This window comes from Cotesia glomerata, linkage group LG3, assembly GCF_020080835.1.
Source record: "Cotesia glomerata isolate CgM1 linkage group LG3, MPM_Cglom_v2.3, whole genome shotgun sequence".
NCBI lineage: Eukaryota > Metazoa > Arthropoda > Insecta > Hymenoptera > Braconidae > Cotesia > Cotesia glomerata.
This window is the reverse complement of record NC_058160.1, coordinates 22656793-22945150: the sequence shown is the minus strand read 5'-3', so window position 1 is coordinate 22945150 and position 288358 is coordinate 22656793. Positions and strand designations below refer to the sequence as shown.

Here is a 288358-nt window from a genome sequence, read left to right as displayed (position 1 = left end):
TGCTCCGGCGGTTTTTGCAGAACCTCATTATAAGATGTAGATTTTTAGATTGAGAAAAAAGAACAATTGAAGACTAAAATAATCCTTATGCTGCTCCTACTCCGCCACGGCGAATGTTCAATGAGCAAATGAACACGGAGAATAGAAGAGAAGAGACCGCGAGTGGTAAAATTCAAACCATAGTGCATAAGAAAGCTCATAAAAAGAGATTGGACTGGTAAATTTGACAGTCCTCCTGTAGAGATCATTAAAAACTCAATTACTGTTAAATTAAATTCATTTAAAAGTTGTTCTGCGTATATGATGCCGTTTAGAGTCTGTATACATTTGAGGAGTTTTGGGTGCTTTGATAGTAATATTTGGAATTTTATCGAGCAGAACTGCGATGTACCAATCGTAATGGATCGAAATTTCATTTAACTGGAAGTTTATTTGCTGGAATAGACGCTTCAGCAGGTCTTAATATTTATTTGAATATAATACACTGTAAATGTTTATGGAAAATTATAAAGAAGCGTGAATAGATGTCATAAGTGTCTTCTCTGCATACACAGAGACTATTTGTCAGGAGTGAGGGTCGAACGTCAGCTGTGACCTCTGCTGCAACACCAGTCACTCTTTTTGCACGAGCTCTCGCCTACGTACAATGATAATACAATACTATGCGGAGTTTGTTGCCCAAAGCCATTCTTTAACGTTGTAATGAATATCCTATTCTCTTATATGATGACACAGATACAAGAACCAGGCAGGGGCCGAGGATGAGCGATGCGAAGGGGTGAATCGTAAATAGAAATTTACCATAAAAGCTGATGAGATTCATCGGGGAGTTTTTATTTTATCTACTGTTATAATACAACTAAACCTTGCTTGTTTCCTTAACCAAATAATCTCCTGTTCCCCTTTTTGTCCCCAGATAAATTCAGCAAATCGAATTATTAAATTTAACTCAGTTTGTTCAAAACAAAATAAAATAAAAAATTGAACTGCGCATCCGGAAACATTAGCAGGAAAAAATAACTTTGTAGAAGAATTTTTCTTTATACCGTAATAGCAACCGATAGGAGCAAAACTTCGATGATGAATAGTCTTTTAAAATAGACTGGCTCCTTCCCTTGAGGTCTAATATTTTTTTAGATCGATCTAAATTTCTCACAGTCTCAACTTCATCCTCCTACTCGTTTAGCACCACCGAAAGTGATACCATGGCATCTTGGATTTTTTGCTCTAATACTCGACATGTTTGTCAGCCAAAACTCATCGCCATCACGCTCCCACGTGGCGGCAAGTTTTAATACGCCTGGGAGTTCAAATATTATTTTAAAGTTATGAAATATCCATACGTCAACTCATTAGAGTTTAATTATTTATTGGCACACATATACATAGACACATTTGTTAGAGAATGTGTGAGATGCATAATTATGTGCACATTCCCGTGTATCCAATAAATTCATTAAATTCGCATATCACCGCTCGCTCTACGGGTGTGATCATTGAATAGTTTCGGATTTTAGTTCGGTAAATTCCATACACTTTGCTTTCGAGCTTGTATGCATTTCTATCTTTTGCAATCACACCTCCCCACACAGACTTATACACTTGAAGGACTCAAATTCCTGGGCTAAAATTCCGTGTATTTTCGATAAGACCTTTTACGACATGACACACATCCACTAAATCCGTTTATGATGTATGCTAACCATATAGAGAATATCATCATACAACAAATTCTATCTTTGAGCAAGGATGAAGCATTCTGTGTGCAGAATGTAGGCAATGACAATGAAATTCATGTTGGGCGCCAAATTTCTCCAATGAATTGCAACTCAGGGTGTTTTGTGATAAATTTATTAAAGTAATTTACGTGTAAGGAAGTATTATGTTCACGTGAACCATCCTAATACATTTCATTACCGATTAATTTCGTATTACTGGAATCTAATGGAACAAGACTGAGCGAAAAGAAGGTGGTGCTACAAAAAAAGAGTAACAAATAGAAGGTATTAAATAAAGCCATTTCTAAGTTGAACTTGAGTTCTGGTGAACTTTGAGGAATAAAAATTACACGTCGTTGGAAAGTTACAGAAATACTGCTTCTGGTTTTGTTGGTAGTTCTTCTGGTTTAGCCGGCAGAGAGCTGAAAAAAACTCATTGAACTCGGGAAACGAAATCTCTAATCCAGCCGCGGAGAAAGAAGGGGGGAGGGATGAATGTAACACCACATAGACGACATCGTTGAATGTTTTTTTGCTTGTCGTTCTATTCGCCATCTGTACCCGTGGTATTCTCATCGTATAGTTATAAAAGTAAAGTAAAAAATAAAATAAGGCAAAATAAAATGGGTAAAAAAGTGTAAAAGGAAGAGAGTAAAAAGAGTGTCGAGTGCGGTGTAAAGTTCGTTCACTTTCTTACCCAGCTCTTCTTACTCCCCGTACTTTATACCACACACTGTGCTCTATACTGTATACTAATACTGAACAACTACTATCACTGCGGGCAATGAGATTCGACGAAGACGAGGATGTACAAACAACAAGTTGGTAATCCAAGGTCTATAGATGAGACTATCCTCTTGGTTACTTTTTTCCCCAATGTACACAAGGAAATAACTAAATCCAAAATGTCTTCAGCACTCTTCCAGAATAAATGGAAAATACTTCAGAGGAAAATTGAGTAGTCGAAGTCTACTGGAGAGTCAACTTCATTTTATGCTCATCAGATTTTTTTTTTTTTTTTTTTTTTTACAAGAAAAAAAACCATTGAGCCAAGTAAAGCTTATTTTGTGAATCATTTTACAGCGGTCGTTAAGATCCTCATCCTCACACTGTACTCGGTACTCGATACTCTCGATGCTAGGTACTGTGTACTTTGTACTTTACGATACCTATATGTCGACACATTACTATCAGACTGTTATCATTATTATACCTCAAGTGAAGTTGTGGCGGGTTGGACACGCCACAAACTCGTATCCAAGATCGACTGGGTTACAAGCAAGAAACTGCTCTATAATGTTGGAACGTTGGATACTACCCTGTTATAATAATCGAGTATAACCTAAGGACTTTGCTATAATCGTGTTCTATCCAAGTTACGGTCATAAAAGTGATCCTCAAAGGTTTATTGGGGAACAAAGATGGATAGTACAATATGTTGAGAAAAATTTCGGTGTAAGTATATTTATTTTATTCTTTCTCTCTAAATTTTTATACGAAATCAATTAACTTTTTCTTCTTCTTCTTCTTCTTCTTCTCTTCGTCTTTTTGTAAATATTATCGGGGAAGTTATCAACTAAATAGAATTAGAGTCGATGAAAACCAACGATTTAATCATCAATAAAAATAAAAAGCTAATAAAAGTGTATAATTAGCTCCGGAAACTATAATGTCTTAATCGAATAAGTTTTCAGAGTAATAAAATAACTTTTCTAAAATTGATTATTTATTAGGCGTTTAATGAGTTAAACTGTTGATCGTCGGCTAATTTATTCGTCAGAGAAGCATGTTATGGAAAAACGTGATACAAGGCATTCTCATTAGGCGCCACGTGGCGGGATTCGAATTATATACATACATGATCGTTAAGTATCGACACACGTACATTACACGATACATGGAAGAAGAGTTTGTGTTAGTTTAAGAGTAGGACGAACTGGCCGTTTCTCACCGACAACTAATTAAACTTGAGGCGTCGAACTCAGACACGTCAGACTTGGCCCCCCTCAGTGTTTATAACGCCATTTCTGACGGTAACCCACTAAGACAGCTCACGCGTGCTAGTTAGATCTGGCCAATTTTAAAGCCCCTGTCTTCAATTAGCAGATTAATTTTTTCTAATATTATCAAGCCAAGAAATTTAGAGAATTTAAGAAGAAGAATTGAGAGGTTTTGTAGATTGTATTAATTAATTTAATTGAAAATTTAATAATTAGGCTCACTATAATCAAGTTTTATCACTTAATTAGATTGGTTATTTTGGACAAGTTCGCGGTAGTTAGTAAAAGTTAAGTTATTCAAAGTAGACGGCTATTAACTAAACAGAGCTCGACACAGAGACGGTATGCTAAATATTGGTAACTATGTTAACCTGAGACCGGAGACTGTAACTATGGAGACTCCAGACCAAAGTCAGAGTTGTTTGTTTTAGTTTTCGAAAGTGAAAGTACAAAGAAATCTAAATGTGATGGCGATGTATATGAATGAGCAGTAAGCTGCAAGTGTATAAAAAGTAACTTGTAGGTAAATTATAATCCGTTGAAGAGTAAAAGTTGGTGTTTTTAGTTAAAGTTTTAGCTTTTTTAAAAATTATTCTCCGGGGGTGCTTTAACAGAGAAAGTTTGAACAAGTGAACCCCAAGAGTCTCCTGGAAAGCTCTCCTGTTTGTCGACTGGTGGGAATTAAGAGAGAGAATTTCAGGGGTAAAGGAAAAAGAGCAAAAATCATTACATGCGCAGACACCAAGGGAGAATACCAAGAAATAAAAGTACTGAGGTGATATTGGGGAGGCTAAATTTCGAGGGAAGCTCCTCGGAGGAACTGGAGAAGGTATACTACTGTAACTTTCGACACATTGAAGCTGAAGGGTCTGAAAACATTAGTTCACTCAATACTTGACTGGCATGCTTTTCTCGCTCTGCTAAAAAGATTATAATCTTGAGAATCATTAGACTTGAGATGGGACAAAATGAGGGTGGATACATCACGGTTGAATTGCTGGGGCAGGATCTATTGAAACTAAAAATTAATAACCATAACAAAAGTTTAGACAAAATACGTAACAAAGTTGTGGAGAATTTGCGCAAGATCATTTTAAAGTAATGACCAAGTTTCTGCAGAGTCACACGCTAATCTGTTCTATGGAATTAGAGGCAAAAAACGGGGAATTATTGCGGAATTATTAAGCAGCGTGACTCATTTAGACAAAATTGGAATACCTAAAGTTGGGAAGAACGAATAGAAGATGTGAGACGTGAAACGTTTGCTGGAGATGTTTAATTTAATTTAGTTTTGGATAGGTTTACATATTAAATATAAAGGGGAATAGCGATATAATATAATACCAGTCGAGAGAAATGAAAGAATATAAAATGAGTTGAGCGTGGAATAATAATGATACTTAAATATAGTTGGTGTTGCCCTTTAGTGAAAGTTGCGGCGTAGCACGAAAGAAGCATATTGCCGCTTATAGCTCTAACTAGTGGCATTTATTGTTTTATTATACGCTGACGTAATATTACTTCACATTTCAATGTCAGTATTTCAATATTATTTCTTTTTTTATTTTTTTTTTTTTTCACCATATTTTCAATAATGCGTTGGCTGTAAAAAATTTTTTATTTCTAGTTTATCGACCGCGGCCCAACACCAAGTCATTAAATTTATTATGAATTCTTATTCCCATATTTTTATGAATATTATATTAAATTTTATTATTGTGATATATGAATTTAGAGGTAAAGCTTTTTATTTTAGAAGTATTATATATTGGAGAATAAAATGTATGAATTATTAATAAAAAGTTGATGATAATTTAATCTGACCTAGATAGCCGCCGTAGGAAGCATTTTTCACGTTCAATACAATACCATTAATCAAAAGTTGCATGACAGATAAAAATAGTGTATTAAATAGTCGAAACCAAGCACTGTACACTCTCTTTTATATATTTTGTATTTTTATATTTATATATATATTATATAAGACAACAGACTGTACGTTTAAAATAAATAGAGTACGTGATACAATGGCCGTTTACGTCAAAAAAATTCCTATAAAAATAAAACGTGCTGTTCTTGATCTCGAGAGAGAAAGAAAGAAAGAGCAGGACAGATAAATTTACTGTGAATTTACGAGGGCATCTACCGGTTCAGACGGCGGATTGAATCGGTTTAATCGGGATCATAATATTTATGAAACGTTTTATGAAGGATCCCGCGAGCGGTCGCGAGTTCTCGTGATCTGGATAGGACCGAGTTGCAATATTTATCGTGTCGTCGCTCTTTAATGTGCATTGCATTGATCAGAATCTGGACCTGGACAAAACAATGCAGTATCGTTTGATTACGATTTGGTCTATCGTTATCATATCACATTTCTGCATAAAGTTATAAAATTATTCCGTAAGGAATATTATTTACGGTATGACTGAAATCAACGATAAAATAAGAGCAGTAATGATGTCGGCATGGTATGGTATTTAATCCGCTTAAACCGATAAAACGTTTATATATTAGTGTTTATAAACCGGATGACGGAAAATAGACAAGTGTAATGCGATATATATATATATATATTCAACGTCTTGACGGGCAATTAGTGATACGTCCGGCGTGTGCAAAAGGTATACATCCGGTGGAGAGCGGCGAAGCTTTAATGTATATTATACATGATATGAGAAGTTGAGACCAAATCATAAAGTGTAAATGAATAAATAAATTAGAGAGAAGAGATGAGATGGGATGAGATGAGTTAAGAGCGAATGAAGAGGAGGTGGGATATGGGCGTTCAAACTGATAAAATAACGGATCATTATCTCAACTCCGAGGTGCTCGACTTAATATGTGAGCGGGCGTATTGGTACAGCCTAAGATGTTACGGATCAGGCCTTGACAGCGTTGATCGCTTTAATCGCTTTTTAAAATTATTTTTTATCAAACATGTGTCTCTTGGCTTTTTTAAAAACGACTGTCATATTTCAAAATAGAGTAATTAACATATTAAAAATTCTTCAAAATTACTTTATAAGATCAATATTTGCACTCTAATTTGTTAAAAAAAAAATTGATTAAAACATTGACAATAAATTTGTAGAATTGAACCGCTTCGCGTTATGAGGTGTGCAAGAATGTTTGAAAAAACTAAATCGTTCACTTAAAGTTACAAAAAATGTAAGAATATCGAAGAAAAAAAAAATTACAACCATTTTGCTGTTACTGTGTTTGAAAATTATACATCCAAAAAACTAACTTGAAGAGTTCTCAATATCAAGTAAATGATTCCCTTATGAAAACTCGAAAACATGTTCAACTCTAAAGTATATTAAATAAGTGAGTAACATACGGTACTCAAGGCGCGTAACTAATTTAGTTGCCGGTGTCGGGGCTGGTAAGTACATAGCAAAGCCAAGCAAAGTATGGCTACGTAAATTTTCTCGAGCAAACCGAATCGCCGTTTTTCCCCGTAAAGACGATGACTAATCGATAATTTACGCGGAGGAAAAGCCGGCATTAAATTAAATACCGGTGGGAATGTATAAAACCTTCGCACGTTTTATTTTAAATACATTTTATTACATTGTATCCTATTAAATAGTATGGTATAGTGTGTCTGATACAATATAGCGGGTATATGACAAAAAAAATGGATGAACTTTTGTCAGGACCGAACCGAGTCACGACTTTCTCTGTCAATTGAGACCCGGGTAGAGGTTAAGAGCCAGTCCGATAGCAAGAGAGGAGAGACCAGACAAGGATGAGAATGAAAAGGCGAAGAGGAAATAATCCCTTGAGACACTCGAGCGCGTCGTTCCGTAAAATGGACGGCAGGTTTTCCAGGTGTTGGTGCTCGATACCTAGATATAAACTGCTGCCAAGAGCGTCTTGGACTTGGGGGTGGCGGGAGGAGGGAGAAGGGATGAGGGTAAATCTTGAGCTTGTAACCCCGGGGGTGACTCTGACGCGCCAGAAAAGTTGCCTCATTTATGCTAAACTATCTTTTCGTCTTTCAGGCAGTTTCCCTCGTCGCAGTGGGAGGCTTCCTGGTCGCTGACGGAGTCAAGTACCCGTGTAAGTATGATGGAAACTGTCGCGACATTGAGTCGTGATATTTCAACAGATCGTCCATTGCCAGATTCGAAAAAATTTCGTTAAATATTTAGAATATTTTCCTCTGGATTAACTGTCGAGTTGGTGCTTGCGTTGGAAATACATAAATTTAAACAACTCCGACTCCGACTCTGGGTAGCAGAACTAATGTTCTTTAGGTTCCTTCGAGACTATTTCTCCAGTATTATTCCAAGGGGCGTTCGTGGAGGACCGGGTAGAACAAAGCCGAGCTAAGGGAATCGTTGAAACGTAAAAAGAGGAAAATTTAATCTCCGCACTGTGGAGTGTGGCCCGCGTATATCCATAAGCTAACTCTCTTATTTTCATCTTTCACTTCACTAGGCAGTTTTATTTTCGCTTTTGCTTTCATCTCGTGCTTTGTCTTTCCGAAATAAACTTCCGATCGAGAAAAGGATCAGGCTAAGACCTTTCTTTATTATTAATCACTCGCACCACCGCTTCATCTCCGTCTCTAGATCCAGAGCTACCAATAATAAGTCTCTTTATTCATAACATAGTACAACCTATATAATACCAATTGAAGAAAAGAGGAAAGAAAAGAAGAGAAGGGAAGAAAATGAATTTCTTAAACGGTACCATCAATGAATCCAATTATTCGAGGGACGGAAAATTTGGCAAAGCTGATTGGGACTTTGTTGAAAAGCCCCGGCTATGAACAACCAATTATCCGAATCCTTCAATAATACACAAGTGGCTCGACTTTGGTGCTTGGATTTCCTCAGTACAGCTTCTGGACACCGAAAAGGAATAGACCCCTCAATCTTTTGTCATACATTTTTGGTTAGTCCTCAACGGTATGCGTATGAGTATGGGTATGAGTATAAGGATCTCATGTGGTACTGCCACACATACAGCCAAAGTGTCTCAGCACATTATGTGCTCAGCCCATTCGTTTTTTATCTTTTCCGACGTTCTGCCACCGACGCATTCTACGGAATCTTGAATTTCAACCCTGAAACTGATACCACCGTCCCTCGGCACTCGTATAGTATCAGGGGTCACCGTTCACTGTTACTCGCCCCTTAGTGTGTGGATCGAAAAAAGACCGCCAGAAAAGTTGAGACATCAGATCCTTTTTTACTTCTTCTTTAGCGTAAGCGATACCCTGATACTGAGTATTGGGTCTTCACGTAAGCCCACTCCCCCAATTTATTTTTTCTGTTTTTTATTTGAATTCGTATCTTGTGTTATACGACCATAAGCATTACAACGGAATACTTGTTTAGACTATTACCGTTTTTGTGTACTTTGCAATACCCTTGAGCGAAATACTTCGCCCTTTTATTTTTATAGCTTTTATATATTCGCTGGGCATTTATATTGGCCAGAAGATTAAAATCACGAGCAAACATTATGAAAATTAATCTTTTCAAAGTTAGTCACTTGAAAAAAATAGATCTTACGTCTTTGTTGTTGAATCTTTGATTGTTGTAGTTTCTTTGAAATTTTTATCAAACGATTACAATGAAGCAAATTACTGTTTGATATTGCAGATATAAAATATAGTATTATTGTTATCGTTGTAAAAAATTCATAGAACGCCCGTTTACTCATCAAAGTAATTTTTATTCACAATAATAAAGAATTGACATGAAGATAAAATTGGTAAAGAGATTTCTTCGACAAATTTACTCTCCAAATTAATATTCAAATTCCTGAGTAAATTTAAATATCAAAATATTTCCAATCTCCAATTTATATTTATACTCGCATAAAGTAAACAATAAAAAATCCCGAGGCATAAATTAACGTCTTATGAAATTAAATAAACCATTCCAGCTAAAAGTTATTCAAATATTTATCTTGCACTTAAAACTTATAACTTTTATTATAAAACTGCAACTAAATATAAAATAAAATTACAATCCAGGTTTATTTCTGGTCATTTGCAGATCAGAATTACAAATCAGAATCACGCCCAGAGATCGTAACTCACGGATTTACGATCTTAGCATGTCAATTCACGTCCACTTGACTGTCAATGATTCCGCGATATCCAGGATTAAAAAAACAAATGCTTCAAATTTATACATTCGTATCACACATATGCATAATCAGAATCAGAATCACCAATTTCTATGTCGCGAATGTGATCTACAAATACAAATAAATACATATTGATATGTATTGTAAATCAACTCGTTACAACTCAACAATCAAATGAGGGAGGTTATGCAGAGCAGTGTCGCATCCGGCGTCGAGTGCTCACCAATCAACAGTTACTTCGGGTGTTAGAGGGTACATATTGGGCTGCGAATGCCGCGACTGCTCAATGCTCCTGCTTCACTGATTATTCAATAACAATGTAATGGATCCTCCATTAACCGTGTGCATAACAGCCTTTCGAGGTTCTATTACATTTTATCGTATATTGTCATTACCATTACCTTCAGCAATACTCCGCATTCCAGTTGTTGCGTCGATAAATTCCATGCTACAGATAGGTCCCAGTAACTTCAAATGCAAACCAATGCTACTCCGTAGCATATAATGAAATGTTATCACAGTTTACCACCAATAATATCACATATGATCATGAGCATGATGATGGAAAAATTTTGATTCATCCGAAGTGCCGAGTAGTGATACGTGAAGTAAATACTAACTTTTCAAATTAAACCCGCTGGTTTCTGTTGATGTGTAGTACAGAAATATAGAAAAAAAAAAGTAAATAAATTTGTAAATCGATTGACGTTATGCCGGTGGAATTTAAAGAAGAGAATTTAAAGTATGGTATCATCTCCGTTTTTGACAATATACATATACACATATGGATAAATGTACATAATACAAACTCATTGTCAATGACAGAGGCATTTAAATTCACAGATACGGCCTACGCATTTCCCCGAATTTATCCGAGTCGTTACCATATCCTGCATAGATTTGCCTTCTCGAGGAGGAGATATATACTTAAACTCTAACTCTTACCGGAGTTACTCCTCCTTCTTCCTATTATTCTTAAACTCATCGTCGGAGAGTAAGAGCAAGAGAGGCAAACACGAAAATGCTAATTCCAACGGGGAAGAACAAGTCAACCGTCTAGAAGAGATTCAAGTGCTCATTCAACAGCTAACCCACCAAGAGCTCAGGCACTCTCTACAATATGCCGTCGCTCTTCCGGTTGACGTTCCTCCACTACTACTTGACTCCTATCCACTCCAACCATTTATTCTATTTCATTTCATTTCTATTCGTTTTATTTTATACATAATATTTGACTTCTGTATATGGGAACAGAAGAAACCTTCGCTCTACTTGTCAGCGAATAATAAACGACCTCCAGTTTCAGCATAATTGGAATTAACCATCATCCATTGTACATACTATTACTCAGTTCAAGCTTTTATCTGATGTATTGAGCAATATTTGCCGCATAAAGTTGAGAAAACTCAATACTTGACCGATCTATCGCGGCCTTTTTTGGCGACGCATTCACGTGGAAGAAAAATGTTTTTTTATGACGGTGATCAAAGACTAGATGTCACTCCTCGGTCTCGATCTAGATGGATTATATATCGTTTCATTATATATTACATAGACCTATCTTATATTTTATATCAAAGAGATCTTTGATAGACCCTCGTTCGCGGCTGGCAAAACTCGTTCTTTTCAGTGTAAGTAGGCTTGGCTGATGAGCCGAGCCGTCCTCTCATTCCATTTGCTCGTCGCGATTAATTTAGATGATGAACATTTCAGCTGCTAAGAGACAAATTAAAATGACACGTGCCGATCTGAATCTAGAGCGCATCAGAGGTGGACCGAGGGTTTATGAGCTGGCCGCGTGCCACTGCCGAACCGAGCTCAGAACAATACTTTATTTCGGCGGCTTCTGTGATTGACGATCCGTTTCATTTAAAATCTATCACTGATTCATCCTTCTGTATCTTTGCTTTCCCCTTTGAGGATTGAAGAAAGTAAAAATCGAAATTACTCTTTACTTTTTGATGGTCTTGGGAAAGTAAATGGATTAGTATGCCGTAGCTTTTAATTAATATTTTGTGCAAATGATGGGCGTAAAATTTTGAAGAATGAATTTTGTTCAAAAAATTACTTGTAGATTTTTTATATCTTTAATTTTTAATTTAGACTTAAAGAAATTATTTTTTTAGACTATTACATGATAATTTTTTCCAAGTACTGTGACTTTGAGATAACAATCGTGTCGAACAATTCGTAAAAATTTCCCCAGCGGAAAGCAAAAAAAAAAAAAAAAAAACAAAAATCGCCTGTCACGATCAAGGCTATAAAAAAATTACACATAAAATTGTTGTTCATGAAATCACACTCCCTTTACTTTTGTGATTGAGCGAGCACGCAGAGAATACGTAAAGCCGTTCCCGACACGATAGCCCACAATACGACTAAACATAAACACATAGACTTATTCACAGTTATATATATTCCCGTATCATAAATTCGTGGCATACTACGCACATATATACGCACAATCGATATTCCGTGTGGCGCTATTGGCCTTGAACCGTAGAAGCTGAGACTTTGACACCGCGCTCCGAATAGAAATATTCAGAGTTTAATTTGAATGAAAAAAAATAAAAAGTATAAAATATACAGTGTACAATATATCATGCAAACAAAAGCGCAATCTGTAACTAAAAGATAAACACTTATAAGATAATTATCAATTTCCTGACTTTGCTCTGCTCTGTTCATTTTCTTGTACCTGTATTTAAAAGTTTCCCTTCTATTTACTTAACTGCGCTTTATTACTGTAATTCTATTGTAATTTTACAACTCTGATATAACTGCACGTGTAATTACATACATACTCTATATTTAGTGCGCGAACTTTATACTTAAAACTCGCTGATCGATTAATCCTCAACTTCTATTCTATTCTTGTACGAAAGAACAAATGCATCGTATCGCGGGTTGCTACTCTCTTCTGAGTTAATAACTAAACCCGCATATAGCACCATCGATCGGACTTTATATTATCTGTTTACATGTTATACCAATACAACCATTAAACTACTACACATTTATGGCCTTGACTACTTATAACTTGCTGTCTAGTGAGTGAAAATAGTTGTTATTCGTTTAAAAATTACAAAACGCGTTTTAAAAGATTTTAAAAATTTATATACATTTTTTCTTTAGTTTGATGTGAGAAATAAATTTGAATATTTATAAAAAAAAATCGCATCAATATGTTGTTTAATTTCGACAAGTTTTATTTTTTTTTAATTCTATCTATAATTTAACTAAATAAAGGGATGTTAAATTTTATTATTTTTTGCTTTTTACGTCATTATTTATCAACAAGACTTAAAAACAAAATAATCTTTATGAAGTTTGTTCAATGTTTTGAAAAAATCAAATTTTTTGGAAAAATATAAGTAATATTTGCAAAAACTGCAAATACTTGCATTCCATCAATACGAACAATGTTCGATAGATAGCAGAGAAAAGATACGAGGAAGATGTATATCATCATATAAGTACGGATGATGCATAAAAGTAAAAGTGTGTAGGCATATTATGCGCGAAAAGTAAAGTAGTTTTAGTGTTATGTTATGTTGGAAATAGTAAACCCGCATCTAGATATCGCGATCGCCTCGTGCGTCGTGGGGGTCCCCCAAAGCTAAATCTTGCGTTTTTTTCAAGGGTGTGCGGTCTAGGTGCGCGTGTCGTGCGTGCGTCGTTATAGCTGAGCCCACTGTCGTATATTTTGCATTTTTATTGCCACACCGACAGTCACTGTCTGAGCCGTGTGTGAGACCCAAGAATGAAGGTGCCAGGGAAAAGTATTGCAGAAATAATAAAATAAAATAGAATGAAATAAAAAAGCTCTCAACCACCTACGAGATTTAAAGTCAACGAGTTTCGTCTTCGAGTTCTCTTTTATACTTGTAGCGCCATCGCGAAATCACTCAGCTATTAACATTTTTCAAAGGTTGTTCTTCTGTATAAGATATTTGAAAATATTTTTTTAAGATAGTAGAATACTTGAAATTATTTTAAACAATTTTATAATTTTTAAATGCAGTCAATTAAATAGAATGTCGAAAATTGTTATGATTGAATAACAATCGATATTTCAAACTTTCAGTGTAACAGAGATACTAATGGTTGAGAGGGAAAATAGGTACGTAGATTCTCAAATTTTTTAAATTTCAATATTTTGTCGGTTGTAATTATTTTAACTAATTTCAATATTTTTATTTGACAGTGTGATGATAAGAATGGCCACTGCTCCTTGTAATGAGCCTGGAACTAAACGGCTAAGAAACACAGTAAAACTTTGTTTTTCTCTTCGTTACTTTTAATGGTTAAGAAATTCATAAATAATTTTTTTTAGATACCTTTACTGATAAGTTAAATTTTTTCATCATTACTTTCAGAGTGAAAAAAAAAATTAATTTGATCTAAAAATAAAAATTCTTGAACCGAGAAAATCAGTTTGCACAGTAAAAAATTTTGCGTCATTGCGTCAAAAAATTTTGTGATAAAAATTTGACACTTTTTTGTGTAAATTTAACATTTATTGTGTTAAATTAACACAGAAAAATGTTGAATTAACACAAAAAAGTGTTAAATATTTAACATAAAAATTTTTAACACAAAATTTTTTGACGCAATGACGCAAAATTTTTTACTGTTTGAGTTTCATTTTCTCGATTGAAGACATAAAATTTACTAATGACTTACATTTTAATAAATTGTTTACTTTTCATAAAAATATAATGAATATTATGATTTCTTTACTACTTAAAAGTAACTACGAGATAGCACAGAATAAATTTACATTCGAACTCGGGAGTGTATAATAAAAATGATAAAGTAAAAGCAGAATTTTATATTAATAAGAATTATTAATGAACAGTAAATTCGAGGGAGCAACATAAAGTAAAAAAAATTTTAAAAAAGGAAGTAAAGAGTAAGTAGTGAATAAGAACGTTAAAGTAGCAGGATAATCCTCGGTAATTAATGGGCAAGTCGACGGGCAAGGCGCTAGAATGATGAATTGCGGTGATCATGGAAAAATAACCCGAGACTGCTCACGATCCCTCTGGCTCTTTATGGAGAAATACGTAGGTATCCATACACCAAACCACGGTGTATTTTAAAAACCGGATGACTTTACGATATCACGCAATATGTCCGTCTGCTTTATTTTTTTTTCTGCAATACCTACAGTAGAATACGCTTTATCTAATCATTCACAACTCAGAGAAAAGTAAAGGAGCCAGTATAAATCACCAGTCTGCAAATAAAGAAATAACATCTTATACGGAAACTTAAACCAATAAATCTTGATAGAAAACTCTGCCAATAAAAATCACTAACATTTTCCTAGCTATCAATTTAATAATTTTCCTTCTCTCTTTCTTTTTTTTCTCTAAGTGTGTGGCAACAAATCGAATAACGACAAATAAGGAGGAGCGTATCATTACACACCAGTAGATTGCTGGTATGAAAACACAAAGCAGAAATCTCAAATACGTGTTGTACAAATCACAAAATTATAATGGTTGTGCATTACGCATTTGATTTTATCAACACAATAATTTTATCCAAGTACATACTTGCATTATATGTATGTGTGGTTTGAATAGAGTAAAATGTATGTGGGGTGTCCTTATAGGGAGCGAAGGTAGTCGGCTTCTTGGATGTTATGTGTTGTCATTAAAGCGGCTTTATATTGTTATATTTATATTTTAATTGCCACGATCATTCTGCTGATTTACGTTCCTCAGCTTCAGCCGCAGCCTATTGCTTTTATGTTTCCTCTTAACCAGCGAATTAACCATTTTAATCCCCGTGTTTGTGTTTATGTGTGCATTACATCCAGGTACAATAGATTACGTGGATACTCAACGTAGAAATTGAAAAAGCACTCGTTAAGGAGTATAAATAATTATAAGTGAGTCAGAATCAGCATAATCGATTTACTCACACTTATATTTATATAATTTTTAATTAATTAAATCCTTTCTGAGTAAAATTCATTTCTAAAAAGATATTCATATTGAATAAAAATAAAAAATTAGTTTTCGTTCAAAAACTAAGAAATGCGTAATTAGAAATTTAAAAAATCAATATTAATTTTTTACCTTAGTTTGATATAAGAAATGAACTTTAATATTTGAAAAAAAAAATTGCATCAATATATTTTTAAATTTCTATAAATTGCATTTTTTGATAAATTTTTTTCTAAAATAAATTTATTTGTTAAGAAATCTTAAAAATTTCCATTTGTCAGCTAACTTTGTAGTAATTTTAAAATAATTAATTTTATTTAATTAAAAATTGTGATGCTAACAATTTATTATTTCTTTCTTTTTACATTAGGATCTCTTAACAAGATTGGAAAATAAAATAATCTTCATGAAAAATTTGTTTAAATGTCCTAGAAAAGTAGAATTTTATGAAAAATATAATTAATAATTACTGATTACGTTAAAAAACAACACGGGTAAATTATAATTAATGGATAAATTGATAAAAGAATATTTAACCAATCAATGATTGTGTTTTAAATAAATATGCCTATTTTTTATTTATTGTACTTTGATGTAAGAGAGTAGTTGTTTACCTGGGATTGGGTCATTGTCGTAAGAGTAAACAAAATGTTGTCTGAATAAATACCCCGGGGCTCTCTGGTCGCCTATGGTTTGCTTTGGTACTATTATATTCTGTTCTACTGTGCTCTTTTTGTGAAATGTACCAGAATAAAGCCGGAACTATTTGTTTATTTACGGAAAATGAGATGAAGAAATGGAAATATTGTAATTTAAAGAAATTTAATTATTTTAAGAAATATAAATATTTAATGGACAGAGAAAGCCGTTGTGTCTGCACTCCAGGATTTGTGTTTGTATTTATTTTGTTGGTTGCAAGCTCAGGACATGCACCAGTGCATCCTTTTTACAGACTTACGGCGCCGAGAGTGGAGTTTAGTATAAAGTAAAGATGCCGTATTACTCTATACACTGTACACAGTACACTGTAGTGAGAGTGAAAGTATAGCATGAAAAGTAAAATAAAGAAAAGTTAAGTCGAGGGTTGCGACGCGTCTTTTATTCATCGACGTCTGGACGTACACTCTCTTCAATTGTTGCTTAGGGAAATGTTTTAAAGAAACTCGTTAAATTAGAGTGTACATGAATAGTCTCTAGTAATTATAAATTTTTTCAAAATAGACTAAAAAAGTTAATAGACTAATTTTTTCTTTCATTCAACGGATAGAAAAATAAAAATGAATTTATGAAAAAAAAAAAAAAAAAAAAAAACTTTTTAATTGTTTGATGATTAAGTTCTTTGGTAAGAATTTTCTGTTTAATCACAAAAAAAAAACTTTATTTTTTCTATAAACGAAATTAACAGAAAAAATTTATTTAAAATTTACAAAAAACTAATTTAAATTAAATTTTTCTAATAATTTTTTTAATTTCTTTCTTTAGCCTAATTCTCCAAGATTTTCTTTCTTAAACTAATTATTCTCAACTATTTCACCCGAGAATACTTTTCTTTTATTTTCCCGAGAATTTTCTCCTCAATTCAAACTTTCCAGCGTACTTTCTTCCACCATTATTTTCAACTATTTTTTTCAATTACCGTAATAATCCCATGGCTTACTGAAAACTGCCAATAGTCTAAAAGTAAGCATGCATATGCATATGCATCGAGATTAAAGCAATGACCCGAGGTAATCTACGTAATAGTCCATCAAATATTCTCTTTATTCAACTGTCTTCCCAGGCGACCTACTTCGCTATCGCTGACTACTATACCTCTAAGAATTTTAAACACTTATTTAATATTCCGGTATTTTATCTTCAAATATTTACACCGGATTCTCCATGCATAATTTTTCTTCCTCTTCCCTGAGTTCTAAATAAAAGCTACAAAGAAAAATAATTTTTTTTTAAAATGACAATATTCGCTCTGCCTACTCGACAATGAATTAAATAGAAAATTTTGAAAATGCATAACATACATAATGTAACATCTAACATGAACCGCGGATGACACACGAGCCACTTATAATACACGCCAGAAAATATTTCCTATTACATTCACTTCTCTTCATAACACGCTTTAAAAGACATATTTTATTTGGTTCCTATTCAGACGCAGTAGAACAACACGCGTCTTTGTCCTGTCCGACATCTAGCGTCACGTGCAAGTTGGTTATTCTTCATATAATATTTCTTTTATCCACTATTTACTATTCTATAAGTATAAAGTGTTTCTTTTCTTGGTCTTTATTTCGTAGTGAACAAGAAAACTAAACAAGTTAAGTATTAAATATAAAACGACAGCAAGAATTCATGTGCTGGCTGTCAGTGAATAATTGATCGATGGGTGTTAATAATTCAATAATCACACACCCGCTTAATAATACAACAAAAAAAATATTAACTGTCCTATACAACAATCGGTCACTTGAAAATATATTATGAATCAAATGGTAATATGTTGTAAGCTACTTCTAACTTCTAAACTTGTAATTCGTGGAATAGAGCTTTATTAATAAAACACTCCAGTAATATTTCAGGAGCCAGATAGTCGCTAAGCACTTTTCGGTTTATTAGTCCTGGCGAGACTCGTTAACTATTTTCAGCGCGATAATTATTCGAGTGTTTATTGTTGCGGTCGCTTTAACCAACAGATAAAAATTTGCCAGTCATTAGGATAATTGCATTGCCGATAGAATTATTTACTTTGCTAAATTTTGTTTAAAAAAAAAACAATAAAGAATTTTTAATTTTACTGAGTATAAATTTGTAGCTGTCAACCCTCTTCAAAATGAAAAAAAAAAAGAAAAAAAAAGGACTTTATTATTTTTTTATTTTCATTTTTGTGAATAGAAGTGGAAGTTTAGAAATCAAACGGGCGGGATAAATTTTTTCGTCGGTTGTCTGAATATCGAGTAGAAGTAACTAAATTGAGGGAAATATTATTTGGTATAAATATTTATACCCTGTTTTCGTTATTTAGCATAGTCTGAGTTCGGATCAAGAGGGTAATAGTAACCTTTCGTTTAAGTCTACAAGTCCCGAGAAAATAATATTTATTCAAGGGTAAGGCGGTGGAAGTAATACAAAGACGGTAAAATATTTTTATGAAAATTGAGAGCCGCTGGACTGAGGGACGGAAAATCAGCCCGCGAACGTTGTTAGAGAATTACGGCTGAGGGCTGAGGTTATACCGACCTTGATCCTCAGATTCTCGAGTAAGCAGATAGAGAGGAAAATTTATTTCCGCAGCTCTCGATATTACGATTTATTTTCATAAGACCGATCTCAAATTAATACATTCTATTACAAATATTTACAAATTCAGAGTTATTCAAGTCCAAAAGTTAATTGACCAAAAAATATAAGTTTCGTTTTAGCGAAATTTTTTCTTTTTTATGCATATAATTTTAAAATGAATAATAATGAGTATATTTTTTATCTCTATTCTCTTTTTTATTCAATAAAAAAAAAAGTATAAAGTTTACTCTGCAGCGTTCTTTATTAATTAATCATATAAATAAAATCCTTCTTGGAATTTCACTCCGGAAGAATTTAATTGATTAAAAATCATCCACTCCGCAAATTTTTTACAGTCTAAGATTCGGTAAATAAATAATTGTGATATTAATCAAAATCGACGAAACCATAACACTCTCCAGGAATCCTACTTAGCTAAGCAATCTCGGTATTTCTGTGCACACAAATATACTTTCAAGAATATGTATATATGTACGTATAAAAGATGGATGTTTGTATGTGTACACAGAAATTGAAACCGCCTGAAGCGAATAGAAGCAATCACGAAGCATTGATTTCGACGTCGACTAATCGAGCCACCATGCAAATGTGTGCATTTTAAAGAGTTGTAAGCAAGACCAAGCTGATATTTGTGCACACATATGCGTACACACATCACAGGCGTCTTATATTCGCGGAGAAGTTGATTATTCATCATCTTTATGATCATGAGGCATTCCTTAATAACTGATAACTGAACATATAATATACGAATCGAAGGATATGTAATGTAATGTTCAAAACTCATATGCGATATGAGATATGAGAAAGAACAAAGTAAAATTTGGTTATCTTCAGGTGTAATTATTCAGCAAAGAGGAACGGCATTTATCAATCATCTTCGCGAATAACTCGTCATGTGTGTTTGTAATATATAATGCCAGGATGATTGATACATCTCGTCGAAAGAGCAGACCCGGTACCCGGTGCAAAAAATAATACGTTACGCAGAAGTTATAAAACAAATCGCATTACAAATTTGTGTACATGTGAAAAAGATGGATGGACGGACGAGCAGACAGAAGATGTTGTGTTATATGTTTATGTGTGTTTATGTTCAAGTTTGCGTGCTCGGTTCTGCGTAGAGCACAGACTGAATAGAATAGAATAGGATGGGATATTGTGTTATAACTTGTATGCTGTATGTACGAGTATGAGTTTATGGTCTAGGCTTGTGTGGTGTAATGTTGTGTAAGACAGTACGATGGAAGTATATAGTGTAGTTGAAAAGATTTATAGGCATTTTGCCGCACGCGAAGATGCACGTACCGGCGATTTACTCCGTAACCCAAGTGTCTTCCGGATCTTTGAACCGTGACCAGACCACCATTCACTGTAATCTCATTGCGTGCGAGTTGAGCGGGATAAGGAGCGTTTGTTGTGCTCGGCAATCTCATCCCACTAATCTCTGTGTTATTTAGATTTAGATATGGACGTCACCACCTTCATGCTAATTTTTGTATAATTTCCTTGATTTCTACAATTTGGGTCGAGAGTATCAATTAAATTTTTTTGTAATTTTGAAATTTTTAATATTTTAATTTGTATAGAAAAAATTAGAAATTTTGACAATTATTTGTTATGATTATAATAAAATTTAAGAAAGAAAAATTTATCACTAAAAAATTTTCTAAACTATTAATTTGACAGAAATTTAATAATATGAATAAATAATCCATACTTTTCCATTAAAAATGTAAATATTAAATACGGCTTAAGAAATTGCCAATAAATATTAACTTGCAAAAAAAACGGTAAATATTAGTTACGACTCACGTAAAATCTTCTTGTGGAGTATGACAATAATTACCGTCAACGTCAACTGTATGTAATATTTATTATTTATTATAATAATGTATATTATCTGTTGGTAGTGAGTTATTAGTATTGACTTTTACCTAGACTAATACCTTAGTATAATAAATAACTATACATTAGAAATATGAATATTTAACATCAATTATACTACCAATCAATTGTTAAACTTTGAAAATAACTACCCAATATCATGATAATCATAATCGTAAAAGTTTGCGCTGAAATTGCTGACCAGGGAAAAAAATGATATTTTATTGGTAGGTTATTGTGAAAATATAATTTATGACGTCCATTCTGGCTGACAATGAGCTCAATGACGAAAGTATTCATCCCGGTATGAATGTATTAGCGTATGAATGTATTTTTATATATTATATATTTGAATGTATCGATTTGGAGAGTAACGCTCGGGCAACCGGAAGAATCCGTTTAAAAGATGTGACAAAACCCACGAAGGCTCAATGTATCAGTTCTTTGGTGGATCCTTGTCCCCGTGGGCTTACCAAGTGTCAAATGAACGCTGTATTGGGGTCCACGTGACATAACGGGGACTGCGTAAGCATGTGTCTGTATATATATGTAGGGAGTAACCATGGAAAATATCACAGCTGCTGGTACTAGTATGGATAGTACTATGTATCCGTATCTGGCGGCACCTGGAAAGCGCTTACGTTTATGTATATTTTCACGCTGCGCAAGGTACTAGAGATGACAACAGCCATGAAACTAACGCAATACCGTATACGAAGGTACAATGTACCTCGGAGCCACATCTGCGTTTGAATTTACTAGTCTGGTCACAGCGAGCAGCAGACCAGGTAAAACAGACACCTGCGTCGGACTCGATAAATTTATGGGCAAATACTACTATACATTTCTGTGACGTTCTTTCGTTTTTCGCTGGACGAGAGGAGAAATCACGGGGAATATTTTATGGGTTATCGAATTGGTGATGGCCATGTGATTATATTTAGTGGAAGGCAATAAGAGTTTACGGGGACATGATTTTGGTCATTAGTTACAGCCTCACAGCCTGGAATGTTTGACGGAGTTAATGGAGAAGAAATAAAGGAAATATATGATTTGATTTTTATTAATGTGTAATTTATGGATAGAAAAATTTTTTCATCATCAAAAAATTGATATTTTGAAAGAAATGTGACTTTTATGATGAATTATAATTTTTATTTTTTATAATTATATGGAAGAAAAAACGGAGCTGAATTTTTTTTTTAAATATGTTGAACAAAAATTTTCAGTGCTATAATTTTTTATTATTTTTTTTAATTCGTTCTCAAAGCCAGAATAATAAATTATTATAATAAAATATTCACTTTTATATTGTATTAATGTTAAAAATTTTCACTTTTAAAGGATTTTATTATTTATCTCATGAATGGTTTAATATAAATTTCCCACTAATTTCATAGCAAACTTGTTATAAATTATTTATTTTTATTGTTTAAATATCTGCCGTAGAAAGAAAATTAACCAGATTCAAGACAACAATTCTTAAATCAGAAAAATTATATTGTAGAGTATCAAAAACAAAAATCTACATTATTAATTACTGTATGATAAAAAATTTCATCTTAAAAGATCTGTTTTTAAAAAGTTTATATATATAAAATATTTAGTCGAAGCATAAAAAAAAATTAATTCTTTTACATAATTAATATAATAAAATTAAAATAATTTTTTAAAAAATTCATTTTAAAAATCATATTTATTTTAAAATAGTAATTTAAAAATGTAAATTTTTTTTCACGGTAAAATTTGATTCTCTTTAAAAGTAATGCTACTTAATCTTAGTTAAAAGCACAAGAGATTTGTCAGTGAACAGACTTACATGATTTTAAATTGAGAAAGTATAAGTAAAAAGTAGTAATGAGGGAAAGAGCAAGCCATGGAAGCTGATAATGACAAAATGTGCAGTAATACGATTGCTTGTGGGCTTTAGATTAATAGTCCTCTCCCGTGGAAGGAACCCGCGGGCGTTCTCGGGACACTATTGGCTTAAGTTCGATTTCCTGGGATTTCTTCCGAGTCAGTGTGCGCCCTGCGGAAGAAAGCTAAATGAGAGCTGAGGGCTCGTGAAAGGAAAGGGAAGAAGCGCCTGGAGAAGAAATTACGAGGAGGAAGGGAAGGTGCGAATAATTTCCCCGTAGTTTCTTCTTCTCTCTCGGAATGCCTTATTCTATTTGGAGGGTCTCAGAGCCTTATACTTGGGGTGTGCATCTAGGGCATGTCTAAGACCGAAATCTAGAGGGCCGACAATCCTGGAATTTATATAGTTTAGGGGAGCTGAAAAACGTTTATTTTTTCGTTCACCGATAGTGCGTGGTGTAGAGAAAAACTACGCAGACAATATTTCAGTGATTCTCATTTTTGATAAATAAAACCTAATCTCTTATCCATATTGATATTTATGTGGATGTAGAGATATTTATTGTCGACCTACATGCAACCTCGGCGATCCAACATTCAGCCGATGCTGTTATATTCTGGTGAGTTGAGTTTTGACGGTGGAATGCAACGTGTAGTTATAACAGCAGTAGATGGATAGCCCTCGATCGTTTAATTAATTGTCATCCATCTAATACCAAGTGAGCAATATATTTGTGGCGATAGCTTCGCTTGTCCTACGTAGGATACCAATCCCGATGATTTAGCGATGCTATTAATCCGCATTATCGTTTATCCCATATAACGTCGGCACTAATATCATCCAACTGGAGGAGAGGATGATAAATAATAATAGAAAACAACAAATACGAGCACTGCTTATAAAAAAGGTCGTGCTACAGCGTACGTTACATCTAATATTTTTGGAAATGATTTTAGTTATCACATCACGGATTCAACTGAACATAGAGTTATTTGGTAACGTTAGAAAATTTTCATATGTGTTCACGTATTATAAAAATTAGGAGTAAATTTTCATTCCTATCACTCAGAATTTTTAGACCAAAATAAATTCTAAAGTTGAAACAAGTTCCATACAACAAATTACTAACAAATACTTGGAACCAAATTTTTATTAAGATTGTTTCATTTTTAAGTCTTGTTGTTAAATCCTAACGAAAAAGTAACAAATAATAAATTATTACTGCTAACATTACAATGCTTAATTAAATAAAATTAGTTGCTTTAATAAACTTTTATGGGACAATTTTTAAGATTTCTTATTGAATAAATTCTTAGAGAGAATTTATTAAAAAATACTACTTGTAAAAGTTTTAAAAAAATATTAACGAAAATTTTTTTTAATATTTAAATATATTTCTTTTATAAAATTAAGGAAAAAGATCGTTTTAATTTTTAAAATCTCTTAATACGCATATTCAATAAAAAATAAACAAATAATTCACATTGCAGTGTTCATCGATAATAAAAATAAAATCTTTCTTGGAGTGAATTTTACTCTATTATTTATTAAATCAATTAAAAATGATCCACTTTACAAATTTTTAGAGCATAAATGACAAATTTTTGATCATATCAAGCCATCATATGACCATATCATAATTTTTGTTCCCAGATTTTTCTTATAAAACTTCTTTAAATCCTAATAATGCTTCCAAAGATTCCAACTCCACACAACTTATGCACATATCTCTATCCTCGAACTTCATGATCATGATTCATGACCATGACTATAAAATACTCCAGTATCCTGCAGAATGGTCAGTAATGCGATACGACACTGGCTGTTTAGTTAAACGTTGAGGGATTGAACGATGACTGATAAAACTACGAAAGTACTGAGTAGAGAAAATATCATAGCATTATAGATTCCGGGTTCGATACCGCTGAGTACAACCGAGTAAAGTCTTTCTCCTTACTGGACGGCGCCCGAGGACTCAGGAGTAAGGAGTTGCGATAAGAAAGGAGTTGAGACTCAAGGTGGACGTTTAGAAATTCGTCGAACCAAGTTCCAATAGCGCTAACGTGCACTACTATTTGGTGAATGACTATTATGCCGTGAAACGACTACGTCTATGACTATGTCTGTACGCCGTCCTTTCTTGTGATCAGAAAAGAGAGCCGCGGTATCAACTCTCGGTACACGATTCTATTCCTCGGTCCTCGGACTGGAGCTTTAAGCTCTCGACATCATATCCACGTAGGGAGGAAGCGAGCTCGCCTTTTATCGCGGATCTTTCATCTCGTTCCAGGTCAGAGGACATTCGCTGCGCTACGGGAGAGGAAGTCACCCGTTTCCTAATGCGGAGCAAACACTGCTAAAATCGAATCGTACCATCCGATCTCCGGGCATACAATTCAAGGTACAAACTCGCCCGCGGGACACACGGTAGGCCTTCAGCGTGTTATAAACCCACTAGCTTCTTCTTTTTATTCTCCTTTTTCTCTTTCTCGTCTCATTCTTCTCGTCTTTATCCAACTGGTACTTCTTATTTCGGTTGTCCGCTTTCTTTGAATAGGGACAAATCAATCCAAGTCCGTGCTTGATCCATCCAATCTAGAAAACGTCCCCGCGAGGCCGGAAAACCTGCAGCAATCTCCCGCTCCGATCTCAGTCCCATCAATTGGACGTGCTCCAGGTTTTCGACGACAGGTTTCTCCGTGCGTTTCTGCCTGCTATATACACGTCTATATACCCGGTTTTAAGATCAAAGGACGTGATCAATACCCGGCTGTCGTCGCCCTAAGACTCCCCTAATTCGTTCGTAGCTTTAACTCTCGTATTGAATTCACTTACTGCGATTAGACGTCCTGTTCAAAGCGAGTCTTTTGTTGATTAGACCGCACTAAGCAACGGTTTCCTTACAACAGAGTTTACAAGGCTAATACACAGCTAAAGAAAACTTCAACTTGGGTAAGCTTATTTTTCTACACGTCTTATGTTATTTTAACACGATCCTATGCTAAATTTATCCTAAACTTTGAGATGAAGTACAATCGAAATTCTTTAATATTCAACAAAAATTTTAACCTAGATTTTTGACTACTCTTGCAAAGTTTCCTGATATGGCGTTATATGGCTATGTGAGAAAGTAAAAAAAATATCCGAGGTGTGAGGCCACACTGAAAAAAAAAACATTTTTTCTTCCTAGAATACTAAATTTTTTACTCGAGTTTTCTTGATTTAAAAAAACTGGTATTCTTAACCTTAAAATACAACGTTTTATTATAAGGCTAGTTTTTTAACAGTGAGAAAACTGTATTCTTATAGTTGAAAAACTTTCGTATTTTAATCATAAGAATACCAATTTTTTATCCATAAGGGAACATTTTCTTGGTAGAAAAAAACTTTTTTTTTCAGTGCATACACAGGACAAGGAAGAAAAATTTTTTATCGATTATATTAAACACCAAAATTCTTAAATATTTAAAGCTAAATTTAAACCCAGGCTTTTTACTATTCAATTGACGTTTTTTCCTTCCCATTTCGAATCGAAACACTATACTAGGTCTCCAGTCCTTCGAGAGCCGAAAAATGAGAGTCTCTGCAGGCTATGCACAAAGATCCTCCCTAGAGACTCGTCAAGTCTTGGTTCACTAGTGAAGTATACAATATACAGTAAGGTATACAGCTAGTAAGTCTTAGTATTTCTCCCTCAACGTAACCCTCGTCTACTTCTACTCTTACAACAGCACACCACGTAGCCATCTTTTCCTGGGTCGACTTTCTTAGAGGGTGAAAGAACCATTTACTTGGTTCTTTGGTGTACTGGCGTGCCTTTGGGTACCTCGTTGTCCCTCGCTCAATGTCGAGGTGGATATGCACACATTTACACTTTTATAGCAATGACACATACACAGTGATATAACGCATGCGTTTGACATGTCTACATCGGATATTGAGCGTCCGAGCCTAAAGCAACACTAGGCCTAAAGAAAATACGTGCTCGGCTGCTCCTTTTCATTTTACACATACCTTATTCTCAAATGTATAAGTTAAGCCATCCCATTTATGTCTGTGTGTGTACCTAAAACTAAGCTCTACACGCAACTTGCTCATGTCCAGTGTAAATAGTTACCACGTGCTTTGTGCACTCGATATCTACGTGGAACACGTAACACCCCTCTGCTCAAAATGCACTGTACAGCTCGTAATAAAAGGTTAAAAATTTAAAAAAGGAATGAAATGTTGTTTGCAGAAGCACTGGTGTGCATTCACCCACGAAACTGAACTGTTACCCAACCTATCACTGAGAAAAGGCTGTACAGATAGATACTATGAGCAATACAGAATACAGAATACTCAGTAATAGTATATAAGTACGAAGAGAAGAGACGAGAAACAACTAAGAGTGAGGGCGAGATTGGTTTTAAAAAACATCGATGAGAAGTCGCTCGACGTCGACCCATGGGATCAAGAGTTTATTCTATACTATTTTATATTTGATTAAACTTTACTTTTATTCTATCCTATCCACCAGAATGACACCAGGGAGCGATGCACTGTCACCAACACTCCTCTTATCTGTTTGTCTACATTTTTGTAAACTTTTTAATTCAAACTCGAGCTGTTACTCGTTTTCAAGCTTTAAATTTCTTTGCTTCCCGTTAAAAAAATTTTCGGATGGATTTAATTTTAAAGTTTTTGATTGAAAATTAAATCTAATATACAGTTGCAAAAATTCAATTTTTTAGGCTGTAATTTTTTAATTATTTCCGAGTTTATCATTTTTTAAAAGCTCTTCCTAAAAATCAGTTTAATATAAGTAATTTTTTTGTATTATCCTAGCATAGATGGTAAATTTTGGAATCGAAATATATCAAACACTTATTAAATAGACAATAAAAAATGAAAGTAATAACAACTATTATTTGGTCTAGTCTTTAAATAAAAGATATATTATAAAAACAATTTAACGGAATTACACGCTAATAAAAATAAAACTTAGAGTATTAAGCAGTGGAAAGTTCAGAGGAGATCGAGGTAACGAGATTTACGTAGGCCCAGTAAGGCCAATTGCAGAATCTCAAGCTAAGTTATTTACGACCTGAGATCGACTATGTCTTACACACTGCACACTGCACATTGATGCAGGATGTGAGTATATCTATACAGAGAAGAGAGTTGTTAACTGTCGTTGGCTGGTATGGGTGGCAGTTTAGTGGCTAGGTGTGTAGATGAAAAATAATAGAAAAACAGGCGGAACGATGAATCATGAATAAGCCGTAATTAATTAGTCCTGGATTACATTAGCATCAACGGCACGCGAGACTCTCAGCGGTACTATAAAAACGTCACGTATATTCTCGCTAGTGCAGCTGAAAACGGTGCTAAGGCAGCGGCATTGTTACCAGTTTAGTCTGGGACTTTTTATCCACAGATACATACTTATACTCATGTATATTAAATTCTTATTACCGGTCGTAAAAAAAGTGCTTGTGTGCTAGAATTGCGCTTAACTATTTCTCGGAGTTATAATTTAATATTGCTGGTGGTAAGATTCCCGGGCTGAGTAGAATAAAGTGAGCTAAGACTCATCTTGGAGTAATACGGTGCTTTTTCTTGAATTTACTTTACCTGCTCTAACGCCTGCGGGTATGGCCTGACCTTACTAGGAAATTTTCATCCAAGAATTGAATGCAGTATCAAAAAATTGAAATTTCGCCTTTGTGGTTATTATTATTACACTACATTTACTGGTGAAATTCAAAGTCTCTCGTTTCTAAATCAATTTAATTTCATCAACCCGTGGAAAAATTTTATTATATGGCTATATATATGTATGTATATCAGACAATTCTATAAGGGTATATTAAAACATACCAAGTCTGAATTGTAAATATATTCCTATAAATAATTTTTCGACTAAAGGTAGTGTTTAAAATTTTCAACAGATGGCGTACGATCGCTAAATCTTCTCGCTATTGAATAATTAAATTTGAGGTATATAGTTGTAATATAAAAATTATTTTTTTGAATCTTATCAGGAGCTCATCGAACATTATATTTTAATTTGTTTAATTACACATTATTAAAAAAAAATAAAAAATTTTTTCAAATTTCAAATAATTGAATCATGAAACTCTGAACTTTCATATATACGCATATATAATAAATAAAGTTTATTCTTTTCCGACTTCTAAGATATGGTTGGCTTTAGGTTTGTAACTTCGGCACGACTTAAGTGACATCGATGTACGCTAAGTGGTTAGCAAGTACTTGATAAATTTATGGTATGATTCGAAGGATAGAAGACCTTTCCTATGCTGGTATATTGGATAGACGAGTCTTTAGAAGCAAAACGTAGACACAGAGAGACAGAAACACGCGTGTCCCGAGTTAAGTCACGCTGATAGTCCAGCTAAGTAAATTTCTAAAGTGCACTTTAGTATGCTAAGTCGTATCGTGATGAGATTCACCGGAGAAACAGAGCTTTTCCGTGCATGACAAGTTGAATCTCCTTCTGTACTGAAGGAACATCCTACTGAGGTTAAGTTATTGCATTACAGCTGTACTGATACCAAGAATACTTCAACCGTCATATGTCAATGAGTTAAACTTGTCTCCTTACACTTGCGCTTGTACTTGTACTTCTACCAGTAAGTTAAGAGTAGAATTAACTCTTATCACATTGCCGCGGTACATTAACACATTTATAGCAGATTTATAACAGCTACTTGCTATTATTCCACCGTCTGGCACACTCATTCTGTTCTTTTCTCTGTATCTGTTTCTCTACAACAGCACTGGATATAATAGTGAGGACTGACTAAAATAACGCAGCCACGTTTGCACATTGTGGTTTTAGCATTTAGGAGGCTATTGCTGCAAAAAGATAGGGAGTTAACGTCGTTAATCGACCGCATGCACGCAAATTTACAAGGAAAATATATTTTTAAAGTGAATTATTGGTAAGAAAGAAAGACCGTAGACTGCCCTACTCATACGTGCACATGTATATGTGCGGATTTGTGCCTTTTAGTGGAATTTCTTTTTAAAGAGACCGAAATAAAAAGCACTACTTGGAGACAGTGGAATGCGCTGGTCGGAAGGTCGAGGATATTTATGTGTTAGTACCTCGTAAAAGGGTGTCGGTTTGTACGCGTACCTTGACATTTAATTGCTTTTTAATACTGGCAGTCGAGTGCTGATCTACCAGCCCAGACACTTTTAATTTTAATGTTAATGTTGATGTTAATTTAACGTATGTATTTATGTTCCTTATCTTACGGTATTATATTGTGCTGTACTGCTTGTTGCCGGTTAGTGACTAGGAGAATTTATTCCTCAGAAATATTAATGACGATGTTCATAAAAATACAGATGGTGAGTTGTAACTTGTAATTTCTCTTACCTGAAACAAAAAACAGAAATAATGTTTTATTAATTTATTTATTAGTTAGTTATGTTTATTAGTGTGTTTATTACACGAGTTATGCCAGTAAATAATGGTTAAGCACCGTGAAATTTTTATTTTACTGGATAACAGTCAGTTAGCGAGAAAATTATTATTATTGGATGATTAATCATGGATACTGGGTATTCAATTTAGTATTTAGTTTTAGTTTGTTTCTGTTATTATTCGCTGGAGAGAAATGTGGATATTAATACACCGTGAATTTTACTATGATTATTATTATAATTGTGAATTTTAATTAAATTAACTGGTGGATAAATTGTCTAACGAAAGATTATAAATATGTAAGCTTACGAATGCAGTAAAAAGCCTTTAACGTTGTCGGTAAATCAAATCCTACATAAATAACTGCATCGTTGATGGGATAGCTTGAATAAATATTGCAAGTTATTATCTTGTTTTATATATATTTGAGGATATTACTCTACCGAGAGAGTTTAGTTGACTATCACATTTATATATTTGTAGACTATATTATACTAGCAAAGGAATCGGGTCAACAATTATTATGATAACTTTTAAGACTTATGTTTAATCATCACGAAGTAACGGACATGAAATAGCACCATAAATATAAACCACTTATCAGTAATAAAATTGTTCTCATCTTATATTATAATATAATATAACATAATATGTCAGTGTGTGTTTTATCATCTAATTAATGATTATAATAGAATTCTTGATACAATACTAAACAACGCAACAGTTAATACAAGGAAAAGATTTATGACTTTTTTATTGTAATGCTTACTTTTATTTAAATTAATTTAATCAGCGAATGTCGTATTAATGTTTAATTTAATTTAATTTAATTAGGTGTTTATTTAAAAGTAGATTCAAGAGATTTTATGTCCAAGGATTTTAGTCGTTAATAAATTATAAATTAATTTTTTTGTGGAGAAATCTTTTGATAAAAAAATTTAAGTTAATTTTGTAGAAATAAAAATTTAAATTAATTTAAAAAAATATATCGATATTTTTTCTGTTTTTTTTTGTATGTCACAACAATTTTTCAAAACTGACATTCCCCACTTATGTTTACTCACATTTTAAAATATTAAAGATAAGGGTGTAAATGCGTGAAATTCGAGCCCCAATAGAGTGTCAACAAGTATTTGATAAAGTAAAAAATTATCAATAGTAAATGTAATAAAAAAAAAAAAGCGTCAATAAAAATAAAAGGAAAAGAAAAATATTCCTCGAGAAAAAACTGTTTATGTTTTATGTTACTCATTGAATTGTTTGATCTCGGAGCAACGTCAACAACACTTTAGCATCTTTGTTGGAGTTTTTAACACTCGGTACACTAGCGCGAGCACAAAAGCATCAATGTTACACGTCGAGTTGAACAAAGCGTCAATACTTCATTGATACTCAGATGTTGCTGTGCTTCTACTACACCTTCATGTCCCATCCACATCATCGGTGCCGTGAGTTTACTATGTAGTACAGAGTTCTATTCCAATATAGTACAAAGCAAAAACTGAAGCAAAAGCATAAAAGAGTGAGTAAAGAAATGAAAAACGGGCAGCAGTTTTTCCATTTCATCACGGAAATTTAATCGTGTCTATTTTATATTTTTGTACTTTACAGATCCACGCCTGCACTTTTAATACCTGGTATGTTACCTACGAGCTCAAGCGTTTTTCCAGTTGGTTTACACGTCGATATTGAGCTTTGATCTTTGCTCGGAAACATATTATTTATACATCCTCCATATACATATTGATATATGTATGTATGGGTGTATGTAACGCACAGAATAACCGTACCACGTATCGTACCACATACATTCACCCTCCTCTATTCAACCCTCTGTTACAAACCCTCACTTAAAAAGTTATTGACTAAGTTAATCAACTAATGCTTAACTTATTTTTATTCATGTTATTATATTAATATTTCCATTTTTCGCTGGTTTGTTCAATAATAATATTTGTTTTATTAACACGTGAGTCTATACTGAAAGAAAACGAGTTGATTCAAGAAAAATAATTTTTTCAACATTTTACTATTTTGTTGAGATACTCAGTTTTAATTAATTGAAAAATTCACGAATTTAATTAAAAAAATAAAACTCTAGAATTAAAAAAAAAAAAAGTTTTTTATCCACAAATTTTACGAATTTAATGACGCATTTTGCTATTCTCAAAAAAGATAACCTTATTTGTTTTGATCGAAATTTTTTTAATCAAAAATTACAGTAGCATTGATTCAAAATATTACTGACTTGTTTCAAAAATTTGAATTAAACTTAAATTTTTTATATATTCTGTATCTAAAAAAGTTTCAGAATGGATTGAAATTAAATTTTATTTTTTTTTTTACATTTTGAAAAACAAAAATTTTTCTTGAATTACGAAAATAAAAGACTTGAAAAAAAAAAAATTATCGTAATTTTTCTAATGAAAAATGGATCGAAAATATTTAATTTCTTATGCCAAGAAATTTTTTTTTTATACCTATATAAATTTATGGTAAAAAAATAAAATGAAGATTAGGTATATATTTATTAACTATCAATAAAAGACCGGTTAATAGAAAAAACCTATAATGATAATGAATAATGAAATATTAAAATAGAAATAGAATGTGAGATTAGTCGTGCGCATAAATGAGTTAAGTATACCGCATATCATATGTGGGCGCTTTCTATTGGACACACCACACACGCGACTGTCATTGACCGCAATCACACTCTCAGGAATAGAATAATAATAAATATGTTTAAAAAATAGCGCCTATGATTACAAGGTATCTTAGAATTGTGCACGTTAATTTTATTTAAGCATTTGAATTTTGATTTACGAGGCAATAAATATATTTGCTGTATAATATAGTTATAATATAAATATAAATATAAACATCTCTGTGTATTGTAGTATTTGTAGTACACATATGAGTGAGTGTAATTGGTATGTTGAGTATGTACAGCGAGAAGACAGATCGTTGTACGCACGATGCCATGATGGATGTTTTACAAACGGACGCGAGTGTCGCTTACAGGCCACTAATAAAATTTTACAACACCTTAAGGGGAATTATCAATTCAATTGGCTGAATCGCTTCAATTGAACCAATCAACTCCGCTTTGTGATAATTAATAATCATAAATATTTTCAATAAATCATTTCTGAAATAATTCAAGTCTAGAATTTTTTTGTTAATTAAAATTTATAAAAAGAATAAGTAATATGTCAAATTATTATGAAATTCATTCAGCAGCTCTAAATCATTTATTAATTGATTGAGGTATCAATTCGCTGATATAATTAAATAAAATAAAGATCCGTATAATTGACAATTATACCCACTGTGCACTGTATTGTATACTGTTGGTTAACGCAATAGTAAGCTTGGAATTAATATAATAAAAATTTTAATGGAAGCTTTACTTTATTAACAGCCCAGTTGTTATGTGAGTGTAATAAATACCCAACTTGTACACACACTAATGCTGTGTGAGTCAGGGTATCTTTTTTCTCGGTATCGTGTTCAGTCAATTAAAATAATAATCAAGGAGCCTATACTCATCAGCATACTACATACTATGTAATATAAACAGTATATATAATACTAATACATACACTTATTTTCAAGACCAATAAAGGGTAACAGGTCAAACATAAAAGGGCAGTCGGTGGTCATTGTTTATCAGTATTAACTATTGATACACTGATAGAAGGATTTCTTAGTATTTAAGAAGATTTCTTTGTATTTAAGAAATCATTTCTTAAACATCATTTTTTAGTATTTAAAAAATATTTCTTAATTAAGAAATATTTCTTAGTATTTCGAAAATATATATATTTCTTAATATTTAAGAAATATTTCTTAAATACAAAGAAATATTTTTTAAATACTAAGAAATGATGTTTAAGAAATGATTTCTTAAATACAAAGAAATATTCTTAAATGTTAAGAAATCCTTCTATCAGTGTATTAATGTTAAGCTACAAGTGTTGGCTCCAAAGTCATCCAGGCGCGTGGTCAAATTATGATTGTACCACAATTCAGAGCATGTCATGCTGTATCAAAGTTAAAGTTATAATGTGTGTATCATAAGTAATTCAATACAAGTGAAGGGAGAAAAAGCGGCGAGTCATCTCATGAACACTCCGGAAGCTAGCATTACTCACTGCAAGCATTTAAACGGGATTTCAAGGGTTAGGAAGTGCGCGGCCAGTTATATAGTGTGTATGTGGCTTCATGGAAATAATAATAAAAATAATAAAGAAGTATTGTATATGAAAGAAAGAAAAGGGCGCTTTCGATCTTGGAGAGAAAGAGGAGACTAATGGGCTCTTGATTCAAATCGGGTAGCGTATTTTGCCGAATCTGACAGATGTGTACCGACTATATAGGAAATCGAGCTAATTGCATGCCACAATGCCATTCAACATTCACTACTCTACCCACCAGCTGTATTGAAAAAAATTATTACGTCCATCAAAAGTTAATTGTTATTATATATTGCATATGAAGACATTTTATTTTGGTGGTTGTTTTTCTGGATAGTCAACCGTGAAAAATTGTTTATTAAAACAAACGAGTCCGGCAAACGGAAAAGCAATTAAATTTATGGTAACAGACCTACGAGTAGAATTATAATAAATATGAATGAGTTTTGCTGAATAGAAGTAAAGAGAAGAAGTTAAATAAAATGGAGATAGTATACCGGCTGATCGTATACACACGACGACAGCCGTATGTCGTAAGCTGTCTTTTAAATTAAATAGAAAAGATAGTATCTCGAGGTGGCGCCGTTTTAACTTAGCAACTGTTTGTACATAAATATATACACTCGTCTTTCATTCGTTCTTATTCTGCCGTTTAGGTGGTATACGTATATATGCCTGCTTGTGGGACTGCTATCCTGCTCCTCGCAGCTCAATCGCTAACTCAATCGCATTAAAACCGGATATACAATACGTCGATATATTATTTAAAATACTCCTCATACAGTGCGGGTAGTGTGTGGACAAGTGGCCTCGGTCTCAATTAATAATACGATTAATGAATAATAATTAGTATATAGAGGTAATGAAGATTGTATTTAATCCATGTGTGATGTCTGCAGTCAAAGAAAATTTTTCAGTAAATATTTTCGTAAGAGAGGCTTCATGATAGATAAAAAAAAAATTTTTTTGAGTTTTGACTAATTCAATTATGTTATTTATGATCATAATTGATTTTCTTGTTACTGTATTTATTGATATGTAATTAATTTTCGTTTTAAAAAGAAAAATCAATAGATTATTACAAGATTAGATATTTAAAAATTTTTTTCGTTTTGAATGAATTTCTTGAAATGACGAATTTAAACTTTTTTACTCAATATTCAAGTTTCGAAAGGGCTTAAGGTATAAACAGCTGAGTAAATTAAGACCGAACTAAACATATGGATTAAATGTAATACATTTATGTGTATGTACGCCGGAAAGCATTTAGAGTGAATTCAGTGAGCACGATGCACATATCACGAGAAGATGACTACTCACGTTGTGCGATTTAACTCTCGGCTCATCTCTTTCTTAGTCACTGTATCTATCATCCGTCATACATTAGTCGAGGACGCTCCGAGGAAGTGCATTATCGCTCGAGTGTAAGTGCTGACTCCAAGTACTGATATACTAGTACTGTATAATGCATAATAACAACAACAACAACAAAAACAAAAATATATACATGCATACATAACATAAATATGAAAATTCACACGACCCAGCTAATTTTCCCGGCTCAATGGTCCAGAGGATTCCACAAACACGCTCGCTCGCGGTGCAAAAAACACACATTGTTTTGTTTAACTAAATACTTTCGGCCCTTTTTTAATCGCCACCCTTTCTATTCTCTTCTCGATTCAAAAGTAACTTACAAATTCAAATTTAATCCTCAAATTTAATCCCACACTTCTGCACGGAAATAAATCACAAATCACAACCGCGATTTTGTAAATTTTGATCTCGTGAGAATCTCGATCGCGTTTGGCACGGAGATTAGTCTCGCGAAGTTCGGGGTCACATACACCGTTTCGTTATGCCTAGTATATAGGGTGCAGCTCTATGTAATGTGGATCTAGGATTTAAGGGTATATGTAGGACCTGATTTTCCCATTGTCATTGTTGGAGTGTGCGTATATGTGTGTATGTAAGTAGACCTACAAGGTCGAGTGAAAACAGTGGTTAAATCCGAAACACCAACGGCAACGAGAATTACCATTTCTATGGTCCCTTTGGCCCTGAAACCCCATCAATGTCTATGCCTATGTCTATATTTCGACTCTCTTTCTTCCTCTGCTCCTACATATACACCCCTGGAGACCCTAATATAAATAAAGTCCCCGGTGTTTCGTTAGCACCCGTACATAATGGTGTAATGTTTAGTTTTTAACCCTCTACCTCTGTTTTTTCCTCCACCTTAGCCTACGTGTTATTTATATACATGTATAATGTATTATATGTATTCATATGTGAGGTTGATACACAAGTACACAAAAGTTTAAAGACGTACAGCTGTATATCGATGATACGACTTGCCGCCGATGAGAAGAGAAGAGAACAGAATAGAAGGGCTCTAAAAGCCTTTCGAGGTTGCGGTTTTTAAGGTGGAAACGAGCACTGTACAGAATAGCGGAGAAAAAACTCCAGTCATCCTGCTGTATGAGAGTATATATGAGTGTGTGGTTGAGAAAAGTTTATCATATGAGCGACTGTATATGTATAATAGTAATGAAAATAGTAACAGTAGTAAGTCTCTGCTGTTGTAGATATAGATATATAGGCTGTGGAGGCATATTCTCGCTTCCTCTGTTGGCAAGTGCTCCACCCAGCGGGCGCTTCCGGTCTTCCGGGCGATTTTCTCCGAGATTCCTTTTATTATTTGGCTGCCATTACCTCGCTCGGTATAGGGTAGGTATGTGTGCAGTGTCTCCTGAGTTTCGGTGTATGACGTATGTGGTAGTAAAGTAGGCGACAATGCAATCTTGCCACTGTTAAAACTCTCTCGGGGATTTGTGAAGACGCAAAATCAAGTTCCGACGTCCCCCGCGGACTTGCTGCCGAGAATGCACTAGGTACTGGTGTAGTATATATAGTAGCTTTGGCGCTTCATGCTGAGAAAATTTCATTTTCTTCTTTTGGTGAAGCTACGACGGATTTTCTCGATTCTCGATATAGAATTTAAGAAGAGAGGTAGAAATAGTTTTAAAATTTTTTTTTAGTGGAAAAAATTGACAGAAATTTTTAAACTCGTTATTATATTATCATTATCGTTATTATTATTCCATCCAGTAGTTATAAAAATTATTATCATTGGAAAGTTTAAAAAGAGTTGGTGGTCGAGAGATTCGGTAGTTTAAGTGGTTCAATTTGATTTGGTTCAGATTTCTCAAAATTTTTTTCAAAATCTTTTATTTCAACGCAAAGATAATAATTTTAAATTAAATGTCATTAAATTTCAAAATAAAAAAAAAAAACGATTAATTAAAATAAAAAATGTGCAATTTTTTTGAATGAGCTGAGATATGATGTAATAAAGAACACCATAAAAAGGTTAGTTATTGGAATATGAACTGAATTGCCAAAATTAAAATTCCTACTAATAATAATAATTATTATTATTACTGAGATAAAATGAAAAATTTTTCCCATAATTAATCAAAGTACATTTACTTAACTTTGTTTTGGCGTTTTCATATGTAACTATTATTTGACTTTTATCTCTAAAGTACTTATTGACAAATATATATATTTCAATTTAAAACTGAGCCCCTTTTCATTACCCTTCGAAATCGTGGGAAAAGTTAATAATCCAGGACTCCCTTAAAAGGGAGGTGTTCGACGTCCAATATCTGAATTTATCGATGTCTATAATCGTACCAGTACATACTATCACTCCTAATACCATATATATATATATATATATATATATATATATATATATATATATATATATATAGACAGATACATGTATACATTCATACACAGCTATGTTCCGTAGAAGATACATGCACATGCAAGACCTTATAGTTATAGTTGAGGTGAGTTCTGTCGACGCCCATGTTGTCTGCTCCTTAGGCTCAAGTTTGTAACCCCGTTGCCTCTCGCCCCTCACTCGCCAAACTTGGAGCCTCATAAGCTATATCCAGGCAAAATGTTCTGTGGCATAGGTTATAGATATGCAGACTTATCTCCCTCTTTCTCTCCGATACGATGTTTGAACGCACGGCTTCTGTATGTTCTTTGCTCCATAGACCGTAGTAGTTGAGAAGTTTCTTGGAAAACGCAAACCCGCTAAATTTTCCCCAAGATCGCTAAGGGATTTCAAGCTTTCGGAGACAAACTTTATAACAATAAAGCTAATCATAATGAATATGTGAAATATTAAATCAAATTCACTGTTGTCGAATGAAATAATTTCAACAATAAGCTAATCGTGACATATTATCATTCGGTTTAACCTTTTGATAACTGGAAATCCTGAAGCCTCTGAACCGCAAAATCCGGGATTTGCAGAACTCCTAGAAAATTCTAATACTTGCTCTCTAAACTCTCGCTATTGAATTTACGGGTCCTAACTACAAAGCCTCTAGTTCACTGTCTGGATTAATCAACTCCGGTAAATTAAATTTTTAACTTAACTATTTACTCAAAGAGGAATGTTAAATAAATTTTACAATGCGCGATCAAAAGTAATAGAGATTTTAGTTTGATGTACAGTACTCACTTCATTATCAAAATAATGTAAAAATTGATAAATGATAATATAAATTTTACTATATTTATAGTACTGAGTCTTACACTGACCAGTGCTAAAATTTCTACTTTTATTTTAAGTAAGTTAGCCAGTACCAGGCTCGAGTTAGTCCTATGTTGCATAGTAATGGTAATCCGAACAAAAACAGTTTCACTGTAAAAAAATCGCGCCAAGTCCACGTTCATAAGACTATTAGGAAAAAAAAAATTTTTTTTTCTTTACAAAAAGATACAAAATAAAAAATTAAAAAATCCAAGTAACCGATATGATTGTTTATGATTTTCGGAAATTTAAAAAAATCTTATTGTAAATTTAAAAATTAAAAAAAAAATTTTAGAACGTATTTAGTGTGCGTGGTTGCAAAATATTTTACTTTTAATGAAATTCGTAAAGTCTATTTACTAGGACTTTAAAAAAATTGAAATACACAATGACGCACAAAAGTATTCAAAGATGACTTAATGTTTGCCCTTTCGATTTTATATGATTGTTTATTTTTAATTCTTATCATTCTTTTATAACCTAACTTGTATTTTGTTGCCTCAATTGGGGCTAGTTGAGCAAGGCGCTGACTGCGTGTTAAACCAGCCCTACTAGATTATCAATATTGAAAAATGAAATTTTTCTTCACTAAATTAATACTATTATCAATTGATTTGTACATGTGATGATTTAATATCATGTGTAAAAATTAAAATAACTCATATTGGTATTATATTAATAAATATATAACATAATTATAATTAATATTGTTATGTTTATAATAATTATTATAATCATAATTATACGTATGTAGAATTATAATAAATTCATTATTTGCTTGTTAATTACAATTTTATTTTGTTTTCATATCATTCTATACAGTCATTCTGTCTATTTTAACCATTGCACAACTAGCCTCATACCCATGCTCAACTAGCCTCACTAGTGGGGCACGTTGAGCAATTTGGAGCGCTCGCGTACTTCCGGGAATAACTTGAAAATTTGGACTCGGATCGTTTTTGTGTCGCTAGATCTTTTGAAGAAGACTAAATTACGAACCTAACAGTATATGACTTGATTAAATCCGATACATTGTCTTAAAGTTATGGAAGGTCGAACCAAAAAGTGATCAACTAGCCCCGCTCTACCCTACTAAGAACTATACTCCGCAAATCCTATAGGAACATTTACTTGAAATTTCTCTCTAACTACTACAGTAGTCCTCTTGAAACTAATTACAGTCTAAATCAAATTCAACAATAATAGAACCTGCATCCTCCATCCCAGTCTTAATGATAAAATAGTTGGCTGTGGATCGGTTGATCGAACAATTGAGCACTCACGTGTACTTAGTACACCAAGTGCATAAGGGCCAGCAGAAATATCCAATAAGAGTACTAAGTACTAAGTACTAAGTACTGCATAAGCACAAAAGTATTCTTAACGAGGATAACTTATAACAATGCTCCTTCTCTCCATCTACAAACATAACTCGTAGTTAAGCGTGCAATAATACTGTATAGTACTGTTATATATAGATATACACATACATAACGCATAACAGGAATAGCAATGACGCAAAATTTTCCATACGAATAGCGTCAGCACGCGACCGGTGCACCGAAAAAATCAATACCTCCATACTTTGGAACAATAACATATCGATCGGATTGTCCTATGGGGTACCGACAACCGACCGAGGGGCACAGCATTGTTTGGTGCCCCGCGAAATGAGTACTTGCTTCAGAGTTACCCCCTTTTAACATTATTATTATTGTAACTATTGTCATTATTGTTACTATTGTGCAGCATGGATTCTTTTTGTTGCCAGTTCTGCGAAGCGTGGCGCATCCTCTTTTTCTTTGTTGGTTCTGCGACCCGTGGAGCCTCCCCCCTTGACACGCGTCACCCGAGGTACCAAAATTATCAGCTACTAAAGTCGAATACTTTTTTACTCCATTGGGGACATTAGACAATGTTGCTTTTTCAATCCACAACACCCTTGGTCTCTTTTCAGCAAACTAAATGGTCCAGTGATGAAATATCGTTCTCGTATATAAAAATCATAATAATAATAATAAAAATAAAAGTAGTATGATGTTATATTACATATAAATGTGGGTGTAATAGTGTACTCAATGGTTGTCTATTTGTAAACCAACTACTCGAAGAGGGCATTCGGATCTCATTCGAATTTCCATCGGTGTATATGTTTTTATAGGACGCTTCAGTTTGGAGTTTCTCGACAGCGGTTTGTGGAAAATAACTGGTAAGAAACCTGCTGTACATGTACACATGCGCTATATTTCATGAGATAAAGTTGTACATACTATATGATAGTAGCTGAGCCGAACTCTATTTTCTACTCGAAAAATGTTTTTGTCGATATACACGCGGACGTTTGGCCACCGAATTCAGGTCATGGCAAGTGTTCAGCAGAAAAATATAAAAGTTGCTTGAAAACATAGATAACTTGATATATTTATGTTTACCACGGAATATAAAATAGTGTTCTTGGTTACTTCAAGAGTTTCTGAGGATATATATGTCAGTTATATAAAGGAAATTGTGCTCAATGTTTTTCGTAATAAGTTTTTTCGTACACAAATCAGAGACAACTTTGGTCAAAATATTTGAGAACAAATAACTGGAACATTTCGCGTGACTAATGCAAAAAGGGCGCATAATTTTTTTTTTTATCACCAATCGACTAGTTGACATATTCTTCGTCAAAAAATCAAGCATTGATTTCTTAAAGCTAAAAGGGCGTATGTCTCTAATTATGCGCCCTTTTAGCTTTAGGAATTTGACAAATTTATGACCTAAAGCTAAAAGGGCTTATAAATTTTTTTTCTAAATAATTCATTAAAATGCTCATTTAGTTAGGCGTATTCTAACTCAACATACATTCTTTTAAAATTACAATTAAAAATATTTTTAAAAAATTGCAAAATATGCATGATTGTATTAATTTATTTTTTATTTGAAAATTATTTCAATCCCATTAGTTTTCGATTAATTTAGCTATCCATTTCTTGTATAAAAATAGTTAAAAATTATTATTTTTTCAATATTGTTTAAGTACTTAAAAACAGCCGATCCCCTCTTTTTCTCGCGTCGCACTCACTGCAAAAAATGGTACTATCCTCGGTGCATTCATGATTATAAAGCTATTGAAATTTTATGTTTTTCTTTTAAACAAATGAGAATTTTGAAAAAAACACCCTGCTATACGAAATAGATCATTAAAAAATCTATTACGTAGCAGAGCGTTTTTTTCAAAATTCTTCTTTGTTTAGAAGAGAAATATAAAGCTGCAATCGTACGCGAAAAGAACAAGATGACACTGGATATCATCCCGGATTATACTGAGTAAAAAAAAATTTCAGATAGTAGTTAGTATAACCCAGATTACAATGAGTATAATCCAGATATCACGCAGTATAATCTGGATTTTTCTAGCTACTATCTGAAATTTTTTTTCACCACAGATAATACTGAGTATAATCTGGGATGATACCCAGTGTCATCTTGTTCTTTCCGTGTAGGGGCCGGCTGTTAAGAAATTTTTTTTTTATTCATAAAACTTTTTTATTTTATGTCTTGTGAAGCTATTTATCAAAATTTTTTATAAAAACTTAAATTTTTTTTATGTGCCCTTTTAGCTTTAGGCACTACTTTTCTAAAAGCTAAAAGGGCGCATGTCTTGAGTTACGCCCTTTTAGCTTTAGTATACTCGAATTTTTTTTTTTACAGATCTTTGTGTTTCGAGTGATTTCAAGAAGAATGACAAAAAAAAATTTTTTAATGCGCCCTTTTAGCATGGATCCCTACTAACCTGTAGCTATGCGCCTTTTTTGCATTAGTCACGCGATTTATTTTGATTAATTTATGTTTATGTTTTGTAAAAACGGGAAAAAAATTTTGGTATAAAAACTAGAGGTGTAATTACACGAAGAAAATTATAATTTTATGAAAAAATAATTTTAATTAAAGAAAATATCTTAAAAAATGATCAAATTTATTGAAGTTATTTTGATTTAAATAAATGAAATAAAATAAAATTCTTCATCGAAGAATACATTTTTTTGATTTAAAAAAATATTTTGAAAAATAAAAATTCTGTTTTATTTAGCCAATAAAAATTTTCTTTTACTTTAAATCAATTCATGTATTTAGAAAAATTTTTTTAGTTCAAGTTAATCTTTTTTGTATAAAGGGTCGCATATCAAGAAATTGATTGAACTATTTATCCAAAAAAATTTTTATCTCGGTGAAATATACTATTTCTATCAAAATATAAATTTCCAAAATGTAATTACTTAAAAATAAAGTGGTTAAAAAGATAAAATAACGTCCATTAGACAGTATTGTAACGGGTGAATTCCTTTGACAAACAAATTGAGGGTAGAATGCCGGCAGGATATTACAGTTGTGTAATAAATCGATCGTATTGCAATGCCAGCAATCTCGTACGTCCATAAGCGAGCGTTTGGGCACAAAGGGCATTACAATTGCCGGTAGTATTATTATTGTTATTATCATTATTACTATTGCGTATTGAGTACTATGTACTGAGTAGAGTAGAGGAGAGTAAGAAGCCAATAGAAGAGAAGATTGTATAAATGTAGATGTAAATGTAGGAATATTTGATTGTATTTGTATGTGGTTCAGCCCGAGTGTATAAGCAATGACGAGGGGTGAAAGCGGAAGTGGCTCGCGAACTCGTGCCGGTGCTAGCATGGTGGTCCGCCGGCGACGACGTCCGGATACCATAATCACGGCACGTTACCTTTGTCGACTGGTATAGCTGAATGAGAGAAAGACAAAGCAAAGAGAGAGATTAAGAGGAGGAATGAGAAGTATAATATAACGAGGATGGAAAATAAAAGCGATTAGGTGGTGAGACGACGAGTGACGTAAAGGGAAAAGAGAACGCTGGCACGAGAGTAGGCGTGCTCATGCTGCCCGTGGGCACAATACCCGGTATACTCAGTAATATAAGACCTAAGACTGTTTATGTTGGCACCGCTCTGCTATGGAATAGGAAAAGGACCAAGATGAAGATCAAGAGCAACGTCTAAGGAGAACCGAAGAAATAATTAATCCGAGCCCTCTATATTAACTGGACTCGTATTAGACAGGACTATCGAGCACCTTGGGCTACATATTATATGACGTTTATTTAATTTCGTTCTTACACCCGTATCGCTATTAAAACTTGACGGGGTTTTTATTTATCGTTATTAGTTTCTGTTGACGAAGTGGATGCTGGCGACTCACCTTCGCCGATTTTTGTTTGTTCAAAGATGCTCTGCGTGGGCTTAACGGTCGCGAGGCCAACTGTCGAGACTCCAGACGAGTCTCAATGAATATCGCTCCCTAGTTTCTGACGTAAATGTATGAGAACTCACGATGAGGTGGAGTCAGTAGATGAGTGTGGAAAAAAAAGGTGAAAATTACAGGGAGGGGTCCGTAAAAATTACATGCTTTCATTCTGTCTTACTTATTTTACAAGATGTTATTGTTATGAGGTTGTTTTTATAAATATTTATTCCAATTTTTCATGGGTAATATAAATTCAAAAGATTTTCCTTCATTTTTTATACCCATTAAAAAATTTTCTGAATAAATTTATAATAAAAAATCAAGAATTATAATAAATTATTTTATACATGACTATTTATAGCCTGATATGGCAATAAGACCGATAAAAGTAAATTTTTCACGGATTTACTGCATTAGTATTCTGTTATGAACGTTTGTTGTCTATAATTCGCCCTCGTAGGCGTGGTAAGAAAATTACCTTTATTAAATTCATAGATGGGTATAGAGCTCGAGATAGATAGACAGGAGGAATATTACTGAGTACACAAACACGCACTTTATGCCACGATGTACGAGTATTAATATAAGTAGTCGTGTAGAGGAAAGTACGCCGCCTAATTAGCCGTCGATTTACCCCAAGATAAAAGCAATCGATCTTTGTCGTTCGTCACGGCATAATTGTTATATCCCTGATGATGATATATTTACTGGGTAATTAAAAATGTTTTTTGAGCCCAGGGTTTTTCACAGTAGCATTGCATTAAATAAGTAAACAGCCTCCTCGAAGCTATCCCTGTCCCTGTCCCTGTATCGAGGAGCGAGAGAATTTAAATTAATGAAGGTAGAGAGAGAGTAAATTAGTCTCAGTCCCGGCCTCTCTACCACATGCAGTATCGTGTGTATCTAGGTAAATATCAAGTGTATACACATGTAAGTTTAGCGGTTTGGTTGTGAGTGTACACAGAACCAGAGTAGGTAAGGTGTATTTGAGTGTACTTACGCACTCAAGTTTGACGGGTTTTAGACGACTAGGAACAACATAAGTTGAGTTTGAGCTTGTACCAGTGTATAATGTACAGTGTACAGTGTACCTGCTACACTAGTATGTCTGAGGATATAAATGGTGAGAGACTCGAGATACCGGGTAGAGAGACTAGACATATCAAGGTAACAACACGCCAGAGTAATCTAGTCGTATGGGAGTAAATATAGCGACAGAGGGCTAAGTAGAAGTATAAGTATAAGTATGAGTACAAGGCTCCTCTTGTTGTGTATTACTGTGTATGTTGCTCTTGCCTGATGCAGTAATTTCCAGCCGGGAGAATTAAGGCCTAGACGAGATATGATAATGCAAATGCACTGGAGACTCGCGGTCTTTTCTTATCATTTATCCGCTCTTTCTCTTCCTCTGTCTACACACGTTTGTAAGTCAATATTTGTAGGTGTTACTATTACTACTACTATTATATTACATACACTGTTTAAGAACTTCGTACGTACATGTATAAGTATTTACTTGTAAGGATATGATGTATGAATATGTATTTGTTGGTTTGTTCACCAACCGCTATACTACTTAGTGAGACAGTCGAGATTGAGAAGCTTAGAATCTCGGCATTATTACATCTATTATCTGTCTACTAGTGCCGGTGGCGAGATAAAGAGCATTACTGACATAATTACTAATTATATTAAATTACAAATGCGGTATTAGTGTTTATGATGCTTCAATCCGGAGAACAGACGGTCTAAGAACTTGGAATTTAATTTTTTCATTCTGTTAATAATGTAATGAAATTAAAAAATGTTGTAAGTTAAGCTTTTACGTAATAAAATGAAATTTTTATTTTTATTTAATTTTTGTGAATTAAAGTACTCTTGAGGAATAAAAAAATCTTGAAATAAGAACAACATTTTTGCGAGTTAGATCAAGGGTTGAATCAAGTAAAATTTAAGTAAAAAAACAAATTCTTAGTTCAAGAATTTTACTGATCAAACTATTCCAAATAATGTTCTTAGTTCAAGATTTTTTCTCTGAAATCGAGTTAAATTTTTTATTAACGTAGTTATGAGACATTTGGAATGAAAATAAAAATATCCGTAAATTTTGATGATATTATTATTTAGGGACAATTTTTGTAAAATGTAAACAAAAAATTGTAATTTTACTATAAATAAAAATAAAATTTAACGTTTAGTACTTTAATGTTTAGTACTTTAATTATTAAACCAATTTTATTCGACTAGTAAAATAATAAGCTCTAATTGGAAATCTCATTAAAATACTTAATTTGATTGTTGTTTTTGGTAAAAGTTAACATTTTTTGTTCGTATTTAAAAGGAAATATTTTTGAAAAACGATTTAAATAAAAAATTGTTCATTAAATTAAAAATTCTTCACATTTTCTTCAGAATCAAAATTTTTCATCAGAATGGAAATATCAAATTTTTATCAAAATTTTTTTTTCAACAGTTGAAATCCTCAAACATATTAAACGAAATCAACAATTGATTTTTAGTAATATTATACGAAAAATAAAAATCTAACATATATATCTTGTCCATGATTAGATTCTAGTAGATGGATCTAAATAAATATAGTGCAAAAACACAAAATGATAGGTGAGTAACACCTTAGGTATTAATGATTCCGATGATTCTCGTATCGCTCGGTTGTACATCTCGGGTAATAAATCAAGCTCGCGTCCGTGGTATGCAAATATCTCTCATACGATCGAGTTCCATTGGCACGGTGTGTGCCGCCAAAGAGAAAGGATAAGTTAACTCCGTGCTCAGTTATGTTAAGAGTGACTGGATGTAAGAACCGAGAAAGGCGGCGGCGGAGATGCTCTCAGCTCTCATACTCTGGTCGCTGGTCTCTGAGGTGGTAGGTGGTATTTATTCCGATCCTATCCTGTATTCTACGCTCTACACCCGAGAATCATTACACCGGATAATGCTTTTACCGTGGAAATATTTACAGCTCCTCCTATCGTAACTCTCCTCTCTCTCTCGCTCTCACGTGCCCACCTGAGAGCTTCGCCGTCAGCGGGAGCCGATTGGACAGTAATCACCGCTCTTACGCGTAATATTGCGTTTAAGGAGTTTTTATTCCACTCCTCGTGTTTTATTCGATATCGCAGCATGACGCCCGTCCTCTTTCAATTTATATTTTTTTTAATTTAAATTTTATTTTTTTTTTTACTAATGAAAATTTATTTGAACATTAAATAATTGATAAGCACAATTTCGAATTGCACCATTCATAACACGAAACATTATATACTGAGAGAAAAATTATTGTCCAGACAGATTTTTTATCGGCTCAAAAATTTGTGAAAATAAACAATTTTAATTTATTAATTTTTTGAGTTATTTGAAGTAAGTAAAAATTATTTTAATCAATTTGACAATTTTTTAGACAAGATAATGTATATTTTCGATAATTATCAATAGTATTTTGTCATCAAGAAAATTTTTTTATTATAAATAACTTTTTTCTTATATGTTACTAATTTCTTCAGAGTCTCTTGAATCTCTTTAATACTAAGTAACACCATATCAAGGGCTAGAGAGTTTATTGACAACGTCCTCTCGCCCACATATTAACCTTCAGAGCGTGAGAGAACAAAATAATAAAAACGAGAACATAAAAGATAAAAGAATGATTAAGAAGTGTACAAATAAATTGGAGAAAGTAGAAGTAATATCGCGGTACTTACTCCGGAAATTCAATTAGGATCGTTATCGACGCGTTATTAGATTATGACAGATCTCATGAGTGGAATTCTTTTTATTTATATTTATATTTTAATTCTTATTCATTAGACTTCTTTTGTTCAGTATAAATTCGCGACGGGTTCAATTGACCACGGTCAAGGCCTCGCAGATGATTTAATTAAGCGGGCTGTTATCGATACGCTGGACTCTCGTGAGTCTTATTGTTAGTCTGTGTAATAACATCTCGTCAACTTGTCTGAGGAGTGCAGAGTGCAAACGAGTCTGCAATCCAGACCGACATTGCCCCCATTACATTCAACTCTCTTATTCTTCGCCCGATCAATTAAAACTGTCAGAAGCGTCTGGATGTCGCCATTTTGGTAGACTCAGCACGGGTTTTACATTGTGTGTAATAAGAATAATACTAATACTAATAATACCTATATATGTAAGCTCAAAGAAGATCAAGAGCTCGAGAAATTCGAGTAGACGAACTTTCAATCTTCGGTTTTATTTTTTTACGTTCTAGCTTTACTCAGCTCCTTTTCCAATGGTTAGTTTTATTCTTTTGTTGTCGTAATATAACAAGGGAAGCTCCGATGACTATACTGAACCGTATGCTGGTAAATGGGGAAAATACTTGTCCAATTTGTGTTGGATTACTAAGCTATGGGTTTATTTTTTAATAACTTTTCGAATTACTGTTAATAAATTTTGTTACTTGTTTTTTATTTCGATTTTCAAGTGTTAGTTAAAATTTTAAATTTGGTTTTAAAATTTCATTTGTATTGAAATTTAATTCATTTGAATTTTATCAATCGAATGTTAACATAAATTAATGCACGAATTTTTAAAAACTTTCAATAGTAAGATTTAATCGATGCTCTTATTATATAAAAAGTATTTAATAATAATGATGAAATCAAAATTGATTTTTAAATGAAAATTTAAGTAATACTATCGTTTAATTTTGAATAATTTTGTGATAAAAACTTGTATGTGATATTTAAAAGTATAAATTTTTATAGATTTCTCAAAAGATAAAATTGATAAAAAATGTAACGTTGAAGAAATACAAATTTATTACTTCAATTAAATATTAAGCTTATTGAGATATTAGTAAAAATAATGACAAAAATTGAAACTTTGAAAATCGAAATTATTTTAAATCAAGTTCTTGATTAATTATTTTATATGTAAACTTTTATCTTTATTGATTTTTGAGTAATGTTGACCAAATTCAGAAAATTACACCGAATAAAACTGAAGCCTTCCCAAAACAAAATTAAAAGTAAATAATTTATTGCGTTGATCTACGATACACCAATTGGGAGTTAAGAGGTAATAAAAATGACGATAAATAAAAAATAATAAATAGAGGATGATACCCGTTATCCAATAACAAACATATCAGTTGTTAAGTTATCTAAAATATTGTTATTTAATTCGAAAAAATAGTGGTAATCCTCGATTAAAATAATCTAGGATGTAGGCATAGATACTATATAATATAAAATATTATAATATAATAAAAATGGATAAATAATACAAAACACATACGAGATGTGGGCGTTCGTGACTTAAGTAATAATCAATTTCAAGTTCATTTAATAGATATCTAAATTCTTTAAAGCCTATTGAGAAAGAGATAAGGAGATTATATGAAATGAGAAAAAATAATAAAATAAACTGGCCAACATATCAAGAGGATTTCGACTTTTACTTTTCTCTAATGTTAACAAGCTACAAGCTCTATGCTATCCTCTGTGTGTTCGTCGTTCGTGGGAGGTATTATCTCTGCCTACTTACAGCTAATAATTTATCAGTTTGAATTAAATATCCAGCTAAATAAATATCTTAACTGTTTTTTAATGCCCAATATTAATTCATTTAGTTTTTTTCATTTCCAGGGTCTTCGAGATGACAAACTCGCTGACAGCTGCAGCTAAACCCAAACCTAGTATACTATACGTGTTGTATTTGTAATAGAGGAAATAGTGCAGGAGACATGAGAGTTGGATTAATTGTACAAGAGGATTTAGTTTAAATTTAGTTTTTATATTTAACTGGAAAAATAGGGGGAGTAAGAGAGAATTCGAAATGTACTTTAAAAAAGAAAAACAAAAAATAAATTTATGGTGGATAAAAATTTTTAAATAATCCTTAAAAAAATATCAAAGTTTAGTTGAATTTTCCGAAACGAGTCTACGAAATTATTCTAAACATAAATCTATTAACTAAACACAAAACATACAAATTTTTTCTACACTTCCATTTCCCGTTTGGCTGACTGTTGTCGCCTCTGGCGCTGCTGCACGGTAATTCTTCTACATTCGCGTGTGTCGTTTTCTATTTTTAAATCAACCGACTAAACTAAACGAGTTTTTTTAATCTGAATGAAAAAAAAAAAAAAAAAACAAATAGAGCTAATGCACCCGCTCCTCTGTTAATAGAATCGACTTGCGACTTTAAGTGCTAAAGAGCCAACAATCAACTCGTTAAATACGCACACATTTATACTGTGAATAAATCGGCTTTGAATAATATACTTCATACTCTATCAGCTAATTTGATTTTATTGTTTTTATTGAAATGGTAATTCTAAAAATTTTAATTTTTTATTTACTTCATTTACGTCATTAATTTTTTTTTTACTTCCATTTATTTTATTAATTTTTAACTTATGAAATTAATTAAAAAAAATTAGGAAAACGGTTGACCCTGAAGGCCATCTCTGTAACTTCCCGCGAATTCTATACCTAAACGCTTGAAATTGCACTTATGACGTTTTTGAGCTCATAAATACAATTTGTGTGTTATTTTGAGCTCTCCGAGCTCACAAAAAATAGCTTTTGTATGCTTTTAAGCTCTTCGAGCTCAAAAATTTGATAGAAGTTTGATAAAACACTATTTTTTGAATTTTCAAATCGCAATAATTTTTGAATGAATGAACCGATTTTCACGCGGTGGGTGGCATTCGACGCAGTTTTTTAAGCTTCATAAAGAATCCAAGTTTAAATTGATAGAACGAAAAATTTCGGAGTAATTCCGAAAAAAAACACTTTTTTTGGTTTTCTTTCGTCAACGATAACTCACGAACGAATTAACCGATTTTGACCGGACTGGTGGCGATCGACGTGGTTTTTTTATGTTAAGAGCTGATTAGTTTTTAAAATTTATCGGTAAAGCCGTTTAAAAGTTATCCCAAAAAAAACCACATTTGAAAAAATTTTTTTTTGTAGTTTTTTTGGGATTTCTCAAAATCTACCTATCCAAATCGTTTCAAAGTATATTCAAAATCTAAGTTCAGTCAAGCCCTTTCGAATGGCACCAACCGCGATCAAATCGGTCAAGCCGTTCAAAAGTTATGAGAGGTTTACATCCACACACACACAAACACACACACACACACACACACACACACACACACACACAGACAGGCAGACAGGCACCATCGCGGGAATAGTCAGGGAAGCTTCCTAGGATCTCAAAACGTCGAGATTCGATGAAAACTCGATTTTCGTAAAACGGGGTGAAAACAATAATTTCCCGATTTTTGTAAATCTTCGATTTTCTTAGCGGGAAGTTAAAAAAACCAATAATAATAATAATAATCGTGAACTAGTTAGCAAATATAAATTGCATAATACACTAAAATATATCATACGAAGTTATGAAACATTTAAACAGAGTTCACTACATACATATATGTCTATGCATTTAAAACGATGACGAACTCGCGGTATAGTAATATCGCATTTACGCGAGTTTGGTCGACTCATTCGATTAATAATGATAATCACTAAGCATACACACAAGTTTATATACATATCATATCATATCAAATGTATATGATATATATATGAACCCGCATATGGTGCATCGCGACATATGGACGTCTGGCAAAGCTCATGCACGCATTTTACCCAATATAACACGCGTACTCACTAGATATATACATCCACGTATTATGACCTATGGGTTATTGGACGGGGTGAATTTCTCTTATTTCTTAGGTCAGCTCTATACATCATATCATATAAACTATTATATTTATTCGACCTGCTCGTTATATTGTGCGAAAACTATACAAGTGACACCGGATATGCCCCGTATGTTGCTTTTATAATTTATAGCTCGTCAGTGAAAAGATTCCTAACTATCTGTGACTTGGGGGTTACTGTTGCTAAAATACTCATTATTTATTATTATTGATACCCTTTATTTTTTATTGAATTTTTTTTAGGTTGTTATTAATGGATAATTTAATGTGTCTTTTCACAGGAGTCCAAATGTCGTACATTTTATTGACCTTGAAAAAAAAATATTTCTAAAAATCAAAAAAAGAATTTCAATCTGACAAAAACGGAGGGCAAAAGTTCTGAATTCAGATTAAGGGTAAAATATTGAAGATAAAAAAAATTCGTAATGAATATTTTTTGTCCAGAATTTAATCTTTTACAAAAAAAGTCCTTGTAAATTTTCTCGCATTTCCTATTTTTTTTTCTAAAATTTAAATTTAAAGTTAAAATTCTAAGAATGCTATTAAAAATTTAAATATTTCACAAATAAAGTAATTATTGTGAGTCATCTTAAATGAATGTCGCAACCCGTGATACAATTTCGATTCTATTGTTGAAATAAACAATTTTAAAGCTTACCCGACGTTAATTTATCACTTCGAAGGGGAATCATAACCCGTAGTGATTTAATGAGATCAGAGGTTAAAGTTTTGTAAACCACAGCTAAGTAGCAATAATATAATAAGAAAAATAGCATTGATAAGCGCCGATAAAACCGTACCACATCTAAGCGCTCCACTAGTTTTAATAGTTTACCGATAAAATAACAGTGTGTAAACTATTCGGACTGTTTGCTGTTTTGTTCGCGATATTTGTTGTTGTAGGTGAACTTATATGTGTACAAATATTAAAGTTTTATTGTACAAAGTCTTCTCGCGGTTATTTATCGCTCATAAAAATAAAAATTAACATAAAATGGACTACTATATACATATACATATTTATACTATATACTGCATGTATACATAAATACCCTCTGCTCTGAAAAATATTTTTTGCAATACACAGTGTTTCTTTTGTATTTCTCAGGCCTAATTGCTTCAAGAAAAAACATCTCGGCACTAAACCTACTGTATGTGTATAGATACGGACTTTATTTACAAACATTTATGTTGTATGTTATATCTATGGATGCATGCAAATGTGAGTATAAGCCGCCACCGTTGAAGCCATGAATCCGTGTCACTTTAACGAACTGGCTATCAACGTTCATAATGACCCGGTAGCTTCAGGCGCTCATATTCAACGTATATGCATCATATACTCTGTATATATATGAACATGCACACATGTATATGTACATTTGATGCTGATAGATGTATTGATCGTTCTTCGACGCATGAAAGCCTAACGAAAGCACCGTAGGTGATTACCGGCGGTCATTATTAATGAACAAGTCATTTACTTTTTTTTTTACAAATCAATTATTTAGTATTTTAGATAATTAATTTTAACCAATTTATTCAACTATACGACCGACTAATATTAATATGTAATTTATATTAATCGATTTGGTAGTTAATCATTATGTTAATGAGTATGCATACAAGCATTTTAACTAAAGAGAAATTTCTTTTGTCTTAATGAGAGTTTATTTTTAGGTTAAAAATTTTATAATTGATTTGTATTGAATTTTTTAAGCAAACAAGAAATTTATTATTTTCATAATTAATGTAAATTAAAATTGATTTAATTTTTTTAATTTGTTGACGCATATTAATTTAAAAAATTTGAGCAAACAATTATCTAGCATTTAATCAATAAAACTATTAAATAATTAATTTTCCTGGCAGTAAAACTAAAAGCGTGATAAATAAATGATTAAATAAAAATAAAAGTTACTACCGAGTAATTTAAATTATTACTGGGTTTTTAGATTAAGTGTTGAATTATAGAGATCTTAATGTCAAAAAAAGTTTCAGTAACAGTCGGTGAGGATTATAATAGAATCCGGCGGATTGAAATTAAAAATCCATTTTCCTTGTCCTCTTTCTCGCGTCACTGCTAAACGAGGATGACAAAGAAACAAAATGTTTAATTATTTATATTTAAATTTAAATTGTTTTCTTTTTTTATTACTTCTGTCTGTCTTTATCTCATTCTTATTATTTTTATTTTATTTTATTTAACTGTGGAAATCTACTCGTCGCATCTATCTACTACTCGAGGCGTCTCTACATATACAGTACCCGGAAAAAGTTTTTCATCGCACGAAATAACCACTACCGGCACTTCTTTCTCCTGGACTTTAAAAATAAAATTATAATGGAGTACAGCTGAATAGAATGGATAGGAGCTGAAGCTGAGCGTACCAGCTAAAATAAGTAAAATAAATAAATTTAACGAGAATGTACTGAGTTGAGTGGAATTGTTCATACTTATATTATATATCCACCAGATTGGTAAAGTTTAAGAAAAATGTTGTGCTGAAGACACTGGATTGAATATTAAATAAATATTTACACAGAAAAGAAAGTTAACAATCCAAAAACATTTTAGTCAAAAATTTTTTCTTCGACTTATGTAAAAAAACTTTTTTTCTTAATTTAAGAAATTTTTTAAAATTAATAATATTAAAAAACTTTAATTAAGAACAAAATAGATTTTTTCATTGGAAAACATTTTATTTTTATATTAAGCCAAAATAAGTTTTCGTTTAAAAACATCGTATTTGTTTATTTAAGGAATTATTTGATAAGCTCAAAAAAGAAATATTTTACTCAACAACATCAATGTTCTCAAGTTTAAAATATAAATATTTTATAAACTAAGAATAAAGGATAATATACCCGAGACCGGACTCGAACCCTGATCGGTCTGCGCTGTTAAGAAAGAATGATACCACTTAGTAATTACTGCACAAGCGGCTTCAATTGACAGAATATATTGTAATATGGGATTTAATTTGTTAGTCTGAAACATTTGAATCTTTTGAATAAAAATGTTCAATATTAAACAAAAAATTTTTTTGAATCAAGATCAGTCATCTTCCTTAAAATATTCTGTAGACAAGAATTCTGTGATTGAGCCAATATATTTTTATTTTTATGTATAAATAGTAATAAGATAAAATATAAATTCAATTCCCATTTTTTATCGGCTGATAAAATATCGGCAGCAAATGAATTATTAATTTATTTATAATTATAATCATAATTAAAAGATTGTCGAGTGGTGAGTTGTTGAATTGATTTTTTTTTTTTTTTTAAGATAATTGTGAATAAAAATAATACAAAGATATTACAGCTATCAATCAGCGGGAATGTTTCAAGTATTCACAGCTAAACAGTGATCTGTTATTATTATTCCCTGTAATACTTTCGCGCAACATAACACGCGTTACATTACATTGCTACTCACAACTTTATTGCTACACCCGTATACCGACAAGTGTACTACCGATAACTTTCTGTACGACTTTGCACTCTCCTCAACTCTCGACTCTTTTCTAAGAATAAATAAAAGATAACGATGCTCGAGAAAAATACTCGGTAATTTTGAAGACACAATTTAATTATAAAGACCAATTTCTATTGAAATTTAAAATATTCCGAGCAGACGTAGGTAAATAGAGGATAAGGATGAAAATGAGGGTGCACGCGTCTTGATAGGATTGCGAATAGAGCAAATATTTACGAGGGACCAACGCGCCCCGAGAAACTGAGCAGAGAAATAGTTGAAGACAAAGACAGTCTTCATTACTATACCAATGAGCTGGCTTCATACCTGTACTTGTTCTTATACTAAGGTTTAACTTTGTATTGGGGAATAGAAGGATGTTTAGTTACGACTCAGTCTAGCCAGATACAGACAAGAGCGAGAGTCGTTATTTACTCGGTAATATGGACCACGACCTGACTGACTCGCGTGGAATTATTAATGACACGGCTTGTTCGAGTGATGAACGACGAGTCAGCGAGGACTGTTGTGTTGTATTACGTGTCTGTATTGTAGAGAGTCTATTTAGGTTCCGCGGATCTATTCGCGTTTCTAATAGCCATACGTAATATTTAATGCCTTTATAAAATTTTTAAATTATTGATGTGAAATCTAAGGTTTAAATTTTCAAAGATATTGATTGAAATTATTTTTACTAAATTTTTCGACTTTTTTGAATTTCAATATTTTGTCTGAAGGGTAGATGATAGGATAAAATTGATAAGGACCTTTTTTGTCGAAAATTGAAATTTTTATAAATTTTTTTATTGAAAATTTCCAATGCCTTCGATATTTTAGCTAAATATTACGAATTTTAACTTTTGATTACTCAAAAACAAAATTTGTAATAACTTACTTAATTTCTGTTCTAAAAAATTAAAGATACGATAAAATTGAATTTGATTATTTTTGTAAATTAAATTTCTTACAAAAAAGTATTTATTCAATTTTATAGCATCTTCAAATCTTTACCTAGAATTGAACATCTAAATTTTTATCGTCAATTTTTCTATAAAAAATATGTGAAATATACAGAAAAATATACTGAAAAATACTGAAATTTTTCACATTAAACTATTTTACTAATTATGTATTAGATGAAACATCTATTATGTACAATCAATAGGTGATTATCCTGACAATTAACTGCTGAATCGTAAAGGTGTTAAGAAAAGAGAAAAAAAAGTAAAATTGTATATGTATAAATTTTAGGGAATTTATGTTGAAGTTACTTCGGCAAATAGAAGTAAAGTTAAGACGGAAGAGCGTAAGTGCGAAAGGGAATGAGATGAAGAGAAACGAGTCTTAGCGGCGCCGTAAAGTATAATAGAGAGCATGTTGGGAGGTGATAATGCCTTGAATGTTGGATGTGTCTTGGGTTCTGCTGATGATGTGCGCCTTTACTTAAACTTTTACGCTTCTACATGCCGTATAGTCGACGAAGAATTTCGACTAACTCTGCTGGTGAGAACCAAGGGGAGTGTGTGCTCAACCAAGTGGTGGCATCTGTGTTCTGCGTTAGCGCCAAGTGTTTGATACGGGTACAAGGTACGCCGAGGAACTCTGCCTTAGACTCAAACTTTTCGCAGTCTTATTGTGTCGCTGAATTATGGATATTAATTCAGAGTTTAGTACAGTACAGTGTGGAGCTAAATTGATGGCTGTTATTTTTTTTTGATATTTTATTTTTGAAATTCTCCTAATTAGATTAATTTTTAGGATTTAAAATTTAATTGTTTTTTAGGTGGTGGTGACGTAAAGTGGCTGGGTCATTTGACACGTCGCCAAGCTGCCAGCCATTAATAATTAAATTGGTAAGATAAAGAGCCGAGTGTTGTTTGTGGAAACGGGCCAATAGACCTAATGGTATAAACCCGCGTGATAAAATAGTATTATTTAAGAGAGTAGAGACGACGAGATGTGGATAAATAAAACGATATCGAGTTGAGGATATGGATATGGATATGGATGAGTGTGGTAGTTTTCTGTGTGAATATTAAATGTAATGGCTCGGAGAGATTATTTCTCAGAACAAGTATCGTCTCCTTCGAGATCTTGAGTGGCCACGGGCTCGCATGTGTGTGTCAGTATCCAGCGAAAATAAAAACCCGTGGCGCTTATGATGAAGCTTCGAGTGTGGGAAATAAACGCGAATATACGCGAATCTATATTGTGTATTTTATATACTTTATTTAATCATTAGCGTTATCAAAGTAATGAATGTTATAAATTCTACTTGTTTGGATCATTTTCATATAAATTCAATGAGCAACAGGATCATGGGTATTTAAAATATTCTGTCAAAATTAATTAAACAATTGTGGACTTCCGACATTTTATCTCGATTCATTTATCAAGCTTTTAAAAATATGAGAACAGATAACAAATAATAAATGATAAATGAAATAGAATATATACTATCAAATATCAATAACGAATCTCAACGTATCTAATTGATCGTGAATTATTATTTTGCTCATTATAAATTTTTATAGAAAACGTCTGACTAGATCCAAAATTTTACTTCGCATATATATAATATAATAATATAATAAGAGACGCCAGCTCCCATTACATCAACGTAGCTGTCCAAATGTATAACACACATGATATGATAGAAGAAGGAATAGGAGGAGCGTTTGTCAGAGACTCGTTACGAAACTCCATGAATAGTATTTTTCCCATCTCATCTAATTTCATTTCGCTGGTATCATCTCCTATATCCAACCAAACCACTTGTATCCGTTATTAGTCCGCTGATGTAAGCTACTCTACACTACATATACCCTGTAATTGATACAGACGGCGACGGGCACTACGACAACTTATGACGGTGTGCTATTAAACTCGTTATGGAATTGACAGTGAGAAAACCGAGTATTAATCTGTAATAATACTAATTATCTTTAGGATGGTGGTATGATGATACGATGATAAGTGCTATTACCTATAGAATTCAGGAAGCTCGCGGCTAAACGAACACCCCAATATACGAGATCATTATACATGTGATACCTAACTTATGTATTTATGTATTTTTATCTCAATCTTAATCTTTGTCTATGGAAATAAGCCGCGAATTAATGGATTTATCGTTGATTCGCACGAACTTGATTCATCGGGAATCTGCGAGTTAGTTCTATTCATAGTCACGAATATTCCCCGGAATTTAAAAATCGTGAAGATTCTCGGGTATCGGGCGATTGATCGGCGGACCGCTATTGACCTCGCGATCGGTGGCCACTGGTTGCGCCGACGCTACCTGCAAGCTTTTATTTTGTTGTATGGATCTTCACACGAGCATCGATAGTTTAGTGATAAGTGATAAATTATAATTTATGAAATTAAAAAGCAATTTTTTTTTTTTAAATAAAAAATTATAACAACTTGAACATGAAGCAACACAAGTGAATTATAGTATATTATATATAGCAGTAGTGACTATTAATACTTTATGCTTATCGTATCGATGACTTGAAGGCGACGTCGCTTATTCATGAAGATCGACAGCAAGCCTTGGAGATTGAGCACCGATAGATCTATCAGACGCGATCGGTGTCTGCGTACGACGGAAGTCCAAAAAAATAATAATCTGCCAGTCAGTTTAGTTGTATATTATAATTTCGCCTTGTTATTCTGGTTCGTTCGATCGGTTTTATTGGTGTCGATCAAACATGGACCGAATTTACGCTCGGATACTCGCGGTAGAAAAATAAAGTTATGTTAAATATAAATAAATAAATATTAGATACTTCTATGAAGAATATTTTAAATTGTAGAGAGTACAGAGTACAGAGACGATCGATCAATCGGCGACGGAGTTGATAGTCAGTTGGTTCGTTCTCGACTCGGTATCCTGTCGTTCTCTTGGCTCATCGTCTCCTTAGTTAGATTGGCAAAGCTCTTATCGATCCCGTTCCTCTACTGCACGAACCACCAACAGACGTGACACGACTCTAGCCGACATCAAGACGGACAGAAAGATTGCTCAAGACACCCGCGATCGGCTATCCGCTGACGCACTTATAACTCGATCTACATTTCACGATTGACGATTGCTTTTTTTTCCTAATTGCTATTTTTATTATTATTATATATATTTTTTTTACAATTGTAAATTGCCTATGTTTACAATTGTTATTGGCTATTTAGTCTATTGCACAATTTTCTCTAATTATTTATAATTTTTGTTAGCCTGTATTCCCTCCAGGCATAAACAATTTTTCATTCTTATTTTAAATTTGTCATTAGAGATAAATTCAACTGAAAAAATAATTCGGACGGCCCAGACCAGGAATCGAACCTGGATCTTTTGGTATCGCGCCAACTGCTCTTCCCTTAAGCTATCCGAGACACTGTCCAGAATTACCATTCAGTTACCTCTTAATGACAAACTCAATTCTGAATATAGTATGATGTTCATTTTCCTTGACCTTCCGTCTATACATTTTTAACGCCTGATGATTTACAATTTTACAATATTTTTTTTATTTCTAAAGACTAGTCTGTATTTTTATATATATTTTTTTTACAATTGTAAATTGACTATGTTTACAATTGTTATTGGCTATCTAGTCTATTGCACAATTTTCTCTAATTATTTATAATTTTTGTTAGCCTGCATTATTATTATTATTATTATTATTATTATTTCCATTTTTTCCGAAGATCGGTGATTTTACCAATTAAAGAGTTCTATATTTCAAAGCCAACTTCCCCGATCCAAATTGATGTTAGATTAATTTAATTTTCATTAAATTTTTATTTATTAACTTTATTTTCACCACATTATTGTCGGTATGAGCACTCAATACCATCCTCGGGTAAATATATCTAATAATTAAAAATTTTTCTATTTTAGTTAAGATTAAGCAAAGAAGTTATTTTTTACTCAGTGAAACTTTTTTCGGTTCCTGGTCTGAGCGTTCCGAATTATTATTATTATTATTATTATTATTATTATTATTGTTGTTGTTGTTATTATTATTCAAATTAATTTTTTTATTAGGATCAGTTTCTAATTTTGTATTAAGAATTATTTTATCAGTTATAAATCTAATTTAAAATCTCATATCAATGAAAATTTCCAATTAAATCTACTGAAAATTCAAAAATAGCTTCGCAAACAATTTTATTTCTACCGATTTCTTTCCGTTGAACACTTTATACTTTAAGTATTAATAACAAAACAAAAATAAAATAATTCGAGAGCAAAAGACACCATCACTCAACACAAGATTATTTAGTTTTTTACTTATTCATTGTTTTATTTATTCTGTGCAGAATTTGTTGTATTCCTAAAGGGAAAATATACTCGAGTTTCTATACTTTTCCCGTCGACTAAAATTGCATCGATGTTACGTGTGACAGTCCGGGAGAAAATACGTCGGGGATCGTTTTGCCAGGACAGGATCGATGCTAAAGTGAATAATAGAACACATCTATCGATATTATGAATTAAAAATACTATACCACTCGAGTGAAGTGAGAGAGACTAGATGGGATTGAAATAAAAAATTTATAAGACCATAAAAGAGTAAAGAGTAAAAAGCAGAAATAGTGAGTAGAAGCATTGTATTATACATATACTTATATAGATCCATTCCCGAATACGAAGACGGAGACAGACAACCGGATCGGATCGGATATTATTCGACAGTTGTGTGTTGGGAGTAAGAAGTTAAATTGATAGACCCGCCGCGAGAAAGAGTAAGAAAACTTCTCACGAGTTACCGTGTACTTTACATATTTAAATTGGAAGTGTCGATTCCCTCGTTCTCGAGATTGACAGCGCTAGTTTTTTCTCCTATATTGTGAACCTTTTTCTATTCTATAATACTGCAGTATAACGTTAAGGTATAAGGTACCAAAACATTCACACACTTCACATTATATGTAAGTATTTTTTTCTGCATAAATTGTTTGCTCGACTTTCATCGAATCACAAAATAGTATTTGACACTTTGAACTGCCCTCCCCCGCGATTTATTTTATTCGTCGCAATAAAATTTACACTTAACAGTTTTATTTATTTCCCGCATTGGAAAAAACTCAAGACGATTTCGTATTAAAATAATTCAAATTTAGCATATTTTTAAATCGAAATTGAGATGTAAGCCTCGCTGTCTGTGTCTGTCTGTCGACGAAACTGTGGGTGATAAATATAAAATAAAAAGAAAATAGACACCTGTCGGCTTCACCTGGTAGCGATGATCGTGTCAACCGGATGTATATATGAACACATCTACGTATCAACATACAATACACAATCTTTCTATCGATATAATACACACACATATATGCTCACATATGGATACAAATTTAATGTAAACATAATCGAAGTTATAGGAAAAAAATTAAAAATATTATCGCGCTCCACGTGAGTAAGCATCGATATCAATTATGTAGGATATACAATATCACACACATCCACCTTTACATATTTATAGTTATAGTTACAGTTACGGAGTATATTTAAATTAAAGTTTCGCTGACGCTGCTGATAGCTTTTCTGTACGTATATATCTACTGCATGCTGTATTTCGTATAATACATCTAAGATTTAGATTAATATTATAGATCCAATGTGTATAAGCTTACCCACGATTTAATGTTGGATATTTAATTCTACAACCGGGAAACATTCGAGAGCTATCTTTACTTGGTAGTATAAGTTGTTATTAGGTATAAGTTTATAAGCATACTCGCTATCTATAAATCTATCTACATGAATTTCGATTAATTATTCCTGCAGTGGCATCGTCCGCGAAACATTCGCTATCTCTTCAGAATTTATTTTTACGTGTATAAATTAATATATTAATAAGTGTAGAAAAAATTGAGGATAAAAGAAAAGTTTATTAAGTTAAAGTTGAAGGAAAAAAATGATACTGTAATGTGAGGCTACACTGTTAAAAATATTTGTAAAATTACAATCATTTTACAAAACAAATGTTGGATAAAATTACAAATCGATGTTTACTACTGCGAAGTTATGAAACAATTTTGGTAATTTTTTAAGAGATGTCAGGAAACTTAGTAGGATGTATTGCAATTTTACGATTTTCATGTAAAAATCCTAATTGTATTGTAATTTTACGAAACTGTTTGTCGAATTTCAATACAAATCTTTGAGATTTACAAACATTGTTTATAATTTGGTTTACTAGAAATTTTTGTAAGATCACAAAACAAAATTCTAATAGAAATTACAATGGAGTCTTTAAAAATTTAGTAACTTTCTTTGTAATATTCAAATTTTAATGGTGAAATTAAATCGTGAATTTTAATTTCACCCACAATTAATATTGTTTATAATGTGTGTGGTAATTTTACAAAACTTTTTGCTAAATTACTATGAAAACGCCTTATATTTGCAAACATTGTTTGTAATTTCATTTACCATATTCTTTTTGTTATAGCAATTTTGTATAATATAAGAAGGGCCGTTTTTTTCTGAATTTTATGCATAATTAAATAGTTCTCCATAATTCAAAAAATAAAAAATATAAAAAATAAAAGTTTCCATTGATTATTTATGGTCAACTTTAATGTTCGTAAACAATATATTCAGTAGACAATCAATTATTTGAGATACTTATTTTTTTCTTAGGAGAGAATAATCACGTTCGAAATCTTCAGTGTTTAATTTTCACTCTTAATTTAAATCATAATTATTGAATATATTTCTCTACACTGATAGAAGGATTTCTTAGTATTTAAAAAGATTTCTTTGTATTTAAGAAATCATTTCTTAAACATCATTTCTTAGTATTTAAAAAATATTTCTTGAATACAAAGAAATATTTTTTAAATGCTAAGAAATGATGTTTAAGAAATGACTTTTTTAAATACAGAGAAATCTTCTTAAATGCTAAGAAATCCTTCTATCAGTGTATCACTACACAGTAAAAAATTTTGCGTCAATGCGTCAAAAATTTTTGTGTTAAATATTTAACACTTTTTTGTGTCAATTTAACACTTTTTTGTGTTAATTTAACACAATAAATGTTAAATTTACATATAAAAGTGTTAAATATTTAACACAAAAATTTTTAACACAAAATTTTTTGACGCAATGACGCAAAATTTTTTACTGTATATATACAGTATAACTTTTGAGATATGTTTTATATAAAACTAATGGGAAAAATTAGTTTCAAATACTCCAAATTGGAATTTTGTTATAAGTCATTTTCTTATATTTTTGAAAATATTTTTTAAATTTATTTATATATATATATGAATATATATTGAATATTTTTTCTCGGGGTGCTAAACTTACAAAATATTTTTAATAGAATTTGTTTTGTAAAATTACAATCTCGTATTGTAATATTGTTAAACAAATTGCCGATAGATGTTTAGTAAATTACAAAAATTGTTTCGTAATTTTCCTAAATTGAGTTGGAATAAAAAGTGGAGTAAATTTACACAACTGTGTATTATAATTACTATATTGTGGTGCGTAAAAACTTCCAACACATTTTTAGTAAAAATACTATAGAAATTTTTAACAGTGCATGGTAATCGATCGGCTGCACTCGAATTATCGTAAATCGATGCACTTGAGTGCACAGATGACATGAGACTTGAGTCGTCTGTCGTGAAACCTCAAAATCAGAGTACATCCAGTATGAGTTCGAGCTTCTTACACTTTACGTTGCTTTACTTAGCTGGTAAGTGGAGCGAGATAGAATAATAATGTTAGAGAGATATAATGGTTAAACATTAGATTAAGTATTTTATTTAATAGTTGTAGGGCTCGACAGTAGCAGTATTTGATCAAGTTTTAGGATGAGAGATAACAAAGTTGACTACTGTAATGGAAGAAAATTACTAAGGTGTAATTTTGATAAAAATATTGGAGATATACGAAAAAATTGTAAGAGACATTTTTTTGTAGAGAATTTAATTTTCTGTATAAAAGGTCTTTGTCAAGTTTGTCTTATCTCTAATATTTAAGATTTAACACAGATTATTATGTTCTACTAAGAGCTAATTTAATTAAAAATTTAGTAGAAGAAAATGAATACAATTTTTAAAAATTTTTAGTTTGACGAAAATATTGGAGATACGAAAAATTGTAAGAGAAATTTTTTGTAAAGAATTCAATTTTCTGTAAAAAAATTTCTTTGTCAAATTTGTCTTATCTTTGATATTTTAGATTTTATAATATGTTATGAGTTACTAAGAGGTAATTTAATTGAAAATATAGTCGAAGAAAATTTACTATACAATTTTTTAGAGTTTTAATTTTGAGAAAAATATTAGTGAAAAAACTGTAAGAGACAATTTTTTGTGAAAAATTAAAGTACAAAAGGTCTTTGTCAAGTTTGTCTAAGCTGTGATATTTTAGATTAAATAAAGATTTTTATGATTTACTGAGAGGTAATTTAATTAAAAATTTAGTAAGGATAAAATTGAATTTACAAAGTTTTAAAGTTGCAGAATTAACGATTTCTCGGGCACTAGACAGCTCGAGCTACTAGAAATAATAGCAGAGAAAGGATTATAATTATAATGAAGACTGAAATTGTAAGAGTTGTTATGATAAAGATTGCTGAAGAAGAGTAACGAGAAACGATTGTTAATGTTCTGAGATCATGACCACTTGACAAAACGGTTTAATTTTCTCGGCTGTACTATTTTACGTCGGCTGGAATAAGAGCTCGCGGGCTTTATATTTTCACTGTGTACGAGACATAGTTATATAGATGTGTTTTTAACGACGTTGCGACCCGTACTATTAAATTTAACAGAGAAAGAGTAAGAAAATCCATTTTGAGTTGTTAAACTTCGGGAGTTCGCAAAGTCAAAGCGGACAATTATGTCTCGTTGAATAAGAGCTTCTGTACCTAAAATATATAACTTTACTATTACCAACTTTTTTCCATTGTATTTAACTTGCTTCGAGTACTCCAGTTAATTATTATATCTATAACTATAACCATTATCATTGCATGTATTATATTCACCGACCGTCTATTGGAGATCTTACTTTCGGTAACTATGAAACTAAAAAGACAGTTGTCTTATCATTTTTCCAACAAATGTATTAATATAACAAAAAATAATAAAGATATACACATTTACAAACTTTTTAAATAATCTTGATATATTTTATTTAAGATTTTAAAATTTGATGGTGAAAAATTATTCGAGTCTAACATTCAATATTTTATATCAAGAGTAAGAGATATGATAATATTGATGAGAACTTTTTTATTGAGAATTTAATTAATTTTCGTATCTTTGATACTTTATTTAAAAATCAAAAGTTATAACTTGCAAAAAAAAAATTTTTGGAGCAATTTACTTCATTTCTGTGCGAATAATTCAAGATACTATGAAATTGATCTAAATCATTCTTGTAGAAAATTGAATTTTCTACAAAAAATATGTCATATACATTTTTCGTATATTTGATATTCTACCCAAAAATCACAAATTTTCACTATCAATAACTCCAAAAAAATTTTTTTAGAAAAATTTACTTTAATTTTATTCAATAAATTCAAAATACGAGAAAAATGATCTGCATAAACTTTGTAGAGAGTTACATTTTCTATAAAAAAGTATTCACATAATTTTATCATATTTTGAAAATATCACCCAAAATTCAACATTTAAACTTTCATCAACTTTTCAACAAAAAAACCATATTAAAATTTTTCACACCACATTTGAATATTTCACTATTACATATTTAAAAAATTCTGTACAACATCCACGAAAGGATTTTTCAATCTAAACTTGTAAGTACAAAAACAAACCTTTTGCCGTAGCTGCCAAGAAGAAAATTACGAGGATTAAAAGCTCCAATCGGCATTGAATTTTTTTAAGTATCCACAGCATTGTGCTGGTGTCAGCAATCTTAATCACAGAAACTAAATATAAAATAATAAATAATAAATAAATATAATATTTAAAACGGTTTATCACCAATACACAATCATCGTACTGACACTTATCGGCTCAGCACATTTATTAATATTAATGATAACGATACTCAAATTATAATTATCATTAATTTAAATATAATATAAATAGCACTATTTATACTTCGAAACCAAATCACTCTTATTTTATTATATCACTTGAAAACTTTACGTCAACTCAAATACTCTTTTTTACTGAAACTGACAATCTATTTTTGCAGCAGACAACAATTGTACTGTACTCCCTGTACTGTGATTAAATCGAACTGTTATGTTGTCTAGAGCTTTATCATCGTATCATATAAAAAAGTAATATCCAAGTAAAGTTGTACCACTGAATATTTTAATTTGGAGTATATAAATATTATTTTACTTTCGGTGTTTTTCTTTTCTTTTTTTATTTTATTTCACTTTTATAAGATAAAGACAGTTGTTTAAATATATTATTTAATTAATAAACTTAAACTTAGGACGTACATTATTATTTAAAGATACGAAGACGATTAATTAAAATCACGAATGAGAATAATTAGCTCCGAAATGTTTATCCTCATTGTTTGTCAACAAAACACTTTTTACTGTAATTATTATTAATAATAATTAAAAAAAAAAAAAAAGAAAATAAAAAATATGATGGAAAGTGAAACTTGTGGGTTAGTACTACTTGGGCAAATTTATTTCAATTGCATTTATTAAATATACTCCTACTAATGATAAAACAACAATACTTCGCACGATTTATACTGCAGGTCAGGACTACAGAGTACTCCCGACAAGACGGCGGTCGTTTCGCGACTGCTGACGCTGAGATTCGGACGCGGCGCCACGCGCCCCGAAACACCCGCTCGAGGAACTTCGGGAGAGATCGGCCTCGGCGAAGGTACCAAACTGCGCGTGCGCGTTAAAATATGAACACGCGCCGCGGAGCGCTCATTTCCAAGGGTTGAGTGGCAGGATTAGACTGGATGGTATTATATGTATGTGTATAGGTATATACAATATAATACATATATATGAAATATAGGAAGCAAGGGATGGGTTTCCCTCTGTACTCTGTACTCTGCACTCTGTACTTTATGCGCCACTCTATACTCTACAATGGAGTGGAGGGCACTGTCAGCCAGCATCAACAACGGATCGTTTCATATTTCAAACTTTTTGCTTCCCTGCCGCTCAAGCTGATCTCACGCTTTTTTCCTTTTTTGATTTTAGTGTCTTCGACTTTAATTTTTACTTATGGGTAATTATCGACGATTTTGTTGGGGAAAAGTTTGAGCTGTTAGTTTTATGGCTACTAATAATAAAGTTGAGTTGATACATTTGTTAGTTTGTTAATTATTCTGGAAATTTATTTGACATTTAAACATTAATTTTTTAACTTTCCGCTATGAAAATCGAAGATTTTCAAAAATCGGGAAGTTATTGTTTTCACCCCGTTTTGCAAAAACCGAGTTTTCATCAGATCTCGACGTTTGAAGGTCACAGGAAGCTTCCCTGACTATCCCCGCGAGGTTGTCACGGTGTCTGTATATATATGTGTGTGTGTGTGTGTGTGTCTGTATGTATGTGTGTCTTATAACTTTTGAACGGCTTGACCGATTTCATCGCGGTCGGTGCCATTCGAAAGGGCTTGACCAAAGTTAGATTTTGAAAATTATTTGGACCGATTCAGATCAATAGATTTTGAGAAATCTTCAAAAAACTGAAAAAAAAAATTTTTTCAAATGTGGTTTTTTTGGAATAACTTTTAAACGGCTTAATAGTTCAATTCCAAAAACTAATCAGCTCTTAACCTCAAGAAACCACGTCGATCGCCACCAGTCCGGTCAAAATCGGTTGATTCGTTCGAGAGATATCGTGAACGGAAGAAAACCGAAAAAAGTGTTTTTTTGGAATAACTCCAAAATTTCTAGCGCGATCAATTCAACATTTAAGATTCTTTATGAGGCTTGAAAAACTGCGTCGAATGCTGCCAACCGCGTGAAAATCGGTTTATTCATTCAAAAGTTATTGCGGTTTAAAAATTCAAAAAATAGTGTCATCAAATCCCTATCAGACTTTTGAGCTCGAAGAGCTCAAAAGCATAGGAAAACAATCTCTTTGAGCTTGGAGAGCTCAAAATAACCCATAAATTGTATTTTTGAGCTCGAAGAGCTCAAAAACGTCATTGGTGCAATTTTAAGCGCCTAAGTATGGAATAAGCGGGAAGTTGCAGGGATGGCCTTCAGGGTCAACCGTTTTCCAAATTTTTTTTTAGAATTTTTTAATAGAAAAAAAATGTAACTTTTTGAATAATTTTGAAAAATTTCAATCATTAAAATGAGTTTAAAAATTTGATAATAATATTTAAATTTATTAGTTTACTAAAAATGAGGAAATTCAAATTTTAAATCTGATTTTTTTAAAAATAATTTTTTCAAGTATTAGTTATTTTATTTAATTTAAATGATTCAAGTTCAGAAATTACAAGTCCAAAATTTGAGATTAATGTTGAAATTTTTAATTGCTTAAATAAAATGGAAAATTTTGAATTCTATTTTAAAGGTCAATTAAATTCAAAACATTTAAATTTTTATAATGTAAAAATATTTAAAATCTTTCTAACAATGTTAAAAAAATTCTTTTACTTTTTACGCCATAAAATGTATGACAATGACAAATATCGATTATTTAAGAACTATTTTCATTTCTAAACAAAAAAAAAAAATAAAAAGAATTTTTTTTCTATAAAATTTAAATAAAAAATTTATAAAATATTGATTGATTAAAATAAAGTTGTCGAAATTATCTCATATTCATTTTCATATAATAATATAAATCCATAATAACAGTCCAGATAAACTCTCAATTAAAAAAATTCTGTAAAATCAAGATAAAGAGTAATAGTTGATTGTATTGGTATTGTTTGAAACAATCACCAGCTACCGCACGAATGTGTTTTATCGTGACTAAAAATGATTATCATGGTTAAAATCCGTCGATCCGTGCGCTATAAAATTACAGTGTAATAATCACGCCTATCTAGAAACCCGCAATAACCCTTATTTATACACTTATATCTATATACATACATTTGCATCTTATTATACAACAACAAAACAAACTCTGATTTCTCATGAACAGATCACGTTATCTAAATCACGACTAATCTCCTAAAAATAATAAATCAATTGTCGTGCATTGCTCGCAAATAAAATTAATTATTTTTCATCTAAATCTAATATAACCGCGCATTAAGTCCTCGAAACAATACGGCGTATTAAATCCAGATAAGAGTCCATTTACCATATAATAAAAACAGTCCTTCGCTGTCCCCTCTCCATGTAAAAAATAACCAGTTTTTCTCTTACATAAATTATCTCGATCTATAATCGACCTCATCGATAATTTATAAATCATCGAGTAAACTATACCATACCTTGCCGTCTAATCATGTCGATCGTGAGATCATTAATCGTCTTCCAAGTCTACTATACTCTTTCATTAACAAACACCGTTTTGAAATATCTTTTGACAGTCGTTCGCACGCTAGCCCTCATTATTTATCCAAACTTTAAATAAACCATTCGAATATCATTAAAAATTTCTCTCTATAGTTCGAATTTACTCTGTAAAGAATCCAGAGTGAAATCTGAGTTTTTTTTCTCAGTAGAATGATTTTATTAATTTTTAAAATCTCTAAAGATGTGTATTATCATTTTTTAACAAATAATAACAATTTTTTTATTTTTATTCAATAAAAAAAATAAAGAATTCCATCCATGGAATTTTTTTATTGATAGTATAAATAAAATTTTTCTTTGAGTGATTTTTACTCCAGAAATCTTAAATCAATTAAAAATCATCCACTCCGCAAATTTTTTACCGTGCGTCATTAAAAATATATCTCTGGTTTGAATTTAAATCTCTGCTATTATATCCATTATCTTCTTCTTTATCTCATTAGTCATTAATATAATACATTCTAATATAATGTAACAATACTATTACAATGTATTTGACCAAAAATTTGACTCGTACTCCATTATTCAAAAATGAAAGGGCTTTAAGATTTTATTTGTCTGTTTTGTCTGCAGGACCTTGAATCTAGAGTACAGGTTATTGTATCATACATATTAGTACGTATGAATTCCACAACACGAGGAGTAGAGGATTAATCGTCAACACCGGGTTTAAATTCTTTCCCAACAAAAACCTAACTCTATCATTTATTTTCAGGTATATCAAATACATATAACACATAACCATAGATAGATATATAGGATAATATAATGAACATACGATGCTGAGTGATTATTAACAGTTTAGCTAAAGGGGTGAATAAATTTGTGAGCTGGACTAAACTATAGAGAATAGAGAATAAACTATTGGACCGCCCACATTGAAAAATAATTCCTTTTATTTATTAATATCCTATAGGCGAGCGAGAGTGATGTAATTTTCTCTTTTTTCCCCAATACAAATCTAAAAAAAAAATCAAAATAAAAAATGTTATGGTACGCTAAAATTTAATAGACTGCACCGCCTTTGAAAATCGAGAACGACAATGCCAATAAAAATTAAAAAATACTGATGTTAAAGAATATAAATAACGCAATAAAGTAAGATGAAATATTGCCATGTATATTTATCCGGACAAAAGAATAAAAATATAATAAAAACTATGAGAAAATGCGAGAAATTCGGTCCTTTATTTTGTTTCTGTCAAAAAGTAAAACCAGTCGCACGACAATGACTATTAGTCTCACGTCATGGGACCATCGGACCACGGTTTTTATTATTTCCTTCGGAGCCGCTACACTACTCAAAACTAAAATAAAAATAAAATGTGTGTATTATTATTTTTGAGTCTCTTGTATATTTCCTCTTTAGACACTGACTCCCGTCTCTAGTTCCATTCCCTATACTACTTTTATTTCCATTCGTCTCATTCTTACATGAGCTGTTGTGTGCTAATGTATAAAACTTTTTCGTTCCATTATGAAAAACGCATTGCACCTATACTTTACAGGAGCATAACAACAAAAACAAGAACATTGATGGATACATACATATTCAGCAAAGTCAAGGACCCATGACGAAATCACAATCCGAGTGGCAATAAACAAGAATGAAGGGAGGACCTCGTCGAGGGTGTGACTAAAAAATTCTCCATAGATATGTACGAATGTATGGATGTGTAATATTACGCTTTTTTAGGTTCTCTATTGCAGCATATACCGTATAGTAGGTATAGAAGATATATATATTATATATATGTATATATAAGCTAAGTGTAGGTACATTGTATGTACACGGTGTGTGACACTATAAATACATAACACGAGCATAAAGTTTGAAAGCACTGTGGAAAACACAATAAATAAGCGCCGGTGAAAAATATGGCGGTTTCTGGAGTTGTCGGAGGCTGCGGTAGGCCCTTAAGTGCCCTGGCGCCCTTAGTTATTTTGCGACGGGATCCCATACATTTAAGTAACCGTCAGTTACTCAAACCATGCACAACTAGTTATGGTATGGAGTATAGACGCAACGCACATCCATTTACTGCGGATAGAATAGAATAGAATAGAAAAAGCTCTACTAGTTTTTTTGCTCGTTTTTTTCTTTTGTCTTCCGCTGACCATTTGGCAGTTCTGTCACGAGGGATACAGTGAAGAATTAACACAAATTTGTGTTATTTTCTACTTTACAGGCAATTTATAAAGAATTTAATTGAGTTTAAATCAAAAAAATTTTGGGTGAAGAATATCATTTTGAGGAACTTTTTTGTTTAAAAGATTTTTTTGATCAAGGATTCTTTTGCTTGTTTTGAATTAAATAAATTCTTTAGAATTATTTTGGGTTAAGGGGGTATTCTAGTTTAGAGGCAAAAATTCAGCACGTTTTTTTGAAGGTGATAAGAAAAATTAGGAATAATTTTTTTTTTACAATTATTTATCCCATATTTTCAGTGTAAAAAAAAATTTTCAACCACAAAAGTTAAAAATTTTAAAAGTTGCAAACAAAAGAGGTCTGATTTTTTATCTATTACATTTTCACGTTTGGGATTTTTTAAAAAGAGTTCAAATCAAAATTTTGACTCAATTCTGATAAAGGCTATAGAAGGATATATTAATAAGGTTCGTCGCAAATTTCAAGAAAATCTGTTGTTACACAGAAAAAAAGGTTTACTTGAGCCAAGAAAATATTTTTCTTCCTAATTATTTTCTTGAGCGAAAAAAAATTTTTTTTTTTTACACAAGAAATTTCACTTATTCCAACAAAATGAATTCTCTTGCTTTAAGAAATACGTATCTTGATCCAAGAAAGTTTATTTAAGTCAAGAAAATCTTCTTGTTTTGAGAAAATTCAGCCTCTTGCTCCAAAAAATTAAATATCTTGATAGTAAATTTTCATTAATATTTTTATTGGTTAACATGTCAAATGGGAAGATAAAATAATATTGAATCATTTTTTAACTTCCCGCTAAAAATCTCAGATTTTCAAAAATCGGGAAGTTATTGTTTTCACCCCGTTTTGCAAAAATCGAGTTTTCATCAGATCTCGACGTTTGAAGGTCACAGGAAGCTTCCCTGACTATCCCCGCGAGGTTGTCACTATGTCTGTATGTATATGTGTGTGTGTGTGTGTGTGTGTGTGTGTGTGTGTGTGTGTGTGTGTGTGTGTGTGTGTGTGTGTGTGTGTGTGTGTGTGTGTGTGTGTGTGTGTGTGTGTGTGTGTGTGTAAGTATGTGAATCACTTATAACTTTTGAACGGTTGAACCGATTTCATCGCGGTTGGTGCCATTCGAAAGGGCTTCGCCAAACTTAGATTTCCTGAGAATTTGAACCGATTCGGACCGATAGATTTTGAGAAATTTTGAAAAATCTCAAAAAAAATTAGAAAAAAATCATTTTTGAAAGTGGTTTTTTTGGAATATCTTTTAAACGGCTCGATCGATCAATTTCAAAAACTAATCAGCTCTTAACGTCAAAAAACCACGCCGATCGGCGCTAATCCGGTCAAAATCGGTTGATTCGTTCGAGAGATAGCGTGAACGAAATAAAACCGAAAAAAACCGAAAAAACTGTTTTTTTCACATAACTTCGTCATTTCTTCTCGGATCGTTTTTGATGATATAGAATAATTTCAGAGGTTAAAAAACCGCGTCGATTGCCGCCAAAAACGTGGAAATCGGTTGATTAGTTCGAGAGATATCCTCGACGAAATATTTGGAAATAAGGATTTTTTCAACATAACTTCGACATTTTTTGGAATAACTTTCAAACAGCTCTACCGATCGATTCCAAAAACTAATCAGCTCTTAACATCATAAAACCACGTCGATTGCCACCAAGCTGGTCAAAATCGGTTGATTCGTTCGAGAGATATCGTGAACGAAAGAAAACCGAAAAAAGTGTTTTTTCAGAGTTACTCCAAAATTTCTAGTTTGACCAATTGAAACTTAGAAATTATTTATAAGGCTTAAAAAACTACGTATAATGCCGCCAACCGCGTAAAAATCGGTTCATTCATTCAAAAGTTATTGCGGTATGAACATTCAAAAAATAGTGTTCCATGAAACTTCTATCAGACTTTTGAGCTCAAAGAGCTCAAAAGCATAGAAAAGGTATCTTTTTGAGCTCGGAGAGCTTAAAACAACACACAGATTGTATTTTTGAGCTCGAAGAGCTCAAAAAAGCGGCCAGGTATTAACGGAATTAGCGGGAAGTTGCAGGGATGGCCTTTAGGGTCAACCGTTTTCCTAATTTTTTTCATTCAATATGTATAATTGCATGCTAAAATAATATAAAATGGGTATCAAATATTTAAGAGAAAAATTTTCTCGAGGTGAGAACATTTTTTTCTCAGCTGAAGTATAGATGGCACTGCTTCCCTAAAGTATCTAAAAATCTTGATCGAATATAAAAATGTATTTTATCAAGTATTTATGATCATTTTAATTAAGAAAAAATTACTTTCACCAAGAATAGAATTTCAAGAAAGATTTTTACTTCGGCCAATACAACTTCGGTCTTCGTTCAGGCACTCGAAAATTTTCTTGAGCCAAGAATTTTGTTCTTCAGTCAAGAAATTTTTCTTTTTGTGTAGAAATTGAAATATCCAATCAATTAAAAAAAAAAACTAGTTTAAAAAAAAACACCCTCTAAAATTTGAGTTGTATTAAATATTTCGGAAATAATTGAAAATTTTTAAAATCCTTTTTAAAGACACATTCCTGAATGTGTATCCTTCAAAACTATACAAAAAACATTTTTTTACTTCTAAAATAGAATACCAACTTAAAATTTTTTTACAATTAAAATTAATTTTGTTTTTATCTATAAAGAAACAAATAATAAAAAATTCTTTACAGTCAAACTGTAATCAAGATTTATAAATACATTAATATCGCTCAGTTACATTGAAGCACTTGAATTAATATCGAGGAATATCAACCACCATTTACCAGTATTGAGCACCGAAACAGGAATAGGTTACTATACCACGCTGTATTCGTAGCCGGTGTAAACTCAGTGATATTTACACTGACCAGCAGTGTTATGAGATACCGGCAAGGTTTAACGTTACTATAATTCTACCTGGAATCCCTTGAGGGCTCGATAGAGAGCTAACTAACGAAAGGGGAAAGGGTTGCGTCCGAAAGGGTCAAGCGTACTGGCTTCTACCGAGCCCTTGTAAGCGTTTATCCTTTTCTTTTATATCTAGCACTAACTGGTTACGAAATATTACACATACCTTTTTCTCCTTGTTTCAACTCAGTCCCCTCCTTTTCTTGCTCTGTCCTCTTCACTCTCATGTGAGCCACGGTGTAGTAAGTGTTAAACGAACCTCGGAATAAGGGTGAGTCTGTAACAGAAAAAAGTACACATGACTAATGAATGGATACTTTGAGATTTTTTTTAATTATTTCAGATCGAGATTAGGTATAATGACGGTGACTGTCGCGAGGACATGAGTATGCTTTTAAAAATTGATTTAATTAGTCGCATTATTAATTTGAATCAGGGATTGAATGGTCGAGGACAAGTTTATTGCGTGCGACGGAAAAGTCACTTAGAACTCAGGATTAAAAGGAATTTATCGTTAGTGTAAGGCAGAAAATTAGAATTTTTAAGATAAAAATTAAACGGCAGTAATTTTTTTTATCATGTCAAAAATTAGTAGTTGAAATTTTTAAGAATACAATATGAAAAATTTAAGAAAAATTCGGAGTAGATGATTTCTAATTACTTGAAGGCTTCTATTTATATTATTAATAAAAAAAATTCACGAATCGAGTTCTTTATTTTTTTGTATTAAATAAAAATAAACAAATTTTTATTTGTTTAATACAAAATGTGTTGTAATTACAAAATGTGTACTCAGTGGTTTTTAAAGTTAATATAATCTTCTTTCTTAGTTTTATACAAAAATTGAATTTTAAAATAAAAAAAAAATTGCATCAATATTTTCTTTTAATTTCTAAAAGTTAAGTTTTTTCATAAATTCTCTATAATAGTTTATTTGTTCAGAAATTTTAAAAATTGACGTAGCTAAAAAACTTTTCAGTAGCATTAAAGTTATTATTGATATAATTTAATTAAAATTAGTAATGTTGATATTTTATTTTTTTTTATTTTTTAATTTAGGGTTTATAAATTTACTTCGAATTCACTCTTTTTTTTTTTTTTTTTTTTTTTTTTTTTTAAGCGTATAAGCTAATGAATTATCAATGATTGAATTTTATTTTTACAAAACACTGTAATACAATTTTCAGTTGACCAAGTATAACAAGATTAAGTTGTAAAGTATAGATTACAAGCTGTAAAATATTTTTGAACCTCAAGAGCCATAAATACTACCTAAATTTGGAATAGTTCCCGAACAAAACACATGGAGGATTTATTATACCAAGAAAAAATCTCCCAGATCAGAAAGACAGAAGTTAACAAAGAACACAAGTGCTTAGTATTTTTCTAGAAAACAACTTTTCGGTCAAGTATTTTAATTTTTGATCTTTATGAATGTTTTCAAAAGTTAATGCTCTTAGTATAGTATGATGAATGAATTAGAAAAAAAAAAAATTAATAAATAATTACAGGCCAAAATCAATATTTGAAGATTAAAAAACTGCATCAAATGACTATAAGCCTCGTAAATAATATCTGGTAACCCTTTAGCCGACGTGTGTGCATAACGGTCTCAGTTATCCGATATTATTGGCAATTTAAAGTTTACTTGCGTGCTGTGGTTTCAACGTAACTCAAGAGTCTCTAGTTTAGATTATTAGTTATTATGGTACGGATAATTTCTGGTGTAGTTAAACGAGCCTGTTCATCGACGCAAACGTCTACATGCATTGCATATAATAATAATCATAATACTATTGTGCATGTGCACACTTGTACCCTCTATCCTCGATATTCTGTATTCAGTATTCAGCACTCAGATACTGAGTACAGAAACGGTCGATATAATAAACCTAGAATAAGTTGAGAGTGGCCCGCACGTGCGTCTTAGTTTTAGATTTAAGAAAACATAAAAAAAGCCGAGCCAACTTGGAAAATAAAAAAAAACATGGGTGTTACGTAGATTATATATTTTTGTATAAATAACACGGTAGGCTGGCATTTCCTCGCGATAGGCCGACTACTATCGGGCATTAATCAGTGGGTGGAGCTGGGTATGTACGTGTGTATATATACCGTACATAAGTAATATTAAATAACTAACAGAAAATTATTTTTCTTAACTACTTGGTATATATTTATTTTTATTGGAGTAAAATAAGAAAATAAAATGAAATGTAAGGAATACATTAGCGCATATAAATATAACTCTTAAAAATAATATATCGCTTAATTAATTTTAACCATTGGAAATTAATGATTTATTGACTAGTTATATTTCCGCTCATTTTATCCGATACTATTATTACTTGATAATTAACTGTATCAATTTCTTAACCGTGACAGTGTTTAAATTACTGACTATATCATTTCTGATATCATTGACCTGAATATGTAGTTTTTTTCACTTTATTTATTAGTGGTGTTACTGGTGAGGAGAATAAAAAGAAAACTAGATAGGAAGAAAATAAAAGAAAGGAACGGAAAAATAAAATAGACTTAACGACTAAGATTTTGTTTGGTGCCAGGTGCTGAGAATTATCTGTTTGCTATAGCTGGTATTCGGTATTCAAAATTATGTTCTACTGTCGCTATGCGTTGAATGGTGTAAGTATGTCCATTGTCGAGTGTCGAGACACAGAGACAGAGAGGATGTATAATATAGTGTTATACTACATAATATATACTATATAGTGAAAGAAAGAACGCCACATTTAAAATACCCTCGCAACGGGGACCCCATTTAGGGACCGGAGGTCACAATTGCCCCATCATCTTTTCTCGATTCACGTGACACTATTTGTGTTCTTTTTCTCTATTCTCTATCTATTTTTTGGTTTAGTTCAGAGGAAAAGTTTCAGCATAAATTGAACAGAGGAAGAGGAGTTGAGGCTCGAGAAAAAAGGTTCCAGTTAGTTTTTTGTTTTCTAGTCCAGGTCATGCTTAGTATTACTATTACTATTATATACACTGAATATGGAGGCGACGAGGATGAACGAAAGCCTTTCCTTGAGAGTGGGCTCTTCCTGTCGATTTTTCATCCGCGGAACCAATCTCGAGTTTATCGACCGGGGATGAAAGTCCTCGAGCGAAAAATCAGGTCTATAAAAGGAACGTCACACTTGACGCCGCCAAATCCTTGGAAGTTATTATATGGAATTTTTAACCGCACATTAGACGAGAGTGTCAAAGAATATAAAATTAATGAAAATTTAATAATTTTATAAATTACTTGTAAAAAAAAATTTTGTTGTGGCCAATTTTCATATCAGCTAGATTAAGCCATATCGGCTCTAGTAAAGTCAGATATGTTTATATATAATTTTTGACCAAAGATAGTTTGGAAAATTTCTAACAGAGGGCGCATTATCGCCGAATTTTCATCTTATAAGAAAGTTAAGTTTTTAAGTATTGAGTTGTGGAATAAAAGTAATTTTTTTGACTCTTCTGGAGCTTATCTGACATTAGATTTTAGTTTGTCGTATACATTTCTAAAAAAAATAAAAAATTATTATAAATCATTTTTGTATTCTCATAAATAGATTGATATAACTACATATGGCTATATCATGAAATTTATTCATATTTTCTAAATAAAGGTAGAATTTTTGTTTCAGTAATTTGCACCAATTTTTTTTCTAATTTTCTTTTACCCTCGAAGCAATCAAGTGCCGGGAGAAAATATAGAATAAAAAAATAAAATAATCCAGTTTTATGTGTGCTGTAATCCAGAACCAATACATTCTTGACTAGAGAAAAGTTTAGCTAAGTGGCCGTTTTCCAAGTAAAGATTTTAAAGAAATAATAGTAGTTGAAAAAAGAGCCGTTACAACTATGGTTTTTCTTGGGATTAAAATACAAAAGAACACCTTGGTTACGAGAGTTTTCAACTGATAGTTAAAGGTACTTTGGTTAAGTAAAAGAGAATATTGAAAGTTGGGGTTGATTTTAATTCTAAAAGTGGGTCGGGTTTCATTATACCGCTGGTTTATCAAACGACTAATTATACAAAAATCTTTGTCCTATATCTGGAGAATATATGCCACCGGAATTAGTTCCAACTCGGTATCAAATGCTGCCAGCGGGTAGTGCAGTACTGCTTCAGCGAGATTCTAATTAAAATTAAAAAACATTACAGCTAAGTTTCCGAGTCTAATAAAAATTTATTAATCGCAGCGATAATTAAAAACCTAAGGAGATAAGCAACAATATGAAAGTCAACTAAAAACTTTATAAATATTTCAATGAAGAATTACAACTCTGAACACTGAACACTAAACAGAGACATATTATCGTTTTCTTGATATCTGACGCCTCCTATATAAACCGTTACTGCTTTTTGAGATAACATCTTACTCCTATATAATGCTATCCCGATCCTGCCCCGGCAAAGTAAAGCATTCAACTTCAGCATCGTACATTGTACGTATATATGTATAAATGGTACTGTGCTTCACCAGATGCCCGTTTTCTCGCTTTTCTCTTTATACCCAACTTGTGTTGGTTGCTTACTATTCAACATTTCGGGTTCGGCTTCAGAAGAACTAGACTACTTTTTGGGATGGTATGCTACAGTAAGATATTCGTTATTCTTATCACTCGACCCTCCAGAGAGCTTCACACAAATTAAATGTCGAGATAGCTTTAAAAAGTTTTCGCCTTTAATCTCTAAACTCAACAGAATAACAAGTGTTTTCTTCGGGTTGACACATTTCTTGATAAATATTGTATCTGTTAATGTTAACTTATGACACAACTCTAAACTTTTCCCTCAAAACATCCTAAAGTACCTTTCACTCTCCTTCGTTAATTCTCTTGTTCATTTGTAATTCTTTTGGACAGACACCCTTACCTCAGTCGGACAGAATTTATTATTATTATCATTGCGGTGCTATCATAAATAATGAATAACAAATAAAATAAATTATCTCGGCATTAATAAAAATTTAAATAATGAAATTTTTGAATAAAAAGTTGATGAGCATAAAATTATTAGAATATAATGGCCCGGGAACCGTGACTGTACGTCTCGACACGTATTTAGTCCATATCAGCATAATAACACGGGTGGGATACGTATAATATAGTGCACGTTGCATATTTTCCCTCTGCATCATGACCAGCGGAGGCATTAGCATTGGCATTCACTTATTGTTTTCATTCGTCCTAGCGCGAATGTTATAAGGACGACGAGGGTCCACTATCCATTATCCACTCGACTCTTTGTACTACAACTATCAAGTTGCTTCTATTTCTGCTACAACCACTAACCACTGCATGGTTGTTCGCGTGTAAGACTCGACTATTTTCAATGCTGATATCCGATGATAACGCATTCCTATCATCCTACAGCCCAGCCACGCGTATGTATGAAGATCGCTTTGTTCTTTTGTAAATACGTCACACTTTCACTTTCATTTTGATTTTGATCATTTCTCGTTTACATCGCTTGGAATATTAATTTATGTCATATGGCCGCAAAGTGGCGATTTTCTGACAACGACGATGTTGCAATATGAACTTAAGGTCGTGGCGGGAATGTACGAAAACAGGCGTAATTTTAACGTCCGAAGCGAAGCCGAGGACAGAAATTTACGCTCGTTTTCGTACATTCGCATCACAAACCTTAAAGCGAATATCATAAAATTATCGTTGTCAGAAAATCGCCACTTTGCGGCCAAATGACATACAATATTTTTTGTTATTATCGCTCCATAAGTTCAACTTTTGAGGGATAGGAAGCAAATAATGACATATTCAAATTTCATGAAGTTTCAAAAGGGCAAAAAAAATTAATTTTATATTATTTATCTTTTTATTAATATTTATTTATGGCATGATTGTTATTTTATTAACATTAGGTCCGCTTCGTAATAAACTGCGAGCAGAGAATTAATTAGCGCCACTCAATAGTAACTAAGTTTAAAATTTACGCAAAATCATCGGTCGGTACACTAGAATTTGATTTATTTCGTTCTTAATTTCTTCCGATTGCCCAAGGACAGTACGGAAAAATAAGAGGAAGTAAACTTTGCGGCCTAGGCCGCGAAAAAAAAGCTGTATGGTAGAGTCTCTAGAAATGAGTATCTTTTCGGACGCCACCCAGCGCTCCAAAGTTGAACTTTTGGAGCGAGTATAACAAAAAATTATTTCGTTCACTAAATTTGCAGATAAATTTTTTATTTTCCCGTGAAAAAAATTATTTTTATTTTTTAACTCAATGTCTCAAATTTAACTTTCTTGTGAGGAAAAGATTTGGCGATCATGCGCCATCTGTCGGAAATTTTTAAAACTACAATGGTTCAAAACATTATTTATGGACATATGGGCATATCAAGACATATGTGTCGTAATATGGCCAATTTTCATATGAGACCACACATGAACACATCAAGACATAACAAATTTTCTACGATTCTACGATTTAGAATATCAGAAAAGTATTTCACGGGTTGAATGCGGAAATATTTTCGTAAATATTTATCATAAACCATATCATACCGGATCATGAACTAAACATTTCATCGGGAGCCAAATTTTTCCAGTAAACATTTTTTACATTTCATAACTCTTAAATATTTAATCGACCGAGAGATCACTGTCGTGTTAGCAAGTAATTGACAACTAGCAACCAGATCTCGTTTGATAGGGATCTAAGAAGATGGAGAGCACGATAAAACCCGCTGGCAGTTGCACGCGGCCATGGGGTAAATCAATTAAAGCAAGTGCATTTAACTTTCTCCTTCTCCTTTCCGGCGTGAGACCCGCTAACAACTCGGGTATTTATCGCAATAATAATATTCCTCCTATCCACTCAACTTAGTAATATGAGATTGCAGCGTTCACTGTGTACCAGCGGGGATTTTCACGTACATATAAATGAAAAAGTATATGGACAAACCAAACAAGCACGTATAATAAACTAAACAAGATATTTAACGTCTTAATTATTGGCGCTATTAAATCTTGGATCTAAAAATCGGCGATTCGCAGATAAATTAATCACCGCGTCTTTGATACACGATTCAGCCGAGTACAGTCATACCAAGCATGCATCTTGGAACGTACATGTGCCCGGTTACCTGTCTGACACTTGGATAATTAGCGGGGTAATTAATGATTACCGGTCACCGTCGTACGGCAAGATGCCGCGTTATAAATCAATTAATAACTTTACTCGTTTGTTTAGTGACTACGACTACGACTACAGACTAGAGGGAGTAAGATCTGGTTATGTATTGGTACAAGCTATATTGGATACAGGTACAGGCACAGGCTGAGTAAGGCATATGCCAGACACGAGAATATCTCGCGGAACGATGGATATTAATCAACCAGGAAAACTCTGCTAAAAGTCTCTACTTGGTCCTTTTTGCGCGATGCTCCCTTTTGTTCTTGTTGGCGAGCAACCTATATAAACTTTCTGGTTCCGCTTTGTAGATCGTCGAGTCGAGCATTGCATGTAGTATGTAGTATTATATGTATGGAGCTCCAGATCGCCCGGGGCTAATTTTTGGAATTTAAGAAAAGAAAAGAAATAAAATGAAGGAAAAGAAAAAGAACGAAATATGAGAAGAGTAATGTAATGCAGTTACGCTGAAGGACTATCGTTGCCTGGGGTAAGGCTTGACCGCCAGTGCAAGAGTGTAGTTGACGGAGTATGCAGTATGGTTGCGATAGTAATAGTAATAGTAATAATAATGGTAATGGTAAAGGTAATAATAGTAGTAGTTGTGTAGTGGATGTACAAGTAAATGTGTATACACTCAGTATTATAATATCTCACACGGTGAATCTATAGATCTGCCAATGATCCGCGAATCGACGACCGACGACCTACCTCACGATTCGATAATCGCTCGAGGGCCGCGCGACTCTATATCGCCGTGTTGTGCTGTGTTTTGCTGTATTGCTGGCGACTTATCCTGTCGGCCGGCCGATACGACGATTTCCGTGTCTTGGAGGTCAAACTGTTGGGGTCAACAATAGCTTGTGATGCCACGTTCGGTTGTTTGTATCCGTGCAGAAAACTCATTTATTTGGCATATAAGAAACTTAACCCCGTATTCATTTGCTGTTTAGGAAGAAAGTTTTTCTTTTAAATACTTATGTATTTTTTTTACGCCCGAGTCGAAATTTCAAATGTGAGCTCGCGAATTGATTGTTCAGAAAGTGGGTTGAAGGGTAACGTAACAAAATAGCCGCAGACAAAATACCTGAATATCAATATCTCAGCAACTAATTATTATAAATTATCTACAAGAATCTCATGTTTTGTTGAAAAAAAAATTTTTTCTCTTTTTACATAATTGCGGGTATTTTTTCTACAGTTTTTTGGTCGTGATACTGATTGAAGGTATTAAACGTAAAAAAATTTTCTTGTTTAGCCATGCATGTCGAGACATAAAAACTAGCTATATTGTCCTGCAATACGGTTATATATGCCCATATATAATTTTTCAACGAAAAATAGTGCTAAAAATCTCCGACAGGTAACGCATGGTCGCTGATTTTTCACTTTACAAGAGAGTTGAGTATGATATATGTTAAGTTATACAATGAAAATCATATTTTAAAGCCTCTTAAGGAGCTTAATATCTGGCACCGGTTTTTAGTTTAATTTACAAAATGAGTTTGGATATAATTTGACATACTAATTTACGCCCAAATTGTTAGAAAAAGAAATTATGATGAATTATTTTCTTACTTTTATACATAGTCTGATATCAGATTATGAATGGACATATAAAAAAAATTTTTCTTACGGAAGTATGAAATTTTTCAAAGAAATTAAATAATTCAATTATCGGTTTCACGCAAAATACTTTAAACAATGTAGGAAATTCATCTTTTTTTGCTGGAAATTTAATTTACGATTTTTGAGCAATGTAATTTATAAAAAGTTGTATACAAATAAATAAATAAATGAATACTTCGTTATTGAATTCAAAGAACAGTATTTTGAATGTATATGTTGAAAATTCAATTACTGATGGTTAATTAAATACACCACAGCCCATACATAGTAATTATTTTATTTTTATCTCGATTGTTGAAATTTCAAATTCATAATTAACAGTGTTCAGTTAAACAAAAACTTCATATTGTAATAACTATCAAGCCATACACAAACGAGGGGTTAATGACTTGAATTTTTCGGTGGGGCCTTGTTTGGGCGAACAAATAAACGGTTTTGAGCGAAACGGTAAGCAAATAACAGTAACAAGCAATTTCTCGGAGTAACCGAGATAATATTTAGCCTGGGGTCAGTCTGTACGCACGTGGAAGATACCGATGTCGGGTTGTTATTTGTTGTGTATTTATTTGCACACCGATATGCAGAACGGGGACTCGGAAAAAAATGGTTACAAATGTGTTGGCACTTAATCGTTCATTATGCATCCTGTACGCTAATCGGTAATCGAGGGTACAAATGCACCTACAGAGCATGTCTCGGCATATCTTATATTATACAGTACACTAGATCGTGCGATTGTTGGTTATACTCCCTCGCGGAGCGGAACTGAAAAATAATAAGCGCGTCGGCGAGCGAGAAGCCAGATAGTGCCTAGCCGTTATACAAGATGAGCGAGATATGTTAAATAAAAGTGTAGTCAAGGTTTCTTCTCCATGTATACATATGTACATGTGTATTCAATATCTGAGAGAGAGAAAGAGAAGGGTGGGAGTTTCATAGTACATACATATTATACAGGAATAGGAGGGATTACCAGTTCCGCCGGTAGTCACAGGGTTACTTTTATTTTAATGGACTGGCTCTACTCCATTATGTTGCCAGCCAGGGTTCGGGATTTTTTCCTCCGCATACAGCCCGCAGGGCAAAGATCGTTAGTTGTGAAATTCGATTTACGATGCAAATTCTTAATTACCAGTAGTGGGATGAGACGCAAACACCGACTGCTATACACTTGATAATTAATTTCTATATGCGGGGGCAGTCGTACGAAACGGGTTTTACTTTTTAGATTGGACCATCCGATGTCATAGAGATTTAAATTATAGTTACATTCAAATACAAATCATTCTTCGTTTAATTTTTCTATGAAATTTCAAAATGATTTTCCACGACTTGGAAATGGTCCTTAAGCGCAATCCTGATACCCTTGGTACTTAAGTACCACATAAAAGTTTTGAATTCACGACTGAGTCTAAAAACGGAATAGGGTACATTAAGTCTACAGTCTAGAATTTATGAAATCTTAAACCTTTGATGGTATTAAAAAGTATTTTGAAGCCAGATATAAAAAATTTAAGCTTTGAATTTTTAAGGGCGAAAGTCATGAATTTAGACAATTTCGTTGTTTTTAGCCTCATCAAAGAGTGTTATCAATTAAGTTTTTCTAAACATTAATTGAAGAATGACTAAGATATCTTCTGGCTCTTCAAGAGGCTTCTGGCCTCTTCAAAGTATGCTTTAAAATTTTTTTTCCGTTAAAAATCGTTAAAAAAGAATGAGACTTCAGTCTAGATTATTTACACGCCATAAAAAAATCAATTTCATTTTAGAGAAAAATTCTTGAACCAAGAAAATTATATTGAAAAACGTTGTTGTCTTAATTTAATTAGACAAATTCTTGGACTAAGAAATTTTTCTTGATTTAAGTAAATTTTACTTGATACAAGAATTTTTCGTTTTGATTCAAAACCATAAACTCTTCAAAATAATTTTTTCGAACGAAGTAAATTTTTTTTTTTGGAGAAAATAATTTTTTTTTTTTAATTTCCGTAAATAAAAATCCAGCACTAAATTTTAAGCTTTTAGTTGGCAAATTTTTACATTTTCTTGATTTCTAGCTTCTTTGAAGCGTAATAACATTTTTTTCAAATAATCTAGAAAAAAAAACACTTGTAAAAGTAAAATGTTTGAAATTATCGTATAACTCACAATACGAAGAATTATAGATTGCTCTACGAACGAAATGTTTTAAATAATCAAATGAGTGTCATGAGTCGTGAATTTTTGCATATTTTAAACTTTCAATTTTTTATTTTCACCAGAATGAATTCAAAAACGGATAGAAAAATTTCGTACTTAAAATTACATACACTGTAAAAAATTTTCGGAGTGAACGCGGAGTGAATGAAGAGTGAATGATTTTTGATTGATTCACTCCCAGCGGGAGTGATATTTACTCCGAGAAAGAGTTAATTTTTATTAATAATAAAATTCACTCCGCATTCACTCCCAAAATAAATGAATTTAGAAATAAATAAATTTTTGTAAAGAAAATATTTTTATAAACCCTTTTTATATTTAATTATTAAAAATTTAATTTATTATTTTTTATAGTATTTCATTTTAATTATTATTATAATGTTTTTATTTATTTTTTTTTTTATGAATTAATTATAATTAAAAATTGTCAAAAAAAAAGATGTAGATATATATATATACTAGCGGATCCGACAGACACGTTGTCATGTACACACGTCTTGAATTTAGAAATTTTAGGAATGAGCTTGTATAGTTAAAAACATCATTAGTTAACAATATGCAATGGGCATTCTTCAATAATTAACATTTTCGTAAATATAAGCCCATTCTGATTTTATACTCATCAGGAGCTTTCATTTGAGTACCCACATGCATTTTTGATATATTTTATATATTTATATATTTCACTCATTGAGACCTTTCATTTGAATACCCACATCAATTTTTCATATATTTTATATATTTATATATATTATATATATATATGTATACATGAAAAATATATCAAAAATGCATGTGGGTACTCAAATGAAAGCTCTTGATGAGTGTAACATCGGAATGAGCTTATATCGTTAAAAACATTATTAGTTAACAAAATACATTATCATTCGTTAATTATTAACATTTTCATAAATATAAGTCCATTATGATTTTATACTCATCGAGACCTTTCATTTGAGTACCCACATGAATTTTTTCATATATCTTATATATATGATATTTATAAAATATATGAAAAGTGCATGTGGGTAGTCAAGATCAACAACAATTTATAAATAAAAAATCTATTAAATAAATATTTTATCGTGGATTGAATTGTGAATCTAAACCATTCTGGAATCCACAGGAAGACACACAAAAAATTTCATTAAAATCGGTCCAGCCGTTTAGGAGGAGTTCAGTGACAAACACACGCACAGAAGAAATATATATATATATAAAGATTAATTTTGAGATTTTTTTTGTAGAACGAAAATTCATCCTTATTTTATTTATTTTAAAAACTCCGAACGCGGATGTTTTTCGGAGTGAAATTCGAAATCACTCTGAAATCACTCCGCAAATAAAAACTCTGGATTCACTCCCTACGCGGAGTGATTAATTACTTCACTCCGGAACTCCGAGTGATGGGAGTGAAATTCACTCCGGATTTTTTACAGTGTATTTAATAGAATAGAAACAGTAAATGGTTTAACTTCATGCCAAGATGATCCAAGATGAGATGAGACGAAAAGAGCGTGTACATACATTGGCGCTTGCTCTATATCTGCTCTACTCGTTTTCCAGCAAAAGTTGAAGACTGTACTAGAAAAGTGGGTCGGTCATAAATCACGAGTCTTTCTGGTTAGTCTCGCTCGGTCACTCGCAGAGATCTCTACTATAACCTGACTCTCTGACCCTACTCGTGGCGACAGCGGCTAAACGGATGGCTACTGTCGAGAACCGACGTCTTCCGCAGCATCACCAACTGACTCTTATACACCGCTTAGCTCGTTTCCTCGATCCTCCTTTTTCTTACTCCGCACTATATACATCCTCAGCTATAAACTAAGCTGTTATATCGCCATACCGCTATATAATATCTGCACGAGCTAAGTGTACAATATAATACACTGTATGGTTGGTATAGGTAAAGAACCCAACATATAATACACCACACGACGATCTGGTATCATAACTACTAGTACGAGATACGTTAAAATAGACTGTCATTGTTGGTTTATCATCCTTAAAACAACATAAAGATAAATTCATTAAATTGACTTAACTCGGCCAACTCATAAATTAACACTTATCTCTTTCTCTAATTTCTCTAACTTTAAGAATAATACAAGCCACAGAAAATCAATATTGAACCCGTCAGAATAGTGAATATTTCAATTAAAAAATATAATCAATTGTTCAAAAATTTTTTTATTTAATTAAACAGCAAAAGATTTTCCGTCATTCTTGCAAAAAAAGTTTGTGTCAAACTTTTTTATATTTTCTAACACAATCGTTTCAACTTTACACACAAAATTTTTTTTCGCTAAAGAAATAATTTTCGTGACTAAAGAAAATATTTAGGAAAAAGAAAATTTTTTTTGGTTGAAGTAAAGTTTTATTGAGTCAAGAATATTTTTTTTGCTCTGACAAAATTTTTATTTGATCCAAAATAATTCAGGCCTTTCGAAAAATTTTCTTGGTTCAAGTAAACCTTTTTTTTCCTGTGGAATTTTTTTCTTAATTAAAGTTATCAAACCAATTTAGAGTCAAAATTAAAAAAAATAAAAAATAAACACATGAAAAAATAATTAATTTTTCGCAACTTGACTTGCAACAAAATATAATAACAGCATTTTGTCTTCTATTCTGTGACTCAACAATTAGCTTGGTGGGTTAAATACCGCATATACATTACTACAAACTTAAAAAGATAGTCATGAAGTAAAGAGAGCTCGCGGTGACAAGAACACACGTGGCTGTCAGCGTACAATTAACTCTACCGTTGTTTTATATACATATGTTAAGTTGTGTACGACATAAACGCTTCACGGTAATACGGTGACCGGCTTTGTTTTGTGATCTCATTATAAACCTGGCGCTTCACGGATTGTTGCACTTATGACGGACCGCCGCTGGCATCTGGTCATTTATCTAATACATACTCTGCGTCGTGTCATGTATGCTCGTTATTATTTTAAAAATACATTACACATTACCGTTCTTGTATTTGTTCGCGGGCAGCGATATGTGTTAGGGATACACACAATATATACAATATACAACATTGATAAATAATTATGCGCTGTACCTTGACAAGTAACTAGTTCACACGATATCGTTAAATAAAGTGAACAGAAACAGTGTTTAGTGTTCTCTGTTTAAAGATACACTTGTCAGCAAAACTTTTACCGGGATAATGAACCTTAAGCCACAATTAATTACTCAACTCTGATAGTTGTTTTCGGTTGGAAAAAGACACACTCTGTCTGTCTCCGAAATATATACTCTATACTCACACAGCAATGCTAAATCGTTTGTATTATTCAACCATTTGTGCCAGGTGGAATATTCATGAACTGCTAACCGTTAAAGTATCTTATCGTCATTCAGCATTACCATCTATTACAATGAGTTCTTTTGTGTCTATGGTATGGTAAAAATAAATAAACTCACTGCGATAATTGATATTTTTTTCTTCAAGTAAAGCTAGCTTGCTTTTTTTACCTAAGTTAATTTGCTTGAAAAGTCAACGATTTTTAATTAATTCTTTACTGAAGAATTTCGCGGAAATACTCTGGAGTTTTGAAGAGTTGTGATGTTTACTTTTTAAAATTGTAAGCCAGAATATTTCAATTGAATAAAATAGGTTCCTCAGTAGGGCTTTAACTAGAAGATTTAACAAATAAAAATAAACAACAAGATCTATTTTTTAAATTCTTGAAAATATAATAAAATAAGCTTTTGTAATTATTTTAACCTAAACTTCGAATCAGGACTGAATTTTTTTTAGTTAAAGGAGCAAAATAGTATATTACACTACAAGGGCAGAAAGTTGAGATTCCTGCACTACGCGCATTATTAAATATTTAAATTACGCGACTTATTAAATATTTAAATTAAAAAAAAAAACGAGAAATATTTTTTATTCTGATAGATATTTTCAAATAAATAAATTCATTATTGAACAAATAATTATTTAAAAAAATACACAAACAGATTTTTTTCTTAATTTTTTTTTCTATGCATTTTACGATTATTATTTCATTTTTTTGTTTTTTTCTATTCTTAAAATCAGAGTTAATTTATAACTTTAAATTTATTAAATTAAATTAAGATCTTTTCTCAAAAGAAAGTAGTAATATGATAGATTATAAATTAATATCTTTATTGACAGGTGTATTTGATGCCTGCCCCCCCCCCCCCTCGACCAGCAGCACTCGCTTCGCTCGTGCCGCAAATGTCGGGGGCAGGCATCAATTTTTTTTCAAAGCAATTTTTTGTGTACTTTCGACCGGATAGCAAGAAAACTAGTATACACTACACGGGCAGAAATTTGAAAGCCCTGAACTGTGCGCCATAATGGCGGGCATCATGGTGGGCAGTGCGGGAATCTCAACTTTCTGCCTTTGTTGTGTAATATACTATTAAATTAAGAATAAAAAATTTCTGACATAGATAGCGTATAATTATAATTATTTCTTTAAAAAAAAATCTGAGAACAGTAATTTTTTAGTTTTACTGTCTAGGACCCATAAAAATGATGTTGATATTTTTTTTTAACAATCACGTATTATTTTTTAAGTTCATCAAAAATAGAATTATTTAAACAGAAATATTTTCAAAAATGGCTATTTTTCGATTCAAAAAAATTTTGAAAAAATTTGTATTCTCTTATGGTTTATTTTAAGACTAAGAAATAGAAAAAAACTGCTTAACTTATGCAAACAAATTAGAAAAACGATTTTCGGTCGGATTAAAATTTTGGTTAACATTAAAAGATTTTCAAAAATAATTGAATAATTTTTTTACACTTTTAACAATGCTTATGAATTTACTGTAAAATGGAATAATTAAAAAAAAATTAATTTTTTTAACAATGTCAACTTTTTGCATAAAAAAAATCAAATAACCGCAAATAACAATAATTATCCTAAAAATAAAAAAAAATCCTGTATAAAAAAATTAACAAATGAATCGAAGAGATAGTTTGTAAAATATAAAAAAACGGAGTGCATATTTTCAAAGTACAATTGGAAATGTAGTCTCGAATCTTGACATGTCTGGAAAGAACACAGTAAAAAATATGCATGAAGGGTGAATACTACCGGAGGGCAAACACGAAGAAAGATAAATTACAAAGGTGTAGCAGTAGCATACGTGGTGGCGGTAGACGTATGTGGAAAGCGGAGGAATCCCGGATTGGATGATCGTGCGTGCGAATCAACGACGACGACGACAGCGTTACCGTATACACTTGAAAGTTTCATTGCGTTGGTTCCGTACTTACACTCTTGGCATTACTCTGTACACTCTTTAGCAGCGAGCACTGGTTTATGTGGAAGTATAATACCCGGTGGTTGTTGTTGTGCTGCTGCAAGTGCATGACTCGAGGTGAGCCTATAATTACGCAGCTGATTTAGTATTATTTCAATTATCGCGTGCCACACGTATACACACATAACAGTCCGATAACGCGTTGGTTTAACCAAGAGGGCTGTTTTATTTTATTTTTAATTATTTTTTATATAACTTCCCTCTAAACTCCTGTACCTAACTCACTTTATACTTAATTTAAACAAGAGTATAATGATAATAATAATAATCATAATGCTAAATATGTATTTGCATTAAAGTAACCAGCACTATCTTTTCCTTAAGACGAATTATCGAGCTGGGCAAAGTCCATCACTCTTGACGTTACTAAAGCTCTACGGCAATTTGTTCAAACGATTATTTTAATCCTTATCTTTTGTGAGAACCACACATTGCATGTCCGATTATCTGGACTCGGGCTTCATGCAACTAAATGTTAAATGATTTTTTATTTATTATTCTTCAGCCTACCCGCTTTTCCACCCCGATAAAGTATCAGATACTCTTACTTTCAAGGACTTTGCTGTTATAAGAATAGAAGGAGCTATTAACAGTTTTTTAACTCCCTGGTAAATCAATTTTTTATTCTACCTAAACAACACGAAGTAGTTGTAAATGTCAAGCTGTATATGTACAATAACGAAGTAACGTTTCAAAGTTCGGGGAATAAAATTTTTTCCGCTCGGAAAAATTATTACAAAGAGGCAATACATGAAGGATATTTGCTGTTTGGTAATCGTGCTGAAAATTAACTGGCTATGTGTCTTTGTGGACAGTGAGAGAGGCATAAAGTACTTTACTTGGATTTGTACTTGTAGACGTAGATGTAGATTTATCGATTTTCAGGTGGAGAATAAAATGACGTGCGCCTTGCCTTGTACTAAGAAAATATTTTTAGCATCAGCTATTTTAAACATGGTACTTTTTTAACTTGGGTTTGCGTGACATAGAAAGGCTACGTTTTAGTTTATCCATACTATTATATTAGCTGGTTACATGGATAACTCTATAAATTTATACTTAACTACTTCCATTGTTATTATAGTGTAAAATATAAATGTCATGAAATTTTTATTTCCACAGCTCTTTTATGAAATTCTTTGCATTAGGAAGAATTTATTAGAGAAACTTCATTTATGGTGCATGTTGCTGAAGTTGAGACCGGTGAAATGAACGCCAATATATACATGCAATATGTATAAACATATATGATGTACATTGTAAAAAAAACAGTCAGAATTTAATTGAAATTGTCATCAAATTTTATCCTGGTAAAAAATTGATAATTGATAAGCGTAGCCCTTGATGTTCGTATTTTATCAATTTCGGCCTCTCAAATGTCTCAAGACCTGGAAATTAGAGCTAGACATTTTCGAAGCCTTAAAAAAATTATAAAAAGTTTGGAAAATTCAAAAGTGCACGCCTCATAACGCTTATTCATTTTTTAAGAAAAAAATTAATTAATTAATTTATTTATTATTTAATTTCAATGCCAAGGCAGTATAGCCAGATGGAAAAAGTATACAAAAAGAGTTATAATAAAAGTACACGTATGACTAATGAAAATATAAAATTTCAAAAATATTAGATATTAAGAATTGATCGTTTTTCTTTACTTTACTTTGGAATACAATTATGACAAATACAAGAAAAAAAAATAAATTTGAGTATAAAAATTGAGCATTAAAAATTTAAGAGCTAAACTCAGTGGTACAAATTATACAAATTATAGAAGATGATAATCTGAGATGATCTAGAACGATAAACTCATGTAACAAAAATGTGTAAATGAATATCAAAGGTTTGAAAATTAGGATTCATTGTCTTCTTTAAAAGTTTGAAATTAAGATTCATTATCTCGTTCACGTTTCATGAAGAATTCAAAAGTACTAGTTTTAAAAGAATTTAAGCTAAGTGAATTTGTGACTTCAAATGGTAATTCCCTCCAAATTCAGATCGCAGAAACTACGAAGGAATGTTTAAAAGTAGTAGTTGAGAAGTTTGGCATTTTAAAAGACACTTTTAATTACACATTTTAATTGTGTAATTGATTAAAAAAAAAAAATTATAATTAAGTAATTTCTTACAAAGTATTTTTTATTTTTTTTTTAAATATCGGCGCCCGTTTTTCTTGGCATATGCGCACGCAGTCTAAAAAATCTAGCTCGATCAAGTGGCGCCATAGTTTTCACGTGAAAAATGAGAAAAGTTCGTTTGGCTTTGTACGGTTGTATCGTAGTGAATTTTAATAATAATTCATTAAAAAAAAAAAATACGTAAGCTAGGCCACTGATATGAAATACGGACCCAGTTCATCGAATTCTTAAACTAATAAAAAAGATCCGGTCCTGAAATACAATTTGTTCGGGAGTAATCGTTGGTACATCCAAAATGGGGTGACATCCGGATGTCCACGTAAAATATTTTTCAAAACGTTTTTTTTTTTTCAAAATAGCAACATGAAATGATTTTTGAAAGTAAAAGATGGTTTAATTTAAGTGTTTTTTTGTTGTACATTTACTTATATCATTGTATAAGTGTAATATGGTTGTGATAGAGGCATTTAAAGATCACAAAATTACTTGACCTTGACGAGTCGAGTATAAAGCACAACCTCACGCGCTTCGCGCTATGAGGCGTGCAAGAATAAAATTTATCCCGCTAGACAAAATGGATAACGCGATTTAAAGCCATTCTTATTTCATACCTTCATCGTTTTGAACCGTTCTAAATTTTTATTAACTTTTTTACAGAAATAAAATTTACTGACAATTTTTCTGTAGGGGCTTATCTAGTGATCGACTTGAGCGCTCCAAATGGGACCGAGGGTCAAAATTCTCCACGTCTTTCAACGAGTTGATTTAGAACTATAATGTGGTTTTAATTAATAATTTCATACCATTTTTATAAATAATCTCGAGACTAAGCCCCTAGTATTATTTTGCCATAATCATGAACTTGAATATTTATTTAAAATAAAAACTTTGCTGCTTTTATCAAAAAATTTCTTTTGTTCCTGATTTGTTTGACCTGACTGCAAATAAATTATATTCAACTAAAATTTTTTTAAATATTTCTTTAGGTGTTTGATTATTCATGGCTTAATTTTTTACGACTATTTTTTTACTCGTGAAATTTTCTCAAATAAATCCGGATTTTTTATTCTAACGTCTATATAAACGTTTAAATTGATATGAAAATATTTACAGTGCAATCTCCGGTAATAGAGTGTACAAATTTACTCGCCAGTCTCTAATTACACTCCTTAATTAATTAACAAAATATATCAAAGCTTAATAATATATTTATGTAGCTAGATAAAGTGAATTAACAATTTTCTCACGGGACGTAGAATTTGAAATGATACGGACATTGAGATAGCGTTTTCCTGTAATTTACCTAACCGGCCTGCAAGAGTTATGAGTGGTTTTGACTCAAACTGGTCACTGGATGTCGTCACAGAGCCTTTTGCCTTCACAGTACAGCAGTTTAATGCGCCTCAGTACGTACATCATCTAGATTAATGCCCGTAAATGCAATTTTCACTCTCAGAGACTCAGTGGCGTGTTAAACTTGCATTCAAAGTTTGTTTACCCGACACTTCAATATTAAAACAACTCATCGCGTGGAATCCGATGCACTATACAATTAACACAAACTATTTATTCTTAAAACGAACCGATTATAAATCAGATTATTAAAAAATGTTTAATGGCTGGAAAAAACGCGCTGCGATAAAGAAATAGAAGGGGTAGGATTAAGAGAGATTTGTCATCATTAACTGATCAAGAGTCGCACATAAAATCCCGAGTTGAGTGTCGTGAAATCGTTAAGAAATAGACGCACCGACTTTAAATTTATTAGTGACACGCGGAACCACGTGCGGGCGATAAATTGTTACTATCTCCGTTTGTGCCCTACTACATACCTACGAAGTTCTTCTTATTCTCTCGCTTTAACTATTATATTATATCGTGATCGTGGAAAAATTTAAACTTACGGATAGATATAAATGTTATATATTTTATATGCACTCGACATTTCACCTACTCGACGTAATGCAGACTTTTTAAATTTCCTCAATGTTAAACTCTATTGAAGAACATGTCACCTTTTAGAAATTTTGTTTTTCACGATACGAGAGCAAAAAGATATTTTTTATGTGTAGAGTACCTACATCTAGAGAATACTCATACTTATAGAAAGTTAACAAGTTTTCAAGTAGGCGAGTAGCTCAAGTATTTTTCAGATTAATTTCTCGCCTTACCTGATATCACTGCTACTTCTGTGATATATATATATATATATATATATATATATATATATATATATATATATATATATATATATATATATATATTAGGGTGGCGCAAAAAAAACCAACTATTTTTTTTTTTTGAGTCTCGAGTGAAAAAATGTTAGTTTTTGATGTTTTAAGAGCTCTTTCCAAAGGACAGCTTAAAAAAAAATTTTTAAGATGTCGCTCCAAATTTTTTTAAATTTCAAAAGTCGTCAAAAATCGAATTTTTTTTTTTTTAATTTTTTTTCTCGTCACGGTATAATTTTATAGACTAAAAAAAAAAGTGTTTCTGAAAATTTCAGTTCAAAATTTGAATTTTGAAAGGTCGCTCATAATTTTTTTCAATTTATTAGTGCATTAGTTTAGATTTTTTCGAGCGACCTTTTACTATTCAAATTAAAATTCCATGCATTTTTTTTTTATTTAGTACAATAATCGATAAAAATACATCACGAGATGAACTAAAAATCAAGCACAACATAGAAAATATAATTTTTTTTTTAATTTAATAATTTTATTTAATCAACTGCCAGGCGTGGGTTCGAATCCTAAGCTAGTCTTAGAAACCAGCTTGGTTGAGATTTGACCTTGCCGCGTAGGTTAAGATTTTTTCAAACCAAAAAGACCCCAACGTACCACTCCCAACACCTAAAGTCGGCGATATGACTAATTGAAGAAAAAAAAAAAAAAATTATGAGCGACCTTTCAAAATTTAAATTTTGAACTGAAACTTTCAGAAACTTATTTTTTTGTTGGTCTATAAAATTATACCGTAACGAGAAAAAAAAATTAAAAAAAAAAAAAATTCGATTTTTGAAATTTTAAAAAATTTGGAGTGACCGCTTAAAAATTTTTTTTTAAGCTGTCCTTTGGTGAGGGCTCTTAAAACATCAAAAACTAACATTTTTTCACTCGAGACTTAAAAAAAAAAAAATAGTCGATTTTTTTGCGCCACCCTAATATATATATATATATATATATATATATATATATATATATATATATATATATATATATATACATTTATAATATATACATTTTACACGCTTTATATTAGCTTCACCTGTATTTAATGCAAGAGTTTGAATAACTTTAACTTTTACTTGTTATTTTCAACAAGTATCCTTCAGATTATCATTGATTTATTTTTTAAATATATTTTTTTTTAAGCTTTTATATGGAATACAACTTTAAAACATTATATTTACTGAATGAAAGATAGTTTATTAATTTGAAATTTTGAAGACATACCAAGACCTATAATTATAAAATAATTTAACTACTTTATTCTAGTATCCTGACCAAAACCGTCAGCATAAAAAAGTAACTAATTTGACAGGTTATACATACACAATTGATAAGAAATCTGTGGATATTGTCTTTTTTTTAATTAAATAAAATATAAAAATCTAACACTTCTAGTTTTCAAATATACGAAAAATTTTTTATTACATTTTATTTTTAAAAATTAAAAAAATTATATTTTAATAAAAAGCTTAGCGGAAAAGTAGAAAGTATTTTTTTTAATAACTATAATTTTACAAATATTTATAAATAAAATATTTATAAGAATTTCATCAAGCTCTTCATGCTTTTTTTTATAATAAAAAGAATTTTTTTCTTCTGCTTCAGAACTTTAATAAAGACTAAAGAATATTTTATATATAAAATTAATCCTAAATATTTTTAAGTCTTTATTAAAATTCTGAAGCATGATCGAAAGTTCTACAGACGTGCTAATTTTTATCTACAAATCAATTTCAAATTTGGATTGATCTCAAAAGTAATTCATATTTGTGTCAAAATATGAATTTCAATCTTAAATTCATTTTGAATCAGAATTTTTTTTTGCACGGGCTATTAAAGTTTATTTTTGAAATTATAATTTTATTTTCATATCAGAATTATTTACTCTATATCTTTAAGTACTGCGATAGTGTATTATCGTAAGAAAAATAGTCTCTATTTAGTTTATTCATTTCCGCGGATTACTTGTATACATTATCTACAATGATTAAAGTAAAACAGCGTATTCTGGCGAATTGGCGGTTTACGTGACTTAAAATCGTGGCTCAGATCAAAAAATTAAGCGGAATGCAATGCAGGTAAGAAGCAGTCATGAGGACGAGAATATGCGAATCACCTGGTAGGCATAAAAGTAATCCGAGAAGGGCGCGAGAAACGGGCTGCTGGATAAATGCACCCACGCCTGTTCTGCGAGCTTCTAGTCAAGTTTGCCTGAATATATGGACATGTATATAGGTATATGGTGTATAATATATATAATATATACGTATATAGGTAGTATGCGCACAGAATGTGAGTACATACACCGAGTAGGACAATACCTGCCGGGCAGCACCCACTGTCGTGGCGTAGTGAATTATAGTTGGTATTATTAAACCGCAGTCTCCACTGGTACTGGCTTCCAGCACTTTGACTTTGGCTAACTTTGGGGATCTTTGAGTTCTGACTTCCAAACTGCGGGTAAGTTTGTCTGATAGAACACATAGTTTAAGTGAGCTTGATAGCATGTGTTGGTTGTTTCTTTATAATTTTTTTTTCACTGCCAATGTATTTGATTAGTGATGGAGATAAATGTCGATTATCGGTTAAATTACAAATTTTTTAATATAATTTGTCTTTTTAATTAATTGTAATTCTTACCACAAATTATAGAAAATATTTCAATTGTTCTTCGAAAAAATTAACACCGATTACTAATGTGACTAAAATAAAATAATTTAAAATGAAAATGAGAAGTTGTTAATTAAATAAAAATGACTAAAGATCTCTGAGCTAACTGGAAAAAAAATAAGATTGGCATTAATTTAATTTTCCAGAGCTTAAAAAAAACATAACGTAAAATGTAATTATAACTAGAGCGATATTTTAAGTTAATTTCCACTCGATAAGACAAAAAAATGTAATCACACCTCTTGATGCAATTTAAATGACCTCCAATGAAGCTTTTCATGTTTATATATAAAACGTATGGAATTATTCATTGACCTGGCTTTAAATTCTTGAGCAAAAATTTATATTTTTACTACAAATTGACGAGTTAAATGATTTAACCAGTTTAAATTAAAAAATAGTTCGATTTTGTGTCATACTATTGGATGTCTTTCAATATTTTACCGTGACACTTCTTTTAATTATAGTTCAAGCTAATTGAAACCCCAATAAAGTTCATTATTAAAAATGATAAATTAATCCGAAGGCAGTAACTCGGTCAGATTAATTTTAATATCATTTATACTTCTGAATGACAGGAAATATCAATATTGTAAATCATATGAATATGAATTACCAATAATCCAATGCAATAAACTTAATCAAAGATTATTAAATTTCAAATACTCTTGCATAATTATTGAACCGACATAATCTGGCATTTAAATGGCCATTTAAAATATAATATCAACAGAATTGAACAAGTTTGATTCGGAACTATTCAATATAATGGGGTTGTTTGATATTATATCGGTTTTATCCACAGAAGAGCTCTTACATACGACATTTAGTTTTTATTAAATTTTCCTTTACTCGCGATGGGATTCGTTTGATCATTCGACTATTATATAAACTCATGCATATATGCCCCAAGTTTTATGCTTAACCTAAAAACGTTCGACTGGCTTTTTTCCAGCGCACGTTTGAATTTTCTGGAGCACCGGAAACAGGAATACCTAAAAAGAATAGTTTCTCAGAACTGTTCTACAGAACGCGATATTTCTGATAGTAATTTTGTATAAAATGCAGACTACTTAAAATCAAATATGTCGCGAGTAAAATAAAATATATAATTCATTTTTATTGTTAAAAGTTCTATTTTTTAAAAATAAGATTGTATAAATTATAATTGAAGTAAGTTATTTTTCTCCTCAATATAAATAATAATCTACTTTTGTTTTTACAGGGCAAAAAATCGAGAGTCAATTTTCACTTCCATAAATCGTAAATTTTTATAAAGATTATTTTGTTTTAAAGTCTTGTTTAATTGAATAAAATTAATTACTATAATATTATTTAAATTAACTGACGTACGGTAATTTTTAGTATTTCTTAATAAATAAATTATTGCAGAGAGAATTTATCAAAAAGAAAAAAAAAGCTTGTAGTAGAATTAAAAATATTATTGATGCAAGTACATAAGTATTTTATTTTATTTTCTTTCTGTATAACTCATTAGCCTTAAGGCAAATAAGAGTCCTTATCAAAATTAACGCGATTCAAGGCATTTGTTGTATCAAACTTAGGGAAAAGATTATATTAATTTTGAAAATCTCTAAGAACGAATTTAGTAATTTTTTAAACGAATAATAATTGTTTTATATTTTCATTTAATGAAATAAATAGAGAATTCACTTAGCGAAATTTTTTTTATTTATAATATATAAAAATATTTTTTCGCAAGTTTTTTATTCATTTAAAAAGCTGAAAAAACAATTGTACTCTGTTGTTTTGAACTTAATAAAAGTGCAACCTCAACAATTAGCAAAAGTATCTTCATCTTTAACTTGAATATTTACTTATCATTGTTCAGTTATTCGTATAATAACTTTCATGATGTGGTTGGGGAGCTATTGTGATGCGCTGAACAATCCCATACAGCATATAACAGTAGAGTAATAAAATAAGCAAAAGTACAAGTAAACTCTGAGCAACGATAAAAAAATATGGGTCACGTGTTTACAGTCCTCTGTTGAAACTCAAAGCCCAGAGGGATATTTTCAGTCTTGTCTAAGCACTTGTACTTGGCTGATAGTGTACTGGTTGCACGAAAACCCCAGTAGAGGTTGTATTCAAGGTAAACATGTCTTACCCACACAGACACACAGACTACGTGACAATGTTCATAGTCCACAGTCCAGAGTGTTCTATTGTTATTATTTAGTCGTGTACGTGAGATGCAAGAAGAAGCTGGAAGAAGAATGATTGAACAAGTTCCAAGCATTTTCCGATCCTCGTGACAGAGCTCCACGGCAAAGAGCTTCTAAGATATTGGGTGCCTGGAGATAGCTACTATGAGTACCTTAACCCATCCCCCAGTGTGTGTACATAGAAAACTGAGTTCCATACTTTGACTTTCCCGGAAACTGCCGTCATGGATTTTCCAGTTACATGCCCTGCCTCTACTCCCAGTGTTATTGCTTCAGCACAATGGCTGCTGCCAGTAGTTTGAATTCAACCGGAATGTATGTCGCTAGGTCAGAACATACGTTGCCTGAATCGTTTCCCAATAAAAATCTTCACGTACCAATACTTTGTTCTCCATCTGTTTAAGGGCCTCTTCTATGCTAAGGAATCGGTTATACGCGTCGTTGGATTCATCGATTCACTATTCGTTATTCTATTTCATTTATTAAATTATTTTATACGTATGCAATTCAAATAGATTTTTAGAGAGGAATCATTTTAAAATCTATTGGTAGTATAAATGTTTAAAAATCTTATGAAAGTTACTTTATTTATAATTCATCGATCTTGGTTTATTTAAAGCCGTCACGGTAATTTTCAGTCGTATGCATCAACTTTGTTTTATTGATATTTTGTATAGTCGGATTATATAAAGACTGTGTGAAGTTGGAACTTTAGTTTCAAGACTTTTTAACTAAGGAAGAAAATTTGTTTTCAATTATTCGAAGGTGCTTTAATTGATGCCTTCATTAATTATAAGTTTTAACGATAATCATCATTATAGCACAGTTTTTCAAAATAAAAAAAAAATGATAGTTTTTAGGATAAAAAAATTAATCTTTTCTTTATACCTCGGTCGAAAGTACGCATCTTTTGCACCTATTTTGAGGCAGAAAGTTAAAGATTCGTGCATTGGTAAAGCTACACATTCGCCCTCTATAACAGCAGGAGCATAAAATGCTTTCGTTACTGCGACTGACATTAGTCATTTGTTACTAACTATGTGTTGTTTACGCTGATCATTTACGATTGATGGTACAATACAACTTGGTTATATTTATTTCTTTCTATCTTCTACTTATATGAAATATTTCATATATAGATAAAGATACAATTGTCGTAAGAGTGACTAGATCATCCAATGTAACTTATAATCCAAACAAAAACAGTTTCACTGTAAAAAAATCACGCTAAGTCCACGTTCATAAGACTATTAAGAAAAAAAAATTTTATTTCTTTACAAAAAGATATAAAATAAAAAATTAAAAAATCCAAGTAACCGATATGGTTGTATATGATTTTCGGAAATTAAAAAAAATTTTGTTGTAAATTTAAAAATTAAAAGAAACAATTTTGGAACGTATTTAGTGTGCGTGGTAACGAAAAATTTCACTTTTTATGAAATTCCTAAAATCTATCTACTAGGACTTTAAAAAAAAATTGAAGTACACAATGATGCACACCAAGTACGTTCCAAAATTGTTTCTTTTAATTTTTAAATTTACAACAAAATTTTTTTTAATTTCCTAAAATCATATACAACCATATCGGTTACTTGGATTTTTGAATTTTTTATTTTATATCTTTTAGTAAAGAAATAAAATTTTTTTCTCTTAATAGTCTTATGAACGTGGACTTGGCGTGATTTTTTTACAGTGAAACTGTTTTTGTTCGGATTTCAGTATTTTTTGTAATTATAATAAAAATTGACAATTTTAATTTAATACATTTCCGGTGGCAAACTATCCCCTTTAAGCTATAGTTCATGTAAAAGTTATTCTTGCGCCGCCTGGCGTGTGTAATTGCAAGCTGTCAAATATCTTTTTTTCACTGTAGTTTCCCATCTATTATAAGATTAGCATGCATCCTTATATTATTTAGTCTCTGGTCGTCCGCTTTTTACATAAAAAAAAAAAAGTTAAAATCTAAAAATCTGGGTCGCTATAGTTTGTGCTAATTATTTTTAATAATTTTAAATAGAAATTATAAAGATAATTGATAATAATCAAGTAATACGCGTAATAAAAAGCATGAACTACTATTATAAAATATCATATAAAAAAAAAATCAAAATAAATTTGAAAAAAAATTTGTAACCTCAAAAAACCGTTCTGCTTACGGTATATACACACTCGGTAATCTGGCTTGAGAACGGAACTTGGCGCCAGACTCTATCGAGTCTGTTGACCAGGTTGTACTGTACTAAGATTCACTTTGACAGTGACGTGTGTAAAATGGATCAACTTTATGTAATTAATGAATTATTTAAAAAAATGTACGCAGTAACGACAATTTAATTTGATTTTTATTAATTATTGTTAATTTTCAGATAATATGCTCGTTTTTTTTTTATTTTTAACCGAGAATAATCTTTATTATATTTGTTGAATTCAAGCAATTTCAGTTTTATTTAATCTATAAATGTTTCAAAAAAAAAATTTGTTAATTATTTTTTATTTGATTTTACATTAAAATTTTTTTACTTGATGCCTGCCTCCCCGACCAGCAGCACTCGCTTCGCTTGTGCCACAAATGTCGGGGGCAGGCATCAATTCTTTTTCGATGCAGTACATTAAATATTTTACGTACTTTCGACCGGCTATAAAGAAAAATAGTATACACTACACGGGCAGAAGTTTGAGAGCTCTGAACTGCGCGCCGTGATGCCCTCGGCTACGCCTCGGGCATCATGGCGCGCAGTGCAGAAATCTCAAACTTCTACCCTAATAGTGTAATATACTAGTAAAGAGTTTTATTGTAAATGAAGACGAAAAATTATTGAGTCAAGTAAATTTTCACTGATTTTTCTTTTAAATCACGTAATTTTTTTTTTTGAGCGCAGGTACCTTATCATTAAAAATAACTTTCAAAATACAACTTGAAGACTCAACACAAATCGACCGTATTTATATGAAACACATTGCAGCTTTTGTTGCAGATGACAGGACCATTTTCCGAGCTACAGAAATACGATAAGATTTTACAAGGATTTGTCTATCTTCTGACTTAGTCGTCGGAGTTAGTTTGCTGAGTGGAATAAAACTTTGCCGAGCTTAGATTACAAGAATAGATACATTTGCTTTTTTACTTTTCTTCAACTCTATTTTTCCCGAGTAAGAGTAAGATCCGAGTGAGTTGAATTGAGGTAAAGCGGCTGTTCGTTCGTTGGAAAAAAGTTTATCGTCAAGGCATCAAGAGGGCGATTGGTTTCTGAACAAAACTAATTTCATCGATTCGGTTATCGCGACCTATCGCTGGGGACACAGAAAACTAATAAACCCCCGTGACAGGTGAGTTAACAACAGCTTCAGAACTTTCGACGGCTAGACATCTTTGTCTCTCCTAGACTGACGTCAGGCTGGATTATATTCTGGCTCTTCGTCAGGTATCAATATAAAAAGGATACACATCTTTACAATTATTACCATTATTATTATTGTTATATTATATTATATTATTAGCAGTATCAATATCAATATAATCTAAATTGGTCGTAGGGCGGCATAATGGAGTTCACTCTCGAACACTGAGAGCATTTCAAATTACCGGGGGTTAGTTAGATAGCCAATATCACAATACTACGAGGAACCAACCAGTTCAATACGTTGCCTTAGATCTAACGGCTCGCCACATGTTGCAACTAATATCGTTATACTCAACGTCATAAAGTGACTCGTCAACTTCGACTTTTGTATGATATCCGGGAACGAGATTAAGGCTCTAGGAGTGATACTCGACGTTGAGCCAGCCTACACGATACGCTATAGTTCTCTTCCTTTGTCTCTACGAATATTGATTACATCCTTCTTATATTTTGCTTCTTAATCTCTTGTATAATTATATATTATTGATATTATCTTATAAAAAATTTATGATAAAAAAATTACAATGAATCTGAAGCAAAACGTAGAAGACAATATCAATAATATATAATATATATTAATAAAAGAATCTGAAGAAAATATTGGAGATACGGAAAAACAACAGAAAACATTTTTTGTCGGAAATTTAATTTTATATAAACAAGTTCCTTGTAAATTTCATCGTATTTCTAACATTTTAAGTACAATATTAATTTAACGAAAAATATTACAAAATAATTATTTACCGTGTAAAAAAATATTTGTATAAAAAATTATATGGCTCGTTCATTATTATTTTATTTTACGCGTATGATTAAAAATTTATAACAAATTCAGGTTTTTATTTACTGATTTTAAACATACCCAAAGGGTCAAAGGCTGCAGGACATTTCAATTTTATTAAAATACCAATTTTTTACGTGAAAAAAATAATTGGCAAGTTTAATGTAAAAATATTGTTTGAACTTGATTCAGTGGATGAAAAATAAAAGTAGTCAGTGATTTTATAAAAGGTTAATTAAAAAATTAAACGCACTGTGTAATAACAACAATTACAATAACAGCAACAGCAGCAAACAGCAAATAAAATTAATATTTTTGTTCTCACGTCAATATTCTGTTGACACAAAAAAAGAGCTCACTGAACTGTTAAATGCAGCTTGAATTTGTATATTTTCGTTTTATCAATATTCGCAGTACAGACACTGCGCTAGTTGGTCATGATTCATGAATAAAACACATTGGTAACACGTCAAACGCCCGACACATGAGAGACGTCAGTTGAATTCACGGTTTATTCGTTTGACTGCCATAAATTGATACTATACGCTCACCTATTGTATTACATTTACTTTTTATTTTCTATCTAATATTATCCTAAACAGCCAATCAATAATAATTATAATAAAAATTTTGACTCACCCTTTACAAAAGACCCCGCATAAATCTCTGAGATAAAATAGGACAGCACACTAAACAGAAAAAAAATTTTTTTATAAATTATTAGAGATTAAATAATTATTAAAAACCTGTAAAATTTATATTTATATTTTATATTCCTTTTTAAGTCCAACAGAGATTTCATCCGATTTATTTGATACTCAATATTTAAATTTTGCTTGACATAATATCTCTTTAAAAATTATTTTCTGTGAGGAGCAACCAGCTAGACATTCATAAACCTATCAGTGAATGATATTAGTGATATTTTATTTTAAAATTCTGTATTCAAAAATTCACAAAAAAAAGTAAGCCGCAAATCGTTGAATCGGATATTTTTTAAAAGGTTTTTTACATTTGTGCATAAACTAGAGTAAAGAAAAATACAACTTGACATAGTTTTTCTCATTGAAAAAAAAAATCAGCATTTTATATTAACTCTGACTGAAAAAATAAATGAATAAAATACATAGATAAAAGTAATAAAGTATCAAAAGCAGCTTTTTACAGTTTTTTAATAAACAAAAATGTATAAATATTTTTTTTTTATATAACTTTTTTAATAAATTGAATTTCCATAAAAATGAACAAAACTGTATAGTACAGAGTAAGGTAATAATTTCGAGGAGAGTATATATAAGTAGCAATAAACAAGAAAAACGGGATGAGCTTGACTCGAAATACCTTTTAAGAGCGTGTGGATACTCGGGGCTCGGGGCTGTACACCGTCAGGGCGATGGTTTTAACCACGTGATTTTATTTAACAGAGGTGAGTTTGCTTTAAATAAGGTAAATAAGAATAAGGATAAGTCCGCGCGTGGAAATAAGTAGAGGCATCAGCATCAGGCACGAACATGCGGTACCAAAGTGCTTTACCTTATACCTGCCGCGAACGGTATAATACCAACACAGGACCTACAACCGACGGGTCGTCGAGTGCGAGAAATGGGTCTATAAATGGCCATGGGAATTTAATGCGGCCCAGCCAATTCATGACATTTACATGCTGTGTTGTGCCTTATTGCCAATACCGTTCGATTCTAGTCAAGCCAATTTTATGAACTTTTTTATTTTTACCTATTCAATAAAAGCTTCTATTCAAGTGTTCCTGTAAATAGTTTTAATTAATTTATTTTGCCAGATTTTAAACTTGACTTAATATTCACAATAATATCCGATTTTAATTTACTCGATATTAAAGTTACAAGTTTTTAATACTTTCATACCATTTTTAATTGATTAAATTGCTAAACCCGATAATTAAAAATTTTTTTGGTATTAAAATATTCATTAATTAATTTGCGAGGAAAGAGTTCGGGTAAATGAAGCAAATTATTAATCAAAAATTTACAGTCTTGGTAAAATGGTTCTAGCTTTTGTTTCAAATTTACGAGAAATTTATTTTATTCTAATTTCAATTTAAATTTTAATAAACGAGATGAAAAAAATAGAAAGCTTTATTAAAATTATAAGCTTGCTAATTAAAAAAATTTGAGTTATTTCTTTAATTATTTAACAATATAAATAAAAATTGTACATTAAAAAAGGTAAATTAATTTTCCAGTTTTAGCCATTTTCAAATTTTTTCGTCTCTCATTTTCCGAGACGTGACACTGAATAAACACAGATATATATAACCCCTTTCATAATATTTACCTACATGTTTATTTAACAAAATCACATTAAGAATTTATTAATTACCAAGCAATCTCATTACCGCAGAATTATATTTTCCGGCTGAGCTGTAGTAATTCCAGTTTTTCCACTTTAATTTTGTTCAAAATTGAAATGCGAATATTCTATCCTCGAAGTATGTTTTTGGGATACGTCCAGCCGTGAGTCGCGGCCGGAAAATGCATGAACGCACATATGCACTTGCAATGGATTTGCCTGAATAGACTCGTCTACACACATCCACATTCACTCACATTTTGAAGAAGGGCGTACTGCAAACAGCGAAGAGCGAACAGCGAACGTCAATGGTCTTTTCGAGTTATACATATTTGGCAAACCCTTTACGTCTCCATTCCATCGTTCTGGATGAATCCAATTTGCTTATTGCCCATTTGTAACTTTTCTGCGTACATCGGCAACATTTTCGCGGTCTTCTGCTATATCTATACATATTTTTTCTTATTTTCCGACCGCCATAAACTTTTCGATAAAGAGATTGTGTAGCTTACTCTGTCTCCGCACTACACTTCTCATCTATTATTTACTTTCAACGTCATATAGGTTCTGGCAATAAACATTTTTCTTTCTTGATTTAAATATTTCTCAAGAATACATAATAAACTATATACTTTAAGGCCCTCTCCCTAAATATAGACATTTTACTGATTATATTACAAGAATATTATATAAATATATTGCTTTTTAAGTTACTTATTTACATACTTTGCTTTTAGTTTCATATTATTTTTTTTATCAAGTTATACATAAATTTACTTATTTATTATTATTATATATAATATCAATTTTATTTATATTGTAATAAATATATCGAATTTTATTTGGTACCAAAACTAATAAATTTAAAAAAATTTTTTTCCAATTTTAAATATATTTCGAAATGCAACCTTGTGAACTTCCACGCCTCTATTCAATTTTTCTATATTTACGACGGATTCTATTCATCCACAAATATTTTTTTTCACTTAATTTCATCATGGTATGAAACTTTCAATGTAATCCAATTATCGAATTTTCATGGTTCTTCATATTGAAAAAAAATATTCCACTTCTTGAGATTAAATTGAAAAAAAATAATAATATGTGATATGTTTATGAAATAAAAATTATCACAAAATTAAATTTCGCCGGTAACATATCATCAAATGACATTGAAAAATTACATTGATAGATAAAAATCCTTCTTTTAAAACTTGGTACCTAAAAATACGTTTTGTCAAATCAAATCTCGATAAAAAATTATTAAATTTCTCTATTTTCTTAAAAATGTCGTAAGTCATTTATATATTTAATGTATTATTTATACACTTTGGTAAATAAAATATTACAGTAATACATTTAGTATTTTTTGTGAATCTGAATGACCTTGTAAAGACTAAAAAAAGAAAATATAAAAATGAAGAAATCATGGAATGAGTGAATGTTGGAGCCTTTGAGATGACGAGCAGGTTATGCCCACGCGTCCATGCAGTAATCCTATCAAAAAGTACAGAAGACTTCGCGCCAGCAAAAAGGCGAGATACAAACGACCACCAGCACCAGACCAGGGCCCTCATATTCATTCTCGATAGTCTTTGTCGTCGTTGGGTTCGTTACTACACCTAACCCGAAGACCGTCCATGTAGAGGATACACTTTTTCTCACTGCATTACGTGGGAGTAGATGTTTAAATGTAAAATGTACACATTTCTACATTACAACTACATGTTTATAGATAATATACATTCATATATAATACATATCCCAGCGCTCTTAAGGTTCTCACAGTATCAAAATAACGGCAAAGCTTGTGATCGCGTGCCAAGGATTCCCAGTGAAAAACCTCTAAGTATAAATGATGAGTAGTGAGGTCATCCCCCTGGTAAGTACTTCCAGCATCACATTGCACATCTAGATGCCTGGCATCATATTCCGCCTCAATCTACTGATCCCGAAAAACAATTTTGGCACAACTCTAACTTAATTCCAAAATAAATTCACATATAATTTAATTAACACTAGCAACTTATAGCGACTATATGACTGCCGAGAGGTAAAAAAAAAAAAAAATTTTGGAAAATCCAAAAGTGCACGCCTCATAACGCTCATTCATTTTTTAAGAAAAAAATTAATTGTGTAATTGATTAAAAAAAAAATTATAATTAAGTAATTTCTTACAGAGTATTTTTTATTTTTTTTTTTTAATATCGGTGCCCTTTTTTCTTGTCATATGCGCACGCAGTCTAAAAAAATCTAGCTCGATCAAGTGGCGCCATAGTTTTCACGTGACAAATAAGAAAAGTTCGTTTGGCTTTGTACGGTTGTATCGTAGTGAATTTTAATTAAAATTCAATTAAAAAAAAAATATGTCAACTAGTCCACTGATATGAAATATGGACCAGTTCATCGAATTTTTAGACTAATAAAAAAGCTCCGGTCTTGGAATATCAATTTGTTCGGGAGTACCTAATCATTGGTACATCCAAAATGGGGTGACATCCGAACGTCCACGTAAAATTTTTTTCAAAACGTTTTTTTTTTTTTCAAAATAGCAACATGAAATGATTTTTGAAAGTAAAAGATGGTTTAATTTAAGTGTTTTTTTCGGTGTATATCTACTTATATCATTGTATAAGTGTAATATGGTTGTGATAGAGGCATTTAAAAATCACAAAATTGCTTGACCTTGACGAGTCGAGTATAAAGCACAACCTCACGCGCTTCGTGCTATGAGGCGTGCGAAAATTAATTCGATTCAAAAGAAAAATTCTTGTATCAAGTAAAATTTACTTAAATCAAGAAAAATTTCCAATTCAAGAATTTTTCTACTTAATTTAAATCAAGACGATAAAACTATTAAAAAATATTTTGTTGGTTCAAGAATTTTTTTCTTGAATGAAGTTAATATTTTCTTCCGTGTATTTTCCTGATTGTATAGATTAACATTGAGGCAAAAGAATGATACGAAATTAATTATATGCCTGACTTAACGATCGAATTATTCAAGAGCGACATATACAAGAAATCATCAGGATGGTAATAATTACAGCCAATAATTCAACCGAGTAAAAACTATTGACTTGGTGACGAGTACCAAGTACGATTACCGTAGAACTACTACAGAATAATCAATAATTACACAAGCAAGATTCGATCTCATACCGAGCTGAGCAGATATAGTATACAGTATAGCGGCATAGCAGTAAGCCGGCCAATCAATCACGGGCATTACTTAGTTGCGGCAGGCTGTCCGTGATTGATTGGCTGGCTTAAGTCTCCTGCTTACGGCTTTGCGTAATTGATTCTGCGGCAACCTTTAGATCTGAGTATCCTCGAAAAAGCCTCCTGGTTTGCTTGACAGAAGACATCCCGTTCGATGGATATTGACTTCAATTAGGATTGAATTTCCCGTGACATTCGATGCCGATTTTTGGCTCCGACTCGCTTCATTATAATCGAGTTAGTCAGAACGATTATCTGAATCCATGTTTAAATATCATTATTAAAAACTGATTATATGTTTCCGACTTTTTGAAATAAAAACGATTGCTTATAAAATAAATTTAAAAAATACTTTTTCATTTAAAATAATTTAAAATCAAACTTAGAATGCATTGGAATAAAAAAAAAGTCTCAAGTTTTTTATATCACATTTGAAAACTATACCATGGATATATTAATAAATTTCCACACTGTTTGCTTTGAGAAAAAAAAAGACCCCGAGTTCAATTTGTTCAGGCAAATTGAAACAAATACGGAAGTTAATTTAAAGTTTTTTATAAAACCTCCGATACAAAAATTAACTAGACCAGACATACGACTCCGTGGGCTTATATGTCAGAGCAAATGGTTCGACAAGAGTGTGTGGGCCCTTTTAAAAGACTCAACTAAAAGTTATGGTTATATTCACCTTATAGTTATTTTCCTTAGAATTTTTTCAAACTATTTATTTAGGCGTTTGATTGTTTAATGAGCCCGGTTGGTTTTTTCAAGGCTGGGCCCCGCGGTCACAAGCAGCCAAAAAAAGAAAAAAAAAGTAGAAAAAAAAAACTAAAAACAAGGCAGCTCCATCAGCGACTTTTCATGCGACAGATGAAGAGGAATGTGAGTTAACAACTGACAGGAGCCAACAGTAGATATTAAATTAATTTGAATAAACATTTTTTATTTGCATTTTTTAGCCATACATTTATCCTCACTGGGTTTTAATGGAGTTCGAGTAAACGTGACTGTTTTATGAAACCACTAATTAAATAACCGATCGTGGCAACCGAGTAGACGCATGCTCTGAAATTTAGTGTAAATTTAGTGCTTTACAAGCAAAACGATTTGTATATGTATCCACGGGTTGACATTATTTCAATTGGAGCAACGAAATTATTTCGAGTATCCAGCATCAAACTAACATTTACCGATTATTATTTAGCTTCCGATCGGTAAGCGGTCTTGTGGTTTATTTATTATTCGCTATAATAATAAATACATATCAATATCAATAACCACAATAGCAGCAGTGCAGATACTTGTGGTTTCAGCATTACCCAATACACCTACACCTACACCGTAAATTCAGCTTTATCCTGATATATATTCACCCGCTCGAGAAAGAATACCATCGTGATCGATATTTAATCCGTAGATTTTATATTCCCACTTTTTATTTCTACTTCTACTTGTGCTTCTGGTTCTACTGGATAAATTCATACACTAGTCGGCACCAAATGTTGCTTATTCTTTATGCTACAATGGTATTCTCTTTCCAGCAAGCTGTGTTAAAACTTGGATTTATTTATCCTCATTGATAAATTTATTCAGAGTAGAGCATTAGAACTCACTTAACACACCTCTACCTCTCACTACATTCTTATCGCGTCAATAACTTAACCAACTGACTACCGACTACCGTGTTCTTTATTAACCGACCGGGTTACAAAAACATATTTATCGTTTTTACAAATACCTTGGCCTCTCAACCTTCCTTCTTTGCTTCTGGATACAAGTTGAATCGACGCTATTTATAGCTTATTTACCAATACTCATACTCATATACCTACAGCGCGTACATTCTCTACAAATTCTGGTGAAAAAATTTTTCATCGGATATATTTTACACGTGTCGAATAATACATTACAATCGTATAATTTTTTTTCTGTAAAAAATTTTGTAAAATCTACTCAACTCGAATTGAACAAGTGACTGAACAGGTTACTAAAATATTGAAAATACAGAAGACAGCTGTATGATAATTACCTCGGGAAACAAAACCCAGACTAACGTTAATGTGCACATACAGCAGAAAGAAGAAAAGAAAGGCTTAATCCTTTTTTATATTCAACACGTTAATCCAAGTAATATAAGACAAACTTTGAATTTTTCTGTTTAAAATTTCTTCACCAAGCCAGAAGGCAGGTGCGGAGATAAAAGACGCCGGATAAAAAATAATAGTAAAAACAGAGGATTTGACGGTAAGCGCAAGTGGTACGTATGAAAATTCTATTAACGGCATCAAAAGAAATTCCAGAGAAGTGAGGGATTCCCCTAGTTAGTGATGTTGATCTAAGGCTCCCGTGGAATAATAATAACAGGCGACAGATGCATTCTGGCAGTATTCTGATGCTGCTGCTGCTGCTTCTCGTACTCGTACATGAATATAAGTAAGTATACCACACACATTCTATACACAGAGACTATTTTTCATCCTCACACATCACACATCCTCTCTTCTCAGCGCGGTATAACTTCATTTATTCCTTTTTCTGCTGCCACTACACTAACTTATTCTTTAATCTTTGTTTTTATTTCCTCTCTACTCGGTACTCGGTCTTGTTCTTATACTTGTGCTAGTTTTTTATCACGAGTGGTTGGTACGGATAAAAAATAACCAACATTTTTTATTTCCGCCGGGAGACTTTTCAACAACGTAAATAAGTGTTCAGATGCACGTCGATCTCACGCTGCATTTCGAGAATAACAAATTCTGTCGCGGTGATCGATCAACTCACTCCAAGACATGACAACTCGACATCCAACGTTTACTCTCTTACTTATAACCGTTCACTCAAATTTAAATTTATGAGACTCGAATAATTGTGCAGGTGAATGTTTTTTTTTTTTTAATCATATAATGTAAATTTATAATTAGAAATTTTGTTAATAGTTCAAGAATCCGATAATTCATAATAAAAAAAAACAGCTTTAGAATATAAAAAACCATCAAGGTTAATAAAAACGTAGTCACGTCATAAATAAAACTTCAAATATCGTAAAAAATTCTTAACCACGGGGAGCGATCGGATATTTACCGCCTAAGTAGCGATCCCAGTATTGGTAAAAGAGGTATAGGTGTATATGGATATATGTACATAAATTGTACTACTGGGATGATACTCGTCCGCAGACTTAAACGCAGACAGTAATGAATTCATGCCGACGGGTAAGAATTATCGGAACACTTTGCCAGTAAAGTCCGTTGCGAGGAGCGTTGATGCTTGGACGTTTGCCCTGGCAATCTCGTGATTTCAGCGACATGACAGATCCAAACCATCCAGCCAACCGCCTGTACTTGCTTCTCCTATCTAACGAAACTCTTCTGCTGACGTTGACGTTGTTCTGTTCATGGACATGAACATGGACACAGACTTGGACTTGGACACGAAAAATAATACAAATAAACAACAAAACGAGCAACCTCACCGAGGATGTAGGACGTGAGGGAGTTTTGTTAGACACAAGAAATGTTGTTAATGAGTTCCGGATATCTACATATACTCGCTAATTAACGTCTGTCATAAGTCATAAAAATAAAAAACCGTCCGGCAATTTATCTACGTACTATTTAATTAATAAATATATTTATCTAGAAGGTAAATTATTTAAACACGTGAATAGTATTTCGAGTTCCTAAGACCGAGCGGATTTCTCCCCCGTCTTCCCGGTGGCCGGCATATAATAATCTACGTGCATAATAACGACTCTTCTCGGAAATATACAAAACACTGAAGATCATCATTGCGGTGGGCGCGATGTCACGACCTAAAGAGAATCGGTACTCATGCCCACGCATCAGCTGCCGTAATAGACACAATATTCATGACCATGTCTACGTCTATGTGTGGATACTACACCAACAAGCTAGGTACATTTGCAGGTAAGACCTGGATGTTACGGTGGTTGGTAGAATAATGAAAGTACAGCCGGGAACGCGGATAAATGTGTAGCAGGTTAGGTTATTGTGTAACAGCAAAATCTAATCTAGCTCAACTACACTCGGTCTAGTCTACAGTCCAGACAATGTGACACAATATACAATAGAGCCAAGTGTTAGGGTAAAATTGCTTCAATGCTGCTATGACTGCGATAGTATACATATACTACCTTACTGTGTATACCTGTATACTATAACTGCGAGGAATGAAATGATTGTCGAGCATTTTATGAGGTAGATGTACTCTACCCTACAAACTGCAAACCTTTACCTCTAACTCCAGTACAGGCGCTACACGTAAACTTTCAACGTCTCTTAAAGTTTAGTGCTAGTTACTATAAATTGTCTCATTGGGTTTAGCTTGTCTTCCTTAAATTTTAATTTGCATTGTACAAGTACACTGAAACAAAAAAACTGTTGGGTTCAAGAAAAAATTTTATCTTTTAAATTTTTTCGTGTTTTACGATGTTCAGTTTTAATTATAATTCAAGAAATTTACGAGTCGAATCAAGAAAATAAAAAAAAAAAAGAGAATAAAGGAAAGAAATTCTTCATTTAAGAATGCTATGAATTAAACGAAGGACTTAGTTATTTTTAAAATACAATAATCTAAATTACACCCAACAACTTCTTATACTTTTGCGACATTGTTTTAAGATATTAAATACTTGTTTCAAGAATACCAACAATTCTTAGATTTCAGTGATTATCTACATAATCAAAAATAAGTCTCAAATATATTTCAAACTAGGTTAAAGTTAAAAAACATTTTTTTTCAAGTTCTTTTCGTATTTTGAAAGAAGAAACTTTTTTTTTTAAGTCAAGAATTTAAAATTATTGCCAGTTTTTAATAATTGTATTTCTATGAAGAATTTCATTCAATCTCATGGAGATAATATATACTGAGGAAAAATTAACTTCATTTAATAGAAAAATTCTTAAACCAAGAAAATTATTTTGAATAGTTTCATTGTTTTGAAACAAGCTGAAAAGTTCTTGAAGTGGGAAATTTCTTTTAGTTCAAGTGTTTTTTACTTAGTCCAAAAATTCTTCGATTTGATTCAAGATAAAGAAACTCTACAAAATAAATGTCTTGGTTCAAAAATTTCTCTGTTATAGACCAAGTAAATATTTTTTTCAGTGTACTCTTGATCAAAATTTGTCTTCACCAAGAAAACGAGTTCAAGACAAGAAATATTTGAATGAAGACCAAAACACTAAGGTTCTCTTCAAAATAATTTTCTTGGATCAAAACATTTTTTTGAATCAAGTAGTTTTTTTTTTTTTTTTTCCTGACAAGATTGAATTGGTGCGTATTTTATCTGATCATTGTTTTTCATTTCTATAATGGAACTTTCTTAATTAACAAAATGCATTTAAACAAAGAGTAATTAAATGTCAGTTGATTGTCCTAAAAGGTATCTGCCTTGAGATAACCGAGAATGGAGCCCCCAGCTTGGGACGATTAGCGATTCGAAAGAGCCAATAATTATCACGACGATCCGGTTCCAGAGATCACTTAAAGCCCTCAGATTAACGCGGCTATTCGTTACCGTAAGTTTATGTGGGACATTTCGTTGGTTTAGTTATATCATTCGATTTACTCACGTTTCATTGGATTTACCCCGCCGGAATCACCCTGCCGATGCAGGCTCTATCCATCACGGGTCTACTCTGGAGTATACTCGGCTTTTTTAAATCGGGATCGCAGTGGCTTTTACACTGTACCACACAAATTCAAGGAAACGATCATCTTGATGACGATGATGATGAGAAAGAAAGCTTGATCGCTGATGCGGATACTCGGTGATTGATCCTCCGTCTATTCACTCGCTGAAAGAACCCAGTTCTTTGCGCGGATTTATTGCCGTATAAACTTGAATGATATCATAATTTTATACCCGACTAACGCATCAGATAATGAGACTATTTTTTGCGCTCTGCTCTTCTAACTTCAGATTACTTTCATTATTATTATTTGCTTTATTTGAAAAATTTAAAGTTAAAACTCAATTTAGCCGTCACTATTAATGACACCCGGAGTTTTTCCACTTCTGAGTGGTTTATTAAAAATAATTCACTAAAAAATAGAACGGTATCATCAGAGACTAAATAAAATAGTTTCTTAAAAGCTTTTTTCTCCGACAAGTCTTAACGCTGGTATAGATAAAACAAACTTAAATATTTAACTTTGGAGCGACGATTGTTGCCATTCGTCAGCTTAATCTCTGACTGAATACATAAGGCGAGAATATTTTTATCTATAAACGTAAAAAAAAAAAAAGTGAAAATTACAAAGATTGAAATGTATAAATGATATCAACTCGATTAATTCACAGAAAAAAATTTGTTGAATAAAAAGATTGTTAATTAATTATATTAATTTTTAATATTTGATCTCTTCAATTATTTCGTCATTTAGTTATTTTCTCACGGTTACTCTGACGTAAACTTGCAAATTTTTTGTTATGCTGTTTATTAGCATGTGTCATTTTGTCACATTTATCTTCGCATCAAATTAGCATTTTGCAGATTTAATTATAACAATAATTTTTAAGGTTTGAGTAATTTCAATGTAAGAACTACATTTTTAAAAATATTAATTAAATATTTAATTTTAGTATTTACTATAATGAGTTTAAACTCAACATATTTTCATGTAATTTCCACATAAATCTTTGTTGCGCAGATCGTTTTATTAATTCAAGAGCTGAGGAAAAAGTAGACTTTTATGACAAACATTTTCCGGGTACGAGTCTACCGTCATGTCACTTTCTCGTGTCATTCTAACTAATATAAGACTGATTCCATTTCACAACGGACTAAAAACACTTGTTGTCCTTCCAAGCCCATAAAATTCTTTATGGAGTTGTAAAGAAAAATTTTCTTGTACTAGCTACACTGTTTATTTATTTTATCTCCCTTAAAACCAGAGCGTCAGTACAACTTGTAACTATACTAGTCGAAGCAAAAAATAGGTGGGTAATTGAGTAGCTCAGCAGGTGATCGATCGATAAACTAAAAGCGACAGGTCTAAATAAATAATTATTTATTTTGCTTAGGTAAATCGGTTCTTGTAAAGAGATGTCTGATGCAAACGAGATGACAGAGGACAGAAATGGTGTCGGTATCGGGCTTAGACAAGAAGTCGCGTTTGTCAGAAACAATCTGGTTGAGTATGAGTACTTGCACAGAGATCTGTCAGGAGAAGGAAGAATTGACTGCAAGATCTTATTAGAAGGCATCTCAAATACCGCAGTATCATTCAATGCTGTTGTTTACTTGTAGATCTAACGTCTTACATACGTGCGTGACCATATGCACGCGTCAGATGCCTACGTATCACCCTCAATCCCTCCTAGTCTCTCCATTACTTACATTCCTTACTGGCATACTGTACAAGCCAACTATATATCTGTTCCTTGTCGACTGTCGGACATCTTGCTCGACATTCCCGGTTAGACATGTAATGGAAAAGCTGTCTATGCCACTACTTTCAGTCTTACAACTCGCACTGCACTGAGGTAACATCTTTATGTACATCAAACAACATTCAAGTTAGCGTTTCATTAAGTGTCAAAGAGATTTTATTTTATCATAACATCAACATTTAGCCAGCTTTTTTTTGTTTTTTAATATTTTTACTATTTAACTTCCCGCTATAAAAATTAATGATTTTCAAAAAAAAACGTGTAAGCCGTGTCATTCCATAAATTTATCGACTGAACATCGAAATTATCCTTGCATGTATTGATGTGATAATTTTGCCGTTAAATTTATAATTGGAAAAGTCGATAGTTGCGCTTTATAAATTTTATGCATAATTGTTGTGGGTGTTACATTGGCTATTAATTTCATTAGTTAGAAATTCTTATGACTCTGATCAGTCCATTTTTGTGACAAAAGCAGATTAATTTTTTAAATAATAGTAGATGTGCCGATTTTAAGCCTTATTAATGCAAACTGTTTGAATGTGAATTAATAATTGTGTTACATTGTTCATATCAGTATTATTCTTTGACTGAAATATTGCCTGACAAATGCTAAAAGGTCATAGTGAGCAATTAAATGGGATTTTGTATGTAAAGGGCGTATAAAAAAATTTTTTTTGCCACTCAACTTAACCCGTCAGGACATGGGTGTTTTTTAGTGTCTCACTTGCACTGTAGCGACATTCATTATGTTAAATGTTGTTGCTTGAGAAAAAATCTCATAGCCCATGTCCTTAAGGGTTAAAATCGTTCAAAAAGTGATGGCAGTTGAAACATTTTTATGAAAATGTTTTACTGAATACGAACTAAGCTTTTGAGCTCGAAGGGCTCAAAAAGCATAACAATTCTATCTTGGAGCTTAAAGATCTCAAAATACCTGTCAAACCAGTTTTTGAGCTCTAACGTCATAACAGCTGAATTATGGAGCGCTTTCTATTTGAAATTAATGGAAATTCGCAGGGATGTTCTATAGTGTCAACCGTTTCACTAATTTTTATATTAATTAATTTGCTCAGTTGAATGATTGATTAAATTATTTTGTTAATTGGTTTGATAATTTATAAAATTTTCTTTTTTTTTTAAATAAAAATGATTGATTCTGATAAATTAATTATAAATTTAATGAAATATATTGTAATTTTTCCAGTATTATTAAGAAAAAATAATGAGAAATATATTTTTGAAAAATATATTTTATCTCGTATAAAATTTTATTTTTTCTATGATTTTTTTTACGAAATCAATTTATTTACAAAAAAAAAAAATATTTTATTACTATAAAAAAAATTGGAATTTTCTTAAATTTTGTACAGAATGGATTTTTATATATATTCTTCCAACTCGAAAAATTTTGATAAAAAAAATTTCAATATATTTGTTTATAACTATTAATCTAAACTAAATGAAAATGTTTTGAGTGAAATTTCTTTGTACGACAAGTATCATAAATAAAGTATAATTCATGAATAAAAATATGTAAAATGTTATTTACCAAATCAAAGATACATAATTATTTGACACGAAGACCCAGTGGTTGACAAACATTATTTGTGAGCAAGGGACCAATTGAAAGAACGTAACACAGTGACACAGCTGTATTTGTGCAAATAATACAAAACGTGTGGTTTATTTGAAGTCTAGTTGAGGAAGAATTTTTTTTTTCATTTCATTTCATTTGTTAACAACCCGGCAAATCAAATAGTTGGATCATAACGGAGCAGAGAGCAACTGAAGAGCCGGGAGTGAGAACTAATATTATTCTACCCTACACGTTACTTGGGAGACATTTTTTTGGTATGTCATCAGCGTCGGAGTATTTTTCTCCAACTAAATTTTATTTCGAGCGTATTCTAGGTTGAGACTAGAACGGAAAGCACCTAAACGTACTAACGAACTTGCAAGTTACCAAGTGCCTTAAAGTGCACACTTCTTTCGTGGTGCGACTCGTTGGCATCATCAACATCAACGTAATTAGAGGACAGTTCTTAGCCTGATAAAAAAAACTAGTTGTCACTGTAACCTACTTTTAAATAATGTCAGCACGAGGGTTTGTAAAAAATAATAAACCTCTCTTACTAAAAATTACTTTTTTTAAGTTAGTGGGAAAATAAACATTATTATTTTCAAATACCAGAGAGCCTGCGGTGTGATGAAAATTATTTTTATGAGTTTTAATGTAAATTACTGCCAAAAAAATTTTTTTTAACTTATGAGAAGCTTCGAATTTTTTTTAATCGTTAGCAGGATGCTTCTAGATTTTATTAAAGTTTTAAGACTAAAATAAAATTTTTTTAGTAAAGCTGACTTGATAATTAAATTTTGAAAAGGTTAAATATATCGGTAAAATCAATCATATGTAATAAAAAAATTATAAATATAGGAAAGCAACGAGAACTCACATTTCATTTAATTTGAACAGCGCAAGCAGCTTCACTGGTAGATAATACAGCGTCAGTTCTAAATTCTGCTGATAAAAAAAAATTGGTTGTCTGTAAAGTCGGTTTACGGACGATAGTTTTACGTGATAACGTCATAAAAAAAACATTGATGAAAAATTGCATACTTTTATGAATTGAATTGAATTATTATCACTGAATTATCATTATTTTGTATTTAAAAATTAAAAAATTTTGAATATTTAAAAATTATTTTAACAAAAATATACTTGTTGATACATTGTTAATTAAAAATTGATACAATAATTTGATAATTGATATAATTATTATTATTCATAATTAATATTAATTATTTTTTATTACTATTTTATTATTAATTTATCGTTGATAATTATTATTAATTTATTTATTTATAATTAATATTATTTATTAACAATCATTAATATTATCAACAATAATAATCTGATATCATTGATATTATTTGACATAAATTTTTTTGAAACTAGATAAAAACATTAATTTTTAATTTTCAAATATTATTAACAGTTTTTGAAAATTTAATTTAAATAATTTGTTTAAATCTAATCACGAACAATTAGTTATAGACCGGTGTTCTACACGGAGAGAAAAGAATAGAACTTATTACTATGTAGAATGGTAACCAATACCATGTTACATAGTAACGGAAATTTTTGTGAGAATCCTGTGTAAATTTGCTAATAAAAATGTTGAAAATTGTGATAAAAATATGAACAATCTCTCATTCGATGCAGAACTAAATTCTATAAATAATGTTGTTGTTTTTTTATTTTTTTGATGAAAATTTCAATTTGTTATTAACAAAAAACATAACCAAAATAAAAAATCTCAGTTTTTCGTAAATAACTCAATAACTATTGGTGATATCAAAAATCGGAAAAAAGATCCTTAAAGAGGAGGAAATTTATAAAAAAAAAAAGTCTTGACTCCTGGAACTCTAGCTTGAAAAACAATAATTTTTATTTAATGTTGAAAATAGGGTTCCGCGCGACTTTTGTCACACGGCCGCGCCGATGCTAAACTACGACAGCAGTTGCGCGGAACTCTATTTTGGCGTGGAAACTACCCCCACCCACGGTATGGAATTTTCGAAACTATTTTTATACAGAAAAAAATTACTCATTTACTGACTTACTAATCGCGAATGTCACTTACGCTTAACTAACGCGTATTCAAATAAACTTTCATTAATAAACACGATCAACCCGAAAATAAAACCCGGTATTGGAATAAACATTGCCAGCAAGTGAACAATCATGCAAATTTTCAGATTCAGTTTTAAGTACTAAATTAAAAGTTGCTAATAAAAATTTATTACTCCAGAGCTTTGTTTTTCTTTGTACTACATTTTGTGATATAAATTATAAGAAATATTTAATGAAAAAATAACCAAAAGGTGGACTGAAAATTCGCACGACGTCTACCAGCTACAACAAGCCGCCATGGTGTGATACGAGAGAGCGCATGCGCGAAGCTGCAGCACAGAGACGGCGTAATAATTTTTAATTTTGTAATTTAGAAACTAACTATTCGTATTAAAAAATAACTTTCCAAGTTTATAATATTTTATTGACAATTAATTTTTTTTTGTAGAATGCACGTCATGAAAAAGTAAATTTTTTGTCGTAATAATTTTTCTTCAATTGTTTACAACTTTAATTAAAAATTTTTGAACTTATTGCGTGGTTATTTATTCCCGACAGGCCCTAGTGCAACTGCTTCACGCATGCGCGCTTCCGTAACACACCATGACACCATGGCGGTTTGGCGGCTTGTAGCTGGTAGACGTCGTGCGAATTTTCAGGGCACCTTTTGTTTATTTTTTCACTAAATATTTCACTGATTTATTATAATTTGTATCTCAAGATGTAGTACAGAGAAAAACAAAGCTCTGAAGTGATAAATTTTTATTAACAACTTTTAATTAAGTACTTAAAACTGAATCTGAAAATTTGCATGATTGTTCACTTGCTGACAATGTTTATTCCAATACCGGGTTTTATTTTCGGATTTATCGTGTTTATTAATGAAAGTTTATTTGAATACGCGTTAGTTAAGCGTAAGTGACATTCGCGATTAGTAAGTCAGTAAATGAGTAATTTTTTTTTGTATGAAAATAGTTTCGAAAATTCCATACTGCGGATGGGGGTAATTTCCGTGCCAAAATTTAGCTGTGAGTAATTTTATTCAAAATTTCTTGCAATTATTTTCTAGATTCTAAAATATCTGGATTTAAAAATTTAACGGCCGAAAAAATATGAAGATTTTTAAATTAATAGCTTATGATCTGAATTTCTAGATGCAAATTTAAATCACTTTTATTTCAATTAATTCGTAAATTGTAAATTTTTGAAAATTGCTGTGCCGTTATTTAGTTCCAAAAGTGTCCGAGTGAAAGTGGTGCGCGCGTCCGCGTTCGGATTACAGTACTCATGTCGGTTTTTTTACACCATGAATTGACGCATAGATATTCTAGAGCAACTTTGACTGATTATTATTCAATAAATATCACAATGATTTACTATAATTAATATATATATTTGAAAGTGTAGTATAAAAAATAACAAAGCTCTGAATCCAAAAATCTCGATGTAAAACTCAGTATTAATTATTAAAAACTGAATCAGAATATTGACACGTTCGCTAGCTGGCTATTGTTGTTTATGTACATATTATGTCAGATGCTGATTACGGTTTGATTATTTTGATCAATCAAACATTCGTTTCGAAATATGATCTTAAAAATGTAATTCATATGGAAAAAACAGAATATCATTGGAATGAAAAATTATGAAACTAGCAAATGAGTATTTTTTTATCAAGAAAATTCTGAGCTGTGGTTGGTGTCAGTTGTTCACCAAAAAGTACCTGGGGTTCCAATGTAAATGATTTTTGTTATTGTTATTTTTAAGAGAATTTTTTATTAATATTTTTCTTTTACTTTTTTCATAATTATTTGGACATTGTTGATCAAGAAAATTTTTTTGAAATTTGAATTTGGAAGATTTCGAAAGCTTTCAGTTCTTGACATTGCCAAGTGTATCATTTTACTGATATCTTGAACGTCATGTGGATTTTTTGGTGACCGAAAATTTTGCAGAAAACTATTTTAGGGTTTGAAGATGTGTGATTGACATAAATTGATCATGGAGTAAGCATTGACTTGGTTATTTATATTTTTCAGTCAAAATAAGTATTAGCATAATTAGTCTTGGGGTCATAAAGTTTTCAAGTTATTTTCTGTGTTAAAACTAACCTAGACATTAATTTATCTTCAAGTATAAAAGATTCAATTATTTATAACGTTTCACTGACCTTCAAATTCCATATCTCATGAATAGAACCAATATACGAATAAATTAAATTAAAAGATTTTTCTAATCAATAGGATTTCGAGTTGTCGCTGTATTATTCATCTGTGAAATGGCACTTGCTGATTTCGTCGATCAAATGTGAGTCCTTACCAAAAATCCTTATTCCTCTACTAAAAATATAACTTTGATTGCATACGAATATCGTTATTTTTATCTTTAAGCAATTAATAATTGCTTTATCAACTGAAACTTGATGAATCATTTCAAATTAAACCGTGAGTCATAATTAAAATTTAAAACACAGTAGCTTAAATTAAGAAAATAAAATTCATGGTTTCTAATCAATTATATACAAAAATTTTCTCGGGAATTTCTTTTGTCACTTGTTATTTTATTTTCTCAATTTTTAAAATTCAAACTCGAAGTGAATAGACCGTAGCAATCAAAGCCAAATTTTTTTCGTGTCACGTACAGTTGTTATCTTAGTGGCCAAGAAGTCACCACTTGGGTGTTGAGCTATACGACACGAAACCGAGAAAACGAAACGGTTTGGTTGCCGTCAAGTGTTTGCACTGAGTAAACACGAATCTTAGCTTTGCATAACCAAAGATTGCGAATCTCCGTCCTCTGTTGGTCAGTACTTCTCAACAGTATCAGCATTTCTCGACTGCTCACTGAAATTTCTCTCTAGAGTATTGTCAGGGACAGATAATCCCAACTCGCTTCGACTGAACGTTCGTTCTTATGCAGACAATCAACAGTCGACTGACTTGATCACACAAATTATTATGAACCACCAAAATTTGCATTCATATCTTTTGCTTTTAAATATTTAGTTAAACTTTGTAAACCAAGAAAGCATTTAAAAATATCCGGGTTCTAATTTTTAAATATATGGGTGATTCTCTGTAAGGACGTCTTAAATCTGTACAAAAGTGTCCGACCAAATTATTTTTGATTTTATTAGAAAAAAAATTAACAAGGGCTACAAAACTATCAGCTTAATCATAATGAATAAACAGCCGATTTAATTTTTGCTTTTGCGATATTTGTGTATCTTTTGCCATATAACATGGCAGGGGACTGTTTTTTTTTTTATCAAATTGAGAAAAATCAAGCAAACTATTTCAATGCATTTTCAAGTTCTCAATGAATGTTTACATCAATTAGAATAATATTAAGACTTATCGATCCAATTTTATAAATAAATTATAAATAAAAATAGTTGCCAGGGGACTGAATTTTGAAGTGGCCCAGACATATATTTCCAGCACAAACGGTGCTTTGACACTAAATAAAATGACGATAAAGCGCTAATAGCCCTATGGTTATTAACTCAAGGCTACTTAGGTCCTTATAAATTTTACAAAAGGTAAAATAACACGCTGGATTTTTTTTTTTTGGCTTTGAACTTCTGGCAGGGGACTGTTCTTAAAATGCCTGGGACAAACTTTGGTTTAATGAATTTAATGAAACAAATTAATTTTCGGTACTTTTTATTGAAGAAGATTGTTAGTTAACTAATTAAGTTTATAAACATTATTGACCAAATTATATATTATGGACGAATAACTTAAAATTTAATCTTAAAGTTTTAATTTTGGGGATGGGACAGCCCAAGGGACTGTTATTTCGGTGGTTTACGAACTTATAGCAAAAAAACCAAAACATATTTCATTTTAGTTTTTAATGCTCCAAATAGATGTTTTTTTATTTTGGTAATAAATTTTTTTTAGTAACAAAATAACAATTTTTCTAATAAAAAAATGCTTGGAACAGCAAAAAACACCCTTACAGAGAATCACCCATATAACAGAAGTACAAAAATTAATAATTTAAAATTAACTGAAATTTTTCATTAATATGAAATCAAACAAATTTTAAATAAATTGACTGTACATACATTGAAAAAATTCTTCGAGTTTAAAATTTAATATTATTCTTGTATAAATTCAATTAATATGTGATCAATAATTAATCATTAATTATTAATTGCAATACGGACTGTTGAAATTATTTCAACCATTTATAATATAAATTAAATTAAAAATTCTTCAGATTGTTTGAAAACAAAAGAATAGAATTTTACTTCCTCCCTCCGAGTAATTAAAATCAAATAAATCAATTGGACCAGTAAAACAAACCTACGGAATTAAAAATGAAAATAGCGATCATGCATCGGTGAAATATTTTATTTGTATAAAATTTTACCAAACAATAGCTCCGGAAAGTTCAAATACGCCCTCTCACGTTAATTAAACTAAATGAAATTAAAATAAATAACATCAAAGTGGTTATCAATAGACAGCGATTTGCTGAACTATCACATCACGTCCGATCCCATTGACCTAGTATTTGAAATCGTAACTCAACTGAGCTTCGGGTTATTTGACTTAACATTATTTCAACTGGAAATTCATTTTACACTTGTTCGAAGTACAAATAAAGCTAAAATGCTCGCATCTGCCTAACAAAATCTCATATATCCCACGTATGTCCGTATAAAAGTGAGTCAATACTTGCTAATTACGTCTGTTTGAAGACAGTTGATTAGAAACACGAGCCTCTGAGAATTATTGCAATGATTATCCGGTTTTTGTACTCGTGATCCCCCATAACTCGCGATAATTCATGGGATGAACCCATTACAGCATTACCGACTTTGATATCCGAGATCTTTTCAGTCTTTAAGGATTATCATTAATCATGGAGTTGTGAGAAAGCTCATACCTTTGTGCGATCATATCGATTCCCAATCATGAATGAACGGGCCTCTCTCTTTCTCTCGCTTTGATCATAACGCTAGCTTTTCTACCCGGTGGTCCGATGCTCTAGTCTAGTCCTTCCACCCCTTGCTCTCTAGTCCCTCTCAGCTCTGTTGCTGGCATAACCACGAGCACTCACAAGGGCATAATCTATAATTATCGTAATCCCTATAATTTTACGGAAAGCACACTCTATCTTGTATTTATGCTGAACATTATCTATTCATGCCCGAGCGATGCGTATCATAGCCCATGAGTTACTGCAATAATGTTCATCTACATCAATATTTGTATTTACGTATGCTCTCAATATGACTTATACGTAGTTTGTGCAACGTTATTGCATCTACATTGAATTGTTACTCGATGATTCCCATCTACATCCATGCTGTCGATATTAGATTTTGCTAAAGATTATTTTAATGTCGGAAAAATATTTTCTTTATTAGATGATTTAATAAAAATTTTTCAATAGGTAATCATTTATTAAATATGATTTATTTACAGTTAATAAATATTTGTTTATATACAGTTGAAATGTATTTATTAAAATTTTTAAAATCTTTTATTAAACTCAACATATTCACTGCTAATAAATATTTATTTGCTGATGAAAAATATTTGTGTACTTATAATGAATATTTTTTAACTCTTAATAAATATTTTTTAACTTTTAATAAATATTTATTCGGTTGCTTGAATGAAAAGCGAGTGTCAAAATCTGATTATCTTGAATCAAGACAAAAAATTCTTGAATTAAGTAAAATATACTTAAGTCATAATGAAAATTAATAATTATATATTACTGAATATTTTGTTTAATGATATAAATTATTAATGTGATAATATTGCAAGTGAGACACATTTAGTTATAAAACTATTAAATTTTAACAAGTAGGTATTTATTAACTTTAAATAAATATTTGTAGACTATTAATAAATCCAGTTTTCTTCCCAAAAATATTTATTAAAAGTTAAAAATAATTGCTTGCATTTGATAATTTTATGAATCATTTTTAAAAAAATTAATTTATAACAGATAGATTATTGAATAAATTATTCAACCACTGTATTTATGAAATTAATTAAACATTGAAGTGTCAGCAACCAAGTGTTTATCGATTTATCCAACACGTTGAAACTTTCATGGTCTTTTAATTTATAAAAAATTGATATCCGTTGTTCCCTCGGGAATTATTTTATTAGCAATAGGAAATAAAAATAAACAGCAAACTGAGGGAATTTTAGGGCGAAATTGTTTAATAGTGTGTCGAGAAATCCAACCAGAAATTAATCTTCCGTGTATCCGGTGGAGTTACAAAAGCCTATTTATAGCGCGTGTTCTCTGGTCAATCGGACAAACATTTTTGTTTTTACTGTCAGTTCTGTCGGTTACTAAACTTCCTAGTGTAGGCGCTTGAGCCCAGTGTCCAAAGTCCAGAGCTAGTGAATAGAATGGCGAAAAAATTTGCGTTGAATTTATCACACGGTCCGTGGATTTAAACTGACATGTACAAATTGACGTGTCAAAAGTTTCCGAATAGGCTATGTACGTGCTGTTACTATAACTAGAGCATGTGTGTTTTATGTACCGAAGCCTCGGTGATGTTCTAGTACAGATTAACGGAGCAGTTCGTGTCTATAAACATACTTTTTATTTTAGTTCAATAATATTGGTAAAAAAATATGCTGAAATATTGAATGTAAAAATAATAACGGCTCGAAAATTTGATGAGGCTATTCAAGTAAGAAATAAAAATGTAAATGCTCTTAGACTTGAGATATATTATTCCGTCTAGGTAAAACGTTATAAAGTCTATCAGATGTTGAGTTTGCATGCCGAGTATTCGAGTCTTAGAGTCTTGGATCCAGTCCAAGTTGTTTTGGAGACATAAGTGGTGCCCCTTTATTTATTGGTACTTCCATGGTACCTTCGCTTGTAAAGGGGTCTAAGTAACGTGACAATGCTCTATTTCGGATTGTTTAAATTACAACTTTACTGCTTAGTGCAACAATCCATAGTACAACCGAAATAACAATTTGATAGAGATAAAACGTGTCGTCATTATGTGATGACTGTCCCTATATAATTTTTATCTTCTTTGATGCAGCGCTAACAGATGTCACCCAGACGCGTGCTCGCCCGTGAATGTGTAGACATGTATCTCGTGGCATTCGACTGAAATGCGTAAAGTGGTTTAACTTTAGGACCGAGTTGTTAATTTTAATCCAAACAACTGGCCGGAAAAAGCATCTTCTTAAAAGGAGAGATAAAGAGTAAAATATAATCCATTATCTATCGTACATTATTTCCTTTTTACATTCCCTTTGAGTTTATTATTTTAAATATCATTTGGACTGTTAAAATTATCTTTCGGATTTCAAGATAATATCTTTATATTTGATATAGCTTATAAATTTCATTATTGCTGATAATTCAATGAAGATTATAACTAAAATTTATATCCAACTTTCCGAATTTTAGAAGTTTCCAGAAGTTGAAAAAAACTTATTTTACTGATCTTCTGCTTGATTAGATTCTGAGCAATCATTAATGTTGGTCAATTCTGAATAGTGTCAATGTTATCTTTACAGACGTCATTTTTTTTACTCCCCTGAGGAGCTCATCTACTATTGGTCTTTGGTTGAATCAATTACTAAACCAATTTTTGCTTAATTCAACATAATAATTGACGTAGACATGTTTAGAAAAAATAAATCTGAACAAAAACAGTTTAACTGTAGAAAATTGCGCCAAGTACACGTTCACAACTCTTGATTTACAAAAATACCATGGAGAAATTATCACTTTACAAAAAGATGTAAAATAAAAAAAAACAGACCAAGTAGCCGTTATAATTTTTAATAATTGAAAAAATTTTCTGGTAAATTTAACAATTACAAACAACTTTTTAAACGTACTTGGCGTGCGTCATTGAGTACCCCAAATTTTTTCAGATGTGTTGTAATAACGTCACAATATCCCTCAGATAACTCATTTATGTCAACCGTCAGTAATTTAATAATACCTCAACTCCCGTTCCTTTATTCTTTACAGCATTATTGCATGAAATCAAGTTTCCTATCTCATTAAGAGAAATTCAATTTTAATTATAATATCCTCCAATAATTATTTATTTTTCATCAAAAACAATCTAAAAAGAAATGTCGAAGTTATGTAAAAAAAATCACTTTTTTCGAAATTTTTCGTTTTTGATAACTCCCGAACGAATCAATCGATTTCGACGTGACTGGTGGCAATCGACGTGGATTTTCAAGCTTAAGAGCGGATTACTTTTTGGAATTGTTCGGTAGAGCTATTTAGAAGTTGTTCTAAAAAAACCTCTTTTTGAAAACTTCATTTTTGAGATTACTCCAAATTTAGTGAACCGAACCGATTCAAATTCTCACCAATTTTAATGACAATGATACTCTTTGGATCGCCACATATCTCGATCTGATCGGTCGAGCTGTTCAAAACTTATAAGAGGCTTACACACACAAACACTCACACACACATACACATACATACATATAGCCGTATGGATACCATCGCGGGAATAGTCAGGATAGCTTCCTAAGACCTCAAAACGTCGAGATCTGATGACAACTTAATTTTCGCAAAATAGAGTAGAACCAATAACTTCCTGAATTTAAAAAAATTTTTAATTTTTCTTAGCGGGAACTAAAAATATACTGGTGGCTAGAAAAGAGATCACTGAACTACCTAAAAATACTGATTAGTCAATTAATGATCAATTTGATCTAATCAATGATATCTACACTGATAAAAAATTGACTTGACTCAAGAGCCAAACTCTTGGACCAAGAATACCATTTTGAAGAAAATGATATTCTTAAGTCAAGAGAATAAATTCTTGAGCTAAGAAATTATTCTTGGTCTAAGAAAATTTTCTTGAGTCAAGAATTTATTCTCTTGACTCAAGAAAATATTTTTCTTCAAAATGGAATTCTTGGTTCAAGAGTTTGGCTCTTGAGTCAAGTCAATTTTTATCAGTGTAGTTTAAAATATTGCTTTAGTCTTCCTCGATCATTTATTAATTTTATATTTTCCAATAAAGACAATTTAATAAACAGCTTCTTCTGTTAATAAATTGATTTGTTTATTTCTTGATCTAAATGAAATGCTCGGAAGCATTCCAGTCGTACTAACATTAATCTCATCTGTGAAATAATAGAAACAAGCTAGTTATCAGACATGAAAAAATTTGGGGTACTCAATGACGTACGCCAAGTACGTTTAAAAAGTTGTTTGTAATTGTTAAATTTACCACAAAATTTTTTCAATTATTAAAAATTATAACGGCTACTTGGTCTGTTTTTTTTTTTTATTTTACATCTTTTTGTAAAGTGATAATTTCTCCTTGGTATTTTTGGAAATCAAGAGTTGTGAAAGTTTACTTGGCGCAATTTTTTAGGTAGATTTCGTAGAAATCTATCTATTGCATTGGTCCTTGTGTCGGAATTCACACGGAATTTTGTCATTTTATCTCTTATGTAGTCGAGTAAAGTTCAAAATTAGCATTGGTTCAAAAGTTTATATATTTATGTATATATTTATGTATATATATATATATAATTACTATATATTTATGTATATATATATATATATGTGGGTGTGCCAAAATGTAACTTCCGTGGAGAACCTTTTAAAATTGGAATTTTGAGTTCCGCTTTTAACAGGGGCTGCGTTTGGGCATTTCCTGAGATATTTTGGTGTGAGATGATGAATTTGATTTTCATAGAATTTTTTAACAGAATATTTAATTGGGTACTTCCGGCCAAATTTTGAATTTTCACCGGAAATGCCCAAACTAAGCTTCTGTTAAAACTCAAGACATTTTCATACTAAACATATCAATAAATATTTAATTACCTTTGTAGCAAGATATTTATTATCAGGGGCTTCATTTAGAAATTTTTCGATATTTTCTTTTGTAAAAACTTCAGATTTTTTAGCAACGTATTTACACATTTGTTTCTTCAAAAAAAAACGTTACTTTTTTGTAATTACCAATATCAACATCATCAAATACTTTGATAGTAGTTTTCAACATCGAATGAAAAGCCCATAAACTGGGAGGGGCATATTTTTGAGAAAGATTATCAAAGTAGACTACAATTACATCTTTAGCAAAAGAATTTGATTTAACATTTTCTTTACGCCATGCTTTAAAAGCATTATAAGTTGCCACATACATTCGTCTAGATTTTGTTGGCATTGATTGTAAAGCTATATTCTTCGCCTTTTCTTTTATCTCGTCAGGAACAAAATCATTATAATCATCGTCTAAATCACTGTAATCACTGTCCATATTTATTACGGGATAAGATTGTTGTTAAATTAAATAATGTTCAGAAAATATTTTACACCAGAATAATGTTTACGACTGAGCGAAATCGTTAATAAAAAACATTTGAGAATTATTAATAGAGATTTTAGCATACTTCAGACTGAATCATAACCGACAAAAATATTCATTATATTATTATTAAATTAAATAATTATGATAATAATAATAATACGTTAAATATAATAAAATTGCATTTAATTATTTTACAAATACCTGCATAAAATTTTACATGAATTCAAATTTGAATTAACCGCCTATTTTGTCAGACGTTCAATGGAAATGTAATAACTCTGACATTATACAGTAGTATACTATCCTCAGAAAATTGAATTGTACCAACTTGAAAATAAAAAAAGTGTGTGCGTGTAACCTTTACGCGCGATTGAAGTAAAACTCCTTTGGCGTTGATGGCATATATCACTGAAATGATTAAACTTTTACTTGAATAATAAATATCACATTATAATTTAATTATATTTGGCTCCCCGCCTTTATTAATCCCACCAAAATTTTTCAGCAAAAATTTCTCACAATTATTTATAATTAAGTACAATTATTTCTAAAAAAAAACATTAACATGACCCTTTTATTATGGTTTTTGTGTGAAAAAATATTGTACAAGAAATTATTGCTGACAATTTTTATCGCAAGAAATTTTTGCATGAGAAAGAAGAGACGGTCACCGATATTTTGCATACTATTGTCAAGATAATTTAATGGAGATTAATTTGACACTTTTCAAAAATTGATTTAGTTTACTAGAAACGGAAAAAAACCTCAAAATAGATCAAAAAATTTTCCTTTCCTTCATGTATGAAACTCTGAAAACACTATAACTTGCGAAAAAATGCATGAATTAAGTAAAATTTTTTTTTTTTAATTCTTTAGGATAATTGTAGGCCACCGAATGCGAATGGTTAGGTAATTCAGTGTCATTCATGTACAATTAACAAAATAAAAAAGCCAGAAGACTGTATATATATATATATATATATATATATATATATCCATGTAAAATTTACATGGATGGTGATATATCTATACAAATTATGTACATTTATTCTACCAGGGGCGCCTATGCATTACCTTCCTAGTACAGCTGTTTTTTCGGCAACTAACTTTGAACGACTTATGTTTTTTTTTTTTTTTTTTTTTTTTTAATATTTCATAATTAAATGAGCATTATGAGTCGTGAACTTTTGGATTTTCCAAATTGAATTTTATAGAATGTCGCAATCGTCAGAAAATTTATTAATAATTTATTTATTACAAAAGTAATAAATAAACAAGTATACTTAGAGATTTTCAAAAAACTTTGTAATTTAAAATAATTTTTTTTAAACTGTTGAATTTTTATTCACTTTGCTATTCACAATTGATCCGTTTTAAAATATTGGGAATAAATAATCCTAGTTGATTATAATATTTGCCACTAGCTGGCGTATAAGTCAAGAAGCGTGGAGTATATAATATTTACTTACGACCAATCCAAATTATTATTTTTGAATAACGGAAACTACACAGACTATAGTAAGCGTTACTTCCGTCAGAAAAAAAATCTGAGTTACTCCCTAGTCGCGCCTAAAGAAGTTTTACTTCAAAAATATGGAGCAGAGTAGCTATCCGGAGAGGATCTCAGACGCCAAACGGAAACGGACTAACTCTGATACTACACAGTAGTATACTATCCGCAGAAAATTAATCTGTACCAACTTCGAAATAAAAAATTCGACCGAAATTAGTAAAATCTCTCGTAGAATCGAAAAACGGGGGAGCGAAAATTTTATAAATTAGGATAACGCTAAATAATGAAAAGAACAATATAGTTTTTGGTGTTTTATAGAAAGAACTAATAATTAAACTATTTAAAGCGAGTGTAAAGTGTTGATATGAACGTAGTAATAAAATTAATCGAGTTAAAAATATGGTGAGGTTATGTTGACATCTGACTCGAGAATAGAGGCACTGTAGACTCATGCCTACACGTTCACACACATTATTACATATGTTGTTGAACGTGTACTTGGCTTGAGGCACTACAGTGCCTCCAGATTATTTTTTTATTCTGATGCATAGCTTGGTACAACCATATATGGCCAGATCAAGGCATATGCATACGTATAGCTATACATAAAAATAGGTCATATATGAAAATTTTTCACGGTTATATATTTCTATTGGGTGTTAACAAAAAATTGCAATGAAGCATAACAACGTTTTAATTAGCAAATTGTTTAACTCCATTTTAGAGAGTCTTCCATTTGTACGAAAAAAACAATTAGTTCAAAAATTATTGTCACTTTAAAAAACCATTTAATATCCTTAATATTTAATAAAGGTATAATATTTTGGTTTGAATAATTCAAATAATTTATAATTGGACTATTGCTACATCAAAATTTTAAAAAATCACCCTCTAAAAAATAAGGAGTTAGACAAATCGCTAATTAGACCGTCGATAAGGTGCATTAATTTATTTGTCTTTTAATACTTATGTACATTTTTAATTACATAAGTACACTAGAATATTAGTAAAGATATCAATTATATTGCTTACTTAAATTAAAAGAAATAACAATTAGTTTTAAAATCATACATGAATTACTTTTCGGTTTCTATGGGGTTATTGAGTATTTCGTTTTTATAATTTTGTGAGTATAATTTACAAAAGTATAATAATTGATAATAGTCAAAGATTTAACAATAAAGAAACGCTTATTAATAAAGAGATTGGTCATGATTAAACACATTTTTGTAATTAATAATTGTAATAAAAAATCAGCAGTTAATAAAAATATTTATTTAAAATAGATTAAATTATAAAGGATTATTAATAAAAATGAACAATTTGACAATATTAATAAAATACGAAATATCTTTGTTGGTAGTCCATGTACACCGGGAGTTGATTAAATTATAAAAGCGTCCGCTGGCTCTTCGGTAAAATGAAATAATAATTTGCCTCGAATTATTTTATGTTTAATAATGCCGCGTGGTATTTGTCTGGAATTTAGTTGATAAAATTCACGTACAGCGTTTATTCAAATAAAATAAAGTTTAACGAGGGCTCGGGCGTTTTTTAAACTAAAAATATGTACACCAATTATTTAAATGAAAAACCGATGCATTCATGACGAATTTTTTACGAGATACCCTCTTTCTCTATCAAAAATAGTACTGCCTTTACATTGTATTGTTCATAAAAGTTGAATGGTGAACGCAATCCGGGGAATATTTTGAATTTTTTAACAAAAACCGAAATATTTGGCATTGGTAGCTTGTGAATATAAACAGAAAAATATTTTTTTTTTTTTCTATAATTAAACTTCAATAAAACCAATTCCAATGGATTCCACCGAGTGTGGTATATAATTCAGCACAGCAAGCTGGAGATCGAAAGGTCAATGGTATTTTTACATCGGAATTTTGATTCACCAAAAGTATCTTAATCAATAAACAATGTGTAGGAAGTTGTGCCTTTTGTAATTGAGCTTTATTGGAAATAAAATTCCAGTTCCCGATTAACTAAATAAACTAAGTTAGTCGTTTATATTTTTTTAAAATACACGATGCCATACGATTTCGTCTATATATAGATTTCGAAGACAATACAGTCGTAGATATTGATGTTGATGTTGATGTCCATTGCATCGATATTTATACGTCTGGTCAGTGACTGCAGTTGCGTGACCAGAAAATTAGAAAGAGTTGAGAGCAAGCCTAACCGGAAATACTGCGACTGGTCGAACAATTGCAAACTTCCCTCCGTAAATAACCGGATATTCGAAAAAAATATATTTATATTGTATATTGTAAATACACATACATGTATATAATGAAAGTGCGGGACTCTCAGTGTGACCGCTTTTGTGTGGCTTGATTAATTCGACAGTAAATATGTGGACGCGAAATTAACTCAATGTCCATCGATGTGAAACTATCGATTGTAGACTTAACATGATACACTGCATGGGGCTGCTGTCTAAATAAAGAAATTTATTATACTATCAACGTTGATGTATTTATTTAATGACGTGATTATTGCCATTTATATTACACCCTTTTGAAAAACAGGATGACAGAATTTTAAATAATCAGTAGCTTCATGATTTTATTATATTTTTTTAACAAGCTGTTATTAGTTTAGCTTGTATGTTTCTATTTAACCTAATGTTTCAGCATCATTTTTACCGACTTTAAGATGTTTAATTAATAGAAAATTTTCACATGAATTGAGAACTGATGACAAAATAACAATGAAATAGATTAATCTTAATATCTGGCGTAGGATTATTAAGAAAAAAAATTACTAATTTTACAAGCTAAATTTACACTATTTGTAAAATAAAAGTAAATATTGCCTTTTTTTTAATTAAGTAAAATAAATTAAAAAATTTTCTTCAAATAAATTAGAGCTTACAAAATTGAAAAAAATAGTTTAGTAGAAAATCAAACTAAAAGGTAAGAAATAATTTCGAATACTTTCATCATAATTTTAGTTTTATAAATGTTTAAAAAAAAAAAATTCACAACAATTTAATCTAGCACCTCACACGTTTTTTACAATAAAATAGATTCTGTTATTAATTATTCTATTCTTATTTTAAATTTATTGAAAATTTTCAACTACTTAGATCATTCAAATTTTTTTTTACTTTTTAGTTTGGTTTGCTGTTAAAGCGGCTCTTTCAGTTTTTAAACTATAATTTATTTTTTAATTAATCATAGCTCGTTTGGTTCTCATAATTGATTTTCATAATCTGAATTAAGTAAATTAATAAAAGATCAACCCTAGCTTGTAAATAATTTTGTAATCAATCTATATCGATAAATATTTATAATGAGTTTTATCAGACATTTCTAGTCTATTAGACTCAGTTATAAAATTAGAAAACTTATCAAATCAATGATCCAAATCCCGAAATTATCATAAATGTTGACTGTTCAAAAACTAAAAATGACGCCTGACTTCTATACGATTTCCGAGCATTGAGAAAAGAGCCAATGAGCTTAAGGTGGCATTGGTTAATTGAGAATCACGACGACGTACGTGAGCTGCGTCGCCAACGATCCAGAAACTCGATTTTCGTAGCTCTTTTGCAGAGAGGCTCGGTTGAACCTGCTCTTTTATTTTTCTCCAGTAACTCACACCTCTTACAACTCAGCTCAGAGCTGCCGGATAACGAACTCTTCTATCTTCGAGGTCCACATCCAGGATCCTTCGTTTCTTAGAGTAGAGTAGAGAGGTAGAACCTCTATGTCTATATCTATATCCACGTGCCCGATAAAGAGAAAACGACTGAGAAAAATGACCGAGGATGAATCCTCACAACTTTTCATCTAGCTCATTTTATCCGCAAGGAAGAACAAACGAGTGAACATATTTTTCTTTTTATAACGCTACTTTTCTTCTTTTTTGCTAGAAAAAACTTATTTTCTTGATTCTTGACAAAAAAAATTAACGCTTGAGTTCAAGAACGAGCTTAATTTTTGATTTCAATGGCAGTTTTTATTTATTGAGTAGACTCACGAATTACTTCATGCATCCGGTACTTGATATCAACAACATTAAAATTATTTTTTTTATAAATGTTATTATAGCTTCTTAAATTTGAGTTTAAGTTAAACATCAGCTCAACAAGCTTCTCAGTAGACACGTGACCTGTTTTCAGGAAAATCTCATTGCGCACCTGTGGTGCTCCCGTCTCTTGGTTTTGCGTTTTCCCGCAGATGCAACCGCCTCTCGAGTTAGTTCGCCGACATGTATTATACCCGGCTTTGGGTATAACGTAAGCTTTGACCGTAAAATAAATTTTTAAATTACTCTACAAAATCCCGTATCACTTTGCAGTACTTACTTAAATGTACGTTTGTTAAATCTCGAAATTTTTTGTAAACTATTATCTTTTTTAATTTCTCACATTTAATTAAATAATTCAAATAACATAAGTTATAAATTAAAAACTTAAACAGTGCAATAAAATACGCGTAATTTTTTTTTAGTATTTATCTTTAATTTTTTTAACTTCATTTATTAGATAAAGAAAAAATTTGTCACTTTAAGAATTACTTTAGTGATTTACATCAAATCGGGTTGAATGAACTGCTTACGCTTATCGAGCAGCAGTCAGCATGAAGTCTGATTTGTCGGGCAACTCGACAGAATTTTTTTCCCCGGCTGACTACCCTCTAGCACTCTATGTACGAGCCAACATAGTTTTCTCAGCTCGATTCTCGTGAATTTTTTCGGTCCATCCCATGTTCTTTCGCCTCTGTAGCTGACCAGACACACTAAGAAGAGACTCGTGATGTTGCAAGACAGTTTTTGCTCCCTCCGGACTCAAGTGTAGGTGATACATAGTACATAGTACATAGAACATGGATAGTATGAATGTAAAAGCAATTTTTTGAATAAATTTTTTCGATGACCAATATCCGTAACTAAATTTATAACGTAGAATTAAAAACAGAAGAGTTATAAATTATTTGAGTCAATGATTATTTAAAAAAATACAAGCAAGCTGTACAAGTGTCAGAGGGTAATTAATTAAAGACAGATGGCTAAGAAAATGTCTTAAAAAAATAGTTAGATTCCTCGTATAGTGAAACATCCGGGCGTAAAGTCAAAACTAGTCTACAAATTGTCATGTCGTGTTATTCCGACATCTGGTTAGAATTTTCCTGGACAAATAGTCCGTCTTTGCTTGCGGTACACTTTTACGAGTTTAAACAAACTATTTTAGTGGCATAAGGCTCTGACACGCTTGAAATAAAAATCCGTTCTGTTCTCGGAAGCCCTGTTTATAATTTATAAAAGGGAAACTTTTGACACCACTAAATAGTATTAAATAGTCACATAATATTGCTGGTTTAAATCAAAGGGCATCACGTTTTGGTGTTAAGTGTTAACTCATCGCCTGTATACTCAAGCTCTTATTTCTGCGTTGATCTCAGCTTTCACATAGCCGATCTTATCTCTTAACTTAACTTGACGGGCAGCGTCTTCCGGTGTATAGTGGTAATCGTGATGATGCAGGCCTAAACTTTAGGGTCTCTGTGTCTGTGATGGTGATGAATGATCCGCCTGCAAAGACCTCTGATCTATTTCACGGGATCTTTGCCCGCTCTCAAAATATCAAAATTACCTGCTATGCGCTACTGACGTATACTAATTTCATCTGAAATTCCACACTACTCTCGGTTAGCAGTTTGATCTCAGACAATGTAGTCAAATATCAAAGAAACATTTTTTCCTGATACACGAAACTACTAACTCTCATATTCCCTCATTCGTAACATAACTCCTGGCAATTACTGATCGAATTTAATCACCCGAAATTTTGTTTGCTTTAACTATCACTAATTTATTGATCTATTTATCCTACATTAGCTTCAGTTCTCCCGTTACATTAGTCAAATATTATTTATTCTCCATTTATAACTGTAATAAATGGCTCAAAGCAGAGCTTTATGGTTGCGTGCCGAGTTTTATTACTAAAATATTACGTTGAAATCTCAATAAATGTAATTATATTTACACATGAGCTAACTACGAAAATCCCGTTGATTCGGTGAATGGGTTATTTGTTCAAGTTCCCGACTAGAAATTTCAGTGAGGCAGTGATTTGGCGCAAGTAAGGCATGCCGAATTCCAAACTTGCAGTAAGTGAGACATCCAAACCAGGCCGAAGTTTGGGACGTAACGCAGTTGCGAGGCTCAGCCTAACTTGGCTTCCTGATTAGGTTGCAGTTTGGAAACCAAATTCGCAACGAAGAATCCAAATCTAATTCTTTCTTGATTTTTAGCTTTTTTATTATCAAGCGAAAATTAATAATAATAAATGCTTATTTTTTTATCTTCTTTTACTATTTTAAGTATAAATATTAAATTTAGGACTAAATTTTTTAAATATTTCATGAATAAAAAAAAAAAAAAAAAAACAAATTCTTTGTTGCTTTTATTTAATATTATTTTTATTATTTAATTTCATTTTTTCTATAATTTTTTTTTTGTTTTTTGGAGCTTTTTTTAATGTGAAGATGTTTTTTTGATTGGTAGATTTGATAAGTCAAGAGGGAAGGAGATGATGGAGGAATTAGATACATTAATCACACATAACACTTAACTTTACTTCACATTCGCCTTAATAGTAATTATAATTAGTAATTATTAATTATTAAAAATCGTACATGTCGAACGCGAGACTCGAACACGGTACTCGACGCACGACGGCCCTATACCATACCACGACGCTACGCCGATGATGAGCGACCTCTTACTTCAAGATACTTATAAGCACAACCAATGTTCGGCTTGCCTAATTTAAAACAAATAAGATTCGAATTGGGCTAGCCTAAGTTCGGAAAGCCAAGTTCGCTCCAAACTAGCAAAACTCAGGTTATCGTTACTTGAAACCAGTTCGGCGTTCCCATATGATATTTCAGACAAGGGATCCATGAAACTTTCCTAGTTACGTTCAAATATGGCAAGCCAAACATTTCGTTCTGCCTACCTTGGTTTTTATGAGGTACAACCTAGGCAAGCCTAAGTTAGGCAAGCCAAACTTGCCCCGAATTGGTTCTTCGGCATATGCCTCACTGAAATTTCTAGTCGGGTACATGAGACACCATGTTTATATGTACAATACATAAATAATTTCATGAATACACACTTTTATATGTATAGAACTAAAAGGCTTAACCTTGGAAAGACTTAAAGCCAAATATCTTCTCCCACTCCGTTTTAAAGTACTTTGGCAAGAAACGCCGAAGTTCGTCAAACGTTTGGAATGCCTAACTTGCAGGAAATTATAAAATCCAAAGGTCTACGGAAGTTCGGTTTGCCAAACTTAAAAGTAATTGGGGCCATCTATGGTAAGACGAAGTTTGGCGAATGTTTGGAATACCTAACTTGCAGGAAATTATAAAATCCAAAGGCTTACGAAAGTTCAGTTTACCAAACTTAAAGGTAATTAGGGACATTTATGGCAAGCCAAACTTCGGCAAATCTTTGGTTATCGTTACTTCCAGCTAGTCAGGCATTCCAAAGGTTCGCCGAAGTTCGGCTTGCCATAGATGTCCCAAATTACATGCAAATTTGGCATGCCAATCTTCGTTTTGCCTAACGTGGATTTAAGAAGGCGCAAATTAGGCTTGCCTAACTTAGGCAAGCCAAACTTGCCCCTCACTAATTCTTCGGCATTCCTCACTACAATTTCTAGTCGGGATTATTTCCAAAACAGTGTTTACAGTTTGAGAACAAATATCGAAAATATTATTAATTTTCAGTAATATTCGATGACATCAATGCAAATTTTACACACTTTCAAATTAATAAAATTATTATAAATATTTTTTTACAAATATAATTTCGTATAAAACTTTACTAATTTCTGCATCTAAATAAAACTCGCTTTGCTTGTACTGCCAGCAAACTATTCCACGAAAAATTTCATTAAAAAATAATTAAATTATTCTCGCAATTATTTATCTATTTTCTAGTATCAAATATTAAATAATAAATTAAAAAAGTTTCTCAAAGCCAAGAGGAGCTGCAACTTGTTAGCGCTTTGTGCTCATTTCAATATTATTAAAATAAAAAAAAAAGTTTGAGGAATTTCAGCTGATACGAAAGTTCTGATGTCTCGTTATTTTGAAAACGCGAAAACTAACGAGGGTCCATGTATGTACATCCAAAGCTCAGGTTCGGCACTAAAGTTGGTCCGAATGCTGAGCAAGGATTCCAAAAGCTGTTCCTCTCATCCTCTTTCTATTCGATTCACTTTATATGTATAACACTTCACTATACCAGTTCTCATTCGTATTAAATCCGTGGCCTGCAAGCGTGCCTAAAAGTCGAGTATCTGCATACGAACGGCCTCTGAAGGGGATAGTAGGGGACTAAACAGCACACACACATGTTAAGTACACAGATACCTCGCTGTACCCGAAACTAATACTGATATAACTAAACTATAACTAAACCGGGTCTATGGATTTACAGATGTCAACTGTTTTTGTAGTGGCAGCTGTGCAGGGCGGAACGTGCCGTATAGTCTCTCCTACACGAGCCGATACGAGTACAGTGAGCATGTAAGAGCACTTGGAGCCTATATATTCGCACATTACGCCGAAGGATACCGGTAGTGAAGCATATCCAGTTACAACTATAAATACCTTATATCCCTAGTTCAGTTTAATGCTTTATATCTACAGCGATTAGATCCACCGATACCGGGTGAAATTTACTCACACTCATAATCATAATGGTATGAACCGTATTATTTCATCCAAATGTCTGTCCAATTTGACGAAATTGCTCCGATCAACGGACTTTATTCGTATCAAATTTTTGGTCGTTATTTGTCTTTTTTCATTAGTTTCACTCTCAGCCACTTAAAACACCCCTCGTATGGTCAACCGGCATTGAATATTGATAAAATATATTTCTTTACAAAGAGAACATAGTATGGAATATATAATATAAAATTCATGAAAATCGTACAGTAGTTTTTGATCAAATTCTTTTGAAATTAAGAACAAAGAAATTATTATTGTAATTTTTAGCAATTTGAATATTTATTAGAGTTTATAATCAATAATCATCATGTTGAGTAGAATATATTTTAGAGTAGCTTGAGATAATAAAAAACTAGGTCGCTATGAAAAATGTTGATTGAAATCGGTAGAAAGGATCATAAATATGCCAATATATCAATGGCGAGGTCTTATTGAAAAATCGGGTTTTAGAATTATCGATTTTCGATAGAATAAATAATTTTATTTGACAACATAAAAGAAGTTAATACAGATCGGGTGTGTGTTTATGTAATGTAAGCGAATAAAAATAGAGAGAATTAGTATTGAGCCCGTTTAGAGTCGATCGAACGGATTGAAATTGGCGAACCAGCTCACGTAGGATATTCTCCTCAGTGGATTTTCAAGTCGTAAATGGACTACGTGGTTGGGAATAATTTTCCCTTGACTGTTTCGCAAACAATTTACTTACCGAGTAACGATATTCATCAAGTTCTTGGTGTTTATTTATAAACACACACTGGAACATATAAGAATAAATTATTTTGAATAAAAGTACATTAGTATAGCTTTAGATTTGAGAAAATAAAAAATATTTACGAGAGACCGGACTTTGACTTTTGGGGGCTCGGTTTGCACTAATGTAATGAATGTTTATGAGAACCAATGATAATGTATGCTGGTCAAGGTTGATATATATTTAAACCGAAAACCGAGAACAAAACAACCTCGAAGATCCTGAAATTTTATCTCTCAACTCTCAACATTTCTGTCTTTTATATCCATTGTCAGTTTATCCGATGCCCTGTAAATCTGTTTTCATACAAAACATTGGATACAATGTTCCATTGTGTACGAGATGAACTAAAAGCGATGCCAAAGCCACGAACTGCACTTCTATTCACTCTCTGTCCGCATTATAATGGTTAGTATCAAGCAATATACAAATAACCTGAAAGGGATCCTTTTTCCGATCCCTGCAATAATTATAATTATCCTAAATGCTCGCTTCGCTTTTCTACTCCGTTGCATACACAACTTCACTGAATACTGAATTAATATTCAAATAACGAACTATTTAAAGCTCAAACATTAACAAAATTTAATAAAATATATTGAAAAATGCTCGGTTATGTATTCCACTCGATCCGTACCTCGCTTTCAATTCAATTTATTATATTCAAAATCTACCGTGCTTCCTTAATTGGCCCAGGTAAAAGCCAATATTTGACCGCTGTTGAACTTTTATGGAATACTAATTATTTTTCCATAAACTTCAATTACTTCTTTTACAATTACTATTCTTATATTCCTTTTTAAATTCATTTTTCTTTGACTTTGACTTATATTAACTATGAAAATTAAATATTTTTACCCAGAATATTCTGAAGCTGTGCAATAGACAAGTATTGATAGATAGAAAATTTTACAGCACTTTGAAATGTGAATAAAATAGCCAGTTAATTAAAAAAAAAAAAAAAAAAAAAAACAACTAACTGTCAATGTTGGTTTGTAAATCTTAATAAACTTCCGGCTGTAAATTCAAATAGCATTTGATTGTATAGACTTCAGAATTTAGTACCTACAGAGTAGAGGAAACAATGAACGTAACTACAGGGGTGCCAAAATAAGTAAGCAAGGTGTAGACTCTCGCATCGACTTATCCGACCACATGGCACGGGGTTGTAAGCTGTAAGAGAGACCATCTGCGTGCAAAATGCTAATTCTCACTCGGTTCACACTTATCTGCAAACGATATCGCCCAGTGCGCGGTAAATGTATCCTTGTATAAATATATAAATAATTAGGATAGATAAGTGGCTGGTAAAGAGCCCGCGGCCATTTAAATGTATGTATAAGTATAGTTAGTGTACTTCAGAGCGAGTATATCAATCAGTCAATAAAACAAATGGTTGGACGAATAGAAAAAGGCGAGTTAACTACCCCATGAAACTCGGCTCCGAGCGCTGTAAATTTGTAATTCATCCGGTGATTTCTACGGCATAGAAGCTCCTGCCGTAACCGTGGCTTAAAATGCTTTGTCAGATTAATTGCGAAAAACGAACAGTATAACATTGACGATTAAAATTGTTGATTAAAACTCCGGAGTTGATCGTCGATGAATACGAGCCATCTCTCGTTGACTACAATCATTATGATACCGAATCATTACACCTTTATTATTATTACAAGTGTATTATTGCGGAATCGACTATTATTTTCATTGCATTGCATCGAAGTAAACAAAGAATTGATGTTACTGCAGTCAGATGGTGATGTAGTATTTTTATTTTTATTTTTTTGGCTTTGAAACATCGATCCTTCATTGTTTTAAAGGTAAAAATATAATTCATCTCGCACAATTTTTTTTTCTTTGTCTGATACAACTTTTCGAACCTTTTTACGAACTTACAATGTCCTAAATTTTGCTGATAGACGAGACAATGCAGGACTAGATCAACTGAAATTGGACCACTCGATGCCTATTCCTTTTCATCTCATGCCTTATTTATTTTGCTCGATCACCGAGTTTATCTTATTACAAATCTATTGTTAGTCGTAACAAATCGCTTGAGAGCTAATCAGTTCCTATTCAGAAGCGCATTCGAAAATCCAGTGTCCTTTGTCAGGCGCATCATTAAAATCGCGTTTAGCGGAAAGGACTAGACTAGACCGGTCGGTGAATTTGTGAAGGGATCCGTGGATGGACACTAAACCGAAAGACCCTTCTATTCTACTGCACTTCTTTTCTCTTTCTGTTTCTCATTCAGACAAACCAACAGAAACTATCCCGCTTAGCTGTTATGTACTCTGCTACTCTATCTCTAGGTAGTGTCGGAGTTTTGTGGCATCACAATGAGCCCACATAAAAGTTTTTCACATCGCCTGTTCACTGGTATCGCACTGAGATGGGGGAGCGACCTGGTTTCCTACAATTTCAATGCCTCGATGGGTTACTGTGTATATGTATGCCCAAATACAATTTGGATTAGAAACGAGATTTGTGGTTTAAGTATCTGCGATAGGATCCAACCACACACGATACGTCCGGTTCTACAATGTATGTCCATTCCTATGGTTAACAAGAGAAGACCGATGAAAATAGTGTAAGCAAGTCACCGGTTTCGCTCACTAAATCACTCGCTTGTATTTAGGATACAAGTAGCTTAGACTTCTGAGCAAATTTACTACTTCAAGTTGATCAAAATAAGGGAGATTAGTTTAGGTCACTCGTAAGCCACTTCTATCTGGGTCAATTCCCAACAAACTTGTAAAGTTTCTTCATATATTTTTACAAACTTACCGCATGTTTGATCAACCAACTTAATTAAACTTTGTATACACGATTTATAATCCAATTACTCAATCAAAACTACCCAATAGCTGCTTGTTGAAAGAGATTTATATGAAAAGCCTAAATTGAAATCGACTCTATTAAAATTACACTCAAAAAATTTTATTCCTCGTCGAATATATTTTTTCACATTAATTATACCATTATTGGAGTTTTATATTATAAACCTAATTTTAATAGACAAAATTTTTATTTTTCCAAATTCATTGAAGTGTTTTCTAGTCTTCAAACCAATGGAGTTTTTTGCAGGAGAACAAATTTTGAAACTGATTTTTTCTCCAAGATCCCGATTCAAAAATGGTAAGTGTAATTAATTGAACATTGAAGCTGATTAACTTTTTGACAACTTGACCGTGGGATAAAAACTCGTTCTTCGTAGTATGGACCAGTACGGAGCTTAAACGGTATCTTAAAATGGACACGCGATACCTCGATTGTGTACCGGTATAATATCGAACAATATTACGTTATTAATCCGTTTAATAAATCACCTTGCCAGCGGACTAAAAATTTATGTCCCAAGGTCTAGAGGGTAAAGACGCGTATTTTTAAAAAACCAACTTCTTGAAAGATGATTTAGTAAACAAGTAAGGAGTGTAGAAGTAAAAGTAAAAGTAAAAGTAAGTTTGCCATCGATTGATTTTTTTAGTTTTCGGGTAAAAATCCTTTGTACTTTTTCTTCGGTTTGTTTTTGAGATCTAGGATCTAAATCTATATGATATTAGTTTATAGATTATACTGGTCTTTAACCGAGGTAATATTTTCGACCATCTGGACCCGGCGCCCTTCTTTGCCCCGGTTATTACTTAATATCACCTAATCCATATTCCCTCCCGATCCCCGATAAATGTATACATACATACTAGCTCGAACATTCGAGTCATGTGTTGCCAAACTTTCTCATTCTGGCTCGACTCTTGGATATAATTTACAGTACCATAAAAATAACATCCTAAATGTTATTGACTCTCTTAAATTAATCCAGGGTGTCCATTTTATTTACATTTAAAGTGTCGGGTGGATTAAAATGAATTATTGCGCTGCGATAGAATAAAACTTGTAGCGTTTAGTTTACTAGCTAATGGTTGTGCTGATGCTGATGCTGATTCCGATGTTGGTGGTACTCGCCAATGTCAGGCTCCAATTTATATAATACAATACAAGCAGAGCAACTTGGAGTAAAGTTCCGACCACATTACGAGTATTATTAATGGTAGCTCTGAATCTCATGACGCCGACAAAACCGTCCGCTGATCTTATGTCCGTACAAGCTGTGACGCGATAGATCTCAGAGAAACGTCTGATGTAGGTGCAACTTCAACCAGTCTAAGTGTTTTATTATTTATCACTGGTGGCCTTTCGGGTAGGTGGTCTCGTCATTTTCTTCAGCCTCCGCCGTCAAGCCAGAATTGTCAGAAAAAGGAGTTACAAAGTACCGGATTGAAGAAAAATTTGAAAAATTATAAACATAAACAATTTTATGTTTGCTTATTATTAGTATTTGGTCTAGGAAATTTTTATCGTTATTTTTGATACAAATTATGAAGGAATTTATGATAAATATTTTGTCACAATTGTTAATTTTTAAATGGTTCCTAAAAATTTAATACAATTATTTACGCTAGATAGAATTTTTGTTCAAGCTTCATAAAATTTTTTCATACCTCCAATATTTTATCAAAAATTACAACTTAAAAATTTTTTCAATCAGTTTTATTCCAAAAATTTTTCTTATATTTTCGTCAAGTATTTTTAAAAAATTGTGTTATAAGTTTATTAAAATATTTGTAGTTTATCATAAAATTTGTTCCAAAGATACTCTGAGAAAAGAACAATCGAAGATGAATAGTCTCTTGCTTCAAATTCAATGATTTACCGCGATAAAATATATATCAATTGTTATTTATCTAAACACGTACTCAAGAATCGATCTGACAAACACAACCGGATCTATTCAATTTACAACCCAATAATATAACGGAGTCATAACCCGGAGCAGACCCTCGAGCATAAGCGACCTTAGTTAAACTTTTGGTATACGGAAGTTTCCTGTGATATGATCTCCTACGACACTGGACTTTCGTACCGGGAGGTCTTGTCATACACACAATAATATTTATTATAATGGTCGTAGAAGCTAATTTTCATCCCGATCGGGCCCTGGATCTCAATATTTAACAATGACAGACCGACATAGGACGGAGTTTCTCGAAATAAAAGTTAGCCTCGAAATCACTGGGACCGATCTTTCAATACTTGTTAAGTATCCACATATTTAACAAGTCGCCTACGAGTTGATTACACGCGAAAGCGTTACCTTGAATTCAAATGTCTCACGACATCCTCGACGACATAAGTGACTGAATTATTCTCAGGGGTCCCCACGCAATACTGCATTATTCACGTGCGAACACGCCTTCGTGGAAAACATCTGCTCCACACTTGTTAATGAGACCAGTCGCTGGTTCGGCTCGATCAAAACCGGCTCGAGGGCTATTTCAAAGGATTAAAGACAAGCCTAAATATCTCAGCCCCCAGGCTCGACCCCCAGCATCAGCAGCAACCAGCAACTTAGCTCTTTTACTTTAATTCTCTCAACTCATCCTTTATTTTATTTACTCTCTCTTAACTTCCACGCTGTTGCTCTCGCTCGCGAATAACCCGAGTACCAGTGTCAGCCGTAACTTATACTCCACCCAGTCTCCGAGTAAACCGGCACCACCCATTCCAGGACATTTATTTATTCTGACAAAAAGTTTACAAAAACATCGCCCCGAAGTCGCTTCTGTCGAGTCTAAGTCCTTCCAAAGAAGGTATAATCGTTTTTGAGCAATTCCCAGGTACACTCTTTCTCTAGCATCATCACATATTCATCTTCTATTTTATATAATTTAATAACTTTTCTTGTAATGCTCCACATCCTTGACACTGATCATAAATTTTTCATTTGAAAAATTAAAATAACAAAACTTTAAACTCTAATTAATTTTTTCTTTCCTCATCTCGTAAATATTTTTATAAGATAATTAAATTACTGTCCAAGACAATATTATTCCGACATTATTATGAAAGAGTAAGAAAACCTGTGTGTGTATGTGTGTGTTTTTGTTGGCGCTATCGTCCCCGAAACCGGTCAGTTTATTTAGGACCGAATTCCATAACTCATAACTAACCCAATTGAGAAGTGGAAAAAAAGGTTGTACGCTTGACACAAACCAAACAGATCTAATTACTCATCGCGACTAAAGATACTCAGCGATTTTTGTCTCAAAAGGATTTAATTATCCCAGATCAGTCTACGTTCTAATAAAATAATAATACAGTATCTAGCTTTCAGTGAGCTATTTTTATGCACCCCTGAATTCAATCGGGAGGCTGTAAATCCGTAACAACTGTTGTTGCGTCCGCCGTATGATATATCTTTATCCACTTCTGCAAACAAGAGCATACAGTATATTGAATTTATATTTATGCTGGACTAAGCTGTCATTTAAATGCAGATCACCCGCAATCCTAGTCACTAATTTCGCCTTAATGCAGTGCGTGTATTGTCAAGAGGCCTATTATATATGAATAAATACAATTGGATACATAATATAAAATAATATAATATGTAGAATGTACAGTGCATGCAGTAAGCGATGTTAGCTAGCCATGTATCAATAAATTAATTGTCTACCTGATAAATTAAAACAACATTTAGTACCCACGACCTGGCTATTGACACTGATAACCCCAGATTAATATTTATCGGCAGCATTGAATCAATAACACTTTTCCCGCAACCGTGTAGGTTAACTATTACCGTCGGTATAAAGTAGTGGTGGTTTAGTTGGTACTCAGTTTAGTTGGCATCTTGAGTTTTTGAATGTCCCTTTCTGCTGAGCAGTAAGTACATGCGTTTCGCGGGAGCGTGTCCTAAAATTTAACGCGCTCGTAAACTTGTACATGAGCTCGAGATACACGGCAACCGGAACGAATGCTATAAATCCAATGACATAACACATTCGCGCTCAATCGGCAAAAAGGTTGTTCCGTTCTGCTGGCTCGAGATCTGCTCCCGCTCGTAAATTTCGGACGCTCTGCTCTCTGTATCTCGAATAGAGTGAGAGGATGCTCTCTTTCTTATTCTCACAGACTGTGGGGAGAAGAGATCGCGAGACAGTTACAGGCTGCTACTGTAAACCTATCCAAGCAAGACTTAAATTTCTTGTTTTTTTTTTTGTGCTAATGCTTGTTTGCTAAAAATTTTTGTGAATTGTATAAATTAAAAAATAATAAGACCGAAAATAGCGATTTTTCGGAATTTTTTCAGAAAAAACTTTTCAATTGATGGACATGAAAATCAGTATAATATGTTAGTGACATATTTGAATTTTATTGAAAAGTTCTTTTTTCTTTTTATAAATATGATTTTTTTTTAGCTTCTAATAACTGTCCCTAAAAGATTCTCTAAAAAAAGGTATTTTGTAATAAACACAATATTTTCCTAAAAAAAGTCTAAAAAACGATTAACCCTACAGGCCATCCTTGGAATTCCTTGCTTTATTTAAGCTCACATCACTTGAAAAATTCTCTATAAATTTCTAAAATTGCATTCATTTTCGAGTTTTTATTAGATCTTAGATCTCGTAGGCCGGATTATTTTTCGAAAAAATATTAACTAATGTAGTAGGAACCTAAAAAGTTTTTTAAATCTTGGATCTTGTGGTTTGGAATGTCATTTATGAAAATATCGTTAAACATGCTAAAAACCCAAAAGCAAGGATTGAAGAGAAACTATCTATAAATTAATCAAAAGAATTATAAAAATATCTATTTTGAACAAAATGGCGCCTTTAAAAAAAAATTTTTGCGATTTTTGATAACAATTTTAGCCTTAAATAACTCATAAATGTTCAATATTTATCGGAATTATTAATCCTAGGATCAATTTCAGAAAAATACAGTTAAGACAATTATGTTAAAATTAAAAACTAATCAGTTTAGCCGTTTTTAAAAAATCTTTCATACCGATTTTGAAGATACAGTTCGTCCAATTGACATTAAATTTTCTATGAATATACTTAACTATATATTCATAAGATAAAAAAAAATTATTTTTTTTTTAATTCCTACCGCATATAACCCCTTGAAACTATTTAAACTTAAAGTTAAAATATAAATATTTTTCATCCGTAGACTTTAGTATCGATTCATGAGTTATTTATTTACTGATATTTTTATTGGGTATTTTAATGCCGGATGGAAATCTCTTTATTCCTTAAATTCCGGTTTGACATGAATACCAAATTGAATCGTGTCCGGTTATATAACTTTGGGCAGATCCCGAGTACTCTCGTTAAAATGCTCAACACACTGCGGCGGTATAACTGAAGATACTACTACATACTCATTCACAGACACAGACATCGACACAGTTGAATTATCTCTGGAATAGTTAGTCCACGGACGGGCCTTAATCCAAGCGGATTTCCGAGTCTAAGCCGTGTAAGCACTTTCGAAGAGTTAGGTGTACTAGGGGCACCGATCATAAACCGGGTACCAAGTGAAGAGAATACAAAAGAGCGACAGAGATCGGTCTATATAAATAGAGAGCAAAAAATGAATAATAGAAATAAAAATATAAATAAAGATAATAAAACAAAAAGCATATAATACGTATACAGAGGAACTTGCTCCCCTGGGCTATGATCCTTCGAGGGGTTATTTTCTCTGTATAGACAGGAATGAACGGTGATGTGTGCATAGTGGCTCATTTAACGGCGGACCACCTGAGCTCCTGTTTGCACAATGACGATGTCGATGTTGGTTTTTAAAATAAAACCAAACCCGTTACTATACAACTTTTGTAAATAATTAACCATCGCTAATAAGGATTTTTAAAAACATATTATACTGACATCAGGCCGACATAACCGACAAAAGAAGACTAATAATAAATGTAAATTAATATCAATGGTAATTAAGTCTGACGTGAAAATAAATTATAAAATAAATAATAATTTACATTCGTAAATTAAATATCGATGGATGTATATTTAATATTATAGTTATAATAATGTACATGATCACATAAATTGTCCAGTCGGGAACTCAATGATCGGAATCGTGTGCTCGGATGACCAGTCACGTTAATAAGCCAATAAATCAAACTTGGTGCCGCGATGTATGCATGTAAATCTCTCTCTATATATATACAAATCTCTATGCATGTATATTACGGATATATCAGATGCACATGGAACACACGTTAGAGACATGCCTGGTACATCTAGTCTTTGCTTGGAGCAATGCGCTAAATTGCACATATATTGCGTACCGTCGATAGATTTGTCGTCTGCAGTGATAATTAATATGTATTACCGTCTCTGTTGAGTTTACTTCGTCGTCAATCTGGGGATCTTCTTGATCGATCGTCTAATAGGCGTCTTTGATCTTTCATCTTGATTGTAACCCACCATCTTGAGACCGAATCGAAGAAGAAAGATGATGTGTTATAACATGAGTTATGACTAAAAATTTCAGTTTTTGACTGATGTATTCGTTGTGTTGATATGCTGACAGCTATTTCACGTTTAATTAGAGTTGACAGTTAATGGATAATAGTTCAGCGAGGTGAAAGTAAATTGACTTTTTCCGTTGAGAGCCCAGCCCTTTATTTGCAGGAGCGTATGCAGAAAAAATTATCGGATTTTGGAAGTATAAAGTGGAATTAAATAAAAAGACGATCGATTTGTTGGACAACGAGTCACAATACTGTCGCATCGAGAGAAAGGGTTATACTAGAGGAAATCGGAAGTAAGAGCGAGAACGAAGGAGATAAATAAGAGAGATTGCGTGATTTATGGAATAGTGACCGATGTGTTGTGGAGGATTAATTATGCGGCTGAATATAGCGTGTTTGGTGAGAGATTGTTCAAGGCTGATAATGCCAGAAGTGCATCTCTCAAAGAATGATGCCTGAGAAAGAAGAGGGAGGGAGAGGATGAAAGTTAACTTTACCGATGTCCATTAATGATTATCCCAGCAGAAATGCAAGACGTTTGAGGTTGTTTTAGAGGAAGAAGCATACCCGAGTAATTTGTTATTCCTTGCGTTGAGTGAAGAGACTCATCTTCGCCCACCATTTTCGTGGATTGTTATTGAGAGGGTTAAATATTATATTTCAGATGGAACGAAGAAAAATGATTTTATTCTCATCTTGTATTGCTCGGAATTATTTGACAAAATAAAATTTTATTTTACTCCAAAACGGAACTATGGATCGATGCCTAGACCCATTTGATAAAAAAAAAATTTTTTTATCTTTAGAAGCAGTTTTCATTGAATGAATCGTTATACAGGTCACGTAGCAGCGACTGTTGTTTGTTGACACTCGAGAAAAGTTGAGTGCATCGACAGGCGTCGAAAATTCTAAGGACGATTTGTAGCCTCTCTAGAAATCTCAAAGTTTTGGAAACTCCAGTCTCCTCTTCACTTCTATACACTCGGGATTTGTTTGAAGACCAATAAGGTGACTTTGCGTTCTTCAATCGATCCTCACCTAAAAAGCTACTGAATAAAAATGTTCCACGATTTTACTCTTTTCCCAGTTGCCTCGATCGTTGAGTTACTTCTGAGGCTTCAGACTTCCAGAGAATGTAATATATAGGCGCTGAGGTTCCAGAAACGGGTAGTTAGTATTTAGGGGTAATAATAGACACGCGCCGGCTGGTTTTTGATAGACAAGGTCAGTTGGCATCACTTAAGACTTGTTTACCAGCTAAAACGGTATTCAGCTGAAATGAAAGGCCTCAGGGCTCTCAAGGGCTTGTGCTGCCCTATTAAATTCCGTCACTTAATTTCCCAATTTTATCAACCCCAAATGTTTTCACAGCCACCGAATGGGATGTTAGAAAGTCCAATCTCCTCGACTATTGAATTAACAACTAAAATTTAATTTTTATTCTACATTTTTATGATAAATGAGTCAAATCTGTTGAAGCTTGAGATTGAGTTTGTGTTTCAGTATTTTTTCATTGCCAAGCAAAGCGACTTTTATCGTCTGTACTAACATCACATATGACACAAGGAAAAATCAGATAACCCGCAAACATCAGAAAATGTTTACTTGCTTCTCCGGATACCGATAATATGCCCACTTCAAACGATCCTCGGTCCGTCCTGGCTGTCGAAGAGGCACCTGTCGAGCGTATACTAAAGTTTGCATAAATGTCGGTGGGTATGTAGTATACAGTACAGTGGCTAACCCACAGACCATATCCCCCAAGTGTGTATCGATATTTACCGTTGACCAACAGCTCACCGCTTGTATCTGTATCCACCTGCTCTTGGGACCAAAAAAATTGTTACGTATTCCGCGAACTAACTAAACCTTCCAATTGCAAACCAAACCAAATTTATGCCTTCAAATTATTCATGTAAGTGCTAACTTTTTTTTTGGTAGTAAATTGCAAAATGTTAATTCTTCGTTTTTATTCTTCAGTTAATTTTTTTCGATTTACATACTCAATTATCTTGAAATTGAAATTGACCTTAAAAAAAATTAAATTTTGTTAGAAGTTAAAAAAAAATTCCTCCTTCCGGAAATGACAATAAATCTAAAGCGCAAAAGTTATCGAAAGAAAATCGATTAAATAAAAAATAATTCGATAGTTATCGGGTCAGCTTTTGTGTATTCGATGGCTGGCTTTGGTATTTTAAAAACTTGGTGGAAATAGTTATAAACAAGACCTTCGGCTAAGGAGAACTTTAATCCCTGGGGCATGGAAGAACCCCCTCTAACACTCCGACCGGAAAACTTTTTATCCTCTTATTTAGTATTCAAACCAAGCAAAAATCTTGCACAAGACGCGAGACGTCGGCCTCAGGCAACATGCCCTCGCTCCCAGAGATCCCTTTTAAACTTCCAGGTGGTTATTTCTCTAAAGCGCGATGCAATGAAACCGCATCCAAGCTTGTCCACAACACTCACTTCCTTGTCCTTCTTCATCTTCATCTTCATCTTCACTTCCTTTTTTCCCGCTCCACTTTTTACTAGCATTTTTTTGCCACCATCATTACACACTAGTTGGCTAACACCAACAATGCTCTGTTTTCTGTTTTGTACCGCGATAATACTTACCTTCAACCTTTCAGAGACAAAGGGGAGGGCTGATGGTTCATGTTCATGTTCGTGTTAAAATCTCCGATAAATCCAAACCTTAAATATCCCAAACTGAACCACCTATTATTATTATTATTATGTATCATGCATTATACGCCGAATTTTTTTACACTTTTGAACCTTATTCACTGAGATGGATAAGAAGCTTATTGATGCCGAGGGCCTACAATAAAAGCCGGGCCTTTTCACTTCAGTCAGCGGGTGTCCAAACACTTGGTCGCTGATAAATGGTAACCATCCCAGTATTTTATCTTATTTAAGTCTTTATTCTCAGTACAGTTCATATTATATTCATTCAGTCCTCAAAAGTGAGTTTATACTGTAGACATATGCTCTAGTGGATGACACCTGATGTGACCCTCTCGCGCGTGTATCGAATAACAGAGCTCCCTGGAACGAACTATTCCATTGTAAATACGTGAGCATTAAATAAAATCGAGATATATAGTCGCAGAATCCACATGGAAGTTCAAGAGGCTACTGAAACTGAAAATTCCTACACCTACTTTCTATCTAAGTGTCTGTTTACTTACATATTTTTGTGTATGACAAGTGGCCTTATAGGTGTCGCAACTCAAAGCTTTACTTCTGCAGGTATCATTTACTGTCAGGGATTTCCTATTCAGTTTAACATCACAAACGAGCTGCTACACTGAAAAAAAAAAAAAAAAAAAAAAAAAAAAAAAAATAAATTACTATTTGATTTAAGAGAAATATTTTATTCAAAATTTTTTTGTTTCGAGATATTATATTGTATTGTAAGTTATTTTAATTCAAGAAATTCATTTTTGAATCAAGAAAAAAAAATTTTGGATGGAAAGAAAAAATTCTTTATTTAAGAATTTTTAATAAAAAAACGATGCATTTTACTTCTTCCAAACATAATAATCTATGATAAATTTTTATATCAGGAATGTGGACAAGATAGGATCATAATAACAAATTATATTATTATTTCTGCGACGTTTCGGTCATTTATTCAACCTTCTTCCGGCATCTGAAAATTTCACATGTTAATAACCAACAACATAACATAAAAATTGCTACAATGATAATATTTACTATACTACGAATTCTAAAAATCACTATCTTACGTTGCACAGTTGCCTTAGTCATATAAATCCTTACAAAATTAACAAAACTGGTAAATTTATTAATTATTACTATAATAATCCAGATTATTCGTATTATGGTAAATATTGTAATTGTAGCAATTGTTATGTTATGTTGTTGGTTATTAACATGTGAAATTTTCAGATGCCTGAAGAAGGTCGAATAAATGACCGAAACGTCGCAGAAATAATAATGTAATTTGTTATTATGATCCTATCTTGTCCACATTCCTGATATAAAAATTTATTGTTGATTATTATGGACGATAATATTAACTACAATAATAATCGATATTATACTCAAGAATTCATTTTTCTTAAATTAAAATAGTAGTAAGAATTGATAGCGGTAACAATGATTCAAGATATTACCGACTTGTTAAGAATATCAACAATTCTCCATTTTTTTTTTTTTTTAAGTGCTTTTTGGTATTTTGAATAAAGAAACTTCTTCTTGAACGAAGAAAAAAAAATTTTTTAAGGTAAACGAAGTTACTTCTACTTGAAAAAAATAGTATGTTTCGATAAAAACATTTGATTATATCTAGGGCCAGGAAGTTGGCGTTTTTTATTTATTCAAATTTCAGGTTAAATATATGAATGCTCATTTAAACAACTGCGAAAGTCCTGCCTGTAATTATATCGAATTGTAGAATTTCCTAAGCCAAGAAAACGAATTTTAAGATAAAAAATTCTTAACTCAAATAAAGTTCTCATAAAAATAATTTTCTTGGATCAAAAATATTTCTCTTAAATCAAATAGTTTTTTATTTAAATTAAAAAAAAAAAAATCAAGTAAATATATATAAAATTAAGCAATATTTTTTTTTGCAAATTGTGTTGCTTCTATATTATCCGAAAGAACTTCGTTCCTACTTGGTGTCCCATGACACCACATAATTTTTTTTTTTTAGTGTGGTTATCTATGGTACCAGCAACAACGAAGCATCTGTTGAATTTGTCCAAAGATTTATGTTTATGTATTTTTTTGTCCTCGAGTTATTTAATATAATATATTTATTGAATATATGAACAGAAGTGAAAATTCGGACAAAGAGTATATATAGCTGTCATTTTTCAAATTTTCTGGCTCATGATATAACCGATGGCTCTGCCAGAATAATTGCCGAATTACTGGTGTATGAACGAGACAATGCTCCCAGTGTTAGAATATATTTAGCTGACTCGGTTTACGCTGTGTAGCGTGTTACAATAATAATAGTTATAGTTATAGTTATAGTTGAAGTAATAATAGAGAATGATAAATATCAAGCGAGAGTCAATATCCGTAGGTTTGTAAACGGTTATATGCTATGCACACTGTACAGATTGTATTGTTTGAACGGGCTAACAAAATACTAGTGAAAAATAGCCGCAATAAAAAACAGCACGGTTACTGTAGCCCCGGTTTTTAGTTTTTTATGTGGACACAAATATATTGTACGGAAGCGTCGGATGTCCCACTGGAATATAAGCAACTGGAGATTAGTACCAGCAAATATTTAATAGATTCTGTCTGTTATTTGATCATGTGGTGGCTGGACGGTAATGAGATAGGGTCGGCTAAAGAAGATGAGGTCTTATCATATGTTGATGAAAAAAATTTTTTATTGATACTTACAATGCAGTAACTGCTTTTCATTTTTCTGTAGCGCTTCACGGAAAAAAGTAAACTGTAATATTCACTCGGATTCCGGTTAAATTTTATAGTTTCAAACAGTATAGTGGACATCGGGGTGGCAAAAATATAAGTATTACAGAACTTAATGTAGAAAGTATAAAAGCCACAATTTATAATTTAATATCCAAAATAAGTGATTAGTAGCTGTTACTATAGTAAATAACGACTCTTTCATCTTAAAAAATTACAATTTCAAACAGTAAAAATTGCCATTTCAATATATAGTCCATATTATGAGGACAAGGAGAACTCAGATAAAAGAAAAGGGGGTCTCACTCTGGGAGAATTTAACATTTGAAACAGTAAAAATGATACTTTTAAAATATACATTTTACTTTGTAAATTTTACTTTGTAAATATTGACGTTCCTTGTATTAGAAATTTACTAACTTTATTTTATACTTTTTACATATCATAAAATCATTTTTAACTTCCCGCTAAGAAAATCGAAGATTTTCAAAAATCGGGAAGTTATTGTTTTCACCCCGTTTTGCAAAAATCGAGTTTTCATCAGATCTCGACGTTTGAAGGTCACAGGAAGCTTCCCTGACTATTCCCGCGAGGTTGTCACGGTGTCTGTATGTATGTGTATGTGTGTGTGTGTGTGTGTCTGTATGTATGTGTATGTGTGTGTTTTTTTGTAGGGGGAATCCTTTTACGGATTCTAGGCATAGCTGTTTGGCCTGGATATGTGGCGACCTCGACGCAGCGTCATACTAGCTCGACACTAACGCCCCTACCCACTAAACCCTAAACCCCTTTTCCTTCTTTCCTCTAATCCCTCATGGAAACCGCCGTCAGGCATTACTTCGTGAAGGGAGGATCTAGCTACTGCTCTTCCTTCTGGTGGCTAAGGTGTTAACTATCTTCCTTCTATCTTCTGCTATTTGCTCTTTTTTCTTTCGGTGGAACGCAAGTCTTTAAGGACTTCTGTTGCAAACGTGTTGGTAGCGTTCCAGGCAGCTTCTGATGACAACATTGCTTCTACTAGTGAATCTGGTTGCATTCTCTGGTTCAGGATCCTCTCCAGTTCTTCACGCTGTGGATCGAAACGAGGACATACAAAGAAGACGTGCTCCGCGTCTTCAGCAGCTCCTGGGCAGGACGGGCACTCCGAAGAGTCATCGTGCTTAAAGCGGTGTAGATACTCTCGAAAACACCCATGTCCCGACAACATCTGCGTAAGATAGTAATTGACCTCACCGTGATTCCGGTTAAGCCAAATGTCGACCCGAGGTATGAGACGGTGCGTCCACCTACCCTTCTCTGCAGCATCCCATTGTAGTTGCCATCGGCCTATGCTCATTTGTCGTTCTTCAATTCTAAGTGCTTCCGGGCTCAGTGCAGTTGACCTTTTCGTTGGTAAAGGGCCCGTCTTTCCTCTGCTAGAACTCTAAGAGGTAGGCTACCAGCAACGACGCACACTGCTCCTTCTCATAGAGTGCAGAAGGCACTAGCTACTCGTAGGGCACTCTGTCGGTATATTGGTCCAGCTTTTTCTCCATGATTCTTGGGTTTCCAGTGCATCAGCCCAAATGGATATTCCGTAAGTGAGCACTGATGTGACTACTGATGACAATAGTAGCCTCCTGCTCTGCATTGGGCCTCCGATGTTAGGCATCAGCCGTGCGAGACTAGCCCTCACTACTGACGCTTTGGCACTGACATGTTCCACCTGCTGTTTAAAGTTGAGTCGTGCATCCAGCATCACTCCCAGATAACGGATAAATGGTTGTGATGTGATTTCTCGGTCACCGACATTAATCTTAATTGTTTCAACTTCTTTTCGGCTGGTAATAAGCACTGCTTCGGTCTTCTGCTTGGCCAGTTGTAGGTTCACTGTATCCATCCACTGGTTGATCTTCTCAAAAGTGATGTCAAACAGATGTTGAATCTCGTCGAGGTGTTTGGCGACGATCACTGCGGCAACATCATCCGCATACGCTACCAGTTTGACACATCTTGGAAGCTTCAGTCTCAGCAGCCCGTCATACATGATATTCCACAGAAGTGGACCAAGAACAGAGCCCTGTGGCACACCACCGGTTATATCATACTCTTTTGGACCATTCTTTGTATCGTATTTCAGCACTCTATCTGTAAAATAGCTAATCACTAGTCTGCGAAGATATGTTGGCACGTTCTTCTCGTCGAGAGCTTGCATGATGCAGTCCCAATTAGCGGAATTGAAAGCATTTTTGATGTCCAAGGCAGCCACCAGGCAGTACTTCTTCGTTCCACCCTTCCATCTAGTTCCTGCGATTGCCTCTTTGGCCGTATTAACAACCAGGTTGATCGCGTCCAGGGTTGATCGTCCTTTCCGGAATCCATACTGGTTGTCTGCCAAGAGTGGGTCGACTACTGCATCTATTCGCTGATGGATGATACGCTCAAATATCTTACCCGCCGTATCTAGCATGCAGAGTGGTCGGTAAGATGACGGTTCTTCTGGCGGTTTCTTTCCTTTAGGTAAAAGTACTAACCGTTGCTGTTTCCACTTACGAGGAAAAGTTCCTCCTTGAGGCATGCGTTGTAAGCGTCTAGAAATAATGTTGGTGCTGCCTTTATGATGGTTTTCAAGGCTATATTAGGGATTCCGTCCAATCCCGGCGCTTTATTATTTCCTACCCGATTACAGGCCTCCAACAATTCTTCTTCAGTGACAGGTGGAATGTCGTCCAGTTCATCTTGCGTTGACTGGATAATTGAGACTGTGTTGCTGTGGAAACAGCGCAGTGACGATTTTCTGAAGGAGTTGGGGACACGTAGGTGACGGCATTTGTTGTTTCTTCAGGTGCGTCATGACCACCTTATACGGCCGACCCCACACGTCTTTGTCGACCTCGTATATGAGCTCTTTCCAGCATCTTCTTTTGCTCTCTTTATGGCCTTATTAAGTTCACGACGAGCTTTTTCGTACTCTGCAATCAGCACTGCAGAGTAAGGTCGTTGATAGCCACGCTGTGATATTCTTCTCTTTCGATGACACTCTTTACGGAGGTTGCTGATATGGTCATTCCACCAGTGTACCGCAGGTCTTGAATTCATAACACGTTTGCGAGGCATACTGGCATCACAAGCTTGTGTTACTCGCATCATCAGAGCCTTAGTATGTTCTTCTGCACATCCAGTCTCTATCGGATCACTATCGAGGGCTATTAGCAATACTTCTGGGTCAAGAGATTTCACCTTCCAACCGACGGTGTTAAATTGCTTGATAGGCCCCCGGAGGTTCTGGTCGTTTGACGTTTCCCAGAGTATCGCATGATGGTCACTGGCAGTGTAGATGTCCAGTACCTTCCAGTTAGTGTTACCTTTAGCAAGGCTGGTACTGACAAAAGTGACGTCTACAATCGAGCTTGCGTCACCTTTGGTGTAGGTCGGCGTGTCACCACTGTTGAGCAAGACTACATCTAGTGTAGAAAGAGCTTCTAGCAGCTCTCTTCCTCGTGCATTAGTCTGCTTACTGCCCCAGTCCACTGCCCAGGCGTTAAAGTCCCCGGCTATCGCCACTGGATGATGTTGCTTCGCGTCCTCGGTCAGTCGATCCAAGAAGTCAGTAAACTCAGCAATTGAGAGGCTAGGTGGTGCGTAGCAGCTGTAAAAACGGATGCCATCTACTGATGCTGCTACAAAGCCAGCACTGCCATTGGTAGCTACACTCTGGAAAGGGAGCTTACCACAAGCCCAGATCACAGCTTTCGTGGTGATATCCGTCTCCCAAGGTTGTCCAGCTAAATGTTTATATGGCTCCGATGAAAAGCACAACGTCGAGCTTTAATTCCCGTACTGTCTGCATAAGCAGGTCATGCGCAGCTTCGCAGTGATTGATGTTAAGCTGCAGTATCCTCATGTTCGTTTATTTGTCAGCTTCTGAGTGCTTCTTGGAAGACTGGACATCGGCCAGAACCAGACCGGTGAGCAGTGTCCTGAGAGCCAGGTTTTTCCGCACATAACGCACATTTCACTTTATTTTGGCATTGAGCAGCTTGATGACCTGTTTGCCCACATTTGATGCAAAGCCCAGATCGGTCGACTTCGCTTTTACATTGAGCAGTAGTGTGCCCAAAGTGCCAGCACTTATAGCATCGTAATGGTGTCTTAATTGCTCTGACACGGCAATTTACCCAGCCAATCCTTATTTTGCCTGTCTTTCCAAGTATCTTCTGCACTATTGCTGCTGGCAATCGTACCGAAGCAGTTTGAGTACCTCTGTAGGCCGGACGAATTTTAATGACATCTTCAGGTATTTCGTAGTCATTTCCAGCTGCCTTTTGTAAGGCCTTCCGGACATCGTCTTTAGTTGTTTCGTCGTCAATGTCCCGGATTTCAAGCTGTTCCTCTGGGCCTTTACAGATGACTTGCGCTTCTTCTTTAAGGATGCTCTTGATGGTCTTCAGCAAAGCTTGTCCTTTGTCTGCGGTCTTTCTGGAAAGCGTAATGAGCATATTCCCATCATTCGTCTTTTGAACCTTGTCAACGACGTCACGGGTCTGATCTGGTGGGACATCTTTGTTAATCCGACGCAGTATCTCGGCATATTTTGCCTTCTCAACGGGTCGAATAATTAAGGCATCTGGTTTGGTGAATTTTCGCGGTTTTTCCCGCTTAGGCTCCGGCCGAGATTTGTTCTCCGGTTGTTTTGGTAACCGCTCTCTCGCTTGCTCCTTCTTCTCCTTCTTGGATTGGACCTTCTGCCATTCAGTCACCTCTTTTTTCCGGCGTTCTGCACTGCCGTGTTTTTCGGAGGGCTTGGTTTCAGGTCCTTTTTCTTCACAACTTGGCAGATCGTTGGGTCGGGAGAAGATCGATCTTTTCTCTTAGTTGACTTGCTGCTAGTTCTGATTCTGTCTTCCGCGACTGATTCACCGTCACCTTCGGCTCCAGTGTCCATTGCTTCTTCATTGACGATAGTTGCTTGAATGCTTCTCTCCGGTGTAGTGCGAGAAGTGCGTCGTACTGTTAAACACCATTCTTCATCAAGTTTCTTGAATCTCTGAGGGCATTGGCTACGCTGGTCGTCTTGGTCTTAATCTCCTTGTGGATATTGACCTTAGATTGATGAAGTCATTTAGCTCACTGGTCAGCTTTTCAAGGCGTTCAAACGCTTGCGACCGCTTCATTTCAGCGCTTGCTTCAATCGCTGCTTGTTGGGCATGAGGCCCGTTTTCACTATTGTTGTTTTCCTGAATTTTACTCATACTTTTAAATTCACCAGCGCATCGTACGGAGTGGAGCGGGTTGTCATAACTAGGAACGGTGTACCCTCGGAGATAGTACTCCTACCCCAGTTCCCTGAGGCCTAGCCGACACTTAGCCAGCCCCGGAATACACGGACGGACTAGACTCGCTCGGAGCGGTGAAGATTCCGATCTCTAACACTCACTGCGTACTTCCTGATCAAGGCCCGAAGTGGCTGGCTCCTGATCCACTGCTGCAACTTACACCTCGGCAGAGCAAGCTCACATCAGCCGTGGCCTGCATCGTCGGAAACTACGACACGAGGTTCCGGTCACTCCCAGTGGGTCACAGCAGAGAACGATCGTCTTGTTAGGTCAGTTAGTGCGACCAACCCATTAAAGGGGAGTTTTGTCCACGGGAGCGTATTTTGTTTGGTTATTTTGCTTGGCTCCTACCCGCTGTACCTCATCAACTAAGAGATTAAGTGTCATCCAAGGACAGCGAGCGTTCTCCCATCCGCTCGGGGAGACGCGCCCGGTAGCAGTATCTCTTCTGCCCCGAGTGTGTGTGTGTGTGTGTGTGTGTGTGTGTGTGTGTGTGTGAAAGTATGTGAACCGCTTATAACTTTTGAACGGCTTGACCGATTTCATCGCGGTTGGTGCCATTCGAAAGGGCTTGACTAAACTTAGATTTTGAAAACTATTTGGACCGATTCAGATCAATAGATTTTGAGAAATCTTAAAAAAACTGAAAAAAAAATTTTTTTCAAATGTGGTTTTTTTGGAATAACTTTTAAACGGCTGAAAGGTTCAATTCCAAAAACTAATCAGCTCTTAACCTCAAAAAACCACGTCGATCGCCACCAGTCCGGTCAAAATCGGTTGATTCGTTCGAGAGATATCGTGAACGAAAGAAAACCAAAAAAAGTGTTTTTTCGGAATAACTCCAAAATTCCTAGCGCGATCAATTTAAAATTAGAGATTCTTTGTGAGGCTTGAAAAACTGCGTCGAATGCTTCTAACCGCGTAAAAATAGGTTTATTCATTCAAAAGTTATTGCGGTTTAAAAATTCAAGAAATAGTGTCTTATCAAATCTCTATCAGACTTTTGAGCTCGAAGAGCTTTAAAGCATAGGAAAGCAATCTCTTTGAGCTCGGAGAGCTCAAAATAACCCATAAATTGTATTTTTGAGCTCGAAGAGCTCAAAAACGTCATTAGTGCAATTTTAAGCGCCTAAGTATGGAATTAGCGGGAAGTTGCAGGAATGGCCTTCAGGGTCAACCGTTTTCCTAATTTTTTAGGTACGAAATGATAAATATCAAAGTCTGAATTCTTAATTATTATACTTTAACATTTTAGATATTTACATAGCGAATATTACTGTTTGAAATAGTATTTTCTTTCATGTAAAGAGTAAATTGTAACATTTAAATAGTAAATATTATAAAGTGAATAGTAAAATCACGATTTTACTGTTTGAAATGGTAATTTTTAGCAGTTGATCATTACTTATTATAAATCGACTGTTATTTATTACAGTTTACTTTTTTCTATGTTGAAATGATCAATTTCTTTTTTTCATTTTATATAATTAATTGATGGCGGGAATGAATAGATTGCTTAAGATGAATATTAATTGCAGATTTTTAATCATTTTCTTTTAATAACGTCGAGAAAGTTTAATTTTTGGAAAGACTTATAATTAAATATTTAACAGAAATAATGGATTTTGATCCAACATTTTTAATTATTAAAGAGGTTCTTTTATGAATAATTATTTAATGCTAACAATGAAGACCATTTTCGGTGAATTGCATGCATGTTAATATTTATTAAATATAAATTATGAATTTAATTTTCTGAGCCAAAAGGATTATTTCCTCTATTCCTCGATGTAAAGTAGCTTTTTGTAAATGGGAATATTTAATAACAATGAAATTTAATGTTACCCACAGAGAAAATGATTTATTATTCTGTTCAATGAAGAATTTTAGTAGCCGTTCATTGTCAGAGGTGCGTAAGTAAATTGAGCAGTAAAAAAGGGAATAAAACTGAGCAACTCAATCAGAGGATCATTTTTCCGATTAAAAAGTTTGGTGGATTTAACGGTGGTCATTCTGAAGATGGAGCTCGAACCGGAGTAGAGAAATGTCTTTGCGTCGTCAAAAGTTAGTTATAGTTATATATGTACCAATCCTGGGTAAAGTCGAATCGAATCGGAGTTCATCCTCGTAAACATTGATGAGTCTTATCGTAAAGTTCACTCACTCGTTTTACAATCAACTTGTGCCATCCGTTTACTCCTTCTTTCATTTTATTTTACCTAGGTATAGAAGGATTATTTAAACTGAGCATGTCACGCGGCAACAGTAAAAGTGATCCCGTTTCGCAACATCTGATCCATTGACTTTATTTTAAATTTAACTTGAGACTTTGGAAGAATTCTAAGTATCAATTTTTATTTATTAAAGTTTAATAAAATTATTATTACTAGTATTTTTTATTGTATTTCTTTTACATCGTTATTGTTAAGGATTACTAAGTATTAAAATTTATAAATTATATTTGAACTTCCAAAATTTTTCATAAAATATCAATAAGTAACAAAAACAAAAATTATCTCCTCGGGTGGCATTAATTTATAATAATTCATATGAATAATTACCAATGGGATAAACCGAAAGTTTAAACTAGTACTGACAAAATATAATTTCTCAACCATTCACGGCAAGTAAGGTAAGCAGAAGGCTGGATAAAATGAGTAGGGCAAATTAGAAGACAGTAGCAGTGTATGTTTGCTGGAAAATACCACACAATCTTCAATATTCATATATATATATATATATATATATATATATATATATATATATATATATATATATATATATATATATATATATATATATATATATTGTACGTAACGGAGGAACTTATTCTATATAAATATATACAGATAACTACATAGCAGATGTATATATATGTATATTTCTCTCGTGTGCAAAAGCTTGGTAAGCTCTCGTAAGGCAGCATTAATGGCCTAGCTTTATTCAAAATTTAAGCAGCTTACAGAGTCCATGTAGCTGCGGTAAATCAATTGGCTGTATTTGTAACGGTGGCATTAGTACGCCACCGCCTGACAGGAGTCTAAACTTTTACGCCGTGAAATATTGTATTTCACATTATTATTGTGATTTCAAAGTAACCTGACATGCGTTTACACTGAATTATATAAGACCTTATGCAAATATTGGTGTGATAATTTTCAGCGTAAAAACAAAAATAATTACTATATTAACTTTTTGTTTTGAGACATGCTAATGTAAGGCTTCAATTATTTTTGTAAAGAAAATTTTATTACGGTTCTAAAGATTTATTTTTAACTTCCAGCAATTAAAATCATCAAGGAATTTATGACAACATCTAAGATTTAAACAAATTGCTGTTTTTTATAAATTCGAAGTGTAAATTTGTCAAATTAAAAAAATTATTCTTTTTTACCATGAAAAATAATTTTTTGTTATACTCGCTCCAGAAGTTCAACTTCTGAGCGCTGGGTGGCGTCCGTAAAGGGACTCTTTTCTAGAGACTCTACCATACCGTCTTTTTTTCACGGCCTAGGCCGTGAAGTTTTACCCCCTCCTTTTTTTTTACGAACTTTTCGTGTATACCCAGACGAAATTTAGCCAATGTTAAACTTAGTTACTATTGAGTGGCGCTAATTATTTATCTGCTGGCAGTTTATTACGAAGCGGACCTAATGTTAATAAAATAACAACAACGCCATAAATAAATACTAATAAAAAGTTATTTACATTTTCTGGACGTGAGCAAGATTTTAAGATTAATAAAAAGATAATTGATATGAAATTAATTTTTTTTGCCCTTGTGAAACTTCATAAAATTTAAATATGTCATTATTTGCCTCCTATCCCTCAAAAGTTTAACTTATGGAGCGATAATAACAAAAAATATTGTATGTCATTCGGCCGTTTAGTGGCGATTTTGACAACGACTTTTTTTCGATATTTGCTTTAATGTTTGTGATGCGAATGTTCGAAAACGAGCGTAAATTTCCGTTAAAATTACGCCCGTTTCGAACCTTCCCACCACAAACCTCAAGCTCATATCGAAATATTGTCGCTGTCAGAAAACCGCCACTTCACGGCCTTATGACATAAATATCTATTTCGTTTCAGGCCTCTGTCTTCAAAATGATAGTCGTTCACTGCTTTGAGATTATTTGATCTACTGATGGTGAGTTTCTTTCAATTTTTTAAATTTAAATATATGCCATATTTCATATAAAAATTTTTAAAATATCGCTTAAAAATGCTGTACTTATTTCCAAAAAATGATACGCTAGAGTCACATTGTAAAATCTTATGATCTCAAATTTCAATATTGACATAATTAATCAAAGGTAGCATGACAATACCCTTGAGATAATCTCCTCTTTAATGAAATTTTGATTAAAAGCTCCAAAGAGTGACAATTTAATCTAAATTTGTTAAAACGTTAAACCCGTTCACTTAAAAAAATTCCTCAATAAAGTAACAGCGACGATTTATAGGAGTTTAAATTTTGTGAGAATGAACAGATCTAGGTCTATCTATTAAACTCGTCATAATCCTAGTCGACCTCTTGAGCATGCAGAATCTGTCAGACAGCATTAAAACGAGCATCTTTCATAGCCATACCAAGGTTTACAAGCTCTGGAGGTTCGACGAACTTATAAATCACCTCGCGACATTTAGAGCCTCGAATATGGACCAGCGTTTAGCAGCCCGCCGAAATTGATGGTGAAAATAGGAAAGTGAAAGCCCTAGCTTACCAGTCGGGTAACGTGTAGGCCCTCGACTTTCAGAGGGTTTCCCACTAGCCTACGCTCTACTGTGCTCCGATAAATCACCCGGGTAATTAAAGATGTGTAGAGATAACCGGCGTTGAGATGTGCGATATACACCTTCTATATGCGGCTGACTGGCTGGCTGAAATTAACGTAAGGGATACATTATACACTTGGGCATGCATTATACATGCGCGGCACGATGCATGAGGTGCCGCCGCTGCCGATTATGCCACACACTACCACCCACGTAGGATCAGAGAGGCCGTCGCGATTAGGCGTTAACCCGCATAAACGCTGCACTTGCTCAACTCCCATGAGAGAGCTAAAAGATTGTTTTATTTTCGACCTTAACTCATATCAACTGTACTAGTCAAGTCTTCGTGTACTAAACTACTGAGATGATTGAGGAGATTCGGTGTGTTCCCTTTTACGCGGGCACCTTCAAACGCCGACAATATTTATAAGACTCGGAGCAACAATTCATCCCCGGTTGCTGCGAGATTCATCAGCCATTATATATAAATAAATCCCTTCCGACTGAGCCAAAGTGATGCCTTGTGACTTCTGTCTTTTTATTTTTCTTTACACCAACAAGTGTATGAAATGGATAGTTTTGTTGTATAGTTCGTTTTTTTCCTCGTTAATTTACAGCCCAGCGATTCATCTTTTGAGAAAGTCCGGTCGTTAATCGCTGAGTAAACAAATTTAGTGGGAGTTTAAATTATTATTGATAACATTACTTTGTAAATCTTCTCGGTGATACGCACTTAAAAGGCAAAAAAAAAAAAAAAAAAAAAAAAACGATTTTTTCAATTATTTATTTTGACGAAGTTTTCTAGTTGATTAAAATGAAAATTGATATAAATATAGTAGTACACTAGTAAAAAATTTAACATGATTCAAAAGGAAAATTATTAAACCAAGAAAATAATTTTGAAGGGTTTCTTATCTCGAATTAAGAAAAAATTTTTGAATCAAGTATATAGAATTTACCTAAACCAAGAAAAATTACTAGGTTCACGAATTTTTTTACTTAAATTAAAGACGATGAAGCTTTTTAAAATGAACACGATATCGTCAATATAAATCATCAAAATTCAAAAATCTGAGAAAATTCTGTTATGATGAAATATTATTATTTAGTGATTAATCAAATGAATGATAAAAATATTTATTTTTAACGAAATAGTTACTTCACAGAAAAATTTATGTTTTTCAATGAAATTTTTCAACTCAAATTGTACATAAGAATGTGATATCCCCTGTAGATGGATAAATAGGGATAAGGTTCTTATTTCTAGAAGTGATGACTAGTCGAATCTAAAATGATTGTAAGTTTATTAAAAACAATTTCTTACAAGAAAAATGGCACGTCTTTGTCAAATGCTCGTATAGAACTGATTTTCACACTCAGGTCAACTGACCCTCAGCACTCATCCCCTTTTCCCACTCCTCGTACTTACTCTGACATCTCTCAAAAATCATACCTACGTACCTTAGTACATACTTTCGTTCTCATTCTTTCTCTCTTGCACTCATACACTCCAGACATCGTATCTTACGGCTAGACTTAAATACTACCTGATGGCCCACGCTTTCGGCGTATACTCTTTTTATTTTCGATATTACAAGAATATCAAAAATTTATTGAAATTATTATTGTTTTAAACAATGAAAAAAAAAAAAAAAAAAATAGATATGTCTAGTTGAAAAATATGTGTAAAAATTAAGACTGATCGATTTAGCTGGTCTTGAAAAATCATGTTTACATACTTTGGAAACACAGTTTTGCAACGAATTTAAAAATATGCTTACAACTTTGAAAATGCTTGTCCATTTGGCAATAAATTTTTTGTCTATATAAGGTAAAAGACCCCATTAGTGGCCCCTTCAATCCCTATTAGTGGCACTTTTTCTTTCAATGAAAAAATGTTCTACTTGGAATAAAAATTAAAAATTTTATTGATCTAAAGGTCTTAAAGATTAGAAATAATATATTCATTATCGAAATTGAAGATTTCATTAATTGAATAAGTACCAAATTCAAAGAAAGTGTCAGTAATGGGGTCCCCGCCACTAATGGGGTTTTTTATCCTACTTAAAAATATTTACATTACAAAAATAAAATAAAAAAATATTATTTTTTTGAAAATTCTAGGTGCGTATAATTCTTTGAAGTTCAAAATCTTACAAGATATACTTTTCAAACTTAATTTCAATTGACAGCTTAACTTTCATCGCTTCTCAAATTCAAATTCATGTAACCGAGGCATGTAAATTCTTGAATAGTTCCACCGGGTGCAAGAAATAGAGAAATAAAATATAAGGAGTAAAAAGAGAAAGCAGTAGGTAATAGATTCAAACCCTCTGAGAAATCAGCGTCGATGTATCGGTTGCTAGAATTTCGCGTCAAGTCGCGGGGTATTTATGTCCCCGATGAGGCTATCTATTACTCTAGCGGGACGGCTGCGAAAATTCCGAGCTCTATTTGGCCCAACATTTAGACCCCACTGTAACTTACTACAACTATAACTATAACTGCATTGATACTACTACATGCCAAGTACATAGTAAGGAGTGTATAGTACATGGGTAAAGAGGTGTAACACTCGAAAGGTATATTCCCGCTCTGAAAAGTGAATTTATCGCGGCGATAGGTTCGCATCCGGAGGCACGTGTACCTGTCAGGTCATTACGAATTTCAGGTGCACATATCTGCATCGATAAATAATCCCGTGTGAAATTTCTAACCTCTTGATTCATTGTTTCCTTATTATCATTTATTATAGATCACATTCAATTAAAATTTTGAATTTGATGATCAAAATCACCCTACCTATATTGACTTTGCCCAACATATGTACAAACTCTTTGACAAAACGCCGGGATATCTCTAACAAAATAATAAAATAAAACAGCGTGTACTCAAAAGCTCGAGAAACATCAAAAGATAATAAAGTAAAAATACAAATCCATTTACTTCAACAGGAAACTGTTTTTATTTAGCTCGACGCTTACATTTGACGGTCTTATTTTTCTTGTGACGCAAGTACAACCTAAACCGTAATCCGGGCTATCACTTTACAATACCATTATACCTTGTGCTCGTGATATATGTGTGTATGTGAGTAAGATGATGTACTGCTATTACATATGTAGTAGTAGTAGAGCTGGGTTTTGATGGCAGTGATGCGCGGACGGCAAAGAGACTCTGAGAAAAGAATAATATTGACTCAGCAATGCCTCCTCCATCTACTACAGAATTATATGCCACAAAACACGAGGACGAGGACGAGACTTTAAAGACGAACTGGCTGCTTACATACATGTGAGCCCAGGGTGTTTGATGTGTGTTGGGCTGCTTCCAAGCTGACCTTCGTCGTATAGTACGTAGTATGATAACTCCTTTAAAAGTGACACGAACACGCTATTTCAATTTCCGTGATGGAAAATTGAAATGTACCCCTACAGTTTTTAGATGATTTTATGGAAATTCATTTTCAAAGTTGACTAGATAACTGAATATTTAAACATTTATCGAAATTTACAGTAATCATGTTTTTTTATTAATTATTTTCCTGATTATTATTTTTATTATTATTCATGTTTTGTGCAGATAATATTTTCCAGTGACTTGATCGACTGAAAAATTACAAACCCAGAGGTATTAAGAAATAATCTTCAAAACACAGCGTCCAAATCTGGTGAAAGCTTCAGCAATTGACGCCCGAGTGATTCACATAAGAAATAAGCAGCTTATCATTTTTTGCATAAAACTTTTTATAACACGCCTCATAGTTCGTCCATTTCCATTAACGAGTGACATGTTTTTTCAATTTATTGTTCCGACAATATTCCTGCTTTTTTACTATTTTATACCTACTTTCGATTCAGTTTTTTCTATCAAACCGAATTCGCTGACATGGAAATCACGTTGACAATTAATCGTTTGACCTGCTTCCTATGAATATAACCATCAAATCATCTCCAGTACAATATCAATACCAATGATGTTAATTAATAGGAATCGGCTTGTCGATCAATAACTCCATACCTACACCCACACATTACCTACGTACGATATCGAGTTTATCAAATAGTTTTATACATTAATAATCTAAATGCTTTTTAATTGACAATAGATTGATAAGTTATCTCAACTAATCAGAGCATACATGTGGTAGTAGTTTGTCAAGAGGATTACCCGCGCGTCAGTTTGACGAAACTCTCCACTACTAGCCGTTGACGAGTTTTAAGAGTGAAGTCATCAGAAACTATGCCATAGTCCTCTCAATCATCATTACATCCGCGGTAATAGGCCATTAGCCACCAGGATCCAGTCTGCCGAACCGAGTGGCTGTCACTAATATCGAGCGTTAATAGTTAATCACAAATTAACGTCTCTGTATTATGTGTGGTTCTGAATGATGTGCGAGAATTGATCGTCGTCAGAGCAAATCCAGCATGGTGATGACGGAACCGCTCAAAACAATCACCAGAGCTACTACACGAGAGAACAACTAAGAGATTATTGCGCATTGGACGTGACTGACATCACAAGTCCCGGTTCATATCTGTTAGATCGTGTCAGAACGTTTTGCGATAACATACCACCAAGTTCTGGATTCTGAACTCCAAACTATAGATTCAGAATCTGGACTATAGATTGTAGAATCTAGACTTGACTTTTGATGTGCTCTGGTTAGTGTGTGCCCCCATGGTGCAAAACCACCAGCCAGTGAAGCTATAACGTCAACTGAACCGCAGTAGTCCCTAAGGAGGTCTACAAGCGCGGACAAAAGATATTAACTGCTCGGTGAACGTTTCTGAACGTCCGGGCGTTAACTCTCTGTCATTCCGATGACGAACACGATTCCCATCGGCGATGCACTCGCGCCCACATCTGCTGCTCAAAGGATTGTAGTATACCTTGATGTCAACTCGGACACAACAATTCGTTTCTCCTAGGCTCCATACAACAGCGCACAATTCATATAGGAGTTATTTTATGTTTGTTATATCCAACACACAGTAAGATCGGTCAGTGGTGTCCAAACTGGCTGAGTAAGTGTAGGTGCTATCGAAAAACGTCGGCATTTCTTTGGGATTGTATAAGGTTTGCTGAGTGTCGTATTACAGAACGTGTTTTTGAGAAGGCTCGTTAACACAATTTCGATTTATTGCTGAGCTATTGTTTGCGATTGTTTATATTCTGGAGACAAGATGAGTTTTTTAGAATTCGAACATAGATAATTGGTTAGATTTTTTGAACAATTACATATTTTTGAAAATTATCGATTTTCATAGAGGAAAACTAGAGAAAATTGAAATTATTAAAAATGTCGTAAAAGTAAATTGTAACGGTGAACAAGTAGAGCTTTTCGAGAAGAAACAATACGATGATGAGAAACTTCAAGAAGTCATCAATTTCCGTCCAATAGCTACACAGAAAAAAAAATTTACTTGAATCAAGTAAATAATTTTGAAGAATTTGATTTTCTTGGTTTGAGTTAGAAAATTTTTAAACTAAGAAATTTTACTTGATTCAAGAATTTTTCGTCTTGATTCAAAACAATGAGCTTCTTCAAAATTATTTTCTTGGTTCAAGAATTTTAGTCTTCATTCAAGTTAATTTTTTAACTTCCCGCAAGGAAAATCGAAGATTTTCAAAAATCGGGAAGTTATTGTTTTCACCCCGTTTTACGAAAATCGAGTTTTAATCGAATCTCGACGTTTTGAGATCCTAGGAAACTTCCCTGACTATTCCCGCGATGGTGTCTGTATGTCTGTATGTATGAATGTGTGTGTGTGTGTGTGTGTGTGTGTGTGTGTGTGTGTGTGTGTGTGTGTGTGTGTGTGTGTGTGTGTGTGTGTGTGTGTGTGTGTGTGTGTGTGTGTGTGTGTGTGGATGTAAACTTCTTATAACTTTCAAACGGCTTGACCGATTTGATCGCGGTTGGTGCGGTGGTTTTTTTGGAATAACTTTCAAATGGCTTTACCGATCATTTCCAAAAACTATTCAGTTCTTAACATAAAAAAACCACGTCGATCGCCGCCAGTCCGGTCAAAATCGGTTGATTCGTTCGTGAGTTATAGTTGACGAAAGAAAACTGAAAAAAGTGTTTTTTCGGAATTACTCCGAAATTTTTTGCTCTATCAAGTTAAACTTAAAGATTCTTCATGAAGCTTAAAAAACTGCGTCGAATGTCACCAACCGCGTGAAAATCGATTCATTCATTCAAAAGTTATTGCGATTTGAAAATTCAAAAAATAGTGTTTTATCAAACTCCTATCAAACTTTTGAGCTCGAAAATCTCAAAAGCTATTTTTTTGAGCTCGCAGAGCTCAAAATAATACACAAATTGTATTTATGAGCTCTAAGAGCTCAAAAACGTCATAAGTGCAATTTCAAGCGTTTAGGTATAGAATTGGCGGGAAGTTGCAGGGATGGCCTTCAGGGTCAACCGTTTTCCTAATTTTTTTTCAGTGTATAAATATATTCCGTCGAATATATATATTTTAAAAACACCGTAAAGTAGAATAAGGTAAGACCCAGTTACTGACACTGGCCTTGTTATTTAACACTTACAATTTTATTTTAATAACGAAAATAAAATGTTCTCAAAAAACCAATTATCTTAAAAATTGTAATTCACAAACTATATTGATTTATTTATTGAAGTTCATTTTTTTTAATTAAAATAAAGTTGCAAGTGTCAATAACTGGATCTTTTACCTTATTTGGAAAAACAAAAATTTCTAAATGTTATTTTTTCAATTTTTTATAGGCGCCCACGGCCCACCAGAATCGTTTCCACTTTAAAACCACTCGCCTATCAAAAAACCCCGGTGGCCGTAAAACTAAACAATTACCACAAAATATTTTATTTTATTGAAAGACCAGCTGTTACTTTAATTTCTAAAATCGTTTGTCTTCTCGATAACTCTTTATCGAATATAAGTTGAACTTAAAAAAGTTTATCAATTTATTTTCTCTAATTAAATTACCAAAGTGTTAAAGAATAAATGCCAAGAAAATTGGTCAGTACTGGTTGACCGAATTATTATTTGTATAAAGTTAGTAACTGAGTCAAGGAAAACGCTCGACACCAAATTAAAGCTCCGTAAGCTGAACAGCAAGTTGGAGAAACATTTCTGGGACGTCCTCCCTAGAAACCCTCGAGTGCCTCGGAAATGAGGATTGGGGTGTTTTATTTAATTAAGCGGCAGGCTAACAACCCTTGCCATTGCCACAGTCATAGACCCGGAGATAGAAGACGAAGATGCGACGCCCTCGGCTGTTTATGTCCCTCGGGAATTCTGGTACACGTTTCTTACTGCTCGGAGCGTGGCAAAAGGTTGAAACTCGTTAGCAAATACACGATTTTTTTTTTTTTTTTAATTCATTTAATTTTGTGCCTTTTGTTTTATCCTTGCAATTTATCCGAAAATAATAGTGGCTGTGAATAAAACGTTAAAGCGAAAAATGACCAAATAACTCCGGAATGAAACTTGCTTATCTTCCTACCTACTGTACATATCCAACATCCAACTATAGAAGACATTCAGAGCTGTCTCTCGGATGATTAACGGCTACGAGTTCTCTCACTCCGCCTAAGAATCGACGAAAACCTTTGCAGCGCCGTGAATTTATATACGCACCCGACTATCCTTCCCTCTCACGCGTTGGTTCACTAAGCATATAAATTTTTTACAACTCACGCAGTTGCAGCCCATAAATCGAATTAACGTTCGCGCCATGTACCTCAGAATAATTACAAATCGAGGCTCGTTCATCCTCGTCTCAAGACGATATGTTTTGCGGGAGCAAGTGAAAGTTCATTTATTCACGAGATGCGTGTCGTTAATGTTTTATGCCTCGATATCTGCGTACAACACCTCAGCTTGTCATTCGTGTACCCAAAAACGAACAAAGATTCATCTGTAACTCATCGGATCTTGTTATTAATATCCAGTAGTTTTTAGATGCGAAAAAAATTAGTTTTTATTTTTTACTTGTTGTATAAAAAAATCGATTAATTCGTTGCAGTTTCTCCAAGTTGAATATTAAAATTAATAAATACCTGACAATTATTACAATAAAAATTAAGAAATAACCAAAAACATATAAATTTCATAAATTTATGTTGGGAGAAAAAAAAATTTTCATTTAGACAAGAATTTTTGTCTAAAAAATATGGATTTTTTGACAAAACAATATCTGTCTTTATTATCATAGGTTAACATAAGATATCTTCATTTGAATTACATAAACATTTATCTTGATTAATTCGACCAAAATTCTTCACACAAAAAAATATATTCTTAATAATTATCAAGGATGTAAGTTCTTGTGTCAAGAAAGTTTACAATAGAAGTAATTTTTTTTCGTACTGTATGAATAAGATAATCACAAGCAATAAAGACCTAATTGAAAAATATTTGTGATGAAAGAAAATTTTCTATTAATTTTGGTATAAATAAATATTTAAGGACATTATCAATAAAATTTAAACAAAGAACGGTAATTTCTACAATCAACAAAAACACAATGAAGCATTTTTGGGAAATGATATCTTCAGATTTAAAGAACTTACCTCATTGATAATTTCAAAATAATCAATCCTAAATACTAAAAATATTTGATCTATCATGAAAACGATTTAATAATGTTAAAGTATCCTGAAAAAAGACTAGTAAAATAAGATTTAATTGTTAAGGTTTTTTAAAATGTTCAATTTCATTTTCGTTAATGGTCAAGGTAACAATTTTTTGTTTATATTTAAATAAAATATACTCTTAACATGAAAACTTATTGATTAAATTGAATATTCTTTATTTTATCAAAAATATCGTTTATCTATACTATGTCACCTTGATGTCAGAATTTGTAACCGACAAAAAATCAGATATCTACTGATTTCAGCATCATTTTAAATATCATAAATATCAAACTATTTTCGTTCAAGTCATTAAATTTTTAACTTCCCACTAAGAAAATCGAAGATTATTGTTTTCACCCCGTTTTGCAAAAATCGAGGTATCAACAGATCTCGACGTTTTGAAGCCCTAAGAAGCTTTCCTGACTATTTTTACGATGATGTCCATACGTCTGTATGTATGTGTGTGTGTGTGTAAACCTCTTATAACTTCTGAACGGTTTGACCAATTTGATCGCAGTTGGTGTCATTTGAAAGGTCTTCGACGAACTTAGATTTCCTGTAAGTTGAAACCGATTCGGACCAGTAGATTTCGAGAAATTGCAAAAAAAGTGAAAAAAAAAGTTGTTTTTTTTTTTTTCATTTTTTTTAAATATCTCCGAATTGGCTGAACTGATCGACCTCAAAAACTAATCAGCTCTTAACCTTGAAACTCCGCATCGATCGCCACCAAAAGCGTCAGAATCGGTTGATGCTTTCGTGAGATATCGTTGTCGAAAAAAATCGAAAAAAGTGTTTTTTTGTAATAACTCCGAAATTTTTCATCAGATCAATTTTTTTGTCCAGAATTATTTATAGAGCTTAAAAAACTACATCGATTGCCGCTAACTGCGTGCAAATCGGTTAATTTATTCAAAAGTTATAGCAGTTTGAAAATTTTTAAAATCGTGTTTTATCGAACTTTGATAAAATTTTTGAGCTCGAAGAGCTCAAAAGCATAGGAAAGCTATCTCTTTGAGCTTGGAGAGCTCAAAATAACATATAAACTGTATTTTAGAGCTCGAAGAGCTCAAAAATATCATAAATTCAATTTTAAGCGCTTGAGTACGAAATGAGCGGGAAATTGCAGGGATGGCATTCAGGGTCAACCGTTTACCTAATTTTTTTATATATGAATATTAATAAATTAATCTACAGAACCAATTAAATTAAAAAAAAAAAAAAAAAATTATTAAAACGACTTTAATAAGAACGATAAAATTGATTGATATAGAGTATTAATAAGCGATAAATAATAAAGAGAGGTTATTTATGAGGTGATACAATTTGCCAGAGCGCGACACGTTAACGTCTTCCATATATGAATCCTCGTGCCTATATAAGTGGGCCGTAGGATCTTCGAGGAGCTCGTGTTGCACGATCAGCCTCCGTCTAGGGTCAAACTGGTAGTGGTTGCCGTTGAAAAGTATGAGGATATAATACAGTATAATATAACATCAGACTGGTGGAATAAGTAAAGGGTGCAGCGTGAAAATGTACAAGGTACCAATAGTCCAGCTAAAAATAAAAGACGAGACGCCTTCTTCGCATCGTGTGTCGCGGATCGCCCACGTCGCGTCACGCGAGACTGATGGAGGTCTGAGTAGAGGCAAGTCCTCAGCTTCAGCTCAAATCCGTGGCCACGCAAAACCACATTTCCTCATCTTATATATTTATTATTATTTTCATTTTCATTTTAAGTCTACTGGGCATTCCTCTAGCAAAGCCCAGAGATCATGATTTTGCGTTCACGTTCTATTCTGTCGAATCCAACGAGCATAAACTTCATTTAGTCGCGTAGCACTTTTAGAGGATATGATTATAGGCAGATAAGTGTTGTTTGGGTGGCGTTACTGGTAAATGTATCCCGTTAATTCAATATAAAAGCCAGCACCGATATGGCTACACCTCAGTGCAGCACAAAAGGAGCATACCCAGACACAGAGGTAGAGACGGAGGATCGGCACGGTTATTGGAATTGGCCGAGTGGTTTTCGTGTGCCGAGTTGCAGAATCGATTCAGCATTTTACGAGGACAATGTCGAAGTGTAAGTGCTGTTATCGGCAAACTATACTCTCGACACATACACACGTACATGTGGGATACAATAGTTGCATCATGTGGACATTAACTCGGTATAATATGCTTTCGTTAAACCAAACGCTTAGCTTGCTGACACAAGATCGCCACGGCCCACCAGAATCGTTTCCACTTTAAAACCACTCGCCAATTATTTATTTTGGTATGTTATAACTTATCGTATTTTTATCTACTTTATAGATTGTAAATTTCATACCATATCCAGTTTAAGGAAAAATTTATGAGACATCTGAATTGAACTTTTAGAAGACTTTATACTTTTTTTTTTTTAAATGTCTATACACTGATACACTGTTGGAAGAATTTTTTAATGTTTAATGAGACTTTTTAACTATTAATAAATTATTTTTTTATATTAGACGATTTAATAAATATTAATTAAGATTCAAAAAATATTTACTAACAGTTAACAAATCGTTTTCAAAATTTTTAATAACATGATTTTTGTTCCTATGTCAACATAGCATTTATTCCTCCCGGGAAAAAAAGTTTAGATCTGCTCTGATCAAATCTGATCTGTTCAGATCTGGTTCGATTGGAACAGAATCAATTTATAAAAAAGTTTATGAAATAAAAATAATAGTAAAATTTATTTTATTTCTATTTGCAAATTAGAAATTATGTATTTTATATCAATTTTCTGTGATTTGTTGTGATAAGTTGAATTATCGTTGAAAATCAATTTGCGATATTGGGGATTCGAACCTGGGTCCTCCTGCATGTCAGTCTCAGAGCGTACCATTCAGCTACTAGAAGTAACTGACCGAGTTACTCTTCAGATAATAGTGTAGGCGCTGTATTATCTTTTCGTAAAATTTTGAGGTCGGTGTACAAAATATGATTACTTTATGAATTTGACCCGCTGAAACCGAATATCGCAGTCATTTTTGCGAAACCCCGGGCCATCTATTGTTTATAGCCATTTGTTTAAACAATTATTTGAGAAATAATTTTTTTTGAGATCGGATATTTTTTTTTCAATATTTTAGGCAATTTTAAGATGAAAATTACTCTTACAAAATTTGCCGTAAGTTGATAGTTTCTGAGTTATAAATTTTTGAAAATTGAAAATTCTTGATCTTCAATATTTTTGATGATTAATTACAAATAAATAAATTACTTAACACCAGGTTTCATGCGCGAGATTGTAAAGAAAAATACTCAAAGTTTCTATTGAAACAATAACATCCGGTTATAACTTGTATTAAATAAAAAAAAAACGTGATCAAAGTTAGTGCATTTGTAAGAGCTATTTATTAGAACATAAAGTATAAAAAGTCGTACCTAAATAGATCTGCTCTGATCAAAACAGATCTAATTAGATTTATCCATATCACCTTTATAATTACATATATTCATCAAGCTTGATCTGATTTGATCTAACTTGATCTGATCATATTTAAACTTTTTTCCCGCGTAATAATCAGATTAAATTAGATTTGTATGGATCAAGTCAGATCTATTTATATCTAATTTTTAATTTAATTTCGATCAAACTTGATCTGGATTCGTCTAATTTGATCTGACCAGATCTAGTTTGATCAGAACAGATCTATTCATATCTACTCTTTAATTTCATTTTGATCAAACTTGATCTGGATTGATCTAATTTGATCAGAGTGGATCTAGTTTGATCAGAACAGATCTATTCATATCTACTTTTCAATTTCATTTTGATCAAACTTGATCTGGTTTGATCTAAGCAGTTCAAATTAGATCTGTCCATATCTACTTAGATCTAAATTTAGATCAAATCTGATCTGCTCAGATTAAATCTGATCTGCTCAGATCAAATTTGATCAGAGCAGATCTAAACTTTTTTTCCCGGGCTATAAGAACAGGAATTATATCTATGTTGAATATGGAGATTTGTTCACACAGGAACAGTTCCAACAAAGACATAAATATTTTTCTCATGTTGCATTGGTATTTTTTTTTTAAACCACAATGGAAAAATCGCTATGTTAAACGTATTAATACTTACTATATTCAACAGATATTTTTACACTGTCTCATAGGAATTATTCCTATGTTAACTGAGAAATTTTTCCTAGGAGAACATTGAAAAAATACCTATGCGCTAGTAAGGAAAATACCTTTTTTTTTCTATTCATGTACACAGAAAAAAATTTAAGTTGAGTCAAGAAAATCATTTTGAAGAGCTTCATCGTCTTGATTTAATTAGAAAAATTCGTAAACAAAGAAATTTTTTTTGGCTTAAGTGAATTTTACTTGACTCAAGACAATGAAACTGTTTACAATGATTTTCTTAGATCAAGCTTTTTTTTTCTTAATTCAAGTTATTTTTAACTTCCCGCTAAGAAAATTAAAAAATTTTTTTTTAGAGTAGAGATGTAAAAATATCTGTACATAGACCAGGTTGATTTTTTTTGATACACAAAATTTAATAAAAATTTTTTTTAACGAAATGACAGAAAAACTTTAGCTGTGTAATATACATTAATCGTAATATTTTATCTTAAGCTTTTCAAGATTTTTAATTTGATCCGAATTTTAAACTGAAGATGACATAAAATTGTTACTACAACTAGCGGTATTTGAATGAAAAACTATAAAAACTTAATCTCCACAATTAGGATATTTATATTTATCATTAAAATTTTTAGATTATTATCAACTGTCATTACAATTTTATACTCTCATAATAAACAGTTAGATATATTTATTTTTTTTTAATTTAAAAAAATAACGAATCTCTTTTTCAATTCATTGCTATCAAGCCCGTTATTTACAAATATAAATCATGATAAATTAACTGCAAGCAATAAGTAATAATGTCGAGAACTGAACGCCCACTTAGAGAGTTAGCATCGCGTTATCACACGTTAAACGGGCAAATTTCCCTCTCGTAACTAATATAAACTCTATATTATATTAATTTGCCAACTCAAAGCCACGACAGCGAGTAGGTGAATTTTCCACTGCATTACACTTGTGTTAGAGCCGCGATTATCGTTTGGTTGCCTTACGTCTTCGTCATAAAACTTACAGTATACTGTACTGAGTGACGGACCCGATCATTTATTTAAGTAATTGACGTAATTGATTAATAAAAATTTTAATAAAGATCTATTACTATAACTATGACTATGAAGGCATGTGATTATTATGATTATATAATTACTCTGACTGTTATGGGAGACCATTATATTTTAATTCTGCGGCAGTCACAGATCCATCATACGTCACACAAAATTCAACAAAAGCCGAGTAAAGTTGAGTAGAGTAGAGACTATGTCTATTTTTTCGGTTGATTATATGAATTATGAATGTTCATCATAGACATGTAACTAATACCAGCATCCCTGCCGTCGAGGATTTTACGTCTCCACTCGATCAATGTCTTGTCTCCTTTTTTCTCGTATTAGTATATTAATGTACTGGTTAAAAGACTCTTCGGGATGTACGTACATACACTCACTGAATAACGAGCTTTCAATCATACTTTGTCTCATGAATAACAAACAAATGCAATGGCTCAGATGATATGAAGCTAAAGCTAATCTACGAAATATTTCACACGGATTAAGTTTCTGGTGAATTGAATTAACTTTGACATTTATCGCGTTTATCATAAGTATCATATTGTACTGTGTATTTGTCATACTTGTGCATAGTAGTTGTTGTATACATATTTTAATTTAATCACTAAAACATGGTACATGTATCACTAATTTCATTACATTCATTTACTCTTTAAATATCAAAATGGAATAGTTTTTGTTTAGCTTGAATTTAATTGATAAATTTTTCTGCAAGTATTTATGAATGACGATATTAGACATATTAATATTTTAAGAGTTTATAACAAAAGTTTTGACCAACGTGTTGATTGTTAGATCAAGCATTATTGAATTTTTTATCAATTTTTTTTTTTGTAAAAATTGAATTAATTTTCTTTAACTTCTTTTCATCGTGCTATTAAGCAATCAAAAAATAACTTCCCAATTTTTGAAAACTATTATTTACGTGGTAGAAATTGAAAAAAAGTTTGGAAAATCCAAAAGTGCACGCCTCATAATCTCATTTTTCATAATAAAATTGATTAAAATAAAATTCAAAAAATACTTTTAAATCTTTCGCGCCATTGTCCACCCAGAAAAGAAAAGGTACAGGGAATGTAATGTAAACGAACCTTATTTACATAGATATATCGCGTTCCAGATGCCATAAGGGCGTATATCGGAAAAAGGTCCCGGTGAAAAGCCATAAGGGCGTATAAAAAATTTGTTTTCGGGAATCAACGTAGTTTCGTCCGAAATGTACAAAAATGCAAAAAAAAATTTATACGACCTTATGGCTCCCTGTACCCACCTCGGATGTCATAAGGGCGTATAATAAAAATTCTGTTTTTTTTTCTAAGTCCAAAAAAATTTTTAGTTAGATGAAAATTTTTTTTTTGCATTTCTGCTCGTTTCATACAAAAATGCGTTGATTCCCAAAAAAAAATTTTTTTTATACGCCCTTATGGCTTCCGGGGCTCACATCGGATACCATACGGGCGTATAATAAAAATTCTGTTTTTTTTTTCTGTCCAAAAAAATTTTTGTATGGAAAAAAATTTTTTTTTGCATTTCTGCACATTTCATGAAAAAAAACGTTGGTTCCCAAAAAAAAATTGTTTTGATACGCCCTTATGCCATCCGAGGTGGGTCCCGGGAGCCATAAGGGCGTATAAAAAAATTTTTTTTCGGGAATCGATGTATTTTCGTCCGAAATGTGCAGAAATGTAAAAAAAAAATTCATACGCCCTTATGGCATCTGTAACGCGATATATATACAAACGATTAGTGGATTTTTAGTTTATTGCTAATTATAAATAAACTACATGGAAAAAAAAATTTCGTTCTGGTAACCTAACTGTAGAGTTACTACAACTATACACAGTTTACTATTCGTTGTAGAGTTACAGTAACATAATGTTATTTAATTCTGATAACTCAATGTTGTTGAGCTCTCAGAGCTCTACGGGATTGTTCTCAGAGCCAAACGGTATAGTTGGGAGCGCCCTACGTTACGCAGTAGTGGAGTGCGCTATATTTCATAACCTTCTAAAATGACAAACAGAATTATTTTGTTACTCATCCATATTATTAAAAATATATGAGGACAATTAAGTTTCCAGTTTATCTATTTAAGAAAATAGGATTTTTTTTTTATGAAATTAAATTTCGTAAGAACAGTTTTGTATTTATGGTTTTTCAAGGTTCATTTGCAGTGACTTTTAATTTAATTTATTAAGACTGTTAATTTAATTTATTAGTTGAATATATTGTGATAAGTAATAAGTTATCGGAATACATTCAAAAGACCCTATTTAACACAAAATAAAATTTGTTTTCGTTTATTTATCTTTTCTTGTGCATATACGGTAGTGATTTTATGTCCAATATTTATTGATATAATTAAAAAAATAAGATAATTTTGTGACGACCATATTTTTATTTTACAAATAATTTTTATTTGTAATATAAGTTCTATTATTATTTTATTTCTATTATAATACTATTCTTATTTGTCATATATAATTATTGTTGGCAATATAAATTCGTTCTGCCACATTTATTTATTAAATTATCAATGCTAAATCGTAAAAAAAATTACTAAGCAGACTGCCAAAAATTTGTTATAGTCTTAGAACGATCCTGTAGAGTTGTGAGAGGTAAATAACGTTTAGCTCTCAGAGCTCAACGATGTAGAGTTGCAGGAGCCAAACGGTATTGTTACTATAAGAATACGTTAACCTACTGGAACTTTTTACAACTAACTAACTACTCTAGAGTTCCTATGGCAAAATTTTTTTCTCCGTGTACATTGAATTAGACTGTGATCTTCGAAAGGACTTAGTTTTAAATCATACTGAAGCGTATAAAAAAATGGACTTGATCGGTTCAGTTTTTCAGCAGTTATCGTAACCACGCCGGGTTTTTATACATACATTTGACAGCCGGACGTCCACGGAATAATTTTTTTATTTATTTACAAAGCAAAATGTCATAAGTCTTGAAACTAGTGTTTTTCCATGACATTTATGTGTAAATATTGTTCTACAAGTGCGATAGAAAATAAATAGAGACAATTTTAGTTCAAGAAATCGCTTGATTATTGTAAGGCGAGTGTAGAGCACAACCTCATCCACTTCGCTTATGAGGCGTGCAATATTATCTTCGTTTTACAAGTTCTGCTTCAAATATCAAAATTTACATACTTAAAAATTAAGAAAAATTTTCGTTACATTACAAAAAAAAATTGATTAAAAATTTTAAGTTTTATAAATAAATTTCTTAGAAGTGTTTCGAAAGTATCAATAATACAGATATTTAATTTATAACTTTCATCCATATAATTCAAGGGATTGAACACCACAAATTTCAAAAATAGGTACCCAATGTATAATAAGAACAAGATCTCAATTGTTATTACAATTATTATTATTGTTATAACTTTTCTTCTCGTAATTGTTATTGTTAGGATTTCAGTTTTACTGTCAAAGTTGAAAGCGAAAAGACATTGAGTAAACTGCGGTATGTGTCGGAGAGTTCTTAAGAGAAATTTCGTTGGGTTTCACAAGTCTCGAGTCTTAGTCTCGAGATTACACTCGAGTGGTGGCTGATAATCGAATTAGTATCGAGTCAACAACCCGAAGACGGTTATATTCGCAAGCAATGTTGGCTGTAGCTGAAGTAGTAGCAGTATTCGGTCTATACATATATATCTATATACCGAAACAAGTTGATCTCAGGTTGTGTGTAACCCAGAGTAGTGCCGAGCTGGCAATTGGGTTGGTGAGAGTACCCCCGTCGTATGCTTTAGCTTAGATTAATGTCTTTGTTACTCAAGTACGACAATTTTACAGGATATATTGTCCGGAGCCTCGAAGAAGCCAACTCAAGCAAAACCTTAATGTACTGGTGGGCTGTAGATGGTGCTTCTGGTTCTGGTTCTGGCTCTGCTGGTGATGCTGATACTGGTGGTACTTCTGCAGGGCCAAGCAAAACACTCGACATTGCCAGTGTTGCGAGAATCACCCGAGGTCGGATAATGCCCATCTGCTCGCTGCAACTACTGTCGCTCTTGACAACAGGATTTATTAGCGGATACTTACTTAGACAAGCTGCTAAATCTTTACTTAGCCAGTTTGCAAAAACCACAATCCGCTTTGTGAATTATCAACTTGGGTGTTTTTTTAAATTTCATAACCGATTCGTCTTCCTTCTTCGCTTCCATTCGCGTCCTAAGAGCTTACAGTCATTTTTCATTATGAAATATTTATCAGGAATTAACGCGTAATGACGGTCGTGAAAATTTATAATCTTCTATGTGAGGCCTTTTTCTGCATCCAGACAAGGACTCGACTTAACTCATTGTCAGAATAAGTGTCATCTTTACTCACTTAGAGTACAATTAAACTCAGCTTCTCAGTGTAATGCCGTATTATAAAGATTACAGGCAAAGGAGAATCACGAGTGTGTACTAACAATCTGCAATTATGAGAAGGAGAGTGACAAGACACACTTTAATTACGGAGGAGGGAGCAGGAGGTACATTCCTAGAGGGTAACAACTCACAGTATAACAACGTCTTCTAGATTCGTCTTCATGTAGTTGCAAGCCCTATACATTCTACAGTGTATTATATTATATTATATTCCGTCGGGAAATTTAGTGAGAGAAATCGCACGTTAAATTCAAGGCAATTAAGTTCCAGCGGCACTACTGATACTATGAGACTACTCTGAGAATCCTGTTGGGCAAGGGTCAAATTTGAAGCTTCTGTTCACGGTCCTTAATTCTCTTTCAACCCTGCCCGCAATGCTAATTTTGAATCTGCCGCTACAATCTGGTGCAGCTCGTTAATCAAACCGGTCATTAAATCTAGTCATTTAATCGGCTCTTCTATTAAAATTTACTAAAATAATTGTTATTTATAATTTATAAATAACAAACAAGTTTTTCATAATTGTTTAAGAAAAAGGTACTGGCGCGTTATAAGCTAAAGTTAAGAGATATTTGTAATGAAGAATGTCCAATATAATCATTTCTCATGTTTATCATTATTCAACCAAATTTTTTCAAAAATATAAACAAAAATCATTCTCATAAATAAAAATAAAATTGGATATTTTGAAAAACAATAACAAATAGGCCATTTTTTATTAAAGTTAACTAATTAACAAAACTATTATTATTTTATCATAATGTTTGTTTTATTTTTCAAAAAAAAAATCTTCAAGATTTCAATAAAAATCACAACAACAATGAATAACAACATATCAAATATTTTTTATTAAAAATACTAATTTAGATCATGTAACTGTTCAAGTTAATGAAAACTTAATACTTCAAAAATGATCTCAATATTTTCTATTTCTTTCTCCGACCTGACGTTGTATAGGCAAATCTACAACGTAAATTAAACGAGACTATGTATTCAATCTTGACACTTGCAGGATCCACAGTACTATCTTATTCCCTGCAGATACTTTAATTACTCAAATTACTAACTGTTAAACAATATAATTATTAATCGGCTCTTTGAAAATAAATTTCCCTTGAACCTTTATTTACATTCTAAAATAAGTGATTCTTAGGAGCTAATGACCTTCCCCTCGAGTATAAAAGTATCGATAACCTGACTGGTATCCCATAATCATCCTCTGGGCTACCGAGCTTTGCGAGAAGATCCTTCATAATAACACGTAGCAATACAAAACGTGGATTCAAAAGGTCGCGGGGTGGGCGTGGTGTAGCGCTTTCTGTGTTCACATACACGAGATCTCATGAGTATGAGCAGCAAGAAAATAACATTAAAAAAAAGATAAAAAGCAAGTTTCTTTGGGTCCTCCGCGAGAGAGAGAGAGAGAGGGCCAGACGAAATAAGGACGAGCTCTGTACACCGGTACACGATAGTCGTGTGTATCGGAAAATACGGGGTAATATAAAGTCTAAAGTCGCGGACAAAACGCCGCGGCCTCTGTATTCTCCAGAGTACGTCTGAGATGGGCTGGAGAGGAGATGGGAGAAGAGGATGATATGGATGAGCCAACACACGGGGGAGGGCCAAGATGCCGAGCGAGACAAACGAGGTAGGAAGATTCTCTGTGTAGGTGGTCCAGAACTCAGAGACGAGCCACCAGCAATTCACCTCGTACCTCGTCTCCTTTCAGTTGTGATCCCCCTGCTGGATGTTGGTTGCTGGTTGCTGGTTCCCGATGCTGTTCTTACTCTCTGTCTCGTCATATAAACTCTTCTCTGCTGCTTGGTTATTTCATATGTTTGTGCCGTACCTCAGTCGAAAACAAAACGCTGGTACGCAAGTCTAATAAATCCTAGACGATTCGAGCAACGTCCCGAAGAATTTATAAAAGCCTCCACGGATGTGATGTTTCAACTCAAAACGACGATGCAACTGACATGTAACGTGTCTTGCTGAGAATGTATCTTTCTGGCATTACCATACAAGTTCCAAGAGAGGTGAAGATGTCCTCTAGCTTTCAGCTCGTGCTGTACATAGTCGAGGGAATACTTGATGTTAGTATGAATTGTATCTTATCACAGAATATGTGGACAAATTTTATCATCATGAATCAACTATTTGTCCACAAGTTGAACAATTACATTGAGAAATTTCAAAACGTAACTTTTTCTAAAATGGACCTGTCCAAGTGCCTGAGTGATGAGAAGAACCTCTAGGAAGTGATAAAATCATTAAAGTCGCTAAAAATTTTCTCAAAAATATAATCTAGTCTTAATTCCTAAATTGCAAACCAAATATTTAGCTATTATATTGTTTCACCAGTTAATACGGTTCAAAATTTCATGCATGTGTAATTATTTAAATATTCATTTTATTATTTTCTATGTATTCTTCAAATATTATTTATAATTATTTAACATTGTTATTATCTTAAAGTCGCTCATGACCATGCTGTTTATGCGACTATTAAATAAAAATAAAATAAAAAAAAAAAAGTCAAAATTCCCAACTTCTTTCAATTTGTTAAAGAAAATGATGTCAAGACATTTCAAGCTAGAAATTTTTCATATTAGGCTATGTAGCAATATCAAAAAATTTTTTCATAGTTGTTTTAGATGAAACTCTTTAGCAGATTTCAGAAAAATCAGATTATCGAACTTTCTCTTCAATTTTAATACCCACTTGTTTTTTGAAGCCAAAAATTACCTATTTTTCGACATTTAATAAAATTTTACAATCGCATTCATTTAAATAGTTCTGAAAATTTTTATTAGCTCTGAAAAATCTACTTTCATTTGATGGATTGCTGAATGATCGTTTTTTATTTTCCAAAAGTGTGTGTTTATGAAATTTTTCTATACACATAAATAATTTTTTATGTTTTTCCCCATACTTTCACTCTCAAATCCAAGCTATTCAATAACGTAAATAGCAATGGTAATAATTACTCTGCCGAGCGGAGACTGTACCTCTGGCGTATGATAAAAGCGCCTAATGAGAGCAGTATGTGCAAATAGAGTGTATATTTACCCCATGCGTATCAATTCCTCGGTACGGCTGCCGATTGTTGACGGCAATGTGTTTTCTTTCACTTTACTTTCTTTTGTCCCAGTTCCAGACGCAACCGTATTATATTAAAGTTAAATTATTGGATGGACCCCCGGCTGCCGGTATTCAGGGCTGTCATTGTCGTCTATCTCCAATGAAGGATCCGGCTGCGTCTTCATTAGTCACGATGTGAGCTCTTTACTGTGATATAATACGGCACTAATCCCTTCCTCCATCTCTATCCCAATCTCTTTGCCTCCTATTCGAGGATACGATAAAAAAAAGTCTTTTGTAATTCCTTCCCCTTTATGACCCAAGGTGATTTGCTCCCGGGCAAACAGACACAGACCGAGCAGAGCGCCAAGTAAAGATAAAAAGAAGATAATTAAAGTTTACAAATAAAGAAACCGTAACTTGAATTAATTTTGCAGAATGAGTATTTGCTCCATGTGTCAACAAAAATTTATTTGCTGCATGCTTCGAAAACTCCAATCGACTTTATGCCTTGCTGGTCTGCTCAACCTAATACCACCTGATTCTGCCTCTCTACTTTGTCTAGTTGAAAATATGAATCGGCCTCGTCTCATAGATGGTAATATTTTTTTAAAAACTATGACTATTTGAATGGCAAAAGCTGTTTTAAGTTTTACGCGGTAGCTTCTGAATAAACGGTATGACGTGTATGTCGAGTACGAAGTACGAAGGTAATGTAATGGCAGTACGCCCGGCTCCCAGAATGTGTACCTAGTGCAGCGAGAGAGGAGCTATGATCCTTTGATCTCTAGATATTTGTTTAAAGAATATGACGCTCTGTTGACTCTGGTATCCCCGGTGATGGTTAGGGCTCCTACTTCTACAACCGGCTCGATACTATCTGCATCTACACACATCTTCTGTCTCTCTTAACTCTTTTAACTGTCTTTCGTTTCATTTACTTGGTATGCTCCTATGCTACGTTGTGGCTGTTGCTATTGCCAGAGAAAAAATATTGACGGAACGAATATATTTACGGAAAAAAAGTCCTGTCAAAATTGCAGAAAAATCTGTTAAATTTAGAGTTTTACTGCTGTCAAGACATAAATGTCAAATTTACAATTTTAGAAATGTAAGTTTTAAATTTTAAAAACTATCTATTTTATAATAGGAAAAATTTATAGTTAGGAAATGGAAAAAATGTTCAACATAGATGGAAAAAATTGTTAAATTTATACGAAAAATATAAATTTTGCGTTAAGAAATTTTTAATTCTACATTTTAAAAACTAACATAAAAATGTAAATTTTACATTACAAAAAATGTCAAATTCACACAGAAAGAATGTAAATTTAGTAGTAGAAAATTGGTAAATTTTACATTGGAATAGTATGTGATATAAAACTCTATCAAATTATAAATGCGGCTAAAACTCCTATGAATAATTCTAAATAATTATATAAAAGTTTTTTTCCTGGGTATGTTTATTCTTACAGATCTATTTCTGCAAATTTAACATTTTTTTTTGTAAATATAACATTTTTTTGCTCGACGGGCAGAAAGCGTCAACTTTCGGGAAGGAAAATAAGAAAAGCCTCAGATAACATATAATTGTTGGCCGAGGCGAAGCCGAGGTCAACAAACATGTGATCTAAGGTTTTTTTTTTTACTTCCTAAGGGCTGTATAATATTTTTCTGCCCTCCAGGCGGAAAGTGGCAACTTTCGGCCCGCTGCGCTAAACGAAATTGCCGCTTTCCGCCTCTGTCGGACAGAAAAATAGTATACAAACCTATGGCAGGAAAATAATAAATATCTCAGATCACATATATGTCGACCTCGGCTTCGCCTCGGGCAACATATATGTGTTCTGAGACATTTCTCATTTTCTTGCCACAGGTGTGTAATATACTATTTTTGTCCGACGAAGGCGGAAAGCGGCAACTTTGTTTAGCGCAGCGGGACGAAAGTTGCCACTTTCCGCCCGGAGGGCAAAAAAAATAGTATACACTCCACGGGAAGTAAATAAGAAAGCCTCAGATCACATGTTTGTCAACCTCGGCTTCGCCTCGGCCGACAATTACATGTGATCTGAGACATTTCTTACTTTACTTCCCTAGGTGTGTAATATACTATTTCATTAATGTAATTTTTATATTCATGGAAAGAAATTTTCTTTAAAAATTACCGTTAAATTCTCTGTAATCGTGGGACATAATGCGGCCCTTTCGTTTGTTACCATTTTTGAAGTAAAAATTACGAAAAAATTCATTTATTTTCTGGTAGATTTCATAAAGTTTACCAAAAACCGAATTCAATTTACAGTAGACTACGGAAAAATTTGTTGAAAAAATTAAAAAATTGTCTTACTTACCGACAAATGATTAGCTCGTGCCATTCGTCCCACGATTACCGTGAATTTAACGGTAATTTTTAAAGAAAACTTTTTTCAGTGTAACTATTTCTGTATTTTCACACATAATTTTTTTCCCGTCTATGTAGACGGAATGTTCATCGCTAAGTAAAATTGAAAAAAAATTTTATTTATTTTAATTTTCTTCATGGCAAACTTACAAATCATTTTATACTAATATTTTTTTTTCTTAATTTAAAAATCAAAAAAAAATTTATTTTTCAAAAAACTCTTCTAAGTTAATGTTTCTTTTTATTAGAAAATGAATTTCATGTCATAATGACGTTAGATCTAAATTTGAGATCTGGTGTTGAGTTTAATCTATTACATCATTGAAATTAGTATTCACTAGACAAAGCGTTGCTGCATGATGTATGACTCTTATGGATGATAACATTATTTCATTTGGAAATCCAGTGTAAATATTTGTCGATGGGAAGATAAACACAATAAAATTTTAGCTTTAATTTGACGTAATGGCTAATGGCTATATATAATCCTGCATCAGTGTACCGATAATCTCAGTGTGAAAACGTCTTACTTTACGACTAATACGCGGCGTTTGCCAGCTCGTAGTTCGCCGGACAGTTAAGAAGAATAAACATGTGCCGGAGCCGTGGTAATTTGCATAAGACCTCACGAGACACTTTACTCTTAAAATTTACAAGTACACACTCCACATGCACATATATAAGGGAGGAGGTAGTGTGTGAGTATATCTTTGAATGTATGTATGGAAATTTTAGTGTCTCGAAAATATTTGTGTAAAATTTACAGTTGGCACTAAAACAGCTCGGGGACTCAATTGTTCCCTATTAAATCTTAATTAATGTAATAATAGTAACAATATTAATAAATTTGAAATTTGACTTGAATATTTTTGCATTAGAAGAGAAAACAGTGTTGAAAATCATCACAAAAATAAAATGAAAAATAATGGAGTAAACTCTCTTTTACCGGGCCTCTTTTCCCGCATGGTCGGTATTTATGGCCCGCGGAACATCTTCATCCATATTTAAGCGCCGTCATATAAATCATGGAACTACAACGCCCGTCAAGAGCCCGCCCAGTCGGCAATCGACAAGACCGAGCATAATAATTTTTTGCCTTTATCTTGAAGCAGGATCTCCTGAAGGCTGTCGATGAATTTTGCGAGCAGGGTTTATGGGCTGGACGTTCGACTTCCTCGACTGCTGAAATCTTATTTGCTATGAAAATTTAATTTGCAAAGGATCACTTTTCAGTTTGTCATGCTGAGTACACACGTGTCTCTTACAACGTATACAAACACCTTTTTATATTATAAATAATCACTTTCTTCCAGAGAGTAACTTACTATAACTGTAACTATAGGCGATTAATAATATAATTTAATTATATCCCTGCATAGTGTGTCGTAACAAACGGCAGCTTTCACAACTTGGGATTTATCCCAAGTCCTCCTCTGTGCTCTGTGTCTGCTCCTTATTCTATACAGACGCCGTTGAATCGATATTATTTTATAAGATATATCATCCAAAAGTTTCCTAATATGCTGGTGTTACTCCTGGCAATGACACATAACGCTTGCAATCGTTCGGACCCTATTATCCTTTCCCGTCTCTTCGTTCTATTATTCCCGTCCTGTTTTATTACATTCCCTTGTATTTTATCCTCAAGACTGATAATCATGACGTACATAAAATTCATTAAAAATTAAGGATATTATTTATTTTCTATCAAGTATTTATTACACAAATTTATGGAAAAATAAACGTTAAATAAAGAAAAAAAAAATATTTTAATGAATTTTTTTTTTTTGAAATTTTTCTTTGTTTAAACGAATTTTTTTTTTTAATTCAAGACAAATTTTTTACAATGAATTTTTGGATTCGAAATTCTTTTTTTTTTTGAACGAGTCAATTTTTCTTCCATTGTACTGTTCATAAAGATAATGTTCCTATCAGTAATGAATTTTCGAATTCATTTTGTACAATTCAAAAATAAAAAAAAAAGGCTTTCAAAATTTTTTATCAAGTATTTGGAAATTAAGTTAATCTTGAAAAAAAAATTTTTTAACAATATTTCTTTAGTGTTTTAAGATAATATCGAACAAATTATTAATTTTTTAGAGTAAAAAACTCTGAAATTCATTAGAACAAAATTTTATATGAAATCTTAAAAACTATTCAATATTCACCAAATAAAAGGATGATTGATATAAAATAGACAAAGTTTCATCTTTTAAAATTTTGTATAAATTTAATAAAGTAAAAATTTACACTTACAATCAAAATAAAAATGACCAAATAAAATAATTTTGTTCTAAACAAAATTTTTAAAAGTTCCTAATTCAATTAAAGTATAAGAATTATAAACTCCAGAATTGATTTCCTTAAAAAATTTAACCATCATTCGATTTCACCCTTCTACTCACCATACACGTACATCGACTATACAGCGACGACAACTTTAATGAAAATCTGTTATCCCACCCTCATTATTTACGATTTCAGTTAACCCAAAATTCCGAGAACAATTGAATTCCATTCACCCACATACATTAACCCTGCCCAATCAATCGCATTTAATATTCCTCAATAAATTAAACTATTTTTGCAAAGCAAATTCCCATCCCCATTTACAAAAATACCCATTTCACAATAATTGGAAATAAAATAAAACAAAATAATCATTTACGCCATCGAAACGATTCTCGGTTCATTAACTCGTAATCAAGCTCGTTAAGCAATCATAATCAATCGATCACCCTATTTGCAGTACTCGCAAAAAATTCAGGTCAAACAGCTGACACATATATGAGGACCATAAATTGACGGAGTGCAAATCAGGCCAATAGTCCAAGAAAAATGAGCCATAAACCCGGTCCACTATCGCCCGCTGTATTCAATTCAAATTTTATAGCCAGCTTCCTGAGCCTCGAAAATGTAAGCATATAAAATATTGAGCAATAAAATCGCGGATCAAATATCGCACGCTTTAAAATCGTTATTGTTATCAGCGTAATAAATACATGCTTTTAAAAATGGCAATTTCTTCTCCGCTCGGAAATGCCCGAGTACTGTACACCAATAATGTCTCAAAAGTCTATAATATGTATACATTATATATTATTTTATCATAGTCAAACTATTGACAACAAATCCTGCTTAGCAAGATCCAGGTATTCATTTCCTGGCAGTGATGTATGTAATCGCTATCAGATCCTTTTTCCACGGCATTTGCTTGCTTACTTTATACTTGATACAAATTCTATCTAAATTCGAGGTTATTTATTGTTACTACCCTTACTCCACTGGCCTCTAGACACTCTACACGCTAACTCAACTTGTTTCACTTATATTACCTTCTAGTTCAAACTATATCCCTTTATACTTTATTCGTCTAAAATAACCATTGATATAGTTGATGCGTTTAGGTTACACTGTACTTGTGTAAATGTATAAAATAGATCTAGGCGGACGTTGGTTAAAAGCCGGCTAAACGAAGAACAAAAGTACATCTAAGATGATAATATTTCTCAGGCGCCACCCGGCATAGATCCTGATTTACAAATCTAGCACGTTCCTTCAGGTAATAACAATGCGTCACTTTTATACGTCCGCATAAACAATGTGGGAGACCTCCCACGTGTTACCTCTATACATGTATAGGATAGTATCCCGGCCCGGCTTTCATTCCTCTAACCAGTACCCGGTAGTTTCATCCAGGTATAAATATAAATACAAACATTGTGCAGAACATCATATAACAAATATTTTCACGAATGCTTTTCGCAAACCGGTGGACATTAAACATTAGTAATCCGTCATATTATATCAGCCGAGCTTGATTCGAATTAATATTTTATGACCAGTGTTATATTGGACGGATCATTGTATTAAATTTTATTACAATTGCTAATTCTCTGGGAGAATATGTCCACATTTAAAATTAATTACCAATCTGATGACTTGGTTCTGAATTATCATCCGGTCTGCAATAATGTACAATTCGGATATAGATAGTAGGAGTACAATCCGCCCACAAAAAGCTTTTGTGTTTGATATCAATGAATGCACGAAACCCATTTGTTTTATACCGCATTCAATTATTTCTCCAGCGGTTAAGTACTTCAGCTATTTATATTGGCATTCATTTGTGTAATGCCCATTATTTTTTTTTCTTCATAGTCAATTCATTGAATGGTACTCATTTTCGGAAAGTCCATTTTTAAATTGTTTTATCCAAATAATTACTTCGGGAATCAATTGAAGCTTAAGCTTCGGTGAAATTTGCACTAAAAAAAAAAAAACTATTTGATAAATTAAAAGTATTTTCTCCAAAATTTTGACATATGTAGTTTAAATTGATTCGAAAAGTTTTCGAATCAAATTAGAAAAATAAAAAGAGAATAGTATATTTCTCACCGACGGCAGGAAAATAAGAAATGTCGCAGATCACATGTAATTGTTGACCGAGGCGAAACCGAGGTCGACAAACATGAGATCTGAGGCTTTTTTATTTCCTGCCCGTGGTGAGAATACTATTTTTCCCCTCGACGGAGGCGAAAGCGGCATTTTCGTTTAGCGCACACAGTAAAAAATTTTTCTTACTACGCCGGTCGAAAGTACTGGGTTCCCGCTGTGATTTATTAAATATTTAAATTACAAAAAAAAACGAGAAATATTTTTTATTCTGATAGATATTTTCAAATAAATAAATTCATTATTGAACAAATAATTATTTGAAAAAATACACAGATTTTTTTCTTAATTTTTTTTTTTTCAATGGATTTTACGATTCTTATTTCATTTTTTTTTTTTTTTATTTTTAAAATCAGAGTTAATTTATAATATATTTATAACTTTAAATTTATTTAATTAAATTAAGATCTTTTCTCAAAAGAAAGTAGTAATATGATAGATTATAAATTGGTATCTTTATTGACAGGTGTATTTGATGCCTGCCCCCCCCCCCCCCCCCGACCAGCAGCACTCGCTTTGCTCGTGCCGCAAATATCGGGGGCAGGCATCAATTTTTTTCAACGCAATTTTTTGCGTACTTTCGACCAGATAGCAAGAAAACTAGTATACACTACATAGGCAGAAATTTGAGAGCCCTGAACTGCGCGACATGATGCCCTCGGCTTCGTCTCGGGCATCATGGCGCGCAGTGCGGGAATCTCAACTTTCTGCCCTTGTAGTGTAATATACTATTGCGTCATTGCGTCAAAAAATTTTGTGTTAAATATTTAACACTTTTATGTGTCAATTTAACATTTATTGTGTTAAATTAACACAGAAAAGTGTTAAATTAACACAAAAAAGTGTTAAGTATTTAACATAAAAATTTTTAACACAAAATTTTTTGACGCATTGACGCAAAATTTTTTACTGTGCAGTAAGAGGAAAATTGACGCTTTCCGCCCGGAGGGGGGAAAAATTTTTTTCTTTCAAAAATTTTACAAACTCAACGAAGCACTTTACTATATTTAAAAAAGATAACATATACTTCACTCAAAATTTTTTTCTAAAGGATTAAAGTACGAAATAACAAAGATTAATTTAAAAATAAGTGGAAGAAAATATTTATCATTTCTTTGTTTTAAATAAAGAAATTTTGTCTTGAATCAAGAATATAAAATTTTAAAAAATAAAGGAAATTATTGTTAGTTTGCAAAAATTGTGTATTTAAATGAAGAATTTTATTGTATCTCATGAAGATAATATATTTTAGATTAAAAATGTGAAATTTCTCAGGCTAAAAAAATTATTTTCAAGATAAAAATTATTGAATCAAAACAACCTCTTTAATAGTATATTGTGACTAGGGATGAAACAAAACGATTTCAGACCAGAGTGAAGTTGTCTGCCCGAGCGAAGCGAGGACTGGCATCACTTGCTCTGAAATCGTGTTTCATCCCGCGTCACACATTATATTTTTTATATAAGTTGCATTAAAAATGCTAGTTTCGATGTCTGGAGCCAACCAGAACTAGCGAACGAATAACGAAAATATAATTTTGTTGTTAAACTTATTAAAGAAATTAAAAACTACAATTCAAGAAACTAATAGTTATAATGACAATAATAAAGGTATAAATAAACAAAAGATACTCTGATAGGATTGGAAATAAAGCTGCAACTTCATCTCGCGGGCAGAAAATCATTAGTTTCTTTCTTCCAGGGAGAAAATGATCGTTTTCTGCCCGGCAACAGTCGCATTGGTCTGAAATTGAATAGTCCGGTTGGCTCAACAGGCATTGAAACTCACATTTTCAATGCAGGTTTTATGAAAAAATAAATTTTTTAGACCTAGTAACTTCCTCTTGAATCAAATAAGATGTCTTTTTAATACAAGATTTAATCACATAAAATATTTGTAAAAAAATTCTTCTTTGCATCAATAATGAAATAAAGATTTAAAAACTTCATCACAAAAAACCTACAAGGCGTTTTTGGCAGCAAAAAAACTAGACAATTACTCAAATTAAAATTTATAACAGTCTTGGTATATAAATTCCAATTTACTTGATAGTCTCGTAAGGTTTTCTACGATAGAATCGACTCGACGGTTGATTTAAAAAATAACAAAAAAGAGTGTAGGAGAAATGGAAGAGGTTCCAGAAGCATAAGTCACTTGTGAGGCCATAGGGTGGCAAGAACGATAAACTTCTTTCACGGAAACGGGCATAGACGTTGAGCATAATTTACATCTTCTTATCGCTCTGGGGGACGAATACTTTAAGAGTAAGGCGGCATGGGTTACTTCGAAAAAGCATCTCGCTGATTACCAGAATCGTAGTTCAGCGATCGAGTTACGCAGCGCTCTATAAATATAGCAGTTGAGAGTTGAAACCAAGTTGAGCGAAATAGTCTCAGTGCAAAAGGTAGAAGAGGTTTAGTAAGCTAGAATAAATTGACGTAACTGGCTATGAACAATGCGTTAGTCTGCTCGGATGCTCATCTTGTCACGTTGAACAATGCTTGGTCGAGCATATCTACCTTCAGAGCAAGTTTTGCTCTCAAGTTACAAATGTTTTTAGTACTTTTCCTATCTCAGAACATATAACGTTAGCTTTTTTACTCGGCAAACTTTCGAATCTAGTTTACAAGGTGAAAATCGTTGTTTGGATTTTGACATCTGATGGACAATAGCTTGAAGTATTGTTTTATCGTTCAAAGAACCAATAACGGATAGCCGAATTTCGGCTTTCTTAACTGGTAACTCAAGTTCTTAGTTGAAATAAATTGATTTCCATATTGGGCATGAAATCAATTCAGATAATGAAAGGGTAATTGAATAGAGGACATGTTTAAGGATTTGATGTTAATATTCAAAGTTATTAAACTAATTGGACGTTATGGTTTTGCTGTAGTGAGATTTTAATGAGTTTAAATTTAGCAAGTAATTATTATGAGATCATCAACGACGATTGCGCACCAAAAGAGCAAAAGAGGTGACATCTTGTGTTCTCAGAGACTTTAATGGCGATTATAGTCGCCGTAATGAACCAGCTGAAGAATAGGTGACCTCTGGAATGCAAACTGTTGACTTGCTATTGTTGGTGCTGTCATACTTAACGAGGTTACAAATTATAAGAGAGAAATTTTCAATGTGTTTGTAAAAAATGCGAGGTGACAATTAAAGTCAGAGCTACCGTTTTTGAAGCTCATGTAAACTTATAGCGTCAAGGGTAAACTGAAAAAATAAAAATGTAAAGTCAGTTGGTTAGTCAAAAATTAACTGGTCTGTGGTAAGATAATTTACTTACATTGTACGCATTCAGTATAAGATTTTGGCCAGTGATTAATTTTACAATGGCATAAATTTTCAAAACATTCAGAGTTCGTAGCCACGCAAGGAGAATTCTCCGAACATGATTGACCCAAAGTTGGAGCACATGTGCGATTGTTGACTTCTAAATAGCCTTGTTTGCAGACACATTTCTTATCGTTCGAACACATAAGACTTTCTCTGTAACAATCAGTGTTGCTTCTGCATGGTGAATTCGGAAGTGCTAAAAATCAAAGTAACGCTTATCAATAAAATGAATTTTGTATCAAGGTAATGTATTCCGTTAACAAAATCATTTAAAAAATTAACTTAATCCAAAAACAAAGATTTTGAACCGAATAAATGATTAAAAAAAATTTTTTTGTCTTCAATTAAAAAGAAAAAATCTTGATAAAAGTAAAATTTACTTCAAACAAAATAAATTTCTTAATTGGAGAATTTTTCCCTTTGATTCGTAACAAAAAATTTATTTAGAATATAATTTTGGTTCCAATTTTTTCTCTCCGATCGAATTAATTTTTTTACAAGTGAATAAATATAAAATTTACTTGATACACATTTCTGACCGGATTCGGATTTGTAACCATCGTTACACACACACTTATTAGATGCACAATGAGAGTTATTAATTAAACAGTGTCGTTGTAGCATGCAAAAGTTTCCTAAACGTGGTACACATTTAAAAACATTTTTAATGAGCTTGTGTTCCTCACAAACATATTTCCACGCTGTTGGTTTTAAACCAAAAGACATTTGATTACAGTCGATATCATTGAAACAAGATTTTCCTAATGGCGCTAAAAATTATTGATTCTGATAATTTAATTGTTACCAAATGTCTTCTACAATACTTCAATAAATTAAATATTTACAGGCTTTACATAACTGGTAAGAAGTAGGATGGAATCCATATCCACAATCACATTGATTATCAATGCATATTGAATTCTCAGGCCAACAATCGGTGTAATCTTTACAGTACCCTCCTAAAAATGATTCACATACAGCGTTATTTATTTTTTCGTAATTTTTGTTACATGCGCAGATTCCATTTTGTGAGCAAACTGTGTTATTTGTAGCCCAACAATCGTCGTCAATATCACAAGGTTTTTTCAATGTCGCTAAAGAGTATTCATAATTTTATTACTTTATTTTTTGACTAAAAAACATTTTTGTTTGGAAAAGCACCAATTTGAAGTTCAAACATACTAAACAAGCAGACATCATTAGACGATAGTTGATAAGAAGATTCACATTTGCATTTATTCTGATGGCAAATGGAATTCAGAACTGCGCAGTCGGAATCTTTCACGCAAGAGCCACCTAAGAGTGATGCGCATTTATGATCGTTAACTCTTAGATATTTGTTGGAACATTTGCATACTTTTTCATTAGGGCTGCAGATTACTGATCCTGAATCTGAACAGTCTGAATCGGACTGGCAGGGTTTATCCAATGTTACTATATTGCAAACGGGACGTGAATTATAAATCTAAACTCATAATAAAAAAAAAAAAAAAAAAAAAAAACAAGAAAAATTTATAATTATAAAATAAACTGAATACTTGTTTTTAAACACTCATAATAATTTCCATCGTTCCAGTATATAAGTTTGCATGTGTTATTTTCCTCACAGCATGGTAAATCAAGATTCGGATTACACTTAATTTTTAAGAAAAATAATAAAATTAGTCATTATTAATTTTGGTATTATATTTTATGACTTAAACTTAAATTGACAATAATAATAAAATTCACCTGATGAAAATCATGAGCACACTGATCAATTGAATGTATTATATATGCTTGTGACAAGCCGAAAATCATGAATATAATTTTCCACAGCATCATGATGCTTATCTACGTGTGAAACAACTAAATAAACTTTTGGTGTACAAAGCTTTTATACAATAATATTCCTGTGACGAGAATTCATAAAAGTCAATCCAAAAAAACCAATAGATAATAATAGCTCCATGTTGTAATAAACATCCGTTCAACGGTCATTGTTTTATATCTAAATGATTTTTTCAGTAACCCGTGTAAAAAAAAAGTTTCCTGAAAAGTTCCAGAATAGTTCCTGGTCCGGAACGTTCCTATGATAAGACAATCCGGAACATCCACGGAATACTTTTGCAATGTTCTCGAAATAGTTCTGGATCATTCATGGAACACTTCCGGAACATTTCCGGAGAATCTCCGACAGACTTATAAAACATCGCTGGAATACTTCGAGAATAAATTAGGAATACTTCCGGAACATAATCCAAACGTTTACCGGAAATGTTTCAGAAGTATTCGAGGATTTTTCCAGGAATATTTTAAACATATCCCCGATGTATTCCCGATATATTTTGTAACTATTCCCGATTTGTTCCAGAAGTATTTCGGGAATATTCCAGGAATGTACCGGAGATGTTCCGGAAGTATTCCTAATTTAGTCCGGAAGTATTCCAGCGATGTTCTATAAATCTGCCGGAGATTTTCCGGAAATGTTCCGGAAGTGTTCCGCGGATGTTCCAGAACTATTTCGAGAACATTGCAGAAGTATTCCGGGAATGTTCCGGATTGTCTTATCATAGGAACGTTCTGGACCAGGAACTATTCCGGAACTTTTCAGAAAATTTTTTTTTTACACGGGAAATTTAAAAAAAAAACAATCTATTAATGAACTACGCCTCAATAATTACGACAAAAATTCCTGGGTCATTAAAAGTATTTTTAAAAATTTATTATTAGTGTTATTAAAAATGACACAAGCGTACTACATTTATTTGATAATTTAAGCTCTACAGGATATACGCAATAAAATGAATAAAAATAACAAATGAGTTTTTATGTTTGAGAACAGTTATTTATTCATTATGTGACCATTCAAGTTGAGAATAGTCTTAAAGCAAAAGGTAGAAAAGGCTTAGTAAACTAGAATAAATTGACCTAACTGACAATAAACGATGCGTTAATTTGGTTGAATTCTCGTCGCATTGAACAATTCTTGGTCAAGTTAATTTACACATTTTTGTTCTCAAGTTACAAATTTTTTTTGTATTTTCATTATCTCAGAATATGTAAGGCTAGCTTTTTATTCGACAAACCTCAAATCTAATTTATAAGGTGAAAGTCGTACACTGATATAAAATTAACTGGCTAACTGTCTAGACATCTGTCAATTTTTTTAATTTTTATTACAGATCAACGATAAAAAACATATTTTTAAAAAAAAATTTGCACTTGTAATTTTTTTTTAATTTTTAGACCTGGAATTTTTTAATTAAAATTTTTTCATGATAATTTTATTATTATAAAAGTCCTAAAAATTGACAGATGTCTGTTAATTTATGAAAATTAAGTTAGCCGACATCTAAAAATTTTTAGAACTATTTTTATTGAAAAAATTGTTACAATAGAAATTTTTTTAAAAAACTTCATTCGTAAAAAACTTGAAAAATTGTAAGTGCAATTTTTAAAAAATATCTTCTAGTTCTAATTTAATAAATAAAAAAAAAATTTTTTAATTTAAAACGTCGACTAACTTTAGTATTATTGTTAATTTCAGTATAATTAATAATTCCAAAAGAATTGCCCATTTAACCCCAAACGTGCGATATGTCTAATTTTACTACTTTCCTAACCTAAAACTAAAAATCATTGCTTTGAGTATATTCAAACATACCATTTATTTATAGTTAACAAATCTGATTTGGTTGAAATATATCATTGTCAGCACCAAAGAAATATTTGTTAACTATAAACAAATCTGGATTTCATTCAAATATACTGTAACTTTGTCTCAAATAAATCAATTTATTTGTATCAAATAAATATTTCTTGTGATATTTAAATAAGAGATTTATTTACAGCTAACGAGCCTCATTTCATTTAAATGAACTGTTTTCTCAGTGTGATGAACAACGGCTTGAAGGAATGTTTTATCTTTTGAAGAGCCAAAGACAGCCGAATTTCGGTTTTCTTAACTAGCGACTCAAGTTCTTAGCTGAATAAAATTGATTTCGATATTGCACTGAAAAAAAAGTTTTCTGTTCCGTACGATACGATATTGCTACTGTCAGGATCCACACGTTGCTATCTAAAGGAGAAAGAAGTTCGGTATACAGACTGCTACCCATAGCTGTACGGATTGTACCCATAACAATCCACTCGTTACTATACAGTAGATGGTGCCGAGTAGAAAACTTTTTTTATAATAGCGATTATAGCCGCCGTAATGAACCAGCTGAAGAATGGGCGATCTCTAAAATTCAAACTGTTGACTTGTTATTGTTTTCAAATTACAAGCCAAAAATTTTCAATGTGTTTGAAAAAAGTAAGGTAACAATTAAATTCAGAGGAATAATTTCTAATACAGCTTTATTTCTTTATATTCTATACGTAAAGACTAAGAATTGTACCGTTTTTGAAGCTCATGTAGACTTATAACGTCAAGGGTAAACTGATAAGATAAAAATGTAAAGTTAGGTGGTTGCAAAAACGGAACTGGTCTGTAAAAAAATAATATAGTTACATAGTACGCATTCCGTATCAGACTTTGGCCAGTGATTGATTTCACAACGACACATATTTCCTAAGCATTGAGAGTTCTTAGCCCCGCAAGAATCAGTCTCCGAACAAGATTGACCCAAAGTTGGTGCGCATGTTCGATTGTCGACTTTTACATAGCCTTGTTCACAGACGCATTTTTTATCGTTTGAACACATAAGATGACTTTCTCTGTCACAATCTTCGTTGCTTCTGCAAAGCTTTTCAGAAAGCGCTAAGAATTAAAGTAACGCTTATTATTAAAACGAATAACGGAAATAGGTAGTCTATTCTGTCAATAACACTAATAGAAACATCAACTTTATCTTTAAGCAAAAATTTTAAACGGATCAAATTTTATGAGAGAAATTTTTCTCTGAAATTAAAAAGAAAAAATCTTGAACCATGAAAAATTGACTCAAACTAAAAACAATTAAATATTTGTTAATAAATATAAAACTAACTTGATGCGCATTTACGATTGGATTTGGATATAAAGCCATCTTTACACTGACAAGTATTGGATATACAATGAGAGTTATCAATTAAACAATGTCGTTGTAGCGTGCAAAAATTTCCTAGAAGTGGCATATTTTTATTTATAATTTATTTATAAAATTGGATCCATAAGTCTTAATATTATTCTAATTAATGTAAATATTCATTGAGAACTTGAAAAGTTGAATGCATTGAAATAGTTTGCTTGATTTTTCTCAATTTAATAAAAAAAAAAAAAAAAAAAAAAAACGGTCCCCTGGCAAACAGTCCCCTGTCATGTTATATGGCAAAAGACACACAAATATCGAAAAAACACAAATTAATTTGGCTGTTCATTTATTATGATTAAGCTGATAGTTTTGCAGCCCATGTTAATTTTTTTTCAAATAAAACCAAAATAATTTGGTCGGACAATTTTGTACAGATTTAAGATGTCCTTACAGAGAATCACCCATATGCTTGTGATGAGTAAAAAAAAATTAAAATAATTTTTCACATCATGATATTTGTTTACTTTTGATATAATAATTATATCTTTTGGCGTACAAAGCTTTTATACAATGATATACTAGTGATAATAATTCATAACCGTCAGTTAAAAAAATCAAAATATATCAGTAGCTCTACGTCGAAAAAAACATCCGTTAGGTTTTAATTGTTTTATAGCTGTGACTTTAAAAAAACAACGCATTAATAAATAACACCGTGATAACTAATACGGAAACCCCCAGGTTATAAAAATATTTCTGAAAATTTAATAGAAGTGTTTCACAACACTTATATTAAAACATTACAAAATATACGCGGTTAAATAATTGGTCATCCTCAAAAATAATAAAAGAGTTTATAAATATACTTTAGAACATTCATTCATAAATTATGATCTGTTGAAACCTCGATTTTTGCAAAACGAGGTGAAAACAATAACTTCCCGATTTTTCGAAAATCTTCGATTTTCTTAGCGGGAAGTTAAAAATTTACTAAATAACATCGTAATTTTCAATAATTCAAATTGTATTCTGTAGACGGCAGCATCGTAAAAATCAAGATACTAAAAGTCTAGTCCTAGATTACGATGTTACTATTGTAATTTTTCATAGGATTTTTTTTTCCGTGTATGTGAACTATTTTTTTCGGATGGTGACAAATTGCTTGATGATATTTTAATTTTTAAATTAATTGACAAAGTTTGAATTGTAGTAGTTGCATATACTTATACTTTATAATCCCCAACTTCGCTTATAGTATGGTATGATAGTTTATTTATCTATCATTTACTATTAATTGTCATAAAATTATATGGGGTCAGTTGAAGCAGCAGTCCCGGGGACGATTGAATCACGTACAAGTATGAGACATGCGCGCGCATCTTGACTCTACGTAAAAAATACTCAGAGAAATAACCTACTAATTTGATGAACTGAATTCGTAATAAATATTTTTTTTTTTAATTTATTGTTAATTTATATAATATAATATCTGTTCATTAAAAATATGCAATAGTTATATTACAAGTAACAATTAATATATTACTTATTAAAAGTTCGGATTTGAGTTTTAAATATTATTGGTTCGATTGACCCCGAGCAGTGGTTTAATTACCCTCAAGCGGGGGTCAATTAAACCATTCGTCGCGTTTGCATAAATTCACAATTTTTGAGAATTCACGTTGTTTAGTGACTTATTTATGCATTGACAATGATAGTAAACATAATAAACTACCGTTCCAAGAAAAAAAAATTCTTCTGTAGTTTTCATTCGAATAATAAAAAATTGAAAAATTTTTTGTTCAATTAACCCTCTCCTCCCCTACTTTTATTAACTCAGAATGAATAAGGCTAGCATTTAATTCGACAACCCTCAAATCTAGTTTACAAGGAAAAATCGCAGTTGTGATTCACTTATCTCATAGATAACAGCTTGGTATTGTTTTATCATGTAAAAAGCTAGTGATTGATGTCAAAATTTCGACCTTCTTAACTGACGATACCAGTTCTTAGTTTTAAAAAATTGATTTCTATATCGGACATGAAATCAATTCAGACAATGAAAGAGTAACTAAATAGAGGACATGTTTAAGGATTTGATGTTAACAATCAAAGTTATATTAAACTAATGACGTTATTGTTTTGATGTAGTGAGATTTTAACGAGTTTAAATTTAGTAAGTAATTATTATGAGTTCATTAACGACAATTGGGCGCCAAAGGAGCGAAAGAGTGGACATCTTGTGTTCTGGGAGACTTTAATGGCAATTATAGTCGCCGTAATGAACCAGCTGAAAAATAAGCGACCTCTAGAATTCAAATTGTTGACTTATTAGTGTTTTCAAATTAAAAGCGAAAAATTTTCAATGTGTTTAAAAAAAGTAAGGTGACAATTAAAGTCAGAGGAATAATTTCTAATACAGCTTTATTTATTTACATTTTATACGTACAGACTAAGAACTGTACCGTTTTTAAAGCTCACGTAGACTTATAACGTCAAGGGTTAACTGAAAAAATAAAAATGTTAAGTCAGGTGGTTGCGAAAACTGAACTGGTCTGTAATAAAAAAATAATATAGTTACATAGTACGCATTCAGTGTTAGATTTTGGCGTATTATCAGCTTTTCAAAGGCACAAATTTCTAAAACATTCCGAGTTCGTAGCCACGCAAGGATAATTCTCCGAACACGATTGACCCAAAGTTGGTGCGCATGTGCGATTGACTTCTAAATAGCCTTGTTCGCAGACACATTTCTTATCGTTCGAACACATAAGATGACTTTCTCTGTCACAATCATTGTTGCTTTCACAAGGCTTATTCAAAAGTACTAAAAATCGAAGTAACTCTTATCAATAACACGAATTCTGTATACAGGAATACAATCGCCAAGCAATCAAGATAAAACCTACTTGGTACACATTCATCTTTAGATTTAGATACGAAACCAGGTTCACACTGACAAATATTGGATATGCAATGAGAATTATTAATTAAACAGTGTCGTTGTAGTACGCAAAAATGTCCTAAAAGTGCACTACATCTAAAGTTATATCCATAAGACTTGTGTCTTTTACAAGCGTATTCCCTCCCTGTTATTTTTGAACCAGGAGAAATTTGGTTACAGTCGATATCATCAATACAAAGCTTTTCCAACGGCGCTAAAAAAACATTAACCTTGATAATTAATTATTACTAAAAGTATGCTGTGATACTTCAATAAATTGAATATTTACACGCTTGACATTCCTTGTAGGTAATAGGTTGGAATCCATATTTACATTCACAACGATTATCAATGCATATTGAATTATCAGGCCAACAATCAGTGTAATATTTACAGTATCCTTGTAAAAATGATGCACAAACCGCATTATTCATTTCCTGATAGCTTCCAATACAAGCGCAGATGCCATTATCTGCGCAAACTGTGTTTTTTGTAGTCCAACATTCGTCGTCAGAAAAACACGGTTTCTCCAACGCCGCTAAAAAGTATTCATAATTTTATCACTCCATTTTTTTACTATAGAACATTTTCATTTAGAAAATTACCGATTTAGAGTTTAAACATACTTAACACACAGATATTATTTGATGATGAGTAATATGAAGATTTACATTTGCATATATTCTTGTGGCAAATAGAATTCAAAACTGCGCAGTCGGAATTTTCTTTGCAAGGGTTACCTAAGAGTGATGCGCACTTATGATCGTTAACTCTCAGATGCTTTTCGGAACATTTGCATACCCCTTCATCGGGGCTACAGATTACTGATTCCGAATCTGAACAGTCTGAATCGAACATACAAGGTTCATCCAGTCTCACTATATTACAAACGGAACGTGTTAAAAAAAAAAAAATGACAATTTTTTCGCATATTTAAGTTGAGATGAAGTGCATATGAAGCTAATTAATTTGTAGCGTGATTGGTCGAATATGTAATAAGCATGAAAATGTATGAAATTCTATATTAAGGCGTGCACACCTCGTTTCTAATAATTGTAAAATTAAGTAAATACTTTTTTTTAAACACTTATACAAATTTTGATCGTTCCAGTGGATAAGCGCACATGTGTTATTTTCCTCACAGCAAGGTAAATCGAGAATCGGATTACACTTAATTTTTAAGAAATATCATAAATTAAATAATGTCATTTGATGATTTAAACCTAAATTGACAATCATAATCATATTTACCTGTTTGAGATGATCAGCACACTGATTAATTGAATCTATCGTATATACTTGTGGTAAACCGAAAATCATAAAAATAATTGTCCACATCATGCTTGTCGACTTTTACAATAACTGAATTAACTTTCGAAGAATTAAATTTCTTCAAAATATATATCGGTCATTGATTTGTTGTTCTTTGTAACTCGGTGGTAATTAATAATTTGAAGACTTATGAACTTTTTAATCTAACACAATTAGTAGATACTAATTGAATTTGTCTTTTACGAGCTTAAAAAAAATGATAACGAAAATGCGTTGTTAATTATATAGTGGTCAATACGAAGATTGTAGACAATTAACAAACTACAATAGAATAATCCAGGCCACGATGACGAAAATCAACATGCCTGGAGCATTGATAACGTTTTTTTAAATCACATGTACATGATACTAAATGATAAAGCTTATTACAATTATTAAGTCGAAAAATTCCAAGCTACGAACAATTCAATTAGAGGAAGGGGGCGGGGGGCAAAATGGGCCCCTTAAGAAAAAAATGTTGATATCCTTAGTGTTTTTCTCTGGTTTTACTTTTTTTTAGTCCCTTGCCAAGTATTTTATCTCAATTTGCTCTGTTTATTAGAAATGAAAAATTGAAAATGTGGGGCAAAATGGGCCACCTTCAGAAAATTTTTATAATATGAGTTTTTCAGTTCGTTTTATTTTTTTTTGCCTTTTACTGAGTTTATGGTATTGATTTTTTGTGTATATCGAAATTAAAAAATTAAGAAAAGTGGGGTAAAACGGGCCCCCCAAAAAACTTAATATGTTTCTTACTTGTTTTATATTTTGAATTTTTTTTATTATGTATTCAGTATAAAAAATTAGGATAACAATAGACCCTAAAAGCCATCCCTGCAACTTCCCGCTAACTCCATACCTAAGCGCTCCACATTTCACGCCAAAAGCAATAATAAATCAGGTAAAAAATGTCGGAGTAATTAAAAAAAAAAAACGCGTGTTTTGAATTATTTCAACAACAGTATCTCTCAAACTAATCAATCAATTTCAGTCGCGTTAACGGCGATCAACGCGGGTTTCTAAGCTTAAAAACCGATCAGTTTTTCGAATCGATTGGTAAAGCCAATAAAAGTGTATTACAAAAAAAAACAATTTTTTAGAATTTTTTTGACGATATCTCACAAATGAATTAACTGATTTAAAAAAAATTAAAGGCATTCTATGCAATCTTTCTAGAACAAAAAGATTATTTATCACTAACCAAATAATCGGACGCGAAATTTCAAAGATGTGTTAAAAAAATACTTTTTTTAATTTTTTAAAATTAAATATCTCTTGAACCATTCAACCGATTTTGACGTTATTGGCGGCGATTGAAATGATTTTTTAAGCACTAAAAATCATCTCGTTGAATCAAAAACGATCCAGGAATAAATATCGGAGCTATGTAAGAAAAAAAAAACACTTTTTCCCTGATATTTTGTTCACGATACCTCACAAACGAATCGACCTATTTTGATCGCGTTGACGGCAATCGACGCAGTTTTTTAAGCTTAAGAGCTGATTAGTTTTTGAAAACGATTGATTCAGGAGATTAAAATTTATTAAAAAAAAAAACATTTTCTGAAAATCTTATTTATGAGATTACTCAAAATCTATTGGCCCGAATTACCTTAAATATTATAAAATATTTAGGGGCAAAGAAACTCTTTCGATTGCTGTCAATCCCGTTTGAATCAGTCGAGCCGTTTAAAAGTTATGAGAGGTTTACGTTCATACACACACACACACACACACACACACACACACACACACACACACACACACACACACACACACACACCTACCATCGCAAAAATAGTCAGGGAAGCTTCTGTAAAATAAATAGTTTTTTAACAAAAAATATAGTAAATAATGCTGTTATTTAACTCGCGACCTAGCTCGTACTTTACCTATATAATTTTTCTATATTTCAAAAATTCTAGAACACGTTTAACTGAAAAATATTCTTTGGTTTGTAAAGTCTAATCACCCCATTATACCTCCCAAACACTTCGAGAGTTGAAAATGTTGGGGGCCCATTTTGCCCCCAAATATTTTTGGATATTGAAAATTTTAGGGGGCCCATTTTGCCCCCCCCCCCTACCCCTATAGAAATTTTCAAATATGATGAAAGAGATAAATTATGCTTGGAAGTAAGTATTCATATCTATCCAATAGGTAGAAATATATATACACTAAAAGAAATGTTCTTTTAGAATTACAGTAATTGTGGGACATTTTGCTAGTCCCGATCTAATTACAATTATTTTAATAGTTTTCAACGAATATTATTTACAAAATTAATAGGCGACGGTAGCCGAGTGGTTAAAGGCGCACGGCCTATAGAGCACTCAAACTAACTCACTGGCCAGGCGTGCGTTCGAATCCCAAGCTGGTCTTAGAAACCAGCTGGGTTGACATTTGACCCTTGCCGTGTAGGTTAAGATTCTCACAACCCATAAAGACCCTAACGTACCACTCCCAAAAGAAAGTCGGCGATATGACCACAGTAGTTAAAACCGACTCTGAATAAAAATTAATTAATTGAATAAAAAAAAAAAATGTACGAAGCAAAAAATAAAAAATTGCTAAACTTTTTTTTGTTCAATTGACCCTCTCCTCTACCACTTTAGTCAACTCATAATAAATAACGCTAGCTTTATAATTCAACAACCCTCAAATCTAGTTCACAAGGTGAAAGTCGCAGTTGTGATTCACTTGTCTCATAGATAATAGCTTGGTATTGTTTTATCATGTAAAGAGCTAGTCATTGATGTCAAAATTTCGGCCTTCTTAACTGACGATTTAAATTCTTAGTTGAAGAAAAATTGATTTCTATATCGGACAAGAGATTAATTCAGACGAAAAAATTAGGAAAACGGTTGACCCTGAAGGCCATCTCTGCAACTTCCCGCTACTTTCGTAATTAAGCGCTCAAAATTGCACATTACATTTTTGAGCTCGAAGAGCTCAAAAATATAATTTTCCTGTAGTTTTGAGCTCTCCGAGCTCAAAAGTCTGATAGAAGTTTAATAAAACACTATTTTTTGAATTTTCAAACCGCAATGACTTTTGAATGAATGAACCGATTTTCACGCGGTTGGCGGCATTCGACGCAGTTTTTTATTTGTAGCGTGATTAGTCGAATATGTAATAACCATGAAAATGTATGAAATTCTATATTAAGGTGTGCACACATCGTTTCTAATAATTGTAAAATTAAGTAAATACTTTTTTTCAAACTTATACAAATTTTGATGGTTCCAGTAGATAAGCGCGCATGTGTTCTTTTCCTCACAGCAAGGTAAATCAAGTTTTGGATTACACTTCATTTCTAAGAAATATCATAAATTAAATAATGTAATTTGATGATTTAAACCTAAATTGACAAAAATAATCATATTTACCTGTTTGAAATGATCAGCACACTTATTAATTGAATCTATTGTATATACTTGTGGTAATCCGAAAATCATAAAGATAATTTTCCACATCATGATTATCTCCTTTTACAATAACTGAATTAACCTTCGTAGAATTAAATTTCTTTAAAACAAAAACAGAATATCGGACATCGATTCGTTGTTCTTTGTAACTCGGCGATAATGAATAATTTGAAGGCTTAAAAAATTTATAATTTAATACAATTATTAAATACTAATTGAATTTGTCTTTAACGGGCCTAAAAACAAAATGATAACAAAAATGCTTTGTCAATTATATAGTGTTTAACACGATGATAAAAATGAAGATGCCTGGAGCATTGGTAACGTTTTTTTAAATCACATGTACATGATACAAAATAATAAAGCGTATTACAATTGTTAAATAGAAAAATTCCAAGCTACAATTCAATTATAGAAGTTTTTGAATATGATGAAAAAGAAAATTATGCTTGGAAATAAGTATTCTTATCTATCCAATAGATAGAAATATATAAACAGTAAAAGAAATGTTCTTTTAAAATTACAGTAATTGTGGAACATTTTGCTAGTCCCGATCTAATTACAATTTTTTTAAATAGTTTTTAACGAATATAATGTATAAAATTGTAGAAAAGTAATATTTATTTTTACTGTATTATATCGGCAAAAAATAATAAACATGAAAAATTATTAAGATGAATACTTATTTTTTACTTCATCAATGTTAAAAATTACCTGCAAATCAAGTGTTTTTACTGAAACTGTCACAAAATCACCGGACTCTCTAGTAAAAGTTATTCAATGTAATGTTTCATTAACCGATTTTGAGACGTTGCTATAATCGCTCTTGACTTCTCAGCTGCTTAAAAATTACTCACATCAGTGATCAGTTGTTGTTTAATTATTTCTAATACTTAAGTTATTTCTAATACTTTTTTTTTTGTTAATTTGAACTATTTTTATATACATATTGTCAAGTGAAATAACAATAAAATTGATCAAAAATGGATTCTTATGATAATACTAAAATCTAGTTTTTCAAAAATTCGAAACCTATTCAATCAATAATAATAATAATATTAGGTTGATAAAAATATATTAAATAACAATTCTATTTCATGTGTCTGGTAAATTTAACTTACATAAATTTTAAAAGGTATTGCTGTTACCCATAAATGGTAAGACAGTGCCCTACAATTATAACACAGTTTATTAATTTTTCTCATGATTTTAACACTAAATTTTTTTCCGTGTGTCAATAAGAAAAAAAAAAAAACATATGTACCTATGAATACTTAAGTTAGCGAGATTAAAAAATGTAAATGGTTAGTAATTAATTAATTTGAATTAGCATACAATCCTAAGTATACAGACTGCGGGCTAGAGAACTTAAAGCGGGAAATGGCGAGAGCTATAATCACTTTGAGGGAGTCTTTGAGTTTTGAGCGACTGGCGTCAGAAACATGGCAACATTCTTGTAAATCGAGACTACGTTGGTTCCCAGTAATAGTAAGAGTGCCGAATTCGAGACGAAAGGAGACAAAGACAAAACCCTGAAAGGAATGAAGACCAGGACAAGGACGAAAGATAGGACCCGAGGGTGAGTATTGCCATCCAACTATTTACTCGGCTGGTAAACAGAAGACCTTCAGGAGCCTCTATATCTAGCCGGAGTTTGAGGAGTATGGAGTATATAGTATGCGGTATACAGCGCTTTAGCCGTAGAACTACCACCAGAAAGGATTTACACACAGTTTTGCCGGAAATAGAGACAGTCAGATATCTTGATGCCGTACTGAATAATGCATCGTTCAGAGAAAATTGAATAGCGACTAGTTGTAAGTGGGAGGGCACCGGCATCTCGACGTCTTTTGCATTCAACACAAAGAGTACTACGGTTTTTAAATTTTTGTTTAACTTTTTTTATCTTAACTCTTCGAGACCGGCTGGTTCTTTTTCACCCACTATATTTTCATGGCAAAGTATATACCGAGATAGTAAAACGTCGCCAAGTCAATTGATTTTCTTTTGCCTTTGACAGCACCAACTAAAATGTTCCACCACACACTTTTACTTACAGCACACTTACATTACTCACATAACACATCCACATTAAATATTATTGACGTACACTGTTAACTTGAGAGCAAAGTTTATTCATCTTCGAAAATATTTAGGTCCATAACTACAACATCTCAACCTTCACTTGTAAACTTGCTAATTTTAAATTACCCACAAATTTATTTGTTCAAAGCCTTAAAAGAAACTGATAGCTGTGTACAGAGAAAGTTCTTGTGTCAACTCAAAGGTTTTTAATTTAAGTGGTGTATGTCTGTGTATCGAGCAAAAGACTGCCTGTAGTAATGAAATGGATCCACTAAATAAAGTATAAATTACAAATAAAACACTAACTCATACTCCTCGGCAGCCCACTGAAAAACTCTTACTTTCGGTCATTTATACTTCATAAACTTTCGAAAAACTTTTGATCATATTTACATTCAATTACGTCCGCTCGGCAAACCATACCGCTGCCGTCTTCATCGTCTACTTGTTGGAGAGGTATAAGTATAGGTATACTCGAGCCCACTGCCCTTAAAAATTAAAACGATCATTGATTTTAACTACGTGACTCTGGAAATCAAAGAAAAGTAAAGTAGGAGACTTACTTTTTGTTACTAGTTATCTATCAATTAGTCTTTCATATTAATGTTGATTGGGATGTGTCAAAAAAACCGACTAGTTTTATTCTTTCAAATGATCATGGAATTTTTTCAGAAGATTCTAAATAAAGATCCTGTTAAAATCAGAGCTATTACTATTTATATTCAGATTTTTCATTTTAATACTATGGGAAATAAAATCTTAAACTTTGGAATTGTTATATCTTGCTATGCAAGCAATTTACCAGGGCGATAGATATTTTTTTAAAAAATTGAGCACTTTTCAAAAAAGATCTTTCACTATTTTTCAATAAATTACTTTTTCAATAGTTGTTCAGATTTAAAGTTAGATATACTATTAATTATCGGTTTTTCTTTCATCTTCAGCAAAATTATTACTGTTTGGACAAAAAGTTTGGATCATAAAATGTTTTGAAATGTGATTTTAACGATAAAAAAAAAATTTGTTGAAAAAATGGTAGAAAATCCATGTTTGAAAAGTTGATGTTCCTATGTTATTTGCTATTACACATATAGAATACAGCAAATATATTAAAAAAATTGTTGGGCTCATGTAAACGCGGTTTTCTAACAATTTTTGGTTAACATAAAATTTTCGTTAACGTTAAAGGCTTTAAAACTGATTAAAAACTATATTTTTATGATGAATATCGTAAATTTATTGAAAAATAAAATATTTTAAAAAACAATGTATTTCAAAATGTTAATTTTTTTAATTTTCTTACGAAGTAAATTAAATGACCGTGAAACAGTAATTACCATTAGCTCTAAGAAATTTATCCTAGTTTGGTTCATCAATTGTTATAACATGAACTAAAAAAAAAGTTAAGAGGAGTAATTTTTATATTTTTAGGGGCAAGTTGAAGACATGCGCGAGACAAAGATGTTTAAGAAGTCTAGAGTTATAATGAAATCTTTACGATCTTTCTATCAGAAAATTTAGACGAGTGGAAAGGGTAAACGTAACTCAAATTAAACGTAACTTGTCACCCTCATATTATCTTGTTGAGTATCGACAACGTACCCGAAATACGAAATCGATTTTCTTGGCCACTAATTTCCCATTATCAAGTGCGCGTACGGCTTTTACCTAAAATTCTCTTTTACCCCCTACGAAGCTTTAGCAGCAACTGCGCCCTCACTTTTTGCGTAACCAAATTAGTACGTACACGGCTCGCAATACTCCTCTCTCCGAAAAGACCCTACGCAAAATAGACGTGGGAGAGAAGGACGGAGAAGAGGAGTGAGCAGAATACGTGTAACAGTAACGGTGCGTCGAAAATTACACGCTAACACAATTCTATACCTAAATCTGAGGACTGATTACTCGAGATTGCTCTATTTACGAGCAATTTTCTCAATTTAATTTGATACTAAAACACAGCGGGCAAAGTATCATCCCGGCTGTCGCAATTTATCCAAAAATCTAAATTACTTAAAGCAATTACACCGAAATTATCATCGTTTTTAGTTTTGAGTTACCCATCGAATTATTTAACATTTAACAATAAAGTTGTTAGTTTGAAACAGTTGTTGCCGTTGAATTTTACATGTTTACTGACTATTTAACGTCGAAATGTGAGACCGTTAACTTTAAAACTCACCCATCAGGAAGCCTGTTTAGTATTCGCGTTACCAACCGAGAGTCTGCCACAGAGCACACATTGCGCTGTCGACTGAAAGACAAATATAACTTTTGAACAAAATAAAAGTTATAATCTCTGCCTGAATTTCAATTTCATCTCAACATTTAACGACAAGAAAGCTACTAATTCAGTGAATTCGTTGCTTTTTTGCTATCTCAGATTAGTTTAAATCAAGAAAGGGTATTGTAGTGAACTGCTTGATCATTTTGCTGAAAATTTGAAGGGTTGTACGCACTTAAAAGGCCAAAATAAAGCAATTTCCATTTTTTAACTTCTCGCTAAAAAAAATTAAAAATTTTTAAATTTAATAAAAATTGCGAGCATAATAATTGCCATTCTTCTTCACAATTTTAATTCAAAATTTATTTATAGCGTGTCTATATCCCTACCCAGAACATCACTTCTATCTCAATAGAAACACTCGATTATATTTTCCAGTCAACTCATCAAAGCGCAATTATTCACAGAGTGTTTACTCGGAAAAAATGACCCTACAAATAATTACCACAAAGAACAGGGCTTTTTTTTCGATAGGCAAATTTTTTCTACGACTTTTTCAATTCACGCCCATAACTTTCATCATTGAATTATTGCAGAAACCCCAGGCATCATTGAAGAACAATAAAGCGACATAGTGCAGAATGTAGTACAGCAAGGGCGATCGAATAGACGGAGCGTCGCTCGAAAAGGTTACAAGGTATTATATTATTATATTATACAGAGTTACTTTCTGTTGTGTTTAGTTGTACTTTCAGCCACGATGCACAACAGAATTGCGCGACAAGGGACCCAAATCACTCGGTATTGTGTTTTTGTTCGAGCCTTGACGCCTGTTTTCGGGCGCAGCTGTTGTCAACCCACGTCTTCTGTAATGGATATGGGTTGTAACGGTAACAAAACTGTGAGGACAACTTGCCAAGCAAGTACATGGATAACCTACAGCGTTATCATAAGTTATTTGCAATCGTTTTTGTCAAAGATAGATCTGATTGTCTGCTAAGGAAATCCCTCTCCCTCTCTTTTTTCGAACGGTAAATGTTAGATGTTGGAAGCTCTCAGGGTTTTCACCCCATCGTTTTCTCAGGGTTTGCTGGCTTCGCAGTTCGTAGTTCTTAGTCCGTTCTTTGCCAAGGCCTCGATCAATGAAAACATTTAATAGAATCGAGGAATGCCTTTTTCCCAGGATATAGATATTGATGTAGATAAAGAAGTAGTGTTTTTTTGGGTGCGACAGCTCGATTTTCGATTAGGGTCTGAGAAGTTTAAAGGGAGAGATTACGTGATTTACTTTCGAATTAAAGTATACTGGATCGCTAAGCCCAGCCGCTTCTGCTCTCTATACTTTATAGTCTCATTCACCTTATTCTTTTCTTCCCTTATTCTTTTACTAACTCTTCGCTCGGGTGATTTTTTCTTTTTGCTCTCATCCTCCAGCCTCTAGGTTCTTTTTTACAAGAAATTACGTTTATAAATTGCCGACCCTCTATTCCGAATAGGAATACCCCATGCTGATGCGATCATTGGAGAAAATACAATCTAATTAGGGCTTAACTTTATTCGATTAATTTTATGATCAATTATGATTTGCAAATTTAAGTAATGTGTATTATGGGAGTTTTGTAAAGAGACTAATTGCTGGACATTTCAAGTCTGAGAATTAATGATAGAGATAGAGATGCTGAGACTTAAAATTTCGTGACACTCCCCCTTGGGAATCAGTCGAGGTACGAAAACTTTGAATCAACCGGTATTCAACTCTGTCCGTAACGCTCGTGTAATTTGAATATGTAAAAGGTCGGATCGATAAAATTTCCCTTTCATTGAATCTGTTAAAATGGACTTTCAAGAGCAAGACTAAGACTATGACTAAAACTGTATTATATTATTCATCAGACTCTTTAACATCCGGCGTTTAAAAAGCTCGCTTTTGAATATTTTAAATATTTTCATCCAACTATTTTTATATTTAAATCCAAATAATAGGGTGATATGAGAAAAGAAACCGGAGGATTTTTTTTGTCTTCCATGAAAATTCACAAAAAATCCTTCTGATAAAAAACATTCCTTGGGGTGGCTACAGAATTCAGAAAATTTCTTTGTGCAAACTCAAGTTTCAAGATGAATAATTAAGTCAACGAAACAACAGATTCGAGATGTTTTATTTAAGAAATATTCTTTGAAATAAATTTTCGGACTTGGTTGCTTCGAAGATCCAAGGTCTTATTCCTCCGGGAAATATTCAATTATTCCCTTCAGATGTCAATTTAGTTGGAAGAAACTCCGGAGGAGCCACTTTCCGCAATGGAAATTTAATTATATCCTCCCAGAGGAGAACAGTCATTCATCGAATTATTCAAATCCAAGTGTGTATTCGTGTTCTTATTAATTCGATACTCTCGCTTGCAAACACGTGATCAAGGTTGAGATTCCTCCAATACCAAAACTTGCGCTAATTCGAAATAAGTCGAACTCAAAGCATAGCTGTAATAATAATTACAACGACGGTATAAAGAGACTTCTGAAGAGCAGAATTTGCGCAACAAATGACATATCAAGGCTTAGCGTACGCGGAAGCTTCCATGACAGAGTTATCACCCACGCACCCTTTAATTCCGCAGCGTACCCTCATCATAGGCCTCCCTGTGCTGCCTTACACGTTCTATTTAAAGCTTTACGCCAAATGAGATTACCCACCGCGACTCGTAAATTCATCCCGTCAAATCCTCGACAATTGCGCGGATGTCTGGTTCACATTAATGAGAATCCTGTACTGGTGGATCCCTACCAGATCAATTAGGTAAATTTCGAAATTCATTCATACGAATGCTGAGTGTGCATTTCAGTTGCAGCTGCAGACATCGCCATCAATACGACAGCGAACTGGTCCGGTCCCTTTATTTGAGTGCCTACATGACCAGTCGTAGTCATACTCACAGTCCTACAGTAGCTGTCATGCACTGTAAATATGTACATTAACTTTTAAACTTTTATTTATCAGTGTTTAATCTGTCGCGTGCGTGTGTCTGTTACGTTACGTCGGAGTAAACATTATACGCGAATGAATCGTTGTATCTGGGTTCTGGGTCTAAAACTATCCCTGTAGCCTGTAGTACGCGGAGTCCCTTGTCATGACAATCTGTCTGACTGTCGCTTCCAGATGCCGTTCATTATTTGCACTTTCGAGTAGAGAGTTCTGATGCTTTATAGATTCTCCGATAGGGGAGAAGGATTCATTCGATTATATTAAATCTATGCATGAGATTTTGAGACGGGAAATACTGAAATAATGTTTGAATTTTCATTGTCATCCGCAGTTGGTATGAATTCATAAGTGATATGTCACTTCTGGTGCCCTCTTGACACTAAGAGTGACCATTACTCTTATGAATCTTTAATTGGTTAAACGAATAGTATTAGTATTAGTATTGACGACACATGTCATTACTTGTGAATAAATTTTATGATGTATCCATAGAAGTCTTTATATAACTTAATAAACTCATATAAGGTCTAGTACAATCACACATGCTCATATATAATTTTTGAAGTTATACTTCTTTTGGCGCGTTAGGCAAAAATGATGAGGGTAAATTTTTACGATGCGCGCGCACACCGTCACGAAAAACCGATACCCTGAAGTTAGCTACTCAACATTTTAGTTTTTTAAAAAAAGTTACCAACAAAATAAAAATAAGTACATCTACGTATGTTTGCGTGAGAACTGGCAACTGTATTCACGATATTTCATATAAATATATATTTTTAACATCCCGCTAAGAAAATTGAAAATTTTTAATAATGGGGTTATTGATTTCGGTCCGATTTTTAAAAGTCGAGTTTTCATCGGATGTCCACGTTTTAAGGTCCCAGGAAGCCATTCTGATTATTCCCGCCGAGGTGTCCGACCGTGTGTATGTGTGAATAAATTTTTGTCGTACGGTTTCTCAAAAACGAATCAACCGATTGAGTTCTACGACACGTCATTCGAAAGGGTCTATCAAAATGTAGATCTGAATAGATTTAAGTGTTAATTCATCAAGCCATTCCGAAGAAATTAAAAAAAAAGTTTGAATTTTTATGTTTTTTAAAAATAACTTTAAAGCGTACGAAAAAATCATAATGAAACCATGTATACATTTTTTCGCTTAAAAACTGCGTCGAATACTATTTTTTAAATGAAAATCGAACGACGCATTTAAAAGTTATAGTTTAGAAATTCACAAATTTTTTTTTTCGGTATTTTTTTAAGATATTTTCCAGTTTCTTTAACCGATCAATAAAAACTTGTACATTTTCTTTTTGTGCTTTAAAAACTGCACCGAATGTCGGTCAACCGATTTCCAGATTTTTTTAATTATGTAGAAATAAATTTTTTATATTTAAATAAACTTCATTTAACTAGACAATGGGTTATAATAAAACTTTCAATGTATTAAATACTTTTTTTTCTATTATTAGTGTCGTTTTTTCTACAAACGTAGGATAACGCGACAGATAAAATATTTAGAAAGATTTTTATCTTGTTACGTCAAAGAAGTATAACTTCTAACGTGCGTACATGAGTACACACACACTTTTTTTAATCAGAGAAAGTGTTGAGATTCTCCGACAGGTGGCGCAAGATTGCTGAATCTTTTCCCTACGGAAGAGTCAATTTTAAAATATTGTTATAAAATAATATTTATTCTTTTTTACTCTCTTAAGAAGTTCATCTGAAATTAATCATTAGTTTAATAAACTACTTCGCTAATTTTTATTGAATACATGTTAATTAATGTATGTTATAGATAAAAATTTTCCACGAATAATATTTTAATAAATAATTATTCTTTTAGCAAAGTAAATATACAAAAGTCATAAATAAAAATCGACTGATTTTTTTTCAATCAATTTAAACTATTCTGAACGTTGAAACTCTGAAACTTTTAACTCTAAATATTGTAACAGTTTCGGAGATAAAGTTCAGTAGTTACCGTTTGGAATTTCGAGATTGTTGATCAATGGAGGTACTCATTCAGAAATCCCTTTAATAGTACAGTAGATTACTCAAAAAACTTTTTAGCATTAACGTCGTTGACATTATTATTTATACAAATGGCTTCATAACATATTTATTTTGAAAAAGTGTTCCGAGTCGTTGTTATCGAGTCCGCCGAGATGGTAAATACAGAATGAAATACCAAGGAACCGTATTGTTTCGAGCTAAAAGCGGCGAGGTGGCTGCTTGCCAGTAAACTTTATTCAAAACGATTCATGTGAGCAAGTCGTGATTTCTATTCGAAATTTCACATCGTCTTTTTCCTCATCTGTGTATTCTCCTTTTCTAGTCGAAGACATGTGCCTTGTATTAGTATGACAACCAGACGGAGATGAGGAAGAGAAAAAAGAGCCATGGCTAAATTCTCGGGATGAGCGATTTTTCAAAGTTGAAAAAAGATAAAAGAAGAAGAACAAGAAGGAGCATATACGATACAACTCATTTTCCTCTGGCAGCTCATTCCGTCTGATTCATACTATTATTGCAGAAAGTACTTTCATCGTTTAACAAAAAGAGAGTAAGGAGAATGTAATGTATAAGAGCGGTAAGACAAAATGATAAGTGCCGGTAAACCCCTACGGGAACAGTTACACCTGGGAACTTAAGGTGCAAAATTGTAAGAAGCCGTTGGGTTTTTCTCCGAAACTACTTATGTCAGAATAAAACCGGGAACCGGCAGTTTAAGAAAAATATGGCGAGCTCCGCCGACTATGAAATGTCTTTACGGATGAGCAAATGCAGGCTCCACTTTTATTTTACGTCTTGGTTATCCGAAATAAGGGCAGGGAGTAACCTAATTTTCCGGATACCACCAACACCGACCGTCTGTTATTATTATTATATATTGGTCGTTGGCTGTTCGTTGCTATTCATTTTGGGGATGAAAAAAATTGAAGAAGAATTTTTGTTGAAGAGAGAAAGAAAATTAGAAAGCTGTTCTTTATCTGGAAGCAGATATGTTTCACCCTCTAAGCCGCCATACATCAGCCAAAGCTTAAGGTGTATAACTAAGTATACCGTTTCTCGCGTCTTATTCCACCTGCTCGAGCTGGCAAAACCGGTAAATTAAAGCCATCGGTGACATCGGTATCGTCGTACCGAACCTCGGAAACTTGTTATAAGTATATGGTGCAACCATTAATCAAAAATTTCACTCATGCACATATTAATACTAATACTTGTGGATGTCCGTTTCTCGGTGATGTTTCTTGATGTGATTATTATGCATGAATGGAACGGGTAAGATTTTTGATAATTAATAGTCTGTACCGGGGCGGTCACCAAATTGGTTGGGACACGTCGCCGAAGGAGACCCGAGTAAATTTTGGAGGCGTAAACCTCTTGGACAAAACGTGTCTTTGCAAAGTACCCAATTTCCACGCCCTACATCGTTTCAACCGTTTAATTTAACGTCAACGTGAATGATATTAAGTTACAACTAGAAATTACTCCTTTCAAAGATTTAAACAAATAATAATAGTAATAGTAATGATGGTAATAGTATTAATAATGAGTAGGTTAAAAAAGTGGAACTGGAGTTAAGTAAAAAACAAAATCAAAAATCCATACTGCAGGATGGATCAAAGCAGCGCGTGCCAGCTGCAGAGAAGCCTCCCTCTATTTTGCACTTATGGGAGTGGCTGATGGCTCTCAAGTTTAACCCTTCCGATGACTTCGGTGATGGATCACCTGATGACCTATTGTGTGTTGGTACGGTCAGCCAAACTCGATTTCATTTCCTACGGGAACGCGTGCCACTACTTTTTTTTTTCAGTCTTCTGTTCTACTGACTGTTTGATCGATTGTTTCCGTGGTTTGTTTCAATTTATTGTCATTGTTTGCTGCTTTTATTGTTGAGGATCATCCGGAAAGGAGTTAGACAGATCTATTTTTTTTAATTAGGGTTAACTTTGGGTAAGCTGGAGAAGATAAAATTACTTTAATCAGTAAATAATGTTTTTATAAAATTTGAAGTTAATAATTTGTAAGAAATTAATTTTTTTGGCGTAAAAAATTAAAATTTATATTTTGAAACTTTGTTTTCTCAATGGTCATAAATTTATTTTGTTTTATTTTTTATTTATTTAGTTTTAATGCCAAGACATTAAGCCGAATACCAAATTTGAAGTATTAGTAAAATATATAAAACAGATTGCATTCAAAACAAGAAAATACATAATGTTACTATATACATCACGTTATTATATTATTTTCCAGCATACTAATTTCTAACTATTCATTACTTAACAAAAAATCAAATAATTTAATTTTGAAAGTCTCTAAACTGAGAACGCTTACAATCTCAGGAGGCAAGTCCTTCCAAAACCGGATAGCCGATACTACAAATGAATACTCATAGGTCGTAGTAGCAAAATTAAAAAAAAAAAAATGTTTAGTCAGTTCTAAAAATTTTAAATGTTAACGAAAATTTTATGCTGACTTAAAATTGTTTATTGAGTGTATCTATAGAATTCTATTGATTTTTGAAATACAAAAAATTAAAAAATATCAAACTGGAGGTTTTTAACTACTCGCTAAGAAAATTAAAAAATTTTTTTAATAATTTTATCATTAATTTGTTTTGTTGAAAATTGATTTTTTGACTTTTTTCAATTTTTTAAAAAATTGATTGTCCCAAAAAATTATAAAAATTATTTCTATTGGTTCGAATATTGTGAACAGTGAAACTCAAAATTTTCCAAAAATTGATTCGATTTTTTATTTCGTTATTAGCAAATTCTATTCTCAGAATGTGATTCAATTAGTATAGTTAAACGATATTAAATACATATCACTTAAATAATCAGCAGCACGTTTCAGTTTCATGATTTCAGTCTGCACGACCCGGTCGTTTAGTATGCGCGGTCTTAATTACGTGAACGTTCAGTGGAATGATATTTCCAAATTGTGCATGTATACTTTAGAAATCGAGATTATATTTGTGGTACTTAGTGTTAATTGAATTCGTTTTACTGCTCAGTATATTCTCTATTGACATTTATAAAAAAAAAAATTTCAATTATATCGTAGCTATATAAAATACAAAATAAGATAAATTAGTAAATTCATGACACTAAGATCTGGAAATTTAAACGAGTATTGACTTAACCTGTGACAAGATAATTTTGAAACTCAAGTAGGTTAATTGAAATAGACATATGAATTTTATACCGATGAATACAAGCCGACAATTTCACGCTTCAGGAGAATACAATATTCAGGATATATTCAGTTCGTAATAATAAATTATAATATCTCGACATAAGTCTCATAAATGATTCAGAATATTTCTAAAATAAAGCTCAGCTATATTTGCGTGATCGATCAGTATAAGTACAGTTGTAGCAATTCATCGCTTAAATTCTATATTTATTCTTCAGTGGGAACTTTTTGGATCGATGTGCAAAGCTCATTGCCCGTGACACGACCCGGCATCCTCCATGGCAACGGAAATAAAATATACCGATGGAAAAATAGAGTTCACTTACTCCAGGTATAGATCCGATTATCATTATTTCAAGACTTGCGTTAAAAAAAAATTAAGATTAGAGTAAATTTAATTTAAACTATTATTAGTTAAAATTGAAAAAAAAAAAAATTTAATTCAGTTGTTTACCCGTGGAAGATTTTTTTTATAAGGCCGGCTATGAAAATTGGTCCTACCAAGCTTCATATAATTAATAGTTGATCTGATCATTTATACTCATATACGAGAATCAAAAATAAATTTTTAATTTTTTTGGAAAATGTATGTCAAACTAAAAAATTATGATACAAATTGCTTAGAAGTAAGGAAAAAATTTCAAATCTCGAGTTTTAATTGATCATGAGATTGATACACATAAAAAACAAATTTCTTGCGCCAAGAAAATTTTAAGGAAAACGAAAATTATTTTGGAGCAAGAAAAAATTTTCTCGACTCAAGAAAATTTTCTTGGCTCAAGCAACTTTGACTTCATTCAAGAAATTTTCAACCTTCCTTAATATTTTTTTGAGCCAAGAAAATTTACACTCCAGTCAAGAATTTTTTTTTTCAGTGTAATTGTAACAGTTACAATATATATAAATATAACCATTGATTCCCATTTTTGAGAAATTTTACTAAACGCAACTTAAATATCAATGAAAATAATATTTGACCACACAAGAAAATTCAATTCTTGATAAAAAAAAATTTTTTTTTAATTGAGTAAATGTTTATGAAGACAATAATTATTTTGGACGAAATCAAATTTTGATCTTCTTAATATAAATTTTTTTATTTTTTCAGTTCGATCAAACCCTCAAAACCCTATGCAGTTATTAGGAAAAGAATTTTTTTTTTTTTTTTTTTTTTTGATGATTTATAAACTCAACAAATTTGTGATTCCTTACTCACTGACTATTATGACTATTAAGATCCAAGATTAAACAAGATGTAAAGATTTCAGAGGGATACGGATCAATGAAAAGAATCACTGACTTTATTTATATTATATTTATTTATTTTTATTGTGATTTATTTATTTCATCAAGAAAAACATGAATAATTTTCTTTCAATGGGAGAATTTGACAATAAAAAAATTGTATATGGAAATACATGACCATATGATGCCTGATTTAAACATATCGTCCCATCAAGAATTATCAAAAATTATAGATGGACTTATCAAAAAAATTTCTCACGGTTAAAATTACTAATTAAATTATTTTACTAATGAGCTATAACTTTCTGAGAAACTTTCAAGGTACTCTCCGAATATTATTAATAAGTTTCACTTATAACTTCTTGTTATTATCAACATCAAAGTATAACTGAATTATCAAAATAGCATAATACAAAACGACGATAAGACGATACGCAAATGCACACCCGAAATTATTATTAAATTACAAAATTACAGGTTTACCTAAGGAAACTGACACACACCAGGGACTTGTACTTAACTCCTAATTACCCAACTCTAGAGAGATTAACGTTGCTTTAGATCAGAGCACACAAGAGAAGAGAGCGAGGACAAGGACTCTGTCTGGTCTGGTGTACAGCTAGTACAGCTGAAAGTGAAGTTACCCTCCTTTTCCCTTATCCAGGTGCCTGCTCACTAGCTCGCGACATGTTGCTCAAGTTACAAACTGTTTCTGATAGCCCGAAATGTGTAAGAGTACACACACAATTGTAGGTTTAGATCTTAACCTGCTGTCTGGAAATGTAAACTTTCCAACAAAACAGAGCTTTGAGCCGTACCACCATCTTAAACTCTTCAGTTACCTCATTAGTCTATTTGCATTTTCCTTCTATCAACAATCCTATTTTGAAAAATCAAAGTTATTTCTTATATTTAAAAAATACTATCTATTAGAGCTTTTAAGCTCTTTATTATTTTTACGAGCATCATTTATGTTATATTTCTGTGAGTTTCAAATAATAGTAATCTTGAAATGTATTACGGTTAATTTGTAGACTCGATCCAATTAGCATTCACCAGACAAACTTCGGCGAAGCAGAGATGTAATACCTTCTTTAGACAAACAAAGTTCGTGATTCTCACAAGTATCTTCACAATAACTCGTATCGAATACTTGCTGCACTAATTATCTGCTAATTAATTTAGCATTTGCAAGACTTAACATCAACTGCATAACGTTCTCTTTGCTATGCTGAATATTTAAACCATTAGGAGAATTAGATAAAGTATCCTAGTAATTTGGACAAAGCCGCTTATCAAACACAACTATAAGTGACCCTTAAAGGCGCTTTGTTTCAATAATAATGATTTATTCTTCTTCTGATGAATAAAATTCTTTTATGTAAATTCCTGATTAAGGAAGTATCCTTTTTTATGTTAAAAAGACATTAAATTGCATAAGATTGGGGATTTTTCTTTTAAGAAACAAAATAATATTGTAGAGTTAATAAGGGAGCAAGTAAACAATCCCCATGAAAAACATTGATATCAAGAATATATGTTGAAAAATAAAAAATATGTTAATTATTAATAAATAATGAACATAATTGTGTAAAAAATTTTTTTAGTAGTTAATTTCTAACTAATTTAGAAACAAATGTATGACAATACATAAGAAAATTTAAGAATTCATTTTTAACCATCTAATATTTTCGATATAGTTTTACATTCATTTTTTTTTCTGTAAGGTAAAAGCCCCAATAGATGATCACGTACCAGTATATGATCACTCCATGTATTTGTATATCTATATTCATAAATATAGATATACAAATACATGGAGTGATCATGTACTGGTACATGATCATCTATTGGGGCTTTTACCTTATTTATAAAATAAAACGTTTGTTTTTTAATTTTTTTATACAAGTATTTTCTATATATTTTTAATTTACTTCAATTATAGTTAATATATTCATGAACATTTGACAAAAGTTAGGAATTGATAATATATTTCACATATTATTCATTCATTTTCAAGATATTTTTAACTTCCCGCTAAGAAAATCTCAGATTTTCAAAAATCGGGAAGTTATTGGTTTTACCCCGTTGTACAAAAATCGAGTTTTTATCAGATCTCGACGTTTGAGGGTCACAGGAAGCTTCTCTGACTATCACCGCAAGGGTGTCACTATGTCTGTGTGTGTGTGTGTGTGTGTGTGTGTGTGTGTGTGTTTTTTTTTTTTTTTTGTAGGGGGGGGAATCCTTTTTACGGATTCTAGGCATAGCTGTTTGGCCTGGATATGTGGCGACTCGACGCAGCGTCATACTAGCTCGACACTAACGCCCCTACCCACTAAACCCTAAACCCCTTTTCCTTCTTTCCTCTAATCCCTCATGGAAACCGCCGTCAGGCATTACTTCGTGAAGGGAGGATCTAGCTACTGCTCTTCCTTCTGGTGGCTAAGGTGTTAACTATCTTCCTTCTATCTTCTGCTATTTGCTCTTTTTCTTTCGGTGGAACGCAAGTCTTTAAGGACTTCTGTTGCAAACGTGTTGGTAGCGTTCCAGGCAGCTTCTGATGACAACATTGCTTCTACTAGTGAATCTGGTTGCATTCTCTGGTTCAGGATCCTCTCCAGTTCTTCACGCTGTGGATCGAAACGAGGACATACAAAGAAGACGTGCTCCGCGTCTTCAGCAGCTCCTGGGCAGGACGGGCACTCCGAAGAGTCATCGTGCTTAAAGCGGTGTAGATACTCTCGAAAACACCCATGTCCCGACAACATCTGCGTAAGATAGTAATTGACCTCACCGTGATTCCGGTTAAGCCAAATGTCGACCCGAGGTATGAGACGGTGCGTCCACCTACCCTTCTCTGCAGCATCCCATTGTAGTTGCCATCGGCCTATGCTCTTTTGCCGTTCTTCAATTCTAAGTTCTTCCGGGCTCAGTGCAGTTGACCTTTTTCGTTGGTAAAGGGCCCGTCTTTCCTCTGCTAGAACTCTAAGAGGTAGGGTTCCAGCAATGACGCACACTGCTTCTTCTGATAGAGTGCGGAAGGCACTAGCTACTCGTAGGGCACTCTGTCGGTATATTGGTCCAGCTTTTCTCCATGATTCTTGGGTTTCCAGTGCATCAGCCCAAATGGATATTCCGTAAGTGAGCACTGATGTGACTACTGATGACAATAGTAGCCTCCTGCTCTGCATTGGGCCTCCGATGTTAGGCATCAGCCGTGCGAGACTAGCCCTCACTACTGACGCTTTGGCACTGACATGTTCCACCTGCTGTTTGAAGTTGAGTCGTGCATCCAGCATCACTCCCAGATAACGGATAAATGGTTGTGATGTGATTTCTCGGTCACCGACATTAATCTTAATTGTTTCAACTTCTTTTCGGCTGGTAATAAGCACTGCTTCGGTCTTCTGCTTGGCCAGTTGTAGGTTCACTGTATCCATCCACTGGTTGATCTTCTCAAAAGTGATGTCAAACAGATGTTGAATCTCGTCGAGGTGTTTGGCGACGATCACTGCGGCAACATCATCCGCATACGCTACCAGTTTGACACATCTTGGAAGCTTCAGTCTCAGGAGCCCGTCATACATGATATTCCACAGAAGTGGACCAAGAACAGAGCCCTGTGGCACACCACCGGTTATATCATACTCTTTTGGACCATTCTTTGTATCGTATTTCAGCACTCTATCTGTAAAATAGCTAATCACTAGTCTGCGAAGATATGTTGGCACGTTCTTCTCGTCGAGAGCTTGCATGATGCAGTCCCAATTAGCGGAATTGAAAGCATTTTGATATCCAAGGCAGCCACCAGGCAGTACTTCTTCGTTCCACCCTTCCATCTAGTTCCTGCGATTGCCTCTTTGGCCGTATTAACAACCAGGTTGATCGCGTCCAGGGTTGATCGTCCTTTCCGGAATCCATACTGGTTGTCTGCCAAGAGTGGGTCGACTACTGCATCTATTCGCTGATGGATGATACGCTCAAATATCTTACCCGCCGTATCTAGCATGCAGAGTGGTCGGTAAGATGACGGTTCTTCTGGCGGTTTCTTTCCTTTAGGTAAAAGTACTAACCGTTGCTGTTTCCACTTACGAGGAAAAGTTCCTTCCTTGAGGCATGCGTTGTAAGCGTCTAGAAATAATGTTGGTGCTGCCTTTATGATGGTTTTCAAGGCTATATTAGGGATTCCGTCCAATCCCGGCGCTTTATTATTTCCTACCCGATTACAGGCCTCCAACAATTCTTCTTCAGTGACAGGTGGAATGTCGTCCAGTTCATCTTGCGTTGACTGATAGTGAGACTGTGTTGCTGTGGAAACAGCGCAGTGACGATTTTCTGAAGGAGTTGGGGACACGTAGGTGACGGCATTTGTTGTTTCTTCAGGTGCGTCATGACCACCTTATACGGCCGACCCCACACGTCTTTGTCGACCTCGTATATGAGCTCTTTCCAGCATCTTCTTTTGCTCTCTTTTATGGCCTTATTAAGTTCACGACGAGCTTGTTTGTACTCTGCGATCAGCACTGCAGAGTAAGGTCGTTGATAGCCACGCTGTGATATTCTTCTCTTTCGATGACACTCTTTACGGAGGTTGCTGATATGATCATTCCACCAGTGTACCGCAGGTCTTGAATTCATAACACGTTTGCGAGGCATACTGGCATCACAAGCTTGTGTTACTCGCATCATCAGAGCCTTAGTATGTTCTTCTGCACATCCAGTCTCTATCGGATCACTATCGAGGGGCTATTAGCAATACTTCTGGGTCCAGAGATTTCACCTTCCAACCGACGGTGTGAAATTCCTTGATAGGCCCCGGAGGTTCTGGTCGTTTGACGTTTCCCAGAGTATCGCATGATGGTCACTGGCAGTGTAGATGTCCAGTACCTTCCAGTTAGTGTTACCTTTAGCAAGGCTGGTACTGACAAAAGTGACGTCTACAATCGAGCTTGCGTCACCTTTGGTGTAGGTCGGCGTGTCACCACTGTTGAGCAAGACTACATCTAGTGTAGAAAGAGCTTCTAGCAGCTCTCTTCCTCGTGCATTAGTCTGCTTACTGCCCCAGTCCACTGCCCAGGCGTTAAAGTCCCCGGCTATCGCCACTGGATGATGTTGCTTCGCGTCCTCGGTCAGTCGATCCAAGAAGTCAGTAAACTCAGCAATTGAGAGGCTAGGTGGTGCGTAGCAGCTGTACAAACGGATGCCATCTACTGATGCTGCTACAAAGCCAGCGCTGCCATTGGTAGCTACACTCTGGAAAGGGAGCTTACCACAAGCCCAGATCACAGCTTTCGTGGTGATATCCGTCTCCCAAGGTTGTCCAGCTAAATGTTTATATGGCTCCGATAAAAGCACAACGTCGAGCTTTAATTCCCGTACTGTCTGCATAAGCAGGTCATGCGCAGCTTCGCAGTGATTGATGTTAAGCTGCAGTATCCTCATGTTCGTTTATTTGTCAGCTTCTGGAGTGCTTCTTGGAAGACTGGACATCGGCCAGAACCAGACCGGTGAGCAGTGTCCTGAGAGCCAAGTTTTTTCCGTACATAACGCACATTTCACTTTATTTTGGCATTGAGCAGCTTGATGACCTGTTTGCCCACATTTGATGCAAAGCCCAGATCGGTCGACTTCGCTTTTACATTGAGCAGTAGTGTGCCCAAAGTGCCAGCACTTATAGCATCGTAATGGTGTCTTAATTGCTCTGACACGGCAATTTACCCAGCCAATCCTTATTTTGCCTGTCTTTCCAAGTATCTTCTGCACTATTGCTGCTGGCAATCGTACCGAAGCAGTTTGAGTACCTCTGTAGGCCGGACGAATTTTAATGACATCTTCAGGTATTTCGTAGTCATTTCCAGCTGCCTCTTGTAAGGCCTTCCGGACATCGTCTTTAGTTGTTTCGTCGTCAATGTCCCGGATTTCAAGCTGTTCCTCTGGGCCTTTACAGATGACTTGCGCTTCTTCTTTAAGGATGCTCTTGATGGTCTTCAGCAAAGCTTGTCCTTTGTCTGCGGTCTTTCTGGAAAGCGTAATGAGCATATTCCCATCATTCGTCTTTTGAACCTTGTCAACGACGTCACGGGTCTGATCTGGTGGGACATCTTTTTACTCCGACGCAGTATCTCGGCATATTTTGCCTTCTCAACGGGTCGAATAATTAAGGCATCTGGTTTGGTGAATTTTTCGCGGTTTTCCCTCTTATGCTCCGGCCGAGATTTGTTCTCCGGTTGTTTTGGTAACCGCTCTCTCGCTTGCTCCTTCTTCTCCTTCTTGGCTTGGCCTTTCTGCCTTTCAGTCCCCTCTTTTTTCCGGCGTTCTGCACTGCCGTGGTTTTCGGAGGGCTTGGTTTCAGGTCCTTTTTCTTCACAACTTGGCAGATCGTTGGGTCGGGAGAAGATCGATCTTTTCTCTTAGTTGACTTGCTGCTAGTTCTGATTCTGTCTTCCGCGACTGATTCACCGTCACCTTCGGCTCCAGTGTCCATTGCTTCTTCATTGACGATAGTTGCTTGAATGCTTCTCTCCGGTGTAGTGCGAGAAGTGCGTCGTACTGTTAAACACCATTCTTCATCAAGTTTCTTGAATCTCTGGAGGGCATTGGCTACGCTGGTCGTCTTGGTCTTAATCTCCTTGTGGATATTGACCTTAGATTGGATGAAGTCATTTAGCTCACTGGTCAGCTTTTCAAGGCGTTCAAACGCTTGCGACCGCTTCATTTCAGCGCTTGCTTCAATCGCTGCTTGTTGGGCATGAGGCCCGTTTTCACTATTGTTGTTTTCCTGAATTTTACTCATACTTTTAAATTCACCAGCGCATCGTACGGAGTGGAGCGGGTTGTCATAACTAGGAACGGGTGTACCCTCGGAGATAGTACTCCTACCCCAGTTCCCTGAGGCCTAGCCGACACTTAGCCAGCGGAATACACGGACGGACTCGACTCGCTCGCGGCGGTGAAGATTCCGATCTCTAACACTCACTGCGTACTTCCTGATCAAGGCCCGAAGTGGCTGGCTCCTGATCCACTGCTGCAACTTACACCTCGGCAGAGCAAGCTCACATCAGCCGTGGCCTGCATCGTCGGAAACTACGACACGAGGTTCCGGTCACTCCCAGTGGGTCACAGCAGAGAACGATCGTCTTGTTAGGTCAGTTAGTGCGACCAACCCATTAAAGGGGAGTTTTGTCCACGGGAGCGTATTTTGTTTGGTTATTTTGCTTGGCTCCTACCCGCTGTACCTCATCAACTAAGAGATTAAGTGTCATCCAAGGACAGCGAGCGTTCTCCCATCCGCTCGGGGAGACGCGCCCGGTAGCAGTATCTCTTCTGCCCCGAGTGTGTGTGTGTGTGTGTGTGTGTGTGTGTGTGTGTGTGTGTGTGTGTGTGTGTGTGTGTGTGTGTGTGTGTGTGTAAGTATGTAAACCTCTCATAACTTTTGAATGGCTCGACCGATTCGATCACGGTTGGTGCCATTCAAAAGGGCTTGTCCAAACTTAGATTTTGGATACAATTTAGATCGATTTGAACTGATAGATTTCGAAATATCTAAAAAAAACTGTAAAAAAATTTTTTTTCAAAAGTGGTTTTTTTGGAATAACTTTCGAACGGCTTTATCGATCAACTCCAAAACTAGTCAGCTCTTAACCTTGAAAAACCACGTCGATCGCCGCTAATCCGGTCAAAATCGGTTAATTCGTTCGAGAGATATTGTGCAGGAAAGAAAACCCAAAAAAGTGTTTTTTCGGAATTACTCCGAAATTTCTAGTTTGATCAATTCTAACATTAAATTTTTTTAAACATTAAAAATTTTTCATAAGGCTTGAAAAACTGCGTCGAATGCCGCCAACCGCGTGAAAATCGGTTCATTCATTCAAAAGTTATTGCGGTTTGAAAACTCAAAAAATAGTGTTTCATCAACCTTCTATCAAACTTTCGAGCTTGAAGAGCTCAAAAGCATAGAAAAGTTATCTTTTTGAGCTCGGAGAGCTTAAAACAACATATAAATTGTATTTTTGAGCTCGAAGAGCTCAAAAACTTCGTAAATGCAATTTTAAGCGCTCAGGTATGAAATTAGCGGGAAGTTGCAGGGATGGCCTTCAGGGTCAACCGTTTTCCTAATTTTTTATACTTTAATATCTATTTTAGCTATCAATTTTTTCATGGTGGGAATGTGACATAATTTTTTATGACTATTATCAACTTATAAGATTAAAAAGGAAATTTTATTGAACACAATTGAATACATATTATGCAATTGAATGTCTTATTTTATAACACAGTAACTAACACTTCTTGAATTTTGTCAAATTGTTCTGGCAAAAAAAATTTGACACTTTTGATTGATAACAAATTTGACTTAGACATACAGAAGAGGTATCAATGATAAAAATTTTAAAAGGAAGAACATTAGATTGCCTACTTATTAATAATGACATACTTAAAGTACTAAAAAATTCAACAATGCAAAGAAAAAACAGGACTAAAATTTGTAGTTATTATGTTTTGAAATAAAACAGCTGAATGTCTATTTGTTATTTTTATTTTATTATTTTTTAAAAAATTACTGAGCATCTTTCGAAAAAAAACCAAAAAATTGATTTAAAAAAAATCATAAAACAATAAATAACGTCTCAAAAAAAATAGTATGAAAAAAATAGGCTATATTTTATCCTCCCTATTTGAGGAAGGAGTTTTTTGATGCATGTAAGCAAAAACGCTAATCTATTTAGCAAAAATATATCAACTGAACCGAAAAAATCTGAGAAAAGAAGTATAGCACTAGCGAAAATGACATTTCTGCGAGTAGAGAAAGACAAAATGCGCGTGTTTGTGACGGGGCGAGTGTTACTGGCGTTACACGCCGGATTATGACCATTAGCAAAATATTTTCCCGTTTAGTTGTTGGTGGTTGTTAGCGACCACGAGTAATTCGTCCAGAGTACAGGGTAAAGAGTACTCATGCTCTTTTTTGTTATAAAACTAAACCGACTAGTGATACGCATACGCGAGTACCTATTCATTCTCATACATGCACAATGCTGATTGTTCATTATAGATGTAGATGTCGAGCATAATAGGGGAACAACGAAAATTGAGTTTTTGACTCTCATCCGCAATAACATTAGTTGTTTATGATGTTTACAAAAATCTAACAATGAACAACTCGAGTATTTATGTTAATTAGTCCGTGATGGTGCATTTAACGAGTGAACTTGAATAATAGTTACTCGAAAGAGCACCCAGACAAGTAAAGTCTCACGCTGCAAATATAAACTATACTCATATAATTAAATACTGTAGATAGAGGATTAACATGACGTGAGGTCACGGGATTTTGGAATATAATATTTTGTAATTCAGAGCAGAGGGAAAATCGGTGAGGAGAAATTCAAGTAACGTATTAATACAGTTGTATAATAAACGGTGATCCCTTGGCCTTTGGTCCTTTGTGGGGTCCACAATGTCGGCATTGATCAACTAGTGTAGGGCTTTGATACGACTCTATATACTCGGCAGAGAGTAGATCCATTTAGGATGCGGGTACCTGCCATTAGATCTGATAAGGTAGATATAGTGCTCCATAATGTTCTGGCAATCCCGAAGCCTAATAGACCTCTCATGCTTCTATATACTCGATGTTCTACAGTTGATTATATTGCACACGGCTTTGCATAGGTAACCTACATCACTCAATATCTTCCATCACTACAGAATCTGTATTAGGTTGTTATAAATTTTCTTCTTTGAGTTAATCAGATTTTCTTTTAATTCAATATCTATCTTCTACTTGATATTTTGTGAAAGAATTTTCTGATCCAGTCAATTTTAATATCAGGCTTGTTATGACTTGATTTGACTTGATAAAAACTGATCCGGTATTTATCGGCCATATATGAGGATAAACTATGCTTTTTTAATTTTTATTAATTTTTTAAATAATGCGTATGTTAAAAAAAAATGTGGATTATTAATTGCCTAAATTAAAAACCAATGGCAGATAAGCTTTTTGAAAAAGTAAAAAAATTATTTCTCTGTTTTTTAAGTACTTTATTGTTCCTATATTGTCCACTGTTTCAGAATGTAATATTCGTTTTAATTTATTTATTTATTTCACGACTCCGTCCTATTAGATTCTAATCGAATTTCACATGAATCAAATAAATTTATTTGATTTAATATTTTTTATGGAAAATAAAATATATGATTTTCATTATTTTTAGGAGAAAAAATTTTATAAAAAATCTAATTAGAAGCTTAATTAAAATCTGTAAATTTTTTACTAATCTCAAGTCGAACAAATAAATTTAATTGTGCTTAAATAAATTGTTTTGTCTACCGAGTAAGACCATAAAAGTTCATTTTTTCGATTTGTGATTGGAAAAGAAAATTCCACAAATTTTTTTTTTTTCGATTAATTGTATAATGAACTTGAATTTTCTGACTTTAATTCAATAAAAAATTACTAATTTAAAAGCTAACTATATAGATTTACTAAATTTTTATTAAATTTATTTCGAAACTACTAATTTTTATGTAGTTTCATATTTACTATTCCAGTAATAGAAAATTTCACTAATTTAGTTTTTGGGAGCATGTCAGGTCGTATCAGTAAATTATCTACACACTAAAAAATTTTGCATCAATACGTCAAAAAATTTTGTGTTAAAAATTTGTATGTTAAATATTTAACACTTTTTTGTGTCAATTTAACACAATAAATGTTAAATATTTAACACAAAATTTTTTGACGCAATGACGCAAAATTTTTGACTAAATACTGAATATTAAGTTCTTCAAACTTGAATTATCACGATAGTTTTTTCAAAGCCTATAGACTACCTTCAAACTCTTACCCATGTGTATATTTAGCACCGGTATGGCTATCGATCGTGAATGGAAGAAAGTAGAAACAACTATGGTTATAATCCGGGCGTGAGGGATCTTGACAGATGATACCTTCTTTTCACATTTTCCTGGGCCAGAGAATTTTTGTTTTCTTCCCTAATGTGTCATTGTAGCGCTACACTGATCTCTTTACAATTTACAATACACGCACTTACTACGAGGAGAACAGCAAAAAGCGGTTTCTTACACCGACAATCGGAATCACCGATCCATCACAGAGCTATTATATAGGAGTATAGTCCTTCTTGTCGAAATTCTTGTACAGTGCATCGAGTATCTTTATTATAAATGTTTTCCGGGTGCAGTTGTATCATGACACGATTCATCATTGGCAGCTTATCATCCATCAATCGATTGTTTACTCAATGCTGTCAGTGTCACACTCAGCGATTTCACTTTTATTTCGATTGTTAATTTAGTAAAAGACCCAGAAGTAACGGTAGTAAGTATATCAAAATTTATGATTGTGTAGTGATGGAAGTAAATTGTTAAGGATATTTTAGATGTTCTTCAGTTCGACAATAGAGCAGGCTTCATTACGTTAATTAGGGTGAAATTTTGTGACAGATATAAATTCCTTGGTCTAAGATGGATTTTGAGTAATTATGAAAAATGTCTTGTTATTTTTATCGAGTTTTTAGATTGATATTCTAAAGGATGTCGTATATTGTCAAAAACTTTTATTGCGCGGTAATTTTAGAAAAAATACGCCGAAAGTTTATTGACAAAGAAACTTTCAGCTACAATAACTACCGAATTGTGATCCAATAGTATGTTTTTACTGATTTCTTTTTGAAAAATTACATCCTAATTCAGGTGTTTGTTATTTTCGTTTTAAAAACAATTGATTCTATTCGAGTAATTTTTTTTAGTGTATAGAAAATTTTCTGCATTCAAAAAGTTATCATTTTCTGTAACAAAGGTAATTTTTTAGTTCACCAAATAAAGAATGGATTTTCGGTAATTCTGATAAATGTAGTGTTATTCTTGACGAATTTTTAGATCGATATTGTGAAGAAAGTCATTTATTAATAAAAACTTCGTATAGAAATTTTACAAAAATTACGTAGGAAGTTTATTAACAAAGGAACTTTGTAGAATAAATTTCAGATTTTAATCTAACAAATCATTTTCATGGTTTTCATTTTGAAAAACTACAAAATACAAATCAAAATTCGTTTATTTTATTGTCTACTAAAATACATTATCTTTTGAAATATCTTTTTTTCTAAGCGTATAGAAAATTTTCGTGATTTAAATGTTCTCATCTTCTTTCACAAAGGTAATTTTCGATTTATCAAGTAAAAGATGAATTTTCCCCATTTCTTTCTATTATTATAGTAAAACATTTAATGTTTTGTTATTCTGATCGAATTTTTAGATTTTCATTCAGAAGATGTCATATATTGTTGAAAGCTTTTATTGCGTAACAATTTTATAAAAAATACTCAAGAATTTTAATAACAAAGAAACATTTTATTAAAATACCAGTTCATAATCTAACAAAATATTTTTAATATTTTCAAGCAAATTACAAACTTATTTATTTCGTTAATTTCATCTTCAATAAATATGAAGCTTAAAAAAAAGTTTTTTTTCACAGTATAAAAAATTTTCTGCATTTAAAAGTTCTTATTTTCTAATACAGAAAAAAAATTCTCAAACTCCAAAGAAAATGACTTCAAAATAATCGTAGGTAATAATAATACATTCTCAAAAAGTTTTCCTGCCTCAAACAACTATTTACATTTTTTACTCCTTTTAATTTTCTCAAAAAAAGTAACTGATCCATACCGCTGATATTGGAGCGGAAAATAAATTAATGTAGGGTGTGCAAGAGAGCCTCTCAATTATTTCACCTTGGTGATCTCGCTCATTCAAATTTCCATGGGAAATGCCGGAGACGGAAATTCGGAGAATCTAGTGAACGGCTTGAGAGTGTGGGTGAGGGACTAAACGAGGGGTGGTTACTCGATCCAAGAATTTGGTTCGTACTTGCGTCCTCTGGTTCCGGGAGCTTGCAAACATTCCCTACGGCCTCACTACCTTTACTAGTTGGATAGCAATAGGTAGCCATGTTGAATCTGCACCGTGAAGCTTCTCTCGCCATCGCCATAGGAAGAGGAAGATAACTGTCCGTGTCTCGGTATTCGGAGCTAGACGAGTCTCCCGTTCCTCTCTGTGGCCGTACTAGGATTTTCTGGTGGCTCGTCCTTGGAATCAGCGGCTCCAACTACATGGCAGAGGGTGAAACCTAAAAGGGAGGATTGCAACGTTGCACGCACGTATACCCTTCTGGTTAAAATCCGGCACACGTACGTACCAATCACAACGCGGTGGAGGATCGAAACTCCAGACTCCAGGAGCAGAAGAGCTTTCTGGACCACGAACTCGTGTCCAACCGACCGATACAATCGGAGGCATGTTACGTTCGCAAAACAAGAAACAACCTTCACATTTGTCGCTCTTTTAGTTTTTTTTTATTTTATTTTATTCTATTTTTTTGACCAATAGAACGAGATTGTCCTGGCAGAAAAAGCCAGACAAAAAAAGTTCGTTGACACTAATTTCTTTTTGCAACGCTACACTACTCTACACTGGTTATTTTTTTTTTTTCTGAGCATCTATCTAAGCGGTGATTTTTAGAGGCGATGGAAGAATGAAAGCGGAATCCCACCTTTTAAATTTCCGGAGGGAAAAGAGGAAGAAGGAAGAGCCATATAGCCAGAGGGGTAAACACGACGTCACAGAAAGAGAGCGAGCAAGAAAGTGAAGGTAATTATTTTATTGGCAACAATTGGATTACAAACCCTTCTGCCGGATTTTCTCCGGAGGAATATGCCACGAGGGAGTAGGTTTTTACGCCAGTGAGGTATTCTTGTCCTCCTTCGTCTTTTTCTTCTTCTTCGACTCTTGCATGTTTTGTCCTCTGTTTCTGTTGCTCGCTTGAAGCAGGAACCCTCCGGCGACAGATTACTTCTGCATATCCCAGATAGACAGAGTACGAGATGTGAGCGATGGTCAGGTTCACCCCTCGGAATTGTTCTTCCTACCCTCTTTCTTTCCCTCTATCGATGCTCGGCAACAACTTTCTCGGTGTCGCTCGACCATAAAAGGAGATGAGGAGGTGAATCCATATCAGAATGCCCTTAAATGCTGTCAGATATTTATTTTCGTAGATAGCAGATAAGGATAACTGATACTAAATACTAGTCTTGGTATTTTTTAGGTCGAGAAGGGACCAAGAGCTGGGGTGTGAGTGGATTTGATCGTTATGATTTGACGATAGATGATGGGAAATGGCTGGGGCTTCTTAGTGCGTGAATTAATTGAGCTTTTGTAGGGCTAAACCCATAACTATTTACAGATAAAATTAATCTATACAAATGAATGGGAAAAAGTTTTTTTTTTTTTTTTATAAATGCCTAATTGAGAAAAGTGCTTAAAAAATGTATATGAAACTTATACTGAGAGATGTAGCGTGCTTTGGAAAAGGTCGAACATATATTTCTTAGGTTAAATTATGATAAATTCGTTTTTTTCAACTGCCATTTATTTAAAATGAAAATAAAAATTCAATGATTTATTCGTTAATAAATTGAATTTTTCAGTTCCGTAAGAAAAATTTTATAAATGGCCAGATCAGGGTGTATATAAAAATGGAAAAATAATTTATTAACATTTATTAAACAAAAATTGTTAAAAACAACTTATAAGTCAGCAAATAAAAATAAACTGAATTGTAAAATAGTAAGTAATAAATATTATGAAGTAACTGTTAAAATCGCGATTTTACTGTTTGAAATAGTTTTTATCATCAATTAATTACTATTTATTATAAAAACATTGTCATTCCACATAGTTTAGTTTTTTTGTCAATATTTTGATATTATTGACACCATGTATCCTTGCATATAAAAATTATAAATGTTTACAACATTACTTAAAAACATAATTTTAAAGAAATGTTGATGTAAAATTCAAAATTTTTTTTACTTAAAAACAAACAAATTTTAACTCAAGCGCAGCAAAGCTATTAAAATATAAAATAATATTCACCCATATCCGCGAAACTAATAACCTACCCTCTGAGTCTCACCCCTTGCTACTTAGAGGCTGAGGAGTTCATAAAGCAGAAGAGCCCCATTGAGGGTATTGCGCTTCTGCGGAGCGTCATCTCAAGAAGTAAGTGCCATTTGCTGCCGAATGTGTGATAAAATGCCGATGGTATACAATTTAATGTCCCATTTAGGTAGAAGATTGAACCTTGCATCGCTGAGTGCCTGTTTATTTAAAAGTTTTATCTTTTTTTTGAGATTAAAGATGGATTTAAGACAAGATTAACCCAGTATCACGATAGCTTAAAAAGTGTTGAGTAGTTGGGTGAAGAATTTAACGAGTTTCATCTAATCACCTATTAGAGTTTGAAGGGCCGATTACTTCTTAAGCTCAAGTCTCTCGTCTAAAAAATAGCATAGCCCGTAAATAAAGTATACAAGCGACTCATTACATCAACCTCTTAAGGTTTTTGTTAACTACCCCACGTACTTAGCTGACCCGCTCGCGGAATTATTCATTACGCGTAATTAATTTAGCCAACGTCTCAATTACAGAGAACAGTCTCCAGTTCGCCAAGATGAGTGAGTACAATTCCACTGGCTATTTTTCATTGCAAATGTGTTTAAACCGTCATGTTTTATTAATGTCCTTCGCAATGAGTGCCTACCTTTATATATATACGTGTGTATTGTATATTTATTTACAAATGGTCAAAGTTTAAGGTATGAATGTTTATTTGAAAGCTGAAGATAATCGACTGTGAGTAGAAACAGAGACTGAACCGTTATCACAACCCACGTCACACCGGCATGCATACAACATATAACGCGTAGCAGCTCGAGTATCACCCGGGTGCTTTACCTGTTATATCCTGAGAGCAAAGCTGACGGCCATGCCCTGTCAGGAAAACCATGGTTTCACTTGTCCAAGCTCAAAGTTAATTCATCAAGTTATATTAACCCCCGCGGGAGTTACCTACTGTACCAAGTTGATTTCAGTCGGCGAGTACTCGCTTCAAAGTATCGTATTACTTTGAGTAGAGGTGATGCCGTCCCGGGGATATCAAACTGAATAGAATGGAAGTTTGTAGATGGAGAGCCAAAGGTTCGCACCCTATTGTCCATACTCAGATCACGGGTTAAATTAGTGAGGATGTCAGGATGACCTGCCAGGTTGACTATTTCTGTTATAATCCACTTTTATGAGCCTCGTAAAGTATCCTTCGTTTGTGGAATAACTTTAGGTTTATGCCTGTAACAGAGGAGTTGGAGGATAGTAATAAATACTTGCTGATGCTATTCATTTTTAGGAGAATAGTAAATTTACCTTGTCTTTGGAAATAGATAAACTTTTTTCAATTTCAAGTTTTGATAATTTATAATTTGAGATCCAATCGACCGATTTAGAGGCATAAAATTGGATTCAAAAATATTTATTGAGACTTACATCGAATTAGATTTTGAATTCAATCAATCGTACCGTTTTCAAAATATTCAAAAAATAAAAACCAACAAAGATATTTTTTTTTTTCATTCGATTTAAAATTATTCTATCATTCAAATTAAGACCTTATATTTTTGAGTTTAAAGAACTGCATCGAATGGTGTTAAGAGGATGGGAAAATTTTCTTATATGGCCTATGTGTCTTAATATCCTCATGAATATATACAGCCTGATGCGAAATTTGGTTACATCTGGAAATATCTGACCAGCTATGTCCAAATATGACTTGATATGGCCTGATATACTTATAGATAATCTTTCAATCAGAGATAGTATTGAGAATATCTCACAGATGGCGTATGATCGCTAAGTTGTCTTACAAGAGAGTTGTCTGAGCTGATATTAGACTACTAAAGAGCTAACGTACATACATTTCTAGGAAAAATAATTTTTTTACTCTCCTACATAGTCTAATACGGCCAATTATCGCTGTATAAGGGCATATATAGCCATAGATAGGAATGTTATGACGAGAAACTGCAGTTAAAAAATAAAAAAAAAAATAATCTTTTCGTAAAAATATTAATAAAAAACAACACTCATATTTTCGAATATTCTAAACTTGAAAATTGTAAAAAGTTCCAGAGAAAGCCTGCAGGATCAATTCCTTTAAGATTTTTTAAATCAATTCTAAATTCAGATTTCAATTAAATTAAGAGAGGCAATAATAATTTTCTTTTCTATATCAGACACATATGATCTTACTGAAAACCCTCGACCCACAGAATCCCAAGACAACAAGAAGCTATCGGAACCTCGTCGACCTTTCGTCATTGTGTTGCCCAAGTCGACGTTATAAACGAGGTTGTATCGAGCAGAGATAACCAGCGTCTACACTAATTGCTACTCCCTTGGGAAATTCCGTCCACTGTTTCCTCCAATGTCTTGGGGTTGGTTGCCCGTAATCTCGAACAAAACCTTGATCTTCGACGTAACTGATGTAATTTCACGGTGGATAATTTTTCGTACTACACAATAATAACAAGGGAGGCTTTTGAATATTTCCGCCTTCAAAATGTTTACTCCATGCGTGACTATAGTATGTCTCAAAGTTCTTCTTAAGTTTTTGCTGTTCACTTCTTTTTGTTCTCGGACTTGAAGTTGTTCTTGCTGTGGATCGTCGTTGCCTTTACTTTCGAATGGGAAAGTTTGTTCCAGGTCCAAGGAATATTCCCCTTCGACTTTGCTCCCTTAACTCTCCGTCGGGAGTAATACCCATCTTACAGATCAATACTTTGCCAGTAAGCTATCGCTAATACTTTCCTCCGCGCGAGAAGGATCAACCTTCACCATCTCGGATGAAAGTCTCCGAGACTTTAAAGGCTGTCGTGATGGACCGTAACAATGGAAGAAAGCTCGAAAAATTTCAAACACCAGTGCAACTTGCTCTTACACATTTTTTTTTTTTTTTTCGTTTTTATATCGTCGCCGAAGACGGAGCCATTACTGTGGAAAAGTTTCTCCGATCTCGATTCTTGGTGATAAAAATAGTAATTTGTTAACAAATTACTTCAGATAAGTATCCAGTGATTTTCTTCCCCGAAATTTCGCACGTACTTCAGGATATTGCGACCTACAAAAAAATAAAAAAAAATGATATAATAAAATAGAAGGAAGGAAAGGACGATATAATAACAGTACACACCACATTGAAATTTTTTGCGCAACAGCGTAATTTACAAAGTTCCCTTACCTCTTATAGCCGAGAGACATTTCGCTAAATAAATTGTAGAAACGAGTAGCAGTGACGCAGCGTGTGGTCGACATGCAGAATTCTCCCTTGTCTCCAGTCTAGACTGTAATACTCCGCTGTCATATTTTAGAATAAAGCACCGAAATACTTCATTGAGGAGTGAGTAGAGGTAAAAGGGAAGCTGGAGTGCAGAATTAGAAAGCGAAGGGGCGATTACTATTTTCTTAAACTTTGGTCTTATTACCAAAGTACTTTTACCAGATAATTCTGATTTGGGGTGAAAAAATTTTTGAGGGTAGGGCTGCAGGGGACTGAAGATTCTAGAGAAATCCGGGGAGCAAAGTTCACCACCACGCTCACCAAGATTTTGTATTTATGGAAGCACTCAGCAGACTGGTGATATACGAACTGAAGCACGACATGCGGTCTGTCGTTATGCGTCGCCGATATCACCCATTACGGCCACCCCTGTGCTAATTCAATTCTACACTGAGTTATTATTTCCGTTAGTTAACTTCATCATCTTAAAAAAAAAATGTCTTATTGATTTAGAATTCGTGAACAAGTTTTTCATCAAATCAATGCATCCAATAATTATCAATTAATACATACACTACAAAAAAAACTACTTGATTCAATAAAAATTATATTGATCTAAAAACAAAATTATTTTTAAGAGGATCTTTGTATGACTTAACTCAAGAATTTTCCAAATTATAATTTGCTTTCTTAGTTAAGCAAAATTTAATATTTTCAATCAAAATTATATCATATTCGTAAGAAACAACCAAATTCTGTATCTAAAAATACAATTCTTTATAACTACCCGTAAAAAATTTTATGATATATTAATATATGTCCTATCATGACTTTATATGTCCATATATGGCTTGATGTGGTCATATATGCCCATCTATAGTTTTTGACCAAAGTTAGGATTAAAAATTTCCAACGAGGGTGTATCATCGGTAAATTGTCTCATAAAAAAGTTGAAGAATGTATGACCCTATCTAACAAATTTTTACGCATAAAAATAATTTCGTTTTTTTTTTTTGCAAATTTTATATTCTTGGTTCTAAAACAAGTTCCTTTATTCAATATAAAAAAAAAAAGTTTTTAATGCTTGAACCTATTCTAAAACTTTTTGAGACTTATTTTTAAAAAATAAATTCTGCTATAAAATGTAGGTTATTTTTCTTGGAAAATAGTAAAGTGCTTCGTTGAATTTAAAAAGTTCTTGAATGGCAAACTTTTTTTATTCATTCTAGAGTTTTATTTTCTTGATTCGATTTATGAAAATTTTTTGAATTAAATCAAACTGAACATTTTGAAGGACGAAATTTTGAAGATAATAATTTTCTTCAATTGAATATTTTTTTTTTTTAGTGTAAAATGTTTCACTATCCATTAATAAATCTTGAAAACCTTAAAAAAACTTCTATTAGAGTAATGACTACTATTTCTACTTAGTTCGTTAAAAAGAACATGGAACTTTGGATAAAGTATCTCGAAGATCTCATGTGATTGCAAAAGCACATACGATGTACTTTCAAGTGCAATAAGACAGTGCTAGTTCGGCTGGAGATAAGTATATATAAAAGTGTAAGAGTTTATGCAGAGCTAGACACTCATGCTCGTAGTAGTGCTTTCGTTTCCTCATCTCCTATGAGCACTGACACGCAATACAAGAGAGCATATGCAAAATATTTTTTATCTGTCCAGGAAACACAAGTAAGATTTTATTTATTTAGCTTTACTGGCTTCACATGATGCGCTCGCATCCTTCAGTCTCGGGAGTGTAAAATATACACATTTCATTTTATTTATTTTTTTTTGTGGTTATGATTATGATATTTTTTTTTTTGTATCGCGAGATGTTTTTTCCAGTTTTATAGCTCGGGTTTACTCCAAAATGATTTATGTACTTTCACCTCGACACTTTGTTATTACGAGAAATATAGATGTCAAGGAAGAAGTAATTATTTTCATGCAGACTGCGCGTGGATCACTGAGTCATCCGAAGTCTGTTTGAGAATTGATGCGCTTTAATTGGCAGAAAGTCATAAAGTTGTAAGTTTTAATTTGATGATTTTATTTTTGAAGCTGCAAATGCGAATTTACGAAATCGACATCTACTTGCCTGGAGGAAAACATGTGTATAAAATCTGGCATGACTTATTCAGGGAGTAAATCATCTGGAATATACAAATCTTATGGCGTTAGAGAGTATACTTCTGAAGTGACCCATCCAAGACCCTCGAAGAGGTCCTTGGTCGAAATTTTGAACTTCTATCATCTTGTTGCCAGTTTGAGAATATGATACGGCTCAAATTACTTAAATTCTCACACTTCTGGTTTAGTTTTCCGTGCAAAAACAATGAAGGTGAGCAAATTCATCGAGATATCAAAAAACGTGGTGACTTTTATTAGTAAAAAAGATAAAAAGTATCTTTATTGTGCGTGGGATACTCAAACGAGACAGCAATATGGAGTGTACTTTTTATTTACGTCGATCCTCATAAACCATATTAGTATGTCGACATACATAAATGCTAAATAACTTTAATCGCTTTATTTCATAATCTTCCGTTTAGGATAATTTAGCTTTTAGCGCTAATTTTATTCAATTCAAATTATTATTTGAAGCGGCTCTCATCTAACCCTGGATATACGGATATTTCACGGTCTAATTTTGCTTGAATTAACTTTTGTCTTTAAAATATATAGTAAATTAAATTAAATTTTTTTATTGAAAATAAATTATAATTTACCATACTATAAAAAAAATGTTTCAGTAAAAAATTAAGCTAAAAAATAGAAAATTTTGTCAATGAGTTCATAATAAAAACATAGAATTAAAAAAAAAAAGACTAATTTAATTGTAAAGAAAGTGTGGAATATAATGAATTTATAAAAAAAAAAAAAAAAAACATTCCTAACTTCTTGCAATAATATATGAATTTTTTTTTTTCTTACAAGTAAATGTTTTTTACAACAATAATATCAAAAAGTTAACTTTCTACAAATAAAAAATTTACTGCAAGCCCATTTTCATATTTATTTTATTATGATAAGTCAATATAATTATATACAGCTCAATATTCGCAGACGCCACCCAGTACTCGTAAATTAAACTTACTGAGCGAGTATGACGACAAAATAATTTAAAATCATTTCTAAATTGAAGATCAAACCAGGTCACCGATATTCTAATTAAAAAGTTCATTAAAAAAATGGCTTAGAGAAAAAATATATTGCCTGATACACATCGACGGCAATCGAACTATCAAACTATATGTTAATTTCGGAAATTATAATTAAAAAAAAATTTACTGGGTCACCATGCAAGCTGACTTTCATTACGAACTCAAGAGTCAATCAATCGAACATCACAAATTGAGCACGAGATCAAAAGCTTCAAGCAATCGACAGTACAATAATCCGCGAGTGATAGCTAGATGATACTCCTCACTGAAGACAAAAGGCGAGCGATATTTCCGGAAGCGGCGCTCCCAGCGCGAGACAAATGTCTCGAAATTTAATCCCAAACTTTTCATATTTACCAGCATTAAAATAAGAAGAAAATGTCCAAGTGTCATTCCTGTCGTAAGATCAAAATTTTGCAGTGAAATTAAACTGCCAGTGACACCTACTAATAACGTGGAATTCAAAAGTCATATCAGGCTAGAAGCTAGAAAAATGAATTTTTTTTTAAACAAAAACGCTAATGATTTTATAGCAGAACAATCCTTTGCTCCCCGGAGCGCTACTATCATTCGCGCCTACACGGCTAGACACAAAAAAACATCGGGAATAAATTACTGATAAAAAAGACCACTGAATTACGAGTTGGAAGTCTCGAAGCCTTAAATCATTTTATTTTGGACACTTGAATAACGAATTGAGTTTATGAATGCAGCTCATCAGCAATTCAGGATCGAAAATACGCACATTCTGGCTGTTATTCTTCTCCTAAGCATTCTTACATTCTTTGGCCTCTTCTCATCCTTTTATATACGTATTTATATTTATAAGTAAGGGTCTTTTGATGAGCTAATGGAGAGTCACGCGATTCACAGTGATAAACGTTTCGGTTCCTCGTGACTTGAGCGGTCAGCAAACACGCAACAGCAAACAGCTTCACCTTTTTATCCTTTACTTTGTTTGGTATCCTCGGTTTCATTTGCCTACATAGTATATATAATACATACCATCGCTGTCCCATCGCTCGACATTGTCCTTGTTCAGAAACGGGTAAATAAATTTATCGCGGCGCCTGAGCTTATATTTTTTTCCCTAATTACACACGATACTTTGTGGATATTTTATTTCAATAAAATAACAACCAACGACACAATCAATCAGCCGCTCCAAAAACAAACTCGCTTAACATGAATATCAGTGTAACGTATATATTCAGTCAATAAATCAATAGAGTAATAAAAATAATATTATTAATAATAATTACATATGTATCTATTTTTATATTTATATTGACATTAATATTTATATTGAATATGAGCAATATCACCGGAAATTGAACCCTTTTTATTTATTTATCTTTCAGGTATATGGAATACCATGATATATAAAATTAATGAAACATAAAAAGCCCAAGGCAAACAAGTGCCCGATTTATTAAGATTGCTCACTTTTTTTATATACACTACTAAATAAATTAATTTTTTTCAAGAGCAAAAAATCTTGATCCAAGAATATTATTCCGAAAGATTTGATTATCTTAAATTAAGCTAAAAAATTCTTGAATTAAAAAATTATTCTTAGTTTGAGTAAATTGCCTTAAATCGAGATAAAAATTTTTTCAAGCTTTTTAAAATGATTTTCTTGTTTCAAGAATTTTTTTTTTCAATCAAGTTAATTTTTTTTCATTGCTCGATTTAAAACAAAGAAATACTTCAAATTGATTTCTTTGATTCAATAATTTTTCTTTTATTTCGATTTTATTTTTTTATAGGTGTAGAAAAGAATAAATAAATTTTATTGAAATTATTTCAGTTACCTTTTGAAGTACAAAATTTGGTAGTGATTTGTTTCGAATAACATATTTAAACCTTGCAGATATTAAAAATAAAATTACACTGCAATCTGACATGAATTGTTCCCAGCGTGTGACGGCGATAGCGATAGGGGCTGTGATTTTTGAATTAAGAGTTTTGAATAGCGAGCGCGGTTGTTAAGAAATAATTCCGTGATATACAAGGGATAGGGTGAGTCATTCCAATCAACCCTTGTACAAGTACTGATGTGCAAGATCCAAGAGCCTTGTATTGCACTGCAGGGCGTCCCGAGAGACGATAATGAATTAACTACATGTATCCCTTTATCGTTAGGGTGAGATATGCTTATCGAGCTATTAATATTCAGCCTCTTAATTATCTAATTATTCTGAGACTATTTATGATTAATTTAATCAATTGCAATTATTGTGTACTTGCTGTCGATCACTTGCTTTGCTAGGATTGAGTCAAAATGTGTTTTTTTTTGTAAGACAATTTTTTACTCTACATCAGTATTCACCCGAATTTATAGTCTATAATGACTTTTGTAAGTATTGATAATTTTTTAGTTTCAAGCTAAATTATAAAATTATGACTTATAAATTAATCTTGAAAAATATAAATAATTCTTAGTTTTATGTATTGAAATCTTTATAATCGTAATTAAGATTCTGTTGAACTTAAAAAATATTACATTAGTCAATCAACAATATAATTATTAAGTTTCATTTGCTTAAATAAAATTTTTAACTTCACGCTAAGAAAATCGAAGATTTTCAAAAATCGGGAAGTTATTGTTTTCACCCCGTTTTGCATAAATCGAGTTTTCATCAGATCTCGACGTTTGAAGGTCACAGGAAGCTTCCCTGACTATCCCCGCGAGGTTGTCACTATGTGTGTGTGTGTGTGTGTGTGTGTGTGTGTGTGTGTGTGTGTGTGTGTGTGTGTGTGTGTATAAGTATATGAATCGCTTATAACTTTTGAACGATTGAACCGATCGGAATCTACCAAACGGAGTTCTAAAGAGTTCCCTCAAACTTAGATTTCCTATGAATTTGAATCGATTCAGACCGATAGATTTTGAGAAATTTTGAAAAATCTCAAATAAAATCGGAAAAAATTGTTTATTGAAAGTGCTTTTTTTGGAATAACTTTTAAACGGCTTCATCGATCAACTTCAAAAACTAATCCGCCTCTGAGCTTGAAAAACCACGTCGATCACCGCTTATTCGGTCAAAATCGGTTGATTCGTTCGAGAGATATTCTGAGCAAGGCCTCGTGACGTTGTCAAAATAATTTGGCAACGCAGGTAAGCTCAAAGATTCGGGGACTAGACTAGACAGAAGAACGAACGAACGAGACTCTTGTAAGGGGGGATAGGTGTTATGGCTCAAACAGGTCTTACGGCTGCACCTCCCCGCATGGGCCCCGCTGGTAACTGGTCGGGTTGTTATTATATTACCGATCAGGCTAACGCAGTCGTTGAATGGGTTGATACAGTTAACTAAGTACGTGGACAGATTGACATTAAAATCAACTCAATTCACATCTGTCCTATGATAGCGTAAATGCTTGAGGACAGGGTTTTTCCTTGCCGGCAAACTTAGCTGTGTATTTCCTATGTGAGGGTAGGATAGATATACGTGCGTGTATAGATCTTTTGAGCCCAGGAAACGGCCTCTTCGGAGGTAGGCAAAAGCTTCACCATATATTCTTCGTTCGAGAGATAGCGTGAACGAAAGAAAACCGAAAAAAGTGTTTTTTTCACATAACTTCGATATTTCTTTTCGGATCGTTTTTGGTGAAATAGAATAATTTTTAGAGCTCAAAAAACTGTGTCGATCGCCGCCAAGAACGTAAAAATCGGTTGATTGGTTCGAGAGATATTCTCGACGAAATATTTGGGAACAAGGATTTTTTCAACATAATTCCGACATTTTTTGGAATAACTTTCAAACAGCTCGACCGATCGATTCCAAAAACTAATCAGCTCTTAATATTAAAAAACCACGTCGATCGCCGTCGGTCCGGTCAAAATCGGTTTATTTGTTCGTGAGTTATCGTTGACGAAAGAAAACCGAAAAAAGTGTTTTTCCAGAATTACTCCGAAATTCCTGGTTCAATCAAACTAAACTTACAGATTCTTCATGGGGCTTAAAAAATTGCGTCGAATGCTGCCAACCGCGTAAAAATCAATTCATTTATTCAAAAGTTACTGCAGTTTGAAAATTTAAAAATTGTGTTTGATCGAAGTTCTATCAGACTTTCGAGCTGGAAGAGCTCAAAAGCATAGAAAAACTGTCCCTCTAAGCTCAGGAAGCTTAAAATAACACATAAATTGTATTTTTGAGCTCGAAGAGCTCAAAAACATCATTAGTGCAGTTTTAAGCACCTGATATATATGAAATTAGCGGGAAGTTGCACGAATGGCCTTCAGGGTCTACCGTTTTTCTAATTTTTTTATTCATTATTTATTTATTTATTAGTTATTTATTAGCAAATTATACTCCATTAATTGGTTGAAATATTATTGATACAAAAATTTGGTCAGTATTAATTTCTGTCAAAAAAAAAAAAAAATTAAATTAATAAATTTCAATCTTTAATTTTGAATGAACAAAAAATGTTAAAAATTTTGATCGCTTTTACCAAAATCAAGTCAAATTTTGTTTGAAACCAATAACAAAAATACACCATAATTATTTCAGAGCGAAGTAAAATTGGGCCGTGATCGAAACATTGAATAAACAGCACTCTCTTACAGACCACCGATTTCTGAGATGGAAACCATCCTCGAGGGGGACAAAATGATAATCTTCCCCTCGCGGGCAATCAACCGAGTCAAAAATCCAAACAAGCGCATCTGCATTAATTCCTTAATATAGTCTACAAGAATGAAAAAACCAGGAGCAGGGGCTCGAGTGAGTGAATTCAGCGCAGCTGTTGCCGAAAAATAACAAGATTTAAAGTGCGGAATCAAGACCATAAAATTCATCTCGATCATATTTAGTAATATCGCGAATATAAGTAAGGAGAAGAGAGAAAAAGTTATTGTTCTCACGCAAAGTCTAGCTCCGTTGACGTTCTCGCTAACGTGGGAGGTCGTGGTAATAACACATTGTTATTTAAAGTCCTAGTCCCTTCAAAGGATGGATAGGAGGTTAAGCGGGGTTTTTCGAGCCCAAGTTCCCGTGCAAGCCTTGGGCCTGGGCAATAAAATTATCATTTATTCGAGGACAGGGACTGACAAAACAGAGGGGGCAAATGAAGGGGAGTAGAGTGCGAATAGAGGAAGAAAAGTGAAAAGGAGAGTTGAGAAGCTACGGTAGTGTTGGAGAGACGTCGCTAGCTGAGACCGGGCAACTGCTTGAAGTTTGATGCAAATATCCCGAGTGATGCATTATTCAGGAAGAAACTATTAAACTAATACTAATACTTATATAAATATAGAAGAAGGTGGAGGTGTACGAATGGTATGGCTGATAGATGTGTGTGCCTCGCATTCTACATCCACACACTTGGATATGGATGGCTCTGTGCTCTGTACTATTATATATATATCGCGGAGCAGTACATGAGCCCGAGTGCAACTAGGCGTATTAAACTACCGCAACGACTGTCGCATGTTTGTGTGCTCTGCAGTGTTTTAATGTATTCGTTCCGGGCGGTTTCCTCGACGAAAGTTTCGTGTCAAAATGGCTCCTTCGTCGGCGTAATTCGAACCAACCCGTGACTGTCTTGCATAATGAATATCCAGAGACCGTAGACCGTCCACGGGCACGGGTGATTTTATGCATTATCCATCTAGACGTCGTCAAGACAGTTTCACTGTTTAAAACTTTTTTCGCTCCCAGTCATTTCATTCTATCTGTACTTCTCCACCAGTATTTTGCTTCCAACGCATTGGTATTTGCTGCCAAAATAACTGGGCTCGTAGATCATCTTGAAAGAGAAAGACAGGTTTTTTTGGCAGTGGTATGCTGCAAGATTTGGACTTTGGAATTTCGAATTAAGACACAAAATTTATGCTTTGTTTGTAGAAGATGTTTTTGAAGTTTAAGAATGATGGGATTGAACTAGTTTTATTTGACTTTAAATGTTTGAGAGCTACTTATCACTTCTTCACTTTATATATATAGTGAAGAAATTTAGTTTTGAATCATGAGATGTACAAATATTTCTTATTGAAATTGAAAAAATTTTTATTTCGTATAGTGAAAAAAAGTTTGAGATCATTTGAACCTTTTCAGAATTATAGTATTTTTTTTGACAGGATTTCTAAATGATGATGAATTAGTCGAGATTACAATGGTGCGTAGGAAAATCTTCAGTGATTCAACGACTAAGGTAAATATTTATTTATTTATTTTAGTATTAAATACATTATATTATTTTTCAATAAGAAATTAATGCATTGTGCAAAAACAAATTTTTCCTTGAACCAAGAAAATTAATGAGGAAGATCAATAGTATATTACACATCTAGGGCAGTAAAATAAGAAATGTCTCAGATCACATGTAATCGTTGTCCGAGGCGAAGCCGAGGTCAATAAACATGTGATCTGAGGCTTTCTTATTTACTGCTCGTGGTGTGTATACTATTTTTCTCCTCGACGGAGGCGGAAAGCGGCATTTTCGTTTAGCGCAGCGGGAGGAAAATTGACGCTTTCCGCCAGGAGGTGAGAAAAATAATTTTTATCTAAGTAAAATTAGTATTGATACAAGATTTTCTTTGGTTACAATGACAATAGTTCTCATCAGATATTTTTTTGGATCAATACATTTTTTTTTTATTTTCTCAAAATTAATTTTCTTTTATGTAACATTTGTTTAAAAATTGAACATTGGAAACAAGTAGTTTCTAGTATATATTCCTTGGACATTATTTTTTATGTTTTGTCCTGAAAATTATAATTTATCACTTACGAAATGATGGATAAAATTCTTTTCAACGATCAAAATTACAAAAATAATAATTCCTAATCAAAATTTGTAAAAAAACTATTTTCAACTCTCATAATTATAAAATTTCAATATTCATGCTTATAAACTAATTGATTATAATTATCATAAAAAAAAACAGAAAATTCAAAATAATCACTTCTTTAATAATCGAAACAAAATATAAAAAAAATAATCTTTCTTTTCATTATTGACTTTCCAAAAAAGTCTATTCTATTACAAACAATTCAACCATTTTCCGTATACTACCAAGAGCAAAAAGATACTATCAGACTCATAACTTATATCCCGAGCTCCATTCACGCGAACAAGACTAACAACCGAACTCCTCCGTCCCCCGACGATTAAATAGCATAACAATGAGTATAGCATGAAGAGGGTCTGTGTTCAATAACCCAACTAAACACATTCTGAGGGTTTTATTCCCGCGATCTTTGTCTGTCTCGTCTGGTGTTTCTGCAGAAGCCAACCGGAATAAGGGCTACGGGAGCTTCGGCTAATGAACAGTTTGAAATTGGTCGCTTTAACAAACTACCCCCAAGAGCTGCCCGCCCACTACACCACCAAGGATTCACGGGCTTTGAATATGCAAATCGCGGTCTGTCTTGAACGCGGGAACTACCGAAGGCAGTCTATTTTGTGGCCTGAGACCGTTGCACCCCGGAGATACGAAGATATCAAGGGTGGTGAATAGTTTGTCCTGAGTACGGTCAACTGTTGTCACTCTTGGTGCATGTATCCAGCTCGGATTTACGCCATAGCTATGCCTATTAGCGATCGCTGGAACTACACTGATGCACCGGATTCTCGGGTTTTTCCCAAGGGAGCAAACAAAAACTCATATAACTTGTCCAATAACAACAATGATAATAATGACAACAGCAACAGCAATAACAGCAGGTACGCTATCAATAGCACACACTATAATAATTTCCATTGTGTTATTTATTTTGCCTCAAGGCGGCAGGTCATGCCTTTTTATTTTTAACGATTCGATTTCCTTGCATGTTCTTCACTCCAGATCACGGCATTGTCTGCGTGTCATTAAGGCCAAACGACTCTGCTCAGAATAGAATTTTAGCTGGCCTTAACGAACATCGAGAGGAAGGTAGACGATAGATGCTGGATGTTCGCAAGGGGAGGAACGAGAATGATAACGACGGTGAGATTAAAATTCACGTGAAGGGTTGCCTTCGTATCGGTCTCGGCAGTAAGTTTTCGGGTTGGCAACCCTTCACACCGCTACTCCACGCTCGAGCTCTTCATACAGAGATGAAGAGCCTCCTAATGGCGCTATAACGAATAGAGACGCACCTCGATGTAATATGGCATTGTAGAGCGAGTACATACAAGGGAACTGTAAAATGGATCGTGCTTGGCTTCCGATTCGTTACCCGAAGGAAGGGAGAGATTCTCACTCACGGAAGTCCTACTAAATCTTATTCTATCGCTCTGATGAAAAGGGTTCGGCTCACTACCGATAAACCCAGGAAACTTTGCTAGTAAATCATCAGGCAGGAAGTTATATAGTTTTTTGAAATAAAGTTGTAATTAAGATTTTGGTTTTGCGTGATTTACGGGGTTAGTTTATCAATTGATTTTATGAGACTGATTGATGATAATATTTGTAAGGATAAATTTTTTACTCCATTGATAAAAAAATTATCTTGATTAACGAGAAAAATTCAGAATTGAACATTATTTTGAAGAGTTTGATCTTTAATCTAGCAGAAAAATTCTTGGATCAAATGGAATTTATTTTTAAATTAAGAACTAATTATTAGTTCAAGAATTTTTTTACTTGATTAGATTTGAGAAACACTCGATTTTACGATAACCAATCGAATATTTAGCAAGAAACAAGAAAAATCAAACAATGTCTTATCTAGAGTTTAAATTTATAAAATGTAATTGCATTAGAAAAAAAAAAATTAATTTGATTTAAAGCAAAAAAATCTTCAGTCAAGTAAAATTTACTTTAAAAAACAAAAATCTTAGTTCCAGATCTTTTCTGCTTGATCAAGATAATAAATTCTTTTAAAAATGATTTTCTTGGATTAAGAATTTTTTTTTGAATCATGTCATTTTTTTCAGTGTTTTGCTAGTCACAATTAAATGCTATCACTGTAAATCTAGTAAAAAAACTAAGTGCGTTATTTTAACACGCATCAATTTTTCACTATGTTGTGACGCCATTAGCAAACTATAAATTTTAACACACCATAAAACGTATAAAAACTGAATACAAAGAAGACTATTTCGTTCATGGCGTTAAAGATTGAATACGCTTAATTCATATGTGTTAAAACAACCCATTTATATTTTACAGTATTTGTACAAGTTCTCCTAATTATTTAGCTGTACTACTAGTTCATTTTCATTTCCTCGCTTTTTTGACCCTTTCTTACACTTGTCAAACCCGCAATTATTACTTTTACCCCAACAAGTTTTAAAAAAGCGAACGAATAATTCTTTCTGTTGTTTCGGCAAAATAACAATCAGCATCAAAATCGGTTGTATTATCCTGATAAACTTCAAGATCCAAAGATTTGGATAGATTGCCGACAGCGCTCCAGATAGCCAAGGAGCGTCCATCAGAATATAAAGCTTCAAATAAACCACATACTTTTCTTTAACATTTTTAGTCCTGTTGTGATCAGCGAGCGCCTTGTTGCTGCGGATCTTAATCATTTTGTACGTCGTGTATACAAAGAGCAGTGAATTGGCCAGCAACATCAACACCGGAAGCGTCAAACTGTATGCACGCAGATACTTGTGCTGCCCATGGAAGCTTGAGTAATTCGGCCTGTAGACCGAGTTTTTTGGAAGCCAAGTGTTGAACTCCATGACAGCAGCAATTGTCATCGGAACCAGCGCTACTCCCCACACTGCCGCTGAATAAATGATAAACTTTTTACGCTCGTCGGTTTTTTTGTTCTTACTGCTGTCGGGCACCCACCGAAACCGCGTGATCGCAAGAGTCATGTCATAGCAGATTACGAACAGCCACATCACTGACGTCTGAATCAAGTAGAGGACGCTCAGACCCAGTATTCCGTAGACGTATTCATCCAGTCTATGGTGACAGAGTTCAAGGAACCCAATTGTCGTCAGAAGAATATTCAGTGTTAAGTAAGAAATGTTGAAGCAAATCACTGATCTGTCGTAAGCGCGATCCAAGGAATCGCTACACAAGCAGTAAACGATTATGACTATTAAGTATGGTATTGAATAGATGATTGTTGCTAAAACGACGATAGAGGCTCCCCAGAAATCTAGGATTTTTAAAATGCTATCACATTTTTTAGAAGAAGTTTCTGTTTCATTGTCAGTGGAATTATTGATGTAGTAGTGATTTTTCGGACAAATTAATGTTACTGCAGTTCCGTTGCTGAGATAATCGATGCAAGTTGGAGAATTGTTGTTTCTGAAAGCTTAAAGAAACAGTAAAGTGTTAATCATTTTTTGTTAGTACATACTAGAAAATTTTGGTCATTGCATCAAAAAATTTTGTGTTCAAAATTTAACACTTTTATGTGTAAACTTAACACTTATACTCTTAAATCAACACAAAAAAGTATTTAATATGAAGTATTTAACCAAAATTGTTTAATTTGTCCACGGAAAAAATTACATTGTAATTATCTATTTACTGTAAGTTTTTCTTAATTTAACTTAATAGAAATGAATGCTACTTGGATTATTGAATAAACTAAAAATAAATTAAAAAATCTACTAATCGGATGATAAAATTTACAATTCTTGATATTAATACGAGCTGATAAATTTGATTTTTTCAAGCATTCATAAAAATCATCAATATTATAAAAGTTAGTATCTAATATTAATATTGCTTATAAAAATTCACTCCTTAAATTAACAATTTACAATTGTCAATTTTACGATCAACTTTATACTCTCCATAAACATATTTATTATACAAATAATTGAGGGACGGTAACAGTTAACATTATAAAGTATAAAGTTTATCGTCTAGGCTAATTAACATTTCATATAAAAAAATCATCATTCTCGATAGCAATCGTTGCCATTCTCAATAGTAAATACTAGAAGTCAAATGAAAATTATTACGATACTTTATTACAGAAACTTCTATTTATCTAATTAAAAAATTTTAAAACTGATTATTTCAACACTGGCAAATTTTATTACTATCTTAGATGATTACCACAAAAAATTTCACATTGTAGATTACGTAATTTAATTATCTTCGTGTACTGCAATAGTGACCATGATTTTTTATTTTAAATTTTCTATTATAATTAATTTCAGTATACTTCTGTCATTTTTAAGAAGAAATAATGCAATGATTGAGTAGTTTTAGTTTCTGAACTAGCAAAGGGATTAAATATGAGTTTTCATATGCTGAACAACCATAATAAATAGTGTTTGAAAAGATTAAAAATCAAATCGTATAAAATATTTTTTGATCATTTAGTTTAATTTAAAATCAATAGTCTATTGAATAAGTGTTGAAATAGTCGCTTTTTTACTTCGGGAAACTTTGTAATTATCTAATGAAAGTCATTTTAAAACACAAATTTGCATCGATCTCTTCTATTTTGTAAAAAAATTTTAATTAACCACTTATGAACTTGTGAAGTAAAAATATGAAGTAAAAAATATAAATTTTAAATGGTTTTCTCCATCAAAAATAATGTTAGGTTTCTACTAATTTCCAAAAACAACGAATCTATTTCTCGACTTTCTAAGCGAGAATAAATAAAAGGAAATGCATTAAGCAGACTCACCGGCGATGCAAATATCAGTTGAAATTTGAGTCTGATTAATGGATTGTGTAATATCAAGTTTCGTTTCATTTATCGGACTAAAACTAGAGTGGTTGGTTTTAGTAACACACTGGAGGGTTTCGTTCAGCATGTATCCATTGTCACAGCACTTATTTAGTGGGATTGTGGCCGAGTTTGCGAAACCCACGGAACTGCATACAATAAGTAAAATGACTGCTAGAACAATCGAATACATGATGGCTAGCTGTCACTGGAGCCCGCAACTTATGTACAACACAGTACGCATAGCAGAGTACATGCACCTTTACATTGACAGTTCACTTGTTCTACTGGGAATTCGAGCTGAGTTCTACGAATGAAAGTTGTTTCTACTCGGTTCATTCGATAGATCAATGCTAACTGCAGTTAAAACTTTAACAGAAAATATCAGTTGCAAATAATGCAGATGCGATGACTGTTTTTGCTAAGTGAAGGAACGAGGATACGTCCGCGACGATACTGACCTGAGGTCCTCTGACTCACCGTCGTTTACTACACTACCACGTGATGCTTCTATGTTTATGTTTGTATTCATAATATTAAGAGTTTTTTCGAATAAGCTATCTTTTAGCGTCACTCACATTTTTTCGCAGTACTGTCGTGCTTGTATTGGTCTGAAATTTTTAATATCCATTATAATGGACGTACGTTAATCTTTTAATATACTTTGTTTGAAAAGTAAACTTAATGTTTTTAGCAGAAAATTGCTTTGTTGATTTTTTTGTTTTGGGTCAACAAAAAACTCACAAGATTCAAAAGCAGTATTTTAATTTGTCTGATGTGATTGCTATGATTTGACAAATAATTTCATACATCAATCAAAAAAAAAAAGTTTAGTCGATCCAAGAGAAAAAAATTTTAAACCTTGAAAATAACTTTGAAGAATTTTGACTAAAATCAAGAAAAATTAAGTTGATTCAAAATGAAAAATTTCTTAAAATGATTCTTTTGGGTAACTATTATTGTTTTTATGAGTACAACGAGATTTAATTTTTTAATTATATCAATAGATGAGGTTGTATAAGATAAATTTTTATTTGGTAAATTTATTTTTACATTTTGAAATTGTAAATGTAGTCTTCGGTAATCAAACCTCAAAAATGACAAAATTGAAACATTCTTCATTTAAAAGATGTTTTTAAAAGTTCATGGAAAGTGGATAGTCTAAAAATTAAATTGATCAAATTTCAATTTTCGAGTCATTTACATCAGAAACCTTAATCTCTTTAAAAAAAAAAAAAAAAATAATTCAGTATTATTCATTTATAAAATAAAATAAGAAAGGAATATGGCAGGCAAATGAATTATTCATGTGTCATCTCATTAGCGTCGTGAGTAGTATCAATATATTATTGTTTATTATTAGTAATAAACTAGGCCCGACAAAATCCAGAAAACGGTAATCAATGAAAAAAATCAAGGAAAGATAGGCGTAAATAAATAAATGAATACTAAAAAATAATAAAGTTATGACTTATGATTAATCAACAACTTACCATTAATTGATATGTAATTATTTCAATGCAATACAATGTCAACTGACGCAATAGCATTTCTTGAAACAAAGTTATGATTTTAAAATCCCGAGTAATTTTTATTTATTCAACTTTTCAGAAAGAATATAAATTTCTACATACATTTTGATAACTCACTGATGTATTCAAATAAATCTCGTTATTCAATTAATTATATAATTTATTAACAAACACCGGCGTGAGATGAATGCTTAATTCCCATGTCAATTAAGCTGCCACCAATAAATTTACTTTTTCGCTTTATTTTGGTATGCAAATCGCTCGCGTAATCAATATTATCAATACTGCATACTGTGTACTGGTTGATGGGAATTTGCAGCGACTCATTTAAAGAAATTACCAAGAATTATCCTTCAAGTTGTATTATTACACAATGGAAATAATTTATGATATCTTAAAAAGGCGTAACATGAATTATGTTGATCCAATGCTAATTTTTTCAATAAATTATTATTTATCATTATCATAATTGCTATAATTATTATCGTTTAATTAAAATTTGTAAATTCTTAATCAATCTTTTAAACAATTGATTCTTATTTTTTTTTTTTCTAATAAAAAAAATATATATTTAAAAAATTATATATTAGTGTTCAATCAAAGACGCCAATACGACCTTCCATTAACTTGCCGAAAGTTGTTACTCATATTTTTTCATCCTCAAAAAATATTACTTTGAATTTTCTGAGTTAATTTATAATTTTTGTAATATATTAAACATCAATGTCTTTTATTTTTTAATTTAAACTGTTGATGAGTTAAAAGTTAGTTAATTTAAATTGAATCAAATATCGGAAAATAATTATGGTATAAAATTTAACTAACAATATTGATAATAATAAAAAATATTAAATGACATAATAAAAAACAATTATAAAATTTAGACGGCATTTTTTTCATAATTATTTTTAAAAATTGCTATTTTTGTAAATTTTCAAAATTTAAACATACTATTATATTACCTTTATTACTATTATATTACTATTATATTACCTTTGTGATGTCATATCACGGTTTAGTTGAATCGCGACTGGCGCCGCCACGCGAGCACTGATGATACCCCTTTGATAGCGCGAAATTTAACATTAAATTTTATTTATAATTATAAGAAAACCTTTTGGGAAAACCTCACAACTTAGGTCTAGACTTTTAGCTATTAGTAAAAAAGGTTACTGTTAAAATATATTTTTACTCTCTGAAAATTTATCACAATAGACTAGGAGTTATAAGATAGAAAAGATGATTAAGCCATAAATATATAAATTTACTACCTAATTGCTCTCGACATAAGTAATTATAGAAATATTAGAGAATATATTTTAATCTCTTAATTAAGGAATATAAAATATTGTAAAAAAAAAATAAGAGAAGATAGTCTGAGCCGATTAGAGACCCTCATTTATGACGAGTCCAGTTCAACCACTCAGTCAGGTAAATTCCCAGGGATGATGAAACTTCGGACAAACTCTGCTGGCGAGCCCAGGTAGTTCAACAACGGCCGGAAAGGACGAGTACCTGAGTAGGAGTACAGCTAAGACCCAGAAGGAAGGAGAAGGACCAATCAACGTTGCCAAAAGGCCAGTACAGCCGAATACTCGGATGGTAGAGAGAGCCGCCCTCGCCACTTCTACTGCTGCGAGTCGGACTTAGAAAATTCTAGTGAAGAACCAGAACAGTATTCGAGCTCAGACTTATCACCTCGTTTCTAATTTTGTGTAAAGTCTTTTGAATATATACTTCGATTCAGTTAACTTAATTCCGTTCAATTATTTATTTAATTTATATTCACTTTATATCATTTTCCTCATCCTACAAGTTCCCGTTGATAAAGTTGAGTATTTCAATATTCCCGGGCGAATCAAAGACCACGTCGGTAACTTTAAATTTAAATAAAGATTTCTATCGTTGTCCACCAGGAGAAGGACATAACACCTTCATATATATTTTGCTAGCAAACATAGTTACCGACTGATTAGGATATATTATAGTCAAACCCTAACCTTTATATTTCATTGTTGTTTGATTGGCACGTGGGACTTTTTTTTAAGGTAGTACGAGCACCAAGGCAACTTTTTATAAAAAGCTTGATTATTTTTTTAATATGTCTAAATAAATTACGAAAATTTGAAGGAAATTGCCCGATTATTTAAATAAATAATTAACTTTGAAATTGAGCAAATTAACATTGGTCTTATGGGGTAACCTCCAAACACTTATGGATGAAAGTAAATATATTAGAGATAAATTTAATTCAAAAAAATTTACACTTGTCCGACTAATTAAAGTGAATTAATTAAAAGAAAAATAAATGCCACCATTAACCAATTTTAATTTAAATGTATATCTATATATTGAGAAAAATCATATGGTTATTGCTCTCCCCTTACCACGCTAGAGTCGATACCTATCCCCACCCCGCCTAGCGCTCGTACTTCCTTAATATCTGTCAATTCATTTAAAATTCTATTCATCCTATAATCATTGAATTAGTTCAAAATTTTAGAGTAATTTAACTGTTGTCACTTAAGCTAAAATTGCATTAACATCAGTGAATAATTATTAAAAATTTGGTCTGAACATCGAAGAAGAGGTAATGTAATGAAATTCATTCAACAATTTCTATCATAAAATGTAATAATTATTACCTACGAACTAATTAAAAAATGATCTATGACAAACTAACAATTATCTTAAAAAAATAAAGAATCACATATATCAAGTGTTAAAAGCGGATACAATCAACAATTATCAATATAACAAAAATACGATCGTAAAGAAGAATTTTCCTCAACATGACATCATGCATGACGGACGGATAACCAATAATGATCCGCTCGAAGTCGGAAGAAAGCATTGGTGCGGTTACTCCTATCGGGAAAAGACATCCTATTCAGCCGGGTACGGCATACTATGCCGCGATCGGTGAGTCAAGTCATTCAAGTCAATCAGTTCAGTATCGGTGAGTGCATCAATCAGCATGCATCCGCGACCAGTCAGTTCCTTGATACCACCAATACAAATAATATTCCTTCTGCTATTTACAACACCCGGTTCCACCACTCGTCCCGTCTACCTGTTCGAAATTCCGCGGAAGTGTTGCTCCTCAACCAGTTACTTCAATGAACACCTGGAATGTATTGCCCGAATCAACGGAACCTGGACCCCCAAAGTGTTCCTGAAAAAATTTTCCTGGACCTATTCTTCATCGCCATCACCACTTTCATCACCAAACATCGTAAGCTCCAAGTGTCACTTCAACATCAGCGAATCCCTATTCCTTAACGATAACTCCAAAGCTTCGAATTATTCACAAATGAAGCTCGAAATGGGCAATAATTTTTGCGTAGAGGAAACCATGAATGGAACCACAGTCTTAGCCAAATGTTTGTTCAGGGAGATCCACGAACAGATCTACACCCTGGGTGCAGTGATTTTCTGGGGAGCGCAGACCTACATGTCAACAAATATTGCCCACGTAATTTTGTGTACCATCGTAGTGATTATCTATTTATCTGTTCCGCGACTTCAACGCGGTGTTTACAATCGATGCGTTGTCAGGCATAACATCTGCTTAATGATGGCTGGAGTAGTTCTGCAGATTCTCGGTTTCTGCGAGCTCGGCAACTGCCAGTTCAACGACTATTTGATGATCCTGTCATGGTTGGTGCTTCAGTACTTCACAATCGCGACCGCCCTGTGGTTGAACGTTGTATGCTATGACATGACCCTAGCGATCACCAAATTTCGATGGATGACAGGAGCAGGTCAGTTTGACAATGTTGACGAAAAGCGTAAAATCTTTGTCTACGGACTCTTCTCTTGGGGAGGGTCTTTGGTACCGGTAATATTAGCCGGACTCTGTGATTACATTCCTGCGGTTCCAAAAAACTTTATTTTGAAGCCAAATTACTTGAACTTTCGCGATGGACCCAGCCCAATTGTAAATTTGTACTTTTTCCTAGTACCTGCGTTTACTTTGTTGCTGAACAATGTTCTATTTGTGTACACCACATTCAAGATTATCAAGATTCAGCGCAGCACGGAGATTGCAACTGCGAATCAAACGAATTTGTTGAAGAAAAAGTACTTTTTGTTCTTGAGATTGTATTTGCTGATGGGCGCACCGTGGTTTTTTGGAATGGTGCTTGCATGTTTGAACAAGTTGGTTCTTTTGAAGACCTGTAGGCTGATTCAACCCTCGCTTTGGTTGCTAATTCTTGCGACTCACAAAAGTGTTATTTTGAAAGTTAAGTCGCTGTCTGCAAATTATAAACGAAGAAAAAGTAGCGTTACTACTATCAGTGCTTAAATTTGGGAATAAATATAGTTTGACTGTAATTGAAAATTTTGGGCAAGTTTTTGAGTTATAAATTTGTATATAGTAAATCTTGAAAAGTGCATTTTATAGAACCGAGGATTTTTTCATTTATACTCGGTTATTTATGATTGATTTTTTGGAATTTTTTGATCTATTATTTTTTTTTTTTTTAGTCTAAAAAGATTTTTGAAATTCAAATTTCTTATAAGTAAAATGAAAAAATTAGTCAAGTTTTTTGTTGCAATTTTTTATAAATAATGTATTAAAAATCTTTTCATACCAAAAACTTAATTTTTGTATAAATAGTGACTTTTTATTCCGCGTCTGTAATTTTCAAAAGTGATAAGCATTTAAGTAACAAAGTAAATATTTTTTAGGATTTAAAAATACAAAGACTGAATATTTAATAATAATTTTAGTTATAGGCATTAATTATCACTTGAGTATTTTCCATAAATTAAGTATTCAAACACATTAATATATACATGTTTGTATAAGTACGGGATATCCAGTTTTATTTATAAAGTCTTGGCAAGTGATACTAACAGACTGTGGTTTGAATTTCCGTTATGCAATTCGCATTCTAAGGAATCCCTGTCGAGGAAACTTGTTTTGCAAAAAAACATTTATATACACATACATAATTATTATACACGCAATATCGTTCTTTTTTAATTGACTCATACAAAGAAAATACACACGATCGTAATGTCTGTAGTTTATATGTTTGTCTATGTTTGTATGTTTATTTACATAATTATATCTTACTCAAATGTATTGGTAGTTTTTATTGCAAATACTTTTATGATTGTGAGTCACAAAATTATTCTTAATTTTTGTATTGAATTTTTAATATTATTAATTAATTATTTAGGGGGTAGTATTTAATATGGAATAAAATAAATCTATGACTGTGATATGATATTGAAACGATAAAATAATTAAACAGTTGATTATGATTATGATTGTAAATTATTAATATAAAACAAATAATAAATGATTTGATTAAATCAGTGGTCGATTATTTAAATGTAGCTATATGCAATAATTGATGTCGATAATGTATGTTTATTAGTGCATCTCGATAAGTCAATGATGACGGATTGTCAGCAGCGTCAACGGACGTTCAATCAATCAATGGATAAGCGGATTAACATGATTACGCGTCCCATATATAATAGCTAGGATTATGGATTTTCATTTTCGATTGAATTTTTTTTAGTTTTTTTGGTATTTGCTGCAATCATTGTTGTTTTGCATGGATAAATAAGGACAATAGGTTCTTTGGAAATCTGGGATTGGTATTAAGGGGCGTGGACTTGGATTAGAAACATTAGTTGCATTGTGTTGGAGAAATATTTGCATATTCTGAATAGAGAGTCGTTGATGTTCTTTAAAATTTGGTTTCAATAATGTTCTTACTTGTAGAAAACTTTTTTCAATACAGAATTTTTGAATCTAAAGTTGATTGGTTCGAAAAATAAATTTAGTTAATACTTATATATTTGCAAACGACAATACAATTTTATCAAAAATTAATTTGATAAAAATACAAAAGTATTAATATGATACATTTATAAATCTTTGACAATCTCACTAATTTCTGTGTTTTTTATAAATTTATCTTATTAGTATTGTTGTATTCAAAATCAGTAATTTTATTCTATTGATTTGTTCGTTCATTAACTGGTAGGTCAACATCAATTTTTGACAATCATACGAATCCAAATTTCATCTATTTTTTAATGTATAGATTGATCAAAAAATTAACTTGATTCCAAAAAAAATTTTCTTATTGAGTGTTGTCTCAAAAATAAGTTGAATTTCTCAAATTTCACAATTTGATACCTTTTAATTAATATTTAAGAATGAAATTGAATCAAAAAAATTATTTTGATATTTGAATCAATTTTTTTATGTTCAAATAAATCTTACTTCAAAAATTTTTTTGCTTGATCCAAAAAAGGAAATTCTTTGAATAATTTTTTTTTCAATCTTCCTATATTTTTAAAAATTTGATTTCAATAATTTTATTATCTAATAATTACTTCTTCACCATTAATTTTACTAAATTTTTTCAGTATTTCAAGCGATATATGTCAACCACACATCCTTTTCCTATACCATTCTTAAACAATTTCCTCAATTAAAATAAAAGAAAAAAAAATGTAATCAATCATTAAAATGACTTCAGGAATAACTAATCCGAGTATACTCCGAACACCGTCGCAATTTTCTATTCATTCACTACAGTACAATAGTCCAAAATAAATAATATGTGTACTTACTTATGACTACTGATTGCATGTTGTGGAGATAAATAGTGAGATTTATCGTAGAAATGAGTATCCTTGTAATAAAAATAATATAAATACAGGTTGAGTGACACTCGACTCGGAGTTTTCACAGAATTAAATTAATCCCGATAGAACCCTGGGGATAGAAATGGATGAAATATTCATTGATATTATGTGTCCATTCTGTACTGTAATGTACTGAGTTGTAGCGACGGTCTACTTGTCGTCGGAACCGTCCCCCTTGTATCGTTGACGGGCAACATCCCCCTATCATTTCGTCTTGGTGGACCCTCGGCAATCATCTAATGAAATCATAATTTCATTTATTGGTTACTCTTATCCACTATTAAAATATCATCATACTTGATGCACCATTACACATTTTACTCATTATTAATTTAATACGCACGTATTCAGACATATACACACTTCCGTATCATCAGAAGCAAATATTCCCGGTGAATATATAATGATAATGAATAATAATATTTAATCAGAAGAACAAAAAATAAAATGAACCAACTGCTGGCGTTGTTAATTGAAATCACAGGGGAACATCCTGCGCACTAATTAAAAATAATTTGTTTGTTTTATCTTTCATTTATTTCAGATAATTGTTATTTAAATAACAGCATATTAATAACCGAGCAACCGGGTGCCCGGTAGAAGCAAAATTTAATCTACCGGCAATTAAATAAAATATTATAACTGATAATTATTTGTTATTTTCAGAAACCGAGATATTCAAAAATAATTACCGGCATTTTATTTAATGGCGATGTTATTATTGTTACTATAGTACCATTAGTATATATATTTATTTAAACTTCTGGGCTTGTGAATTCACCGTTTGTTTTAAAAATGGTAATTTTTATCGTACAGAATGAGTTGAGGGAATTGAATTGAATCGAGTGGAGGTTGCAAAGCCATTTAAAGCTCACAAGTTTCGGTCTTTATCTGGTTTATGTAAATCAAGTAATTTAGTGTAACAACGTCCAGCCGAGTAGAGTTCAGGTATTTTATGAGAAAGTTCTGTTAAATACAAACCTATTTCTGCTATATATATCACTACTGCACATATATATCAACCTGACAAGTTACTGACTTATTTAGATGCTAATTCAACTAATACTCGTGTTCATATTAATTGTGGCTCAGTTTGACAATTGTGGCTTCTGCTACTGACCTACAATAGTCATTCCAATAATAATAATAATAATTTAATAATTACGTTTGATAGTAAGGATGTTTTATAGTTGAAATTTTAACTGATTATTCAGATTCTTTTTTTTATCAAGAATTGAGTAAATCAGTATACTCTATTATTTTATTAGTAAATTTTTAAAATCAATTAAGTCTTCTTGAAAAATTTTCTAAATAAATTTTTGAGACTGTTTTTATCAAAAATTAAAATAAAGCAGAATTTATGAGAGCTAACATTATTCAAAGAATTTGAATAGTTCATGAGAATTTGACAAAAAAATTCTACGTACCTTTTAAATCTGCTGAAATCTCAAAAGCTACGATTTTTATCTATCATACCAAAGAATATTCAGAGATGCATGATTTTATTTGTTTAAATAAAAAAATTTGAAAATTAAAAAAATTTTTTTACCTTTGTCGCATTCTCTAGAATTCCTGCTTTTCTGCTTAATTCGTTAATTTTTTTTTTTCAATTTTATGAATTTCGCCATAATAGGAGCAGCTACGCACGTTTAATCTATCATATCGACGGGTATAAAGAAATATATAACTGATATTATATATTTTAAATTACAGATTATTTTTTTATACTTTTGGCAAAAAATATTTGTTTAATTTATTTCAAAAACATACATTTATGTTAATTTTTTTCAATTTTTGAACTGAATATAATTTTTTTTACGATCAAAAATTCAAGTAATTTCAATTTTATGAAACTCAATTTGACTTGGATAAAAATTAATGCATTTTTATCAACATTTTTCAGGAATTAATTCAGAAAAGTATTTTACAAAAGAAAAAAAAAGATTATGCCTGGGAACAGTTGTCAAAATTTAATATTGCATCAAATTTATGTTCTAATAAAATATAACTGCTGCATGAAACGTTGCTCCCGAGTGGATAGCAGTTATGAATAAATCAATGACCAATAAATAATAAAATTATCTCAATCGAGTTATAAAATATATGACATGGTAATGAATAATAAATAATGAGAAAAATAAAAAGATCTGATTTGGTAGTGATATTTATCTCGACTAGAAGCATTTTAATAAACACTAAAGAATCCAGAGCATTTCTCGATCCGTGATATTCACGCAGACAAAGTACTCGAGATTGTTGAATGCCATAGAGAGAGACGGGTTCGGGGTTGTGAATGAATATTCAGTGGATGCTGAGCTGCGAAGACTAACTTCCGAGCATAAGCTGCTGCAAAGGCACCCGTAGATAGAATGATATAAATACAACTCCAACAACAGGAGGAATAGGAATAGAACAGGAATCAAACTAGAGTAGCGATGGTTCTTGATTTTCGCTCACTCTGAACAAAAGAGTTGGCTTTGGGTCAAATTTGTACAGATTGCAACATATATAGCCATGATATGCACTGATAAAAAAATTAGCTTAATTCAAAAAGAGAATCAGATTGTTTAATGAGAACTACTAACTAATTAATAAATCATTTATTGGATTTAATTCACTAACAGCTGATGAAAAATTGTTAACACTTAAAAAATATATATTAATAGTTAGCGAAGCATCTATTAAACACTATATTTATTGCTAATGAATATGATTTTATAGTTAATAAATATTTTCAAACTATGTAACAATGAACATCTGTTAACTATTAACAAATATTCTTGAACTGTTGACATTATGTGAACCCTCGAAAGAAAAGTGAGTGTCAAAATTCTGTCTTTTTTTATCATAAATTTTTACTTTTCAAATTTAAGAAATCAGTTTAAATATGAAGAATATGCGTATTGCGGTCAGATTAAAACTTCGTATTAGTGCATAGATTTTACAAATATTGCTATGATACAGAAATTTATCGGCTTATACTTTATTTAGTGTGTCTACACTGATGGAAAATTTATATTGACTCAAGAGATATTTTCTTGATCTAAGAATTTATTTTGGAAGACAAAATCTGACTGCAGAAATTGTAAATGCTAGTAGTTTAGAAGTATTTAAACTAAAAATGTTCGATTATCTACTTGAACTGGATTTTCAGTAGCTTCTTTATTTTAAATTGGCTTGCCTAGTCATTATTGATATTTTGTATTACAAATAATTTAATCTGTGCAATTATTTTTAGTTAGATCCAAAAGTCATTAAATTTTAAGTTTATTATTAAATTTATGCAGTAAAAAAAATTACACTGAAAACATGTAATGTATTTTATAATTTATCATACCTACACTTATATTATGTAAAAATTAATTAAATTAATTTTGTATGCTATTATTGTAAAAAAAAATATGTAAAATTTCTTGCTATTCGGCTAATTGCCTTAGCATATTAATAACACAATACAATACAATACAGTACAATACAAATGATTATTTTGCTTTAAGAATTTCTTGCCTTGACTTAGATTTTCTTGGCTTAAGAGCTATATTATCTTCAATCGATACATTTAAGTTTATCAATCAAAATAACATTATCATTTAAAAAACTTAAAATAATTCATCAAAGTATATTTCAAAAACTAAATAGTCTTTAATTTTTCTACCAAAAAAAAATTATTTCTTGGAAATAAGTAAATTAATGACTCAAAAAAAAAAACCATTCTTAACACAAGTCGGTACCCCCATGGAAATAATATATATTTTAGATATATTAAAAATATATGTCATTTTATATTTTGAATACAAACAAAATATATTTATTATATACGTGAAATATATAAAAATATATTTCACGTATATTTCAAATATATTCTAATTACAGAACTTTTGGCTGTTTTTTGCATATAAAAAATATATTTCTGATATAAGAAAATTATATCCCATATTTTGTTCGAAAAGATCATACTATGTAGTACCGTTTATGTACGCCAATTTTATCACCGACTTCAGATTATATACAATAAAAAATGAAACTCACCACCGTTGCTACGATACATATTTATTCATTACGTTTTTGGTGCGCCTAGAGAGTACACGTATCACATAAATATTTTATTTTATTTTATTCCTGTCGATTAATTATAATAATTTAATAAATATGAGTAAACGTCGTAATGATGAATCTGCTGAGAAAATGCAGTTTTATGCTGAGAAGTTGAAGAAATACCTGTTTAATTAGAGATTTTGCCTGTTTCGTAGGTAATATTATTGCAGCTTGCCCAGCTGTTAATTATGGCTGGTTCCATTCTAAATTATATGAACGTCAGAGGTACTTATCTTTACTTCATTCTCACGATAATTATGACGCAAATATGCGATTAGATCAATCTTTAAAAAAAGATTTTGAATGGTGGGAAGAGAATATTTTAACTGCTAAAAACCCAATTCGACAACATGAATATAAAATTACGATTTTTTCTGATGCTTCATTAACGGGCTGGGGAACTTCGTGCAATAATAAAGTTGTTTTTGGTCAATGGAGTTTGCGGGAAAGTTCCTTTCATATTAATTGTTTGGAATTAATTGCAGCATTTAATGGTTTAAAAGCTTTCGCTTCTTATTTATCAGAATGTGAGATTTTATTGAAAATAGACAACTCAACAGCTATCTCGTACATTAATAGAATGGGCGGAATTAAATATCAAAATTTAAATAATGTCACTCGCGATATATGGTCCTGGTGTGAGCAGAGAAACCTTTGGTTATTTGCAACATATATTCCATCAAAAGAAAATGTAATAGCTGATTCAGCTTCTAAAATTAATAATATTGATACTGAGTGGGAATTGGCTCCTTGGGCTTTTAGAAAAATTTCTAATCTGTTTGGTCAGCCGCAAATAGATTTATTTGCATCTGAAGATAATAAGAAATGTAGTGATTATTGTTCTTGGCATAAAGACCCAGAGGCTTTTTGTATAGATGCTTTTACTGTTAAATGGGACATTTTTTATTTTTATGCGTTCCCACCTTTTTCTTTGATTTTAAAGACTCTTAGAAAAATTCAAGTAGACCAAGCTTGCGGTATTGTCGTGGTACCAGAATGGTTTACTCAACCTTGGTACCCTCTTTGGTTGTCTTTATTGATACAACCCCCAATTATTTTCAAACCATCTGATAATTTATTACTTGATCCCTGTAGGAAGCTGACCTTAATGGCAGGGCGATTATCAGGCAAGCGTTTGAAAAGCGTGGCATAAAAAAAGATGTTATTGATTTGTTAATGAGCTCAATTACTCTTTCTACTCAAAAGCACTATGAGAAGCCTATTTTAGAGTGGACAGAATTTTGTTATAAAAATAATTATGATGTTTTTAAACTGAATGAACAATGGGTTATGGAATGGTTAGGAGTAAAATTTGAGCAGGGTGCCTCGTATAGCTCATTAAATACTTGTCGATCGGCTTTGTCCTTTTCATGTGGGGAATATATCGGCAAAAGTCCGATGATTTGTCAGTTATTAAAAGGGATTTATAAGTTAAGACCTTCCAAGCCTAAATATGACCGTATTTATAGTTTAGATTTAGTCTTAAATAAATTAGAGGGAATGTATCCCTTGAGTAGTTTGAATTTGGATCAATTAAGTACTAAGTTAGTTATGATTTTATCTTTAATTACTGCTCAAAGAAAGCAAACCCTGAGATTTCGGATCCAATCAAAACATCTAGACCTGGAGCATCTCAACCCCTATTAATTTTAAATAAATTTAATAAAAATCCTAAATTATGTGTTGTTTCGGTGTTGGAAGAATATATTAAAGTTACAGAAGCGTTGTTAACTACCTATTCTCTTTTTATTACTGTCAAAAGACCTCACAAAGTTGCTTTTAAGGATAATATTAGTCGGTGGATTAGAGTATTTTTAGTTGAATGTGGAATTAGTCCTAAATTTACACCACATAGCCCTAGACATGCGTCTACATCTTCAGCAAAGGCTAAAGGTGTAGATGTGGAAGTCATTAAAAATATAGCTGGTTGGTCTAAGAAATCTAATGTTTGTAATACTTTCTATAATAGACTTATTATTAAGAATAATGATGTTTTTGCGAAAGCAGTTTTATCTTAAGTTTAAAATTATTTGAATAATGTAAAACATTGTTCGCTTAAAAAGTGTTGTATTTTTAACAAATAAAAATATTTTGTTCTTTATTTTTATAATGAATTTTTTGTTTCAGTAATTGTTTAGTACACTCTAAACATCCTACATAGTATGATCGACATAATTATGATCGAGCGAGCTCGCCTTCGGCGAACTCGCTCGATCATGTAATTATATCTCATATTTTGTTCGAAAAGATCACTTCCCAACCCTTTGATAATATCAATTTAAGAAATTAATTTATGATAATAAACCCACCCGTGATCTCTTCAAACAATCGGGACGCTGAACTCTATGAATAAATATGTATCGTAGCAACGGTGGTGAGTTTCATTTTTTATTGTATATAATCTGAAGTTGGTGATAAAATTGGCGTACATAAACGGTACTACATAGTATGATCTTTTCGAACAAAATTAATCGACATAACTATGATCGAGTTTCGCTCGCCTTCGGCGAGCTCGCTCGATCATATTAATATACGCAAAATATATTTTTTTTGTATGATAAATATAAATGTCGAATATATAAAAAATATACTCAGAATGTATTTTAAATATGAGCAGCTTTATAAAATGAAAATATTTTCCCCTTATTTTCCAGACTATATTTTTTATATATTTTAAATATACGTAAAATATACTTGAAGTTTATAAGACAAAATTGACAGCTCGAGATTTTGGATTTGGTTAACTTGAGAACATTTGCAAGTGCATGGTTACAATGTTTGTTCCGGAAAACTTGAAACTAGGCCAATTTCTTGTACGGTTCAAAATCTCGGACTGTCAGTTTTGTCCTATAGACTTCAAGTATATTTTACGTATATTTTAATTATATTTAAAATATAGTCTGGAAAATATTTTTATTATATAAAGCTGCTTATACTTAAAATACATTCTGAGTATATTTTTTATATATTCGACATTTATATTTATCATACAAAAAAAATATATTTTGCGTATATTTTTCTTATATCAGAAATATATTTTTTATATACAAAAAACGGCCAAAAGTACTGTAATTAGAATATATTTTAAATATACGTGAAATATATTTTTATATATTTCACGTATATAATAAATATATTTTATTTATATTCAAAATATAAAATGACATATATTTTTAATATATCCAAAATATATATTATTTCCATGGGGGTAACATATTGAATCAATGTTATCGCCTATCTTGAACCAAGAGACAAAAATTCTTGAAAGAAATATATCTATATCTAGTTTCAAGAGTTCAAGTTTTGAAGAAAAAAAGTTTCTTGAATCAAGATTGTTTTTCTATCAGTGTAACCAATTAATCGCGAGTTTTGTTCTCATCATAAGTTCCCGTAAATATTACGCCATACATCGTCAAAATTCGTATATTGACTACTTTCATACGCAATTTTACAATGGATCATCATCCTGGATTATGATGTGAAATTTACAATTTTTCCTACAATTTTTTTCCGTGTACGTAATGTCACGCAATATGTAGTATGCACCATATAACACAACACATTGGCCTATACATCTCAAAGATTCAGAGCACAATAAGAGTACAAAATGCATCGAAAGCCAAGAGGTACTTATTAAGTAAAGGCCCTCTCCGCTCAGGACCTAATGGATGAAACGCGTTTTCTCAGATACCTGAGCGCAAACCCCGTACCAATACCTCGATGTGCACTCTAATTAAATTCCTTTTCCCTCTTGATCCCGCTGTACAGCGAACAAAGTAAAGTCTTTGGGTTCGCGACATTTTCGAATAAGGAATTCCCATTTATAATGAGCCAACCTTCCAGCAGCCACCAGTCGACTCCGTGGCACAGAAGCCACCAGTGTAAATACTAGTTTAGGTTCTATAAATCAGACTAGGGTTCTTTGAAATTTGTCCTAATTAAATAATGTTTTTTTAACTCATAAATTATCACCGGTTTAATAACATAAATTACCTTACCATTACCTCACATCCGATAAATCAATACCAATTAGCTTTTGATTAAAATCTAGACGCCTTTTTATATTGTACTATAATCTTCTTTATTATACCATTCTACGTAGTAAAAAACGAGTCACGAAAAATATTTTAATTAATTTCTAATTTATTGTTTTGTTTCACGCGCTGTTTGCCTCATCTCACCTTTTCATATTTTGGTAATAAATTTCGAGTTTTGTACTTAATTTAGAAGCTCAAATAATTTAATTACGCTTTAAATATCGCGGCAAATAATTTATTAATTATTAATTATTAATATCTTAATAATATGCAAAAATGGTACCAGTTAAAATTCACCTAAACCTGTTTTGTTACTTTGTCGGTAAATCACTGGATAATTTTCTAATAAATCTATCTTATCTTCTCGACCAATTTATATATACTACAATTATTACATTATATTTGAAATTTTTTAATCCGTTTGTTGAGGCTTTATATAAAAAAGTTTACTAAATAATGCGAGTGGAAATTTCTAATACAATCTTATTAAAAAATTTTAATTCATTTTTCTTATTTCTTTAATATTTTAAAAATAACTTGTCTCTGTCATGATGCAAACCAAGAGCCCTGCATAGAGTCAAACCCTTTGTCAATTGGGCCCATAATCTTTGGAATAAGATTTAGGTTTTTCATTTATAAAAAATTCGAAAATAAAATAATATAAAATCAATATCACTCGTTTAGTATCATTGTTAATAACTTGTCGATAATTTTTGCTACAAAATATGTGATAAATATTGAAATAAATGCATTTATTAATTTTATACTGATATTTAATAAATTTTCGAAACTTGTTCTTTTTTTACAAAGAAAAATTTATCTTAGTTCTTTTAAAATGAATAAAAAGTGTTAAAAATGAAATAAAAAAATAGTCATTGTTGAAGCTTAAAAATTTTTTTTTGTACATACATGTAATTAGCGCCTATATAACACAGGATAATCAATAAAAAAGTTATCAGTGCAATAGAACAGAGAGGGAAATTAATCCAATGTCGACCGAATGTTAGTGGCATTTAAAATCCAATCAAGCAGAATTAAACGCCGGCAGAGTCTCATCTTCTGGTGGTGGCGCTTTCACTTTCTCAGACTTAGAGTTAGTCATAGTCATAGTCTTTGTCTGCTAGAACTCAAGTGTTGAGGATAAATTCCTCGACACGTCGAATAGTCTGGATAGAAGCTGGAGATCTGGCTCTGTTTTCCAGTTATTGCGAGTAGAGAGTGAGACAGTTGTTGAGAGAAACCAGCGAACTTGGCGCTCCACACACGCGGATTACTCTAAGTTGCGTACCGGTGAATGGATCAACTCATGAACAAGGTGGATAATAGAACGACAAAGTATGCGAAGGTGTCTTAGACACCATACCCCAAGGGGAACTTTCGAGATAAGTTGCTGCAGGATAATGAGAGCAATCTGCTCATCTGGTGTCTCTGCTATGTCTCATCCGGTTCTTCTCTGCCGATTAATCCTCCCGGGTTTATGTCTATTTTACACGTGTCCTTACTTTTTTATGTTATCCTTATTTCGCTCTTATCGTTTTCCTCGTAAAAAAAAATTACTTGGTCTTAATATCCAATTATACTTAAGTAGAAAAATTAACGCGTTAAAATGTTCAATCTTGATCAAGATTTTTCAATATGACGTGAAATTCTTTAAATTGTTATTTATTATCCACAGATTCGGTAGAATCTGGCGCCAAGTTCCGTTCAAATCTGCTGTAAACGGAGCGCCAGACTACCGACTGTGTTTACTGTAAGCAGAACGGTATTTTGAGGTTGCAAAATTTTATTTAATTCTACGGTTTTTTTTTTTCCTAAATTGTATATTATAACAGTAATTCATACTTTATATGACTGTTATTAATTAATTATATTCACTTATAACAATTAATCTACTTGAAATTATTAAATTTAATCAGCACAAACTATAGCAACGCAAAAATTTCGATCCTGACTTTTTTTCGATGAGCAAAGTGATCTGCCACAGACTAAATAATTCGAGAATGCATAGTAATCCTTCATTAAATGGGAAACTACAGTTAAAAAAATATATTTCACAGCTTGCATCTACACCCGCCAGGGTGCGCTAGAATTATTTTTACATAAACTGTAGTTTCAAGGGGATAGTTTACTATAAAAAATGCAACCAACGCGAGACTTAAGTTGGTACCAATTGTAAATTTTTATTATAATTACAAAAAATACTAAAATCCGAACAAAAACAGTTTCACTGTAAAAAAATCGCGCCAAATCCACGTTCATAAGACTATTAAGAATAAAAAATTTGTTTTTTTCTTTACAAAAATTTATAGAATAAAAAAATTAAAAAATCCAAGTAACCGATATGATTACTTATGATTTTCGGAAATTAAAAAAAATTATGTTATAAATTTAAAAATTAAGAAAAAAATTTTAGAACGTACTTGGTGTGCGTCATTGTGTATTTCAATTTTTTTAAAGTCCTAGTAAATAGATTTTACGAATTTCATTAAAAGTAAAATATTTTGCAACCGCGCACACTAAATACGTTCCAAATTTTTTTTTTTAATTTTTAAATTTGTAACAAAATTTTTTTTAATTTCCGAAAATCATAAGTAATCATATCGGTTACTTGAATTTTTTAATTTTTTTATTTTATATATTTTTGTAAAGAAAAAAACAAATTTTTTATTCTTAATAGTCTTATGAACGTGGATTTGGCGCGATTTTTTTACAGTGAAACTGTTTTTGTTCGGATTATTATTATTTCCAAATAAAAATAAAAATGAACTACTGTCATATACAGAAATTACAACATAGAACAACAATCTTATCTTTTAAATTTATTGAACGGCTACAGCAGTGCGTTAACGATTAAATAGCCATCAACACAATTTATCATTGCAACAAAATGTATAGTAACGATCTCTGATAAAATAACTCGTCTAAGCGCCAAGTAATTTAGATATAGATATAATACAAATAGTGTGACTACGTACTGTTGCGTCAGATATGTATCACCTTAAACACAACTTTAGAACTCCATATGAAAAAAATCAAACTCTAGAAATAAAATAAAACAAAGCTGTCTAATCTGCTTTTAGATCTAAAAATCGGGTTTTTATTTATTAAAGAGATTAAGTTGTATTATAAATATTAATGTGAGAAGGGGATATAGAATAAGTGTTAATACAGTCAGTTTTAAACACGTTCCCGATAAAGCTGTACAGGTAAAATAGGTTGATACTGGTATGGTGTATGGTGTTGCCTGCAAAGAAGGATTAGCACGCAATTCCGCAATTCATATAGTCTGAAACATTACCAACGAGCGAACGATGTCGAGCATCCATTATCTCGTCTGGTTTCGCGATTGCCCACATAACATATTGCTTCATTTTCATCTTTACTTATATGCTGTATGTTGTATGCTATATGGAATATGTGTACATCTCTCTTCGGTAAAGTACGAACCAATGTAAACATGAATATTCATTTCCGTGTTGATGGAGATGAGCTTACCTGATTCAAATCTGGAAAGACAGGCAAGGGGTTTTTAAATGTCAAAAGATCAATTAATTAATAAACTGGCCTTGCGTTATCATTTTTTTCCTGTAAGCTTCAATCTTAATTTAATTTTTAAACTCTAAATATTTAATATATTGTGACAATTTTATTTATTCTATGAAAAATATTTAATCTAAGTAAGTGTTAAATAATTAATGTAAAAATTAGTACTGAACATGTTTACTTTGTAATCAGCTTAGCTTACCTCTTTTACAAAATTATTGATGTAATCTTATGTAGGTTCATTTTTTCCGACTCGGGATTAAATCAAGCTGAAAAATTAATAAAATAAAATTAACTTAACTCTTTTGGTTGTATAACTTTTTTGCTCAAGTCGAAATAAAAAAAATTATCAAAAATGATCATTTTGGTTCATGATTTCTTATCTTGAATCAAGTTAATTTTTTGTTAGTTAATTTACTATAGCTTTTCTTGAAATTTTCCAATTCGAAATTTTTACAACATTGTCCTTCGCTTAAAATTTTTAGAAAAGTTTATAATTTTTGCGCACTTCATATTGATAGACAGTTTTATTATTTTCAAACTAAATATGCTACGAAATTCATAAAGAAATGTGAAGATTAGCATATTTTCATTATCCAACAATTTGTTGACTAAAATGAATATTTCTACTCTGCCTTGCTTAAAATTAATAAATTTAAAGCACAAAGTTTATGAATTTTTTCTTATAATAAAATCCATCTCTGAGTGAGGAAATGAAACTGTTTCGAGTGATTGACTTAAACAGCGAAATGAATTGAAAAGTACGTTTCATTTCTCAATTGCACCTGTGTCAGTAGCAGCACCAGCTCGGTAACAGAAGAAGCCTCTCAGGAGCGAAATAAAAATAAAAACACCGCAGAGTCGGAAGGAGTAAAGAATAAAGAATAAGAAGAAGAGGTTCTCGAGAACATCTCATTTATTTAGGATATATTTGAGCGTAACAGACTTTATCTCGAGTCTTTAACTTATTTTTCTTACTCCGCTGTCTCATAACGCGATTGTCGGGCACTCGGAGCCTTCGAGGCTCGAGATACTTTAAGAGACTCGATCAGATTACCGAGGATAATACTCCGTGATAAAATCGGCGGTGGATAGGCCCAGGAATAAGTGTATGATGATGATGATGAAGATTAAGTGCGCGAGAATTCCGCTCGGATAAAATGAAACCGGAACGGGAACTGGAACTGGAGGAAGGAGTGAAGTGAAAAAGACATCAGAGGTGAGAAACTACTTTACTTCCTTCTCAGGATAAGGACAGCCGTAAGAACCCAATAACCTTCTCGTTAACTCGAGTGATTAAAGACCGTACGAAACCGCGTGTCCGCCCTTTTATCTCACCAGAAGTAAAGCTCAAGTGTCTTTTATTATCATCTATCCTCTATCTGCACGACCACACTTCTTCGTCTAATGATGTGGATTAAAGATCAATTTTTTTTATATTTTAAATTTACAGACTTTTCAACTCATCACAGAAAATAATTATACACAGAAAAAAAAATTAATTTGATTCAAGAGAAAAATTCTTGAACCAAGAATATAATTTTGAAGAGGGCAATTGTCTTGAATCAAGACGAAAAATTCTTGAATTAAGTAGAATTTCCTTAAATCAAGAAAAATTTTCTTAAATCAAGAATTTTTCTACTCAAACCAAGAACATTGAGTTCTTCAAAAATATATACTTAATTCAAGAACATTTTTTTTTTCTGTGTATGTGAAAATAACAGAAATGGCTATGTAAAAATTACACGCCCATTTTATGTATCTTTATAAAAAAATCTCTAGAATTTTCAAAAATGGATCTGTAAAAATAACATGCTTGAGCAGAAAAAATTGTATATCTACATAAGGTAGAAGTACCGTTTTTGGTCACCTTAGCACCGTATTTGGCCAGTTAACATTTGAATTAATTTATAAAAAATTATAATATTATAATCATATTTTTGTTGAATTTTAAAAAATTTATATTAAAACAAATTGAGTTTGTAATGGTTTATTAATGTAAATTCATTTCTACCGTTTATTTCAATAATAAATCGCTATAAACGGTACTTCTACCTTATACATAAAAATTAATGTTTTTATATACAAAATCGATAATCTGAAACACCATTCCATCGATTACCCTGAAAAGTAGTATGCATATGTATTTTCTCATGGAAAAGATTTCTATCCTATCTCCATTGATGTAACTCGTCATTAGATGGCGCTGCAGCCTATTAACTTCTATGCTGCTTAACTGATTACTATAAAAATGAGTAGAAATATATTTATACACAAAGGATATATTTGTAATATTGAAAGCGTTAAAACAAAATAATCTTACTGCAATGCATTTGTTCATAATATTTCATTAAATACTAACTAATACCCACCCGCATCGTTCAACATACGATCAAATTTAATAGTGAAACCTTAATATGACAAATAAATACAAGCCTTTATTTCAAATAGATAATAGATAGAATAAATTCAAAAATAAAAACTGCAAATTTACTGCAGTTGTCGGTTTAAAAATGTTTATCATGTAAAAATTAAATTTCCATAAATGTAAATTCACAGATATGGCTTGACAGGAGTAGAATGGTAAATTTAACAGGACTTCTGTTTTTCATGATCTCAATTAATTCTAAATATTTTTAGGACTCGACCCAGGATATTTACTCTTTCTTAAAATTTATTTTCATTCATTTAATAACATCAAATTGATATATGTCTCTATTAGCATGGATGGATTAAGCAACATCTATAATAATAAATTTTCTAATGATTCATCACATCACCCCCGCTCGTAAATCAATAAAAATTTTATGTGTTTAAAATAAGATCTAAAAAAGCACAACAAAGATATGCAAACACGTGTGAACAAATGTTGATCACGCACGAGCCTCGGTGGTATCCGGGATCTGAGAAAAAAACATTCGGGAAGTCAATGTCTATTAAAAGACTAAACATATACATTAGCAGTAGAGCTTTGAAAAAATATTTTCTAGAGTACTCTCCCGCGGGAGGTTCTACTGCGAACCAGAAAGTTAATATACCTCCTTCGTGGAAATTCGACTGCGGTCCTGCACTGGTTATTTTGATTTTTAGTGTACCAGGGCGCCGAAAGAAATATTATCAAGTAAAAGAAAGAAGAAGAAGAGCAAAAAGGAATTGAGAAACTAAACCGGGTTGTCGAAACACCCAAAACATTTAAGCTTTGGTATACAAACAACTAACCCTCGTTACGAGTATATTTCTTTCACTCGGACGTTTATATTAATTTTTATTTTATACACTGTCTTTAACGCTAAACATGTATTATCGTTAAAGACATGTGTTTTTCAAATTATTCTGTTCTTAGTGCCTACGGAACACTTGTATGATCTTTCTTCTTTTTGTTTGATGGCTTTTATTTTTAGTTTTGTTTATTTAGGGTTTATTATCTTCATATTTAATGAAGATGAGATTTATATTTTATTAAAATTTTGTAAATCTATTAATGTATCAATAGTAAAACTTGGTTCAAGAAAAATATTTCTTCCAAGAACAACATTATTAAGGAAAAATCGGTTGTGTTGCTTCAACAATTTTTTGTCTTGAATTCTAACGTCCTAGTTTAACAGATCTTTATCTTTGGTCGGTATCTATTGTAACTTGATGAAAGAAGACGTTATCTTCAGTCGATAAAGAAAATGTTATAACTAGTAAAAATACTCAAAAACTGAAATTAATTCTGTTTTTCTTGTATACACTGATAAAAAAAAATACTTTTACTCAATTAACAATTTCTTGGTTTAAGAAAATCGCTGACGATCAAATATTTTATTATTATTAATTATTAATTTCTGAAGAGAAAAGCATCAATATTTATCTTTGGATAATAGATAAACAAAATAATAGTTTTATTTAAATTAAGTAATAGTATATTGTGCAACAAGTGCGACAACGTCGCAGGAGTTGCACATACTATTTTGTATTACAAATGCGGTGATATATGTGGGTATAAAATTGGGGTCCAGGGGCAAAGCCCCGGCGGGGGGTTAGGGAGGAGGCGGAGCCCCCCCCCAGTCCCTAAAAACAAATGAAAAGTTAAAAAAAAAGAAACAAATATATATCAGATAATAAATGCAAAATAATTAATTTAATTAACAAAAAATAAATTTACACACTGAAACAATCAACACATAAAATTAAATGACATTAATTTTAATTAACAAATTTTTAATTTTCTTTAACAAACAAATTTGTTTCAAAAAATTATTCATAAAAATTGTATTTTTTATTTTATAAAATTCCTACATGTCAATTTAAAAAAAAAATTTTTTCATATCATAATTTATTTTTTGCTAAAATTATCATATTTCTGCTAAATTAATTTTCATTACAATTAAACAGCTCAATATTAAAAAATTATTTTTACTTTCGTTGAAAATATGAACTTTGTAGTTTGAGTGCGCCAAGAATAATTTGAGTCCGACAAGTAAACTTATCGCACTCAAATAATAGTTTCATTCATGAAAAAACTCACGCATAATTTTAAAATGGGCAAACGGCTCTTTTTCAACCGCAACAGCGAGCGTCAAGATACTACTTTTCCGGCATGAGTAATACAAAAATTATAGCAGTCAATTTAACAAGTTCTTGAGCTAAGAATATATATTCTTGAAAATTTTCAAGAACATGAATTCTTGTATCAAGAAAATTTTCTTAATAAAATTATTTTTTTTTTCTCAGTGTACAAAAAAAGTTCTATAGAACTTTAAATTTTTAGTGCAAATTATACTTTCTTCATTCACAATACTCAAGTAATGTTTTGAGAAATTGAATTTTTACTTTAACATGTTCTGAAAAGTATTTGAAAGTTGCAAAAGTTTGATAATTTTTTAGTTTCACGGAAATTGGAGAACAAAGTTGAGATTATTACCAAAAATTTTAAATTGAGTGTATCAATTGAGCGTCAAATACGTTTTCTTTGGACATTTCAAATTGATTGTCTGTACAATTTAGAAAGAATTTTTTGATAAAATATATGTGTATTTTATTTGATAACAGTAAAGTACTTTACTGAAGTTAAATTTTTCTGAAAAATTTTATGTTAATTCAAAAGTTTTAATTAATTAATCTAAGAGTTAATTTTTTGATTTATAACCTAAATATTTTGAAGCAAAATCAAATTTTGAAAAAATATTTTTCTTGAATCGGCTAGTTCTTTTTTTTTCTAATAACCATTGACAATTTTTGTAAGCATTTAATCAATATTGATAATCATAAATGATCTAGTAGTAATAATACAATAGTACCTCAAAAAAGACTTATGAATATTGGTGTCCTTAAATTAGCCGGATAATTAAAATGAAATATTCATAAGACCAATATTGGACAAAACTCTCCTCTGTGAGCCATGTATTGGAATTCCATTTGTTTAACATGCCCCATATCCGATATAATACCCGTATAGAGCATACAAGATCTACATACAGTGAATATGTGAAGTGTAAGGATGTTACGCCCGTGTATTTGCAGAGATAATTCCTCGACAGAAGGGGCAAAATTGAAACTGACCTGGAACTAAGCAATTCCCAGTACGGAAATGATTATAAGCACTCCTTAATAGACTCTTTAACTAGGTTACACGGAGATTGAAATCCCGAATCGATGTTTCGCTGCTCTGATGCCACTGCCCTTAACATTCGCCATCAGTTATGTTGTAATAAAACCTATTCGAATACAAGAGATAGAATACAACCAGTCTCTTTCAATTAATTTATCGTCTGAATTAAAGTCCAATATATTTCGATAATTAAATTCATCTTTACAGCCTCCTTATTAATTAAACTCTAACTAAAACCAATTTATTGATAATCATTAAAGATAATAAAAATAAACTTTAGAATGCCAGACATGTTTTGTGAAAGATCCAGGTTCGATTCCTGGGTTGAGTCCGTGTCTTCATAATTTTTTCGAAATGATCTTTACTTTTATTTAGTTTAATACATACACTCTACTCATAAAAATTAAGGGAATAAAAAAAAATGAAAATTTTTTTAAAATTTTTGACGGGCTGTATTTCAGCGGAAAATGATCGTATCGCAAAAATAAAAAATGAATTTTAAAGCTCTGAGACTCTACTTTTCAGATCTTGAGGTCAAAATTTTTTAGGAATAACGGTTTCAACATGATCCGAAGAAATAAAGCGAAAAAAAAATTTTCCAAATTTTTGATTTTTTTTTTTCGCTCTACGGGCTCGGAAAAATTTTTTCAGACAAAGCGACCTTATGAAACAGATAGCCTGTTTATTCAGCTTCAATTGCATTTTTTATTGAGCTTGATACGACTATTTGTTGCGGAGATATCCGAGATTGAACGAAAAAGGACGTTTATGTCTTCAATCATCAATATATCTGCAACCAATAATCGCACAGCAAAAAAAAGGACAGTTTTGAAAATTGGAAGGAATTCCCAATAAAATCCTATAAAAAAATTCCAGAAAAAAAAATCTTATCGATGTACGATACCGCTTTAAAGAAAGCTGAAAAAAGTGAATTTTTCCCTTATTTTGGTTAATCGACTGTATCTTAACAAATATCGACGGGGAAGCTAGACATTGCAGGAATTTTTACACCTTAATTTTACACCTCAATGTACCCCTGAAAACCCTGTAAATTTTCAGATCGATCCATTGAGTAGTTTTTCCGCCCCGAGAATTCAAAATTTTGAAAAAATTAAAGGAATAAGATTTTAAAATATTTTTATAGTAAAAATGTATTTGTCAATCATATTGAATCGGATTATTTTAATATTAATAATTTGATCATAAAAATAAAATTAACAACTTTATTGTATAAACATTTCCGGCGACTTATTGAGATCAATTAAACCTCAAGCGTTAAATTTTAACAAGCGCTCCGCACGTAAATCCCTTCCATAGTAATGATTTTAAATTTTCTTAGCAAAAAAACTTTTTAACAAGTTGAGACGGTATGCAAAAGGCGATCAGAGATTGGTTCGGCGGAATTTTATTTTATTTTATTTTATTTTACTAAAGTTTTATTCTTTTGCCTTGCTTCCCTCGCCCGTTAAGTCAGGTACCAAGTAAAGGTATAACAAGAGAGATAAAACTCCCAGAAGATGAAGAAGTGAGGGGTGGAACGGGAGGAGGCGAATGCGTAGCTTTTGAGGTTAGGGAACCCGAATAGAAGAGAAAATTGAAAATCGAATCAGTGAGTAAATCGGATTACTCTATGACTTGAACTCTATAACCGCAAGCACAACCACCCGAGCGAGTCTGTATGTGCTGTGCAGCTGTCATCACGATCCAGAGTAAGAGCTTGAGGGTAAGAAAAGAGGAGACTCTTCTGAGTGAGTAAGAGATGAGAGCAAAGAGGTTACGGAATTCGTGCATTTCTCAGGTTACCTTCTTCCTTCTTCCCGGTTCTCCGATATTGTATATTTTATATTATAAAATGCATTCTCTGCATCCGGTAATTTGGTAATTTAGGTTTCGAATTGTCTGCTGACATCGATTGGCTTTGGGTGAGAGTAAAACAATGAAAGAATAGTGATGATGAGTTTATTTATGATTGAATTTATTTATTTATTTGGTGTTGGGTTGGAAATTTAAAAATATTTTGTATAAGTTTGTTATTGCATTTGCACACTATGTTCGGTTTTATTAGTTTATAGAGAATAATGGTAGGGATCTTTTGTGATAGGAGGATTTTATCACTCAGAAAGTTCACCTCGACGTTAATGTAATGCCCTGGCTTTTAAGGAGCTAGCGGAAAATTAAAGTAGCTAGACTTTCCGGCTGACGGAAGCTCATATTTTCTCCTTCTTAATATTCATAACTAAAAAATCTTTAATAATAATAACATTTTGTGAATTTTTTGGAATGTTAAAAATTAATTGGATATTAAAAATTAGTTACTTGAATAAAAAAAAAAAAAATGTGGAAAATAATTCACCCTTCGGCCATCCCTAAACCTTCCCGCTATGTTTATGCTCATAACCCGTAAAAATTTGAAGATATGTAAATATTTTCGAGCTCGAAAATATTTATATACATTTTGTATATTGATCGATTTTGATCAACATTATTGTGCTAAACATTAAAGTATTTGGCGTAATTTTTCAAGAATATCAAAATAATACGATTAAAAAAACTTACTCTGAGAATAAATTTAAGTTATTTAAAAAAAAAAAAACAAAATTTTTAGTAATTTTTGACAATGATATTTTTTAACAAAATTCGCAAAATGTTGCAACACTCAAGGCTGATTTTCAAGTACCAAGAAAGTCTCATTGTGAGAAGTTTTAAAAAATAATAACTAAAAATGAAATTCATTAATATTTTTTATTGAAACCAACATTTTTTCTTCGATTTAATTTGAAATTGTTCGATTAGTTCAACAGATATGATATCCTCAAAATGAATCGTCAATCAAATATATATTTCTAGTCGCGAATGAAAATTTTATTAATAAATTCTTAATGGAAATAAATAATTTACAAATCAAAGTAAGAATAAATAATAAATATCTCGTTTGAATTCAAGTTGATTTAAATTATTCATTTCTATAAAAAATATGTTTTATTAAAAATAAAATCACGACCAGAAGAGCTGTGTAGAAAACTCTATAAAAGTATAACGATAATAATAACAACACAAAGACCTTTTAAAAATGTCTAAAATAATAATTTTCAGCGTAACAGCAGCATGAAAGCCGCGTAATCTAGTAGATAAATTTTACTGTCGAACAATAACACGGAAGCATTTACTAGGCTTTTAAGATTTTGGTAAAGTAGGTCACGAATGACCCGAGGGCTGGATAGTGATCGTTGCACAACCACGCGCCCTATTCACAAAATGACTTTCTCATTATACACGCCCTCCGTTCTGGTCTTATCCACGCTGGAGGGTGAGCATGATAGACGTGAAGCCATATGCTATTGGACTCGGGTCGTTTCGTAACTACAAAAGGAATATTGCTGTCATTTATAAGTCCTCAGATAAGACTTACTCCTATCGTTATTTTCCTCTCATGGGAGAACTCGTCCAGAAAATATCTATTCCCTAAATCGGAAAAACACCTTACGCTCATCAATAAAAAACAAAAACGAGGAATTTTTTAATATTATAAGAAGGTAAAAGCATCAATTATTGAGGCCATTTATTATTTCACGATATATCTAATTATTTAGGATGTTAATAATAATCGTACGCATTTTTAAACAATCTTCGTAATTTAAATTTAAAAAATTCATATAATTTTTTTTAGTAAAAAAATATAAAATATTTATTTATAAAAAATATAAAGTTTACTGGAGTTTATAAAAATAGCTCGTGAGTATCAATTTTCTTAACTATTTCAATTAGAAAAACAGTTTTTAGAAACGATGATTTTTAATTATTTTTCTCATATAAACACATCAAATTTTTGTTCATAAATAAACAAACATAAAAAATTTATGATAATATTTATATACTATAAATTTACGATTTTTAATTGTAAAATAGGTGACGTGAATAATTAGTACATAATATCGAAAGTGAATTTCTGAAAGGTCATATCAGTAGATAGCGTTATAGCGTCTTTGTATTCAAACATAAGTACGTAGCAGACTTCAACGGTAATTTCTAATACTTTCGAACAATTTTAATTTTTATTGTGTTTTTACTTCATGTTATAAATCTACTTCCCATACGAAGTTGCCGATGCTCAACAATTTCCGTTCATTGGCCAAGGCACGGCTACTAATGCTCGGTCAAGTATCGGCGTTTTGTATCGGCCTAGCCTTGGTAAACCATTGGCTTTAATGTTTGGCCAAGCATCGGCGATTTTTACTGGCCTAGTCTAGATAAGCCATCGGCTACCGCACGATATTTATTATAATATAATGGTATGTGATTTGATTTTCAGCCATTGCTTGGCCGATGC

At 32.4% G+C, this 288358-nt stretch overlaps 4 protein-coding genes and 2 long non-coding RNA genes across 10 annotated transcripts in view; 2 read left to right on the top strand and 4 right to left on the bottom strand.

The window, feature by feature from the left end:
* The window catches only part of LOC123262176 (protein sax-3-like), a 288567-nt gene extending 213157 nt beyond the window's left edge, over nucleotides 1-75410 (bottom strand). Inside the window, exon 1 of one of the 2 annotated variants that reach the window (XM_044724310.1) lies at nucleotides 75283-75410. In XM_044724310.1, the coding sequence (XP_044580245.1) occupies nucleotides 75283-75343 (61 nt within the window). In that variant the 5' untranslated portion in view covers nucleotides 75344-75410. Of the gene's footprint in view, nucleotides 1-66378; nucleotides 66963-75282 lie in introns of those variants that run through there. The other variant, XM_044724309.1, reaches the window with a different exon arrangement.
* Nucleotides 75411-108877: 33467 nt separating this feature from the next.
* LOC123261766 lies at nucleotides 108878-121070 on the bottom strand. The gene is made up of 3 exons (XR_006508764.1): nucleotides 120877-121070; nucleotides 112009-112016; nucleotides 108878-108887 (listed from the first exon to the last, which is right to left on the bottom strand). It is a non-coding gene; the product is annotated as an uncharacterized LOC123261766 (long non-coding RNA).
* Nucleotides 121071-123253: 2183 nt separating this feature from the next.
* LOC123261216 lies at nucleotides 123254-240475 on the top strand. 2 transcript variants are annotated; one of them, XR_006508632.1, is made up of 6 exons: nucleotides 123254-123448; nucleotides 123686-123749; nucleotides 166982-167039; nucleotides 216751-216851; nucleotides 228116-228122; nucleotides 240465-240475. It is a non-coding gene; the product is annotated as an uncharacterized LOC123261216 (long non-coding RNA). The 2 variants fall into 2 exon arrangements; XR_006508633.1 differs by lacking the exon at nucleotides 123686-123749.
* LOC123261215 (prion-like-(Q/N-rich) domain-bearing protein 25) lies at nucleotides 206755-212005 on the bottom strand. Of its 2 annotated transcripts, none has more exons than XM_044722759.1 (7): nucleotides 211942-212005; nucleotides 208358-208477; nucleotides 208180-208276; nucleotides 207733-207984; nucleotides 207396-207644; nucleotides 207072-207320; nucleotides 206755-206989 (listed from the first exon to the last, which is right to left on the bottom strand). In XM_044722759.1, exons 2-7 carry the CDS (start codon nucleotides 208445-208447, stop codon nucleotides 206787-206789), a joined length of 1140 nt encoding a protein of 379 aa, XP_044578694.1. In that variant the 5' UTR covers nucleotides 208448-208477; nucleotides 211942-212005; the 3' UTR covers nucleotides 206755-206786. The 2 variants fall into 2 exon arrangements, with proteins under 2 accessions (XP_044578694.1, XP_044578695.1); XM_044722760.1 differs by having other exon boundaries at nucleotides 207405-207644.
* Nucleotides 240476-256028: 15553 nt separating the features above from the next.
* On the bottom strand, nucleotides 256029-266924 carry LOC123260336 (G-protein coupled receptor Mth2-like). Of its 2 annotated transcripts, none has more exons than XM_044721366.1 (2): nucleotides 266689-266924; nucleotides 256029-257170 (listed from the first exon to the last, which is right to left on the bottom strand). In XM_044721366.1, the coding sequence occupies exons 1-2, from the start codon at nucleotides 266705-266707 to the stop codon at nucleotides 256083-256085; spliced, it is 1107 nt and encodes a 368-aa protein (XP_044577301.1). In that variant the 5' UTR covers nucleotides 266708-266924; the 3' UTR covers nucleotides 256029-256082. The 2 variants fall into 2 exon arrangements, with proteins under 2 accessions (XP_044577301.1, XP_044577300.1); XM_044721365.1 differs by lacking the exon at nucleotides 266689-266924 and adding an exon at nucleotides 258509-259006.
* LOC123260335 lies at nucleotides 262672-264489 on the top strand. Its single transcript, XM_044721364.1, has one exon. It carries the CDS (start codon nucleotides 263060-263062, stop codon nucleotides 264389-264391), a length of 1332 nt encoding a protein of 443 aa, XP_044577299.1. The 5' UTR covers nucleotides 262672-263059; the 3' UTR covers nucleotides 264392-264489.
* Nucleotides 266925-288358: the final 21434 nt, after the last annotated feature.

What these genes read in the sequence shown, in the direction of transcription:
- LOC123261215 (XM_044722759.1), bottom strand. Translation starts at nt 208,447, where the DNA reads ATGATGTGGACAATTATTTTTATGATTTTCGGTTTACCACAAGTATAT. An exon ending in GTGCTGATCATCTCAAACAG is followed by an intron (nt 208,277 to 208,357) that starts GTAAATATGATT and finishes TTAAAAATTAAG; the next exon opens with TGTAATCCGATTCTCGATTT. An exon ending in GTATAAGTGTTTAAAAAAAA is followed by an intron (nt 207,985 to 208,179) that starts GTATTTACTTAA and finishes TTTGTAATATAG; the next exon opens with TGAGACTGGATGAACCTTGT.
- LOC123260336 (XM_044721365.1), bottom strand. Translation starts at nt 258,743, where the DNA reads ATGTATTCGATTGTTCTAGCAGTCATTTTACTTATTGTATGCAGTTCC. An exon ending in AACTGATATTTGCATCGCCG is followed by an intron (nt 257,171 to 258,508) that starts GTGAGTCTGCTT and finishes TGTTTCTTTAAG; the next exon opens with CTTTCAGAAACAACAATTCT.
- LOC123260335 (XM_044721364.1), top strand. Translation starts at nt 263,060, where the DNA reads ATGCATCCGCGACCAGTCAGTTCCTTGATACCACCAATACAAATAATA.